Source organism: Ornithorhynchus anatinus, chromosome 3 (assembly GCF_004115215.2).
Source record: "Ornithorhynchus anatinus isolate Pmale09 chromosome 3, mOrnAna1.pri.v4, whole genome shotgun sequence".
Lineage (NCBI taxonomy): Eukaryota > Metazoa > Chordata > Mammalia > Monotremata > Ornithorhynchidae > Ornithorhynchus > Ornithorhynchus anatinus.
Genome location: NC_041730.1, coordinates 94,884,054 through 95,139,050, shown reverse-complemented (window position 1 = coordinate 95,139,050; position 254,997 = coordinate 94,884,054). Strand labels below are relative to the sequence as shown.

The window sequence follows — 254,997 nt, the reverse complement described above, 5'->3', positions numbered from 1 at the left end:
CAATAAATACCATCAATTGATTGATTGATCTCAAAGCCTCACAGCTTCCACACTGGGTGATTATGTGACTGAGCACCCGCCCTCCTCCTGTGGAGGGGCACCGGGACGCACCCTGGCCGTTGTCTGGTGAGTGGTCCCTGTGGAGAGGGGGGGAAGCCAGTGGGACCTGCCCCACCCTGATCTAGGGGGATCCCCACTGGGGGACAAGGAGAATCTGAGGGGGGCTCCCCTGGTGACCTGGCAGCCTCCAAAAGGCAGATTTCGTACCTTCTCAGACCCCTGTGGTGAAGAGCTTATTCCAAACACTTAGTACCGTGCTCAAGCGCTCAGTGCAGTGCTTTGCGCACAGTAAGCGCTCAAAAGTATGATTGAATGAATGAATGAAGAGCTCAGAGTGCGCTGCCGTCCGGGGCCGGCCTCACCGGTGAAGGGGTGAACGCCCCAGCCTGCCCGGGGAAAGCAGGGACCGGGGCTGGTGGGCAGAACCGGCCCCAGGTCACACGAGGTAGCGGAGGAGGTGAGGTGGTGGTGGCCCCGAGCGGCCCCCGGCCCTGCTCCACACCCTTCCCCTCCCATCCCCGCCGGGACACACACATACACTGAGACCGCACCTTGATGGACGCTCTGGGGTTGTCCAGCCAGGCGAAGTACATCTCCTCCACATAGTTGGAGCTGGTGCCGCTCAGGAAGGATTCGGTGGCTCCCGAGGAGGCCCGGCGGGAGCCGCACCCTCCTCCCCCCTGCCTGGGCACATCCCGCTTCGCCAAGAGCCCGGCGCACTGCGTGTACAGCCGCGCCGCCAGCAACCGCAGGAGCATGAGGGAGGCTGGGGTGTCCCTGAGAGGGCGGGCAGGTGGGCGGGGGGGGAAGGAGAGAGAAGTCGGTCAGGAACCAAAGTGGCCAACTGAGAGGTCATCTAGTTTGTCGCCTTGCCTCCGGGCAGAAGGACCAATTCCATTTTTAAAGACTCCTGAGGTCCTTTAATCCCCTCCCGAATTTATGTCCATTCAGAAATGTGCACTTAGTCCAACCGGATTCCTTCCTGCTGCAGTTTCACCCTGCCCTCAGTGAAGTGGCTATCGGAATGCTGGTGTCTTCGATAATAAATCAACATTCCAGCACAGACCCACAACACTGCCTGCTTTCACTGAGGCTGTCTCAGTTTTGCTCCCGAGTGTGGCGATTTGCTTGTTGTCTGAATCAATCACTGGTATTTACTGAGCGATTATCATGCCCCTGAGAGAGTGCAAAAGCAGCAGCATGGCCTAATGGATACAACATGGGCCTGGGAGCGAGAAGGATCTGGATTCTAAAACTGGCTCCGCCGCCTGTCTGCTGTGTGATTTTGGGCAAGTCACTTCATTTCTCCGTGCCTCAGTTACTTCATCTGTAAAATGGGGATAAGACTGTGAGCCCCGTGACGGACTTGGACTGCGTCAAACCTGATTCGCTTGTACTTACGCCAGTGCTTAGTACACTGTCTGGCACAAAGTAAGGGCTCAATACCATTTAAAAAAAAAAAAAAAACAGCTGGATTGTAATCCCTCACTGTGGACAGGGAACGTGTCTACCAACTTTATTGTACTCTCCCACTTACTACAGTGCTCTGCACACAGTAAGCACTCAATACCATTGATTAATTGATGACTGACTGATCCCAACTCTACCATGTGCCCATTGTATGGCCTTGGGCAAATCACTTAAATTCTCCTCAGTTTCCTCATCTATTCAATGGGGATTCAACACCTGCCCTCCCTCCTGGGACAGGTACTGTGTCCGATGCAATTATCCAGTGTCTAACCCAATGCTTGGCTTGAGGTAAGCACTTAAAAATCACTATTATTATTGGTAGTGGACATTATCCCTGTCCTCAAATAGCTTGCACCTTAGCGGAGAAGCTTACAATCTAGCGGAGGAGGAGAAAAAGCTTCCGGAAAAATGGCAACTCTGGACTTCTCTTCCCTTATTTGCAATTAGTATTCCAGGGTCAGGTCCACCCCGTGAGCTCTGCTACAAGGCCCGAGGGCAGGGGTTCCAGGGTGAACGTCCACCTGGATGCCAGCCAGGGACATGGGGCGGGGGGGCGGTCAGGGGGCCAAGCTCTCTGGACCCAGGCTGCCAGGTTAATCATTCCAGGATTTTTTTTTTTATCACACTTGTTAAGCACCTACTACAGCACCAGACACTGTTCTAAGCACTGGGGTCATAACAATGATAATAATAGTTGTGGTATTCGTTAAGTGCTTACTGTGTGTCACGCACTGTACACTGGGGTGGAGACAAACTTTTATCTTAAATACAGTCCACGTCCAGAAAGGATTAGAACGCAGGTCCTTCTGACTCCCAAGCTCGTGCTCTATTCGCTAGGCTAAGCTGCTTCTCGTGGATTGAGTTTGGATGAGTGGTTTGGAGCTTTGAATGCACTGTTCTCCGGCAGTGAGATAAGGAGACGACAGTCCACCGCCCCGAAGAGCTAGAAAAGACCAAAATCTTCTGACACCAAGCTGGGTCCAGAACAACTGTCCCAGGGATAGAACAGGCCTCCCCTCAGGGCTGGGGATGGCAGGGGAGGAACAGGGGATTGGGGTGCCTTGAGTTCCACCCAGTCAAATCTTCAGGAGGCCAGGGGAGGAGAGCTATATAGGGGAACCAGTTGGGTTTTTTCTGAAAATGCCAGAAGAGAATAAGTATTCAGCGCATAGGGCATGGCTGAAAAGAATCCATAGTACCTTGTGACGCTTCCCCCCAAACTCCCCCCAAAAGGAATTACTGTCCTTTTTTGTAAGCTCGTTAGGAGTAGGGACCCTGTCTGCTGATTCTATTGTATTGTAGTCCCAAGTACTTAGTACAGTGCTCCGCACAGAGTAAGCATTCAATAAGTACCACTGAATGACTGAATTTCCTGACACTGTGGCCATCTCAGAAACATCTCAGGCAGGTGGGAAGGGCCCTGCAGCAGAGACTGGGCTCAGGAGCACAGTGGGACGGAGGGAGCAACACGGTGAAGTCCGAGCCACCTGGGGGTTCCCAGCCAGCGGAGGAGTTGGAGGGAGGGGTTCAACGCTTTAGAAAAATGGTCAGGGCCAGCTACGGTCCTGAGAGAAGGGTCCGAATGGAGAAGAGGAGCATGGACCGGAGTTTAACTGGTTAAAAACTGATGCTGATGAAAGAGTGGGGGGAGGGGGATTAGGGAGAGGAAAGCAGGAAGGAAATGGTGGGCAGGGGAGGGAGGGTGGAGGAGTCCCTAGCAAAGGTAGAGTGTCTGGCCACAGAGTAGTGATTCAGGTCCAGGACCCACACCAAGAGTGGGGCTCCGGAAGAAAGCCCGGAAGCCGATTGGTATCCGAGCAGATGGGGACGATCCCTGGGGAGCAGGGGTTCGGAAGAGGGAGACGGGAAGAGCAGGAGCATCTTCCTCTCAGGATGGACTATGGCAAGGGAAGCAGCGTGGCTCCGTGGAAAGAGCCTGGGCTTCGGAGTCAGAGGTCACGGGTTCGACTCCCGGCTCTGCCACTTGTCTGCTGTGTGACTGTGGGCAAGTCACTTCACTTGTCTGTGCCTCAGTTACCTCATCTGTAAAATGGGGATTAAATGTGAGCCTCACGTAGGACAACCTGATTACCCCAGCGCTTAGAACAGTGCTCTGCACATAGGAAGCGCTTAGCAAATACCAACATTATTATTATTATTATTATTATTATCTGCGCCGCCCACCTGTGCGCTTGTGGTCGTCAGGAGGGGTGGGGGAGGTGAAAGGTCCTTGGCCTGCTCTCTGAGCCCTCCCCTTGGGACAGGGAGCTACAAAAAGACCCAGTTTGACTACGAAGCCCAGGGAAGGGGAAGATAAACAGGGGAGGAGAGGAGCGGAGGCGGAGTCCTCCGGAGGGGTGGGGAGGGAGAGGCTGGGGGGGGTGATAAAGGGGGAACTCTCTCTAGGAGCCAAGAACCACTTTAATCCACCAGGACAGTCTCTGCTTCTCTGCTTCTCAGAGCCTTCCGCCCTCTGCTTCTCCTCAAACCCTTCCTACTTTTCCCCCGTCTGCCCCTCCCCACTCGCCGAACATGCAGTTGTTGAGGAAAAGGCAGAATTCCCCCAATTCCTAATAATAATTATGGTATTTGTTAAGCGCTTACTATGTGACAGGCACTGTTCTAAGCGCTGGGGGAGACACAAGCTAATCCTGTTGGACACAGTCCCTGTCCCATATGGGGCTCACAGTCTTCAGCCCCATTTTACAAATGAGGGAACTGAGGCACAGAGAAGCAGCGCGGCTTAGTGGAAATAATAATGTTGGTATTTGTTAAGCGCTTACTATGTGCCAAGCACTGTTCTAAGCGCTGAGGGTATGCGAGGTGATCAGGTTGTCCCTCATGGAGCTCAGTCTTCATCCCCATTTTACAGATGAGATAACTGAGGCCCAGAAGTTAAGTGACTTGCCCAAAGTCACACAGCTGACAAGTGGCAGAGCCGGGATTAGAACCCATGATCTCTGACTCCCAAGCCCAGGCTCTTCCCACTGAGCCACGCTGCTTCTTACTGGAAAGAGCCCGGGCTTCGGAGTCAGAGGTCAAGGGTTCGAAGCCCGACTCTGCCGCTTGTCAGCTGTGTGACTGTAGGCAAGTCACTTCACTTCTCAGTGCCTCAGTTACCTCATCTGTAAAATGGGGATTAAGACTGAGCCTCACGTGGAACAACCTGATGACCCTGTATCTACCCCAGCGCTTAGAACAGTGCTCTGCACATAGTAAGCGCTTCACAAATACCAACATTATTATTATTCAGTAACTTGCCTGAGGTCACACAGCAGACAAGTGGCAGAGTCAGAATTATAATTTAGGTCCTTCTTACTCACACATCCACACTCTGACTTCCAGATCCGTGCTCTAATTCCTGACTTCCTCACCCTGGCCAAGCCCAGGACCTCAGCCCCAAGGTTCCTCAGGATCTCCCACTTTTGCAGTCCTGGCCTGACCCTTGATAATCGTAGAGTATCTGTTACTCTGTACTGGGCACTGGGGTAGATACAAGTTAATTGGGTTGGACACGGTCCCCGTTCCGTGTGGGGACTCGGCCATCATCTGCTGGGATCTAAGTGCCCGCCAGGCCAACCAAGACCGAAAGAAGCAGCACAGCACAGTGAAAAGAGCCCAGGCCTGGGAGTCAGAGAACCCGAGTTCCAATCCCGGCTCTGTCACTTGCCTGCTGTTGGACCTTGGGCAAGTCACTTCACTCTTCTGAGCCTCAGTTCTCTCATCTGCAAAATGGGAATTCAATACCTGTTCTCCTTCCTACTTAGACCGTGAGCCCCATGTGGGATCCATTTATCTTCTATCTAACCCAATGTTTAGTACAGTGCTTGGCACATAAAGGCACGAGAAGCAGCGTGGCTCAGTGGAAAGAGCCCGGGCTTGGGAGTCAGAGGTCATGGGTTCTAATCCCCGCTCTGCCGCTTGTCAGCTGTGTGTCCTTGGGTAAGTCACTTCACTTCTCTGGGCCTCAGTTACCTCATCTGTAAAATAGGGATGAAGACGGTGAGCCCTACGTGGGACAACCTGATTACCTTGTATCTACCCCAGTGTTTAGAACAGTGCTTGGCACATAGTAAGCGCTTTAACAAATACCAACATTATTATTACATAGCACTTGATAAATACCACAACGATTATTATTACTGACCCTCCTCCTTCTCCACAGTCCTCCTCCACCACAAACTGAACCTCTTACTTCCCCTCAGACCAACCCTCCTCCCATAACAGACCGGCACCACCCCCCGCCGGCCCCCGCCAGCCTCCACGGATGAACAATTGGAGCAGGAACTCTGCTGACCCCAGGTCAAAGGTCCCCTGAAAATCCAGGCCAGGGGCCTGCTGTGATGTGATGGGAAACCAGAAGTCTTGCAAATACCTAGTTTCCACCGCCTCCCCCAGCTCTAGGGAACAAATGAAAAGCGAGGCCCTACTGGATCAGAAATAGTCCCGCTAATAGTCCTCCTCTGCCCACAGGCTGGTACGGTAGCCCAATACAATCAGCACAAGCCACCCGGGACAGCCCAGTGCAGCCCAAGGGTCATGACACCACCCTGGTGAGCCAGGACCCAAAGCCACCTCAGACCGGGCTCCGGCAGTGCCCTGACAGAGAGACCCCGTGGCTCAAGGAAACAGTGCCCTGTCTGCCAGGTCAGAGTTGGCCCCTCAGGGTCCTTGGCACAACTCTGGAACGTGCCCTCATGCCGACCCCAACCAGCCACTCGGAGGTGAGTGCAGCCAATTAAGAAACTCCTCACCATCGGCTCTGAAGCACTCCATCACTTTGCCCCCTCCTACCTCACCTCTCTGACTTCTTACTACAACCGACCCGCACACTTTGCTCCTCTAACGCTCATCTTCTCACTGCATCTCGATCCCGTCTATCTCGCCACCGACCTCTCGCCCACGTCCCGCCTCTAGCCTGGAACACCATCCCTCTGCATATCTGACAGCCGATCGCTCTCCTCCCCTCCAGAGCCTTATTAAAAGCACAACTTCTTCCCCGACTAAGCCCCCATCTTCTCTTCTCCCACTCCCTTCTGCACGGCCCTTACACCTGAATTCGCACCCCCTAGTCACCCTCCCCTCAGCCCTACGGCACTTTTATACGCAACCATATTTCTGTATATCAACGCCTGCTTCCCCCTCTACACTCATAAACTCATTGTGGGCAGGGAATGTGTCTGCCAACTGTTAAACTGTACTCTCCCAAGTGCTTAGCACAGTGCTCAGCACACAGTAAGTGTTCAAAAAATACAATCGGTTGATTGATAAACCATTTCCCAGCAGCTCACACAGCCATGCAGGTGGGCAGGGCAGCAAATCTGGACACCAAGAAGGTGCTCCAAGCGGAAGTCGGGAGTAGGAGCGGAGGCCTCTGGACTGTAAGCTCATCCTTTAGACTTTATGCTCGTTGTAGGCAGGGAATGTATCTACTCATACCGAATAGAGAAGCAGCGTGGCTTAGTGGAAAGAGCCCGGGTTTGGGAGTCAGAGGTCATGGGTTCTAATCCCAGCTCTGCCAATTATTAGCTGTGTGACTTTGGGCAAATCCCTTAACTTCTCTGGGCCTCAGTTACCTCATCTGGAAAATGGGGATTAAGACGGTGAGCCCCATGTGGGACAACCTGATGACCTTGTGTCTATCCCAGTGCTTAGAACAGTGCTTGGCACACAGTAAACGTTTAACAAATACCATCATTCATCATTATACTGCTCTCTCCCAAGTGCTTAGTCCAGTTCTCTGCACCCACTATGCGCTCAATAAATACTAACTGAATTGAATTTGGGGTGGCTCCCCCCTTGTGCTGCTGCACCTCAGCCTGTGCCAGGAGCCGGCGACGCCATCTCTCAATCCGCCCCGGGAGGGCCCCTGCTCGCGAGGATCCCCATCCTTCTGGGGAGAGCAGCTCCCAACCCGCAGTCGGGTCCACTTCACTTCCCCGATCGTCCGATTCCCCAAAGCCGCTCACCAGTCAAGCGGTGCGGCACTCAGTTCAGCGCTCAGCAGAACCTCGCCGTCTCCTCCTCGACCTTGCGGCTTCTCCCTCCCATAAGGAGACACAGGACGGGTGGGAGGCGGGGGGATGGCGGGATACACTGGTGGTTCCAGCCACGTGCAGGGAGGGACAGAGACCATTGCAGTGGGACCAGGAGCCTAATATCTCCATCATTTGTATCTGTTGAACACTTACCGTGTGCAGACCACTGTACTAAGCGCTTGAAAGAGAACAATATAACACAGTCGTATTGGGAAGAGGCGTGGTCTATTGGATAAAGCACGGACCTGGGACTCAGAAGGACCTGGGTTCTAATTCTGGCTCCACCGCTGGTCTGCTGTGTGACCTGGGGCGAATCGCTTCACTTCTCAGGGCCTCAGTTGCCTCATCTGTAAAATGGGGATGAAGACTGTGAGCTTCATGTGGGACACGGACTGTGTCCAACCTGATTAGCTTGTTTCTACCCCAGGGCTTAATAAAGTGCCCGGCACGTAGTAAGCACCTAACAAATACCATAAACACAAAAGCAAACAGTTGGAAGACATAGTCCCTGCCCACCAGGAGCTTACGGTCTAGAGGTGTCTTGAGTCTACAGTCTAAGACTTCAAAAGTCCGAGTGGGGAGTGGGGGGCCCTGATGTGGGGAAGGACAGGGAGGGTGGGTCCGGACACCCGGGTTCTTGAGTCTGTCAGCAGTTCCCAGGCCCCTGGGCTGCAGTCAGCTGTCTCCAGGTCAGGAAAAGCAGTGTGGCCTAATGGATAGAGCACGGGCCTGGGAGTCAGAAGGACCTGGGTTCTAATCCCGACTCCGCCACTTGTCCGCTCTGTGACCTTGAATAAGTCACATCACTTCTCTGTGCCTCAGTTGCCTTATCTTTAAAATGGGGATTAAGACTGTGAGCCCCGAGTGGGGCAGGGACCGTGTCCAACTTGATTAGCGCATATCTATGCCAGCGCTTAATACAGTGCCTGGCACACAGTAAGTACTTATAAATACCATATATAAAAAATTTTTAAAAAGAAACTAATAAGAAAAAAAAGGAAAGGAAACTACATCCCGGGCACAGTGGAGCTTTGCAAAAGCAGAGCCTTCCCCAGCTCCTGGCTGTGGCTGAACGGTTCCAATCCAGAACATTATGTCTCACCAAGCCTGTTTGCATGAAAAGTGACTTCAAACGCTTCTGCAAATCCCTCGCTCCTCCCCTCCCCCCTGCCCGAGGGTGTTCACCTTCACCAAGGCCATGCTGGGCACCGAGACAATGTGGCAGGCAAGCAAGGAAATGCCAGCTCTGCAAACAACAGGCTCTTCTTCAGGCCTCTGGCTAGACACTCAAATCTTCTCTGCCAGCTTGGGAGGGAGACAGCATAAAGCAAGAAATCACCTTGTGGACTACCACTCTCTCCTGTCCATCGTGGACCAATTCACCCAGCTCCTGGCCCCCGGCTCCTCTGCAGTCACTGGCCTCAAGAGAAGCAGCATAGCGCAGTGGATAGAGCACTGGCCTGGGAGTCGGGAAGACCTGGGTTCTAATCCCGGCTCCGCCACTTTTCTGCTGCGTGCCCTCGAGCAAGTCACTTCACTTTTCTGGGTCTCAGTTCCCTCATCTGTAAAATGAGGATTAAGAGTGAGCCCCAAGTGGGACAGGGACTGTGCCCAACTTGATAACCTTGTTTCTACCCCAGAGCTTAGAACAGTGCTTGGCACACGGTAAGCACTTAACAAATGCCATCATCATCATCATCCCTCCTGCCCTTCCAAGGAAATTGGACCTGGGTTAGGCAGGTGGGAGAATGGCTTGTCCCTTACCCGAGGGCCTGGAGATCCTGAGCCTCAGCCCCACACACTTGACCACGGGACTTGTGCCTGCCGGATGGGACCGACCAGGAAAGGGGCTGGGCCAGGGCCAGGAGCAGATATCTGGCCGTCGTCCAGAGGCTGCCTGGACCTTTGTTTAGGGATGGGAGCCAGATCAGGCACGTAACAGCCTGAATAGCAGCTATACCTCAGAAGAGGCCCAGAAAGACCAAACCTCCCTAATGGTATTTAAGCAACTTAAGTGCTGGGTTAGATACACGGTAATCAGGTTGTCCCACGTGGGGCTCAAAGTCTTCATCCACATTTTACAGATGAGGTAACTGAGGCACAGAGAAGTAACTTGCCCAAAGTCACACAGCCGACTAGTGGCGGAGCCGGAATTAGAACCCAAGACCTCTGCCTCCCAAGTCCGTGCTCTTTCCACTAAACCATGCTGCGTCTCCACTGCTTCTCTCCCTAGGGATAGACTGGTTAGACTGGTGGGGGGGGGGGGGGGTCCTCTAGCCCCTTCCCTTCCACCCCACAGGGCTGCCACAAAGAAGGATTGTTTTGGGCTGGGCCTTTGTCACGGCTACCTGTTGCGTTACAGGTGGCCCTCCACCTGGAGAGGAGCTTGCATTGGTGACTGGGAGCATGCGTGGTTTGCTCCACTGCCAGGTGGTTGGCTTCCGGGCTGAGCTGTGGGAAAATCACTGTTTCCATCCACGTGAACACTTCCGTCGGGTTCCTGCTAAATCCTCCCAAGGCAGGGGATCCATAGAAGCTTTCCTGGCAGCACCCAAAAGAGCCAGGATCGGCCAACACTCGCAGGTGGACGGTGAACCAAACGTTCCCTTTCTTTCTTCCCTGAGGGCAGAGATCCTGTCCACTAACTCCACTGTGCTCTCCCAAGCACCTAGTACAGCGCCCCAGCCCACAGTAAACACAGTGATTGATCTGTGCCTCAGAGCAGGGTCAGAAAAAAGCAGGGTGTGTGCCTGGGGGGTGGGGGAGGGTGGTGTACTGGCAGCTTCCTCCGGCTGGCCTGGAGTGCCTGGCTCTACAGCTTGGGAGTTGCCCCCAGGAGAGGACCTTTTCCCCTTTCCACACCACAGCCCTGGCTCTGGGGGCCGTGCTGGGAACTAGACAAAGCAACCACCTTCCAGGGGCTTCCATTCCAGAGCATGTACTTCTGAAGGCTGCATGAGCTTGGAAATATTTCCCAGATGTGCAAGGTTCAGGGGAGCCATTGGAGGCTAGCGTCTGCTGGGAGCTGGGGAGAGAGTTAATGGGGGCTGCCCAGAGGCTCTGCCTGCCCTCCACCCTCACCCCGGGGGGAGGGGAGCAAGATCAAAACAAAAGGCCCCAACCGGGCTGGGCCAGGAATGTATTTAGATAGTAGGTGTCTCCCTCTCCCTAGGGTTGACAGACAGAAACCCTCCTCCAGGCCCTGTTGTGGGGAGAGGAAGTAGGGCGGGTAAAAAGGCGGCATAACCCTCTGGGACCAACAAATGGGAAGATGTGACCTTGAGCAAGTCATTTAATTTCTCTGTGCCTCAGTTCCCTCATCTGTAAAATGGAGATTACAACTGTGAGCCCCATGTGGGACAGGGACTGTGTCCAATCTGATTACCTCGCATCCATCCCTACTCTTAGACCGGTACCCGGGATATAGTAAGCGCTTAACAAATACCATAAAAAAGTCAGCCCGATCTGCCTTCGTGCACCCCTCTCTTCCAGAAGGCGCCTCTCTCTGTCAGAACGTGGGGCACCACGGTAGGAGCCTGGACTCCCCAGGGACCAGGGAGCTGGCTTCCCCACTTCCGGGGGCATCTGCCTCGCTGGCTTGGTGGTCCAGAGAGCTGGCGGGGCCTGTGGAGCCACAGGGCTCCTCATCCAACGCCAATCACTCACCCGCCTACCTCGCCCGGGCTGCCAGAGAGGCCGGCTGGTGGCCACCTCGCCCCCAGTGCTTTCCTGGTCAGCGTGGTACCCCGACATCGGGAGGCTGAGCAACCCGGGGGATCTGGGAGAAGCACTGCCCTAACAGTCCCAAGCAAGAGCCTTCCCAGTCTAAGCCCCACTTTTCCTCATCTCCCACTCCCTTCTGCGTCACCCTGACTTGCTCCCTTTAGTCTTCCCCCCTTCCCCTGCCCCACAGCACTTATGCATATATCTGTCATTTTAATTATTTATACTGATGCCTGTTTACTTGTATTGATACCAGTCTCTCTTCCCCCCTCCCCACCCGGCTCTAGACTGTGAACTCCTTGTGGGCAGGGATTGTCTCTCTTGCTGTATTGTACTTTCCCAAGCGCTTAATACAGTGCTCTGCACCCAGTAAGTGCTCAGTAAATACAACAGAATTAAAGAGCAGGCTGGGGAGCCGAGAGCCCAGAGGAGCCTAAGACCATCGTGGGGTTCGCCCCTGAAACCAAGGCCAGATTTCTGCGGGGCGCAGGCCTCTCTGCGGGTGGGGGTCGGTGGAACTTGGCTCCGGGAAGAGGGGCAGCCGGCTGACCGAGGGGCCGTCCTGGAGACTGGCCCGATCTGAGGGAAAAGAGTCATTTGTTCGATTCATTCAATCGTATTTATTGAGCGCTTACTGTGGGTAGGGCACTGTAGTAAGCGCTTGGAAAGTACAATACAGCAGTACAGAGACAATCCCTGCCCACAATGTGCTCAGTCTAGAGATGAGGGGGGACGGACATCAATACAAGTAAAACAGGTATCTATAGAAATGGAATTATAGATGTATACAGAAGCAGCGTGGCTCAGTGGAAAGAGCACGGGCTTGGGAGTCAGAGGTCTTGGGTTCGAATCCCGGCTCTGCCACTTGTCAGCTGTGTGACCGTGGACAAGTCACTTAACTTCTCTGTGCCTCAGGTACCTCATCTTTAAAATGGGGATTAAGACTGTGAGCCTCACGTGGGACAAGCTGATTATCCTGTATCTACCCCAGCGCTTAGAACAGTGCTCTGCACATAGTAAGCGCTTAACAAATACCAACATTATATGTACATAAGGGCTGTGGGGCGGGGAGAGGTGGGAAGAGAAAGGGGAGCGAGTGGAGGTGACGCAGAAGGGAGAGGGAGCTGAGGAAAAGGGGCGCTTCGTCTGGGAAGGCCTCTTGGAGGAAGTGAGCCTTCAGTAGGGCTTGGAATGGGGGAAGAGTGACGGTCCGGGGGCTTTGAGGAGGGAGGTAGTTCCAGGCCAGAGACAGGACCCTATTTCTTCTGTTAATGAGGTGCACATCCCCTTGATTCTATTTATCGTGATAATGTTACCTCGCTTTTGTTTCGTTCCGTTCTGCTCTGCCGTCTGCCTCCCCAGATTAGACTGTGAGCCCGTCACTGGGCAGGGACGGTCTCTATCTGTTGCCGAATTGGCCATTCCAAGCGCTCGGTACAGCGCTCTGCACCTAGGGAGCGCTCAATAAGTACTACCGAATGAATGAAAGGGGTGGGCGGCGAGATGGACAGAGACGGGGGCCCGGTGTGGGAAGGTCAGCGGCACCGGAGGAGGGGACTGGGCGGTGGGCGTCCTCGGGTATCAGGGAGGGGTGGGGGCGGCCTCCACCGGCCCCCCCAAAAAGGGGCTCTGGGCCACCGACCGGGGCGGCAAAGCCGGCTCTCATTCGTTCAACGGTATTTATTGAGCGCTTCCTCTGTGCGGAGCACCGTACTAGGCGCTCGGAATGCACGATTCGGCAACAGAGAGAGACGGTCCCTGCCCATGGACGGGCTCTCGGTCTAACGTACGGTCCCTCGGGCCGCGGGCCGGAGCCCACGCGGCTGGGCCTCCGGCCAAGGACCGGGCCCGGGGCACCCCGTCGGAGCCTCCCCGGCGAAGGGCGCGACAAAGTCACCGGGCCCATCTTCCTCCCTGGCGGCGGGCAGGCCGCTCGGGGACCTCTGACCCCATCTGTCCGGCCCCCGGCCCCGCCGCACGTCTGCTCCCGCCAAGCTCCCCCGGGCGGGTCCCTCTCCTCCGGCCCTGTCCCCCGCCCGCCTCCCGCGGGCAGCAACTGCCACGGGAAGGGAGGCCCGCTCCGCGGCCCCCCAGGCCCGGTCGGGTCCCGTCCAGCCCGGGAGCGGAGGGGACGGGGCAGCCGGTCCTGCGCAGGACCCACCTTGGACGGGGCAGCCGGCCCTGGGCAGGACCCACCTTGGACGGGGCAGCCGGCCCTGGGCAGGACCGGCCGTGGGCCAGACCGGCCACGGGCAGGGCAATCGGCCCTGGGCAGGACCGGCCCTGGGCAGGACCGAGCGTGGGCAGGACCGGCCTGGGCCGGGGCAGCTGTCCCCGTGCAGGAGCGGCCGCGGGGAGGCCCGGCTGGGTTTTGGGGGTGCGGGGTGGGGGGGGGTTGGGGGGGGGGTTACCTGGCTGGGTCACGTGGCCAGGAGCCACGGGCTGGAAGGATGGATGGATGGATGGATGGATGGGCAGGGCAGGACAGGACAGGACAGGACAGGACGGGGCAAGGCGCGCGCGGCGGCCGAGCAGCGTACTGCTGCCTCCCCGGGCTGCTCTCGGCGCGGTGACGTCACGGCGGCGGCGGGTCCGGGCCCCGCCCCCCTCGGCCCGGGCCCCGCCCCCCCCCCCGGGCCGGGCCGCCCACCGGACAGCAGCCTCCCTGCCCTCCTCGCCCTCCTCGCTCGCTCACTCACTCACTCGGCATTTACTGAGCGTTTACTAGGTGTAAAGCACCGTACTAAGCGGTTGGGAGAGGACAATATAACAATAAACAGACACATTCCCTGCCCACAACGAACTCTCCTCCTTCTCCTCCTCCTCTTCCTCCATCTCCATCTCCATCTCCTCCTTTTCCTCCTCCTCCTTTTCCTCCTTTTTCTCCTCCTCCTCTTCCTCCTCCATTTCTTCCTCACACAAGCAGGGGTTACAGGCTTGTGTGACAGGGAGGAGGTTGATGTCTAGAGTGATGGGAAAGTCTGGGGGAGGACACAGGGTTTGGGTGGGAAAATGAGGAGTACTGTTTAGACATGTTAAGTTTGAGGTGTTGGCAGTGCATCCAAGAAGAGATGTCCTTTCTCCTCTTTCCCTTCCCCTCTCCTCCTCCTTCTTCATCCTCCTCCCTTTTCCCCCTTCTCATCTTCTTCCCTCCTTCTCATCCTTCCTACTCATCCTCCTCCTTCTCCTCTACTCACTTTCCCCCACACTTTCACCCACATTGATAGGTGGCTTGCTCTCTCCTGTCCTCCGTTGCCCCTAATGGTTCTCTCTCCCCTGCCCTTTCCTTGCTAGGCGAAAGAGCAAGAAGCAGCCTGGCAGAGAGCAGCGTTCTAGTCCCGAGTCCATCACTTGCCTTCTGTGTCACCTTGGACAAGTCATTTAACTCCTCTATGCTTCAGCTTCCTCCTCCATAAAACCTCTTCTCTTTCCCCAAGCTCACTGTGGGCAGGGGATGTGTTTATCAACTCTGTTATATCGTACTCTCCCAGATGCTTAGTTCAATGCTCTGCACACAGTAGTACAGTGCTCTGCACACAGTAAGCGGCTCAATAAATACAACTGAATGGATGGATGGATGAATGAATGTAGTGCTCAGTGAATTCAGTTGATTGACTGTTTGGTTGATTGGTTCATTAGACTGGGAACCCCATGTGGGATAGGGATTTGGTCTGATCCGACTGTAATGTGTTTACTCCAGCACTTAGCATATTGTTTGGCACAGAGTAAGAACTTAACAAATACCGCAATTATTAAGGGAAGCCGCCCCCCTCCCCTTCCCCCCCAGGGAACAAGGACATCAGAACAGCAGCATCTGACCCTCCCCAAGTCAAAGGTGGCAATTCATATTCCGGATCTTGGGCTGTACCTGTGGGCTGGGCTCAGTGACAATTTTCCCTTGACCTGGTAGACCAGTCAATGGACAGGTGACAGGCAGTGCCCTGATCCACTCAGCTGCAGTGTGGGAGGTGGGGGAAGAAGAAGGAGATGGAGGATGAGTCTTCTCCCCGGCTCTGCTCCACTGTCTGCGTTCCAGGAATGCTTTCCTCTTGTTTTCCTGATAAAACAGCAGGGAGCAGTCATTACTCTGCAGGGTACCCAGGAAGCTAAGGGGAGAATGCCCTGCCCTTAAGAATCTCAGCAGCTTGGTCTAGTGGATAGAGCATTCATTCATTCAATAGTATTTATTGAGCGCTTACTTTGTGCAGAGCACTGTATTAAGCGCTTGGAATGTACAAATCGGTAACAGATAGAGACAGTCCCTGCCCTCGGACGGGCTCACGGTCTAATCGGGGGAGACGGACAGACAAGAACAATAGCGATAAATAGAATCGAGGGGATGAACATCTCATTAAAACAATAGCAAATAAATAGAATCGAGGTGATGTACATCTCATTAACAAAATAAGTAGGGTAATGAAAAAATATACAGTTGAGCGGACGAGTACAGTGCTGAGGGGAGGGGAAGGGAGAGGGGGAGGAGCAGAGGGAAAGGGGGGAAGAGAGGGTTTAGCTGAGGAGAGGTGAAGGGGGGGTAGAGGGGGAGCAGAGGGAGCAGAGGGAAAAGGGGGAGCTCAGTGTGGGAAGGCCTCTTGGAGGAGGTGAGCTTTAAGTAGGGTTTTGAAGAGGGGAAGAGAATCAGTTTGGCGGAGGTGAGGAGGGAGGGCGTTCCGGGACCGCGGGAGGACGTGACCCGGGGGTCGATGGCGGGACAGGCGAGACCGAGGGACGGCGAGGAGGTGGGCGGCAGAGGAGCGGAGCGTGCCGGGTGGGCGGTAGAAAGAGAGAAGGGAGGAGAGGTAGGAGGGGGCCAGGTGATGGAGAGCCTTGCAGCCTAGAGTGAGAAGTTTTTGTTTTGTGTGGAGGTCGATAGGCAACCACTGGAGGTTTTTGAGAAGGGGAGCAATATGCCCAAAGCGTTTCTAGAGCGTGGGCTTGGGAGTCAGAAGGTCCTGGATTCTAATCCCCGATCCACCACGAGTTTGCTTTGTGATCTTGGGCAAGTCACTTTACTTCTCTGGGCCTCAGTTACCTCATCTGGAAAATGGGGATTGAGATTCTGAGCCCCACTTGGGACAGGGACTGTGTCCAACCCGATTTGCTTGTGTCTACCCCAGCGCTTAGTACAGTGCCCGGCACATACTAAGTGCTTAACAAATACTATAATAATAATAATAATAATAATTTGGGGGATTGCAGAAATCCCCGCTCTTCCTCCATCACTTTCACGCCCTCTCTCAGAAACCAGAAGGTCACTCAGGGGTATTTGTGCCTCATCCATGACAAAACGACCATTAATCTGTACCTTTCTTATGGAGGACTATCGTTTAGGGCAGGACAAAGAGTGCCTGACCCCCAATGGTCTCTGTACTTGAATTGGGCTGCACAGAGCCATCCACACTCCCTTTCCATGGGCGGGCCCTGGGACCAACACTATATGGTACACTCATTCATTCATTCAGTAGTATTTCTGAACACCTATTATGTAGGTGCCTTCCTCTGCCTGTTTTCTCCCTCTTTTCACTCCATGTCCCAAGAGGACCCTGCCTAGCAGGGATGGGGGAGGGCTGTCTGAAACTGTTTCTCAGTCCCCAAATCTCAAATCTGAAACTCCTCTGCTGTTCTCAATGAAACAGTCTGCTTGCAGAGCACTGTATGCAGCATAACTGTGTGCAAGACACTATTCTAGGCACTTGGGAGAAGTACAGTGAAAGTAGAAGGCAGAGTCTCTGTCCTTTAACCGTTGATAATCCGGAGCAGCAGATTTATTCATTCATTCAATCGTATTTACTGAGCACTTACTATGTGCAGAGCGCTGTACGAAGAGCTTGGATTATGCAATTCAGTAACAGAGACAATCCCTGCCCAACAATGGGCTCACACTCTAAACGGGGGAGACTGACAACAAAACAAAACAAGTAGTCAGGCATCAATACCATCAAGATAAATAGAATCATGGATATATACATATCATTAATAAAATAGAGTAATAAATAATATATACAAATATGCATAAGTGCTGTGGGGAGGGAAAGGGGGAAGAGCAGAGGGAGGGAGTAGGGGGAATGGAGGGGAGGAGTGGCAGAGGGAAAGGGAGAGCTCAGTCTGGGAAGGCCTCCTGGAGGAAGTGAGCTCTCAGTAGGACTTTGAAGAGGGGTAAAGAGTCAGTTTGGCGGAGGTGAGGAGGGAGGGTATTCCAGGACAGCGGTAGGACGCGGGGCAGGGGTCGACGGCAGGGCAGGCGAGAACGAGGGATGGCGGGGAGGTGAGCGGCAGAGGAGCGGAGTGTGCGGGCTGGGCTGTAGAAGGAGAAAGGGAGGTGAGGTAGGAGGGGATAAGGTGATGGAGAGCTTTGAAACCAAGAGTGAGGAGCTTTTGTTTCATGCAAAGGTTGATAGGCAACCACTGGAGGTTTTTGAGCAGATGCAGTCTCGGGCTCCAGAATCTAGTATGTCCACATGCCCCCTGCAAAAGAAGTGCTGGACCCTCATCCTCCTGAGCTGGAGTTGTGTGTTTGCACCTCTTCCATTGCCAAAGGAAACACCGTGTCTTTGCTAATAATGTTGGTATTTGTTAAGCGCTTACTATGTGCCGAGCACTGTTCTAAGCGCTGGGGTAGACATAGGGGAATCAGGTTGTCCCACGTGGGGCTCACAGTCTTAATCCCCATTTTACAGATGAGGGAACTGAGGCACAGAGAAGTTAAGTGACTTGCCCACAGTCACACAGCCAACAAGTGGCAGAGCTGGGATTCGAACTCATGAGTCCTGATTCCAGGGCCCGTGCTCTTTCCACTGAGCCACGCTGCTTCTCTACCCTCACCCTACCCTCACTGCAGTGGACAAAGGGACCACTGTCCAGACTATTGTTGAGGGGTTATAACTTCCTGGAAAAGATGGGGCCCAGGGCACTGTAAAGTTGTCAACTGAACTGTGTTTGAAGGTTTGGGGATGGCGAAAGAGGAAGAGAAAATGCCGGAGAAAGGAAAGGGGTCACAAACATCCTCTCCCCCAAACCAGTCACAATTCATTCATTTAATCATATTTATTGAGTGCTTACTGTGTGCAGAGCACTGTACTAAGTATGTGGGAAAGTATAGTGCAACAATAAACCGTGACATTCCCTGCCCATAACGAGCTCACAGTCTAGACAGCAACCCCATGATATACAACATGGAGATACAGCCATTTTTTTTTTGGTTTGTCATTTTTTAATGGTATCTGAGAAACGCTTACTATGTGAGAGGGACAGTACTAAGCACTGGGGTAAACACAAGTTAATTGTGTTGAACACAGATTATGTCCCATAAGGGGCTCACAGTCTTAATTCCCATTTTACAGATGAGGTAATTTGGGCACAGAGAAGTGAAGTGACGTGGGCAAGGTCGCAGAGCGGATAAATGCTGGAGCCGGGATTAAAGCCCAGGTCTCTGACTCCCAGGCCCGTGCTCTATCCACTAGGCCAGGCTGCTTCCCAGATTGCTACAGTAGCCAAGGTTACAGACACCCTATGATACATGCAACCCGAGGAACACCCATCATTGTTTGACACCTCAAAAATCCAGCACAAGATGCCAAGACGGAAGTTTCGGTCTCACTCCACCAGCAGCTGAGATTAGTTGATGTGGCGGTCGGAGCCCCTTAACCAGGCCCCCGGGGCTGGAAGGTGGCCATCCAGAAGGTCTGCAATTTTGTCCTTATCTCTCAGCACTTTCTCTCCCCACCCCAGCCCCACATCATTCTTAAGCACTTTGATACTCACCCCACCCCAAATCCGGGAGCGGGGATTCAAACCCATGACCTCTGACTCCAAAGCCCGGGCTCTTTTCCACTGAGCCACGTTAGGGAGAGAACAATATAACAGTAAAACTGACACGAACCCTGCCCACAACTAGCTTACAGTCTAGAGGGGGAAACAGACATTAATATAAATAAATCAATCAATCACAGATACATAAATGGGTGCTGTGGGGTTGGGAGGGGGGATGAATACAGGGAGCAAATCAGGGTGACGCAGAAGGGAGTGGGAGAAGAGGAGAGGAGAGGTTAGTAAGGGAAGGCCTCCTGGAGGTGTAACTTCAGTAAGGTTTTGAAGAGGGTGAGAGTGATCATCTGTTGACTATGAACACAGAGGGAAAATCAGCAGCCACACTGAGTGGTCAACTCAGAGGTGCCTGGAAAGGAGGGAGGAGATCAGAGAGATCTGCACTCTGTAGCCCAATTAAGGGCCCTGACCACTAACCTGATTAAAAGAGAATGGAATTTGAGGAGATTCAATTGTCTGAATGTCTTGTTTTTTGAGTTACAAGAAGAGGCATGTATATGAGAGTCAGTGGTGACTCTCCTCTAACAGTGAGTCATCTCAGCAGGCACTGGGTAAACAATGTGAATTCTCCTCCCTTCTCCCTCCCAACTCTGCTCCCTTTCCACCCTATTAGTTGTGACTTTGAGGCTGTTTCACTGTTAATAATAATAACAATAATAATGTTGGTGTTTGTTAAGTGCTTACTATGTGCAGGGCACTGTTCTAAGCGCTGGGGGAGATACAGGGTAATCAGGTTGTCTCACATGAGGCTTAATCCCCATTTGACAGATGAGGTAACTGAGGCACCGAGAAGTTAAGTGACTTGCCCGTAGTCACACAGCTGACAAGTGGCAGAGTCGGGATTCAAACCCATGACCTCTGACTCCCAAGCCCGGGCTCTTTCCACTGAGCCACGCTGTTAGTGCCTCCCTCAGAAGTAAGAACGGGCCAGAGGGAAACAGGAGTTTCAATCTGATTCTTCCTAGTCTTCAACAAAGCAGAACGTTTGGTCAGGGAAACAGGGAAAGGGTGAAACTCTGGACCAAGAAGATGGTGTTTGAATTTCCTGGGAGTTAAATCAGTTACTAGCCGGGACTTACAAAGACTGGTAGGTGTTGTCGGGTGGGTGGGCAGGATAGAGAGAGGCAGAGTAGGCTTGGGAGTCGGGGCGAGGGGAACCGTCTGTAATTGTATTTATTTATAATGATGCTACTGATGCCTGTTCACTTGTTTTGATGTCTGTCTCCCCCCTTCTAGACTGTGAGCCCGTTGTGGGAGGGGATTGTTTCTATTTGTTGCTGAATTGTATTTTCCAAGTGCTTACTTCAGTGCTCTGCATACAGTAAGCGCTCAATAAATTCGATTGAATGAATGATTTTGGAACTCAGGTGCCATCCCTGACCAGTCAGCTTCTCTATTCTCCCTGTCTGCATCAAGCTCTGCCTTTCCCTGGTCCTAATCCCCTCCCCCATCCACCTCCTCCTCCCCAACACCACACACACATACAAACACACACACATACACACCCCATGACTTGTGCATCCGGGTAAACTGGGGAGGCCACAGTGATTATTCCTGAGAACCTGATGGTAGTCCCACTCCTGCAGGGAAGCAGAGCGGTCCCCAGGAAGCGAGAGCCCATGCAGGGCGGGAATGAATGACTTCCTGTGGTTCTTCCTCTTCCCCTGCATTTCTGCCTGGGGTGGAAGGAGCGTGGGGCTGCTGGAGCCTATCGAGCAGTAGTGGGAGGAGGACTGTTCTTCTTCTTGATTTTAGAGCCTTGGCAAAGGCTTTCTCTCGCCCTCTTGCCCGCCCTCCTGCAACGTGTGCAGCTCTGAATTCCCTGCTGAGTTTACCCAAAACCGGCATTCCACATCCTGGGAAATGGAGAATGAGGCCATTCCAGGGAGGCCTTCTGGGCAGGTCTGCAAAACCAGAAGGACTATTTATTTCTGGGCACTATCTTGGGCACTGTCCCGGGGACTGTCCTAGGTACTGTCTTGAGGACTGTCCTGAGCACTCTCCTGGAAACTCTCCTGGGCATTATCCTGGGCACTGTCCTAGGCACTGTCCTAGAAACTTTCACGGGTACTGTCCTGGGCACTCTACTGGACACTATCCTGGGCACTGACCCAGAAACTGTCGTGGGTACTGTCCTGGACAGTGTCCTGGGCACTTTCCTGGGCACTGTTCTAGGCACTATTCTGGGCACTGTACAGCAAAGCCCTCAGAACCCCCACTCTAGCCTTCCAGAGGGGGTCTTTGAGCTCCTGCCTCCTCCCTGCCCTCAAGCAGCAGATGCAGCTCAGTGAGCCCAGCTTCTCCCAAACCTCCCACAGTTCCTGCCCGGGAACCTCCAGACCCTCTCTCCCACCCACGCCCCCAATCCTGGGCCGGCTCAGGCCCCTCCCCATTCCCAATTGTCAAGTCCGGAGTGGCTCTCCATCGTGGGCCACAGTAACCCTGACCCGGAAACCTGCTCTGCCTCATCTCAATGGAAAGAACCCGGGCTTGGGAGTCAGAGTTCATGGGTTCGAATCCTGGCTCTGCCACTTGTCAGCTGTGTGACTGTGGGCAAGTCTCTTAACTTCTCTGTGTCTCAGTTCCCTCATCTGTAAAATGGGGATCAACTGTGAGTCTCACGTGGGACAACTGATTACCCTGTATCTACCCCAGCGCTTAGAACAGTGCTCTGCACATAGGAAGCGCTTAACAAATACCAACATAATTATTATCTTTGTGCAAGAATGAGGTAAAGAATGGTCCTGCCTCGGGACCAGCCCATATCCTCTAGATGGCATCTCTCAGTTGGTCAGTAGAGGGCAAACACCTTGCCAGGGGCTCCTGGCAGCTATTTCCTTGTCACATCCCCAACGCACCTCTCAGAGTCTGTGCCATCCAATCCCCAAAGACACAATAGTAGTAGTAATAATAATAATAATGATAATAATAATAATAATGATGTTGGTATTTCTTAAGCGCTTACTATGTGCAGAGCACTGTTATAAGCGCTGGGGGAGATACAAGGTCATCAGGTTGTCCCACATGAGGCTCACAGTCTTAATCCCCATTTTTACAGATGAGGTAACTGAGGCACAGAGAAGTTGTGACTTGCCCACAGTCACACAGCTGACAAGTGGCAAAGCCAGAATTGGAAACAATGACTTCTGACTCCCAAGTCCAGGCTCTTTCCACTGAACCATGCTGCTTCTCTTTAGGAAGGGGTGACTGTCCCCATTAACCACAGCCCAGGTGAAGGAGTGCACAGGGACAGAGCTTCTCCGGCCCAGTGGGACTCCCAGAATCCTTATTAATAATAATAATGATGGTATTTATTAAGCGCTTACTCTGTGCCAAGCACTATACGGAGCGCTGGGGTAGATACAAGGTAATCAGGTTGTCCCACGTGGGGCTCACACTCTTAATCTTCATTTTCACAGATGAGGGAACTGAGGCGCAGAGAAGTTAAGTGGTTTGCCCAAGGTCACAAAACAGACAAGTGGCAGAGCTGGGATTAGAACCTATCACTTCTGACTCCTAAAACTGTGCTCTTGCCATTAGGCTATGCTGCTTCATTCATTCAGTCATGTTTATTGAGCGCTTATAGAAGCAGCATGGCTTAGTGGAAAGAGCCTGGGCTTGGGAGTCAGAGGTCATGAGTTTGAATTCCAGCTCTGCCACTTGTCAGCTATGTGACTGTGGGCAAGTCACTTAACTTCTCTGTGCCTCAGTTCCCTCATCTGTAAAATGGGGATTAACTGTGAGCCTCACGTGGGACAACCTGATGACCCTGTATCTTCCCCAGCGCTTAGAACAGTGCTCTGCACGTAGTAAGCGCTTAACAGATACCAACATTATTACTGTGTGTAGAGTGTTGTGTACTGAGTCCTTTGGAAAGTACAGTACAACTGTTTCCCTTGTGAATGAATGCTTTTCTTTCCAGTAATGGCTTACTCCACTACAAAGTACCAACAAGATAAGGCTCAGACAAGCATCATATTTTACCTATCAGGAAAAAAGATTTTCAAAATAAAGTGGAAGCACCGTGGCCTAGTGAATAGAGCACAGGCCTGGAAGTCAGAGGCAGTGTGTTCTAATCCCCAATCTTCCACATGTCGGCAGAGTGACCTTGGGCAAGTCCCATCTCTTCTCTGTGCCTCACTTCCCTCTTCTGAGAAATGGGGATTAGGACTGTGAGCCCTGTGTGGGTCAGGGGTTGTGTCCAACCTGACTGTCTTGTATCTACTCCAGTACAGTGCCTGGCACATGTAAGTGCTTAACAAGCGCTATATACATATAGTTCCACTTTATTTTGAAATCTGTTTTCCTGATAGGTAAAATATGATGCTTGTCTGAGCCTTATCTTGTTGGTTCTAGTAGTGGAGTAAGCTATTACTGGAAAGAAAAGCATTCATTCACAATGGAAGCGCTATATACATATATACATAGTATATAAACGTAATAGGGTGGTTTCCTGTGTCCCGAAGGTCGGGGAAGATTAAAGCAATAGTTCTTTCCAGTCTGACAGTTTGGGCCACCGCATGAGGAAGGAGCCTTGGCCGGACCTGGCCCTGTGGGAAGTCCAGCCCTTGGGAAGCTTCTGCCCTCAGAAATTCAGCCCGTTCCATCGTAGCACCGTCGTGCTCCCACCAGGCCTCAGTTGCCCCTAAAGCTGACTGTCCCAGCACCCCATCCCTGCCCAGGCGGCAGCTGGTGCTGGGAGTCGGGTGGGCCACTGGCAGGTAGACTTGGCCCCCACCCCAGGGCCTCATTCCTTTCCTGCACTTTTGTTGGAGCCTGCAGCCCGGCTAATATCCCTGGACTCTATGAAGATGATTTGGGAGGAGGGGGTGGGTGCAGCCGCTCCCTTCTGCAGGAAGCCCCCAGCCCCCTCCATCATTCAGCCCCCGCATTTCCCTGCCCTTCAGAGGAGGGGGCTCTGATGAAGCTCCGTTGCGGCCCCAGTGTCCGGATCTGATTGTAATCACGGGAAGAAGCTTCCCTTCCATGGTGCTTTGTATTAATCAACATCATGTTGTGCCTCAGAGCACAAGTTCCTCCCCACCCAACCGCCCCCCACCCCCTCACCCCTGCCGGGCGCAGCCCAGCACTGCTGAACTAAACAATGTTTCCCGCTTTCTTTGGTTCCTGGGCAAGGTGGGCAGGTGGGGGAGGGGCTCTGAGGACATTTTGAAATAGGTTATTAAAACCTCTTCTGCAAGATAGGGCCTGGGGGTAGGGGGTGGGGGGGATTTTAATCCTTTAAATCCAACCATCTATCAGTGCATCAGTAAGAAGAAGCCATCAGGCCTTTGGAGTCAGGCCCCAGCAGAACAGAATGGGGAGGGGGGGAGGGGGGCAGAAGGGAAACAGGGAGGAAGAGGAGGGAAGAAGAGGTTCAGAAGGGAAGCAACATGGCATAGTGGATAGAGCACAAGCCTGGGAGTCGGAAGGTCATGGGTTCTAATCCCAGTTCATTCATTCATTCAATCGTATTTATTGAGCGCTTACTGCGTGCAGAGTGCTGTACTAAGCACTTATAAAGCATAATTCGGCAACAGAGACAATCCCTACCCCACAACGGGCTCACAGTCTAGAAGGGGGGAGACAGACAACAAAACAAAACAAGTAGACAGGCATCAATAGCGTCAATATAAATAAATAGAATTATAGATACATACACATCATTAATAAAATAAATAGAATAATAAATATGCACACATTTACACAAGTGCCGTGGAGTGGGGAAGGGGGTGAGGCAGAGGGAGGGAATGGGGTGATAGGGAGGGGAGGAGGAGCAGAGGAAAAGGGGGGCTCAGTCTGGGAAGGCTTTCAGTAGGGCTTTGAGGAGGGGCAGTGTGCTAGTTTGGTGGATGTGAGGAGGGAGGGCGTTCCAGGCCAGAAGTAGGACGTGGGCCTGGAGTCGACGGCGGGACAGGTAAGAATGAGGCCCGGTGAGGAGGTTAGAGGCACCAGAGGAGCAGAGTATGAGGGCTGGGATGTAGAAGGAAAGAAGGGAGGTAAGGTAGGAGGGGCCAAGGTGATGGAGAGCTTTGAAGCCAATAGTGAGGAGGTTTTGCTTGATACGGAGATTGATAGGCAACCACTAGGAGATTTTTGAGGAGGGGGACGACATGACCAGAACGTTTGCAGTCTTTAACTCTGACCCTCTTTAACTCGACCCTCTCCTGGTCGATTTGCTTGTACCCATCTTAGCACTTAGTACAGTGTCTGGCATATAGTAAGCACTTAACAAATACCATTATTATTATCCCCCATACCTTGTCTGAACAGATCAGAGCATCCGACACACTTTCCCCTGAAGGAGGTAGCAGGGGAGAAGGAGTGAGTTCTTCCTGAGTACCTCACCAGTCCTCTTTGCCTTTGTCTCTGACTGGATTTAAGCTGAAAACCTATAGCCCACATCTAATGCTGAGCTGTGAAGGGAAGGCACGGGGGTCTCCCTCCTACATGACAGTGCTCCACAGTACTCTCCCTTCTAAGTCACTGTCCTTCTTCCCAGCCTGGGTGGGACCTGGAATCCCGACTCTAGGTGGGTCAGTGTGGCGATGAGCCATTTCACCAGGAAGACTGCAGAATCTCCATCCTCAGACAGCTCTCAGAGGGGACTGGCAAAGAGCAACCAGGATCAATCAGCCAATTAATCAATCATATTTATTTGAGCACTGTGTACAGAGTTCCGTACTAAGTGCTTGGGAGAGTACAATATAACAGAGTTTGCAGACATGTCCCCTGCCCACAGTGAGCTTACAGTCTAGAGAGATGACTGGGAATAATCCCACTGGAGGCAGAGATTGGACTAGGTGATCTTTTGAGGTCCTTGTCATCACAGAAGATCTATGGTTCCTGCATGAAACCTGGAGGGAAGAAAGGTACGAGTGTCAAGATGGGATGGCTCATCTCTGGAGCCAAAGCTCAGAGCTCCATGCTGGATTCAAAAGAGTCAACAGAAAGCTTCCAGGTATGGGGTGCTACTTCCAGAGCAGAGACCTCAACTCTGGAGCTGGGGTGATGGGAGACCCTGATCAAGAGGTCTGGGTAGTTTTAGTGTTAGGGATAGGGTTAGGGTTAGGGTTGGGATGAGGCATGGGGTTAGGTTAGGGTCAGGGTGAGGGTTAGGGTTAGGGTTAGGGCTAGGGCTAGGGCTAGGGCTAGGGCTATGGCTAGGGTTAGGGTGAGGGTTAGTGTCAGAGTTACAGTTAGGATTAGGGATAGAGTTTGGGCTAGAGCCAGGCAGAAGAGCAGGAGGAAGATCCTGGAGGAGGAACTGAAGGAGGACGAGAAGAAGAAAGAAGAGGAGGAGGAAAAGGAGGAAGAAGAGAGGGAGGAGGAGGAGGAGGAGGAGGAGCAACAGGAGGGTATCTGAAAACTGGGGGCACTTCCCTGACCTCCCCCACCCCACCGTTGGGGTGGAGGACACTGGGGCCTTTCCCCTCCCACTGCTGCCTCCCTTCCTGTGTACTGACACAGGACCAAGTCTTCTCAATCATTCAGCCAATTGTATTTATGGAACACTTACTGTGTGCAGAGCACTGAACTAAGTGGCTGGGAGAGTACAATATAACAGTTCGTAGACACTTTCCCTGCCCACAAGGAGCAGGGAATTTAGACTGTGAAACCCATATGGGACAGGGACTATGATAAACGTGTATCTACACTAGCTCTTAGAACAGTGTTCGACACATACTAAGTGCCTAACACGTGTAAAAATAATAATACTGAAAATAATAATAATAACAGTGAGCTTACAGTCTAGAGGACTCAGAACTCCTCACCCATCGCCTACCCAGACGCGTACCCTGAGACAGAGCCAGTCGGTATGAATGAAAATTCCACGGTCTGCCCACCTGCCTCCCACCTCTGACAGTGATATAGCTAGGAAACCCGGACTTCTGGTGTCTTATTAGTCCTCATTCTCTCTTCACTGCACCTCAGGCAACTGCGACCTCAGAAGCTTGGATGGTTCAGTAGCATAATTACTTTCCAGCGGAGGCACTAAGATAGCTCGTTGTGCTTTACTAATGGGATTAGGAAGGGCTCTCATCCTGGATAGAAGCCGCGTGGGGGCTAGAGGTGATTACCTTAATGCGTTTCAATGTTATTCTGGTGTACATCTGATCAACTTTGGAAAGGAAATTTGTGCTTTTGCTGCACTGTGAAATTTAAAGCAATTTTGTAATTGTTCAATTTTTAGAAGAGGAAGCCTCCAATGTACTCCCTGAAATAGAATGTGCAAAACATCTGCCATCATTAAAAAATGCCCTTTGGGATAGGCTTCTGGTTCATAGCAGGGCATGTGGGGCTTTGCTTAATTCTGCAGGTAAAAAATCCAGCCTTATGAGGCCTTGGGAAAAGTGCCCTGGACTGGAAGTTAGAGGAATTAGATTCTAATCCCGGCTTCCTAGTTACATATGCCTACTGTTTGACCAAGGGCGAGTCACTTAAACATCTCTGTGCCTCATTTTCCTCATTTGTAAAATGGGGATTCAATGGCTGTTCTCCCTCCTACTCAGATTGGGAACCTTATATGGGGCAGGGACTATGTCCAACCTGGTTATCGTGTATCTACCCCAGTGCTTAGTACAGTGCTTGGCCCATAGTAAGCGCCCAATAAATATTGTTTTTACGATGATGATGATGATACCCTAGCTAGTGATTCAAGTTTTATAAGATCAGAGTCACAGGAACATGAACCCTCCAAGGAGACTGATAAACATCATCTCTCAACCTGGTAAGAGCATTCTTTAGTCCCATCAGGAATCCTAGGATGCCTTGGAGTTACTGGCCCTACCCTCCAGCACTTATGAATTTAGCCTTGTATTCTACTGCCTGTCTTATCTGTAATTTATTTTAATGCCCTGTCTTCCCAGGCACCCACCACACACACACACACACACACCCCTTAGACTGTAAACTCCTTGAAGGCAGGGAACTGGTCCACAGGCTATATTGTATTGTACTTCCCCAAGCACTTGGTTTTGAGCTTTGCACACAGTAAGAGTTCAATAAATCTCATTGATTGATTGATGGATTGATTGATCAACTGGGTCTATGGTTTACCCCCAGGGCTAACAGTACCAGAAAGACAGCTGCAGAATCAGGTTCCTTGGTGCCCAGCAATTCATTCACTCACTCATTCAATCGTATGTACTGAGGGCTTACTGTGTGCAGAGCACTGCTCTAAGCGCTTGGGAGAGTGGGAGAGTACAATATGACAAAGAACAGACCCTCCCCACAACAACACGGCCCAACCATTTCATTCCACAAAACGTCAGTGCTCCAACTCCAAATGCTTCCTTGGATTCTCAGGGCACCTTTCCCTGGGAGAACTACAAAGTCATTTTCTCCCTTTATTCTCCCGCTGTCCCCGGGGAGGGGAGTGACTCTGCCTGAGGATGTGGAAGGATACAGTAGCCATCTCTCCCGAAGGGCCATGGTCAATGAGGCAGAATAGGAAGACCACACGGGTAATTACCTACACATTTGCATGGAATTTAAGAGGTTGGGCAGTTTTCCAATTAAAATGTTATTATCGCTGTCACTTTAGGTGGCTATTAAAAGAATTCTCTTCTGCTCCTTCTCAACTCTTCTTTCACTAAAGATCATTGATCAGAGTCCTGTGGCCAGGGGGAGGGCAACCAAAGTTGGGGTAACCACAGAGAGGCAGAGAGTGGGTGCAGATGGATGAGGGCTCAGGGCCTCCAGAAATCTGAATGATTGAAAGCACAGTGGGTAACTGTCCAACTGTTTCAGATCGTTAGCATTATTGTTTTAGGAAATTAGAGGTACTCGGACATCCCATTCAGGGGAAGACCCTGAAGCACCACTGGGCGCTGATTTTCCAGAAAGCCAAGATTTTTTTTAATGGTGTTTGTTAAGCACTTACTGTAGGCCAGGCACTCTACTAAACTCTGGGGTAGATACAGGCTAATCAGGTTAGACACAGCATTTGACCCACGTGGGACTCACATCTTAATCCCCATATTATAGATGAGGTAACTGAGGTCCAGAGAAGTGAAGTGGCTTGCCCAAGTGCTGGAGCCGGGAACAGAACCCAAATCCTTCTGACTCCCGGGGATGTATCCATTCACTAGGCCACGCTTCTTCTTTCGTCTTCTCCCACCCATTTCTGCGTCTCTCCGACTTCTTCCCTTTATTCATCTCCGTCCCAGCCCCACAGCACTTACGTACGTATCTGTCATTTATTTCTTTATATTAATGTCTTTTTCCCCCCTCTAGACTGTAAGCTTGCTGTGGGCAGGGAAGGTGTCAGTTTATTGTGATACTGTACTCTCCCAAGCGCTCAGTAGAGCGGTCTGCACACAGTAAGCGCTCAGTAAACACAGCTGACTGACTGACCGGTTTAAAAGGTTTGGCAGGGAGAGTTCATTACAGTGAGCACAAGACTATTCTTCAGGACAGGGGATAGCTCCTCGCCCAGCCTCGGGCCATTTCATCCCCGGCCTGCACGGGCAAAGTGGAATCCTGAAAAATCCAGCAATAATCCTGAAAAAAACCAGCTGGTTAAGGTGATGGTGAAGGCTGCGGCTTAGTCTGCCGTGGTCACTTCAGCTAATGGGTCACGCGTATTAAAAGAAAAACAATCCTTTGCGTGGTCACGGGTTCTAATCCTGTTCCTGCCACTTGTCTGCTGTGTAGCCTTAGGCAAGTCTCTTCACTTCTCTGTGCCTCAGTTCCCTCATTCATTCAATCGTATTTACTGAGCGCTTTCTGTGTGCAGAGCACTGTACTAAGCGCTTGTCTGTAAAATGGGGATTAAGACTGTCGGCCTCAGGCGGGACAGGAACTGTGTCCAACCCAATTTACTTGTATCCGACCCAGCACTTAGTACAGTGCTTGGCACATAGTAAGCGCTTAACAAATACCACAATTAGTATTTTTTTGTGTGTGTGCTTCACAATAGGCTGCATCCCTGCCTGTATACTCGCTCGTTGCACTCTGTGCCTCAGCGGGAATGCAGTCGGCGCCGGCCAAAACACTGTCACCAAGGCCAATTCCTCTCCATAAGTTCTCGGTCCTTAAGTGTTGGGGTCGAAGTTTGCCCTCTGTCCTCTTTGGGACATACATGAAAGAAAGAGAGAGAGGAGAGAGAGAGAGAAAGGGGAGAGTTAAAGAAGGAGAAAGAGAGAGAGAGGAGAGAGAAAGAGAATGAGAAAGAGAGGAGAGAGAAAGAGAAGGAGAGGAGAGAGAGAGGTCTTCTGAGTCCCCAGCCCATGCTTTTTCCACTCGTTCATGCTGCTTCTATAAAAATATAATTCCTATCCCTAAGAAGCTTATGTTTTTTTAGAGGTGGCATTGGGTTGCACTGAGCGGTAGAATTGTCTTCATATTTGAAGACGCCACGAAATTCACCCATGAGTGTCTGTGTGTGTTTAGCTGAAAAGACAGCACAATTTGTAAAACAGTGGGCTGCATCCCCATGGGTGCAGAAACTCCTTAACATCAGCTTTAAAGCATTCATTTCCCTTGCCCCTTCCTACCTTACCTCCTTGATTTCCTTCTACAACTCAGTGCTCACACTTCACTCCTCTAATGCCAACCTACTCACCATACCTCAGTCTCATCTGTCTGGCCACTGACCCCTCACCCATGTCCTGCCTCTGGCCTGAAATGCCCTCCCCGCAGCATGGCTTAGTGGATAGAGCATAGGCCTGGGAGTCAGTTGGGCCTGTTCTAATCCCAGCTCTGCCATATGTCTGCTGTGTGACCTTGGGCAAGTCACTTATCTTCTCTGTGCCTCAGTTACCTCCTCTATAAAATGGGGTTGAGTGTATGAGCCCCATGTGGAATAGGGACTGTGTTCAACCTGATTAACTTGTATCTACCCCAGCGCTTAGAACACTTCTTGGCACCTAGTGAGCACTTAACAGCTATCACAATTATTATTATATTCGACATATGTCCCCTCTGACCAACTTCAAAGCCTTATTAAAAGCACATCACCTTCAAGAGGCCAAGCCCCAACCAAGCCCTCATTTCCTCTTCTCCTGCTCCCTTCTGAATCACTCTTGCACTTAGATTGGCACCCTTCATTCACCTCTCCCTCAACCCCACAACACTTATGTACATATCTGTAATTGATTTATTTATATTAATGCCTGTTTTTTTCCTTTAGACTTTAAGCTTGTTGTGACCGGGGAACATACCTACCAACTCTGTTTCATTGTACCCTCCCAAGTACTTAGTACAGTGCTCAATAAATACAATTGATTGTTAGATTAATAGGTTCCCTGATCAGAAACTCCAGGGAAACTCAACAGAATACATCATGTGCCCCTACCTAGTTCAGAAACAATAAAGCCACCCCAATGGATGTATTCAAAAGTTTGAAGCGTGTGTCAGATCTGATTATCTTGGGTCTACCCCAGCACTTAGTACAGTGTTTGGGACACAGTCAGTGCTTAACATATTCCACAATTACCTTGATTTGGGAGAATCAGGGTTGGAAACAGATCTCCCGAGTCCTAGGGTGATGTCTTACCTGCCCCCAGCCACACCCCGTCTAAGGGTGGGGAATCAAGCAGCAACAGAGCTGACCACTGGGGGCTGGGGGGCGAAGGAGGGGAGAATGGGTACAATCTACACTGATCCACTGGATGATCTAGGACACTTTACCTCTTAACCCTCATTTTCTTGTGAGGAAAATGGAGAAAATAAACATATAAATTTGTAATTTATATTTCAGACACTCATATGTAAAAAAAAAGCACTATAACAATAAGGATGTGTGGTATTCGTTAAGCATTTACTGTGTGTCAAGCACTGTACTAAGGCCTGGGGTAGCTACAACGTAATTAAGTTCCACGTGGGACTCACAGTCTAAGTAGGAGGGTGAAGGGGCATTGACTGCCCATTTTGCCGATGTGGGAAATGAGCGCAAAGTAAAGTGAAGTGACTTGCCTGAGGTCACACAGCAGATATGCAGCGGAACCAGAATTAGAACCCTGGTGCTCTGACTTCCAGGCCTGGGCTCTTTCCACTATTCATTCATTCATTCATTCAATAGTATTTATTGAGCGCTTACTATGTGCAGAGCACTGTACTAAGTGCTTGGAATGAACAAGTCGGCAACAGATAGAGACAGTCCCTGCCGTTTGGCGGGCTTACAGTGTAATCGGGGGAGACGGACAGACGAGAACAATGGCAATAAATAGAGTCGAGGGGAAGAACATCTCGTAAAAACAATGGCAACTAAATAGAATAGAATCAATAGAATAGAATAGAATCAATAGAATAGAATAATGAAAATATATACAGTTGAGCGGACGAGTACAGTGCTGAGGAGAGGGGAAGGTAGAGGGGGAGGAGCAGAGGGAGATGGGGGGAAAAGAGGGTTAAGCTGCGGAGAGGTGAAGGGGGGCGGTAGAGGGAGCAGAGGGAGAAGGGGAGCCACTAGGCCATGCCGCTTTAGGTGCTCTATTAATTTCTACTTTTAGAGGGTCTCCATCTGTGGAATGGAAGCAGGCAGGCTTGGTTACTTCCTTGAATGGTTACTTCCTTTGCTCCATTCCAAGTGTCCCCTAGTTTAACTGGGACTGAATGTTAATTCACAAGCTGAGTCATAGTCAGTATGCCAAGGGTGAACAGTAGCACCGAATCAGTAATTAGCCACAGGGCGAGATCCCAGGGGGCCTTCCTTGTCCCCGAAAGAAAGAACTGAGCTGAGCAGGCCGTGCAGGCTGACAGTGATGGAAAGGTACACAGCAAGAGACCTTGGTGACAAGAGTGAGTGGCATGAGGTAGGTTCCTTTATCCACATAGCAAGTGTCACTTAGCAGAACCACTTTACATTATCAAACCCGCAGACGGCGGCTCAGTTAACCAGGAATTGATGGAGTTTCAGTAATAGAGCTATCAACGAGACACCTCCCCAGCCTTTCCAGGTCACGCTCACTTAAGCAATGACAAACGAGCAGGAATTTCACGGACTACTAAATGGGAATCTCAATATATAGATCCGAGATTAGAGTCTCAAGCCAGCTGCAACGGCTGACACTTCCCAAGGTTTGAGAGATTTTTATGGTTTTATTTTTTTTAAATACACCCAATAGCTCTAAATGGAATTTTTATGGGAGTTGTGGCAACATTTATGACATTTATTGGAGATCTTACTTTGGGGAGAGTTAAGAGACCACCTAGACATTTTAATCTCATCTTGTTGGAAGTCCAGGTCCCTTCACAGGCCACCATGAGAAAGATGAGATCGGAGCACAGTGAGGAAGCTGGTGCTAGAGGAGTGGAGTGTGCGGGTTGAGGTGTAGTAGGTGATCAGTGAGGTGACATAGGATGGTATGAGTTGACTGAGTGCTTTAAAGTCTATGTTAAGGACTTCCTGTTGGATGCAGAGAGGTGGATGGGCAACAGTGGAGGTTCTTGAGAAATGGGATGACATGGACCAAACAGTTTTTTAGAAAAATGATCTGAGCTGCAGAGTGAAGTATGGACTGGAGTGGTTCAGGAGGCAGGGACATCAGTGAGGAGGCCGATGCAGTAATCAAGGTGGGATAGGATAAGCACTTGGCTCAATGCAGCAGCAGTTTGGATGGAGAGGAAAGGGTGAATGTTAGTGATGTTGTGAAGGTAGAGATTTGGTGAGGGTTGTATGAGAGAGATGAGTCGAGGACAGTGCCAAGGTTACAGCCTTGTGAGGTAGGGAGGATTGTGGCATTGTCTACAGTAATGGGAAAAACAAGGGGAGGAAGGGTTGGGATGGGAAAATAAAGAGTTCTGTAATCGAAGTAGCTGTAATCACACACACGAATACCTACAAAAGTGCTCAGGATAAGTATGCATAAATGTGAAAGTCCTAGAGATGGCTGATGGGTTTGTATGCCCAGGGGTCTTGTCTTATGCCGTCGAGTTGTTTCCGGCCTATAGCGACATCACGGACTAGGGTGCTGGGAAGGAATTAAGCAGGGAAGAATTGAGGAGGCATAGAGAAGCAGTGTGGCCTCATGGAAAGATCATGGGCCTAGGAGTTAGAGGATCTGGGTTCTATTGCTGATTTGTACATTCCAAGCACTTAGTACAGTGCTCTGCACATAGTAAGCGCTCAATAAATACAATTGAGTGAATGAATGAATGAATAATCCCCCTCTGCCTTTGCCTGCTGTGCGACAATTACCGCTCTGGCCCTCCATTTCCTCATCTGTAAAATGGGAATTCAATGCCTGTTCTTCTTCCTACTTAGACTGTGAGTCCCAAGGGAGAAGAGATTGTGTCTGACCTGATTATTTAGTTCCTACCACAGGGGTGGGCACACTGCCAGCGCTTAACAAATACCTCCAATGTTATTATCATTATTGCTGTTGTTGGAGGAGGCGGGAGGTGGGATTTTATGAGGGCTTTGAATATGGAGAGAGCTGTGATCTACTGGTTTTGCAGAGCAAGAGAGTTCTAGGTTGGGGGGAAAGGGTGGGTGAGGGGAAGAAGGTGGGAGGAGGCTAGATTTTGTAGTCTAGAAAAGGAGCGTTTAGTAGATTGCTTTGAACACAGTAAGCACTCAGTAAATATGACTGGATGAATGAATGAGACAGACACAAAATAATTTTCAGCTATACGAGAAAGTGTGCTTAGCTAGTAGGGTAAATTGACATTTACATAAGTGTTGCAGGTGGATATGAATGCCGAAGTACTGATGTGAAAGTTCGAGGATATGACATAGGGAGAAGAAAAATTGAATCGAGGAAGGTTTCTGGGAGGACATAATATTGAAGAGCTTGCAGGCAGGAGTAAGACTGTAATCAAGGGGTTGGAGGTGGGAGAGAAGAGAATGAGATGCAGTGACTAGGTTAACTTGAGAAGAATCAAGACTGTGCGCTGGGGCCTAGTGGGGGAAGAGAGTGAATAAGAGAGTGAGCTGATGGGGTATCTTAAAGCCAAAGGTCAGGAGTTTCTGCTTAACACAGAGAGGACTGTGTAACCATTTGAGGTTTTTGAGGAGAAAGGGGGATGTGGAGAATTCCATTTTAGAAAAAATGATCCAATGGAGCAGAGTGAAGTATGAACTGGAGAGGGGTGAGATTAGAGGCAGGGAGATGAATGAGGAGGCTGATACAGTAGTCAAACCGGGATATGACAGTTGTCGGGGCTAGAGCTGTGGCTGTTTGGATGGAAAGGCAGGGATTGATCTGGAAAACGTTGTAAAGAAATAACAGATGTTTTTGGCAAGCGTGGTAAAGAACAGTGCCCTTCAGAAAGATAGAATCATAAATAGATTGAAGAGTAAATAGACTTGTAAATAAGCCTTTGTGTTTGCTGAGATATGTGACAACTTCTGTATAGGTATCAGAATATACTTCCCTTTCAGAAGAAAAATAAAACTAGTGAAGTATCACGCCATCACTTGATCTAGGCTTGTGCTCCAGAAAACCACTCTCTCAATAAAAATTAATTAACTCGCTGTGGGCAGGGAACATGTCTACCAACTCTGTTGTAATAATAATAATGGTATTTGTTAAGCGCTTACTAGTGCCAAGCACTGTTCTAAGCACTGGGGGAGATACAAGATAATCAGGTTGTTCCATGTGGGGCTCCCAGTTTTAATTCCCATTTTACAGATGAGGTAACTGAGGCCCAGAGAAGTGAAGTGATTTGCCCAAGGTCACACAGCAGACAAGTGTCAGAGCTGGGATTAGAACCCATGACCTTCTGACTCCCAGGTCCATGCTCTATCCACTACGCCATGCTGCTCCTCTGTACTCTCCCAAACAGTACAGTGCTCTGCACCCAAAAAGTGCTCAATAGATACCATTGTTTTATTGATTGACTTCAGCTACCATCTTTATGCCTGTTAGTACCAAATCCAACTCTAATATTCCCCAAACAAACCCTCCTTTCCTCTTCTCCCTCTCCCTTCTGCGTCACCCCAATTTGCTCTCTTTGTTTACCCCTCCTTCAGCCTCACAGCACTTATGTATATATCTGTAATTTATTTATTTAGGTTAATGTCTCTGTCCCCCTCTAGACTGTAAGCTCCCTGTGCTCAGGGAATGTGTCTATCAACTCTATCTTGTTATATTGTCCTCTTCCAAGTACTTAGTACAGTGCCCTGCACACAGTAAGCACTCAGTGAATGTGATTGTTCGATTGACTCTAGCCTTGAACTTTCATCTAACCTGCAGGTACCATCCATATTTCCTCTTGCTTAGCGGACCTCACCAACTGAATTTCCAACCAAACTACTCATTTTCCCTCCTAAACCTTCTCTTCCCCGAAACCTTCGTATCTCAGTCGATAAATTCCATTATCCCTGTTTCAGAAGCTTGAAACTTCAATGGCATCTTTGATCCCTCTCTCTCCTTGAACTCTCACAGTCTATTGCTAAATTCTCCCAGTTGTTCTTACACATCAATAAAATCAGTGCTATTTATTGAGTGCTTACCGTGTGCAGAGCAACTGTTCTATACTAAGCAGTTGGGAGAATACAACTCAGCACGGTCCCTGTCCACCATGAGCTTACAGTCTGGAGGGAGAGCAGACACTGAAATAAATTATGGATCTGTGCATACGTCCTTTGGGGCTGAGGAATCCTTCCCCTACTCTCCACCTAAATAATAACAATATTATTATTATTATGGTATTTGTTAAGCACTTACTATGTGCCAGGCACCATTCTAAGTGCTGGGGTGGATACAAGATAACTGTGTTGGACACACTCCTTGTCCCACACGGGGTTCACTGCCTTAATCCCCGTTGTACAGGTGAGGGAACTGAGGCACAGAGAAGTTAAGTGACTTGCCCGAGATCACACAGTAGGCAAGTGGCAGAGGCGGAATTAGAACCTGTGACGTTTTGCCTCTCAGGCCTGTGCTCTATCCACTAGGCCACTGGTTCAAAGACTGATTGTAGCCTATCTCCACCACTATATCAGTCTCCTTGCTGACCTTGCTGTCTCCAGTCTCTACTACCTGTTGCTGCACTGGCCATCTTCTTGAAGCACTGCTCTGCATACAAATCTCTGTTCCTTAAACTCTCCACAAATAATTATAATAATTGTGATATCTTTAACTAAGTCCCAAGCACTCATTCCAAAGCCCTGGACGTGTTCTCCATGTCCCTCTTGATCAAACAAAAACTCCTTATAATTGACTGAGGCCCGACATGGGAAGGGATTGTCTCTCTTTATTGCTGAATTGTACTTTCAAAACGTTTAATATTGTGCTCGGCACACACTAAGCGCTCAATAAATACGATTGAATCAAGGTTATTCACCAACTCATTCCACCACTTCCCAACCCGCTTTCTCTTTGATCTTCCCAAGTCAGCTTTCTAACTGTACCTCATTCTCAACTCTCTCATGATCCCTGGCTTGGAACTCTCTCACTTCTGAAATCTGACAGACCCTTAATCATTCCCATATTTGAAGACCCCCTGAAAGCTCGCCTTTACCAACATGTCTTCCCTGATGAATTCCTAGCATCCCAACTCAAATAAGTCCATCAGCCAACTCTAGCACTTATGTCCTTATTTCAATCAATCACTTGTATTTATTGAGCATCTGCAATGTGCAGAACACTGTACCAAGTGTTAGGTAAAAGTATTTAGTACTTATTCCTATTGTCAACATTTAGGCAGATTTGCTTTTTCTATTGCACATTTAATTCTTTATTTTGAATACCCTGTCTGTAGCATGGTCAAGCAGAAAAACCCAGGAGTCAGAGGGCTTGGGCTTTAAATCAACCTCAGACATTGGCTTGCTGTAGTACCTTGGGAAAATAATTTAACTTCTCTGTGCCTCAGTTTTCTCACCTGAAATATGGGGATTTGCTGCTCCTTGTTGACCTTCCTGCCTCCAACCTCTCCCCTCTCCAGTCCACACTTGGCCCTGCTGCCAGACACTGTACTAAGCATTGGGATAGATACTAGATAATTAAGTTGGATAGAGTCCCTGTCCCAAAAAGAGCTCATAGTCTTAATCCCCATTTTATAGATGAGATAACTGAGGCAAAGAGAAGTTAAGTGATTTGCCCAAGGTCACCCAGCAGACAAGTGACGGACCAGGATTAGAAATCAAATATCAAATATCACATCAAACAGAAACTCCTTACCACTTGCCTTAAGGCACTCTCTCAGCTCTCCCCCACCTATCTAACCTTAGTCTTCTCCCATTACAACTCAACCCGCACACTTTGTTCCTCTAACACCAACCTAATTACTGTATATCAGTCTCATCTCCCTCTTACCATCAAGCCCTTGCCTCCTGCCTGGAATTCCCCGTGTCTTCATATCTAACATTAATCTCCCTATCTTTAAAATCCTACTAAATCTTGTTTCCTCCAAGAAGCCCTCCCTGACTAATCTCTCATCTCTCTTTGCTCTCCCATCAGTCACCTAGGCATTTAAGCACTTTGATACTCACCCCACCTTTATCACCATAGCATTTACCAGTGGTATTTATTGAGTGCTTACTACTTCTAATAATAATAATTATGGTATTTGATAAGTGCTTACTATGTGCCAAGCACTGTTCTAAGCAGTGGGGTAGATACAGGTTAATCAGGTTGTTCCATGTGGGGCTCATAGTCTTAATCCCCATTTTACAGATGAGGTAACTGAGGGACCGAGAAGTTAAGTGACTTGCCCAAGGTCACACAGCAGACAAGAGGTGGAGGCGGCATTAGAACCCACATACTCTGACTCTAAAGCCCATGCTCTTTCCACTAAGCCATGCTGCTTCATGTGCACAGCTCTGTAGTTTTTGGGAAAGTACAACAGTTTTAGCTGACTTCCCCTGCTCATAACGAACTCACCTTATACTCTGCTGTTTCCCCATTATCTGTAATTTATTTTAATGTCTATCTCTCCCACTAGTTTGTAAACTTCTTGAGGGCAGGGATCTTGTCTACCAACTCTGATACTTAACTTTTCCAAGGGATTACTAAAGTGCTCTGCACAGTAAGCATTCAATAAAGGCCATTGATTGATTGATGGACTGCATTCCACCGCCTCTTTGGTAATCTCATTCCGCCATTTGATGCTGCATACGGTTTGAAAGTGGAGGTTGTGAAAATTCTGTTTCTTCTTCCCTTTCCTGAACACTTGGAAGCTGTCCTTGTCAGCTCCTTTTTCCTTTCACTCTCTGGAGACAGGTAGGGCAGGCCTGGCATGTGTCTGGTCCCCAGATTTAGTCTCCCATGAAGAATCCGAGGCAGAACCCTTCATGAAAAATGAATGAAAGGGGGAACTCTTTGAAGTTATATTTGTTACAATGGTCTCTGAGTCATAACATTTCATCCTTCCACAAAGGTCACCCGCAAGCGAGGAAGCGGCCGGCCTGGCCTCACTGATCTCTTTCGGCTGCCTTTGGAGCTGTCCTTAGGCCCAGCTGTTAGACCCTTTGATGTGGGAGGCCACAGAAGACAAGTCAAGTGTTTAGTGAGTGCCACGGGAGCATTTGCATATGCAAAACAGGAAGCTAAACTCATGTATTATGCACCAACTTGGTTTTGCAATATCTGATTATTATGTGAAAACTGCAAATGATCCTGTGTCTTGAACAACTCGCAGGTCTCGGTCCCTCCCTCCTCCTGCCCCTTCTTCCAGTCTCCTATCTCCCCCAGTGGTATCTCAAGATCTCTTGGCGCCTTTCAAAAGCTACCCCCTCTACTTAAATCTCCGACTCCATCCTTTCACATCTTATCCAAACATTTGTCCTCTCCCTTCTTCCCTCTGTGACCACCATCCTTAACTGCTCACCCCAGTGGCTTCCTCCTAGAGCTTTCGAACACACTCACAGTTCCCCTAGCCAAAGAACATCCTCCCTTGACCCCATGGCCCCCTCCACTTATCACCCCAACTCCCTCCTGCCATTCCTCTCCAAACTCCTTGAGTGAGTTGTCTCCTCTTCTCTCCTTGATCTTCTCCAATCTGGTTTCTGCCCCAGTCACTCCATCAAAGGTAACCTGCCCGTTTACTTATTTTGTCTTTTTTCTCTGCCTCCCCCTTCTAGACTGTGAGCCCATTTGGGGGAAGGGATTGTCTCTATCTGTTGCTGAATTATACTTTCCAAATAATAATAATAATAATAATAATAATGAAGACATTTGTTAAGCACTTACTATGTGCAAAGCACTCTTCTAAGCGCTGGGGAGGATACAAAGGTGATCAGGTTGTCCCAGGTGGGCTCACAATCTTAATCCCCATTTTACAGTTGAGGTAACTGAGGTTCAGAGAAGTTAAGCGACTTGTCCAAAGTCACACAGCTGACAAGCAGCGGAGCTGGGATTTGAACTCATGACCTCGGACTCCCCAGCCCGTGTTCTTTCCACTGAGCCACGTACTTAGTACAGTGGTCTACACACAGTAAGCACTCAATAAATACGATTGAATGAATGAATGAATAATCTCCTAGGACTAGTGATCTCCTTGCTAAATCCTACAGCCTCTCCTATACCCTAGTCCTCCTCAACCTCTCAGCTTCCATCAACACCACGGACCACCCTCCTCTCCTGGAAACTACCTAACTTTGGCTTCACTGCCACTGTCCTCTCCTGGTTCTCCTCCCATCTCTACGGCTTCCATTCTTAGTCTTTTATGTGGGCTCCTTCTTTGCCTCTCACCCCCTAACTGTGGGAGCCCCTCAAGGCTCGGGCCCGAGTCCCCCATCTATTCTCCATCTACACTCACTCCCATGGAGAACTCATTCACTCCCATGGGTTCAACTACCATCTACATGTGGATGATTCCCAAATCCATATCTTCAGCCCTGATCTTTCTCCTTTGCAGCCTATTTCCTCTTGCCTTCAGAACATCTTCACTTGAATGTTCCGATGACACCTCAAATTTAACATGTCCAAAATATAAATCCTCATCTTCCCACCCAAACCCTTTCCTCCCCTTGACTTTCTCATCACTTTAGACAGCAACATCATCCTTCCTGTCTCACAAGCCCAAAACCTTGGCATTATCCCCAACCCATTTCTCATTCAACCCACATATTCAATCTGTTACCAAATCCAGTCGGTTAAAACTTTACCACATCACTAAAATCCACCCTTTCCCCTCCATTCAAAGTGCTACCTCTGATCCAAGCACTCGTCCTATTACACCCTGATTACCGCATCAGATTCCTTGCTGATGTCCCTTTCTCTTGTCTCTCCCCACTCCAGTCCGGTCCATTCTGCAGGAATCATTTTTCTAAAAAAACTGTTCAGGCCAGAACCTTCATTGGTTACCTATGGGGAAGCAGCATGGCTTAGTGGAAAGAGCACAGGCTTGGGAGTCAGAGGACATGGGTTCTAATCTCAGCTCCACCACTTGTCTTTAACTTCTCTGTGCCTCAGTTACCTCATCTGGAAAATGGGGATTAAGACTGTGTGCCCCACGTGGTACAACCCGATTACCTTCTATCTACCTTAGCACTTAGAACAGTGTTTGGCACATAGTAAGCACTTAAATACCATAATTATCATTATTATTACCTCTGCATCAAACAAAACTCCTTTACCATTGGCTTCAAAGCACTCAATTACCTTGCCCCCTCCTATCCTATCTTGCTGATTTCCTACTAAACTCAGCACACTTACTTGGCTTCTCTAATGCCAACCCACTGTACCTCAGTCTCATCTATCTTGCCACCGATCTTTTGCCTACCTCCTACCTCTGGCCTGGAACTCCATCCCCATTAATTTCCAACAGACCATCACTCATCACATTCAAAGCCTTACTAAAAATCACATGTCCTCTAAGAGGGCTTCCCCGACTAAGCCTTCATTTCCTCTACTCCCTCTCTTCTGTGTTGCCCTTGAACACTTATTCACTCCACTCTCAGGCCCATAGCTCCTTACGTACATATCCGGCATTCATATTAATGTTTGCCTCCCCTTCTAGAATGTAAACTCACTGTGGGAAGGGAACGGTTCTTCCATGTTTTACTGTACTCTTCCATGTTCTTAGTACAGAGCACATGGTAAGCACTCAATAAATACAACTGATTGATGGCTGAGACACTTTATTGCAGTGAGATATTTTGGTATGCTGGGCTGGTGGATTGTCCTTCCAGATTCAAAATTAGAAACTTCTTCTGATGAGCTTTAATAAGCCTAAATTAAACAATGACCAACATATTGCCAGCTCTTTGAGGACAGGGATTGTGTCTTTTTATCTTTATTGCACTCTCCCTACACACACTAGGTGCTCAATCAATATTTTTGTTTGATGAGGGTCCCCCCAGCTACTTTCAACTGGCTATCAGACTGGCCTATGACTGAGACTGTTACTCCAGTCCTCCTCCTCCTCTAGAAGCTTACACTAATTGCTCACTTGTGTTCCCTCAAGAACACTGGGACAATGAGAGGCACTCCTTCCTGGGGCTTGGAGATTCAGGAACCTGGTGGGGAACAAACCCCAGCACAGCAATCAATCAATCAATAGTATTTATTGAGCACTCACTGCGTGCAGAACAGTTAGGCAATTGTATTTATTGAGCGCTAAGTATGTGCACAGCACTGTACTAAGAGCTTGGGAGAGTAAAACAGCAGACACATTCCCCGCCCACAAGCTTACAGTCTAGATACCATTTTCCTTTTAAATTTCCTCCCGGTACAAAATCCCTTCCCAACCTCTCTGGGGTGTGTTGGTGAATCCAACCAAATGGTCATGCTGAGTTTGCCATTAATCCCCCTGTCGCCCCCTAAGTGGTGATGCAGAAATTAATGGCGTGACAAAGTATATGCTCCGAATTTCTTTATTCTCTTCCTACAAAAATCATGTAAACATTAGCATACCGAGATCTCCGCTCGTCTCCCACCCTCCCAACGTAAAGCGATGGTGATGCACAAACTCCAGTTTAAAACAAACCACCAGGAAAGGTCAAATCATGAGCCAGATAAACAGATCCTACTTGGGTTCTTCCTGGGGGACAACTGCTGGCAATCCCAGAGCTCCCACTGGGAACACTGGAACTGTGCTTGGGACCCATTGGCCCAGAATGGAGAACACACCTTCACCTCCCAATTCCATTCCTCTCTCTCTCTCTCTCTCTGTCACAGCTGGACTCCAGCGCCCTACTGGCACCTTACCGAGGACAGGGAAGTTCTGCAAACAGTTTTCAAATTCCAGTCTCTCAAACTGTAGCACCATTGGAGTTCAACAAGGCTTGAAAGGTGACCATGGATTAGTGTTAGGGGTGAACTGAGAAGGGTGGAGGCAGAGGAGATGGGGCAGGTGGAAGAGGAGTCAGAGATGGAAACAGGAGAGGACTGAATGCCATTTGATTTGGTGTGGTCTCTCACTGATGGCAGGAAAACCTCCCCTCCCCTCCACTAGACACCTTGCATAATATTATTTGCTCTTGTCGAGTAACCGTTTGAGCTGGCCTCTTCCCCTCCTGCTCTGGATGGATAGGTTATTTTCCTACTTGGGCCATGTGATTGCTCGAGGTTCCTTCCAGATCCCTCTAGACTGTCAGCTCGTTGTGGGCAGGGAACGTATCTACTGACTCCATTTACTCTCCCAAATACTTAGAAGGTTTACTCTCCCAAATGCTTAGAACAGTACTCTGCATACACTAAGTGCTCAATAGATATGGTCGATTGATAGGCTTACAACAATTTGTCATATGACCGATTGATAGGCTTACAACAATTTGTCATGGGACGATATATTTCTACATCCAATAGGCTCTCATTCTCTACCACCTTGCACTGTGAAAGGATGGGTAAGACACTCAGAATTTTCAGATGATCATAACTCTTTAAGCCTCACTAGATGGACATATCAAGAACTACTGGACTAAGTTCAAAAATTTGAAAGAGAATTGCGTTAAATAGTTCATGATGTAGAAACTGTATTTTTCCTCTTTGCATTGCTTTATCTATCGCTGCAAAGGGAACAGCTCTTAGCACCAATACTTTTTAACTAGAGAACTATGAAGTCACGACTCCCAGTCTTTAGTTAATGCACGTAAGCAAGGTTCTTTTCCAGCTCCTCTACTGACCCTCCCCCAGAATACAGGCCAATTGATTGGTCAGGCTGCCCGGCTCTGCCACGCCGTGCTTCTTGTGACCGAGTTCTGGGAGATTCTCATTTTTGGATGAGGTGACACTTCATTTCCCACTGGCTGCCAATGCTTTCACACCAAGATGGCTTGCGATCTCTAGTATGGGGTGGAAGAGCCTACTGAACAGAAGTCCAGGGGTCCTTGCCTGCATTTGTGGTGCATTTTTTTTGTTTTCGTTCTCCCTTGAGGCAAGCTTCTCGACCCCCATCGACGTTTTCAAGAATGGTCCCCTCCTACGTTGGAGGGAAGAAAGAAGACGAGACAGGCTGGGACGGGCTTCGTCAGGTCTAGAGATGGGGAACGGGAAGGCACCAATTATGAGGGAATCTGAAAAGCAATTTCAGCTGGTGAGCAAACCACCTGGTTGATGACAAATGAAATGGCAAGGAATAGGGCCGCCTTTAGTTAACAACTGTATAAAACATCTCCTGACAGTTTACTGATTGTCAGGTATATATACTGTATCCCCTATAAACCCCAACTGTGGCAAATCGCTAAAAAGTTCCTTTCCTTCCAGCCCTTCCGGAGCTCCCAGGGGCATTCTTGTGGGAACCCCGATTTCTTTAAAGGATGGAGACAGAGCCCCTGCTGATACCTAAGTCTAGCCACGGTCTCAGTACTCCAGTTTTATTTAATTTCAGTGTGCATACACTTGAACACACTTACAATACATATATGAATACATTGGAAAACACAGATATGGGAGATAGTGTGCGACAAACAATATGCCATTGAAAAGTTAAAGCATTCTCCCAATTCCAGGAACATCTCAATAATGATAAAGGAACTGGAATCCCAAGTTCCCACCTCTTCCTTGATGTGAATATTCACACCCTCATTCACCACTAGGAAAAAACACACCCACAGATGCCGGTTAAAAATAAAACCCCTCAAGTTCCTTCTCTAATTTTCTTCCGTACCGTATCAGCTCAATACCACATTTCCAAGGCATTTCCCGCAATCGCAATCTCCTTCCACTGGCAAAAAATAAGAAAAAATATTGGGAGGAAAACAAAGAACAGGCAAATGGTTGCAATGGCTGCCTTCCTAGCCTTTTTTCAGACTTTTTTTCATTTTCTAAAACTGTTTTAACATTGAGAAAAGATAGAAAAAAAAACCCCTTACATTTTTGAAAATCCCAACGGAAGGAATGTAGCCACCAAAGTCCTGGTGGTAGAGAGGGCCAAGGGCCTATTGCCAGGTCCTGGAAAATGGTTGCCCAGCTTTTCCCGTATCACCCCAGGAATCCCCGGCCACCATTTAGCGAGAGAGGCAGTTCAAGCAGTTTGAGAGAGCTCAAAATAGAACCTGGAGGAGATTATTAAGAAAACTCTAATGGGTAACAAAGTATGCAGCTTGAAGTCTGTGGATGGAAACATGCCAAACTCAAATGTACCTAATATAATCCCTCTTAATCAGGATGGAGTGGTGCACATGTACCAACTGAAAACCCATCTCCGAGCAGGTCAACAAGCTGAACTACAAATACAGGATTATATACACATTTATATTAAATGAAGCCAGTCCATATATTCCACCCTGTATTCCCACAGGATGTTTCAGAGAAGAGTAGGCAAAAGGCTCAAGTTCCAATCCTCAGAACGTCGTCCGTTTCCTGGCCAGGTCGGAGGAATCTGCATAGGAGTCGATGGCATTGTATATGAAAGGATAAAGCTTCACGTCGGGTCCTAGGTTTGAACAGTTTCTGCATTCCTCGTTGTAATAGCGGAGCAGAAGCTTGTAAATGTCCCCTGGAAAGTTAAAAACAATTTATATAATTAAGATGACACAGAATAGGTTAAAAAACAAACAAAACCCCCATAACACTGCGTGGTGTCTTACGAAAATTTAAGCTTATCGACCAATCATATTTATTGAGTGCTCACTACGGGCCGAGCTCTGTACTAAGCCCTTGGGAGAGTACCATACAACAGAATTAGCAGACACGTTCCTGGCCCACGAGCTTATCTTTTGGTAATTAACAGACATACCCTACAACCTTCCTAGAATAAGCCAGAATGCTTGTCACACACCCACTTTCCCACATTCTGAAGACAAAGATCCCCCTGATTTGGCTGTTAGGTTTATGGGGCAAGGAAAACACCCTGTGTACAGATGTTGCTTCCGTGGAAGGACTGCTTTCGAGTTTTCTGAATGCTTTCTGAAAGCCCAAGCCTGGCCGAGAGAAGCGAAAGAGCCTGCTCAGAGATTCTGATAAAAGAGAGTACCAAAAAATTTGATTTACTTTCACACTGTAAACTCATTGTGGGCAGGGAACGTGCCTACCACCTGTTTTACTGTATTGCCTCCAGGACTTCATACAGCTCTCTGCACACAGTAAGTGCACAATGAATACCATCGATCGACTCGTTTCTTCCCTTGTCCTCAAGAACAAAAAGAATGAACAGTGCTATGTTCATGCATTAATTCAATGTTCATTCAATTTATTATGGATCAAATTTTACCCTAATAGAGCACAAGGAATCTGAAGGCACACTCCTGAAAAGAAAGAAGGTAGACATGTTGTTGCTTTTTCTCCCTTAGATTTTTCCATAACCCTAGCAGCCTCCAAATCACTGGAGTCCTATCATTCGGAAACAACATTTGCCTATAGGCCGGAATTTATGGTTATCTTTCTGCATATATTGATAATAGCCTTCCTGAGTTCATATTCTATAATAGGAATCAATCTTCTGGACACCAGCTGCCTCCCTCTACCCCGTTCTGATGTCATTCCATGTAAATGGTGTTTGCTCTAGTCTACAGTGGATCTGGGAGCAAATGTATCAAAAATCTCCCTCCTCTCACCACCACTCCCTTCCCCGGTCCTGTCCCTTCCTAACCTGCCCAAATAGTTGATATGCTGGCCAGTTTTCCACTAATCCAGTTTCCCACTACGTGCCAGTTATGGCAATTTAACTGCAGTCAAGAAGTAGGGCTTCTCTCTGCTCCTCTTGATTTTCCAAGCAAATCCTTAAGCTTGTTCTTTCTCCTCTGTGCTCACTGATAGGACATTATTATTATTGATTCATTTGTATTTATTGGGTGCTTATTGTGCGTAGATCACTGAACTAAGCGCTTAGGAAAGTACGATTCAACAATAAACACTGACATTTCCTGCCCACAATGAGCTTATTACCTCCTTCTACACTGGATGTTGATCCTTTACCCAGACTACTTGACTTTGCTTATATATGAAGGAGGCTAACTTGTCTCCACTTCTAGACTGTGAGCTGGTTGTGGGCAGGGAATGAGACTGCCAATTCTGTTGTAGTGTACTCTCCCAAGTGCTTAGTGCAGTATTCTGCACACAGTTGCTCAATAAATATCACTGATTGATTGACTCTCTATATCTTTTCCAAAGGAGGCCTGCACAGCCCAAGGTTTAAGAGGTCTATCCTGGCTGGTTAGAAGAGTCTGGTTTGTACACCTCCCTATCTAATTTTTGGAGATAAAGAAGAGGTCAAGTGAATGAGACCAAATGCTTGGGCCTCTGCAACTGGTCATCTGAACAGAGGTACCTAGAATTCCACAGGCAGCACAGTCTAGTGGTAAAGCCTGGGCCCGGGAGTCAGAGGACCCGGATTCTAATCCGAGCTCCACCCCAAGTCCACTATGTGACTTAGGGCAAGTCACTTTACTTCTCCATGCCTCTGTTTCCTCATCTGTAAAATGGGGACTGAGACTGTGAATCCTAAAGTGGGACAGGGACTGTGTCCAACCTGATCAGCTTGTATCTGTTCCAGTGCTGGCTCATCGTAAGCGCTTAAAGAATACCAAAGAGAGGGAAAAAACCCCAATATACTTATGACTTGTGCGATGGCTTCCCTGATGTTGACCTGACTTGGAGGGGCCAGAGGAGGTCTCTTGGGAAGGGGATCTGGACAGAGTCTTGCTAGACTCTCTCAACCAGACCGGCATTCTCGCCCTCCTCCAGCTGCCTTCTGATGAGATTCCCAGCTTCCTATGAGATTAGCCGGCCTTTCTCTGTCAGGGCTGGCACTCCTTCTCCTGGTTCAGTTCCGACTCTCTACCTGTATACAGGGAGAGAGAATGTCTTGCACTTACCCACAGTCTGACCCCTTTCGGTGAGGAAAGTGTGCATGCTGAAAATGTCTCTCATCAGTTCCACATCCCCGAAGGTAAAATAAGCCACGTCTCGTTCGGCTGCGGCAGCGGCCAGCATCTGTATTAAGGCTGTGGAGAAAGAGGAGGAGGAAGGACCAATCTCAGATACATGTCCATACAATGAAATATAGGTGAAACGCATACACACAAAACCAATATCTTGGGTTTTTCCCCTCTGTTGGATTACGCTCCGAGGCCCACTGCACCATTCGCTCTGGCTTTGTGAGGTACTAACTTGAACCCGGTTACAAAAAAAGGGGACTAAAGGGGGTGACGATAACCCAGTTACATGAACCCCTGTACATGTTGACAAGCATATGGTTGGCTCCAAAGAATTTCAAGAGCCATAATGAGACAACATCAGAGGTAAGCTAAAGCCAACCTGGCCAAGCAGGAACTACATTGTCATGTTTTCCCACTTACTCTGCCTTGGAACAAAGACAGGCTTGTTATTTTATTTCACACAGGTCCTGGTCTTTCAGTGACAGGGAAATCTGTCTGGATTTGCCTATGTGGCTAAGAAAGCCAGGCTCACCAGGTTGTGATGCTCTCAACATCCTAGAGGAATTAGGACCAGGCAGCTTATTCAGGGTAGATTTTTCTGAAATCCCATTTTTCCAAGATTTACTTCCATTAACTGAACACATTCATTTTTATATTATATGTACTATGATCGCCCCCTAGCCAGAATAATCACTTTCGAATTCTAAGAGGAAAAAGAATCTAGCTGGGGGTTGGGCACCTTTCGCAATGGAAGTGGAAAGTGACTGCACACACCAGATTTGGAAAGGAGCCCTTCTCTTCTTCAGTTTCGGGATCCAACATACGGGAAGACTCCATCATCAATTATTACTTCTGAGCACCCATAACGTACTAGGTATTGTAACTAGGGTATTAATTACTTTCAACAACTGTGAGATTAATCTCAAGTGAGAGATGATGTTTTAATTAAAACTACTTAACTGACTTACATATCTATTGGAGCTTCAGCAAATCCATTTATTTCAATGGCTAATTAAGCTAGTCTGCAGACCAAAATTGAAGCTAATGAATCCTCATCTTCAACAAGCAAGGTATGTTATATTTATTACCTTTTACTGGGAATGAGAAAACTGGGCTCTGCGATCTTTCTCCTATTAGACTGTAAATCCCTTGAAGACTGGGTGCCAGTCTCTGCACCCAGTAGATGCTCAAAAAATACTATCAGTCGTTTGACTCGTTTAGAGAAGCGGCAAGGTCTAGTGGATAGACGGTCCTGGGAGTCAGAAGGACCTCGGTTCTAATCCCGGTTCCGCCACTTGTCTGAGTGACCTCGGGCAAGTCAATTCATTTCTCTTTGCCTCAGTTACCTTATCTGTAAAATATTAACACTACTACTAATTATTATTATGGCATTTGTTAAGCGCTTACCATGTGTCAAATGGGGGTTGAGATTGGGGATCCTAAGTGGGACAGGGACTGTGTCCAGTCCATTTATCTTGTATCTACACCCCCAGCACTTAGTACAGTACCTGGCACACAGAAAGAGCTTACCAAACACCACAGTCATTATTACTGACTCCTGTTTTTAATCAACCACACCTTCCACAATGCTGGTCAACTTTTCACTCAGTAAACCAAGACACAGACAAAAATTGGAGGTCCAGGCCAAGGACAACAGCAGGCACGTGAACTTCTCTTACCAGTCTGCCCACTCCAACGCATGGAAGCTTAGTTGCTAATGTGGATTTGCTTTATAGCCACCTTGAAAGTCAACAGACAGCGAGATGCTGGGGCAAATTTATCAAATAAAAGCTAAGTTTCCAAAGAAAACAGGAAGAACAAGAAAAAACCAACAACAAAAAACTTCCAACTCCCTGCAGTAGAGTCTTATTCACACATCACTTTTATTAGAATAAAAACTGTGGCATTTGCTAAGCACTTATTCTGCACCAGACATTGTACTAAGCGCTGGGGTGGATACAAGAAAATCAGGTTGGGAACAGTTCCTTGTCCCATGTGGGGCTCACAGTCTCAAACTTTACACATGAGGGAACTGAGGCCCTGAGAAGTGAAGTGAGTTGCCCGAGGTCATACAGCAGACAAATGGCAGAGCCGGGAATAGAACCCATGACCTTCTGACTCCTAGGCCTGTGCTCTATCCCCTGCGCTGTGCCGCTTTCCTTATAAAAAAGCACACTCTCAACTCCCCTTCTCTTAGTCCCCCTCAGGTTTCAAGATAGCAAGCTTCTTTTACTCGTTGGGTGTATGCCTATAAATGAGAGTTCTAGAAACTAACGTTTGACGCAAGTGTACAAAACAGCTTCCACTCATTCAGTTGTAGTTATCAAGTGTGTACCCTATGCAGAGCACTGTACTAAGCTTCTGGGAAGGTACAATACAACAGAGTCAGTAGATCCGTTCAATCAGTGCTAAAAGATCATTTCTAAGACAGCAATACCACCCAGGACTTTCATCATCAAAAAAAATAGCCAAGCCCCAGCAGAGTTGGAGAATTATGCCTTGTCATTTAAACAAACTGTTCTGCTTCAGACCCTGGAGGAGAATAAATCGTAAATCTAACAAGGTGCTGATAGAGCGTGGATTGAGTCCAAGTGAGATATGAAAGCATCAGGCCCTGACTTCAAACATGACTAAGTGCCAAAAGAATTAAATAATACTAGCTGCAGGGAGTTAGGTTTTAATTTTATTTTCTGGCAGGAGTTTTAGGCTGCAAAGATAAACAAAAATAAGCATGTCCAATGCCTAAAAACAGTTGTTCCTGCAAGGATTAACCCAAGGAAGGAAAAATAAGAAATAGGGGAAACAATTGTCTGCTTTACCCTGGAACCCATTGTGGAGTTGTGGTCCAATACTAAATGCCAACCGCTGGATTGTATGCTCCCATCAGGAGGCCATGATAATGAAGTTCCTTTTATCTATTCCATCAGCCTGAAAGCCTCTTCCAGAAAGTCAGAGAACTTCGATCCATTTAGCTGTCTTTTGCATTAAATATGCTGAGACTCAATTTACGTAATAAAATCAAGTGTTTTGCTAGGCTGGAGATCCGGCTGTGCCATATGGAGGTCGGCCTAGAGACCTCGCGCTCTTCAAAAAAACTGGAAAACTCTCCAGAGACAGAACTCACCAAGGTGATCCAAGAAATCCTCCCTGACTCTATCAGAGTATCCGCTGGTGTCACTGGTTTGGGGGTGGTTAGTGTGACACATCACAGTGAATGGAGTAACTGAAACTCTGAATTACTGTCTATTTCAGAGGCACATTTATATGCATTTGGCCAGAACCAGCTGAAAGCTGCTTTGAAATCCTAATAATTTTATTGACCACCCCCTATCACGGCTTGTACTGTGTCTGCTTACAATCTGGAATTATTTGACAATTTAATCGGTCATTTACTACACTGGGAGGCTTTTCAATGGAGCCTTGATTCGAATCACACTTTTTTAATGTGCTTTACACAATCAGGAGGAAATGGCAAGAGCCCTGCTTGAACGAGATTCTTCGTTTTGCAAAAAATAATCATACTACTCTCTCCCACATCTCCGCCCATCACCTGAAAACACTGGCTCAAGATGGGGCAATTTAGATGAGTTTTTAGTCCTGGAGATTTTTTTTAAACTCATAGCTACCGAAAAATAACCAAAATAAAAAAATGAAAGGGTTACTCAAAACCATATCTGAAAATGGAATTTCCCAAATTAATTTTTTATCAGGAAGCAGATATAAAATAATACCTGAAAACCATAAAGTGTTTCTGAAAATCTATTCCTTGTCTTTGAGGCATGTACACGTACCTGGTACCACTAACACCAAAATAACAAATCTGCCACCATGCGGTGCTAAACAAAAACCGGGGAGTCTGAAAAGCTCACTTCCCTTCCTCAGCTGCAATAGAAAGTCGGTACTGAGGTTCTAATCAGAGAGCACAGAAACCAAGTGATTTCTTCTGGCCAGAACAGTCACAGGTAGAGAGGGCAAGGCGTATCAGAGATTTCACTACTCGGATTTGACCAAACGCTCAAGTCTAGCCGACTTTAAGCTTCATCTATCAATCGTAAAGCAACATGCCCTTGAAATGGCATAACTCGCCCTCCTGAGCTTCTGGTTAATATAGGAATGAACCCACAATGAGGGAGCAGAAGATTGACTTGACATCTTTCATAAGCCCCAGTCAAACACCTCAAGGAAAATTTCTGGGGAGCGGAAGGCAATGCCCAGAAGGGAGGCCCTGAAAATGGGTAAGGTCACCATTTGAAGTTTCTGCACTGCTTCTCTTCTAACATTAAAATGCACCATTGGAATATCAACTGGGGTTGAAGAGAAATCTGTTTTTCAGCAACTACACAAGGCTTATTTGGTAAACCTAAGTGTAATGAGATATGAGCTTTTGGAGAGTCAGTGTGTGGTAGCGGTGGAGACTGGGGGATCTCATCACTGGAAGCCTCCTGGCTTTGAGTTTGCATATATAAAACAAATGTGCAGTTTCAGAGTGATGGGCTCTCACATAAATGACCATGCTCCTAAAACTTCATTGGATCTGTCCATCAAACATAACCAAAGCTAATGGCAGATTTGGATTCCAATATTGATGACCCCTAACTGATCATCCATTTTACTTAGGGGAAAACAGGAAAAGTTGCTGGCATCAAATCAATCGCCATGAAAGTGAAAAATAGATTCTCAAAACAAATTCTGTGAGACAAATAATGAACGTAGTAAACAAAGTCAGAAGTTACATTTTTCAAAAAATGAACTAAAGTTATCACTGGGTTGTTTTAAAGTCCTGAGTAACTTTCTATAATCAAACAAAACATAATGAAAGAGCTAAAATCATGTAGATCAGCTATCAAAATAGTTACAGCACATTCAGTATCCAACAGGTCTGAAACTTAAAACACATATGTAATGGTGTTCTCTAAAACTTCTTCTTGCTTAGGCAGTTTTCTTTCTCTGTCCCCTGGAATATTTTATCAGATAATTTCTTCAAACTTGGGCTCGGAAGGGTTCAGGGAACCTAAGAACGTAAGGACCACTGGTCTTTCATTCCTTCCAGTATTCTGTCTCTGATAGTGGCACTGCGGTGCTTGGGGAAACTGGGAGAGGACTACTCTCTGGACACCTCCCTTCTGGACTGATCATTTAACACCCCTAACTTTCCCTCGCTACTATCTTATTTCCTTCAGTAACATCTTTCAGATGAGTTTCCTCAAATCTTGAGCCAATTGCTATTTTCTTGGTCTACAACTCCTTGGGATACCAATTCCATACTGTCTCTCACCTGCTGTGAGATGATTTACTTTCTTTTGCATGTTCTGAACTATCACCTTCAAGGTTCAGTGGGTGACCCCTTGTGTGGAGTGGAAATTTGGAGAACAACAATTCTGTCAGCTTTTGTCCACACCCTTCACAATTTGGAGACTTCAATCATGACCACTCTCAGCCTCTGTCAGGCCCAGGTGTCCTAATTTTAAAATTTAGACTGTTATGGAAATGCCTCCAATTGTCTGACCATTCTGGCTGCCCTTCTTTGTACTTGTAAACAACCATTTTGCAACTCTCAGCCTGTGTCTTTGTGAAACGAAGAGTCCTCATATGGAAACTGTTCATCCTCTCTGTCCTCTGCACCTTTTCCAATTTTACTGCCCTGTCTAAGATATAGTGATCAAGCTGCCCAGAGAATTGCAGGCGTGTATAAACCAGATTGGCACAACTCAGGATTTTTCATTTTCTAGCCCCTCCTGTCGATGCTAAATTAAACCCTGAATTCTAGCTGCAACTCTTTCTACCCTGTATGTTTTATTGGAAAATCACTTGTTTTTGCTTTTGATTTCTTCATTCACAAACATAAACGAAAGCAGGGGACGTGAACCAGATTCTTTACTAATCAATTTGTGGGTACTTCAGCCTCTAAGTGTTCCATTTCCCCATTCCCTTCACTCACCTTTTAATCTAGAATCACCCCCGAAGGCACCACATCCCCAGTTTCCCGTGGCTACTGCTGAAAGATTCTCGGGAGAAACTCCAGACCGAAAAAAACCACAGTATGCCTACAAGAAAACAAGAGAGAGATAAGCGAGATCTGTGAACAAATGGACGCTCCTGGCGCTTTCCAGGGCTTTATGTTCAGCATTAAAATTTGTATGTAATACTGTCAACCTCTAGGGACTCAGTTTCTCTCCAGCCATAAACTGATTCAACCGATCAGGCCAATGGACCATCACCTGCACTTAGGTTTTGAAAGAAAAAATTGAGGGGGGCAGGGAGGGAGTTCTCTCAATTTTCCTTTTCAAAAGTAGGGTGATTGTTGTTGCATCGCTTTTGCAAACTCACCGAAATACTTGTTTCTGCCCGTCCATTAAACATAGAGAAAGAGGAGGGAGCAGAGGGAATTGGGATGGAAGGGGACTGGCGGTTACTACAGCTTCACTTCACGGCCCATCAGCCTTAGCAAGCCCGAAGTTAACAAGGCTGGAAGTTACAGAGAGATTTCCTCCCCCGGAAAGTGAGTTTTGGACTCTGGTAAAGATAGTCAAAATTGTGATGACGATATCTATCCTCTTCCTCTCAGACATTCTGAGAGGACAGATGTTTCACAGCTAAAATCTGCCTGCCAGTCCTTGGAAGAAAGCTTATTGTTAAAATATTACTGCCAACAAAGTTCTCGTTTTCCAACACTAATACACCCCTGTTAAAAAAAAAAAGAAACAAGATCAAAACAAGCCTTCTCTGGGTTCTGTCAAAGCTAAACACAGAGCAAAAACATGGTTTTGTTATAATCCTAAATGAAGGCAGGAAAATCTGTGACAAATGTTCCTAGAGAAAAACCTTGGATTAAGAAAGGTGCTGCTATGAAACCCCCACATAGAAAATGGGTAAATCACTCAGTTGGAGTTTTTGCACAGGTATCAACATTTATTTTACGCATTGTCTGGGAGGGATTAATAAACCCATTTCTCCTTCCCCTTCTGGGCTGTAAATTCTGGCAGGTGTTAGTTATAATTTGGTTTACACCATTATTCAATGTGTACAGCACAGAGCTTACACAAGAGGCCACAAATTACCTGTTCCATCAGAAGCAGAGAGCTTCTGAAAATCTCTTCTCTCAGGTCACAAATATTGGGGAGCTCAATGTCTTGAGCATGATGGTGAGAAATTACAGCTCCTGCTACTATGCCAAGGGGCTGTAAAACAAACTTCCCCAGGTGATAGATCTGGATCTCTGTCAGGAGACTGCTGTTTCCTGTCAAATCTGATTGGGTGATTGGCTTAGGAAAGAAAAGAGAGGCAGCGACTCCCAGCCCAGCTTGCTCCCCTTCTCAATTTCAATTCCAGTTTTATTATTACCTTTATTATTCTATTTGTTAAGCGCTTATTGTGTGTCAAACACTGTTCTAAGTACTGAGGTATATATGAGTTAATCGGGTTGCACACTGTCCCACTACTTCATGGGGCTCACAGTCTACGTAGGAGGAAGAACAGGTACTGAATCCCCATTTGACAGTTGAGGAAATTGAGGAACACAGAAGTCAAGTAACTTATCCAAGGTCACACAGCAAGCAAATGGCAGGGCTGGGATTAGAACCCAAGTTGTCCGATTCCTTGGCCTGTGATCTTTCCACTACGTCACGCTGCTGTTTAACCTCTTTATGTGCGCTCTGTCAACAGATGGCCGAATCTGGCCTTCTTGATTCAAAAACTGGCATGAAACCAAAACCTGAAAATGCATATGAAGGCATTTCTGTTTGCTTTGGGAAAATCGAGTTCTAACCAGCAGGTCCCTGGCTTTCGTTTTTCATGGGCCATTACAGCTATTTTTTTCAAAAGAAAATGCATCTCTCAATGTAAACAGTCCACACTTTCTAGGAACAATCATAACCGGTTTTTAATGACAATAAAGGAACCAATTTTGGTGGAATTCTTTGGAAAGGAGGGAATTACTTCAGACTCCTTCATTTCTGCTGAGATTTCGGGCTTATGTGTGTGTGTCTGTGTGTGTATGCGTGTATTTTTAATGGAGTTTGTTGAGTGCTAACTACATGCCAGGTGTTGTACTAAGCTCTGGGTTTAGACACAAGATAATCAGGTTGGACACAGTCCATGTCCCACACAGGGCTCACATATGAATCCCCATTTGACAAATGAGGTAACTGAGGCACAGAGAAGTTAGGCAACTTGCCCAAGGTCACACAGTAGACAGTGGCAGGTCCTTCTGACTCCCTGACTTGTGCTCTGTCGCTTCATCATTCTTGATGTGTATCTCCAATCCCTTCTTCTCACCTGAACTCTTGGGTTGTGAGCTCTCCAAAGGACAGGAACCATTTCTAAGTGCTGTGTAGTCTGCCCTAAAGTATACTACAGTGATGTGCACACAATAAGCACTTAATATTATTATTACTATTACAGTGAGTACCAATGGAAAATTCACAATATGCTTTATTTCTGAATTATATAAAGAGGATTTTTGGTGTTCAATTTTGATGGTAGTGTTTAAATATTTACCCTCTAAGAGTGTCTTATTTTGGAGGACTTATTTGGTCTATTTCCTCATATAAAGCTAATATGTGCTTTAGTTTTTGAGCTACAGATGCCTGATTTTGATTAGTATTGATTTCTTTAAGTTGAAGCATCTCAAGACTTTTGAGAACCATATCCCTCCCTTCCTTCAAAGCCCTCCTGAAGTGCCACCAACCCCAGAAAGCATTCTCTGACTAATCCATTTTCCCAGAAACATCAATCCTTCAACCTGCCATTCCATCATTCCTAAGGGAAGCAGCATGGCCCAGTGGATACAGCATGGTCAGAAGGACCTGGGTTCAAATCCTGACACCTCCACCTGTCTGCTGAGTGACCCTGGGCAAATCACTTCGTTTTTCTCTGTGTCTTAGTTGCCTCATCTGTAAAATGGGGATTAACACTGTGAGCCCCATATTGGACAGGGACTGTGTTCAACCTGATGAGCCTGTATCTACCCCAGGGCTTAGAACAGTGGTTGACACATAGTAAGCACTTTAGAAATATCACCATAATTATTATTATTCAACCACCTTTTCACTCTTAAGCATTATCTGTTTATTTGGTAATGGTTCCTTGATTTGTTTTTATGTCTTATCTCCATTTATTCTCCACTGCTTATATATATCATTGGTTATGATTTATTATATACACACATACTGAATATGTAATATGTAAAATATAATAATAATATGTACATGACTGATTATATACCACTGATTGATTTTCTGAGTAGTCACCAATTTATGTCTCCTTAACTTCTCCTTTAAATGGAAGTTCCTGGAGGACAGAGATTTCATCTTGCGTTCTAAATTACTCTCAGGCCTCTAGTACAGTGACTTGCACACAGTAGGAATTGCTCCATTGTAGGCACCCAAAACTGAGAAGCATTGTGGCCTAGTGGACAGAGCCTGGGCCTGGGAGTCAGAAGGGCCTGGCTTCTAGTCCTGTGTGTGACCTTGGGCAAGTCACATATCTTCTTAGTGCCTCAGTTACCTCATCTGTAAAGTGGGGATTAAGACTGTGAGCCCCAAGTAGGACATGGACTGTGTCCAACCGTTTTACCTTGTATCTACACCTCAGCACTCTGAGCAGTGTCTGGCTCATACTAAGCACTTAAATACCATAAAAATCCCTAAAAAATTTAGAAAAACAATCTTCAAAAGAGAATTAATCAGCTTTTTGCAATGCCTGGGAAAAGTTGCAATAATAATAATAATAATTGTGGTATTTATTAAAATGCTTACTCTGTGCCAAGCACTGTACTAAGCATTGGAGTGGGTACAAGCAAATCAGGTTATGAATGATGAGAGAGGCAAAAGTGTTTAAAAGAATCAGCAGTTGAATTGTTATTTTTTTCAGGACTTGGTTCAATACCCATTGCCTTTGACATTTCATAAATCAGAGGTATTTACTGATCGCTTACTGTGTGCAGAAAACAGTGTACTCTGCACTTGGGATACAAATACAAATAAAATACGAAGTTGGTAGACACGTTCCCTGCTCACAACGAGCTTACAGTCTAGAGGGCATATAGATCTACAAGTACTAGCAGATAATGGTAATGCTCTGCTAGGAATAATACTGCTATTTTGCCTGCCCCCTTGCCTCTCCACCCCTGCCAGTATAATTAAGTTGCCAGGCACCCCAATGGATGATGATAATCAATTTGTATTTCCCCAAGGGCACAATGTGGATAAATACACCATCCCACAAACTAGTGCTGCCTTCATTAGCAGAGTTGCCTTGCCGTTTACACATTTTGCATGGGGTATCCCATAAATCTTTCCAATCACGGTGTGAGATAACATTTTACAATTCCACACAGCTGATCTCTGACAGCATTCAACATTGTTTCAAGGTGTGGGTTAGACAAAAGGAGATGGATTTTCCTTCTTTTGGCAACAGACTCTGCTAGCAAATCAAAATCTAGTTCCATCAGGACAAGTGGAGCCCGGATGGAGAGGGGACTCATTAAGGAAATGATAAAGCACTTCACTGAATTTCCCTGCAATTATTTCCTGCTGAGTAATGCCTCAGAAGCCCTGTATATACTGGAGCTGTAAAGTCCATATTGAGACCTGAACTCGGAAAAATGCCTTTTTTTCCCTTTGTCTCTTTTAATCCCAAAAGTGATCCTTCCGATCATGCCATATCGCTTTCTTTCTGCTTTACAAAAGCTGGAGTTGAAAAAAGCAGCAGTCAGCTAATACTATTAAAAAAAAGAAAAAAAAAACATCCTCTGCAGTGATTTAGTAGCCTTCGCCTTTAAACTCAGGTTTACTTAACGTAATGAAATGTGAAATCCATTTAACGGAGCACTTGGCTCAGCATCCCCCTCAAACGTACTCAGCCAGTTCTGCGAAACGTCCTGCTGCTGGCGCTCACTCCGAGCCAGAGAAAAATGCATAAATCTATCTTAATATTTTCAAGATGCAAATCCTATTGATGATTGAATACTTTGGTCTGATCTAAAAGGCACCAAGGTACTTGATTTAGTTTTCCAATTAAGCTGTCACTGAAATTTGGGAAATTCTTTCACAGTGCCCTCTTTACCCTCCGTGATAGAACTGGGTAATGAATGTGACTTTACAAGAGGAACACAGGCTTTCTATGCTAAATTAGTTTTGATAGGGCGATATCATTTGGGTAAAAGATAGCCTCAAAATGCAGTATTTCCTTTCTTATGGACAATGAGGTGAAACCCATGATATGATGGTCTTGAATTTTCTTAGCCATATACAACATTCAGACCTACCACCCAGTTAGTTACCTTCATGCAGATCGTGAAAACAAACACCCATGGTGTGCATGCCTATTAAGGCCAGGATCAATTGTAATAAAAAAAAGAAAAAAAAGTCCAGCAGTGCAACGTATCTTTCTCATTAAAACCAGAGTGCAACTGATGGGGGTAAACTCGAGAGAGAGGTTAACATGAGGACACATTTTCTTTCCCGCGTCCCCCAATTTCATTCTTTTTTTCAAGATATTAAGTGCTTCCTATGTGCAGGCACCCTTCTAAGCACTGGGGTAGATAGGAAGTAATCAGGTTGGACCCAGTCCATGTCCCACATGGAGCTCACTGTCTTAATCCCCATTTTATAGGTGCAGTAACTGAGGCCTAGAGAAGTGAAGTGACCTGCCCATGGTCACACAGTAGACAAGTGTTTGAGCCGGGACTAGAATCCATGTCCTTCTGACTCACAGGCCTGTGCTCTATCCATTAGGCCATGCTTCTTGTTTTGGGTATTTCTCCATGGGCCCTGGAAGGCTCATAAAGTTGGAGTATAACAATAATAATAATAATAATGTTGGTATTTGTTAAGTGCTTACTATGTGCAGAGCACTGTTCTAAGCTCTGGGGTAGATACAGAGTAATCAGGTTGTCCCACGTGAGGCTCACAGTTAATCCCCATTTTACAGATGAGGTAACTGAGGCACAAAGAAGTTAAGTGACTTGCCCACAATCACACAGCTGCCAAGTGGCAGAGCGGGAATTTGAACCCATGACCTCAGATTCCCAAACCCAGGCTCTTTCTGGACAGTAGATCTAGATTATGAATTATTCTAGCTGTTAGCACCTTCCCCCGCCCCTCCCCTCTGTTTTAGGTTGACTGAAGCACCCCGACCAAAAATCAGGCTGGGTGCATGCATATCAACATCATCCCGCCCCTTCTTACTCTTTGGGGAGAAGTTCTGGGGAAAATGCTTTAGAGGGCCAAAACTCAATTTTTGGATTATCTGTTGAGTTTCAGGATCATTCCTAGCCCAGTTTCCATGAGCTGGGGATTGAGGATTGCCAGGCGCAAGGAGAACCGTGGAGCTATTTCAAGAAACTAGACAGAGAATTTTGGGGTCAGAGGCATTTTGGGTTAAAGGCAACTTTGTTTAGAGTTGGAGTCGGGGAGAGGAGGGAATGAAGTTGTTATCTGGAATTAAGTGCTTTTTTTCCTTCCAAGTCTGTACTCCAAATCTCTCTGGACCCAGAAGGCGTTGAAGGTTGGCTTTCTAGCCTGGGAATCAGAGTTTTCGGCGGCTGTGCTTGGGGAGATGGAGAAGGTCTGGGAGAACAGTAATAGCTTTTATTAATAAATAATATTCATTTATTTATATTAATGTCTGTCTCCCCCTCGAGGCTGTGAGCTCACTGTGAACAGGAATGTTTCTGTTTCTTGTTATATTTTACTGTCCCAAGCATTTAGTACAGTGCTTTACATACAGTAAGCGCTCAATAAATACGATCGGATGAATGGATGTATAGCTTTTCTTCATTCTCCCGCTTCATCTCACACCGCTGAGCCCTCTCCTCTCCCAGAATCTTCCAGGTGACTAAAGCCCAATCTCTTTGGGACTCCCCTGCAGGTAAAACCCGATTTGCTGATACCCACCCCAACGCTTAGTACAGTGCTTGGCCCATAGTAAGTGCTTAATAAATACCATGATTATTATTATAAAATGAGGGAATCCTGAGCAGGATCCTGTGATGACAAAACCCGCGAGGTCAGTCATAGATCGAGAGTGGCTGTGAGATCGAAGCACTGTGAGAAGGTGGGCATTTGAGAAGCAAAGTGTGAAGGCTGAGATGTTCTAGGAGAGTAGCAAGGTGAGATAGGAGGGGACAAGATACTTGAGTGCTTTAAAGTTTGGTTCTGTGCCTGTCCCAAGGTACCTTCCGTAATCCCCTTCATTCTGTTTATTGCTGTTGTTCTTGTCTGTCCTTCTCCCCCCGATTAGACTGTAAGCCCGTCAAAGAGCAGGGACTGTCTCTGTCTCTATCTGTTACCAATTTGTACATTCCAAGCACTTAGTACAGTGCTCTGCACATAGTAAGCGCTCAATAAATACTATTGAATGAATAGAAAGGTGATCTACTATAGGCATCAAATCTAGCAGCTGTACCATGTTTTAATCAAGCGATGGGACGGTCTTTTGACTGGGTTTACATGTGAAGTTAGCAATCAGCTGAGGTCAGTAAATCAAAGGCTTTATGATCGGTGCTAGCTGACCACAGGGCTTGTAAAATAAAAATTGCCTCAGAGCCTTAAATAAAAATTGCCTCGGAGCCCGAAGGCAAAATCTCCTTGGGTTCTTACTGACAAAGGAGGTGGCAATGACCTGCTTCTAACTAAACAATGTAGTCACAGAGCATCAGGATGGAGACCGGGTTGGGGAGGGTGGGTGGAAGCTAAATTGATCTACGGTAGTTACCGATCGGTAGTATTCATTGAGCACTTAACTGTGTGCACAGCGCTGTACTAAATGCTTGGGTGAGTACAATGCAACGGTGTTGCCTAGTGAACAGAGCACACGACTGGGAGTCAGAAGGAACTTGGTTCTAATCCTGGCTCTGTCACTTGTCTGTTTTGTGACCTTGGCTAGTGACTTCACTTCTCTGTGCCCCAGTTCACTCATCAAGTGCTTACTGCACACAGTAAGCGCTCAATAAATAAGACTGAATGAATCTGTAAAATGGGGATAAAGACTGTGAGCCCCTGTGGGACAAGGACTGCGTCGAACCTGATTAGCTTCTATCTACCCCAGCACTTAGAACAGTGCCTGGCACATAGCACTTAAATACCATTTAAACCCCCCCACAAAATCCAGAATTAGTAGACATCAGCAGAGAGAGTGCTGGGGAAAGTTAGGTTTTCCAGTTGGAGGAGCTGACAGCAGAAGCAGTATTTATTAAGTGTTTACTGTGTGCAGAGCAGTCAGAAGCAGGTGCTAAAAACAAGAGAATAATCAAGGGAATAATCATTTTGCAGAAGCAAAATGAAGCTGCAAGAGGTTAAAGCCACTAGGAGGAACAGGATCCACTGCAGATCAAGAAAATAGCTAGAGTACCAAATGGAGCACTCATTTTTGCAGGTGTTTATAGTACCGAAGCTCGTGGATCCAAGTAAAAGTGTTGAAACAGCTGATATTCCATAGCTTTCTCAACCTTTCCCATGAAAGAATAAAGAATCAGAGAATGCCCTGTATGCTCCTTGGACCAAGCAGAAATAGCAGAGAATATCTATTTTCTCTACATACTTGAAAATAAAGGAAGATGCCAACCCTATTTCTGGCTTTATGGAGGTGACTGCCCCAGAAGATCTATCAGCTGCACGAAAGAGAGGGCGAGTGCTTGTCCTGCCTTTAAACAAAGAAGTTTAATGATAGGACTGTCAACTAATTTCAGGTTTATCTTCCCTCACAAATAATTTTCCGAAAATCCACCAATGAATTTGAATCATAATGAACAAGTGTCGCTCTTGGGTGGTGAATAACTACCCCGGAGACGACTGAATGCAAACCTCTCCGACCCTTGTTGTGATCCTTTCATAACTTTTAATTGGTGATGCTCCCGTTTCTTAAGGCAAAGACTTTACATTCAGTAGACCTTTTCCTATCATATATCTCTGGTCTCAGTTTTAGCATCTTACCAGAATGAATTGCTTAAGTTGGATTTAATGGAGTCAGTTTTATCTGCAATAGCTCCCATACACGTATGATTTCTCCAGTGGAGTCACTTTTAAAAAAATTCAAGCAACTAGAGGAGATGCACTTTGTTCAAGACTTATTTGGGAGTCACAAAAAGCAAACTGCCTTGGAAACTTTCTGCTAATGAAATGAATCCAGAGATATTAAATGAGTAATTGTTTTACAGACCCCTAGGCACTGGCATACAGACAAAAATTGATGGCACAGGACCATGAAGGGGATTCAGAAGGCTGGGTGGTTTACTTGGTTGATCAGGGCAGGAACTAAAAAGACACTACTGACATGCACAGATTGTTCTCCTTTAAGAGAACTAAAGTTAGACAGTGCCACATGAAAAAACAAAACAAAACAAAAAACCCCTCAGTATCCCAGTATTCAACTTGAACTGTCCTCCTTTTCTAGGCCTTGTGGGGAGGGTAAATGTATTTTTTATGGTATTTGTTAAGTGCTTACTATGTGCCAGGTACCATACTAAGCACTCGGGTAGATAGAAGCTGATTAGGTTGGACACAGTCCATGTCATTCATTTAATCATTCATTCAATTGTATTTATTGAGGGCTTACTGTGTGCAGGGGATTGTAATAAGCACTTGGAAGAGTATAATACTACAACAAACAGTCACAATCCCTGCCCACAAAAAGCTTTCAGTGTAGAGTTGGGGAGACAGACATCAATACAAATAAATAAAATTACAGATATGTACATAAGTGCCATGGGGCTGGGAGAGGAGAAGAGGAAAGGGAGCAAGTCAGGGTGACAGAAGGGAAGGGGAGATGAAGAAAAGTAGGAGTAGTGTGGGAAGGCCTCTGGGAGGAGATGTGCCTTCAATAAGGCTTTGAAGTGGGGGTGAGTAACTGTAGGATTTGAAGAGGGAGACAGTACGAAGACTAGGGGCTGGCAGCGAGACAGGCGAGACTGAGGCACAGTGAAAAGGTTGACACCAGAGGAGCAAACTGTACAGGGTGGGTTGTAGAACAAGTGAACTGAGGAGAGGTAGGAGGGGGCAAGGTAGTGCTTGAAAGCCAACGGTGAGGAGTTTTTATTTGATGTGGAGGTGGATAGGCAACCACTAGAATTTTCTGAGGAGTGGGGTGACATGTTCTTAACGTTTTTATAGAAAGATGATTTGGGCAGCAGAGTGAAGTATGGACTGGAGTGCAGAGAGACAGGAGGCCGGGAGGTTGGCAAGGAGGCTGATGCGGTCATCCAGGTGGGATAGGATGCAGGATTGGATTAATGTGGTAGCAGTTTGGATGGAGAGGAAAGAGTGGATTTTAGCGATGTTGGGAAGGGGGGACCATCAGGATTTAGTGATGGTTTGAATAGGCGGGTTGAATGAGAAAGAGGAATCAAGGATAATGCCCAATTTACAGGTTTGTGAGACAGGAAGGATTATGGTGCTGTCTACAGTGATGGGAAAGTCAGCGGGAGGACAGGGTTTGGGTGGGAAACTCTGTTTTGGACACATTAAGTTAGAGGTGATGGGAGGACATCCAAGAAGAGATGTCTTGAAGGCAGGAGGAGATGCGAGACTAGAGAGAGGGAGAGAGATTAGGGCTGGAAATGTAGATCTGGGAATCATCCACACAGAGATGACAGTTGAAGCCATGGGAGCGAATGAGTTCTCCAAGGCAGTGGGTGTAGACAGAGAAGGGGAACAAGATCCCATGTCCCACATGATGCTCACATTATTAATACCTATTTTACAGATGCGGTAACTGGGGCTCAGAGAAATTAAGTGACTTGTCCAAGGTCATACAACAGACAAGAGGCGGAGCCCGGATCAGAACCCAGGTCCTGACTCCCAGGTCTGTGCTCTATCCACTAGGAGAAACTGCTTCAGAGTTTACCACCTCTGTTGTACTGTACTTTTCAAAATGTTTAGTAGAGTGTTTTGAAACATAGTAAGCGCTCAATAAATATCATTTCTGGATTGATAGATGTATGGATAAAGCGGAAGAAGTTTGTGAGGCAGCAATCAAATACACCTTCTAACTTTAGGAACCACCATACGCCCACATTTATTATTTATAGAGAAGAAAAGGGAACATTGTTTGGGAAGATTTGTTTTAGGAAGTTTGAACCCCCAAAAATCTTCTCTTAAATTTTTCTAATTTCTGGTTTAGAAGGCTTGTGATTGCAAAAGAAATTTTAATCCCAGCTCCACCACTTTACTGTTGTGTGACCCTGGGCAAGTCACTTAACTTCTCAGATACCTCATCTGTAAAATGGGGATTAATACTGAGAGCCCCATGTGGAACATAGAATGTGTCCAAACTGATAGCTTGCATCTACTCCAACGCTTAGTACAGTGCCTGGCACAATAGTAAAGGGCTTCACAAACAACATTAAAAAAAAGGAAATCCAAGGATTACTATCAAGGTTGGAGTGAGAAGATGAGAGCCCTCGGAGAGCTAATTAAAATCTGACCGTAGGTATCAGTGCCCAAGGGTAACTTCAAAATTTTCCCCCTCTAAACTGTAAGCTCCCTGTGGGCAGGGAACACACAACTCTGTTGTTCTGTACTCTCCCAAGTGCTTGGTACAGTGCTCTGCACACAGTAAATGCTCAATAAATACCACTGATTGTTTTGTAGAGAGAACACAAGGGAAATCGCCTAAACAAAAAAATAAGCTGATGCATTTAAAAATGACCAAAACTTGCAGGTATCCCATTGCAATACCTTGTTGCCTCGATAGATCCACTCTGGCAAGAAAATGTTAAAAAAAAAAAAAAGACAACTTAAAAAACTATTTTTTTTCCTTGTTTAAGGATTTAAATTTTTTTTTTAATGATGTGGGTGGTGTAGGAAATTGGATTAAAACCTAACTATTCCAGTCTGAATTAAAAAAATACACGAAGCAGCGTGGCCTTCATGGAAAGAGTGCAGGCCTGCAGGGCAGAGGACTTGAGGACCTGTCCCCATGCAGGACAGGGACTGTATCTGATCTGTTAATATTATATTTACCGCAGTGCTCAGTACAGTGATTGGCAAATAGTAAGTGCTTAACAAATAAAACGATAATTATTATTATAGGTCATTGTAACCTAGAGAAGAAAAATGCCAGGTAACTATGTCTGAAGCCTAATTTATTTAGGGTCTAGAATGTTAGTAACTTAATACAACAAAAATTTGGTCTGATCATTTTTGTGGCCACTCACCTCTGTAGGTGGAAAAAAAATCCTCAAATACAACAATTGAGTAAAAAATAAAAAAACAAACTGAAGAGTCAGTTTTACTAAATCTATCAATCTATAAAAGTATTAGGTAATCTCTACTTGATTAACACCTAGAAAGTACTAGTTTTATGGAGTTAATCTGTTTTAAGATGACAACATGCTGGCTTTCTTTGTTGACAGCATACATTTTAGAGAAATGTCATTGGAGGGAACTGGGAATATTCAGTTTCATTTAAAATAATTAAAAAGGATGGTAGTCCAAAGCCCCCTGCCAAAAAAAAAAATAATCTTATCAACCAATTTTCTATCTGGCAACCTCCCACTTTAATCACACAATTACAAAATGGAAGGTACATCTCGTACGGGCTGACACTACCATTAAATCAGGAGGCCTGTCGGCAGACTTGTTGACACCGCAAGAATTCCCGGAAAGCATTAACTCCGGCATTAATAAAATGGAACGGAGGGGACCGCGGCCCCTGGATGAATTCAGAAATAGGGTTACTGGCCTTGTTGAGCTCCCTTCTGATTTTTTCAGGCACGAACTGGTCGAGGTAGCGTCTGAAGTGGAGGGCGTCGATAGCAACGATCTCAGTGCAGCGCCTCTGCCAGGCATCCCTAAGACAGGAAAAAGGACCAGGACAGACGAGGTGACACGCACATATTAACTCACATGGATTCAGCTCTGTACACTGAGTGCTCAATAAATATGATTGATTGATTGCCGGTGGTATGAAGGCCAAAAACACAGGACACGGTTCTTAACCTTAAAATAACCCAAACAGGCATCAGCGAAGGTAACACTGTTACGGATACTCGGCCGAGAGAAGAGAGACGCAAAGAGAGGAAGTCTGCCTTCAGTTTCGGAGAGAAATTAGAGAGACTCAAACACGGAATGAGAAATAATAATGTAACGAAACTCCTTTTTCCTAAACAAGTACATTATTAGCAGATCATTTTCGGAGGCAAAAGGGCAAGATAAAGTTGGGAGAAAGCAATTTGGTGCTCTCTGTTCTCATATTTCTGAAACTGGATTTTTGTTTCAGCAAGAGCTCATTTTCCCTAAACTTCGTCAGCTCTGCAGGGAAGTCAATGGGTTTGAAATGGCACATCTATTGTCAAGGAAATAGTTCCAAGAACTCAAGTGTTACACAAATGTGTATCACTGAATCAGTCCACTAGTTTGCCTAATGTGCTCATTTGAACATACTTGCTGTGAAAAACAACTTAAAAAGTAAAAACTGATGATGACAATTCGGCAACATACTTCCAGTTCTAGACATGAGGCTGGGAGGGTTGGGAGGAAATGGGTTAGAAAGAAGAAGCAGACAGGCTTTTTTGGAAACTTCTATCAAAACATCACTTGGGCTAAGAGTTCTTGGCATGGTTTACAGTAAACTCCTTGAGGGCAGGGATTGTGTCTACCAACCCTACTGTACTGCACTCTCTACATCCTCAATAAATATAATCGATTGATTACTTAGTACAGTGCTCCTCAAAGAGAGCTTAAAAAAATACCACTGCTTGATTTAAAACTGAGGCCCTAACCTCAAGAAAAACCTTTTTTCATGGCTGGGGTGGAAAAAACTAGATTTTCAAAACGTAAGGGCAATAATAAGCATCACTCTAGGAGCTTGACCCCAGGGTCGGCGATAAAGTTGTGGCACGGAGTTTAAACCTTCTAGATTGTAAGCTCATTGTGGGCAGGGAATGTCACTGTTTATTGTTATACTGTACTCTCCCAACTGCTTAGTATAGTGGTCTGCACACAGTAAGCGCTCAATAAATATGACCGAAAGAACTGAATGAGTCCATTCCATGGAAAATGTATATGACTAAGTCAATCAATCATATTTATTGAGTTCTTACTGTGTGCAGAGCACTATACTAAGCACTCAGGAGAGCACAATACAACAAAAGCTGGTAGAAGTTCCCTACCCACAAGGGGCTTACAGTCTGGAGGACCATAGTGTAGCTCAGTGGAAAGAGCACGGGCTTGGGAGTCAGAGGTCATGCGTTCGAATCCCAGCTCTGCCACTTGGTGACTGAGTGACTGTGGGCAAATCACTTAATTTCTTGGTTCCTCAATTACCTCATCTGTAAAATGGGGATTAAGACTGTGAGCCCCACTTGGGACAACCTGATTACCCTGTATCTACCCCAGCACTTAGAACAGAGCTCTGCACATAGTAAGTGCTTTAACCAATACCAACATTATTATTATTATTAAATACTACCACAACAATCTGCTTGATGCAAATGAAAGCTATTCCTGCCAGGTCAGCACTCCTCCAAACCCTAGTCCTGGAGATTAGAGAACTGGAGATAACCTAATTCTACCCACTATGGTTATTGACAGGACACAGGAAATGCGGAGGCTGCTGGCTCCGCTGTCTATCTGATCGGGACCTTGAGCAAATACACATCTGCCTCAACTCGCCATTAAAACACTGAAATAATACCTGACAGTTTCCTGCCTCCCTCGAGTTCTGATGAGTAAGGAACAGTACTTGGCCAACACTTCGAGATGCTCTAAATGGGCAGTGGGAGGGTCAGAGGTAGCAGCAAAACCAGCTCCTCCTGAGGACAGCACTGCTGACCGGACAGCCGTGCTTGCTTACCTCACCACTGGGATGGGAAGGTCAGAAGCAGCCACTGCATGGGGCTTCCAATTGATCATATTTACTGAGCACTTACAATTTTTTTATGGTATTTTTAAGCGCTGGGGTAGATACAAGGTAATCAGGTTGGACACAGTCCATGTAATTTGAGAAGCAGCATGGTCTAGTGGAAAGAGCATGGGCTTGGGAGTCAGAGGACGTGTGTTCTAATCCTGGGTCCACCACTTAGCTGTGTGACTTTGGGCAAGTCACTTAACTTCTCTGTGCCTCAGTTACCTCCTCTGTAAAATGGGGATTAAGACTGTAAGCCCCACTCGGGATAACCTGCTTACCTTTTATCTGCCCCAGTGCTTAGAACAGTGCTTGGCACATAGTAAGTGCTTAAATACCATCATCATTGCTATTATTATTATGTCCCACATGGGGCTCACAATTTTAATCCCCATTTTATAGATGAGGTAACAGACATTGAGACGTGAAGTTCTTGCCCAAGGTGAAACAGCAGACAAGCAGAGATGAGTCAGGATTAGAACCCAGGTCCTCCTGGCTCCCAGGCCCATGCTTTATCCACTAGGCCATGCTGCTCCTTGTGTCTACCAACACTGTTGCACATTTCCCTCCCAAACACTTATGACAGTGCTCTGCACACAGTAAGTGCTCAATAAATGCCACTGATTGATTATGAGTACCCTAAGGGTCAAGAACAATGTCTAATATCCACCTGTGTATTCCTTCCCAGAGTTTACTCAAGTTAGTGCTCTGCACAGAAAAAAACACAATAATAACAATGGTATGTTTCTATTATGCACTTATTATGTGTCAAGCACTATTCTAAACACTTGGGCAGATACAAGTTAATTAGGTTGAACACAATCTCTGTCCCATATGGGGCTCACAGTTTACATAGAAGGGAGAACATGTATTGAATCCCCATTTTACAACTGAGAAACCTGGGGCACAGAGAAGTTAAGTAACTTACCCAAGGTCACATGGCAAGTGGGAGGTGGAGGCGGCATTAGAGCCCAGGTCCGCTGAACCCCAAGCCCGTGTCCTTCCCACTAGGCCACACTGCTTCCTTTCATAAATACTGTACCTACTGCTCCTACTTTTAGCCCTTCAGATCATTAACAATACTTGACGACATCCATCCTAAGATACTAAGAGCCTTCCCTTTCTGGGCAGCCACTCCCTTAATTGGATAAATTGAATTATTTCTCTTCATCTCTGGTGGAACGGAGGTCAAAACAGAGAGCGGGGGGTGGATCGGCCAGCCAGTTCCCGGAACAAGAGTTCACTAAGGGACGAGGTCCACATTCCCTTTCTTCCTTCTCTGTCAACCATCCAACACCTGATCCTTAAGCCTGAAATGTGCAGCGTGGCTTACCTTTCACTCCCATCTTCATGACTTCGGGCCCACCGGTATGTTTCTGCATATCCTACGTATTCGCTGTACTGCTCAGTACCTGAAATAAACCATTTGTTATACTCATTTTCAGATACAGCTAGTTCTGCCGTAACATGTGCTTCCATTACACATTTGGGCCAGGAGGTTGTTAAGGAGTTAGTCGGGGAATGTTAGTCCAGTAACTCAAACCTCTTTGGATACAGCATGCTATAGCCCTTAGTCCCCCTGTTCCTCCCCCTCCCCCATCTCTCACCCCCAATGATCTGGCCACCTATTTCCTCACGAAAATCAACACGATCAGGTCTGAGCTCCCCAAAGTCACCCCTCCGCCTCTCCCCTCCCTCCCACCAACCCCCTCCCCTACTTTTCCATCCTTCCCTGCAGTATCCTCAGAGGAGATCTCCTCCCTCCTCGCAAGTGCCACCCCCTCCACCTGCGCCTCGGACCCCATTCCCTCTCACCTTATTAAAACCATCGCCCCTGCCCTCCTACCTTCCTTAACTTCTATTTTTAACCACTCAATCTCCAAGGGCTCCTTCCCCTCTGCCTTCAAACATGCCCACGTCTCCCCCATCCTAAAAAAACCCGCTCTTGACCCCACTTCCCCCTCCAGTTATCGTCCTATCTCCCTACTACCCTTCCTTTCCAAAATCCTAGAACGAGTCGTCTACAATGGATGCTTAGAATTCCTTAACTCCCATTCTCTCCTAGACCCCCTCCAATCTGGCTTCCGTCCCCTCCACTCTACCGAGACTGCTCTCTCTAAGGTCACCCGTGACCTCCTTCTTGCCAAATCCAATGGCTCCTACTCCATTCTGATCCTCCTTGACCTCTCTGCTGCCTTTGACACTGTCGACCATCCCCTCCTCCTCCATACCTTATCTCACCTTGGCTTCACGGACTCTGTCCTCTCCTGGTTCTCCTCTTACCTCTCTGGCCGGTCATTCTCGGTCTCCTTCGCTGGAGCCTCCTCCCCCGCCCATCCTTTAACTGTTGGAGTTCCTCAAGGGTCAGTTCTTGGCCCTCTTCTGTTCTCCATTTACACTCACTCCCTCGGTGAACTCATTCGCTCTCACGGCTTTGACTACCATCTCTACGCAGATGACACGCAGATCTACATCTCCGCCCCTGTCCTCTCCCCCTCCCTTCGGGCTCGCATCTCCTCCCGCCTCCGGGACATCTCCACCTGGATGTCGGCCCGCCACCTAAAACTCAACATGAGCAAGACTGAGCTCCTCATCTTCCCTCCCAAACCCGGTCCTCTCCCAGACTTCTCTATCACCGTGGATGGCACGACCATCCTTCCCGTCTCTCGGGCCCGCAATCTCGGTGTCATCCTTGACTCGTCTCTCTCGTTCACCCCACACATCCTATCCGTTACCAAGACCTGCCGGTTTCACCTCTACAATATCGCCAAGATCCGCCCTTTCCTATCCACCCAAACGGCTACCTTACTGTTACGGGCTCTCGTTATATCCTGGCTAGACTACTGTGTCAGCCTTCTCTCTGACCTCCCTTCCTCCTCTCTCGCCCCGCTCCGGTCTATTCTTCACTCCGCTGCCCGGCTCATCTTCCTGCAGAAACGATCTGGGCATGTCACTCCCCTTCTTAAACAACTCCAGTGGTTGCCTATCGACCTCCGCTCCAAACAAAAACTCCTCACTCTAGGCTTCAAGGCTATCCATCACCTTGCCCCTTCCTACCCTCTCCTCCCTTCTCTCTTTCTACCGCCCACCCCGCACGCTCCGCTCCTCTGCCGCCCACCTCCTCGCCGTCCCTCGGTCTCGCCTATCCCGCCGTCGACCCCTGGGTCACGTCCTCCCGCGGTCCCGGAACACCCTCCCTCCTCACCTCCGCCAAACTGATTCTCTTTCCCTCTTCAAAACCTTACTTAAAACTCACCTCCTCCAAGAGGCGTTCCCAGACTGAGCTCCTCTTCTCCCTCTACTCCCTCTGCCAGCCCCCCTTCACCTCTCCGCAGCTAAACCCTCATTTTCCCCTTTTCCCTCTGCTCCTCCACCTCTCCCTTCCCATCCCCACAGCACTGTACCCGTCCGCTCAACTGTATATATTTTCGTTACCCTATTTATTTTGTTAATGAATTGCACATCGCCTCGATTCTATTTAGTTGCCATTGTTTTTACGAGATGTTCTTCCCCTTGACTCTGTTTATTGCCATTGTTCTTGTCTGTCCGTCTCCCCGATTAGACTGTAAGCCCGTCAAACGGCAGGGACTGTCTCTATCTGTTGCCGACTTGTTCATCCCAAGCGCTTAGTACAGTGCTCTGCACATAGTAAGCGCTCAATAAATACTATTGAATGAATATAGCATCGGAAGAAACAGTTTGAATACCCGTACAGCTGAGCAGGCCTATGTTCTCCTTAAAGCAGGGCTCTGCAAGAATACAACCTCTGTGTTACAGGAGAACTGGGTGACTTCCTTTATCTCGACACCTGATTGCTCTATGGGGCCTTTCCTGATAAAGCTAATCCTCTTTCCTAAGTACTTAGTGACTACTGCCAATGTCAAATGAAAATGATAAGCTTTTATAGCTGTGGATTATTTTCTCCCTTTTAAGGGATTTCTTAAAATCCCTTAAAAGAGATAGAGATCATTAAGGGGGTGGAATAAACAATACAAATTACTCCTATGTCCAAATGAGAATGCTAGAACTTGTTGTTGGTTTGGTGTCTTGTCATTCCTCCCTTGCTGAGCAACATACAATACTCTTCCACTGAAAGGGGTTTTCTTCTACTTAAATAATCTGATGCTGAAATTTAATTTGCAGGCTTGGAAGAGAAGAAATTTCAGACAAACTCCCTCCCTGCTAAGAAGAGTCAAATTATCCTAAATTCTAGGATACACCTACCAATAGGCACCTCAAGGAACTTTGAAAAGCCAGAAAATCAGGAGAGAGAGGAGAAGGAGGAAAGAAATTCTTAGTATAATGGCACAAATTACCCTTCCATTTTAATAGACCACGCATCCACACCTTGACACGACACAAATAAATCACTCAGATGGAGGGTGACATCATTGATGAGCATAACAGGTGCTTTGCCTTTAAATGAGGGGGTTGGTTTGCCTGTTCCAGCTCAGATGGTCAATAATCACTTAACTATTCAGAATGTAATTAGAAAGTAAGGCTCTCCAATCCTCATTCTGTGCAAAGCGTGAGCAAGACTCCTTGCTTGATGAAATATATTTTTCTACCATGCATAATTGAGAAAAAAGGAAGAGTAACTTTTACAGAATAAGATGAAAAGACAGCACAGAATCAAAAGCCTATCAGAGCATCGATCTGTGACATGCCTAACAACTCTGTTGTACTGTACTCACCCAAGCACTTAGTACAGTGCTCTGCATACAGTAAGTGCTCAATAAATACCATGGATTGATTTATTGATTGTGTGCAGGGACTAAATTACTCACCTTTTCTATTGGATTATCTTTCGCTTTACTAGTAGATCACTAGTAAATTACCGACTGTATGCCCAACCACTAGTAAACTACGATCCAGATACCCAACTGATGTGTGCCGAAGGAGGTTGAAAGAGTTATAAGTTCCGAAGGACATTCACCTGATTCCTGGCCTACCAGAAGAATCAGCCCCCAAAAGCCACTTTTTCACCTCAGATTTTTAGAAAGACCTTTAAAAAGCCAAATGGAATTGAAAACCATGATAGGACACATGAACAATAAAAAAGACAACGAGAAGAAACTAAATGAAATGGGAAGTGTGGTGAAATGTTAATCGAGTGACTCTTGCCTGTCACTCTACTTCCTTGATCACACAATTAATCAATCAATGACTTTTATGGAGCACTGTATTAAGTCCTTGGGAGAAAACGACGAATCAGAGCTGGTAAACATATTCCCTGTCCACAAGTTTACAGGTTCTTCTTTGCTGAGGATGAAGAACTTGCCAGAGGACACATTAGGATGCAGGACTAGAGAAACGAGAACTCATTTGCTGCATTTTAATCTAAGCTATACCACTTCTTGGAAGGCAATTGATATTTTGTTAGCTCAAGTAAATGGGCCCAGAGCTCTGGGCAATATGCAGATACACTCTACGATGGCACAAGCAGGAAATCACTATTCTTTCAGAGTTGGGAAGGACTTTCTCGCCTGACACACAAAAAACCACATTTTGCATTTGCCAGCCTTTTCAACTTCATTCTAAGGTAATAAAGACAAGCGGTACTGTCTTCTACCGTGAACCTCGGACGAGGTGCTTAATAACAGTAATAATAATGATAATAATTTTTTAAAAAAACTGACAGCATTTGTTAAGCACTATGTGCCAAGCACTATCCTACATGCTGGGGTAGATGCAAAATAATCAGATCCCACAGGGGGCTCATAATCTAGCACGAGGAAGAACAGGTAAATGAAGTAACTGAGGCACAGAGAAGTGAATTGACTTGTCCAAGGTCACATAGCAGGTAAGCGAGAGAGCTGGGATGTGAACCCAGATCCTCTGACTCCCAGGCCCATTGACTCTATTGGGCCATGCTGTGGCTTACGGCTATAAACACATATAATCCATTCGTACTGTGCCTCAGTTTCCTCACCTTTAAAAAGGAGGCACTTTTCTCTGAGAAAGCAGAGTCTGAGAATAATGAAAGGTCCCTTATAAATGAACTGTAATTACTTCCCAATCTCATGTCAAGAAACAGTGCACACCTCTCCACATTTCTGTAATTACTTTCCAATCTCATGTCAAGAAACTGTGCACATCTCACAGCTCTGGAGGAAACCTGAACAAATTACAGGCTGCACTTCCCAAATAAAACCCCTTTGAACCAAGTGGACTTGTACTTTCAATAGCAACCGCTCTAACCTTGGGATGAAAATGCCAGTGGCCATAACAAACAAGTGACCAGCTGCCTTCCTGACTTTTCTCTATGGAGAGCCTAAGAAAACTTCACTGATGAAAAGACAAACTTCCTCATTAAGGATATGCTGATGGAAAGAAGCCACTGAGTTCCTAAGAAAGAAGAGGCCATAAAATTACAACTTTATAGACTCTCTAGAAAAGATTAATGATCAAGAGGCACTCTTCTTCTAAGGCTCAGGAAGCAGGGTGCTGTTTGGTGAAAGCATGAATGAATAATGTACTGAGATTCAGAAAAATATCCCCACACCATTAATAGCAATTTGATTACTTACTGAGCACCCTTAGGATGGAGAGGCCTTAGGCTTGGTTTACCCACGAAAGGCACAGCTTAAAAGAGTGATCAATTTTTCTGAATGAACATGTGCGTCTCTTGTTCATTAGTAAACAGTGCACAGCTCAAACAAAGCTCTCTTGCATATGGCTCTCAAAGTTCCAGGATGAACCAGAAGATACCAGGTCACCTTTCACTCTAACCTTGCTAGTACCCTGTTGAAGTTGCTAAGGAATGAATGCTGGCAGTATCCGGGACAAGTGCAAAATGAAACCATTTTGGTGGAGTTCAGAAAAACAGTGATCTTTATACTGAGCTGATGCTCAGATTTCCTGGAACTTGAAAATGACGTCTGTCTTATTACCGCCTCGGATTGCCTGCGGAATCACAGACTGCCTGCAGGCCATGACAAGTACATCAGTTAGTACTCTCCTTATTCGAAGACTCTTGGAATACCTACAGGGTGGTCTAGTGGAAAGAGCACGGGTCTAGATGGCCTGGGTTCTAATCCCCTCGCTGCTACTTGCCTGCTGTGTGATCTTTGGCAACTCATTTAACTTCTCTGTGCCTCGGTTTCCTCAGCTGTAAAAGGGGGATTCAAAGCATGATAGTGTGTAGAAACGTGGCCTAGTGGATAGAGAATGGGCCTGGGGATCAGAAAGACTTGGGCTCTAATCCTGACCCCACCATTTGTCTGCTGAATGACCTTGGAAAAGTCACTTCACTTTTCTGGGCCTCAGTTATCTCATCTGTAAAACGAGGATTAAGACTATGAGCTCCATGTGGAACATGGACTGTGTCCAATCTGATTATCTTGTATCTACCCCAGCACTAGAACAGTGCCTGGCACATAGTCAGCACTTAACCTCCTCCCCCAGACCCCACACACAAAAAAGGCTTGTTCCCCTTCCTTCTTAGGCCGTGAACCCTATAAGGGACTGGGACCGACCGTATGAACCTATATCTAACCCAGCACTTAGGACAGTGCTTGTTACAGAGTAAAAGCTTAATACAGTAATCATGATAATGAGGATGATGATAATAACAATAATTCGCTAGCCAGGAAGGAACCACAGACTTCACAGCAGTGAGTTCTTGCTGAGCTGAGAGCCAGTGAGCTTCTGGAGACAGAATCCAATGCTGAGTATTCTGACCCTGTTAATGACATGTCTTATTTTACGCATTTAATTTCTTATGGGTTGTTGTCAGGGAATGGAAAATGAAAAGACCCTCAGGGACAGCCATAGGAAAGGATGCTCAAAAGACATATCTGATGCTCCTGAGGTGTTTTTTTTCCCTTGAAGGAAAAGTTGGGGGTTTCCTTTCCTTCTTCCAAATCCCCAAATTCTGAATTCAAGTGGCTCATGGTTACTCTCAGTAGAAACAATGAGCTAGTAAGACCATAGTGGCAGATAAGAAAAATCAAACCCTCTTGGCACAAATTGGTCAACAGCACCTCTGATTCTGCTTCCCATCTCAGTAGGAGGATAAGTGTGTCAGTCTGAAAGCACTTGCCTGTTTGGCTGACCAGTTTCATATTCATTACAAGGTCGATGCCGACCAGATGCTCTTCAATGACAACAAATTGAATTTATTTCCAGTTTTTCAGACTCTGTTCGAAATTCGGGCCAGCACGGTCCCAAGCCATTAGCCCACTGAGTCAAGATGCATCATTGAAGGAATGTAATTGATCAGGCAGCGAGATTGTGGCATACTGTGGAGGGGGCCTAAAATGGGTGATGGCAGAGGGCCAGATATCAAATGTGGATGATGAAATGGCCATTTCCATTAAGGGAACATCACATCACAGATATTCATTAGGCGGCACTATAATAGAGTAAAGTGGATTTGAAAAAAAAAATTTGCTGAATAAAAAGTCACCCTGGCACATCCTCAGCAACGAACGCTTGCATCTCTGAAGGTGACCGTGTTAGCCACGGCCCTACAGATCTGCTGTTTGTTTAGTATGCCACAGGTGGAGGAGAAAATTGACAGGTCTTTAAAGGTGACGCCCTCAATGATATACATAATACTCATTTAGAAAAATGAATCTCCTTCACAACGAAAACATTTTCTTCTCTAATCGTTCTTAGGGGAAACGGTCCCCTTCACTGAACTATTACCGTGGCTCTTCATACAAGTAAAATTAATCGGAAAGACCAAAGCTGCTTCTCTGGGGATAAAGAGTTGGCATTTCATCAACAAACCCTTTACTGCATAGGAAGGGTAATTTACCTTACAAATGGAAGAGGGGTACTGAAAATCAGATAGTACCGATCTTTTCCAAATGCTTAACTGATTGAGTGAGCTAACGCTGCACCCGGGGTTTAAGAGTTCAAATCCATTTTTTCTCTTTGTCTGATTCCCACTTGTCCTACCTCTATCCTCACAGGGCAACTCACTTATCCAGAAATCACAGGTCCCGGGTCCAACTGTACTAGGTTTTGGCTGCAGAAAAAGAGTAACGGGACTAGGAATAGTCTTTTCTTTCCCCACCCCACTGCTTCACCAAGTGTGAACTGCCATTCATTTCCACCCCTAAATTCATTCACTTTTTAAAATGATCAAAATGTTTATTACAGGGGCACCCAGATTTTTTTTCCAATTGTGGACCACGGGACCAAAAAGCCATATTTTTTTTTTTATTGCTAACAACGATAAAGTTTAGTCTGTTAGCTATTCAAAACTATGGGTTTTTTAAGCAGTAGTAAAAGAGTTTAAAAAAAAACCTTTCAACATTTTAGTACAAAGGTGGACAGTTGGAAACCTAGTGTTAGTCACTGATTGATTTTGATCGAGTCGATGAGAATACTTGGTAGTTAACCAACTGAGTTATTCCATAGAGATGTAGGGTGTGGTCAGTCAGGGAACAGCTAGATTCTCACTGGGTCCTACTGGCCCAAGCATTCATGTGGGTTCACTAATTTTGGTAAAAAAAATCTGGCTTTAAAATCTCACATGAACCACATTCCATTCATTCATTCATATTGATTGAGCGCTTACTGCATGCAGAGCACTTTACTAAGCGCTCGGGAAGTACAACTCAGCAACAAATAGAGACAATCCCTGCCCACAATGGCCTCACAGTCAAAGGGGCCACATCCAGTCTACATGTTGGACATGCCTCGTTTATTATATTACAAACGTATTTCAAAATTTACAACCAACTTCCTCGCCTTCCTTTCAGCAAAAGACCTTATGTCATAGGAGACAGATGACAATAATTCCATCACATCACACTCATACTGCTTTTCGTTTAGGTCATTTTTTATATTGAGCTTTGCCAATCTTTTTGTTCCATAAGTCATGATTGAAACAGAAAAATTTTTCAAGAGTTTGCCACTGTTGAGGAAAGTGCACTTAGGGGCTCTCGTGATCACACAAGGAATCCTGTTAAAATGATTACTATGTTGCAATGTGCTCATATATTTATAGGGCACAAAATGCATTTGAAAAATTATGAATCAAATGGTGCATATTATAAATGTACAAGTTTTTTAAGTTTTTGATATTTTGCTCCCCTCTAAATAACGACTATTCATTCCCTCACCCCCTAAATTTGCTATTTTAGGTCAGGGCCTATTGGAAATCTGTCACTGCTGACCACAAAACTGGCTAAGATTTTTCATGTTGACTCCTAGAAGAGCACAAGATATGAGGAAGAATCAATATGGCTTTTTGACGGATTAAACATGCCAAACCAACTTAAAGCTGTCCCTCTATAATCAACTGGCCGGACACGTAGACATGACGGAAGGAACAACTGTAATTATTCACCTAGATTCCAGGAAAGCTTTTGATTCCATCTCACATTCCAGTCTCATCAACAGGCTCAAAGGTAGAGTCTAATCTACCTCATTGTTCGGCGTACACTACACTGACAGAAGGATATCCAAAAATTAGCTGCTTGGTCAGCTAAGATGGGACACACAGAAAACAGTCCAAGGACACCGGGAAGTACAGCTTTACAAAAGGCAGCATGGCCACTGAGCGTTGGGAATTAACTGAAACAGACACACCAGTCAGCAGCATTGAGATGATCGAGTGAGGAAAAACAAAACATGATGCCAATAAATGGTAAACATGTCAGCCCACCAAAGAACCTATGAATGTGCCTGAAGGGATAGTGACTTGGAAATCTCCCACTGGCCTCTTCCAACACACCCTACACTCACATGGAAACGAGTATCATCTTTAAATATGGAGGATAACTACTGCTGGTACATAACTGTCCGGCTGCTTGGAGGGTTGTACAAAATGACTAAGTATTGTTCATTTCTTCATAAAACACACTTTTAAACTAACTTTTAAGTCACCTCAGCCTATTTTTCTCTTGGCTAAAACCCCTCAGTTTCTTTAAACTTTCCTCTTTAATCATTTCAATTGCTGTTCTCTGGATCCTTTCCAGTTTCTCCATATTAACTTTGAGATGCAATGACTAAAACTGAGCTAAATCACGGAATCTAAAGAGGGTCTGATTAATGCAGAGTATAATGGAAGGATTATTTCCTGACATTAAAAACATCAATTTAATACTACCATGTTTTCAATAACTACATCCTGTCGCGTATCCAACTTTGGGTCAACTCCGCTGAGATGGGCTCCTCGGGTCAGGCTAAGACCCTCATTTACAGACAGACGTTCCCGGAAACCTCTAGAACAGGTAAACTGCTCACTCCTCAGGACCCCTCCCAGAGGGAAAGTGGTTTTACTTAACATCTTGTGTTACTTGAGAACGTCAGCTGAAGCACGGCTAATCGCCGACTGTAGACTGTAAGCTCCTCGTTGACAGGGATCGTGTCTACCGACTCTTTTCACTGTGGTATTTGCTGAGTGCTTACTATATACCAAACATCATACTAAGTGCTGGGGGTAGATCCAAGATATTCATTCAATCGTTCATTCGATCATATTTATTGAGTGCTTACTGTGTGCAGAACACTGTACTAAGTGCTTGGGAGAGTACAATATAACAATAAACAGACACATTCCCTGCCCACAGTGAGCTGACAGTCTAGAGGACCCATATGGGGCTCACAGTCTAAGCAGGAGGGAGAACTGAATCCCCGTCTTGCAGATGAGGGAACTGAGGCCCAGAGAAGTTAAGTGACTTGCCCCAGGTCACACAGCAGGTAAATGGGGGAGCTGAGATTAGACCCAAGGGCCTTTGATTCCCAGGCCCGAATTCTTTACAGCAGGCCACATTGCTCCCCATGTATTATACTTGGCACAGTACTCTGCACACAGTAAGTGCTCGATAAAAGTTCCATGGATTAATTGATTGGTTGAACAACAGGAACAGGGCAAAGATGTTAACTGATTGGTTGAACAAAAGGAACAGGGCAAAGAGGTGGGAGCTAGAAAAATATATAATAATAATAATAATAATATAGAAAAATTAATAATATAGAATAATATAGAAAATCCCTAGCTAGAAAGTAAGGAGAGATATCCTGCCTGCTTCTGGAACGGAAGGAAATTAACACCAAGGGCAAACTGGGGATGTGTGACTTTTGAGGACCCGCTATGAAAAGTATAGCAGTGTGCGGTGTTTCAAATAGTTGGAAACCTTGGGCTTGGATTCAAAACACATTGCAAAACAGGGGAAATTGCATTCAATCTCAAATCTGGTTTAAGATTATGTTATTTAATTACTTTTATTGTTGAAACCTCCATATCGAGTAACTATCCATTCATAACCAAATAGAGTGTGTGAGTAGTCTGCATGTTGTGAATCATGCTAACGAGACGGTCACCAGACAAACACTCCAAAACCCAGAAGCCACTTGCAGGGTGTCAGACTTGTCACGACTTCCTGAAAGAGTCCCAGGCTTTTCAGTGGGCAGTACAACTAAAAAAACAAAGGATAGCAGCAAAAATGTATTGGGACATTATAATAATAATAATGGTATCGTTAAGTGCTTAGTATGTGCCAAGCACTGTTCTAAGCACTAGAGGTAGATACAAGTTAATCAGGTTGGATACAGTCTCTGTCCCACAAGGGGCGCATACTCATAATTCTCATTTAACAGATGAGAGAATTGAGGCCCAGAGAAGTTTAGTGACTGGCCCAAGGTCACACAGCAGTCATGTGGCAGAGCCAGGATTAGAATCCAGGCCCTTCTGATTCCCAGGCCCATGCTCTATCCACTAAGCCATGCTGCTTCTCTTGGGGTGATTAGTTGGGAGCCCCAAATCTTGCCAGCCAGCTTTAATCAACTGTGTGCACTAAGATTCTGGTGTTAAATAACTGTGGTATTTGTTAAGTGCTTACTATGTGCCAGGCCCAGTACTAAGTGCTGGAGTGGATACAAGCGAATTGGGTTGGAAACAGTCCCTGGCCCACCTGGGGCTCAGAGTCTCAATCCCCATTTTATAGATGAAGTAACAGGCACAGAGAAGTGAAATGATTTGCCCAAGGCCACACAGCAGACTAGGGGAGGAGCTGGGATTAGAACCCATGACCTTCTGGTTTCCAGGCCCATACTCTATCCACTGTGCCATGCACCTTCAGAGTGACCAGTACACCACTTACGCTCTCATGCCTTTTTTGTCATCAATGGTATTTACCGAGTGCTTACTATGTGCAGAGCAATGTACTAATCACTTGGGAGAGTTCAACAGAATTACAACTGTCCCAAGGTGACCATGGGGTACCGACCATCTCAAGGTCAAATGCTATCTCGTGACCTCCTGAGCCAGCAGGTGGAACTCGGAAGTGAGGGTGGGACACCGCCCCCACACTCGAAACTGCCAGATTGACAGCCTAAGCTGGGAATACAGAAGGTGCCCCTCGCCCCCATGCCAATCAAATTAGGAATGGAGGAGGGGGGAGGGCAGAGATTGGATAAACTGAGGCCGGAAGCTGGAATGGCCTAAGGGCACAGGTGATAAATACCTGCCGCCTCTAACCTTCTGTGCAGAGGAACGGGAGTCGCAGCAGCCGGCTGCAGGTCGCCTCTGTCCAGAGCGTGAGAAGGCCGCTCTGCCTGCACCGAGTGAGGACCGGGGGACGGGTGAGTGTCCCGTCCTGCTGAGCGCTAGTGGGGTTGGAAGCCAGATGCTTCACCATGGGTATGTAACGTTTCAATGGATTTGATACCTAAGTGGGTGTCTCCCGAGTGGGACGTGAATATGGTGGGAGCTAGCCACCTCACCAAGCGCGAGTAACCATAAGTGGGTAACACATAACTGGGTTTAACGCATAAGTGTATGTAACTCATAAGTGTTTGTAACTCATCAGTGTTTAACGCATAAGTGTATTTAACGCAAAGGTGGATTCCTTCTGGGTGGGGCGAGCACATGGTGGGAGCCAGCCGCCTCAGCACGTTGCGAGTAAATCATAAGTGGGCTGGGGAGTCCGGCCACACGCAAGTAACATACCAGTGTATTCCTCCCGTTAGGGAAGCTTAACACCATATTTCTCCCAAAAGGGAAGGCCAATTTGTCATGTCTAAATAATTCAATTCGCCCCGTGGAATACATCCTATACAAAACTCAGGTTTTTCATCCCCGGCCTCTCTCTCTCTCTCTTGCCGTGCCGATTCCGAAAGAACCTGTCCCCGGGGACGGGTGACAACACAACAATACAACAGAATTGACAGATATGTTCCCTGCCCATTAAGAGTTTACAGTCGTCCGTGTACTGAGTCAATCTTTGCTACGTCTTTAATGTGTTCTTTGGTCTGGCGCCCTATGTGAACTGTCTGGTCCTACAGAATTTCATCCTGTTTCCGAAGAACCAGGTCTCTAATTAATCAAAATTCATTAATTCATTCTGAAGTTGGAGGTATCATCAGCTCACCCCAATTTAATGTCATCAGTTCCCTCATGTGGGATATTGATAAGACTACTGAGTAGTACCTGTCCCAGGATCTGATTCCACTAGACAGTTTAACTTGGCCCCTTTAACTGACACCAAGCCATTAATAACCAGCCTTTCTCCACCTCCACAGATCAATGAATATGAAGAAAGAAGAAGTGCTTAACCTCAGCAAGAGAGGTTAGACATGAGAAAGCTTCTTGATGAATCTGGTGATTGAACTCTGTAATACTGGCTACTTCCATAACTGGAGATTAAACAAGCTGATATAACAGCCAACCAGCTGTCTAATAGTTTAGCCATTTTCAGATTTGGTTCTTTGGGATCCATTCAGCTCTAAGAACCTAAGAGAACCAAACACCCATTCCCCAATTTCCACGAAGAGGAAGGTGGGCATAACAGTTCAAGAACTCAACCAAACATAGTCACTGGCATTTTGCCTCATGGTGGCCAACTTTTTACCATGAGTTCAGAGGTAAACAGGGCAAGAATGTTAAGGGAGTAGGGACTAGAAAGGGACAGATTAGCTGACCAATGAACCATCAGCTGGGGTCTTTTTCACCATGCCTGGACACTCTGCGGTCCTGTCAGGGACTTGGGATAAAGGGGACTGGGAGTCCACCTGAGATGGCTTGTGAGCCACTGACCCCATGGACTTCTGTTATGCCCTGCGCCTGAATTTCTCAGCATCTTAGTAAGTCAGTTTCACCTCTCCAGACCTCACGTGAAAAAGGAAGATTACTGGGGGGGCTGCCTTTCCAAGGATGTTGAACCAAGCAAACAGCTAAATAATAACAGCCAGTAGGAGCCTAAGATTCCTTTGCCAAGGTGCCTTAGGAATGTTGGACTCCTTCAATTAACGATGCATTTTTCATGCAGAATTCAACCTAAATGGAAACCCTTCAAATGAATCCAGAAACAAGAGTGCTTGAATATCATATGCAAACAACACAGACCCCAAAACCAATAGTTTCAGTCCTTGGCTTTGTCACTTCTTTCCACACTTTTCCTTGATGAAAGTCCATGCCTCCAAGCAGTCCTTAAGGAGGGAGGCTTTTTTCTACTCTATGAAGTAAGCATCTTTTGCCAAGGCAAATTTTCAGTCTTCTAATCTAATTGAGTAAAATGGGATGAATTCCAGGAAGGAACTGGTAAACTACTTTTGGAGAAAATAGAAACATAAGCTAATGGTGACTGTGGCTTTTACATACTAAGTGTTCTTTACAGCACTCTTTGGTAGAGGTTTAAAAATAGCTATGGTTGCTGTTAGGAGTCTCTTGAGAGCTTTGAACAATAAATTAGTTTTATTTGTCTTGTCCGCCGGCTGTTAGTCACTTTTTAGTAGCTCATTCACAAAAACAAACCATGATATATTGACCATCTCCTTGGAAAAGAGGTTTCAAATGGACAATAAAATCATTTTTAAATCACTGCATTAGATCATTTTTAACCTTTGACTTGATATATAAATCTGTTTAATTTTTTTCTTAAATTAACCTCACCAGACAAGACCAACAGACAGTGCTTTTAAAAACAAAGTTTTCTAATGATAGAAGAAAGAGAGGTCTTGGGCTTGGGATGTGAAATGAAAAAAACCGAAAATACTGTCAGGCTCTCACTTGTGCAGATTATTTCCACTGAAGAACTCAGTTTGGGTTACTCTCTCCAAACATGATAAAAATGGAAAAAATTGCTTTTTAGAGTTGTCTTTTACATTATCACTCCATATTAGTCAAAAATTACCTAGATAAGACCATAATACATTCACAAAGTGCTACAAATTTACATATATATACACATACATATAAAACATCTCCAATACATTTACTGTATAGGATTACATAATATTTATATAATTGCTTTTTGCTTTCACAGAGGACATCACTGTTAGGGAAATTCACCTACGAGGTATGCGTGTGGCTGAAAATGTCAATGAGCGACTGCCTGGCACTTTGGCTTTTTGCCTCACTTCTTGTTCATTATGAAGATTCTGTTCAATGAGAGGCACTCCTTTCTTGATGACAGTATGCCATTTTGGTCTCTCCTCAGCACTGGCTCCCACTTTTCAGTTGTGATGCAGCACTGTCTGAGGCTTTGTACTACCATGTTCTTGAAACATTTCTCACGGCCATACAGAACTCCTGATCTCTCCACCCAAACTCTGTCCATCCTCTGACTTTACAATCACTGTTGACACCACCATCCTCCCTGTTGCACAAGCCTGTAACCTTGGCATCTTCCTCGACTCATTTCTCTCATTCGATCGACATATTCAATCTGTTAACAAATCCTGTCAGGTCTCCCTTTACAACATCTTTAGAATCCACTTCTTTCTCGCCATCCGAACTCTTACCAGGCTGATCCATTCCTCCTTGACTACTGCGGCATTAGCCTCCTTGCTAACCTCTCTGCCGTCTGTCTTTCCACCTTCCAAGGACATAGCACGCAAGTGGCAGAGCCAGGATTACAACGTAGGTTTCTCGACTCTCCCAGTCTTATATTCCTGCCACCAGGTCATGGTGCTTCCCTGTCTATCATCCTGTTTTGTGAAGTGATTTACAGACACAAATAGATTTACAAATCTAAGGATGTAAGTGGTAAATGTTATCTATATTTTAGGGATGGAGAGACAGATTCAGAGAGCAAAATGAACCCCCAATTCAGAACATCAGTTAGACTTTTTCCCAGGGCTCTTAGTATAAAGGGCCAAGCCCTCGCTGAAAAATTTTATGTAAAGGGTGGGGCAACCAGCACTAACCTGTAATGATAAGACACTCGTTGTGATCCAACACTTCTGTGATAAGTCGTGATACGATTAGTTCGGGATTGATTAAAAATCGGATTTCCTCCTGTACCAGCCCAGCACTGGTTACACCACCTCCAACAAAACGGTTGGCAAAATCCACCTGAGGGGAAAATGTACCTGGTCAAACATCTTCCAAACTCCTGAATTATTTGATCTGAGAATTATCACATTTGTTTTCTGTCCATTAGTTGCAGCATTTAACAGGGGGTGGGGTGCGACTCCGACGGGTTAAGGTGACCCCCATATCCTTCTTCTTGCCTCTTACTTTCACTGAGCTTAATTGGCCTGGGTGCTTGGGACGCTCAAACTATCTGGGAAACTGTTCTCCCAAGCACATAGTACAGTGCTTCACACACGGTAAGTGCTCAATAAATACGACTGAATGAATGAATGAAACTGTATAAATGGAGCGGAAAAACCCAGATAAAGCTCCAGTATGAAGCAAGGTCACATTGCATAAACTTTGGGCTCCAAGATATTGTAATTAGGAAAATATGACTGCAAATATTTATTTCTTCAGGAGTCAAGAAAAAGTGCTCACATTTTTATCTTCATTTACTTTCACAAACTTTCCTTTCTCTACCTTACTTAACCATTTGTAGGACATAAAGTAATTACTTAAAAAAAAACACCACCACCCGGTACTTGTTAAAACACTTACAGGCACCATACTAAGCACTGGGGTAGAAACACGCTAATCAGGTTGGACAAAGTTCTTGTCCTATTTAGGGCTCACAGTCTTAATCCCCATTTTACAGATGAAGTAACTGAGGCACAGAGAAGGTAAGTGACTTGCCCAAGGTCACACAGAGGACAAGTAGCGGAGCCAGTACTGGAACCCACTGCCTCTTCCTGCTTCTTTTCTAAATTCAATCACAAATCCCCAGAAAACATGGCATAACATCACAAGTCATAACGGAGGTAGCGGTGGGGTCAAGGGAGGTTTTTTTAGGGTGGGGAGACATGGACATGTTTGAAAGCAGTGGGAAAAAAGCCAGTGGAAAATGAACAGTTGAAGATGGCATTTAGGGAGGGGAGAAGAGAAGGGGACAAGTGTTTTGATATGGTGTGAAAGGATGGGGTCGGATGCTCACGTGGAGGGGAAGGATTCTGACAGAAGGCGGGACATCTCTTAGATACTGCTGGGAAAGATGGGAGAGTTGAAGGAATAGCTGGAGGAGGGAGGAACTGTGGAGGGGCAAGGGAGATTTTAGGGAGATCACGCTTGATTGTTTCGATTCTCTCCATAGACGAGGTGGCCAGGTCATTAAGGGTAAGGGATGGGGGAGGTGGGGGGATAGGGGGCTTGAGGAAGGAGTTAAACATCTAGAACAACTGGTGAGGGCAATGGATAATAAGTGTCAATAAGATGGAGAAACAATTTTGCCGGGCAAAAGAAAGAGCACATTTAAACCATGTGAGGATAAACTTGTAGTGGACGAGGTCGGCCTGATATCTAGATTTGCTCCAGCAGTGTTCTGAGGCTCATGCACGAAGGTGAAGGAAGCAGCCTGTGGAGGTGACCCAGGGCTGTGGATAGTGGTACGAGTTCAACAAAGGGACAGGGGAGCAAATTAGTTGAGTTGGGTAGAGAGAGCAGTGTTGAGAGTGTCAATTTGGTCATCAAGGGAAGGTAAATTGTAGATTCTACAGTCGATTAGACTGTAAGCCTGTCAATGGGCAGGGATGGTCTCTCTCTGTTGCCGATTTGTACATTCCAAGCACTTAGTACAGTGCTCTGCACATAGTAAGCGCTCAATAAATACTACTGAATGAATGAATTTGTATAAGGAGGCTAAATAGGGCATGATGAGCTGAGACAATTCTATGGGGTCAAAAGGTCGGAGGTCTCTGTGGGGGAATTGCACAGATTTGTGGGGTGGAGATGTGTGGGAGAGAAGGCAGGTGAGGAGGTTGTGGTCAGACAGAGGGGTCCCACAAATAGATTGTATAGATTGGATCCTCGAATTGCAGTTAATTGTCAATATTCACACATTTTCCGATTCATATAAAAAGGAAGCCTGACAGAGCAGCAACTGGGGGTAAAGGAACACTCCTTCTTGAGAAGAAATTTAGAAGAGTTTTGAGATACACTCTTCCAGGGAGTCTTTAAATCTGGACGAACATTTGAGAATCAGATATTTAAATCAAACATATTTGAGTGCTTACTGGGTGCAGAACACTGTACTAAGGACTTGGGAGAGTACAACACAATAACGGACACATCCCTTGCCCACACGAGCTTACAGTCTAGAGGGGGAGACAAGACATTAATATAAATAAATTATGGAAATATACGTAAGTGTTGCGGGGCATTTAATTTGGCATTCACTCCTTCCTCAAAGTCGTATGCTTACGGGGAAAATATTGAACATTAAAGAACTCTCTCTGAAATCTAAAATTTGATTAAATTTGTTTTATACAATAAAAAAACTGAGTGGGAATGGATAAAATCACTCAGATTTCCTTTTGTCAGAAGAGGATACATTCTCTGACATTCTTTACCTGACTGATTTTGCACAAAAACAACGGCCCTCTTACCACCTATCCTTTTTGATCCAATCTGAGGTGTTAATTAATTGAAACTCTGAATTAATTTCAAGTGCTGTTATCAAAGCACTTGACATTATGAATCAGAGACCTGCGCCAGTACATGAAAATAACGACGTGAATGCGTCCCCTTCCGTAACCAGCTATTTTTCTGAGTCACTCGACTTTTCAGGTATTTGTTTTATTTGTTCAGCCTTCAAAATGCAACCAAGATGAAAAGGAGGGAGTGAAAATGTTCCTCAGATGTTTTGCTGGGGTTCCTATTCAGCTTAAATTATTTATACAGTTCACGGAGAACTCTGAAGCACCATAATCCCAGGCCCGCTTGGGGGTTCAAGGCAGGGTAGGAGGGAGAACAATTAATAAGGTAGGAAACCATTATGCCATTCTTTCACCTTTACCTTTCTTTAAACACAAGTTCACACTTCTGCTCTAATTTATGATGGGGTGGGGGGGTGGGGGAATCCCGACTAAAGAGTGAAATCATTCCTCTTTCACTGTAGAGCAATGAAAGGTCAGCAGTCCTGGGGGAGCTAACTTGCTGCTATTTTGTTTATTTAGTACACAGAGAACTAAAACCCAATAACTCCTTTAGAAACGCCTAAGCACCCCCCACCCCAACTTCCCTTCACTTGTTTTGCTCCTAAAGCTCAGATAAAAACCTGGTTACAAGTCACAATTTGTAACTATGTCTATCTCAATGCAAAATGGAAATAGTGGAGGAGGTGGAAATGAAAAATCAAATTAAGGGAAAAGTGGAATGCAGAAAAAAGACTATTGCAAAAAGAGAGCATGACAATTAAGAAGACCATCAATCCCTCCCTGCACAGAATTAGCTTTCATTAAAAAAAATTAACTGGAGTGTTTCACAATCAGACCTAAAATACAAATGGGGTTTTCATGTACATTATATAAATATAGAAATTGAACTATCATCCTCCAACTGAAGACTGCCACAAATTAAGCAGGCAAATCAAATAAACAAAGTCAAAAGAAAAAGAGAAGAGTCACTCTCCTTTCTCTGAAGAAAAACCAACCCCAGGTACAGGACACTGTGCTAGCTTTTAGAGCAATGACTTTCATGCCCTATTGGATAATGAATCCAGAAGACAGAGCAAACTAAGAAAATTTCTGAGGAAGTGTTAAAAAATAATAAGATTAAAAAGAAAAACACTAAAATGGGGAGAAGAAATGGGTGTACTACTGACGTTATGAAATGCTTAAATCAGAAAAGGCTGATGTTTCTCCTTGTTCGCAAATAAAGGCAATTATGACGGTGGGCAGGAATAAGGCAATGATTGGGGGAAGAACAACATCAGCACCCTAGAAATGGGCAAAACCGCTGCAGTTTAATGTTGAAAAGCAAGGGTCAAACAGCCTACTGTTTCTAGGCAAAAGTACCGTGAGATATGAGAGATACATCCCTTGCATCAATCTGTTTTAGCTGACTGGCTCCAAGACCAGAACAAAGCAGTGGCAGCAGAAGGAACATCTTGAGCCAGTCATCAGACAGAGCAGGGCAATGATGTTTGAGTGAAAAATGGGAAAAAGAGAAGGACAAAAAAGCCTCTGCTGACAGCTTGTCAAGATTACACCCCGGAAATTCCTCCACCCCCAATCTACAATTGCTGCCTAGATTGAATGGCCAGGACTGCCTGGGTCTTTGGGTTTCTGTCAGAGGCTTTCCTGAATGAGGCACACAGCTGAAAAACAGACTGAGCTGGAAAGCTGCGACATTACTAAAACCGTCTAATTGACCTGGTTTACTGTGTTTTCTCCTGCATTGGGCCCCGCCCCCATCAGCAACGCAAGGAAAATTTAAATAGCTTCATTGAACCTCCACAGGGTTTGAATCCTCAAAGACACACAGGTTGCTCCTCTTTACTTACCTGGAGCATGCCTCGTCCATTTCCTTCAATGGTACCTTCATAGGTGACGTGCAATCGTGTCAGCTTTTTCCCAGACCTGAAAAATGGGAAAAAAACCCCAACTCTCTAAAAATTAGACAATTCTAGTATATTTTTCAGTGTGTAGTTGTGGTGCGATGTTTGGCCAGGGAGACCCCAAACAAAGGTAAAAAATAAAGGAATGCTGAAATAAATCCTCCACAAACTTCGGAGTGGTTCCGCTGCCACCAGTTTGATAACTGTAATATTCTATCCCTGAAGAAAATGAATCAAGCCCATGGCATTTCTGATCCACTGTACTCTTTTGTTAATACAGTTGTTAAATTGACTTATGCCTGTATAGTATCAAGGAAAGCACCATTACTTTCTATAAAAGATTGCTGCTCACAAACTTGTCTAGCCCGCGTAGAGCTCCAAAGGGAAACTGAAATTTCACTGCAATACGGATTAATATCATTCATTGTTTTGTTGTCAATTTTTAAACCAGCTCCACAAAATATATGGAAAAATCAAACCATTTCAGCATGAAAAACTTGAATAAAAGTTGTTTTTTTTTTAAAAGCAAGGACTAACTGCATTACTTCCATGACTATAACAAGAGATTGCCTTTAAGCAACCCTACTTTATCACCATAGTCCACAGGTTAAATGTGGGATTTATCCTAAGGAATGAAAACCATTTTATTAAACATAGCAGATTGTTGCTTTTCCCTTCAGTGTAAACTCCTTGTAGGTAGGGAACGCATCACTCGCCAATCCTGAGTATTTACTACAGAGTGGGCATGGCATTTGTCTGCCAACTCTGTTGGATTGTACTCTCCCAGCACTTAGTACAGCGCTCTGCAGAGAGTAAGCACTCAAATACTACAGAATGAATGAATGTACTGCATTCTGCAGGCATTCAATAACAACTACTATAATTTTATTACCACTAGTAGCACGGGCCTAGGTGTCAGAGGAACCTAGGTTCTAATCCTGGCTCTGCCACATGTCTACTGTGTGAACTTGGGCAAGTCACTTAACTTCTCAGGGCCCCAGCTACTTCATCTGTAAAATGGGTATTAAGAGTGAGAGCCCCGTGTCCAACCTGCCTTACCCTGTATCTACCCCAGGACTTAGAACAGTGTTTGGCACATAGCAAGCACTTAAGTATAATAATAATAATACTGTCATCACCACTATTACCATTATTATTACTGCTAGTTAATTGCATTTTTTGACCGCTTATTTTGGGCAGAGCACTGTACTAAGCACTTGGGAGAGCATGATATGACAATATAATCGATACATTCCCTGCCCACCACGAGTTTAGAGTCTACAATCTACTATAACATTTGTTTTGTTCATGCTCAAACATAATGATCTTGCAACCTGACATAAGTAACGGAATGAACTGAACCTGAAGAAAGAGCAGTGGATCGATCAATCAATTTTATTTATTGAGCACTTACTGCTTGCAAAGGACCATACTAAGCGCTTGAGAGAGTACAATATATCATTGTGAGCCCACAATGAGCTCCCAGGCTAGAGTTCACGGTAGAACTTTTCATTTTAGAGTTCATTCTACTCTTCCAGCTTTGGCCTATGAGCACCTTTAGATTTGGATCATCACTGGCAATTACACATAATGATAATGATAATAATTATGTTATTTGTAAAGCACTTATTATGTGCCAGGCACCATACTAAGCACTGGGGTAGATACAAGCAAATTGGGTTGGACACAGTTCCTGTCCCATGTGGGGCTCATAGTCTCAATCCCCATTTTACAGATTAGGTAACTGAGGTACAGGGAAGTGAAGTGACGTGACACCCAAGGTCACACAGCAGACAAGTGGCAGAGCTGGGATTAGAACCTATGCCCTTTTAACTCTCAGGTCTGCGCTCTATCCACTGTGCCATGCTGCTTCTGTCCCAGTCTTGTCACTAATTCTTCATATGACTTGGAAGAAACTGCTTAATAATCTCCCCAAAAACTTAAAATCACTTTAACCCTTGCTTCAGCGTTCGCTTTGACATGGGTAACACATTTCCGATCTCAAAGATCTTGAATTTCCTTAAAAAAATGCTCTGAACAAAATACTCTCTGTACACTTTTAGCATTGAAGGAAAGCAGAAAGTATAATTAATCACTTAACTGCATGCAGACCCCTGGTTTATAACTGCAGCTTCAGAGAAGCACATCCAGGAGATAGATTCTCAAGGGGATCGTGCTTGATAAATTTCCATTAGCAAGGTGGACAATTGATATTCTTAAATTTAAGGACTTCATTCTTGATAAGTTTCTGTATACAACAGGAGAAAACTGACATCTCAGGATGAGATTAAGGAATGCACACTTAATCTTATATACTTATATAAGTTTTGTATATACTTAAGAGCCATAGCATGACCTATTCTTAAAATAAGATTTTCAAAGAATCTCAGGCATGTTGAAGCTATATAGTAGTAGTAATAGTAAGTGGTTGTGGGCAGGGATTGTTTCTCTTTATTGCTGAATTGTACTTTCCAATTGCTCAGTACAGTGCTCTGCACACAGTAAGCGTTCAATAAATATGATTGAATTGAATGAATGAATAGCATGAATTAAGTGCCTACTGTGTGCAGAGCACTTTACTATATGCTGGGAAAGAATTCACAGGTGGAAATTAGATATGGTCTCTGTCCCTCAGAGGCAAGGCAGTCTACAGATACACTCTACAATCCATGAATCACGCAATACATGCCATCGAGAGCTTTGCTTCCGGTTTGTTATTTGTTCGAAGGGTCTCCGAGTACAGGGGAAGAAACCCAGTGAGGAAGGAAGCCCCGGGGTCCCTTTCAGATAGTGGAATTTGGATCTTGGCCTGAGAGACTTCTGCTTGGACGAGAGGAGTCCTCTTCAGTCAGTAGGGGGACATAGGGGTCGGGGGGAGAAAGTGAAAGGAGTTGTCTTTTTCCATAGTGGGCTTGGAGAGCCAATCTAAGGCAACATTTTTCCAGTAGCCCCATGCAGATGTCCAAGAATAGGCCGACTCTGCAGGACAGGGAGACATCTAGGTCCAGGAACTCGATTGAGGGGAGAGGCAAGTGAAAGGTGGGGTTCGCCCAACCCCAGAAGTAACCGAATCCAATTGGGACCAGTCCTGTATTCTCTAGAGCCGGACTCATGGGGAATTTAGGTAGGGACCAGTCCTGTATTCTTAGAGCCGGACTAAAGGGGAATTTGGGAGCGGTTCCTCCCATAAATGAGCGCAGAAAACATGTCTACTAATTCTGCTCTAATGTACTTGCCCAAGCACTGAGCACCCTGCTCTGCAAACAGTAAGCCCCCGATAAATATGACTGATTGACTCATTAGCTCTGGCTTCCCAACATGAAGGGTTTACGGATAGATAGCCCATCATAAATTCCCCAGGAAGGGGAAAAAGGGAGCTGCTAGGCACAGGAATCTTGGGTTGGTGTGGGTTAGATGACAAAAGAAACTAAGGAAATCAATCAGTCGCATTTATTGGTGCTTAACTCTACAGATTCACTACCAGAACGACTGCAGGTGGAGGTGGGGCATTCAGGGAGAGATGTGTCCGTGGCCCCGCTATGGGTCGGAGACAACTCGACAGCAGAAGACAAGACTGTGCGCAGAGCACTGTCCTAAGTGCTTAGGAGAGTACTCTATAACAGAGTTGAGAGATGCTTTCCCTGCCCACAGGAACTTACAGTTTAGAGGGAACTTTCAGTCTAGAGGTGAGGAGAGAGTTAAGGAAAGTTAAGACTTGTCCAGGGTATCTTTGGGGGAGGGTACGTAACCATAAGGTCCTGCTGGCTGGATGTGATTGTAAAGATGCTTGGGAGTAGTTATTCAGGACAGTCCTGGGTGCTGGGCTATGTGGAAGACTTGGATTTTTCTCCTGTCCTGCTTTGGCCACTAGCTTTGTGCATGGAAATCTCTCAATAACATCTACCTCCAATCATCTGATATAACACCGGAGCTGAAACCAAAGGGCTCAGCGCTGTAACAAAGACCCAGTAAGAAGTACAAGAGAGATGATTCTAGGAATTTTAGTAAATATAGCCATTTCTGTCACATTATGATAGTTGGATTCTTGAAGGCCCTTGTGTTTTCAAAAAGAATTGTGCCATAGGGACAAATGATTCAGTAGTGTTTTCTTTCTTGCAGTCTAGAAAACACTTTCCCAACACGCAGAGACTAAAATAAAAGCACAATCCAAGACAACAGAAACATTAAGACTCCAAGAAGTCTTCCCTGACTAAGCCCTCTTCTCCTCCTGCTCCCTTCTGCATCACCCTGACTTGTTCCCTTCAATCATCCCCCCTCCCAGCCCCACAGTACATATGTATGTATCAGTAATTTACTTATTCCTGAATATTAATGTCTGTCTCCCTCTCTAGACTGTGAGCTCGTTGTGGGCAGGGAATACATCTATTGTTGTATTGTACTCCTGCGCTTAGTACAAGTGCTTTGCACAAAGTGCACAATAAATACCAAGAGGTTTGGTTCTGTTACCCTGAGCATGTGCTAAAACTCTTTTCTCTCCAATGCCTCTACAATTTGAAAAAGGAATAACCTCTAATAGCTTACCTTTCCCAGTCTGGGAAGTCTTGCAGGCATTGCCTCGTGAAAGTCACCAACCCAGTAGGTTCTACAAAAACAAGAGAAGGAAAAGCAATCACAAAGTATGAGTTCCAAGTTTGATTCAATTCAAAAATAGTTCAGCGAGGGTTAAGGATGTCAAAACTACTGACGTTGAAATGTTGGATTTTTCAGAACCCTCTGCTGCAAAACCAACCTTGATTAAAACACGAAATCCGACTGACCCCAAATGATAAAGTTAAGAGCCTAAACTACGGCCTGTGAGGGTGATTACTCACTGGACCAGTGGACTCTATTTTCACATTACGTTCAATGTAGTTCTCATCATCCCAATCCTGTCCCTTTTCGGTGTGAACAGACATATCAAGAGTGAAGGTGGATAGGCTTTCTATAGCCAGGGCTAATGGAAAATCCACTGAACATCTAGGATTTTGAGAAAAGAAAGAAAGGGGCATCAAAGGATCGAGTAACGCTAGAGGAGGAAAAACCTTGAAATAGTGCTATCTAAATAAATGCCACTTTAAAGGAGATGACCCTTGACTTAGAAAATTGCTTTTGAAATCAACTGGCCAAAATGAATAAATCAGTTGGAGTAGAGGTAATTTGCTTTGAGTCAGGCAGATTATTTCTCATTTCTTTTGGGTTTTTTCTTTTTCTTTTTTTTAAAAAAGCTTTTATGCGAGGAGACACGTCAGGAGCTATTAGCTAAAAGCTGAGAAGCTAGTTTATTTTTATGGAAGCTTTCTATACACTGCTGTGGGGCATGAGTAGCAACTTAAAGAAGGCATGTTTAACAGCAACATCCAAGACTTAAATTCCCTGCGTTGTCCTTTAGTTCGAAGATGATGCTCTGGAGGTGAGTGCATCCATGAATGGGTCATGGAGACAGTCTTTTGCACATTTGAACACTGTGTTCATGGAAGCAGCATGGGAGTCGGAAGGAACTGAGTTAATAAAAATAATAATAATGTTGGTATTTGTTAAGCGCTTACTATGTGCAGAGCACTGTTCTAAGCGCTGGGGTAGATACAGGGTAATCAGGTTGTCCCACGTGAGGCTCACAGTCTTCATCCCTATTTTGCAGATGAGGTAACTGAGGCCCAGAGAAGTGAAGTGACTTTCCCACAGTCATGCAGCTGGCAAGTGACAGAGCTGGAATTCGAACCCATGACCTCTGACTCCCAGGCCTGGGCTCTTTTCCACTGAGCCACGCGCCGGGATCTACCCCTTGTCTGCTGTGTAGCTTTGGGCAAATCACTTAACTTCTTTGTGCCAGTTACTTCATCTGTAAAATGGGGATTAAGACTGTGAACCCCTTGGGGGGCATGGACTGGGTCTAATCTGAGTAGCTTGTATCTATCCCAGTATTTAGTACATAGTAAGTGCTTAATGAATACTATTAATAAAAATAAGACATCTAAGTGGAAAGAGCATGGGCTTGGGAGTCAGAGGACATGGGTTCTAATACCAGCTCTGCCACTTTGCTGTGTGACCTTGGGCAAGTCACTTCTCTTCTCTGTGCCTCAGTGACCTCAACTGCAAAATGGGGATTAAGACTGAGTCCCACATGAGAAGCAGTGTGGCTCCGTGGAAAGAGCCCAGGCTTGGGTGTCAGAGGTCATGGGTTCAAATCCCGATTCAGCCACTTGTCAGTTGTGTGACTTTGGGCAAGTCACTTCACTTCTCTGGGCCTGAGTTACTCCATCTGTAAAATGGGGATGAAGACTGTGAGCCTCACTTGGGACAACCTGATCACCTTGTATCCTTCCCAGCTCTTATAACAGTGCTTTGCACATAGTAAGCACTTAAATACCATCATGATTATTACCTTTTTTGGCCCCTTAACAACTGACTGAGGTCATATGTTTAAACACATGAAAATGTGTTAGGAAATTTCATTACTGCCAGCTCTCTTTTACGTAAGACTGAAAACTTTAAAGAATCTACACTGAATCCTTGGATATATTGCAGAGGAAAGGATGCTTTGATTCATTCCTCCTGAACAGCTACAAGTAGCAAACATACAACAGGTACGTTTTGGGTTTTTTTTTGCGATTCTACATTAGCAGAGTCAAACACAGCTCTGGCAGTAAATCCAGAGGACTCTGACCAGAAGTGGGCAATTATTTAGGTCTAAGGGCCCCTTAATGATAACTCACACAGGGTTGCTCACATAAAAGATTTGGTGTGGAAGGTGAAATGGGTGAGATGCCAGGGTGCCGGAAATAGGTATTTTTCCCACTGCGGCCAAGCTTACTCTGGGTGCCACACTCAAAAACAGGGGAAAAGAGGCAGAAATATACTGGCATTTACCCTGCAATCCTACATACCACAGTAGAAGCGTCATGGGGGTGGGGTTTGTGTGCACATACGCATGGGGGGGGGGGGGGGAGTTTGAAGAAGAGGGAGAAGGAAAACGATGTGAAGTAGAGTGGAAGGGAAAGCACAGTAGGAGAGTCAGGGATGCAAAGAAAGAATTCAATTCTCTTTAATTTTCTCATTTAATGAGATAGAAATGCAGCTCTATGGGATTACAAAGGCAGAGATAACATACAGCAACCATCTCTCTCCATTTCAGGTTCCCACATCTTTGTCTCTGTGAACCTACTGTGAACCGCTGCAGAAAAGCAGCGTGGCTCAGTGAAAAGAGCAATGGCTTGGGAGTCAGAGGTCATGGGTTCAAATTCCGGCTCCACCCCGTCAGCTGTGTGACTTTGGGCAAGTCACTTAACTTCTCTGTGCCTCAGTCACCCCATCTGTTAAATGGATATTAAGACTGTGAGCCCCACGTAGGACAACCTGATCACCCTGTATCCTCCTCAGCGCTTAGAACAGTGCTTTGCACAGAGTAAGCGCTTAACAAATGCCATCATTATTATTATTGTTACTGTTCTAAAATGTACTTATCTTTCAATGTAGGGAGAAACAAGATCAAAAGTTTTCATTTTCCTGTGTAGAAACTATATTGCTAGTTGGTAAAGAGGGAGCAAGGAATAGGATTAAGAATTTTAATCCAGTTGTTCTCATCAGTACACAAAACTGCTTCTCTTACTCCTCCACCTTAATTCTTCCTTTAAGATTTCTAAATTTTCCTTCCAAATCATGATTTTTTTTAATTCTCAAAATTTCATCTATACTTTCATAGAAATCTTTAGTTTACATTTTAAATGCAGTTAAATGTTCATGATACGAGGCCATATCTAATTTCCACCAGTTTCTGAGGATGAAATCTTTTGTCTAATAACACCTAGTCAAGAAAAACCAAAAAACCATAAGCGGGTGGGAGTCACTCTGAAACTTCCCTCAAGCTTCAGCTTGGGAAAAGAGGCTTTGTTCCCAGAGTATTTTAAACTTACAACTTTTACCCATAAAAAATTCCACTTTGTCTCAAACCAAGAAGGATCTGAAAAGCTCAATTCCTTGATTATCTAAATTTAATTAATTCTGCTCTCATTGTGATGATGATGGTATTTGTTAAGCGCTTACTATGTGCCAAGCACTGTTCTAAGCTCTGAGATAGATACAAGGTAATCAGGTTGTCCCACATGGGGCTCATGGTCTTAATCCCCATTTTAAAGATAAGGTAAGTGAGGCCCAGAGAAGTTAAGTGACTTGCCCAAAATCACACAGCTGACAAGTGGCCGAGCTGGAATTAGAACCCAAGACCTCTGACTCCCAAGACCGGGCTCTTGCCACTAAGCCAGCTGTTAAGACACACACTTTACTATTGCATGTACTTAAATCCTAACTTGGATTTGCCTTGTTTTTAATGTGCAATTTCCCTGAGAAACAGACTGAGAAAAGTAGTCTTACTTGAGATTTCAAGAAAAACAAAACACACAAAATAAAAGACATGAAAACTCACAGTGACATAGCATATATATTACAGTGCTTGGCTATATAAATCCTGTGAATATCTTACTTTTCCAAAGCCTATGACCTCTGTGCTTGCTTATACACAAGGCCTTACCTCAGGCAGAGCATAAACAGTAAAATACTAACAATGATTGTGGAATCTTTTAAGCACTTACTATTGTGCCAACCACTCAATTAAGCGCTGGGGTAGATACAAGATAATCAGGTCCTATGTGGGACTCAAAGTCTAACTGGAGGGAGAACAGGTATTGAACTCCACTTTGCTGAGGAGGGAACTGAGGTTAAATGACTTGTCCGGTCACCCAACAGGTACATGGTGAGACCGGGATGAGAACTCAGGTCCTTTGACTCCAAGGGCTATGGTCTTTCCACTATGCTTCACACCTCAGAAGATAACAGAAAAGAATTTCACTTTACTTCTGACAGAGTGTATATATGATCTGAATTCCTTTGGTGCCATATTATAACTAGTGGGGGCATTTTAAAAAATATTAATAAAGTCCCCTCACAATTCTCTCTATACCTAGTTCCATATCCCCACAATTCTGAAAGGTACAATATGAATAAAAGGGTTTTACTTTTTTCAGTGACTCTTCGAAAGTAGCAGAAGAGAGTTTTAAGTTTCTCAGGTTTCCTTGTTGAACGGCCCTCAAAAAGTCTGCAAGAATAAAAAAAAATCGCCTGAGTTAAACATGTCAGGGAAAGATAATGTCACACTTATTCAGTGTCATGAAGTAAACCCTTCTAGAGTACATTTCATATAAACACATTCACACAGGTAGATATAGATTTTCTGCGGTAGTTCGTATTCAAACATGTCATGACTATTGTTGAAATGCTGACATTTCTAATAGCTTTATGTGTATATGCCTTTAATTTTGAAGCTTACGCTAACCACAGTTGAGATTTTTATCCGAGTGTACAACTGTGCTTGCTAAAACCTGGATGTGACGGCCATCTCTTGCTGAGCTGTTGAATTTCCTCTCCTCGGTGGCTAATGCTGCATTCGTTTCTCCCTCTCTGTCACAATCTTCTCAAAGCTTCTGATCAATCACTACATTTCTGATTGCTAAAACCTAGACTGGTTTGCTTTCTGCTACTGCCTCCCCAAATTCCATATATGTCATTCCTTTTGAGGTTCTGATTCATTAGGTGAATCAATGCTCTGCACACAGCAAGTGCTCACTACAATAAGGGTTCAATAACTATTACTGCTTACGATGTTAAAATGTTTCTTCCCTACACTGTCTTGTTTCGCCCATTTCAGCTCACCTTAAAGCAGCCGCTTGGGTAAACTACCGTTGACAGTTCTCTTCACGTGTCTCAACCAAGAAAGCCAATCCATCAATCAACAAATCAAACATATTTATTAATGATAATGATGGTATTTGTTAAGCGCTTACTATGTACCGAGCACTGTTCTAAGCTCTGGGAGAGATACAAGATAATCAGGTTGTCCCATGTGGGGCTCAGTGTTTTAATCCCCATTTTACAGATGAGGTGACTGAGGCACAGGAGTTAAGTGACTTGCCCAAGGTCACACAGCAGACGAGTGGTGGAGCCAGGATTAGAACCCATGCCCTCTGACACCCAAGCCAGTGCTCTTTCCACTAAGCCATGCTGCTTCCTACTGCTTCCTATTTCCTTCCTGCTTTCCTGCTTCCTTCCATACTGCTTCCTATTTTTAACCACTCAATCTCCAAGGGCTCCTTCCCCTCTGCCTTCAAACATGCCCACGTCTCCCCCATCCTAAAAAAACCCGCTCTTGACCCCACTTCCCCCTCCAGTTATCGTCCTATCTCCCTACTACCCTTCCTTTCCAAAATCTTAGAACGAGTCGTCTACAATCGATGCCTAGAATTCCTTAACTCCCATTCTCTCCTAGACCCCCTCCAATCTGGCTTCCGTCCCCTCCACTCTACCGAGACTGCTCTCTCTAAGGTCACCCAAGACCTCCTTCTTGCCAAATCCAATGGCTCCTACTCCATTCTGATCCTCCTTGACCTCTCTGCTGCCTTTGACACTGTCGACCATCCCCTCCTCCTCCATACCTTATCTCACCTTGGCTTCACGGACTCTGTCCTCTCCCGGTTCTCCTCTTACCTCTCTGGCCGATCATTCTCGGTCTCCTACGCTGGAGCCTCCTCCCCCTCCCATCCTTTAACCGTTGGAGTTCCTCAAGGGTCAGTTCTTGGCCCTCTTCTGTTCTCCATTTACACTCACTCCCTCGGTGAACTCATCTGCTCTCACGGCTTTGACTACCATCTCTACGCAGATGACACGCAGATCTACATCTCCGCCCCTGTCCTCTCCCCCTCCCTTCAGGCTCGCATCTCCTCCTGCCTCCGGGACGTCTCCACCTGGATGTCGGCCCGCCACCTAAAACTCAACATGAGCGAGACTGAGCTCCTCATCTTCCCTCCCAAGCCCGGTCCGCTCCCAGACTTCTCCATCACCGTGGATGGCACGACCATCCTTCCCGTCCCGCAGGCCCGCAATCTCGGTGTCATCCTTGACTCGTCCCTCTCGTTCACCCCACACATCCTATCCGTTACCGAGACCTGCCGGTTTCACCTCTACAATATCGCCAAGATCCGCCCTTTCCTCTCCACCCAAACGGCTACTTTACTATTACGGGCTCTCGTTATATCCTGGCTAGACTACTGTGTCAGCCTTCTCTCTGACCTCCCTTCCTCCTCTCTCGCCCCGCTCCGGTCTATTCTTCACTCCGCTGCCCGGCTCATCTTCCTGCAGAAACGATCTGGGCATGTCACTCCCCTTCTTAAACAACTCCAGTGGTTGCCTATCGACCTCCGCTCCAAACAAAAACTCCTCACTCTAGGCTTCGAGGCTCTCCATCACCTTGCCCCTTCCTACCTCTCCTCCCTTCTCTCTTTCTACTGCCCACCCCGCACGCTCCGCTCCTCTGCCACCCACCTCCTCGCCGTCCCTCGGTCTCGCCTATCCCGCCGTCGACCTCTGGGTCACGTCCTCCCGCGGTCCTGGAACGCCCTCCCTCCTCACCTCCGCCAAACTGATTCTCTTTCCCTCTTCAAAACCTTACTTAAAAATCACCTCCTCCAAGAGGCCTTCCCAGACTGAGCTCCTCTTCCCCCTCTACTCCCTCTGCCATCCCCCCTTTACCTCTCCGCAGCTAAAGCCTCATTTTCCCCTTTTCCCTCTGCTCCTCCACCTCTCCCTTCCCATCCCCACAGCACTGTACTCGTCCGCTCAACTGTATATATTTTCGTTACCCTATTTATTTTGTTAATGAATTGTACATCGCCTTGATTCTATTTAGTTGCCATTGTTTTTACGAGATGTTCTTCCCCTTGACGCTGTTTAGTGCCATTGTTCTTGTCTGTCCGTCTCCCCCGATTAGACCGTAAGCCCGTCAAACGGCAGGGACTGTCTCTATCTGTTGCCGACTTGTTCATCCCAAGCGCTTAGTACAGTGCTCTGCACATAGTAAGCGCTCAATAAATACTATTGAATGAATGAATGAATACTGAGCACTGAATGTGTGCAGAGCTATATACTCTGCCAGACATTCACTCTCCCCTGCTTCAGAGTCCTACTGAAGGTGCACATCCTACAAGAGGCCTTTCCTGACTAAGCCCCACTTTTTCTCAGCTCCCACTCCCTTCTGCATCACCCTCACACCTTTTTCTCTTCCCCCATCTCCCCACTCCACAGAACTTATGTGTATATATATATATATATATATCTATAATTTTCTTTATACTGATGTTTGTTTACCTGTATTGATATCTGTGAGCCCATTGTGGGCAGGCATTGTCTCTTTTTATTGCTGTATTGTGCTTTCCAAATGCTCAGTACAGTGTTCTGCACACACTAAGCGCTCAGTAAATATAATTGATTGAATGAACGAATACACTAAGGGCTTGGGGAGAATGCAATATAACGGAGTTGGTAGACATCTTCCTTGCCCACAATAAGCTTACAGTCTAGAGGGGGAGACACAGTTGATCCTGGTGGGTTGAAAGTGGCCAGATCCTCACTGCTTGTGATTCCTTCACCCTAAGACTCAGATGTGGGGTCTGAGGTTGATCGGGGTCCTGCTGTCATTTAGAAGGTTGCACACCATTACTGCTTGAGAAATCTTCCGTTTGGTCTGATCTTGATTCCAACTTGATGCCAGTTGTGCTGACACATTGTCCTATTAGTCTCCCAAAAGACATATTAGCCTATTTAATTCGGCTTTCTTCCCATCTACCTTTTTTTAATATTTAAATCAGTCGACTGTATTTACTGAGCGCTTACTATGTACAGAGCACTGGACTAAGTGCTTGGCAGAGTACAACACAACAGAATTAGCATTTGTTCAGCACTTACTCCATTCCAAGCATTGAACTAAGTGCTGTACTAAGTTAATGAGGTTGGACATAGTCCCTGACCCACATGGGGCTCAGAGTTTTAATCCCCATTTTCAGATGACTTCCTGAAGCAGACAAGTCTCATTCAATTGTATTTACTGAGCGCTTACTATGTACAGAGCATTGCACTAAGCGCTTGGGAAAGACCAATAAAGCAATAAAGGGAGACAATCCCTGTCCACAGTGAACTCAAAGTCTAGAGGGAATAACTGTGGTATTTGTTAAGCGCTTACTATGTGCCAAGCGCTGTACAAAGCACTGGGGTGGATACAAGCAAATCGGGTCGACACAGACCCTGTCCCTCTTGAGGCTCACTGTCTTGATCCTCATTTAACAGATGGGGTAACTGAGACCCAGAGACGTGAAGTGACTTGTCCAAGGCCACCCGGCAGACAAGTGGTGGAGCCGGGATTAGAACTCATGACCTTCTGCTCTATCCACTACGTCACGCCGGGATTAGAAACCGGGTCCTCTGACTACCAGGCCCAGGTTTTAATCACTAGGATACGCTGCTTCTCATGCTTATTCACTACTGGATAGTGTGACGGGGGTGCGGTAACATTACTGAGCTTCCATTTGGTGTGGTGTGCTGGACTAGGTGCCTGGATCAGACTGTAAGCCTGATGTGGGCTGGCATTGTCTCTATATTGCTGTATTTATTGTACTTTCCAAGCACTTAGTACAGTACTCTGCACACAGTAAGCGCTCAATAAATATGCCTGAATGAAGTCTGCCCAAGAGAAAGCCTTCACTGTCTGTAGGATTTGCCAAGTGCAGGAGGATACCAAACCATGGCCTTCTTCAAATAACTCTCAGCTCAGAGTGCTTCCTGATTCCAAAATGTTTTCACAATCATATGCTTATCTTACTGTCATCTGGTGGACAACTGAGACATTTTCTTTACCGCATTTATCACTGGAAACCTGGTTTGGGTCCTAAATGACCAAATCACTCTCAATAAGGTCAACGACAACAGAGTCAAATATTTGCCACCATCACATATCTGAATCCTCATTCCACCCAATTGACCCCACGCCTCTACCAAGGATCTGTTATCCCGTACCCTCCCGAGCACTCAGTAAAACGCTCTGCACACAGTAGGAGCTCAATAAATATGACTGATTGATTGATCCACCAATATCAAACAACACCGAGCAGAATTTTCTCAACTGATAGTATGAAATTAAAATATTTAATTCCCGTTAAAATGGGCCTCTTGAAATTTACTGTTTGGAAGCAAATGATCTTTTTTCTTTACTTCTCTATATTATTTAGGTAAAAAAATACTGGATTCTTCAAGGCAAGTGAGAGAGCCTGGGATCCAACTAGCCCAATCCTGGAGATTTTAAAATACAACAAAAATTTCTTTTAAAATAATTCTGAGGGTCATCCCTAAAATAGAGCTCATAAAAAGCTACTTAGCAACGGAACTGATGTGCATTATTTGTGATCATTTAGCGAACGTGGTCTTTGTATGGTAACCAAAGCAATCCTTATACTGTGTCATCTAACTTCCAGAAACCTGGATTTGTACCACTTAATTTGGTTTCCTTCGAAATGACATGGCATTGTTATTGGTAACAGATAATGCAATTTGTCTGGAGGAAAGAGCTTTAGAAACAATGTGCCCGAGAAACCGTTTCACTGGAAGATGTCTGATAAAGAAAAAGCCCTTAGGGTTTAAGATCACCCTTTGAAAATCATTTCTGAAGTATAGAGGGGTTGGTAGGGAATAGAATATGACATGGCGTTATTCATCTGTTTTGTGACCTGGCTATAAAACCGGAAAGCCTTTAGGTGAAGTCTGCTTTCTAATGTTGAAATGGGTTACATTTTTCATGGTTAGAAAAGCAGGTTGACGCAACTCCACAAAGAGAAAGAATTCATCCTTAACAAGCTAATTCCACTTGGAAATCCTATTCAGCCATCAAAATGAATGTGGCTCTCTTGCTCTGGTCTCAGTGATCCGGGATTTAGTGTACAATGCCAGCAGTTTCTTAAGAGACACGGCTCTAAAGAGGATGTCATATACCAGGTATTTTCAGATTGTTGTCTTTTTAAAATTCTTCACGATTTAAGTTTTATTTTTACAGCACGTCAAAGTGGTAATCTAACAGCCTAAAAGAATGAATATGCCTCACCAAATGTTTAACGCTGCCTGGCTAAAAGCAAATATATTGGGCCAACAGCTGAAAGGAGAGGATAGTTGAGACCTGGGGTTAAGACTAGCTTTTCTCTCAATCTGTCACACAAAATTGAGCACAAATACCAGTTTTTGTTTAAATCAAACTGATACGCAAAATAAAGTAGCAGCAGCTTGCCAGTTTAATTGAACACTCGGTACAAAGCAGACAGGGATTTGCTGAATGAATGTCTTGAGACCTATTCCAGAGTCCTTTTTGAGGTCTGCCACTCAGAAGTAAGATAATCAGTCCAGATTGAAAAGGCAGCCTCCTCACTTCCCATGATGATAAACTTGTCTGAGTGACAACCCACCTGAGAAAAATCTCCCCTTCTTCCATGTGATTGTGATGTAGTAAAATAGGAGAAAACAGCTGTTGATGGTACCAGCGTATCAAAAAAAAAAAAAGAAGAAAAAAAATAGAGTTCCCCTATTTACCATACTCTAATCTCAGTTACCTATTTGTGAAAATGAATTTCAAAGTAATTTCAGGAGGAAGCTCGGCTTACGTCTTTTCTGTATCCAGGCTGACAAATTAATTACCTCAGGAGCTTCCCAGACTGTAGGCTTAATACCATAGGTCTTCGGGAAGATTATTGGGCAGTTATATTCGCCCTTTACAAATTATGCCCATTGTTTACTATGCAGGCCCAGTGCTTATGGGCACAAATTAGATAGTCTCTCAATTTATTTTGTTTATTAGTTTCCGTAAGCCTAATTGCAAACATAGCCTAATCTGTTTTCCTTTCCCTGGTGGGTCAGTGAAATGCCCCATTCCATGAGGAGTGAAAAGGAGATTGCTTTAAAAACCTCTGCTACCAGAGAAACCCAATCTACTCCTCAAACCAGTTCTTGTCTTTCTGGAGGGGGGGAAAAAAAACGAACCAAAAAAAAAAACCAACAAAACACAAAACTGCACCCTTTGTTTATCTAAATAAACCAAACACGACCAAAGCAATGACTAATAAGCAATAGCTTTTCCCCTCTCCTAATGGAGCAGGGGAAGAATCTAGGCCAAGAACCTAGACTACTAAAGTATGCTTTCGTAGCACTGAAATTGCATTTACTGAGCACACACTGGCAGCCATAGGCTGTACTAAGTGCTTGGGAAGTACAAAACAAGCAACATATTTCCTGGCCACAAGAAGCTTACACTCTAGTGGGGAAGACAGAAACATAATTTACAAAGAGTAAATAAAATAACTGAGGATACAATTGAATAAACTGAGATTTTAGGAGGGCTTTGAATAGGGGGAGCATTGTGGTTTATGAAATTTGGAGAGGGAAGGAGTCCCATGACAGGGGAAATCTTGTGTGCAAGAGGATGAAGGCCAGAGAATTGAGAACGAGGTATCGTTAAAAGGCTGGAAAGCAAAATGGGGAGTGGCAAGTGAAAAGAGCAGATAGGGAGAGTGGGAAGAAGTGCTGAAGAACCTCAAAGCCAGCTGTAAATTTTTACTTGATGTAGAGGAACATGGGAAACCAGCAGAAGGTTCTGAGAGTGCAGAGTTACGCCAAGTGATGTTTCAAGAAGATGATTCTTGCAGCAGTGGGTCTAAGTGAGTGGAGTTAGGAGAGGCAGGAGACAGAGACAAGCGAGGAGATAGTTACAATGGTCTATCCTAGATGACTATGACTAGGTCTTGTGCCAGGGTGACAGTTGTTTGGGGGGAGCAGGAAGGATGGATCTGGGAGATGTGAAGAAAAAGGCGGCAGGTCTGGGCAGCAGATTGAATGTTGGAGCCAAAATACAGCAAGGAGTTAAGGATGATATCGAGGTTGCAGACTTCTGGAACAGGGAGGATGTTATCCGCTTTGACGGAAGAGTTAGATGAAGAAACGGGTTTAGGGTGAAAGACGAGTAGTTCTGTCCTAGACATACTGAATAACTCTCCCTAATTCAATCAATTGTATTTATTGAGCACTCACTATGTGCAGAGCACTGTACTAATTGCTTGGGAGAGAGCAAGGTATCAGAGTTGGTATACGTTTCCTGGTCAAAAGGAACTCAAGGTCTAAAGGGGAACTCAGTGTACAGCTAAAGATAGTGTACTTTTTAGTGGTGCAGATGATTTCTGGGACTATTTTATGAAGCATATGGTGGGCACACATTTTGGGGCATCAGAGGAAAAAATGTTACCACTGATTTGAAGAATTTCTAAGATTAGTGTTGTGAACAAGAAGAAAAAGGCTAGTTTCACTCTGCTAAACAAAAGCTTGAGCTAATCAACAGCTATTTTTAAAAGAACAGGTTGAGTAAGGGCAGGATGCTTATTAACTGGCTGTTTTCCTCATATGGAGAGAAATTTTGGATAACAGAGTTATTGAGAGAAGGACATAGGCCAAAAATTCACATTCAAAATTTAAGGATTCATTCCATTACAGTATTCTGTAAATCAAATCCACAGCATGACTATGTCCCTTTTAAATGGAAGCAGTTGGCAAAATGACTTGTAATTCAAGTTTTCAGCCGGCAAGTCACTCTCTGTTTTGGGCGACATGATCCTGTCAAGCTGTCTCCCCTTCTTCCTCCTCCTCCTTTCCTGCAGCCACCCCCTCCCCCGCTGAACCCCAGTACTTCAATCGAGGCAGAAGCAGATGTATGAGCCGCAGGGCTGACCACTCAGGCAATCCGCAATTTATCTATGACCTTCTAGTTTCCAAGCAATCGCAGTAACATCGATGCTAATCAAATCAGAGGTCTTTATATGGACGTTTAAACATTCTGAGACATTGAAAGGCAGGCAGAGGAGAAGGTCAGGGTTATTTAACATAACTAAGCAGGACTGTAAGAGCACTATAATAAATAAAAAGACATTCACCATATTGACGTCATTCTCCAACCACATTCTCTTTGCCGTTCTGATCTGACTCAATTAGTTCCTCCTTCCCCAATAAATTCTAAAGGAAAAATCCATACTGGCCCCCTAAAATCACACCCACAAAAAGCATTAGCAAGCTCCACTGCCACTTTCTGCTTAATTCTAAAACTATGCCAAAAAATGAGTGGAAAATATCAACCTGTGAGAGGGGCATACTGAACAGTAGACCTTGGGGATGTTGAGATGAAGTCTGAGTTCAAAGGAAGAAAAGGATCCACTTTCGTAGACTTTTTTCTTAAAAAATAAACACTCAAGATCACTCAGCTGCTCTAACACCCACAGAGTAGGCTAGTGTAAAGAGCACGGGCCTGAGGGCCGGAGGACCTGGATTCGAATCCCAGTTCTGCCACGTGCTGCTTGATGACCTTGGGCAAGTCACTTAACTTCTCTATGCCTCAGTTCCCTCACCTGTAAAATGGGGATTCAAAACCTGTTCTCCTTCCTACTTAGAATGTGAGCCCCAGGACGGAACTGAATATCTTGTATCTAACTCAGAACTTAGTACAGTCCTTGGCACATAAGTAAGCACGTAACAAATACCACAATTATTATTCAGGCTTTCCCATGTGAGCTCATTGTGGGGAGGTATTGTCATTGTTTACTGTTGTATTGTACTCTCCCAAGTGCTTAGTACAGTGCTTTGCACACAGTAAGCACTCAAATATGATTGAATGAAGCAATAATGAACACTTCGTTCACACCAAAGTCTCACTAGGCAAATGACACTTCACTGGGCACTGGGGTATCGAGACCACGTATTTCTCATAACGTTGGTATTTGTTAAGCGCTTACTATGTGCAGAGCACTGTTCTAAGCACTGGGGTAGACACAGGGGAATCAGGTTGTCCCACGTGGGACTCACAGTCTTAATCCCCATTTTACAGATGAGGTAACTGAGACCCAGAGAAGTGAAGTGACTTGCCCACAGTCACACAGCTGACAAGTGGCAGAGCCGGGATTCGAACCCATGACCTCTGACTTCAAAGCCTGTGCTCTTTCCACCGAGCCACGCTGCTTCTCCCTTCTCATGAATGGGAACTTTCACTCTTTTATTTTCACAAGACATTTCAGAGCTTTTATTCCTTTCAGAAACTTCTCATCCTATGGGAAGAAAACTTACTCTGGACCATGGAAAAATATTAATTTCCATATAATTATGTAAAAAGAACGATTGTGATTAAGGAAGTATTTCCGTAACCCCAGAATTACTTATCTCTTGGAAAAATGCAGTTTAGTAGTTTTTATGTGGCATCACTCAGAAAGGACAGATTTAAGAATCATCAATAGAGTCTTTAAAAATCCATCTCTTAATTCAGGAAGGATGGTTGGGTTTACATCTGCTGGTTCAGCACAATTGCCTGAATTTGCTCAATAAATTTTTCTTAGCTAATGTGTTTATTTGACCTTTTCAGGTAATTATGCTCAGAGCAATCTTAATGGCAGGCTACCTTTCCAAAATCAGCCTACATTTCGCCCATCTTGTTTGCTACTGAAGATTTACAAAAATTTGAGCAGGACAATCTACATTTACACATGGTTATAAATTTTTAAGAACCTTTCCAGATTCACAACAGCAACCCAGATGGTGACAGTGACCCATGGACAGTATTAATCTAGTTTCTCCTAAATACTTAAAGTCGCTCTTTTCCAAAGAGGCATAACTGGGATACAGATGCAAAGGAAACAGTTAAGGTTCATTAGCAGATATATTTCTGCTGGAACCAGACCATGGACTAAACTAGCCAAAACCACCATCCATTTACTGAAAGTACTTGCAGTTTTTTCTTTCACATTCCCACTAATAAGGAAAATGGTACATGCTCAGTTGCCATCAAGACAGTCATTTAACTTAACAGTCTTGGACAAATTGCAATGGTATAATTGGAATGTCCAATTAAAAATATGAAATCTACACCATAAACAGTAGCCTCCATTTCCTTTAATAATCTGGAGTCGAAATGTAAATACGGTAATAAAACATACTGCAGATAAGAGTAGGAAGGGAAGTGACCCACACTGGGGTGGCCTCCTACCCATCATATTTATTGAGTGCTGTGTGAAGAGCACTGTACTAAGCGCTTGGGAGAGTACAATATAAGAACATAGTTGTGGTATTTGTTAAGCGCTTACTAAGTGCCAAGCACTGTTCTAAGCAATGGGGTAGATAGTTGGTAGACACATTCCCTGGTCACAAAGAGCTTACAGTCTAGATGGGGAGAGCGACATTAATATAAAAAAAAAATTACAGGTATGTACATAAGTGCTGTGGGATTGAGGGAGAAGTGAGTAAAGGGAGCAAATCAGGGACATGCAGAAGGGAGAAGGGGAAGAGGAAATGAGGACTTAGGGAAGGCCTCTTGGAGATGTGTCCTTCAATAAGGCTTTGAAGGTGGGGAAGGTAATTGTCAGATATGAAGAGGGAGGGCATTTCAGGCTAGAGACAAGACGTGGGTGAGAGGTCAGTGGCAAGATAGATGAGACTGAGGTACGAGAGTAAGTTGGCAAGAGACCAGTAACTAGTTACTGTAGGAGGGTTGAGGGAGTCCTTTCCCAGGACTCCCTAAGCCATAAATGTCTCGAATGGTCAGCTACAAATACTGGTTCCCAGCACCTGAATATCCTTGCATCCTTCCAGTCCCGGTACTCTGAATGTCTTCTAAAGAGGAAGGATTTAAAATGGAGTTGGAGATACGCAAATGAGGGTGGGGCAGAGAGAGGTGAACAGATAAAAAGGGAGTGCATACTTACTTGTTAACTCTCACTGGGAGATTTACCCACTGGAAGAAACTGGGGCCTAAGTGAAAGCTCCTCCTATTCCAGGCAGGCAGTGAGGCCACCTAAAGAACCCCCGCCAGGGAAAAAGCAGGGTGTTGGTTCCACTTCTTACTGGAGTGTGGGGGGGAGGGGGGGAGGCACACTGCCAGTCAACTCTGCCACTACTAAATACCACTTCTGACTGTTTTGAAGCAGGAGCAGGGCCAAAAAGCTATCCATAGGGTTACTTCACCTCTTGTCTGGCCAACCCTACTGGCTCAGCTATTTGGCGGGAACTCTGACTAAAAAACTGAAGACCCACACACTTGCCAAAACAATCGAGGACATCCCGGGAGGTTGCAATATCCTTTAGGGTCTTGGACATACACCTCTTGTGCTAAGGACTGAATTTGGCTGGTACCTGCCATCTCCTCTTCTGACTTTGGGGAGAAGACAAAGGGAAGAGGGAGGGGAGGTCAAGAGCTCCCCACCCTTTTCCATTTCAGAGTAAGCCCCAACATGCTTGGGGTTCTATGTTTGAGGTGCAGTACTTCGAGCCCTTTGAAAGCAAGAGGCTATCAAGAAATCTAACAGGGAAATACATCAAATAAATAGCTGGCAAAGACTTCCTAGGAGAAGCCTGTGCCATAGACCCAATCTCCTCATATTATCTATAATGGATCATGACATCATCAGATTTATCATTTGGATCACCAGGCTTCATGGAACACACCGAAGTGCATCAGTACTCTAGAGAAACCACTGGAGGCAGCAACTCTGAGTCAGCCAGCTCTAATGGGTTATCAGCAAATCAGTTAAAGCAAATGGAAATGCAATTATTTAAGGAGAATGGGGAAGCTCAAAGCACCGTCATGAAGCACCATTTCTTAAAATGGTATATACATGAACCCCTTAACCTTCTACTTAACCTTATGGGCAATTCTTTCATTTTACAAAGGAGATATAATTAAACCATTCTAGGGATAAAATAGAATAAACCTTTAATCAAAGAGTGTGCTTCGAAGACAAAGTCCCACGTTGATCTCATCTATCTCGCCGCCAACCTCTCGCCCACGCCCTGCAGCTGACCTGGAATGCCCTCCCTCTTCATATCTGACACAATTACTCTCTCCACTTTTAAAACCTTATTAAAAACACACCCCCTCTAAAAGGCCTTTCCTGATTAAGTCCTCATTTCTTCTTCTCCAACTCCCTTCTTTAATGTCCTTGGATTTGCATCCTTTATTCCCACCTGCTCAGTCCCACAGCACTTATGTACACAGCTATAATTTATGGAATTATATTAACATCTGTATCCCCATCTGGACTGTAAGCTCACTGTGGTTAGAGAATGTGTCCACCGACTCTGTTGTACTCTCCCAAGTGCTTAGTGCAGCACTCTGTGTACAGTAAGAGCTCAGTAAATACGATTTATTGATCATACTATCGCCTGACCCCTAAAAAGAAACACTGTGACTCAGGGGTGTCCATTCCAGCAAAAGTGAGCATAGAAAGGAACCAGAGTGAGAAGAAATTCCATCTGTTAATGAGGAACAAACATCTGAGCCATGACTAAAATGCTGTCCCTATATTGTCTGTGCTTGTTTACATAAGTCTAGAAGTTCTCTGCTGTCAAACTGCATCTCCATTACCTGCGTACGAGGAATCCTTGACCGACTTCTTGTTGGTCTGCCTCACCCGTTAGCCGAGGCAGAGATTTTTTTGCTTGAATTTGACCATTTGTGGGGGTAAATGGCAGCACCTTGAACAGAACCGAACATTCATCCCTAATGTCCTAAATGGATTACTTTAAACACACAGAGCAATCATGCATGGAGAACAGTCATTATCACTATAACTGATGTTGTTTATGGCAAGAGGCAATTGCATTACTGCAAAATCAGATTTCCACTTCTCCACCTAGATGTGGAATATGCCCATTTCCTCTCCTATTAAAAAAAAAATCCTCCGAGAGAAGCATATGTCTTAGACTGGTTTCCAATTCCTATGGTAAGGAAAAATTGTTCAATATTACTGTTCAAATAAATCTTCCTAACAACAGTGCTGGCATTTTACACAACTGCTTCTGCTAGGAAATAGAACTCTTTTGTTCTGAAACTTCTATCTTAGTTTGACAGCCCGAACTAAAATAAGCAGGGACTATGGTTAAGGAGTTTTCTGTGATTAAATAAATTCAGTGGGAATCTTCCTTATTTGACTCGATTATTTCTACGAACAAAGGTAGATATGTTTGTCCCCTCTGTCAAGAAACCCCATCTCTCAGGGCAATTAATATCAAAATGAACACTCAACCCCTGCAGCTGAATTCTTCATCTCTCTTTCCTACCTAATCAACCTTGAATATAGTACTGTCCTTTACAAAAAGTCCTCCGAAAACTTTCCTATTAAAAAAAATAGTCATCCCACCAGCAGTGCTCTGTCTTGATACTCCTAATACTCATGGGCTTAACATATATGATTCCAGGCAGTGGCTTACCAGTTGTAAGATCATTTAGTGAGTGGACATTTGGCCACTAGGCACTTGGGAAGTGGAGAATAATGAAGTGACATGCTCCTGCCTATGTGGAACCTACACTCTAAAAGGAGAGACAAATATACAGATAGTTACAACTAGGGTGGGCAATGAATTGAGTGAACATATACATAAACACGTACATACACACACACATGAATGCTAAGGAAGAGGTAAAGTTAGCTGTGGGGGTGATATGACTCAGGTGCTTGGAAATTAATTGGGGGAAACTTGTGAGAGGAGGGGAGCTTTTAGGAGGGGTTTAAATGTAAGAAGAGATGTGGTCTGTCTGTTGCACTGTGCACAGAAAGATTAAACTTAAAAAAGAGGATTCTTTCCACTGCAGCTGATCTTATCCTGACTTGTACTTCTATATGTTACAAGAATGCATTATTAATGACTTCAACAAGACGCTCCTCAAAGAACTGACCTCAGGGAATTGGGAAATGATAGGCATTAAGCAAACAGCTGCTAGAGTTTAATTTATTAAGCACTAAGCTATAATAGGTGTTTGCCATTGAGATTAACTAAAATTGGGAAGATTTGCAGAGTTCTAGAAAATGAAAATATTACCCAAATGAAGAAGCCGCTCCCTGGTAGTGGTAAGCAAGGGAAGAGAGCAGAAGATGACATTTTACCCATTTTACACTATCAATGACCATGAACTGCTAGAGCACTCAAGATGCTTGCTGTCATAAGCACAGTTCCAAGCAGCAGTACACTTGGGAGGTTAGAAGGGAAATAAAATAAATGATATGTTCTCAACCTTTTGAACAAAGTCTTTGCTTTGATAAAACAGATTGATAGCCTTGTCAAATCACAGTAGAAAAACACAGACTATTTTCTATTAAATATGTACATACTGAATGTGCCATTTAATTTTATTTCCAACTGCCTTCTTTTTTCTCCTCTTGGGTAGTTTCTGACAGTAGATTTAAAATGTTTTTAAATGAGGGGAAGAAGGAGGAGTTAAGTCTAACCTAATAGTTCAGGCAGAATGAAAGCACTTAGAGTGAATGGTGATCTGCAGAACAAAATTCATTCTTGTGATACATGCTAATTATCCTTCTCAAAAACTGATGGAGTTATCAACTTCTAGACATATTTGCCCAGTAACTTCTGTCCCCTCTGCATCTGTAGGGGATTCAGGAAGCTTAATTACACACGTGCACCTCAAATTTCTCCAAGTGAATGTGGGGGTATTTACTACTTTCCTCACAAGTCACCCTCAGGACTGCCAGGCAAACGTATGTACATCTTCTGGGATTCTAGGAACGAGAATGAAATGGGAAACAAGTAAGCTGTGTGTTTTGAATTCCAGGAGTTTTGGCCACAGGGAAGTAAGCAGTGTGACCTGTTAGACAGCGCTCGATCCTGGGAGTCAAAAGAACCTGGGTTCTCATCCCGACTCTGCCTCTTGTCTGCTGTGTGACACTGTGCAAGTCACTGTACTTCTTTGTGACTCAGTTACCTCATCTGTAAAATGGAGAGTAAGACTGTAAGCCCCATACAGGACAAGGACTGTCCAACTTGATACATAATCAATCATCTTGTATCTACCCCAGCACTTAGTACAGTGCCTGGCACAGAGTAAGGCCTTAACAAATACCATAAGAAAACCCCCAAACTGAACAATCTGAAGCAGAAGGATTTCTACCAGAACAACTGTTTGTCTTTTCATTTTCTAGTCAGAAGAGAAAGCTGAGCTAATTCGGGCACTATGAGGAAACTGATACATAAATGAGACCTTAAACGTCTACTCCTATTTTTAAGCCAAAGAATTATAGTTCTCCTATGGAAAAGACGGTTTCTTAAGAAGTGTTTGTGGTGACAACCTGGAAAATCTCTCTGCCTCTCGGTGAGGTACCTGAACAGTAAAAGCAGCAAAGCAGAGAAGCAATGCGGCTTAGTGGAAAGAGCATGGGCTTGGGAGTCAGAGGTCGTGGGTTCTAATGCCTACTCAGCCACTGGTCAGCTGCGTGACTTTGGGCAAGTCACTTAACTTCTCTTGGCCTCAGATACCTCATCTGTAAAATGGGGATTAAGATTTGTGAGCCCCACAAGGGACAACCTGATAACCTTGTATCCCCCCCCCAGTGCTTAGAACAGTGCTTGGCACATAGTAAATGTTTAACAAATACCATCAGTATTATTATTATTAAGAAAGATACCGGGATAAAGCAGAAAAATTAAAATATATACTGGGAAACTGGTGGCTGCCTAAAGTTTTAGAAGAGCCTATTGCAGTTTGCCAAAGATCTTGTGTCTTTAATCGTTTCAAATATTCTCGTTGGTCATCTTGAAATTCTCATGGCTGAACTTCCAGTAGACAGTACATCCAAAACAAAACTCCTTATCTTCTCACCCAAACCCCGACCCCTCCCGACTTTCTCAACACTGCTGATGACACCTCCGTCCTCCCACAACCCCACAATCTTGGCATTATCCTCAAATTAGCTCCCCCAATCAACCCATATATTCAGTTTATCAAATCCTGTCAGTTCTACCTTCAAAACATCTCTAGAATCTGCCCCTTCCCCTTTCCTCTCCATCCAAACAGCCACCACACTGGTTCAAACACTTGCCATATCCAACCTGGACCACTGCATCAGCCTCCTTGCTGACCTCTTGGCTTCCAGCCTTTCCACTCTACTTTCCATCCTTCACTCTGTTGCCTGGATTATTCTTCAAAATAGAACAAGAACATTCGGTCCATGTCCCCTCAATCCTAAAAAAACCTACTTTCCCCCCTTCTCCCATTACAACCCAGCCCACACCCGGCTTCACTCCTCCACCTACCTACTTACTGCGCCTTGATCTCATCTCTCTTCCCAAACCCCCTCCTGACTGGAACTCCTTTCCCCTTCATATTTGACAAATCAGCACTCTCCCCATCTTCAAAGCCCGACTAAAATCCTTTCTCCTCCAGGAAGCCTTCCCTGACAAACATCTCATCCCTCCACCCTATCGCTCCCTTTTGTGTTCCCTATGGTCTTGCGTCCACATCCCCTAACACTTTGACATTCACCTTACTTACCCACCCCCAGCATGCTTACGTACGTATCCTTAAACATATCCTATTGCTTCTAAGTATAATTTATTTGTCTGTCTAAATGGTAGATTATTAGATGGTTAACCCTTTAGGGGCAAGGATAGCATCTACCAACTCTTTTGTACTGTACTCCCCCGAGTGCTTAGTTCAGTGCTGATTTTCAGTAGGTACTCAATCAATACCATTCATTGACCGGAAAGAAGCCATAGCAATTGCACCATCTCAATTTACCTAGAGGGCCTACATTTTCATCTAAACTTCTACAATGCTACCAAGCGATGGCCAGTTCAGCCCTGCCTTTCATAATCTTTTGGAATTACATTAACCCAATCATCCTGGTTTTGCTCTCCAAACATAGTACAATGTTCTCACCCACTTCCCCCTTTTATCCACTAAGTCGCTGAATTCCCTAAAGCCCAAACCTGGACCCCCTGACTCAGGTAACATACCTGTTGAAATTGATATCTGGGTAACTAGAATACTCGGACTTCATCTTAGCATTGCGTCGTGGGAATGTGCAGAAGAAAGCATTGGCCAGAAGACTGGCGATCTGCTCTTGTGACATTGTGATGGAGTGATTCATCTTCTGTTTCAGTAGAGGTATTGGCTGGCAGAAGAAACAAAAAACACACAGAAAAGGAAAGCACTAATTAGTTTAGCAATTTCAGAAACAGGAGCACCAAATTACATTTGCTAAATTAGGGCAACAGTAATTTAAGGCTGCTAGTGGGTTCTTAAATCAGCAGCATCATTAGAGTCAAAAGCTGCTCATCCAGGTTGATTGGGAAAATGTCCTTGATAAATTGCAGATTTCTAATCAATAATAATAACAGAAAGGAGAACACCAGGTATTGCCTAATGGTGAAAAACAAATCTTCTAAAACACTGAGGTTCTTCAGGTACTACTGTGTTGTAACCTTAAAAAAATTAAAGCCATAAACAACACAGAAAAAAAGCAAGCTTGAGGTTAGCAGCTGTATACTTTCATGCCTCACTCATGCTAAAGAAAATGGATGACTACAGCAATTTTCCTATTAAGAACTGTAAAATGAAATGATGATGGATAGTCATGATTCCTGAGAAGGTCTCTCAACCATAAAGTCATTTTAGCTCTTCCTCTGATCCTCACCTCTCGTCAGTATCTCGGACCATTGAAAGATTTCCCGGTACTATTTTAGTGAAGACATGCAAAGAGCAGACACGATAGCCACCATTACAGTAACTCTACAAGACTCTCAGCTTTACGACAACTATGATTAGTGGCGGCTCTCCCGGTAATAGTCCCAATTTTTCATTTCTGGGAACCAAAGATTATAAAATTCTCTTTTTCTGCAGTTTGGGCATCCAATGGAATCCACCATTTTAGCAGAATTTAAGCATGTCTAAGCAGGCAAAGTGTCTCAGGATTTGAAAGCGATTTTAATTTACTGTAAGTGTTTATTAATTTAAAAGACGTTTCAGGCTCAGTTTTTAAGGTTACACTGGTCCATCTGGGAGATTAATCGGCATGGGATGTTGTTGCAATAAAATGTAATCAATGTAAATAAATATTTGTTTGCATATATACCACTCTACCTTTCATACAGATCCAGGATATAAGCTATGAGAACAAACTGCAGAGTTTATCCATGAAAGAGATTTAGCAACCACTATGTGAAGTTTCCTCTAGGGATCTTAGTCCAAAGTATGAGATCAATGAACCAAAACTAATGCTGGGGGGAAAAGGGCAAGAGAAGGAAAATTGGAAGGATGAAATGATGTAGCAAATAAAATGTTTACACCATTTTTCAAAATAAGAGCTATTTACCACATTTTTAGAAAGCATGCTAGGACAAGAAAGGGTCATTTAAGGGGCTTTACATTTCCACTGGCAAAGCAAAGGGAAGCAAAGCAATGGTTTAAAGACAACATTTTAATCAGGCATTTATAACTTCTCCATTAGGCTCCTGACAATCACCAATCGTTTTTAATCAGAAGGAAATGTTCCTATTGATCTTCATTTCGCTACTCAATTTTCCCTCGTTAATCTATTAGCAAACTAATTCTAAGTTTAGTTAGAAGTAACAGGGCCACCAGTTTGGGGTTGAGAGCTTCCTACAAGGCTTTGGAGAGAGGTGAATTCGTTCAGTGTTTACAACTCTCTGATCTGAGTATACGCAACTGATATTTGCATTTAGGCTCCCAGGTGGCCTTCACTCTCCATTATTTCATCCTCTTGATAATTCACAAATATATTAGGTTTTAGAAAGAAAGACTTACTTGGCATCCAGTAGCTAATTATGTTTTTAAAAGTAAATATTCAAGTGAGTTTTTGTATTGGGCCAAAAACCTTTATTATCTCAATGTGGAAGTTCCCGAACTCCCTATGCTTGTTTGGAAATTTTCTAACAGTCATTACTCCAATTGTGAGTCACTTTGACAGACATAAATTAAACATTTTCAGGGAACGGCTAGCATTAATTAAAATTCCAGCAAGAGGGCTGTCAACCCGAACCTCAAGCCTTTAGAAAGGACTAGCTCTACTACTTTCTCATTATTTGGAATTTATTTGTAAATCTTCTGAAATCTGAATTCAGCCCACAGCATTTCTGGTGGTGATTCCCCCCTACAATTCTTTTTAAAAATCATTAAACATTTACAAGAGCTTTCAATCTGGTATCATTTCTAGATATGAGGTTTGAATCTATGACACCAGATTCTATAAATTAAGATGAAAATAAATGTACAGTAGGACTTTACTTGAGTATTTTCCAAGTTAATAATTCCTTTGGCAAAAGAATGAAGTAGCAAAGTCTAATTGCCTGAATCCAGGAGCAGGAGGCAGAACTGGGTTCCAGCCTATTTACTAGGACTTGCTTGGTGACCAACACTTGCCCCGGAGTCAAGCTTGCTAATATGTAAAACACAGTTGTTAATTTCCTCTCTCCCAGGGCAGCTGGGGTCTACCTGATAAATGCTTTAAGTACAGCAAAGATATCCAGAAATGTCAAAATGCTGATTCCAAATGGGGCACCTCCACGGCTTTCTACTGGGCTTCAGCTTAATTGACACCGATGCACTCCATTAAACCGCTCGGGAGGCTATGCACATTCTAACAACTTGGAAATACATTATAACTGTCCAAAAGGTTTTCAAAACACAATTTCTCCTAAGAGATGTAAACAGTTGGGAAAATATTCCCATTATTTGGGAGTTTTCTTATGTAAGTCTTAGCATAGGAAATCAGATGGATGCATTTTTAAATGATAATTTCTAGGTCAATTCAAACTAACGGCCAATCATGGAGCTCAAAATGACAAGAGCATAGGAATCTCCAAAATCTCCTTTGCTTAAGTAAGCTCCTTGTGGGCAGGGAACATGTCCATGAACTCTTTTATCACACTCTCCCAAGTGCATAGTACAGTGTTTTGCACCCAGTAAGCACTCAAATATGTCTGATTGAGTCTTTTAAACAAAGGTGAGTTGTAACATAGCTTGATGGAGGAGTAGGGAAGAGGAATTTATGAAACAAGAACTCTTTCCCCTGAAATCAAGCAGAGCAAATTACAAAATATTTCTCCTGATCCAATCTAAAAGCTTATTTTATAAAAGTGTACTGAAGAAGTAGAATGAAGATGATGATGATGGCATTTAAGCGCTATGTGCAAAGCACTGTTTTAAGTGTTGGGGAGGATACAAGGTGATCAGGTTGTCCCACGTGGGGCTCACAGTCTTAATGCCCATTTTACAGAGGAGGTAACTGAGGCCCAGAGAAGTTAAGTGACTTGCCCAAAGTCACACAGCTGACAAGCGGTAGAGCTGGGATTTGAACCCATGACCTCTGACTCCCCAGCCTTGGCTCTTTCCAATGAGCCACGCTGAGAGGCATACAATTTAAAACATTAAGATAAATCAGTAGCACAATGTAAGGATTCAAACTAAGTATTTACTTATTCTTTTAGTAGTAGAGTCAGCATATTAGGCAATCCACTGTGATTTGTAAAATAGTTTTAAACTCTTTTGAAGGCAAAATGGCTTAGATCCTTAAAAATATTCAACCCAACCCAAATCAAGGCTATTTCAAAAATAAAATAGTTAATGCATTGTTCCTAAGAACAAGCAGTCTTCATAGCTGAAACTTAGAGTCAGAAATTGAACTGGACATTTTATATGCCATTTCATGCTGATGCTGAAGCATGTGCTGCCGACTTGTTCATCCCAAGCGCTTAGTACAGTGCTCTGCACATAGTAAGCGCTCAATAAATACTATTGAATGTGTTAGTTTCCCTATTTTCTAAGTCGTCAATGAGTATGACAGAAGCACCACACTTTCTAGGAAGAAGCACTTCCTGTAGCCGCTACTTTGACCTCAGCCTTTAGATATACTTTTTGAGAAATGATCCTGTCTGGGAGTGATGCTGGATTTGATCAGTCAATCAATCATTGGTATTTATGGAGCGCTTACAGTGTGAAGAGCACTGTTCTACTCGCTTGGGCGATTACAATGCAACAGAGTCAGGAGACACAATCCCTTATGCTAGTTACTCACCTGGGTACAAATATTTGGCAGACAAAGTGCCAGCTTCACCATATCGGGCAAGATGGATTGGTATAAATGCTGTGCTTCGGCTTCTTCAAGTACCTGCAGATCAAAGAGACTCTCTTAGAGGGGGTTTAACAATGAATAAACAAAATGGCCTTTGAGTAGACTGCTACAGCTCTGCCTGGACCGCTCTCCAAGCGTTAGCTCAGGACCCCCACCTTAGTCTGATGCTGCTTCAGCTCCTTATTCAGAACCCTTATGTTTCTGGGGTTTGTGTCCTCAACTTGCAATCCAGCCAAATCCATAGCATTAGGTCCCTAAGCATTTAAGTGGCCTTCCATTGCAGCAAGGGGCTTTAAAGCTACAAAGCCAACACGAACTGTAAGAGTATTTAGAAGGACACCTCTCTTGAGGAGAATGGGGAGAGATGGTATATTCTCGTTGTCACTCAACTTTCCTGTAACTTAAGAGGCATGCACTTTTTGGCCTTTAAGAGTATTCTTTAGGCACCTGAAACTAATGCATTTATTAAATATATTCAAATATATTTAACCCAAAGACATTTGACCTTAAGTGTCTAGCAGGCTGTCAGCTTCTTCAACATTTTTCTCCTTCGGGTACCTCTCCCTGTCTCTTAAAACTGACAGAACATTAGCGGCTGCCATGCTTTGCTGACTGCCACAAACTATAGTTTCACTTATCTAGTGACACGTTATGGCGCTGGACTTTTTCAGAACTGTCAACACTTCAGCTCTTTGTTTAATGCTGCTTGGAAAATATTAAACGACTGCATGATACACTTTGTTCCTAACGCAAAACCAAAGCCAGCATATGCTCCTCAAACGGGAGGCAGACTGCATAATATCTTTGAAGCATATCAACCAAAATCTTCAGCCTTCTGGTAGAACAGTAGCATTCCTCAACCCCTACCTAATCCTAAAACATTAGCTGCTAGTGCAAATAAATCACTCTGGGACTCTATCAAGGTACGCACTCCAGTAATAATAAAAAAAAAGGGGGGTCAGACATATGAAAAGGGTTGCGTGAATAGCAGGAAAGGGAAGAGGCTCCAGCCAGAAGATTTCACTTGAGCAAAATGATCGCTTCCACTGAAGTAAACAGCAAAGCTTTGCTAAACATTTCCAAAATGACTATCATTACAAACTGGGGGTCTCCGAGAAATGGATGAAGAGCCCTGAAAGACTGAATTAGAGGATGAGGTAACACAAGGTGCTAGCCTGAAGCAAGAAACTTCGAGCTATATTGTGAGAGTGAATCAGACCGAACATACGATGTGTGACTTTGGCTAGGTTTATCTATCACTCGAAGGTGTAGACTAATCCGACAAAAAGGCAGACTTAATTCATCATTTTCTTTTCAGTTTCCCCTTCCTTCCATCTTTGCTTCTCTAGACAGGTCAGGAATCAGCAAATATTTTCCAACAGAAAAATGAGGGCTACTTTCTGACTTGATGCAATTTGTGTTCCTAACTGTAATATATTAACAGTGTGTTGCCCATCCTGTCTCTTGCCACTACGGCTGCTTGGTTTACAAGACAATGTATGTGATTTCTCTCTTAAAAAAAAAATCCTGTCTGAGAGTAGCAATCTTTCCACTTTTCCAAGGTGTTGTCATGGTAAACCTTGTAGGAAGACAGTGTCATCAATTTCTTCTACCTGAAATATAATAAAGATGGAGGTGGTCCCTTCTCTCCAATTTTTCTGCCAAAACCAAGGCACCACAAGAGGCGAGGACCCAGAAGCTCTAGGGAAATGAGGGAGGACACAAACTGACTACTGACACCATAAAAACTGTAAGGTCCTTGTGGGCAGGAAACTTCTCTACCAACTCTGTTGTGCTGTACTCTCCCAAAGAGCTTAGTACAAGGTTCTCCATGCAGTAAGTGCTCAATAAATACCACTGGTTCAACTGATTGAGAGGGGAGGAGATGGGGTGGGGGTCGGGGGGCCCCAATAAAGAAGTTGATGCAGTACCAGGACACGAAGAGTGCCTGTGCCAGGATGGTGACTGTTTAGATGGAAAGGAAGAGCGAATCTGGATAATGCTGTGGAAGGATGACTGGCAATATTTAGCATCAGAATTAAACTAAGTAAAGAATGAAAGAAAATACCAAGATTCAGACCTTGGAAGAGGGAGAAGGATGGTGGTATTGAGGGTGCTGGAAAAGTTAAGTGGAAGAGTGGATTTGATGGGAGGATGTGTGGGGGAGGAGGGGACAGAGGGTGGGGGAGAATGAGAAACTCAGTTTTAGACTATTGGGTTGAAGGTGCCAGAAAAGCATCCATGTAGGCAAGAGGGAAAAGGTGAAATTGCAGAGGAAATGTGAAGTCTGGTTAGCAGAACTGATTCCGGTGGTCATGAGTTTACTGAGTGCCTACTATATGTGGCCCTGCCCCACTATCTCCCAAGCAAACTGACACGCCCTCTTACCTACCCATTCCTTCTCCTTTCTTTTCTCACTGCCTCCCTTTATTGCACAATTTAAATGCCCCCCTGTAATAGTCCCTCCCCTGTTTCTTGGGTGGTAAAAAGTATGCAGAAAGTGGAGCAATTATGTAAGTAAAGATAGTATCTCTCTAACTCATACTTTCTGCTTTAGAAACCAAAACAAGAATAAAATAATCTTGAAGGAAAAAAAATACAGTATCAGATTATTCAAGAAAAAAAAATTTGGAAAAGGTGAACACTCCTGACATCTATCAGAGGCAGGCTGACACACTAAAGTAAAAAAGACAAGTTACAAGACACAAAATAATTCATTTGTGTTTAATTTTTTTGAAAGCTCACTCTACTGTCTGTCCATCAAACCCAGGTCTATCACACACGACAACCACAGCTTCATTTACAAAACGTTATCAAAATATTAATCAAGTTTAGTGGCCTAAGAAACCCCAAAACCAAATCCGATTTATTTCCATTTCTTCTAAAAAGGAACAACACTCCTTCCTAAATCAGTAGCTAACATTATTCAGTATTCCAAATGGTAAAATAACACTCATCTGCAGAAACCTGATCTCAGAATAGATAAATGATGGTATGCCCTCCGATGACAAGAGTTTCCAGAGGGGTTTTTAATACCTAATCCGAATGTTAGCCAGCTTTTATGGTTGTAGCAGGAGTTGCAATAATATTTGAATGTTCACTAATAATATTATTAATAGTGGTATTTCTGGGGGAGGTGGGAGAGGGAAGGGGGTGTCAGGAGTAATGTGGTGGCAGGTGTTCCCCAGTAGGGCTCCTGGGTATGGGACGGCCCCTTGGAAATTCTGTCCTGATAGTGGAGAAGGGCAATCAATCAGTAAACCAGTGGGATTTGAGCACTTACTGAGCACTGTACTAAGCACTTGGAAGGTGCCATATAACAGAGCTGGTAGGCACATTCCCTCCTCACAAAGAGAAGTCAGCATGGCTTAATAATGTTGGTATTTGTTGGTATTTGTTAAGCCCTTACTATGTGCAGAGCACTGTTCTAAGTGCTGGGGTAGATACAGGGTAATCAGGTTGTCCCATGTGAGGCTCACAGTCTTAATCCCCATTTCACAGACGAGGGAACTGAGGCACAGAGAAGTTAAGGTCACACAGCTGACAAGTAGCAGAGCTGCCATTCGAACCCATGACCTCAGACTCCCAAACCCGGGCTCTTTCCACTGAGCCATGCCGCTTCCCAATGGCTAGAGCATGGGCCTGGGAGTCAAAAGGACCTGGGTTCTAATCCCAGCTCCGCCACCTGTCTCCTGTGTGACCTTGGACAGGTCCCTTAACTTCTCTGTGCCTAAGTTAACTCATCTATAAAATGGGGATCAAGGCTGTAAACCCCAAGTGGGACATGGCTTCTTTCAAAAGAGGCACACAAAAGAGGCATGTACCCCAGTGCCTCTTTTGCACCATCCTATCTCCACTATCCTTCTTCTCCCTGTCCTTTGAAGCCATCATCCACCTCTACCCCCCATTCCAGTTACTAGTCAAGGTCATTTATCGCTCCCCAGGTCTCTTCTGCAATATTCTGAACCATTTTGACCCTTTCTCACCTTGCTCATCTTTCTCCATCCTCATATTGATCCTTGGGGACTTCAATATCCATGTGGATGTTCCTGATGACCCTACTGCTATCTGCTTCCTCTCACTCTTCAGCTCCAATGTTCCATCTCATCTCATCCAATCACTAACTTGGATACACACTCAATCTCATCTCCTCTAGTCACTGAACAAATTCTACCTTCACCAAATCTGAAATTCCTCTATCTGACCTTAACTACCTCACCTATCTTTTCTCCCACACCAACTCCCTGCACATCTATCCTGTATCCTCAAGAAGATCTCCCATCTATTGACCTCTACCAATTCTCTGAAGTCATCACATCCCATTTGCTCTCCACCCCCACACTACCTTCTTTAGATGCACAAATCGATACCCTCTCCTCTGAACTCTACTCCTCCACAGTATACTTCGTCCATTCTTGAGTTTAAACTGTGGAGCGCTGCTGTCAGAAATTCAGAAACCAGCCAGACCTCATCCATCTAAATTTCATCCTCACCTGCTATAATTCTGCCTTCTCCACCCAGCAACATTACTTCTCCATCCTTGACTCCCATACCCATTGCCCATGCCAGCTGTTCCAGATGTTTAAACTCCGTTCTCTAGTTTCCTTCCTCCGATCTCTTTCTCCAGTGGCCTGGCCACACGCTTTACTGATAAAACTGAAGCCATCAGATGTGACCTCCCTAAAATCTCCCCTGCTCCCTCTTCCACTCTCCAATCTTTCCCACCAATATCTCAAGAAATCTCCCTCCTCTCAATATCTACCCGCTCTGCTAGCTCCTCTGACCCAATCCCTAATAATCCCCAATCCCTGATAAGGTGTGAACCTTCATCAAAATATTTGCCCCCTTCCTTCTTCCCTCTCTTACCATCACCTTCAAAGTTCATTTTCCAATGGCTTCTTCCCCACTGCTTTCTAACATGCCCATGAATACCCTTTATCCTAAAGGAAAACAACCCTCCCTTGACACCCCCCCCCCAGCCCAACTCCCTCCAGTTATTGCCCCATCTCCCTCTTCCCATTCCTTTCTAAGCTCTTCAAATGAGTTGCCTATGCCCACTGCCTCTATTTCCTATCCTTCAGTTCTCTCCTTAAGCCCCTCCAATCTGACTTCCACTCTCTTCACTCCATGGAAACTGCCCTTTCTAAGGTCTCCAAAGACGACTTCTTGCCAAATCCAATGGCCTTCACACTCCATCCTAATTCTCCTCTACCCGCAGCTCCCTTTGACACTGTGGACCACCCCCTTTCTCTTAGAAACATTATCCAACATTGGCTTCACTGACACTGTTCTCTGCTACTTCTCTGACCACACCTTCTCAGTCTCTTTCTTAGGCTCCTCATCTGCCTCCCCGCCCAACACCCTTTGTATAACAGTGGGAGTCCCTCAAGGCTCAGTTCTAAGTCCCCTTTTATTCTCCATTTACACCTACTCCCTTAGAGAACTCATTCACTCTCATGGCTTCAACTTCCATCTCTACACTGATTTTTTTCCCAAATTTACCTCTCCAGCCCTGATGACTTCTCTCCAGTCTTGCATTTCCTCCTGCCTTCAGGATATCTCTACCTGGATGTCCACCTGACACCTCAAACTAAACCTGTCCAAAAGAGAACTCATCTCCCCATCCAAACCCTGTCCTTACGCTGACTTTCCCATCACAACACCACTATCCTCCCTTTTTCATAAGCCCATAACCTTGGCATTATCCTCGACTCATCGTTTTCATTCAACACACAATCTGTCACCAAATCCTGACAATTCTACCTTCACAACAGCACTAAAATCCACCCTCTCCTCTCTAAACTGCTAAAACCCTGATCCAAGCACTAATTTCCTGCGCTGATTACTACATCAGCCTTCCCGCTCTCCCCATGCCAAACCATACTTCACTCTGCTGCCCAGATCATTTTTCTAAACAAACGTTCAGTCCACGTCTCCTTATTCCTCAGGAACCTCCATTGGTTGCCCTTCCACCTCTGTATCAAACAGAAACTCCTTAGCACTGGCAATAAGACACTCACCTCCTAGATTTCCTTGCTGCTTTTCTACTGCAACCCAGTCCATTCATAGGTTCCTTTCAGGCCAACATACCCTCTCTACTTGATCTCATCTATCTCACCACCTTTATCTACTACTCACTCAAGCCTGGAGCACCATCCCTCTTCATACATGACAGATCACCACTGTCCTCACTGTCAAAGTCTTATTAAAAATCACATCTCCATAAGCCTTTCCCAATTAAGCCCTCTTTTCCCCTACTCCCTCTCCCTTCTGCATTGATATTCACTCTACTCTCAACCCCAGAGAAACTATGCATACATCCATAATTTATTTTAATGTCTACCTCCCCCTCAACACCATGATCTCTTGGTGAGCAGGGAATGTGCATATATTCCACCTGAGTTTTATTGTACTCTTGAAAGGCCTAGTACAGTGCTCTGCACACAGTAAGGACTCAATAAATACCACTGATAGCTCTTTGTCTTAAGACTGTTTCTGAGAACTGCCATGCAGAGTTATAATAAAATAGGGGACAATCCCACACTAGGAGAGGCCCAACAAGATGATCTAAAAGGTCTTTTCCATCTCTAACTTGTGTGATTTTATGAACACGAAGTCATCAGTCACTATTGTGAACGCGATCAAACTACGGTTCCATTACACACTAGACATCAGATCTTATCAATTCCTTTCAGACACTATCATGCATCTTGACATCTACAGACAAGCAAACATTTTCAACACGATGAAATTGCAGACGAGCTAACTGTAATGTAACTTTGTTGAACCTGGCAATTACAAATTTTACCTTTCAGAAATCAGAGTACAATCTCCTTCATCTTTAACTACAGTTTAAACTTTAAAGCTCACTAATAAAAATGGATTTTACAACACAGGCCGCTCGTCAATATACTTGATTTCAAAATTAGTCAATGATAATTTTACACACAAAGCAATATATTATCGCCAGATTTTCAGAGATGAATAATGGTGCTTTATATTGAAATCAAGCTATTAAATATAAACTGATAAAGCAAGCATTACCTTTCGTTGCACAAATTTCAATTTTGAAATTTGAACTTCTGCTCTCCTGAATGAGCAAGTCTGACTAAGTCTGACCAAGTGCTTAGTACGGTGCTCACAGTAAGTGCTCAATAAATACGATCGAATGACAGTGCTCTAATGGTCAAGCCCAAGTGATGGCTTCTCACTCACCTGCAGCTCCCCCTTGCTGGAATTTCTGCCCCTGGCCACACCCCACTAACACGACTGCATTAAAATTTAGGGCCAACTCTTAAAAATTGTTTCCCCAGATAGCTTCTGTGCACCCTCTTGGGGTATGTTCTTAAACAGTAGAAGGTACTTTCACAAGCTATTACAATTTAAAGAAGTCATCATCATCGTCATCATCGGTGGTATTACTTGAGTGCATTTTGCATGCAGAGCACTGTACTAAGCGCTTGGGAGAGTACGATACAACAATTTTACAGACACATTCCCTGCCCATGATGAGCTTATGGAACGCAATTCCTTTTTAACTTTAAGTACACAACAATAAGAGGATATTTTAACCCTCAAAACCAAGGACGGCAGTTGAGGGGATTGCCAGCAGCAAGTCCAGGCTTAATTCCACAGCTCTCTCCTAGTTTATTCTCTTCTTATTCTCACATTACAGGAGCTTGAAAACACTCTTTTAAGTTCCTTCACTTTGGAAAATGCTTCTTGCTGAACTTCTTCAAAGGTGAAAAAGCCAAAGTACATTTTTATGGTATCTTGTACAAAAAGATAAAGCATGTCTTTTTTCAAGTAATGCAAATATAATGTAAAACACATTACTTTTTCCAATCATTTTACCAAAAATTAAAACAAACAAAAAAGCAACCCTGAAAAGAGAGAATCTGGGCATTTCTATACTTTTAGATTAACGTGATTAGTAACAGGCCAGACAACTCTGAAACTCTGCCTCAAATAGTTTATTATTCTCCGTCATTACCATATCAAGGAATGACTGAATTTCTCACTACTAGTCACCAACTCTTCAAAGTTTGGAGCCTATCAATGGTTTTGTCTTCAGGATTTACAGAGCCACAAATAGGAACTGTAACATAAATTTCCTTTCATCGAGATAATAGACCTATTAGTCATTGTGTCTCCGTTTCTTCTGGGCTTATTGAGACTACTCATTGACACAGTACAGAAATGATAAAAACATAGCTCCTATTGTTTCTCAAAATAAAAAAATCCAGGTGACTCATTTTAATCTAAAATGACATTCTGTCTGCAGGTAAATACCTACTGGAACACTTTTTTTCTATTAAAAAAATAAAGAATTCATTGTCGGGCAGAACTGTTTTACAAGAGTAAGGCAGGAAGAAATGCTTAATCAATAGCAACAGCATGACAAGAGCAAATGTAGGCTAATGAAACTGGAGTGCTTGAAATCATGGCACCATGGTAAAAACGGTAAATCACACACAAAAAATGGGAAAAGATGCCCAGAGCTAGGTGGAGCCCGCATCACTTGAGAGACTCAGAAGTGGACTTGACACTGCTCATCTATCACGTAAAGTTTCCCACTAATAAAATCAATCCTGAAACAATGTGGAGGATGACCTCTGTCTCCCTTCCGATCCATGGGCCTGGAGGAGAATGTTGAGTGCCAGACTCCTTTGAAACAGAATCCGTTTTAACCCGGGAAGGGACCAGATACCTAAGGGCCTGTTACAGGCACCTTACGGATACTTCCTGGTTCCTTGGGCCACTTTCTCAGCAAGACTTCCCAAATCCTGGACTATGAACCACGTAGTGCCTGGGAGCTACTATTCATCGAAGGCTGGGGATAGGCCTCTTGAGGTCGTCACTTTTTAAGTGCAGCAATTAATATGCATTGTTCCTGAACAAATGCATTAATCCTTACAGGCTACAGTTCATTTAAAAGATTTATGACTATTTCAAAAAGAGGGAGGAAACACCTCAAAATGCCTCAGCTCACCATCTACCCTGAAAACGCGGGCGGGGAGGAGGGGAAACCCCTAAAAACACACACTTGAGCAGGGTTGGATCATCTGTTCCAGCTGATATTTTATCGCAGTACTGATTAGCAACCCCTTGGCTAACACACTCCTCTTTAATTACATTAGGTTCAGCTGTAAAGTACTGTTGACTTTATTGATCCAAGAGAACTGTGAGTCACTCTGGGAAGCAATCCAGGATGGTTCAGAATTCCACTCGACCCTAAATCAGAGGCCTCAGAGCCAGGGAGATGAGGAACATTAGCTGCAATCCTATAGCAACATCTACTAGAGAAGCATCTATTAGAGAAGCAGCGTGGCTCAGTGGAAAGAGCCCAGGCTTCGGAGAGAGAGGTCATGGGTTTGAATCCCGGCTCTGCCACTTGTCAGCTGTGTGACTGTCGGCAAGTCACTTAACTTCTCTGTGCCTCGGTTACCTCATCTGTAAAATGGGGATTAACTGTGAGCCTCACGTGGGACAACCTGATTACCCTGTATTGACTCCAGCACTTAGAACAGTGCTCTGCACATAGTAAGCACTTAGCAAATACCAACATTATTATTATCTACTGTGCAGCCTGCTTTGAAAGAGGGAGTTTACCACCTGTTCCCAATGTAACAGGTAAGAACCATTTCCCATGTGGGTACAAAGAAAATTCCAAGAGAAGACAATTGCTCTTTCAAAGCCTATTGGAGGCACATTTACTCCAAGAGGCCTTCTCTAAGCCCCCCATTCCTCTTCTCTCACTCCTTTCTGTCACCCTGACTTGCTCCTTTTGTTCTTCCCCCATTCCAGCCCCACAGCACTTAGGTACATATCTGTAATTTATTTATTTATGTTGTCTGTCTCTCCCCACCCTCTAGATTGTACACTTGTTGTGGGCAGGGAATATCTCTGTTTATTGTTGTACTGAACTCTCCCAAGTATAGTACAGTGCTCTGCACAGAGTAAATGCTCCACAAATATGAATGAATGAATTGTATGGCATTCCAAATTAAAGACTGAAGAACACCACCACACATTTTGGAAATATATTTCTGCTTCACTCAGAGAGTGCAGAAGGCACTAGGTCTATGTCAACACAAAGGCTATAATCTGTGAAATAAAGTCAATGCTTTATGTAACTTGAGGGATAGAGTAAATTATACGCTTCTTAGTCTTAAGAGAATTAACTGTTCATAGCCTCGGCTATTATAAAAGAAAAAAGCCACTGAAGTCTCCTAGAGAATATGAACTTGAGAGAAATAAGGGAAATACAGCACTGTTTGACAATTACATTAAGATGTATTACTTTTAAAACCACACACTTAAATTCAAATCTTTTTGCAGAGAAAAATCAAAGCACGCACAAGTCTGACAAATAATACTTCCAAACTCTACTAGTCTTTAATTATAGATTTTGGCTAACTGAATTATTTTGCACCAAGACCAACCAAGGGTGGTAACAATAATTATTTACTAGAGAAACCCACACTGATTTGGCTGTTTAATGATCTGCAATGGTGGCTTTAACTGCATTTCCCATCATTTTCACCCGTCTGCCACACACAAGCCTCAGCACCTGCTAGTCCTCAATGGGTGGTCAATAAATATTAATTGAAATGGACAACGGCGTAATAGCAGTCGCAATAAATGTCATGATGGAGTCATATGGGAACAATATTAAGTTATAGATTGCAGAGTAACAGGAAAAGTCAGCTCATTGGGTTACTGACTCAGAAAGGAGAAAAGTGTCAATACAATCATCACAAGGCAGCAACTTTTTTTTGCATTTTTTCATCTTTCCTTCAGCAATTAGAACATTAAAATATATAGTCATTTCAATCCTGGGAGCCTCGTGCTTTGTTTTCAGTTTTTACTGCAAATTACAACTTGTAATTTTCATTTCATATCAGTCCCATCATAAGTACCTAGACTATTCCCTGTGCCTTTTAAAATCATCTGTAAGCTCCAAGCCCACTCTTACTACAAGCATAAACATGCAGGTGGTTTTACCGCTAATAAAATTAGACAACTATAAAAAAAAGAAAAGCTTAAACAGAAAGCTTTCCAGGTAGGAGATCTGACAACAGCTACCACTGATAGGTATTCAATGCTTCAGTTGCAAATGCACCATATGTAAATAGCATAACCAGAAATCAGTATCAGCATTATTTTTATGCTACAGAGAGGGTATTATGGACTTTGAACAGGCACAAGATGCAGCAAGCAATCCACAAGTTCTTTATGGATAAATCAACATAGACAAAGAAATTCCCTCCCATTTCCTCCCTTCTTATTTCAGGATCAATACAGCCCCTCAGCAAAGGAACAGAAAAGCAGAAGAAAAAAAATGTTATGTGAATTTAAGATATAGTATTTGTAGTCTCTCATTAATTTGTTGAAGGGAAAAATTAACCACAAAGGTCTATTTAAGGCTTAAAGATTTGACTAGAGCAAGTTCCATTTGTATCTGGGAAGCTAAAAGAGGATAAAGAATCAACCTTACGACACTGTACATAACTCATTAACTTGAATAAATAATTACCATGATTATTCAACTTAATGGCTTAATGGGCTAACATGCACATTTCACTAACAAACCCACCAAGCATCAGCCAGTATAAAAGTAACAAATGTCCAATTTTAAGCATAAGCATTCAAGATGCCCCAAACATTAGCAGAGATGAACCTTCCTTCTTTAGTATATTGGGGATTTGGTCACATTTTCCTGTGAAAAACTGCAGCATTAAGTGTATTGATTCATTTAGAATATATATTATAGGCAAGTGTTTTGGATTTAATTTAGTGGAACGCCACACGGGAGGGCCATAAAACACAGCATATTAGTTTCTGGCGTTTCCAACAGCTGGCAGGGAGGAAGACTAACATTAGCACTTAAGTTGCAAAAAGCACTAAATATCTGCCACTTCAACTCAGCAGCACTTCTACATTATACTCTCCAAACACAAAATTATAAATTGCAATTTAACTTGTTAAGCTTTGTTTGATTCTGGCAGAAATAACTGAATCTGGGATCATATTCCTAGTCACTAAGCCTTATATAAATGGCTTCATCTTCAATTACTGTGCCTTAGTCACCTCTAGCCCCTGGCTACTTATTTATTTCCATCCTCCGGCCGGCCGGCTGCTAATGTCTTAACACTCACCCAGTTGAAGAATGTGAGTTGATCTCTGCCTGATCCAAGTTGGCGGATGCAGCTCAAGCCTTTCTTGAATGCCCTACTCTCCTTGTGGCCCCTCAGTCCCCTCCCTCTGGTCTGCCGACCCAGGCCCCTCTTACCCAGCACCCCCATTATACCCCTTCTGCCATGGTGCACCCCAATCTCTCCACCCCCCACCCCCACCTTCACCACTCCACGAGGCATCCTCTCCTCCTCCCCAGGCCCATCCTTGTCCTCCTCCTCCAATGGGTCATTCAGTCGGGTCAGTCATATTTATTGAACACTTAACTGCGTGCAGAGCACTGTACTCAGCACTTGGGAGAGTACAATGTAACACACCCATTCCCTGCCCACAATGAGCTTACAATCTAAAATATAAATAAATAAAATAGAGACATGGACATCAGCTGTCCCCTCCCAGTCCCCCACAGCCTCAGGTCAGTGTGGCCTGTGGAAACCCTGCTCCATCATGGGAAAGCCTGCCTTCATCCTTGACCTGTTTCTGACCCAATCGTTGTTCTCCTCCTCACCATTATCGAAACCTGACTCTCCCCAGAAGATACTGTCTCCTCTGCAACTCAGAGGGAGTCTCATCTTTTCTCACTCCTCAAAACTCACTGGCAAAGGGGGAGGAGTTTCTCAACCATTTCAATCTCTCTCTCTCTCTGCTGAGCGCTTAATGACTGACTGACATTTGTTAAGTGCTTACTATGTGCCAGGCACAGTACTAAACACTGGGGTAGACATGAGATAGTTGGGTTGGACACAGTCCCTGTCCCACATAGGTCCCACAGTCTTAATCCCCATTTTAATAATAATGGTACTTGTTAAGCAATTACTATGCACCAAGCACTGTTCTAAGCGCTGGGGTAGTTACAAGGTAATCAGGTTGTCCCACATGGGGCTCACAGTCTTAATCTCCATTTTACAGATGAGGTAACAGGCACAGAGAAGTTAAGTGACTTGCCCAAGGTCACACAGCTGACAAGCGGCGGAGCCGGAATTAGAACCCACAACCTTTGATTCCCAAGCGCGTACCGTTTCCACTAAGCCACCCAGCTTCTCTAACTCAGCGCTGTCCTTCTGACTTCCAGGCCCATGCTCTATCCACTAGTCCACACTGTTTACTGTGCTCAGAGCACTGTACTACCTGCTTGGGAGAGTACAATATGACAAAGTTGGCAGACACGTTCCTTGCCCACAACAAATTTACAGTCTAGAACTACTATGGAGGTCCTGCATGGGGCTACTTTGTGAATGGTAAATGAAAGCACGCATCCGTGATTCCCTCGGGATCCCAAAGAACCTCAACTCCAGGATGTGTCCCCGGGAGGGGGGCCCAAGCCTGGTGCCCGGTTTGGTGGCTGCAGGTGAGGGAGGGGGCCACACGTATGTGGTCACGGGTTGTGGCCCAGCAGGCTGGGCACCTCGGGTCTGAGGAAAAACAGCAGTACGTGATGGGGGCGGCTTTTACCTTCAAAGTACTTTGCACAAGCTTCGATTTCACTCTTGCCTATCTTATTATGGGCAGTGAATGTGTTTGCTAATTCTGTGGTAATGTACTCTCTCGAAGGCTTAGTACAGTGCTCTGCACATGCTAAGCACTCAATAAATACCACTGATGGATTCCTCTGGGATTTCATCCCCCGATCACAGTCTGGCAGGGAATGCAAGAGATCACAGAGAAACATGGTGAACGCCATTGTGTCACTTAGAGATATGGAAAAGTATCCTGCAGAACCACAGTCCCCCCTCTGGAGGAGTCAGAAGTGTGCGCCTTCTCCCTGGAAACATGATCTCATCTTGGCTTCACTTAAAAAATGCCCTCTCCTGGTTCTCGTTCTATCTGCTCCTTCTCAATCTCTTTCACAAACCCCTTCTCTATCTTCCAACCAATAACTGTGGGGGGAAGGGGAGGCCCACTAGGGCTCAGTTCTGCATCCCCTTCTATTCCCCATCTACACCCATTTCCTTGGAGAACTCAGGCACTCCCATGGCTTCATCTACAATCTTTACGCAGATGATTCCCAAATTTACCTCCCGAGCCCTGATCTCGCTTCTCCTCTGCAGCCTTGCATTTTCTCCTGTGGAGGACATCTCTATTTGGATGTCATACCGATGCCTCAAACGTAATATGTCCAAAACAGAACTCCTCATCTTCTCACCCAAGCCCTGTCCTAAGCCTGACTTTTCTATCACCGTAGACAGCATCACCATCCTCCCTGTCCCACAAACCCATAACCTTGGCATTGTCCTCAACTCATCTCTCTCATTCAACCTGTAAATTCAATTTGTCCCATTGGTTCTAATGTCTTAACATTTCTAGAATACACCCTTTTCCTTCCATCCAGACTACTACCATGTTGATCCAAGTATTCATCATTTTCCGCCTTGATTACTACATCAGCCTCCCTGCTGACCTCCTTGCTTCCTACCACTCCTCTCTAGTCCTTACCTCACTTTGCTGCCCAGGTCATTTTTCTGAAAATCATTCGGTCCACGCCTTTCCACTCAAAAAGCTCCAATGGTTGCCCATCCACCACAAACAGAAACCCTCCACCATGGGCTTCAAGGCACTCACGTGGCTCTCTCCCTCCTACCTAACCACGCTGATTTCCTAGTACAACCCTATTAAGGTGTTAAGTGTTTTGTGCCAAGCACTGTACTAAGTCCTGGGTAGAGACACATTAATCGGTTAGGACAGAGTCCCTGTCCCACATAGGATTACCAACCTACTCTCTGTACATCCATCTCTCTACCGACCCCATGTCCACATTTCCTTTGAGCCTGGAATTCCCTTCCTCTTCCTATCTGACAGACTTTCAAAGCCCTCCTAAAATCACATCTCATTTAAGAGGCCGTCTCAAGACTATCAATCAATCCGTGGTATTCACTGAGTGCTAACTGTGTGTAGAGCATTCATTCATTCAATCGTATTTATTAAGCACTTACTGTGTGCAGACCACTATACTAAGCGCTTGGAATGTATAATTTGGCAGACAGAGAAATCCCTGCCCAACAATGGGCTCACTGTCTAAAAGGGGGAGACAGACAACAAAACAAGTAGTCAGGCATTAATACCATCAAAACAGATAAACAGAATCACAGGTATATACACATCATTAATAAAATAGAGTAATAAATAATATATACAAATATACACAAGTGCTGTGGGAAGGGGAAGAGGGTAGAGCAGAGGGAGGGAAAGGGAGGGCTCAGGCTGGGAAGGCCTCCTGGAGGAGGTGAGCTCTCAGCGGGGCTTTGAAGAGGGGAAGAGAGTTTGGCGGAGGTGAGGAGGGAGGGCATTCCAGGACAGAGGTAGGACGTGGGCCAGGGGTAGATGGCGGGATAGGCATGAGCGGGGGGCAGGGATGAGGTGAGCAGCAGAGGAGTGAAGTTTACGGGGTGGGCAGTAGAAAGAAAGAAGGGAGGTGAGGTAGGAGGGAGCAAGGTGATGGAGAGCTTTGAAGCCAAGAGTGAGGAGTTTTTGTTTCATGAGAAGGTTGATAGGCAACCACTGGAGGCTTTTGAGGAGGGGAGTGACATGCCCAGAGAGTTTCTATACGAAGATAATCTGGGCAGCATAGTGAAGTAGAGACTGAAGTGGGGAGAGATAGGAAGATGGGAGATTAGAGAATAGACTGATGCAATAATCCAGTCAGGATATTATGAGAGTTTATACCAGCAAGGTAGCCGTTTGGATGGAGAGGAAAGGGCAGATGTTGGCTATATTGTGAAGGTGAGACCAGCAGGTTTTGGATGTGTGAGGTGAAAGAGAGGGTGGAGTCAAGGATGACACCGATGTTGCGGGCCTGTGAGATGGGAAGGAAGGTAGTGCCATCCATAGTGACGGGAAAATCAGGGAGAAGACAGGGAGGGAAGATAAGGAGCTCAGTCTTGGACATGCTGAGTTTTAGGTGGCAGGGAGACATCCAAGTGGAGATGTCCTGAAGGCAGGAGGAGATACAAGGCTGGAAGGAGGGAGAGAGAACAGGGGAGATGTAGATTTGGGTGTCCTCTGCGTAGAGATTAAGCGCTTGGGAGAGTACAAGAGTTAGCAGACACAATCCCTGCCCACTTTGACCTTTATTTCCCATCAACTCTGCATTTGGCTATGAAGCCCTTAAGCACTTAGATATTCCACTTAGCCCCACAATATTCATGTAACTATTCTTATACTTTACGATTTCCCTTATCCCTAATCTATTTTAATATCTGTCTCCCCGTCAACTGTAAGATCCTCGAAAGCAGTATCGTATCTGTCAAACCTGTTGTACTGCACTTTCCCAAGCACTTAGTACAGTGCTCTGCACACGGTAAGCACTCAACTCCGCAGACTAATTGGTACACATACATACAACTGCCAGTCAATTATTTATTCTGATTAATGTATCTTTTTATCTGTGTCCCTCATAAGAATGTGTGCTCTTTAGGGGTAAGAAATGTGTGTCTTCTTTCTGTTGTAACTTCCCAAGTGCTTACTACAGTGAACTGCACCCAGTGGGGAAACACAGACACACACACGCAACTTGATGTCAGAGATGGCTTTTTTTAGGCTTTTTATGTAGCTTGCTCTCACAGAAAAGCAACGGGATGAAAATGAGAAATTCCTAAATACTGCTAGAAGTAAAAACTTGATGTAATAAGAATGTTCTCTAACGAGAACCTTTTATAGAGAATGAAAACAAAGGTTTTGTCAAACTATGTCAAAGACAGGAAATGAGGTGTAACAGGAAAAAGGCTCGTAACGGTAAAGTGCTTCGTTATGTTCCTAAGAAATAGTGCGATTCTGGGCTGCCTGGAGGAGATTGGGGAAAGGGGTCTTGCTGGGATTTTCACTGAGGGAGGCACCTTGGCTCAAGCATCTCTGCCTTCCTGGCATTGGGAGCCCAAGGGAATCAGTGAGGTCAAATGGAAAGAACAAGGGCCTAGGTGTCAAAGGACCTGGGTTCTAATTCTGGGTCCGCCACTGGTCTGCTTTGTGACCCTGAGCAAATAATAAAAATAATAATAACAATGGCATTTGTTAAGTGCTTACCAGGTGCCAAACACGTTCTAAGGGCTGGGGGGGGATACAAGGTAATCAGGTTGTCCCACATGGAGCTCACAGACACATTCCCATTTCCCAGATGAGGTAACTGAAGCACAGAGAAGTTAAGTGACTTGCCCAAAGTCACATAGCTGACAAGTGTGAGCCTCAGTTTCCTCATCTGAAAAATGGGGATTAAATCCTACTCCCTCCTACTTAGACTTGTGAGTCCCACGTAGGACATGGACTGTGACCAAAATGATTATTTTGTATCCACCTGGGAACTTAGAAGTGTTTGACACATAGTAAACACTTAACCAGTACCAAAATTGTAATTATTAAGTTTACACATTCTACACACAGTTAATATCACTGATTAAGTGATTGATAGACTGGTCTCAGGGTCCCAGAGTCCTCAGGCTTGACTGTCTAGTCAAGTCTGATTCAAAAAGCTTTTGGTTACTACAGGGATTTAGCTAGGGCTATTACTTTATCCCTTTTCTCTGAAAGTAAAGCTCAGTAAGAATTATTTTCCTGGGGAAAAAAATGGCAAAGCTTCCGAACAATCCATAGCATCTATTGATAGTATTTATCTACTAAGAGCTTAGGAGCTGATAAATCTAGTGAGGGCCACAGATGCTAAAAGAAATTACAAAAGGAGGTGATGGAGTAATAAGATATGCACGTAAGCATTTTGGGGAGGGGGTGAGTATCTGAAGGTTTACAGAGCGCAGAAGGGCTGAAGTCGCAGTTGAGGGGTGAAGGGTGGAGATGGAAGAAATTAATCGGGGAGGCCACCCACAGGAGATGTGGTTTTCAGAAGGGCTTCTAGAGGGGATGCTGAGGGAGAGGGCATTCCAAGTAGGAGCGAGATCATATAGAAGAGGACAGTGGCAGGAGGAAGCACAAGGGAGTGGGTGGCCTGGAGAGGAATGACGAATGTGGGCTGGGGTGCAGGAGGAGAAGAGGGTGGTTAAGTAAGAGGGGAGTGAGCTGATTGAGTGCCTTAAAGCCAAAGGCCAGCAGATGTGAAGAGGAATGGAAAACTACTAGAGATTCTGAGAAATCGAGAGACTCGTACAGAATGCTCTTTTAGAAAAATGATTTGAGCAGCAGAGTCAAGTACGGCCTGGAGAGGGGAAAGAATGGAGGTAGGGAGGTCAGCAAGGGAGCTGTTGCAGTAGCCATGGAAGTATGACAAGTGCCTGGAGCAGCACGGTGTACTTTTGGATGGAAAGAAAGGGGTGGAATCTTGAGATGGTTGAGGAAGAAGCACTGAAGGGATTTGGTGAAAGCCCGAATACAGGGGGTGAAAGACGGGGAGGAATCAAGCTAAGGCTATAGACTTGAGAGACGGAAAGGATGGTGGTGAGAAGCAACACCGCCCTAGTGGATAGAGGCACAGGATTGGGAATCAGAAGGACCTAAATTCTAATCCCAGCTCCATCACTTCTCTTCTGTGTGACCTCTGGCAAGTCACTTCACTTCTATGTGCCTCAATTACCCCCTCTGTAAAGTGGGGATTAGGACAATAAGCCTCCTGAAGGACATGGACTGTGTCCTACCTGATTATCTTGTATCTCCCCAGCACTTAGTATAGTGCCTGACACATAGTAAGTAAATACTACAATTATTATTAGTAGTAGTAGTATTTATTGTTTTTGTTAAGCACTTACTATGTACCAGGCACTAAACTAAGCGCTGGGGTAGATACAAGGCTGGACACAATCCATGTCCCACATGGGGCTCACACTTTTAATCCCCATTTTCAGATGAGGTAACTGAGGCCCAGAGAAGTTAAGGGACTTGACCACGGTCACACAGCAGACAAGTGGCAGAGCCGGGATTAGAAGCCAGGTCCTTCTCACTCCCAGGCCCGTGCTCTGTTCACTAGGCGACAACGCTGGTGGTGTAAACTATAATGGGAAGTTAAGTGGAGGTGAAGATTTCAAAGGGAAGATGAGGAGGTTCAGTTTGGAAAATACTGAGCTTGAGGTGCCAGTAGGGCATCCATGCAGAGATGTCCTGAAGGCAGGAAGAAATGCAAGACTGCAGAGGAGACACCATTGTCTTCGGTATCTCATAGGCCGTAATGTGGGAAACCTCAGCTCTTAGAGTTCTGGAACAGTAAAACTTTGCAACACTCAAATATCCCTCTAGATGGTCAGCTCGTTGTGGGCAGGGAACATGTCTACTATCTCTGCTATAGTGTACTCTCTCAAGTGCTCAGAACAGTGCTCTGCACACAGTATGAACCCAACAAATGCCAGTGATTGACTGACGTGCTGCTGTGCTTCCCTCCACGAGCGGCTTGTCGAAGTTTTCCAGACCTTGGCCTTAGTGGGATGAATTGGCATTTTCTGGCTAACGTCACTGGACTCACACAAGAGGTTCTCAAATACTGCTACGGAGGAAGAGGCCCACATCTGGCCATTACCCATCCGTAGTGGGAGGCTGAGAAATCTTAATCACTGGCAGATTTCACTGTCACTTCAAAGCATCAAATTTAATACGACATTCTCTGCAAAGTAAATCACCGTATCCAAGTCAGGCCGAGAAAATTTCAAAATATAAAGGGCCCATCTGCACTGTGTCACGTTCTATTTCAGCGACCATCAACAGGAGAACATCCCAGACACTAATCCCACAGACCCACCGCCGGCAGGGGACTATAACTCACACGGCGTTCTGAGTTTGACTCCCAGGCTCGTTCATCCAGGTCTCCGACCAAACCTGAACGAGCGCCTCCAGAGAGGGCTGAACACACTTTCGATGGTGGTCTACTGACCCGTTTGCTCTTGGGAGCTTACCTACAGGCACAGTTCGGCCATCTTGAAGTCCTTGACCTCTTTTCGCCCCCACGCTCCAAATGAAAAGTTTGTGCCTCTGACTGGAGTGATCATATTAAAACTACAGAATATCAAAAATTAGATCTGGGAAACACGGGGTAGTCAGGAACGTGCTGAGGTTCTTTTTCCTTACCCAGTTCCGAAAACTGAGAAGCGGTGTGGCCTAGTGGAAAAGAAACGGGCCTGGGAGTCAGAAGGACCTAGGTGCTAATCCCAACTCTGCCACTTGTCTGTGTGACCTAGGGCAAGTCACTTCACTTTTCTGTGGCTGTACCTCATCTGTAAAATGGGGATTAGGACGGTGAGGCCCTTGTGGGACATGGACTGTGTCCAACGTGATTACCTTGTATCTACCCAGTGCTTAGTACAGTGCCTGACACAAAGTAAGCGCTTAAATGCCCCCCTCCACAAAAGAAACAGAAAGCGAATTGAGAGTCCCTAATTCATTCGCACCTTCTACACATTCATTCGTATTTATTAAGTGCTTACTGTGTGCAAATCACCATAGTAAGTGCTTGGGAGAGTACAATATAACAATAAACGGTCACATTCCCTGCCCATAATGAGTTTACACGTAAGCCAAAGCCTAAAAATCTCAGAAATCTCTAGAAAGATGGTGGATTAGTTTGGGCTTAAAGGAGAGAATAAAAAATGGCCTCGGTCTCGTCTCAATTAAAGGTCAATGAAGATAATCAGAGCAAGTAGCAGGGATATTAAAATGCATCAGTCTGCCAACATCCCGGTGAAAGAGAAGCAGTGGGTAGCCCAAGTTATTGGACCCTTGACAGTCTGCCACCTGCCAGGTTCCAGCTGAAGCAGCAGGTAGTTATGGAACCAGAGCACTTAGAAAAGCAATCCATTAGCTTCAAAAATTTTAAATTATAAGACGTCATCAAAATGTTTTACTCAGCTCTACAATAAACCCAAAGATGACGCATGTAATGTGCAAAACTGGCCAAGAGAATTGATTTTTAAAAGTCAATTTTGTCTTTTAAAAGCCTTATATTTATAGAAAAATATGGTGTAGTCAGAATAGGAAACCAGATAAGTCTCTAAATCAATGTCCTATCGCCTTATGTAGACCTTTCTTAAGTAGATCTTAAGAATAATCTTGAAACTGAATCGAACTTTATCACAGATGAAAACTTGCTTCTTCCCTTATAGATCTCTTCCCAAGAAGTTTTACAAAGGCTGTCAAAACTTTTTGTATTCCAAAGCAGCACTTTCAAAAAAAAAAAGAAACAATCTGATTTGAGGTATAAAAATTCTTGTAATATTCTTCCTAAGAGATCTAATATTTCCAGCTCTAGAAAGCAACCGTCAAATAAAGGTGAAGGAAAAACTCCTTTAATTCCCTTTCATTAGCAAGAGTATTTATAAAACCTAAGCCAAATGATATATACTTTAAAATATATACTGATTCCAGAGTTGGCTGAGCAACTAACTCACATTCCTTAATTGTTGCAGGACACTTTCCTTCCTATACGTTACCTAATCTGTTTCTTAAAATACTTTTTCATTTTGCCCTTCATCGAACCTCAGCACGTCTGAAAACAAACCTGGAACAGAGTGACCCAGCAGTACAAACTCACCAAATCAGCTGTGAATCCCTCCCACCAGAGAATCCAAAAGAAAGAACTCAAATCACTGAGTGCAGAACATTCATAGAAACACCTAGTATCAACTGACAAATGCTCTGCTATACCAGACCATGTTCCCAAATAAATCAGAATTCCCAGTACTGCTACTTGGTCTCATAACCAGCAAATATACTTTTAATGTGGGGCAAGAGTCACATACACACTTAGAAATACCAATGGCTCATATCAAGCGGAGAAGGAAATCAGCTATTGTTACATCGCGGTAGCTGGGTTAGAAACAGAAGCTGCGTGGTTTAGTGGCAAGAGCATGGACTTGGGAGTCAGAGGTCGTGGGTTCTAATCCCGGCTCCGCCACCTGTCCATGTGACCTTGGCAAGTCACTTAACTTCTCTGTGCCCCAGTTACTTCATCTGTAAAATGGGGATTAGTAATAATAATAATAATAATAATGTTGGTATTTGTTAAGCGCTTACTATGTGCCAAGCACTGTTCTAAGTGTTGGGGTAGTTACAGGGTAATCAGGTTGTCCCACGTGAAGCTCACAGTCTTCATCCAGATTTTCCAGATGAGGAAACTGAGGCACTGAGAAGTTAAGTGAATTGCCCAAAGTCACACAGCTGACAAGTAGCGGAGGTGGGATTAGAACCCATGACCTCTGACTCCTAAGCCACGCTGCTTCTCTAAAGCTGGTGAGCCCCATGTGGGACAAGGACTGTGTCCAACGTGATTACCTTTTATCCACCTAAGTGCTTAGAACACTGCTTTGCCACATTGTAAGAGCTTAACAAATATGATCGTTATTATTATTGTTATTAATAAATAGCATATCCTGAATATTGCTTATACAGCGTGGCTTAGTGGAAAGACCACGGGCTTGGGAGTCAGAGGTCGTGGGTTCTAATCCCAGCTCCGCCACTTGTCTGCTGTGTGACCTTGGGCAAGTCACTTAACTTCTCTATGCCACAGTTACCTCATCTGTAAAAATGGGGATTAAAAAAATGTGAGCCCCACGTGGGACAGTCCGATTACCCTGTATCTACCCCAGAGCTTAGAACAGTGCTCGGTACATAGTAAGCGCTTAACAAAAACCATAATTATTATTAGTGGTTACAATGTTTATATTCCACATAAAATTTACCTTATCCCAGAAGTCAATCAAAGCCGTGAAGTCCCATTTCTTGGCATAAGCCACGTTATATTTCAGTATAGCATCCTAGGTAAAGGAAAAAAGAATCGAGTCAGTGAATTAAATACAAAATTCTAACAGTTCCTGTTACTGTGCAAACAACTCCACCTACTGGCCTCAACTATCTTGCCATTTTTGCCGGAAAGTCCGTGTACACATGGCTTCTTTTGAAAGGTAACTCTTTCATTTCCCCAGTTTCCTACGTCTTTCTCTTAAAGGTGACACACTTCACCGCAGAGTGTGAGCAGCTACTCCATAAGCACTTGGGTGAGTACAATAAAGGCAGAAGACAAATCCCCGACCATATATACCTTTACAATCTAAAGGGAGGACAAATTAGACTTTTACCAATTGGAAAAAGAGTGCTAGTATAATATAGGGGCCTTGCAGCATCACGCTAAATTTAACCATGCAGTCAATTCTTCTAGTACATGGGGTTCATGTTCTTGATTAAACCCCTGACTATTAAAAAATAAAAAAACAAACTCTCAAGCCATACACACACGCACACACAGAATATCACTGTTTCTTCCAATGCTGCATCGTGTTGCATCCAGACTGACGCATGTTGTCAGAGGAACATTCCCTTAATTTTGCCATTACACTCTCCCTAAAGGGAGAAGTGAAAATATACATTCTAGGAGAAGTGACCACGGCCAGGTTGTGGTTTTTGAGATGATTTATTGATTCATTAGAGGGAGGAAAACTAGCAACTTTAGAGCTAAATAAAAACTAGCTACAGGTACCAATTACCTGGCTAATTCCAGGCTTCTAACTGAGGGGAACGTAAGGATATCCCCAAAAAGAATATTTAGGGTTGCCCTTCAAAAATGACCCTAACTCCCAGGTGCAATATTCCACAATACATTCTGATTCTCTTGATGATGGGGCAGATACTGACAAGTCCCACATGTTCTAAATTGACTTTTGTCAACTGTAGCTGAACTAGAATGGATCTGAACCTTGATTTACCCATTTTGGTAGTGAAAATGTAAACTGAACAAAATACAAATAAATTTTAAATTTGGGGGGCTTTTGAGGGGATTAATGCTTTTAAAAAAAACAATTCGGGGATAAAATTTGGGTTGATGATGATGGCATTTTGTTAAACACTATGCGCCAAGCAATGTTCTAAGAGCTGGGGTAGATAACAGGGTAATCAGGTTGCCCCACGTGGGGCTCCCAATCTTAATCTCCATTTTACAGATGAGGTAACTGAGGCCCAGAGAAGTGAAGTGACTTGCCCAAAGTCACACAGCTGACATGTGGAGGAGCGGGATTAGAACCTCTAACCTCTGACTCCCACGCCTGCGACCTTTCCACTAAGCCACGCTGCTCCTCATATCCTGCTCATGAAATATACAAATCTGAAACATGGCACGCACTGGGTCCCTCAGCAAATTCCCTTTTGGAGATGATGATCGAAGTCCTCATCTAACCATGGCTTTTATGGTATTTTATCAGATATAAAACCGGAAGAGGCAATAACTTGGGTATCATTCCCTCCTCCTCCTGTGCAATATATTGCTCCCAGAAACATGAGAAGAGACTTCAGTTATATAATAAGAAGGCCAACTTCCTTTTTTTCGGGGCAGAGGTGTACCTGAGCAGGATGACGGGATGGGGCATCGGGGCGGTAGATTATTGAGGGGAAGAAGGAGGAGAAAAAGGGGGTGAAGGGAGAGTGAGGGGGAAGCAGGAGCAAGGAGGAAAGCAGAGAAAGAGAAGATGACAGAGTCATTCACTTGTCATGCTACCTACTATCAATCAATTAGTGATATTTATTGAGCACTTCCCCCTCTCATGGTCATACCTGGAGAGTTTCTAGTACTCTATCAGTCTCGGCTACAGGAGAGACAGTCAAGCAGAGGCCTACCCATTCCATTCCTAGCTTGGGCAGTGGCTAGCAAGTGGAAGGCAATCTGCTCCAAGTCAAAACTCACCCGTGCTGGGCAGCAGCGGCATGGGGAGAGTCAAGGGCGGAGATTTGAGTTTACTGAGCGGAAGGTGGCGATGGTAACCTCCTTTGTACTTTTACCATGAAAACTCTAAGGATTCACTACCAGAACGACTGCAGACGGAGAGCGGGGAGTTCTGGGAGAGACAGGTCCGGGGTGTCGCTATGGGTCGGAAACTACTCGACGGCATAAAACAATTGAGCACTTACTGTGGGCAGAGGACCGAGTCAGGCGCGTGGGAGTGTACAATGAAATAGACACGATCTCTACCCTCAAACATCTTACAATATAGTTAGCGAGAGAGGCATTACAATAAATCGCAGGCAGGAGAAGGAACCAACTTTAAAGATATGTCGGGAAGTGCTGTGGGAGCGAGGGTGGGAATGTCCTCCTGCCAGCAGGGAGGGAGAGGAGATGCCAAGATTTTCACTCCACCTCAGGCCCTTTCCGGCTCTGAGAGGCAGGATGGGTTCGGCTACGGCTGCTCAGCTTGCTACTAAACCTCATGGCAGCAATGGCCGTCATAACCCTTACGAACTTGGAGTTGACCCCTCTGCTATATACTACTTGAAGCAATCGCAGTTAAAAACTCGGTTAGCTAGAATGCTTGTCAGAAGCCAGTCAGAATGCATAAGGCATTCAAAATCTTGAAACTGTCCCTGGAATTACATTTGTTGTCAACGCGGTTTACCGTACCTCCCGCTTTCCAAAGTCTGCAATCATGGCATTACCCTGATTCCTCATTCTCTTTCAACTCTCACATTCAGTTTGTTGCTAAATCCTGTCAGTATTTCCTCCACACCATTTCTCTGATCTGTCCCTTCCTATCCAATCAAACAGCCACTATGTTAATCCAGGCCCTCTTCATGACCCGGCTTAACTACTGATTAAGCTTCCTTATTGGTATCCCTGCTTCTGGCCTCTCCCCTCTCTGGCTTTCGCTATACTTAATAATATCAGTGTGGTGCTTGTTAAGGGCTTACTCTATGCCAAGCACTGAACTGAAGGCTGGGATAGGCACCGATGATCCGGTTGGAGAGAGTCCCTTCCTGGAAAGGGGCTCCCAGTCTAAGAGGGAGGGAGAACAGATATTGAATCCTCATTTTGTAGATGAGGAAACTGAAGCCCAGAGAAGTGAAGCGACTTGCCCAAGGTCACAAATCAGGCAAGTGGCAGAGCTGGGATTAGAACCTATGCCTTCTGACACCCAGGCCCGTGCTCTTTCCGCTAGACCACACTGCCACTTGACAGTGGCTTTAAGTGTCCCTTGCTGATTCCAGAGCTCTAGGAGCTTGAGTGTTGACTGCTTCAAGTTGGCTTCTTTTGGGTTTGGGGCTCTCCCCAGATGAGGAAGGACAAGAAGGGAGAGAAAGGAGAGCAGCTTTAGGCTCCCCCAACACTTCCTTAAACTCTGGTGACATAAGACTTCTTGCTGAAATTCTGTGTACATAAGATTTCTTTGTTGAAATTACTAGTTTTAATATGTTAGGGCTTTAAAAATGTTACACGGCATACTTCTTTCTCAAAGAGTTGTACTCATTCTTAGAGAGACAGGCTTTAATAGGATCATTTTATGATACATTTCCATTTTTATTGTGGAAGCATGCCAGGCAATAGCATGGAAGAGTAAATAACTTTGGAGTTGGCTGCAGGGTTGCTTATTGAAAAACTTGGAGGATGCTAGAGAGAGTCGCAACTGCTCTTAAAAACTAAAGGGATTATAAAAACCACTCCAAGTTTCAGCTCAAAATTAGGCCTCTGCCCAGTGAACGTGAAAATAACTTGGGGAAACAACATGTATGGCCTAGTGGATAGAGCACAGGCATGGCAGTCAGAAAGATCTGGGTTCTAATCTCAGCTCTGCCACTTGTCTGCTGTATGATCTTGGGCAAGTCACTTTACTGCTCTGTGCCTCAGTTACTTCATCTGTAAAATGGGAATTAAGATTGTGAGCCCTAAGTGAGATAGGGAATGTGTCCAACCTTAGTTTCTATAATAATAATAATAATAATATTTGTTAAGCTCTTAACTATGTGCCAGGCACTGTACTAAGCGCTGGGGTGGATACAAACAGATTGGGTTCGACACAGTTCCTGTCTCACTTGGAACTCACAGTTTCAATCCCCATTTTACAGATGAGGTAACTGAGGCCCAGAAAAGTTAAGTGACTTGCCCAAAGTCACACAACTGACAAATGGCGGAGTCGGGGCTAGAACCCATGACCTCTACTCCAGTGCTTAGAACAGTGCTTGACCCTTATTAAGCAATAATAAAAATATCATTATTATTACTATTATTCATAATAAATAAGAGATGTAGCAGTTTAGGGCCAACTTGTAGCTAAGGTAAATTCAATACTCAAAACATTTCATCTTTGAGTAAAAATCGTTTAGGGAGTAGAACTAACAACGGAGTCCAAATTAGGTTGTGCTTTAGCTTCCAGGACAGGAAAATGATAAGGTGATGGGGGAGGGGAGAGATGTGACATCTTTTATTTTCCCCTATATTGCTTTGAAAATACTGTCCAACACCAATTCCAATTTAAGATGGAGAAACTAAGATAAAAGATATTAGTAATAATCCTCAAAATAATAAAGCATTCCATCCCCAGTCCAAATTACCCTCTCAAAACAAATCCAACTAGAGTGTCTGATGAAATGAAATTCCCTTCTTGATTTGCAAACAAAAAAAATTAAACCCTCCTTAGTTCTTCTAGTGGACAAAAACTTGATTTCAAGTTCCAGACCCAAGACCATTCTTCTAGCTCCATCGCGGAGGAGCAGCGAGCCCAGGAAGTCTGGAGTCCTACTGCCTTTTTCTCAATCGATCAATCAATTCCTTGAGCACTTACTATGTGCAGAGCACTGAACTAAATGCCGGGGCTAGAACCCAGGTCCTTCTGACACCCAGGCCCATGCTTTATCCACTAGGCCACGCTGCTTCTTTATTCAATTATTCAATGTTTCTTGTGTGAGGAGCACTGTAAAGTGAGGAGAGTATGATCCAACAAGAGTTGGGACCCCATCCCTGCCCTCAAGGAGCTTACAAATTAGTGGGGAAGATAGACATTAAAATAAATTACAGACAAAGCAGCAGAGTATAAGAATATGTTCATAACCTGTTGATGCTCTTCAATTTACTAATTTATCCCTGGACTATAACTGCCAGCACTGGGAGATGACTCAACGTAGTTTTCTTCTTTAAAGTACGGAATAAACCTTCCGTGGGAGGAAGGAGACATAAAACAATCAAAGCAATTGAAGGGTTACGAACAGAGAAAAGGATTGTAAGCGAGCTGTACCTTCAAGTTCTGTGGGCGAGTGAATTTGTTTAGTAGGGCTGTCTGTATGAGCTCCCAGCGGCTTCCTGCTGTCCGCTCACCATTCTTGAAAGGAAAAGGAAAAGAGATGTAAAAAAGGATGTATAACAAAGATACTCAAAGTTGCTGTTGGAATATTTATCATCATCATTATTATTAGCGCAGCATAGCCAAGTGCTTGGCACATAAGTGCTTAACATAGAATATTAAAAATAATAATGATGATAATAATATTGTAAATTAAGCTCTTATGTGCCAAGCACTGTGCCTCATGCTGAGATAGATACAATCTATGAAGATCCCTATCTCACATGGGGCTCACGGTCGGAGGCAGAGGAAGAACGAGAATTTAATCCCCATTTAACGGATGAGGAGACGGAGTCACAGAGATGTTAACTGACTTTCTCAAAGTCACACAGCAGGGAAGTGGCAGAGCTGGGATTAGAACTCAGGTCCCCTGATTTCCAGTCTTCTGCTACTTCCACTAGGCCCGAGCTTCTGGTCCTTTGAGAAACGCTTCCAGCTCAATAGGTGATGGGCGCCACTGGAATCAATCGATCAATGGTATATGAGTGCTTACTGAGTCCTAGAAGCAGCGTGGCTTGGCGGAAAAAGTGCGAGCTCGGGAGTCAGAGAACGTGGGTTCTAATCCCGCATCCGGTACTTGTCTGCTGCGTGACCTTGGCAAGTCACTTCGCTTCTCTGTGCCTCAGTTACCTCATCTGTAAAATGGGGATTAAAAGTGTGAACCCCATGTGGGACAACCTGGTTACCCTGTATCAACCTCAGCGCTTAGAACAGCGCTTAGCAAATACCATCATCATCACTATTATGAGAAGCAGCGTGGTTTAGTGGAAAGAGCATGGGCTTAAAAATCAGAGGTCGTGGGTTCTAATCCCGGTTCCGCCACTTATCAGCAGTGTGACTTTGGGCAAGTCACTTCACTTCTCTGTGACTCAGTTACCTCATCTGTAAAATGGTGATTAAGACTGTGAGCCCCAAGTGGGATGATCTGATTACCCTGTATCAACCCCAGCGCTTAGAACAGTGCTTTGCACATAGTAAGTGCTTAACGAATACCATAATTATTATTATTATTAAGCACGTGGGAAAGTAAAATACAACAGAGTGGGTAGATACATTCCCTGCCCGCAAGGAGTTAAGCTCAGAGGGGGAGACAGACACTAAAATAAATTACAGATGTGCACGTAAGTGTTGTGAGGATGGAGGTAAGGTGAACATCAAGTGCTTAAAAGTGCTTAAAAGTCCAGATCCAAGTGCATAGGCGACTCAGAAGGAAGAGGGAGTAGGAGAAACGATGCCTTAATCAGGAAGGCCTCTTGAAGGAGATGTGTTTTTAGTAAGGCTTTTGTGGGAGGGAAAGGTTTCCAGGCCAGAGGGAGGCCATGGGCAAAGGGGTCATTGGCGAGATAGATGCGATCGCGGTACAGGTAAATAGGTGGAGTCCTGGAATCCATTATACAGGAGCTCACCGAATGCTTACAACTGAAGACACACACGGCTAAGTAGAAACCGATTTGCGGGTCCAGAAGAGAGTATGTAGTGACATTAGGTGTGTGGAAACCTAACCTTTCAGCCTGAACTGAAAATCTTTGAATGCATCAAAGAATTGGATGAGGTTGACTGGTAATAAAGAGCTGAAAGGTGTCATTAAACATGACTGCCTAGGAAGCACGATGACTACTACACCAAGTAAAAAATTCAATTAAAAAAAAATGAGCTTTTGTGCTTTGGGCAAGTGACAGTAGTACCACTAGAGCAGTTTCATCACCATCGCCTACGAGTCGGACTTCTTATCAAAAGGCAGGGCGGAATCACCAACTCTGAGACTCTAAAGCCCAACCTGTTCACCAGCACTGAAGCCAACCAACTTTTCAGGGTGGGATATGGCAGAAGGATGAATGAAACTGAGGCAGGGCTGCATTAGCCAACTGGTGCTGGCACACGTGGTCCTGGGGTTTAGGAGACCTTTGCCAGAGGCTGGAGGCCCCATCCCCTGCCCCCGCTGCTCCAGTGCAATTCGCCTCCAAAGACTCTGACTCTCTGGCATCCTCCATAATCACCTAGACTTTGGTGTTCTGGGTCTATATTACATGCAGTGACCTCACAAAACTTCTAATCTAAAGAAGTTTTCCATTCCATTCCACTCCATTCTAGGGCTTCATCTTTTCATTTTGGGTGCTGGGGACAAATCTGTTTGTTGGGGGAGGACCATCAGAGGGGATCTGGATGGACCTTCGAGGAGGCGGAGGGATTTAAAAGGGCAGAGGATGAAAAGAGGAGATGGAAGAAAAGGGGAGAAAAGAAAGGGGAGAGGAAAGGAAAGGATCTTTCCCTCACAGAAACGCTGTCATCACTGCCATAATTTCTCTCCTTCAGTGAGAGGTTCCTCTCATTCCCTGGTTCCGGGGCCCTGTGAAGAATATCTGCCCACCTTCCTCCCAACTGGGTAATCAATCACTCTGTGCTCAAGTATGGTGAACTGAAGGGAGAACATAAGACCAAAAGGAGAGAAGAAAAATTATGAAGATTCAGTCAAGCCCAATAGCAAATGCCGAACCACAGCAACAGACTGTGGGAGAAAGGGGCGATCAGCTGGCGTGCTGTGCGACGGTCAGGAGTGGAATGGTTCTGTTCAAGCAGAAACCGTGGAAAAAGTGAGAGCCATACTAAGAGCAAGAGACAAATATAGCACCACGTACTGAAAACTGTGAATGCAACACTTCTGCAAAGACACTGGTTGTACATGTCCACTGTGAAAGGGGAAGCAGCATGGCTCAGTGGAAAGAGCCCGGGCTTGGGAGTCAGAGGTCATGGGTTCGAATCCCAGCTCTGCCACTTGTCAGCTGTGTGACTGTGGGCAAGTCACTTAACTTCTCTGTGCCTCAGTTACCTCATCTGTAAAATGGGGATTAAGACTGTGAGCCCCACGTGGGACAACCTGATTCCCCTGTGTCTACCCCAGCGCTTAGAACAGTGCTCTGCACATAGTAAGCGCTTAAGAAATACCAACATTATTACTTAACTTCTCTGGGCCTCAGTTACCTCATCTGTAAAATGGGGATGAAGACCGTGAGCCCCATGTGGGACAACCGATCACCTTGTATCCCCCAGTGCTTAGAACAGTGCTCTGCACGTAGTAAGCCCTTAACAAATACCAACATTATTATTACCATGGGACATTGGCCTAGAAGATGTTCTCAGACAAGAGCATCATCCACATGCCGGAAAATACATCTAAAGATATACACGCAAAAATACACTTTGGCATCCTAGAACATAAAATGGACCAATTAACAACGCAGAAATTCCATACACATATACAAAAATATTCATTATTCATCTTACCTCATCCTCTACAGGGTACAGGTTTTGTTCTGAACAAGGCATTTTAACGTGTTTATTGTCCCACGAATCTTTGTAATACGATGGAAAGGGTTTAGGGACTTCAGCTTCTCTCAGAAGATCTACCTGCAGCAGAGGATAAATTTAAAAAAAAAGAATATTCACACTGCAACGTGTATGACGTACAGATCTCTGATCACCAAACTTGAGCAAAATGAAAACTTCTAAAGAGCTCAGGTGATCTAATGATGATGAACTAATTCATGCGTAATAAATATACACACACACCACTTGTGGTGAAGCACTGTTTACATCATAATTTTGCGTGTAAAGTTAATTAGTCAAGTATCTACTGAGCTCCCATTGGGTGCCTAGCAGTGGGGATATAAATTATGGATTTGGGGGCATATTTTTAGATATTCATAAAAGATTTTGGGAAAATGTTTTCATCCATATTTGCACCCCAGAGTTAAAGAGTGGAATGTTTTATTCTAGTCAGGCTGATAGAGCAAGAAACTGTCTGGTGCTTTATAGTTTGCATAGAAAGAAGATGTGAAAAAGTACCACTTCAAATTCTTCATCTATGCAGCACTTACTAAGAAATACCACTCGTCAAGACCTGTTGGAAATAAAACTAAATTTAGGAAGAGAGTGTGAGAAAGATAATATTTTTCTCAGCAATAAATGTGGATCATTTTCAGAAGCTGCATATAATCCAAACGCCACACTGTGGCCAATAAGCTTCAGCAGCTGGGGAAGGGTTGGGTGTCATTTTGCTTCCAAACTGAAAAAATAGGGGAATTAAGGGCCAAAGCAACATACGTGCTTTCAATACATTCTCAAAAGATAGTGCAATCACCTGCACGCAGGTGACACTTCCACTTCTCCTCCAATTCTCCCCTTGAGCCCCTCCAATCTGGTTTCTGCCCCCTTCACTCCATCAAAACAGTCCTCTCAAAGGGATGATCTCCTTCTTGCTAAATATAATCGCCTCTAGTCCATCCTAATCCTTCTCGATTCTCAGCTGCCTTCAACACTGTGGACCACCCCCTTCTTCTGGAAACATTATTTAACCTTGGCTTCATTGATGTGGTCCTCTCCCGGTTCTCTGGATGCTCATTTTCGATCTCTTTCATGGGCTCCTCCTCTGCCTCCCCCTACTCCTGCCAACTGTGGATCTTTTTTCTACAGAACTATTCAGTCCGTGTTTTCCCACTCCCGAGAACCTCATCCACCACACATCCAACAGGAAGTCCTTACCGCTGGTTTTAAAGCACTTAATCACCTTGCTCCTCCTCCCTCACCTCCCTGATTGTCTACTACAATCCAGTCTGCATGATTCACTCCTCTAATGCCAACCCACTCACTGTACTTGTTCACATCCCACTGCCAGCTCCTTACCCACGTCCTGCCTCTGGCCTGGAACTCCCTCCCCCTTCATATCTGATAGACCACCACCCTCCCCACCTTCACTGCCTTATTAAAATCTCATGTTTGCCAAAAAGCCTTCAATGATTAAGCCCTCATTTCCTCTACTCCCTCGCCCTGTGTCACCCTCACACTTAGATTTGTATACTTTATTCACCGCACCCTCAGCCCTACATCACTTAGGAACACCTCTATAATTTATTTTAATGTCTGTCTCCCCTTCTAGACTGTAAGCTCCTTGTGAGCTGGGATTGCGTCTACCAATTCTGTGATATTGTGCTCTCCCACGCACTTAACACAGTCTTCTGCATGGAATAAGTACTCTATAAATGATCGATTGATTACGGGCTTTGGAGTCAGAGGTCATGGGTTCGAACCCCGGCTCTACCACTTGTCAGCTGTGTGACTTTGGGCAAGTCACTTAACTTCTCGGTGCCTCAGTTACCTCATCTGTAAAATGGGGATTAAGACTGTGAGCCCCACGTGGGACAATCTGATTCCCCTGTGTCTACCCCAGCGCTTAGAACAGTGCTCGGCACATAGTAAGCGCTTAACAAATACCAACATTATTATTATTATTATCCCGGGAGTGCCTATAAACAGTTATCCTTCATCTTTGAAGTAGGCGATATATATGCATATATTTATGTAATTGTACATGTTTGCTATAATAATGATGGTATTTGTTAAGCGCGTACCAGTTGCCAGGCACTGTACTAAGTGCTGGGGCAGATGCAAGAAAATCGGGTTAGACAAAGACCCTGTCTCACATGGGGCTCACAGTCTCAATCCCCATTTTACAGATGACGTAACTGTGGCACAGAAAGTGAAGTGACTTGCCAAAGGTCAAATGGCAGACCAATGGCAGACCAATGGCAGAACCGGGATTAGAACCCTTGACCTTCTGACTCCCGGGCCTGTGCTCTATCCACTACGTCACGCTGCTTCCCTCTACCAGTCTACAAGGTCTCAATATCCTGTAAATCCATTTGCACACCCTACTGATTTATATTTTACAACTGCCATTCTCTAGCTAGTTATCCCATAGAAAAAGCAACACAGTTCCATTTTAACAACTATTATTATTAATAATAATAACTATAGTATTTGTTAGGTGTTTACTATATGCCAAGCACTGTACTAAATACTAGGGTAGATACAGGACAATCAGGTCATACTAAGCCCTCATTTCCTCTTCTCCCACTCCCTTCTGTATCCTTGCACTTTTACTCTTTATTCACTCCTCCCCTCAGCCCCACAGCATTCTTGTACATATCCATGAATTAATTTATTTACATAAATGTCTGTCTCCTCCTCTAGGCTGCAAACTCCTTCCGGGCAGGGAACATGTCTACCGACTCTGCTATATTATACTCTCTCAAGTCTTCAGTAGAGTGCTCTGCACATAATAAGTGCTCAATAAATTTGATTTATTGCTTATTATTGTTTATTATTGATTGATTGTGCTCTCCCAAGAACTTAGTACAGTGCTCTGTACACAATAAGCGCTCAATAAATACGACTGAGTGTGCTCTCCCAAGAACTCAGTCGAGTGTTCTGCACACAATACGCGCTCGATAAATACCACTGATTGATTACAATGTACTTCATACCGTTGTCCTTCACTCTTGAAGTAGATGGCATATATGTATATATTTGATTCACACGGGACTCACGAAATAAGTAGGAGGGAGAACAGGTACTGAATCCTCATTCTGCAGATGAGGGAACAAGGCAGAGAAAAGTTAAGGGACTTGCCCAAGATCACACAGCGGGGAAGGGGCGGAGCCGGGATTAGAATGCAGGACCTCCAACTCCCCGGCCCGTGCTCTTTCCACTAAGCCATGCTACTTCCCATTGGACTATATTACAGACGGACTTCTTAGTTGACAAATTCATTAAGCATTTACTATGAGCCAGGCACTGTACTAAGCATTTAGGTGAATACAAGCAAATCGGATTGGACACAAACGATAGATGTAATCATACCCGGACGGTGACGGTGTGATTGGCCAGGGGTCTGAGGTGAGGAAGGCGGGTCCCGCACACAGGCATTCTTCTCATTTCCTCGATAGGCGTTCCAAACCATCTCTTATCTGGAGAAAGCTGAGGTGGGATGTATTTGGAGGTCTTCTTCTCTGGCCTCTGTTGTTTGAATTCGCACTGCTCTTTTCTAAGATCAAGAAAATGAAATCCTATCATGAGCCACTAACCTAAAAGAACTCTGCCGACAAAATACCTAGAATATCATAGCCTGGTTGAACTATTTGGTACTTTTAGCCATCTTTTCTCTGGATTCCTCGGCCCAAACATCATCTTCACATCGACAGTATTCAATGAGTTGAGGCTCTCTTCTAAGCACATCCAAAGACAACATTCAGAGGTTTAATCAACAGGTGATCGTCAACAAAATATAACTGATTTCTGTCCAGTGCCTGGTTTAGATTCTGGAAACACCTTCCCATACAATACACCTTACAATAGTCCAGACCACTCGATGGTCACTTCTCTGCAAGAAGCCGCAAATACCCCTGACCCTGACTTTCAAACCTATAATAGTATCTCCAGAAAAGATGAAACTACTACCTTATCAGATTTGAAAATAAACACATTCCAGAATATACAAGGGCTGGATTAATTTATCAATACGCAACCAGACTTCTTTCATGGGTGCTATCACTCCTAGCATTCTTGTCACCCACAAAAACATAAGTTCTTTGAGGGTAGAGACCATGTGTGTAGAGAAGCAGTGTGGCTTAGCGGACAGAGCACGGCCTTGGGAGTCAGAGGACGTGGGTTCTAATCCCGGCTCCTCCACTTGTCTGCTGTGTGACCTTGAGCAAGCCGCCTAACTTCTCTCTGCCTCAGTTACCTCATCTCTAAATTGTAAACTGTGAGCCCCACGTGGGACAACCTGATGACCTTGTATCTACCCCAGCGCTTAGAACAGTGCTTGGCACATAGTAAGCACCTAACAAATACCATAACAATTATTATTATGTACTTTCCCTAGAGTCTAGGACCAATGCTGACTCAATAGTGCCCTTCACAGATAATTTAGGACGGAGATATTTTACTCTGGAAAGTCCCTTAGAATCTGCAAAAGTTTTAAAAATCTAGTGGGTAAGATTCTGTGACTTTATTTTTTGAAAGAACTGCCTCCGTAGTTGAGATTTATATCTTTCATTCTTCCGTAAAAGCCAAATGCTCCTCTAGTGCAATAACCTGACCAAGTTGGCTAAACTCACTAAAAAAGGGATTCCCAAAAGGCAGTCCAGATTCATCAGAGAAGTTCTTTAACTGGGTAAGATTACCTTTTCTCCTCAGGTCTCGGCATTCTCATAAAATGGTCTGTGATTTTAGAGTCCTTCCTTCCGTGGTGTTTTGCACCCTTGCAGTCTGCGCTGAAACCAGAAGCCGGTCCGGAGCACCTGGCATTCGGCTCGTCTGCACTTCTGGGGCTATTTGCTTCCTCAAACTGGTCGCCCGATCCAAGATCTTCACAACCTCTGCTGGGCTGCCGCCCTCTCAATTCGGTTTCGGCCTCTCCCACCCGAAGTCCGGAAGCCTTGTTTCCTGCTCTGACTGAACTGATATTTTCCTGCTCGTCAAGGCAGGGGCTAGTTTCTTCATCCCCCTCCGAGTTCTGACAGCTGTTCTTGGAGTTGTCCACGTCCATTGGCGACTCGGGTTCACTTTCCTTCTCGAAGAGGGGAGAGTCGGCGGGGCTGCCTTCCCTTCCGCCGTGACCGGCCGCCCCTCTCCCAGCTCCAACGTCCCCACAACCGGCATCTGACATCGGGCTCTCTGGTACCAAATCCGCCTCTTCTTCCTCCTCCTCCTCCTCCTCTTCTTCTTGTCGCCTGGTTGGGCCGCTTTCACCGTCACGCTGACAGTCCTTCCTGGGTTGCAAGTTGCCCGAGGCCGCTTGAGAGCGGGCATCTTTTGTCGACTGCTTTGCGTTTGACATCTTCACCGGTGTCAACGAGAATCTCCTATTGTCGCTGTTCTCGTCCCAGTCTAGGTGAGCCCGATCCTCCGTTCGGGGCACCCGATCCACGTTGGCGTTTCTGAACTGATCCGCCATCGTGGTTCCTTTCTCGGGGTCGGCCTCCGGAACTCGTTCTCTGGATTTGCCATCGTTCTGCCACTTGCACGAACTGGCTGGCTGATGCAGTTTGGAGTCTTTGGCACTCGTTTCCAGAGATGATCTTGGATGGTTCTTCTGGGAAGTATTTTCTAACTTTTCCTTGCTATGTTGATAAAAGTTATCCTCTGGAGCGGAACTCATTTTGGACCCTGATTCCATGTTATTGTTATCTTTACCCTGAAAACTGTAGGAGAGAGAATCTGTGTAATTATTATTATAATAAATAGCCAAAACCTTTCAGAGAGAGGACACAAAGGAAACTGGGCCACCTGCAAGTCTAACTTTCTGCCTTCTAAACTTTCCTTTTTATTTGAAGCAAACACACATCTCTGAAATAGCTAACTAAATACCCCTGGTAATTCAATATCCAGAAAACTGCCGAGACATTCCACATTTTAAATCATGTTTTGGATCGTGATGTACGTATGTTTTTTTTGAAATATTCACTTCTCTGTCCACGAGGTAACCGTTAGCTCAAAGTCAGAAAATGGGTCAAGGTTCATACCTTTTTGATGCTAACTTGACTCCTTTAGTCTCCATCCAGGTGGTAATTGCCTTTTGCTTATAAACTTAAAAAAAAAGGAAAGAAAAACATTAATTTTCATGCAGATCCAAGATTCATATTTTGCAGCGCTTTAAACCGAGTTGCTTTAATTATTCATGGATCGTTTAGTGGAAAGGTTTTACTATCCCTGGACAGTAAAATCTCCCATGCTATTCCAGTTCGTATCCTTTAACTTGGTCACACTTCAAATGGGGAAAAAGTCACGACAGCCACCCACCTCGATTGATAAGACTATGGCCTTCTAATGTGGATAAGCGAACATCCCATTAGGTCATTATCAATGTAGCAATACTGTAACTATTTCCTGAGCAGAAGAGTACCAGATTACCGAGTCAGTCATTATCCTACTCGATAAAAACATAAAGAGATGAACCTAAGAACTGGCTTCCAGGTACACGACTCCCAGAGGTTACCTATACATCTCTACAACCCCCAGCCCCTAATTAGCTCGCTTCATCCTATCTTGCCTCGCTGATCTATCACAGTCCAACCCACACGCTTCACTCCTCTAACTTCAACCTACTTAAGGCACCTCCATCTCATCTTACTCGTTGCTGATCCCTTGTCCATGTGCTAGAACTCCCTTCCCTTTCACATTCGACAGACCACCACTCTCCCCACCTCCAAAGCTCCACTAAAATCATATCTCCTCCAAGAGACCTTCCCTAACTAAGCTCTCGCTTCCTCTCTTTGTCCCCCCCTTCTGTGTTTGTTGCCTATGTCCCTGGATAGCTCCTCCTTAAGCATTTTGATTTTCATCCCATTCATTCATTCATTCAATACTATTCATTGAGCGCTTACTATGTGCAGAGCACTGTACTAAGCGCTTGAAGAGTGAACAAGTCGGCAACAGATACAGACGGTCCCTGCCGTTTGACGGGCTTACGGTCTAATCGGGGTAGACGGACAGACGAGAACGATGGCAATAAACAGAGTCGAGGGGAAGAACATCTCGTAAAAACAATGGCAACTAAATAGAATCGAGGCGATGTACATTTCATTAACAAAATAAATAGGGTAATGAAAATATATACAGTTGAGCGGACGAGTACAGTGCCGAGGGGATGGGAAGGGAGAGGTGGAGGAGCAGAGGGAGATGGGCGGAAAAGAGGGTTAAGCTGCGGAGAGGTGAAGGGGGGGCGGTAGAGGGAGTAGAGGGAGAAGGGGAGCTCAGTCTGGGAAGGCCTCTTGGAGGAGGTGAGTTTTAAGTAGGGTTTTGAAGAGGGGAAGAGAATCAGTTTGGCGGAGGTGAGGAGGGAGGGCGTTCCGGGACCGCGGGAGGACGCGGCCCGGGGGTCGACGGCGGGATGGGCGAGACCGAGGGACGGTGAGGAGGTGGGCGGCGGAGGAGCGGAGCGTGCGGGGTGGGCGGTAGAAAGAGAGAAGGGAGGAGAGGTAGGAAGGGGCAAGGTGACGGAGAGCCTCGAAGCCTAGAGTGAGGAGTTATTGTTTGGAGCGGAGGTCGATAGGCAACCACTGGAGGTGTTTAAGAAGGGGAGTGACATGCCCAGATCATTTCTGCAGGAAGATGAGCCAGGCAGCGGAGTGAAGAATAGACTTCACCCCAGGCCCACGGCACTTAGGTACATAACCATTTGTAATTTATTTTAGTATCTATCTCTCCTTCTAGTCTGTAAGCTCACTGTTAGCCGGGATCACATTTACCTATTCTACTGTACTTTCCCAAACACTTAGTACGGTGCTTTGCATACTTGGCACTCAATAAATACCACTGATTAATGGATTATATATTGCAAAGAAGAATTTAACTTCATAATCTCTACCTCGAAATCCTCCCTTGACCTCACTGCACTCTCCAGTTAACCCCCCACCTCCTTCCTACCATTCCTTTCCAAACTTCCTTGACCGAGCTGTCTACTCTGCTGCCTCCAATTCAATGGCCTCCTGCCATCTGGTTTCTCCTCCCTTCAGTTCATGGAAACAGCCCTCCCTGAGGTCATCAATGACCACCTTTTTGCTAAATCCAATGGCCTCTACCACATCTGAACTCATGTCACTACAAACTACATCAGCTGCCTTCAACACTATGGTCCACTTCCCCCCACCTCCTGATCATTATATCCTTTTTCCCATTATCTGAAGTTGGCTTCGCTGTCACTCTTCTCTCCTGGGTCTCCTCCCATCTCTCTGGCTGCTCATTCTCAGTCTCTTTCGCAGGCTCCTTCTCTGCCTCTCACCTTCTAACTGTGGGAGTCCTTCGAGGTTCAGTTCTGGGTCCCCTTCTATTCTCCATCTTCTTCCACTCCCTTGGAAAATTCATTCACTCACAACTTCAACTACCATCTCTTTGCAGTCTCTCCTCTGCAGTCTAGCTTTTCCTCCTGCCTTCCGGACATCCCTACTTGGATATCCTGCAGACGCCTCAAACTTAATGTGTCCAAAACTGAACTTCTCATCTTCCCTCCCGAACTGTAGGTCATCCTCCCTGTCTCACCAGCCTGTAACCTTGGGCATCATCTTCATCTCAGCTTTTTCATGCAACCCACAGATTCAATCAATCACCAAATCCTGTTGGTTCTAGCATCTCGAGAATCCACGCTTGCCTCTCCATCCAAACTTCTATCATATTGATCTAAGCACTTATTGTATCAGCCTCCCTGCCGACCTCCCTGCTGCTCCCCATTCCAGCCCATATTTCATTTTGCTGTCCAGGGCATTTTTCTAAAAAAAAAGTTCAGTTTATATCACCCCACTCCTCAAAAACCTCCAATGGTTGTCCATCCACTTCCATAAACAGAAACTCCTTACCTCAGGTTTTATGGCAGTCAATCAGCTCTCTCCCCGTCTTACATATCCTTGCTGACCTCCTACTACAACTCAGCCCGCACGATTCATTCCGCTAACCAATCTACTCACTGTATCTTGATCTTGTCTATCTGGTCAGCGAGCCCTCATCCACATTCATTCATTCAATTGTATTTATTGAGCGTCTTCTGTGTTCAGGGCACTCTACTAAGCGCTTTGGAGAGTACAGTATAACAATAAACGGACACGGTCCCTGTCCGCAACGAGCTTCCTCCTTCTGGCTTGAATTTTCCTCCCCCTTCATGTCCAAAAGACCATCACTCTCCCTAATTTCAAAACCCACCTAAACTCAAATCTCCTCCAGCTTCCCTTACTGTCCCTATGTACTTCAATCTGTACCCCTCTGCACTTGATATTCACCCCATCCCTAGGGAACTTATGTATCTATCTTTATAGCCTGTCATTTCCCCTTTCCGTGATTTATTTTAATGTCTGCCTCCCCTCTAATCAAAAGATTTACTGGGAGCTTACTGGGCTAAGTGCTTGGGAGAGTACTGTGGTACCTGTTAAATTCTTACTATGCGCCAGCCCTTGTACTAAGCACTATGATGGATGCAAGCAAAACGGGTTGAACGCAGGCCCCGTCCCAGGTGGGGCTCACAGTCTCAATCCCCATTTTACAGATGAGGTAAGTGAGGCACAGAGAAGTGAAGTGACTTGCCCAGGGTCACAGAGGAGACAAGTGGCGGAGCCGGAATTAGAACCCATGACCTTCTGCCTCCCGGGCCCGTGCTCTATCCACTATGCCTTGAGGTAAGTACACTAAGAGTACCATACATCAGCCTCGGTAGACATGTTTCCTGCCCACATGGCGCTTGCAATCTAGAGAGGGAGACAAACATTTATATAAATTTACAATATGCAATTTATAGATATGTACACATTATTTCTAGACATCAGACTGTAAGCTTCCGGGGGCAGGGATCGTGCCTACCAACTCTTTTGTAGGGTACTCTTTAAAACGTTTAGTTCATTACTCTGTACACACTAAGTGCTCAATACTATTGACTGACTGATGGATCTTAAAAGGAAAAGGGGAAACATCTGAGCTAATTTCCTCCACTCCACCTACTGAACAAAGATAATGCAACTCTCCATCGGTTTCATTCCATTCAAATAAAATAGAAACAAGCCTTTCAGTCAGATATTGTTATTGATACATTTGGCTATTTGTGGGGAGGGAGGGAAGGGAAGGGCAATAATCTTCTTTTTGTTTTATTTTTTTTAAATGGTCAAAAAGTCTTTGGTGGCAATTCTCCAACTTGGACTACTGCAGTCTAGTTTCTCTCCTGAAGCAGCATGGCTCAGTGGAAAGAGCCCGTGTTTACGAGTCAGAGGTCCTGGGTTCTAATCCCGACTCCCGTCACCTGTCAGCTATGTGACTTTGGGCAAGTCACTTCACTTCTCGGTGCCTCAGCTACCTCATCTGAAAATAGGGATTAAGACTGTGAGCCTCATTACCTGACTACCCTGTATCTACCCCGGCGCTTAGAACAGTGCTCGGCACATAGCAAGTGCATAACAAATACCAACATTATTATTAAGTACAGCCTCCCAGGGTTTGCTCACTGGTTCCGAATGCGGCAGAGTCACTGATCACCACAGAAGCTTCTGCGACATCAACGGTACTTCAACGTTATCCGCCACTAAAATGACCGCTCCCTAAAACTCCATATGCTAGCTACTCTGCATATGTATATGTGTTTATAAGTCTATAATTCTATTTATTTTGATGTCTGATTACTTGTACTGATGTCTGTCTCCCCTCCTCTAGACTGTGAGCCCACTCTGGGCAGCGATTACCTCTCTTTATATGCCGTATTGTACTTTCCAAGGACTTAGTATAGTGTTCTGCACCCAGTAAGCACTCAATAAATACGACTGAATGAATGGATGAAGTATCAAGGTGGCGTCACCCATCCCTCCACCCACCGACAGGTGGGCAGGAAGCATCTCGACAAGGCTCAGTTTCCCCACACGTCTTCCAAGTCCCAGAGCCGGGCATAAGTTCTCCCTGAGAAAATACCACTGAATGAATGAGTGAAGTACCATAATCATCATCATCATCAGGGCAGCATCACCCATCCCTCCACCAGCCCGCCGACGGGTAGGCAGAAAGCATCGACAAGCCTCAGTTTCCCCACGCGGCTTCCAAGCCACGAAGCAGCGCAGCTTCGTGGAAAGAGCACGGACTCGGGACCTACCTCCGCCACCCGTCTGCTGTGGGACCTGGGGCAAGCCACTTCCCTTCTCTGTGCCTCAGTTCCCTCACCTGTAAAATGGGGATCGATCCATTCATTCAATCATATTTACTGAGCGCTTACTGTGTGCAGAGCACTGTACTAAGCGCTCGGAAAGTACAATTCAGCAATAGAGACAATTCCTGCGAGCCCCATGTGGGACAACCTTCTTCCCTTGTAATGATGATGCTGGTACTTGTCAAGTGCTTACTATGTGCCAAACACTGTTCTAAGCGCTGGGGTAGATACAAGCTAATCAGGTTGTCCCATGTGAGACTCACAGTCTTCATCCCCATTTTACAGATGAGGTAACTGAGGCCCAGGGAAGTGAAGTGACTTGCCCAAAGCCACACAGCTGACAAGCGGCCGAGGCAGAATTAGAACTCGTGACCTCTGACTCCCAAGTCCCTGCTCTTTCCACTAAGCCACCCTGCTTCTCTTTCCCAGTGCTGAGAACACTGCTTGGCACATAGCAAGTGCTTACCATATACCATCATTCTAAGTCCCAGAAGGGACACAAGTGCTCCCCGAGGAAGGATGGAGGAAGGATGGAGGAGGAGGAGGAGGAGGAGGGGTAGAAGAGGAAGAGAAAGAGAGGGGGAGTGGAGGAGGATGAGAGGGAGTAGTGGAGAAGGATGAGGATAAGAGGGGGTGGAGGAAAACAGAGGGGGCTGAGGAGGAGGGGGGAAATGGAGGAGGAGGAGGAGGAGGAGGACGAGGGAGGTAGTGGAGGAGAGGAGTCAGTGGAGGAGAAGGGCGGCAGTGGAGGAGGAGAGAGGGGAGTGGAGGAGGAAGAGGAGAAGAAGGTATTGGAGGAGAAGGAGGAGGAGGCGGTAGTGGAGGAGGAAGAGGAGAAGGAAGCAGTGGAGGAGGATGAGGAGAAGAGGCAGCGGAGGAGGAGAGGAGGCAGTGGAGGAGGAAGAGGAGAGGTGGCAGTGGAGGAGGAGGAGGAGGAGGAGGAGGAGGCAGTGGAAGAGCAAGAGGAGGAGGAGGCAGTGGAGGAGGAAGACAGGGGGAAGTGGAGAAGGAGAGGGGGCAGAGGAGGAGGAGAGGGGGAAGGGGAGGAGGAAAGGGGCTAGTGGAGGAAGAGAGGGAGAAGGAGATGGGGTAGTGGAGGAGGAGGAGGAGGAGGAGTGGAGGAAGAGGAGGAGGAGAGGGAGCAGTGGAGGAGAGGAGTCGGAGGAGGAGGAGGAGGAGGAGGAGGAGGAGGAGGGGAGAGAGGGCAGAGGAAGAGATGGGGCAGTGGAGGAGGAGAGGGAGCGGAGGAGGAGGAGGAGGAGGAGGAGGAGAGGAGGCAGTGGAGGAGGAAGAGGGGGGCAGGGGAGGAGGAGGAGAGGGGGCAGAGGAGGAGGGGGAGAAGGGGCAGAGGAGGAGGAGGGGGGGCAGAGGAGGAGGAGAGGGGGCAAAGGAGGAGGGGGAGAAGGGGCAGAGGAGAAGGAAGACGGGGGCAGTGGTGGAGGAGGAGGAGGAGGGGGGCAGAGGAGGAGGATGAGAAGGAGAAGAGGGGGCAGAGGAGGAGGAGGAGGAAAGGGGGCAGAGGAGGAGGAGGAGGAGGAAAGGGGGCAGTGGAGGAGGAAGAGGAGAAGAGGCAGTGGAGGAGGAAGACAAGGGGCAGTGGAGGAGGGGAGCAGGGGAAGAGGAGAAGGAGAGGGGGCAGGGGAGGAGAAGGAGGAAAGGGGCTAGTGGAGGAGGAGAGGGAGGAGGAGGAGGAGGAGGAGAGGAAGAGCAGGAGCAGGAGGGGGTGTGGGGGGCCCCCGGTGACGCACCTTTGTTCCCCAGGGCGCTGTGGGGGCGGTGCAGACGGGCGGGGCGGGGGCGGGGGCGGTGTTTGGGGTCGGGGTCGGGGTCGGGGCCGGGGCGGTCCCCCCAGCGGGCGCGCTTGCTGCAGGGGTCGGAGCGGGGCCCGGCGCTCATGCTGGGGCCCGGGGCCGCCTCAGCGCGCGGGGCCCGGGCGGGCCGGGGGAAGGGCCCCTCCCCGCCGCCGCCGCCGCCGCCCCCCTCGCCCCCCTCGCCTCATGGCTCCGCGCAGCAGCCGCCCGCGCCCGGACGCCAACGCCGCCCTCCCTCTCCGCCCGCCGTCGAGCGCCGCCGCGCCCCCTCCCTCCCCTGCCCCTGCCCCTCCCCCGCCGTCGCGCGGTGTCGTAAAGCGGAAGTGACGCTGGGCGGCGGGCGGCGCGCGGGAACGGGCCGCCTCCTCCTACTTCTCCTCAGCGGTGGCGGAGGGGAGGGGAGGGGAGGCCGCGGCCGCGCCATGGAGGGCGGCGGAGGCGGAGGCGGCGGCCACAAGAGCCCCGGAGGCCTGGCCGCCTTCTTCGGCGCCGGCGGGGCCGGGCCCGGATACTCCCACGCCGATCTCTCCGGGGTCCCGCGTGAGTCCCTCCCCCCTTTCCCCCCCCCGGTCACGGGTTCCCATCCCGGCGCCCTTGGGTCACCCCCGGCCCCGCTCTGCGCCTCGCTCGTCTCCTCTGGAAAATGGGGGGGGGGGGAGAGAGAGAGAGAGAGAGACCTCCGAGCCCCACCCGCCACCGCCTTCCGATGAGAATAACAGTGCTGGTGTTTGGGAAGCGCGTACTGGGCGCTGAGGACTGGCCTGCTAAACGCTGGGGAGGAGGCAGGGTCTCCAGGGGGTCCCACGTGGGGCTCACTGGCCTGATATTATTATTATTACTATCTACAATAATATAGGGAACATAATGTTAATAGTGTTATTTGAATAATAATAATAGTGTTGGTATTTGGGAAGCGCTTATTAGGCGCTGAGGACTGGCCTACTAAGCGCTGGGGAGGAGGCAGGGTCTCCAGAGGGTCCCACGTGGGGCTCACTGGCCTGATATTATTATCTACAATAATATAGGGAACATAATGTTAATAATATTATTTTAATAATAATAATAGTGTTGGTATTTGGGAAGCGCTTACTAGGCGCTGAGGACTGGCCTACTAAGCGCTGGGGAGGAGGCAGGGTCACCAGGGGGTCCCACGTGGGGCTCACTGGCCTGATATTATTATCTACAATAATATAGGGAACATAATGTTAATAATATTATTTTAATAATAATAATAATAGTGTTGGTATTTGGGAAGCGCTTATTAGGCGCTGAGGACTGGCCTACTAAGCGCTGGGGAGGAGGCAGGGTCACCAGGTGGTCCCACGTGGGGCTCAATGGCCTAATATTAGTATTATTATCTACAATAATATAGGGAACATGATGTTAATAGTATTATTTTAATAATAATGATAATTATAGTGTTGGTATTTGTGAAGCGCTTACTAGGTGCTAAGCACTGGGCTAAGCGCTGGGGAGGAGGCAAGGTCACCAGGTGCTCCCACGAGGGGCTCACTGGCCTAACATTATTATCTACAATAATATAGTGCACATAATGTTAATAGTATTAGTTTAATAACAATACTGTTGGCCTTTGTGAAACGCTTACTAGGCACTAAGGACTGGGCTAAGCGCTGGGGAGGAGGCAAGGTCACCAGGAGGTCCCACGTGGGGCTCACTGGCCTAATATTATTATTATTATCTACAATAATATAGTGCACATAATGTTAATAGTATTATTTTAATACTAATAATACTGTTGGCCTTTGTGAAACGCTTACTAGGCGCTAAGGACTGGGCTAAGCGCTGGGGAGGAGGCAAGGTCACCAGGTGGTCCCACGTGAGGCTCACTGGCCTAATATTATTATTATCTACAATAATATAGTGCACATAATGTTAATAGTATTTTTTTAATACTAATAATAGTGTTGATATTTGTGAAACGCTTACTAGGCGCTAAGGACTGGGCTAAGGGCTGGGGACGATGCAAGGTCACCAGGTGGTCCCACGTGGGGCTCACAGTCTTAATATTATTATTGTTTATAATACAATACACATAATATTAATAATCGTTTTTTAAAAATGATAATAATGATGTTATTTGTGGAGCACTTACTCTATGCCAAGCACTGTGCTAAGCGCTGGGGAGGATGCAAGGTCATCAGGTGGTCCCACGTGGGGCTCACTGGCTTAATATTATTATTATCATTATTATAATATAGTGTACATGATATTATTAATAATGTTATTTTAATAATAATAGTGTTGGTATTTGTGAATCCTTACTAGGTGCTAAGGATTGGGCTAAGCACTCGGGAGGATGCAAGGTCACCAGGTGGTCCCACGTGGGGCTCACTGGCTTAATATTATTATTATCTACAATAATATAGTGTACATAATGTTAATAATATTATTTTAATAATAATAATGCTGTTGGTATTTGTGAAGGGCTTACTCTGTGCCAAGCACTGTTTTAAGCACTGGGGAGGAGGTAAGGTCACCAGGTGGTCCCACGTGGGGCTCACTGGCTTCATATTATTTATAATATAATATATTAATAACATTATTTTAATAACGATGATGTTGGTATTTGTGAAGCGCTTACTTTGCCAAGCACTGTTCTAAGCACTGGGGAAGAAGCATGGTCCCACATGGGGCTCACTGGCTTCATATTATTATTATAAAATAGTGTACATGGTATTATTGATATTATTTTAATAATAATAGTGTTGGTATTTGTGAAGCGCTTACTAGGTGTTAAGGATTGGGCTAAGCCCTGGGGAGGATGCAAGGTCACCAGGTGATCCCACGTGGGGCTCCCTGGCCTAATATTATTAATCATAATAATATATACTATTAATATTGTTATTCCTAATATTTTAATAATTATAATGTTGGTATTTGTTAAGCACTTACTCTGTGCCAAGCACTCTTCTAAGCGCTGGGGAAGATGCAAGGTCATCAGGTGGTCCCACGTGGGGCTCACTGGCTTAATGTTATTATTATTACTTATGATAATACAGTGTATATACTATTATTAATAATATTGTTTTAATAATAATACTGTTGGTATTTGTGAAGCGCTTACTAGGTGCTAAGGACTGGGCTAAGCTCTGAGGAGGATGCACGGTCACCAGGTGGTCCCACGTGGGGCTCACAGTCTTAATTTCCTTTTAATAATAATAATAATAATAATAATAATGTTGGTGTTTGTGAAGTGCTTATCATGTGCTAAGGACTGTTCTAAGCGCTGGGCAGGTACATGGTCATCAGGTGGTCCCACGTGGGGCGTCCATTCTTAATCCCCTTTTAATAATAATGGTAAAGTTGGTATTTGTTAAGCGCTTACTATGTGCCAAGCACTGTTCTAAGCACTGGGGAGGATACCAGGTCATCAGGTTGTCCCACGTGAGGCTCCCATTCTTAATCTCCTTTTAATAATAATAATAATAATAATATTGGTATTTGTTAAGCACTTACTATGTGTCAAGCACTGTTCTAAGCGCTGGGGAGGATACCAGGTTATCAGGTGGTCCCACGTGGGGCTCGCAGTCTTAATCTCCTTTTAATTATAATAATAACAATGATGGTATTTGTTAAGCACTTACTATGTGCCAAGCACTGTTCTAAGCGCTGGGGAGGGTACAAGGTTATCAGGTGGTCCCAAGTGGGGCTCACAGTCTTCATCCCCTTTTAATAGTAATAATAATGTTGGTGTTTCTTAAGCGCTTACTATGTGCCAAGCACTGTTCTAAGCGCTGGGAGGGTACAAGGTCATCAGGTGGTCCCCGTGGGGCGTCCATTCTTAATCTCCTTTTAATAATAATAACGTTGATGGTATTTGTTAAGCACTTACTATGTACCAAGGACTGTTCTAAGCGCTGGGGGGTTACAAGGTGATGGCGTTGTCCCACGTGGGGAGCCCATTCTTAATCCCCTTTTAATAATAATAATAATAATAATCTAATCCTTCTCCCTCTACCGCCCCCCCTCACCTCTCCGCAGCTTTACCCTCTTTTCCCCCCATCTCCCTATGCTCCTCCCCCTCTCCCTTCCCATCCCCTCAGCATTGTACTCGTCCGCTCAACTGTATATATTTTCATTGCCCTATTTATTTTGTTAATGAAATGTACATCGCCTCGATTCTATTTAGTCGCCATTGTTTTTACGAGATGTTCTTCCCCTTGACTCTATTTATTGCCATCGTTCTCGTCCGTCCGTCTCCCCCGATTAGACCGTAAGCCCGACAGACGGCAGGGACCGTCTCTATCTGTTGCCGACTTATTCATTCCAAGCGCTTAGTACAGTGCTCTGCACATAGTAAGCGCTCAGTAAATACTATTGAATGAATGAATGAATAGTATTTGTTAAGTGCTTACTATGTGCCAAGGGCTGTTCTGAGCGCTGGGGTGCATACAAGGGCTTCAGGTGGTCCCACGTGGGGCTCACAGTCTTCATCCCCTTTTAATAATAATAATGGTATTTGTTAAGCACTTACTGTGTGCCAAGGACTGTTCTAATCGCTGGGGGGGACATAAAGTCATCAAGTGGACCCCTGTAAGGCTCACAGTCTTCATCCCCATTTTACAGAGGAGGGAACTAAGGCCCAGAGAAGTTGTTAATAATAATGCTGGCATTTGTTAAGCGCTTCCTATGTGCGAAGCACTCTTCTAAGTTCTGGGGGAGATACAAGGTCATCAGGTCGTCCCACGTGGGGCTCACAGGCTTAATCCCCATTTTACAGATAAGGGACCTGAGGCACAGAGAAGTGAAGGGACTTGCCCAAGGTCACACAGCAGACAAGTGGGAGAGCCAGGATTAGAACCAACATCCTCTGACTCCCAAGCCCGGGCTCTTGCCACTAGGCCATGCTGCCTCTTCCCTCTATGAGGGGAACGGTGCGGGGGGGCACCGATAATAAAGTTAATAATTGCAACATTTGTTAAACACTTATTATGAACCAAGTGCTGTTATAATAATAATAATGGTAATTAAGTGCTTACTATATGCCAAGCACTGTTCTGAGCCCTGGGGTAGATACCAGCTCATCAGGTTGTCCCACGTGGGGCTCACCGTCTTAAGCCCCATTTTACAGATGAGGTGACTGAGGCACAGAGAGGTCAAGTGGCTTGCCCAGGGTCTCACAGCAGACAAGTGGTGGAGCCGGGATTTGAACCCATGTCCTCTGGTCCCCAAGCCCGTGCTCATTCCACTAAGCGCTGGGGTAAATACAAGTTATTCAGGTTGTCCCACAGGGAGCTCATAGTCTTAATCCCCATTTGCAGATGAGGGAACTGAGGCACAGTGAAGTGACTTGCTCAGGGTCACACAGCAGACAAGTGGTGGAGCCAGAATTAGAACCCAGGTCCTCGGACTCCCAAGCCCGGGCTCTTGCCACTAGGCCTCATTGCTTGCTTCACCTCCCCGGGCGGGTCTTATCTGTTGCTTTTGGTTTGAGCTGAAACTTGACCCAAAAGAACCGAGGGTCATCATGAGCTCCTTGTGTCAGGGATTGTCCCTCTTTATTGCTGTACTGTACTGTCCCAAGCGTTTAGTACAGTGCTCTGCACACAGTAAGCACTCAGTAAATACGATTAAATGAATGAATAAGAAGTAATAATAATAACTGTGGCATTTGTTCAGCATTACTGTGTGCCAGGCACTGTACTAAGCAGTAGATACAAGCAAATCGGGTCGGAAACAATCCCTGTCCCACGTGGGGCTCACAGCCTCGATCCCCATTTTACGGATGAGGGAATTGAGGCCCAGAGAAGTGAAGGGACTTGCCCAGAGTCACACAGCAGGCAAGTAGCCGAAGCAGGATTAGAACCCCTGACCTGAGTCTCGGATCCATGCTCTATCCACTGTACCATGCGGCTGATAGACATTTTACATTTAAAATGTGGCATTTTCCCACCCCCTTCCTGTCTGCGTTTGGATTTGTACCCTTGATTCACCCACCCTCACCCCCACAGTACTTAAGTCCGTATCCTTAATTCTTTGTAATGTCCGTTTTCCCCCTAGACCGAAAGCTCCTGGTGAACAGAGAACATGTCCGCCAACTCCGATATAGTGTACTCTTCCCAAGCGCTTAGTAAAGTGCTCTGCACACAGTCAGCGCTCAATAAATAAGATTAAGTACTGCGAAGAAGGGAAGATACTGAGCAGAGAGCACACTCCGGCCCCCAAGTTGCTTACTGTGGTGTTTGCTTGATCAAATTATATTTAGAAAAAGGCTCCTTCTCAAGGGTTGAAGAAGTCAGTGATGTTTATTAAAGACTAATAGTAGGGTAGAGCACTGAACTAAACACTTTGACGAGTACGAAGCAGCAGCGTTGGTAAAAATGTTCCCTGCCCACCAGGAGTTTACAGCCTAAGTGTGGGAGGCAGAAAATAAATTGCAGGAAGGTACGTAAGTGCTGCCAGGCCGAAGGTGGGGTGAATAAAGGGTATGTACCAAGTGCAGGGAGTAGGAGAAATGGGGACATAGGGAAGGCCTCCCGGAGGAGATGGGATTTTAGATGGGCATTGAAGGTGGAAAGAGGCTGTCAGATTTGTATATATTTTCATTACCGTATTTATTTTGTTAATGAAGTGTACATCCCCTTGATTCTATTTATCGTGATGATGTTGTCTTGTTTCTGTCCGTCTGCCTCCCCTGATTAGACTGTAAGCCCGTCAACGGGCAGGGATTGTCTCTATCTGTTGCCGGATTGTCTATTCCAAGCGCTCAGTACAGTGCTCTGCACATAGTAAGCGCTCAATTAAATACTATTGAATGAATGAATATGTGCAGGGGGAGGGAGCTCCGGGCCAGAAGGAGGATGTGGGCAAGGGAGTGGCGGCGAGATAGGCTAGAGCGGGGTACAGGGAGTCGCCGATGGTAAGGAGTTTCAGTTTGATGCAGAGGTGGATGGGCAGCCCTTGAAGGTTCTTGAGGAATGAGAAGACGTGGACTGAATTTTTCCTTTTTTAAATAAAGGTGATCCGGGTAGCAGAGTTGAGTATGGATTGAAGTAGGGATAGACAAGAGAAAGGAAGGTCACCCAGGAGGCAGTGGTCAAGGCAGATTATGATAAGTGCTGGGATCCTCTTGAAGAAACCTAAGAACTAAACATCACTGCTCACCTTTCAACTTCTCCATAAAGAACCTCCTTTTCATTCATTTTTCAAAAGTTTAACAACTCTCTTGAAAATTGTTGTAAAGTTTCTTAATCCCCAAATTTTACCTGGGTGGCGGAGCTAAAATTCTAGGATTCAGTGGCAGTTACGACAACTTTCTCTTCCTCCAGCAGGGAATGGGGGGAGGTTCCATATATATACTTCACATGAAAGCGGTATAAAATTCGGGTGCCATGGGGCAGAGATTATTAGAGTGATTCATACAGTCCGTTCAACTTCTTCATGATTCTGCCCTCCTTTCAGATGACATGGAGAAGTTGGCTTTCAGATTGTGTTCCTAGAAGAGTAGAGAAGGGGTTGAAATAATAATAATAATGTTGGTATTTGTTAAGTGCTTACTATGTGCAGAGCACTGTTCTAAGCGCCGGGGGAGATACAGGGTAATCAGGTTGTCCCACGTGAGGCTCACAGTTAATCCCCATTTTACAGATGAGGGAACTGAGGCCCAGAGAAGTGAAGTGACTTGCCCACGGTCACACAGCTGACAAGTGGTGGAGCCGGGATTCGAACCCCTGACCTCTGACGCCCCAGCCCGGGCTCTTTCCACTGAGCCACACTGCTTCTCTGTTTCTTCACTTATCTCAAAATAGTACAGAACTGGAGCAAGGAAGAAAGGGGCAAAATTCAATCGGCCTTGTGTACCTTGCCTTGATTCTGGGCAGCTTTTGGCTGAAGTGGAAAAGGTGGGGTCCATATTGAGTTTAGGGATATTTACATAAGTATCGTGGGGCTGGGGTGAGTGTCAAAGTGTTTAGCACCATAATTATTATTAAGGGGTACCCAACCAAATTCACGGTCAGCACGGAGGGGTGGGGAGATAGGGCTGAGTCTGGGATGGCTCCTTGGAGATGTGATTTTTAGGGGGGTTTTGAAGGTGGGGAGACTGGCAGACTGTTGGATATGAAGAGTGGGGAATTCCGAACCCAGGGGAGAACGCAGGCAAGACGGTGGTGGTGGTGGGATAGATAAAACCCCGGCCAGAGTGGAGAAGCTGGACTTCAAGTTCGTGTTGGGGTGGGATGGCGTTTACTTCCCTGCAGTGATTGAACATAACGTCCAAAGATGCAGGGGAGATTTGGGATCCTGGGTCACGTATCTCTGGACTTTTCGTCTCGTCGTCTTTTGGGAACTGGGGGATTGCCTGTCCTCGTCTTCCAAGAAGAACCTCTAGTTCCCACCTCTCCCTCTTCTGGATCTCCTTTCTGCCACCCACCATGTTGGGGTCCTGGGAACTCTTTTACTGAAAACCTTCTAGGCCACGGTAGCTTTCTCTCCTGCTAAGCCTTATCGAGTGGCTTCTTCGAGGAAGGAAAAAGAACAATTTGGAAATTATGCCAGTCACTGTTGTCTCACGTCATAAGTGAAATGAACATTTCCAGCAGCGGAAATGGTAGCATCAATTTGGTGGGCTGCTAGTCGATCAAGGAAGAAAAGAGTGTGGCCAACAGTCTTTTTCCTCTCTAGTTACAGGTATGAGCCCTCTTTCTCCGTATTTAAATGTGGACCCCAGGTATCTTGTACAGGTAAGATTTTTGCAGAATAATTTCGTAGTTTTCTTAGACCCAGACCTTTTAAAATAAAACCTTCCAGCCCCTAAATAGTCTAGCAATCACAAGTGCTTTAATGTCACTATTCTTAATGCAAAGCCATGAGGTGCCTTGCTGCTTTCAAACATCATCTGAAAGATTTAAATGTGTTTATATTTTAAGCAAGACCATTTTGGTAAACAAAGCTTGGAACAGCACGTTGGTAGTCTTTATGGTATGGTACCATGAAAATATGGTCACTCCCATATTTTCGGGAGCTAGTTTGTATTTTACTCTCCCAAGTGCTTAGTAGAGTACTCTGCACATCGTTCAATAGTACATTCAGTAGAATTTATGGTATACTAAATATTATAATATATTATAACACGGATATAAGTTATAACATATTATAACTTCTCCCAACACGGAGAAGCAGCATGGCTCAGTGGAAAGAGCATGGGCTTTGGAGTCAGGGCTCATGAGTTTGAATCCCAGCTCTGCCACTTGTTGGCTGTGTGACTGTGGGCAAGTCACTTAACTTCTCTGTGCCTCAGTTCCCTCATCTGTAAAATGGGGACTAAGACTGTGAGCCCCACATGGGACAACCTGATTCCCCTGTGTCTACCCCAGCGCTTAGAACAGTGCTCGGCACATAGTAAGTGCTTAACAAATACCAACATCATTATTATTATATTATATTATTATGCATAATAATATATATTAGTTTATATAATATATTCTAGATATAGTAGTATAATATACTTTATAGTATACTAATGCAGTATTGAGCACTTACTAGGTGCAGAGCACTGTACTAAGCGCTTGGAACATACAATTCGGCAACAGAATTGTTAGTAAGCACCAAATAAATACCATTGATATGTAGTTTCCACTTCTGTCTTAGTATGCAATCTTAAAAATGTTACCGAGTATCCACCCCTGAGCCTTGTTGATTAATTTGCTTATGTTCTCTGTCCTTTTGAAATATCCTTCTAGGCAGTGTATGGAGGTCAGCTATGGCTAATGAGCTGTCCCAAGGGTTCTGTGCTCTGAAAATAATTAGAGACATTCACTCATTCCTTAAAACCTCTATCAGTGCAGGGCAGTTGAGCTAAAAGAGGTCTGTTAAGTAGAAATAAAAGAACCTAGTAATCTTATTCTAGTAATAAGAATTGTGGTATGTAAGTGCCTACTGTGTGCCAAGCACTGAGCTAAACGCTGGGGTAGATATAGGGTGATGAAGTTGGATGCAGTTCCTGTCCCACATGGGGCTCGCAAGTAGGAGAGAGCATGTATTTCAGGCCCATTTTACAGATTAGGAAAGTGAGGCATAGAGAAATGCCTCAAATGCAGAGCTCTTTCACATTATATGTATGTCACCCTAGGAGCGAATATAATACTCCTCACAAATTAGGCACTCAATTATCAATCAGTTGTTTTTATTGAGCGCTTTCTGTGTGCAGAGCACTACCGAGCACTTGGGAGAATTCAGTATAACAGAGTTGGCAGACGTGTTTCCTGCCCACAACGAGTTTACGGTCTAGCGGGGGAGACAGGCATTAATATAAATGAATAAAGTACATATATGTACGTAAGTGCTGCGGGACTGAGGGAGGGTGAATAAAGAGCGCAAATCCAAGTGCAATAAATACTGTTACTGATACTAATTATAATTAGGAATGTATAAGCTTCAATGTAGAGAATTCAGAGGAGCTTCTCAAATGGTGTGTTCTGTTGGAACTAAATTTGTATGCTTGCACTTGCACTATTTTAGGACACAGATGAGTTTATTTTACCCACTGGCGCTAACAAAACTCGGGGGAGATTCGAATTAGCCTTCTTTACCATCGGAGGATGCTGCATGACAGGTGAGTGAGAATAACTGAGTTTAATTATCAGGATTGTTTCTCAGGTATGTGTTGGTTCCAGTATTTTATTGATTATCTGGCCAAAGCTCCAGCTCAGGAGAACTGGAGAATCAAAAGCCTACAAGAGACAGACTCTCTGAAATTCAAATACCTCTCACAACGACATTGATGGATTTGAGGATCGGGCAGCAGGCCCTGAGCCTACAGGTTTAAGGCCTTCATGGTGAAGATGGGTAATTTTTCATTTTAATAATGTTGGTATTCGTTTAGTATTTTGACATGCACTGCCCAACTACCAGCCCAACAAATTGGGAGTGTGTAAAGAATGTGGGAGGAGAGAAAGAGGTGTGTTTCGGCACCTCTGAATCAGAATATCTCCAACCTTCAATGTGAGAGTCATGGAGTTGGAGAGAAACGGTTTGATGGACCACTTTTTCCTCTGACCCCCTCACAGCGGGTCACAGCAGTGTGGCCCAGTGGATAGAGCATGGGCCTGGGAGTTAGAAGGACCCGGGTTCGAATCCCAGATCCGCCGCTTGTCTGCTGTGCGACCTTGGCGATGTTATTTAACTTCTGTACCTGTTACCTCATCCTTAAAGGAGTAAGACTCTGAGCTCCATGTGGGACAGGGACTCTGTCCAACCTGAGGAACTCGTATCTACTCCAGTGCTTAGTACAAGGCCTGCCACATATAAGCACTTAAGAAATACCATTTTAAAAACAAGAATGAAATGCAGCTCATCAATCAAGGTTATGCTGTATGTACAAAGGAAATTTTGTACAGAGGAAGAGAAGGGAGTGGAGGGTATGGTTCAGAGGTTGTGCCCTCATGGTGAGGCTAGATTTTGGAGAGTCTGTCTCTTGCAGACTTTTAAAGGCCGTTTTTCTGACTTCCTTCCTGCCACTGGGGTGAACATTTCTCTGACGCTCCTGGTAAAGAGATAAGTGATAGGGCTTACCACTAGCTGGACGTACCCTTGAGTTATATTTGCAGTGGTGTTCATGGTTTGCCCTGAGCCATTCACATTCTCATGCTGGTGCCCCATGTGCCCAGTGGCACGTGTTGTGAGATGGCTGGCAGGGGGAACAGGCGCAATATCTCTGATACCTCAACGGGAGCAGGCACCTCTGGATTCTCAGCTACTTGGCTTAGTAATGGGGGAGGGTCTAGAAAATGGTATAACTATGAAATAATCTTGGATTTTTGACTCTGAGGCGTCTATAATCAACCACTGGATTATAAAATGTACTTTTTCCGAAGAAGATGTCCCTCCCCGCCCCCAGAATCTGGGTCCTGCGGTACCAATCCACTCTCTCACTGCCTGGGAGAGCATGAAGAGGAATTAGAAAAAAGAGGAAAGAGCATTAACGGGGCAGGAGGTGGAACATGGAAACAGGCAGGCAAAATTATCTCTGGGTGTTCGGACTGCAAAATAAAGGATGCACCAAGACACTCCCCAGCCCCGAAAGGAAAATTTAGAGAAGCATATTTTTCTGACATTTGCCCTTTCAGAACATGGACAGAATTTTCAGTCCATGTTTCTACAAATTAGAATAGGGAAATAAGTGGATTCTTAGCAATGACTCTTAAATTTAGTAGGGCTCAGGTTTTCATCTTTGTTTCCCCCTGGGTATAGAATCAGGAAAGAGAATATTGGAAGTGTAGAGACCGGCATTACAGTGAAAGTCTGGGTTCTTTGTTCAGTAAAGATGGGAATTCTGGTTTTCCAGGGGCTGGATTTGGGGCAGTGAATGGCCTACGGTTGGGATTGAAGGAGACGCAGAGCATGACCTGGTCCAAACCAAGAAATGTACAGTAAGTAAAAAGTCCCAATACTCACATCATGTAGTGGTGCAATGTAAGGATTCCTCCGTTGCTCGTTTCCTGAATGAAGACCATAAGGGTTTCGTGTACATGATTTAAACGGCAAGATTTTTAGGTGGTTTACAGAGAGTTATTTATTAGGCCCCGAAGGGAGCTCTGGGGAAAAATACCCAGGTGAAAGGCTTGGTTCCTGGCCTCCGGGGGCTCACAACCTAGAGAGCACTGTGTGCTGTTTTTTGTCTTTGCTGTAGAAGGCCACGCCAACTCATAAGGACAGAATTTATCTAAAACTCTAGTGACAATTTAGAAAGAAAACTAATTTTAGTGGGTGTTGGGGGGTGGGGGGCTTTGTTGTTTCTGTTTTTAGCAAACCATCTTGTTGCTCAGAGTCAGTTCATCCAGTAGGTGGCGATAACTGTGCCTCTTATGCAAGTCACCGGGTTAAAGGCGTGGAAAGGGCTACTGAAGGTCACTCCCTTGAAATTCCCCTCCACTTCTTAATAATAATAATAATAATGATGGCATTTGTTAAGCGCTTACTATGTGCCAGGCACTCTTCTAAGCGCTGGGGGAAATACAAGGTAATCAGCTTGTCCCACGTGGGGCTCAGTCTTAATCCCCATTTTACAGATGAGGGAACTGAGGCCCAGAGAAGTGAAGTGACTTGCACAAAGTCATTGGGCAGTTATTGCCATTGTTCTTGTCTGTCTGTCTCCCCCGATTAGACTGTAAGCCCGTCAAAGGGCAGGGACTGTCTCTGTTACCGATTTGTACATTCCAAGCGCTTAGTACAATGCTCTGCACATAGTAAGCGCTCAATAAATACTATTGAATGAATGAAAAGGGGCGGAGCCGGGATTTGAACCCATGACCTCTGACTCCCAAGCCCGGGCTCTTGCCACTTTCTTTCTTTTCCTGTGGATAACAACCACAAAGTGACCTCGGTCCATTATCCTTGACAAGCCGAGCCCTTGCCTCTCGTTTTACCCTCCTCCCTGTTCGGTTCAAGATGTCCACCACAAAAAAAGTTTCACCGCAATTCAGATAGGTATTTTAAAATGAATTTGACCCTGATTAGGCTTATTTCATCTCGGCCATTTTTCCCCCCGTCTCGTTTTCAATCCTAAAATAGCAGAAATCCAGAATTGATCCCGGGGGCTACCTGTGTTTAGTATTGAAGTGCTTTCTTGGTGGAATCACCACTGAGGATGGTTTTTAAAACAGAACCCAAAGGGTCATTCATTTCATTTAATTCAATAGTATTTATTGAGCGCTTACTATGTGCAGAGCACTGTACTAAGTGCTTGGAACGTACAGTTCGGCAACAGATAGAGACAATCCCTGCTCAGTGACGGGCTCACAGTCTAAACGGGGGAGACACAGCAAAGCAAAACAGAACAAAACAAAACAAGACAACATCCTGAAGCAGCATGGCTCAGTGGAAAAGAGCCCAGGCTTGGGAGTCAGAAGTCATGGGTTTGAATGCTGGCTCTGCCACTTGTCAGCTGTGTGACTGTGGGCAAGTCACTTAACTTCTCTGTGCCTCAGTGACCTCATCTGTAAAATGGGGATAAAGGTTGTGAGCCTCACGGGAGACAACCTGATTACCCTGTATCTACCCCAGTGCTTAGAACAGTGCTCTGCACATAGTAAGCGCTTAACAAATACCAAAATTATTATTATAAATAGAATCAAGGAGATATACACCTCATTAACAAAATAGGGTAATAAATATGTACAAATGAGCACAGAGTTGAGGGGAAGGGGAAAGAGCAGAGGGTGGGAGGGAGGGGAGGGTCCAACCAGGAAATGTGACTAATAATGTAAATAAATAACACGACACATTTGCAGTGTGCTTTAATTTTTGAAAAGGGTGTCAGACCGTCAGGGTTAGTACAGAAAACATCCTCAACCATCAAGTTTCTCATCTCTGGCAAAAGTACATTGTACGGTTGGGAAGTAAATAAATGGAAATAAATTAACTTGGAGGAAGTGATCAAAAGCAAGTTCCAGAGAGAGCCCATAATGGTCGCATCGTGACGACAAACTCCAGCGGTAGTCAGCTGTCCAGGGTGTTTCCGTGCCTGAGACAGTGTTACGCTGCTGGGAGATTAATGTTCTGTCATTTCAATCTGGTCGCCACTGTCACCGTTCTGGTAACTGCTGGTACCAGTGCAGGGCAGAACTCTGCCTTTTGAGAGTGCGCTAAACATGTACTTCCCTGCTGTTTGGTGCTAGTCTGGGGGCAGACATAAAATGTACTCATAGTTCCTTCACTGTTTTCATTATTAACTGTACTTTTCATTATTCTATGCCTGGCAGCAGTTGGACCCAAATTAAGTGTCTTCTCTGTAAGGTAGCAGGGTCTAGTGGGAAGAGCACAGATCCATGAGTCAGGAGTTCTTGTCCCTGCTTTGCTACTGCCCTGCTCTGCGACCTTAACCTCTCTGACTCTCAATTTTCCTCAACCGTAAAAAGGGGATAATTAAACCCGTGTACCGTACTTCACAAGGGTTCAGAGGGGGTAATGTGAAATTCATTAGCCCTTTGGTAATTGTCAGAGAGGGATTAGAGAACACACCCCCACCCCACCCCCAGCAAATAAAGGTCAATACTGTCTGTACCCAAGGGCAGGGCTATACTTTATGCAGCATGGGAAGCACTGTGGCCTAGTGGATAGAGCATGGGCCTGGGAGTCAGAAGGTCCTGGGTTCTAATTCTGGCTCTGCCACTTGTCTTTAGAGAAGACTGTGGCTCTTTCAGAGTTTAGGATTTGGCATCTGCCAAACAAATGGCACTGAAAAAAGGAAATAAGATAATTCTTTGAATTTGTAACACTGGGTTTCATTTTTCCAGCATGTTTTTGCTTCAGTTATAGTAGTCCCATGGCATCGGTGGATGTTTTGTCTGTGGCTCCACCTATCTGTCATCAACTGGGCCCTACCCCTGGCCACCTGCTATCTATTTGGTTACCAGCAGCCAGAGTGCTGCCTCCTCAGGGCCTGGCTGGCTTTCTCTTACTCCCTCCCCCACCCCATCCCAATGGGAAGTCTGCATCGTTAAGAGTCATTAAATAATGATGGTATTTGTTAAGTGCCTGCTTTGTTCTAAGCCCTGGGTAGATAGAAGCAAATCGGGCTGGACACAGTCCTGACCCATGTGGGGCTCACAGTCTCAATCCCCATTTTACAAAAGAGGGAATGGAGGCCCAGAGAAGTGAAGCGACTTGCCCAAGGTCACACAGCAGGCAAGCGGCGGAGCCGGGATTAGAATTTAGTTCCTTATGATTCCCAGGCCCATCCTCTAACCAATAGGCCACACGGCTTCTCTAGTTCAGGGTGAACGTGTAGGTGATTTGCTGTTTTATAATGTTCAAAGTCAAGCCCAGGAGAGAGAAACCCTGGGGGACCCAGCCATTTGCAGTGTGGTGTGAAGCAGAGGGACTCTTACCGTCAGAGGGTTCAGGAACGGCACACCGCTTGTCCCCAAAGCTCCCAGTTCTTTCTCTGTGCTTCAAGCACCACTTTTAAAAAGGGCTGTGAAATACAGCACGGTGTCAGCCACAAATTCTTGTCCTGGTGTGTTCCGGACAAGGGGCCTGATCTTGCCCGTAAAGGAGCAGGGGAGGATCCGTTACAGGTGGCACATTTCAGTGTGGGTGTGGTTGGCAAGGGCACAAGGAAATCCTGCCGCTTTGCTAGTTTCCAGGTCCCTTTGTAGACGGCATACGGTTTCAGGGGAAGTCTGGGACGTGGTGGGGAGGGCTATACCTGCTTTTAAAGCACTCGATCAGCTCACACTATCCTACCTGACCTCACTTGTCACCTACTTCAGCCCAGCCCACACACTATGCAGCTTACTCACTGTGCCCCAATCTTGTCTATCTCGCCACCAACCCCATCCCCACATCCTCCCCCTAACCTGGAATCTCTCCCCTTCTGTATAAACCAGGCCACCTTTCTCTCCCCCTTCAAAGCACAGTTAAGATCACATTATCTCCACGAGGCCTTCCCTGATGAAGACGTACTTTTCCTCAGTTCACTCTCCCTTCTGCATTGTCTATGCACTTGGATCGGTGACTTTAGGACATTTGATTTTGCTCCAACCCCAGAGTACTTATGCACATATCTTTAAATTGTTTATTCACATTAATGCTTGTCTCCCCCTCTAGACTGAAAGCTCATTATGGGCAGGGAACGTATCTACCCACTCAGAGGAGATTGTACTCTCCCAAGCACTTAGAACGATGCTCTGCACATAGTAAACACTCAGTAAATTCCATTGATTCATTCAATCCTATTTATTGAACGCTTATTGTGTGCAGAGCACTGTACTAAGCACTTGGAAAGTACAGTTCGGGAACAGATAGAGACAATCTCTACATAACAACAGGCTCACAGTCTAGAAGGTTGATTGTATAAATCCCTGTTTCTTTCTTGCTTTTTCTACCTCCCATCTTTGGCTTGAAGCTGGGGCGTCAGACAGTGACAGGGAATGAAGCGGTTCTTGAATGTCGGAGGACAGGCAGACCAACTTTCGAGGGTTGTGAGCCGCCTGCACTCTTTGGGCCTCTAGTTCGGTCACACTGGTGTAAAAGAAAATACTAAGGACCTGTGCCCAGGAGGATGCCACTCTGGATGACACGTTTCTCTCTTTCTGTCACTAGGATTTTGAATATGGTCACCAGGCAAGGGGCGTTATGGGCTAACACTCTCGGGTCTCTAGGTAAGTGGAGCTGTGGTCTGTCAGCTATGAAGAGTAAGCGAATGTCATATCTCTTGAGGCTCCGTAACATCTGGGATTTCTGCCCAAAGATATAATTGTGGATTTTCAAAAGTTTGTTGTAGAGCTTGTTCTGTTCATTACAGCCCCTCTCCTTCCTGCCACTGAAGTGCAACAGCTGTGAATAAAAATGCATTAAGGACAATGAAAAAAATTGTTTTGAGTGCCAGTTTGAATTCCAGTTTATTGGCTAAATTCTATTCCTTGTAGTCCCTTTATTCACAGTTGGTGCATTTTGTCTTTTTGGAGCAAAAAAATAGTGCATTCAAAGCAAAAGGTTGTGTGGCTAAGAATTAGAGGATTCAGAGTTCTGGCATGGAACAGTGGAGTGGCATATTAATCAAGCCCCCCTGCCAGGTGTCTCCGGGGAGAACGATCTGTTGCTGTTTACCTGGCTCGATTCCACTAAATCCAAGGCTAAATTCCCTATAAAGTACATCCTGTGTAATCAGTCCAAGAACATGTAGCTCAGTGTTGGGTAGGGAGTGATGGTTCATTTGTCTTGTGGAAAAGTTAATAAACTTCTGCACCCTTGGGCACCCTTAATCTGGCTTGGAAAATTCCCAAGGGTCCACTTCCCTGGAAAACTGCACCACACACAAACCATCAAAGATTTTGCTGCCAATTTTTCTCCCTTCCCTTTCCAGCCTCCAAGAGAGATCTGGGATATTGAAGCCCAGTCCGTCCTGGAGCCAGGAACAGGCATAAACCAGCTGTTCTTTCTCCCTGCCCCTTTAAAAAATATATACATGTTTACCCATATATACATATATATATATATATATATATATATATATATATATATTTGTTATCACTTACTGTGTGCCAGGCACTGTACTAAGCACTAGGGTAGATACCAGTTAGGCTGGATACAGTCCATGACCCAAATGGGGCATGCAGCCTAAATTCCCATTTTACGGTTGAGGGAATTGAGTTCCGGAGAAGTTGAGTGAATTGCCCAAGGTCACGCAGCAGTCAAGTGGTGGAGCCGGGAATAGAACCCAGGTCCTTCCGACTCCCAGACCTGTGCTCTATTCACTCCACCACGTTGCTTTCTTGTAGATCTGGGCGGGTCTCGACAGTGGGGTCCAGCTCTGGCCAGGTACCTGCGGGACTCTGTTTCATTTTTTCCTCCCGGGGCCCTCTACGCTGGCAATCTTGCACTTAACTTTAGAACCCACGTTCTTCTGAGTTCCTGGTCTATGCTCTATCCACTGGGCCATGCTGCTTCTCATCCTTCCCAATTCATTTGTGGGATGCTAACTGCCCAATTGACACCCCCTTTCTGGTCCTGACCTTGCTTCTTCCCCTCCCACCAACTACCAGAGCAACCTTTCTGACCCAGAATTGCCCAGATAAGGCAGGGATCAGGGATGATTGGTGGAAATGGTTGAAATATTTTGTCCCTTTTGTGGGCATATTAGCAAAAGTGTTGGCAACCTGGGCGTGAAGGTCAGACTCATCTTGTCTGCAGGTGCAAACACTTTAACATTAGATCAGTTGCTTAACATTACATTTGTTATGCGAAAACTTAAACGCAGCATGGCCTAGTAGAGCATGGATCAGGGAGTCCTGGCTCTGCCACTTGCCTGCTGTGTGACCTTGGGAAAAGTCACTTAACTGCTCTGTGCCTCAGTTTCCTCATCTGTAAAATGGAAATGCCACCAGATCTCCCTCGCTCCTAAACCATGAGCGCTGGGTAGGACTGATCTGATTGTATTATATCTTCATCAATGCTTAGCAGAGCACTTGGCACACGTTATTAAAATTTAAAACGCAGGCTTCTTTTTTGCATTAGTGAGTATTAGTATTAGCCTGGATGGATGTGTAAAAGAGAGGTCTTCTGCTCGTTATCGGTGATGTAATGAGGTAAGAAATGCAAAGTTTCTGGGACTCCTTTAACAGAAGGATTTGGAAAAGATGGACAGCTTTCACTCCAGGTGAAGTAATTCGGTGGGGCGAGTGAAAGCATTCAATTTCATCTGAAGTGGTTGGGAAAATGAAATAGTGCTGCCCTTTTTGTCGATTTGAATCCTTTGGAAGTATTGGAAGGGCTCTGCTTTATGCAGTTGTGTAGTTTTGGGGTACAGTTGGGTCCTTTTGTATTTATTTTACTGGCCATTTCAGTTAAAAGTTTAAGTCCATAAGCATTGCTCTCCTAGATCAGACTTTCCCCCCACCCACACTATTCATCCAGTCCAGAGTTTTGTCTACAAGAGTGGTTAGAGGACACTTAGGGGATCCTTGTGATGTTGCTGGAAGCTCCTTGTGGGTAGGGATCACGTCTGCCAAGTGATCGTACTCTCCCAAGCACTTTTCGGGACGGTGCTCTGCACCAGGTCAGCTCTCAGTGACCACCACTGATCGATAGATTGATCGTACTGGATATCTATCCTCACAGCTCGGCGTGGACCGACTGGCGACTCTGACTTTCCCCTTTGCACCTTCCAGCTCTGCTGTACAGTGCATTTGGCGTGATTATAGAGAAAACACGAGGCGCAGAAGATGACATCAACACGATAGCAGCTGGGACCATGACTGGAATGCTGTACAAATGCACAGGTGGGTTTGTGTTAAAACTTGTTTTTCCTTTCTGTGATCTCTATCTCCGAAGGCAGATTTACCTGCTAGTGAAGCAAACTGTTAGACTTCCTTCATCGAGTCTGCGATTTTACAGGTAAAAAGATACGTGGTGGTCGTTCCTCCTGTACTTTGATCTGTTTGACTTGGAAAACAAACACGTCCTCTTTCTGATCTAGGTGGAAAGTTCAAAGTGACTAATTTTTAAACGGGGTCCTAAACTGTCGGGCCAGTAATTAAGAACTTAAAGGTATGAGGGTTGCCGGAAATATTGCCGTTCAAAGAACAGAAGTAGGGTCAAGTTCTTATGGTGTTTGGCAAAGCTGCTGTCAGGCTTGTCAGAATTTTACATTGCCCAAATCCCCTTTAACAATTAAAAAACTAGCACCGAGTGTCTTGACCCCGAGTTCCAGTGATAGTTGTTTGAGGTGTGTGATAGTATAGCACTCGTGGGAGGTGAACAGAATGTCTTTTGTTCTGCCTGGCACCGTCGCCGCTCTGGGGACGGCTAGTATAGGCACAGGTCCGCCTCGCCAAATAGGCATGATAAGCGTCCCCCGGCATCGACCCTCGACTGACTGCTCACCTGTTTTCTCCGAAAGAGTCAAGATCCGAACATTCGTGTGCTTATGCAGATGCTCAGTGAGTTGTGAGGTTGTGTTGCATTTAACTGCTGTCATAAGGAAATGTTGAAATGTGACATTCAAATAAAAAATAAGATAAGGTAGCTTTCTTGCTGGGTGTTCCTTTACAAAGATAGTGGAGCTTTATGTGTATCAAAGTCCAGAAACCAGAATTGCTGCAATGGCGATCATCCATGTACACATTGGCTGTGTATTATTATTGTTGTAGAAGAGGTGGGGCCCTGGGAAGAGGTTGGGAAAGAGAGCCTGGAACAACTGGACCTTGCTCAGGCGGCCCTATTCCCTGGCCTGACTCTTGCAAGGAATGTGCCAGTCGTGGATGGGTGGGTGAGAAGCAGTGTGGTCTAGTGGATAGAGCACGGCCCAAAAGTCAGAAGAACCTGGGTTCTGATCCTGGCTCTCCCGCTTGTCAGATGTCGGACCTTGGACAAGTCACTTGACTTGTCTGTGCCTCAGTTCCCTCATCTGTCAGATGAGGATTAAGACTGAGCCCCATGGGGGACATGGACCTGATGACCTTGTGCCTAGCACGTAGTAAGCACTTAAATAAATACCATAGTGAAAAAGAAAAGCCAAGTACCAGTCGTCAATGGGTGTCTGTGTGGACATTTCAGGGCTGGTTCATTCTCCATCTTATCCCAGTCCCAAGCCACCCTAAATGGTGTGTGAGGAAGGAGGGAGAGTAAAAGTCATCTGCCTAATAAAAACCACTACCTACTGCTCAGTGGTTGCCTTGGAGTTAAGATAGATCTAAGTTCCTTGATTCTTGTTTTTGCAGTGGGTTAGCTTTATAATTGCCGAGAGTACTTTTGTGCTTTTTTTTCCTCAAATAAAGGCTGAGCTCAGTAGTTCTTAGTTATACGCTTTTGAGGTTCTAGTTTGCAGAACTGCATTTTTCCCTGCGGTATATTTAGGAATAGGCTATAAGTGATCAGAGAAGTGGGTTTTGGCAGAGGGGTTTTTTCTCTTCTTCCAAAACAACTGCAAGGTTGTCATTTTCACCGACTTCATTTCTAATAATAAGGAATGAGCAGGACTTTTTAGTGTATTTTCCTCAGCTACGTAATCCGGTATTTGTGTGGCTTATAGAATCAAATCAGAAAAGGCACAGGAAATGTTGATTTTGAATCTTAAGGCTTAATAATTATTGATTATAATTAATGCTCTTGTAATGTTTATTTTCTGAAACCATGCATATAAATCATGGAGTGAAGCATTGGCACTAGCAGGCTTTTACGTAAAAGGGGATCTGGTGAGAAGAATTTCTAGAAAAGAATGCAGTTTTCGGTTTGTGTTTTAACCTAAAGAGCAGTTTGCTTTTCCGCAACACAGATGAGGGATGGGCTCTAATGGAGTCTGCACTTCATGAGGTTTTGAGCCTCCCACTCGCTGTCTGGTGTGGGGCTTTAGGGAGTGGCTAGACCCTCTTCATTTGGACTGTAACAGGGGGTTCTGGCCACAAGAGAAAGAGCACGGCTGATGTAAAGGGCTCCTGTTTTGCCCAGGAGCAGCCAAGCTTCTCTGACTTTCCCATGAAGCATTTGAGGGGAGTAAGAACTAGTGCCCTACTCAGATAGGACCTTGCCTCCAATCACCGGGGGACAGCGATGTTAAGCTAAACTCAGGGAATCTTATTATTATTATTATTATGGTATTTGTTAAGAGCTTACTATGTGCCGAGCACTGTTCTTCTAAGCAGTGGGGTAGATACAAGGTCATCACGTTGTCCCACGTGGGGCTCACAGTTTTAATCCCCATTTTACAGATGAGTTAACTGAGGCACAGAGAAGTTAGGCGGCTTGCCCAAGGTCACACAGCAGACAAGTGGAGGAGCCGGGTTTAGAACCCATGTCCTCTGACTCCCAAGCCTGGGCTCTTTCCACTAAGCCACGCTGTTCCAGCCCAACTGCCTGGAGAAAATTGCATTCCTTAGTCCTTTTCTCCAAAATAAGACAGTACAGAACCAAAAGGAGAATCACTTGGCAAGTCTTTTGACCTTCATGGGATTTGTCGGTGGGTCAGAGGGGTCTGGATAGTCAGAAATGAACTGTTTCTGAATACATTAAGAGAAGTAGTGAGATCGAGTGGAAAGGATATGAGCCTGGAAGCCAGAAGGACCTGGGTTTTAATCCTTTCTCTACCACCTATCTGCTTTGTGACCTTGGGCAACTCATTTAACTTCTCTGTGCCTCAGAATACCGTGAGCCCCATGTGGGACAACCTGATTATCTAGTACTTCCCCCAGTATTTCGTACAGTGCCTGGCACATAGAAAGCACTTAACAAATACCATAAATGTGTGTGTGTGTATATATATTTGTAAAATCCTTACTTCTGAATTAAGGGCTTGTGAAAGAAGGCCTCTCTGGAATTCAGTTATTCCTCACTAAAGCCAACTCAAGTTATTAGGCAGGTGCTTGGATCAAACTCAAACTCAAGCCTGTTTACACTCCAGCTAAATGAAACAGATTCCTACTGAATATTTGCCTAGTTGGGCTCTTAAAAACCCATTACACTCCAAACACGAACGTCTGTGAGGCCAAGCTTTTTGTAATCCATTTTGAGTTTAGTGATTAACCCAGAACCACAGGTGTGTGACTTGTGCCTGAGTCAGTGATTAAATCTGTACTCAGCATTCAGTATTATTTATATCACCACCCTCTGTCCAGTGGTAAGGTCAAATCCGAGCCTTCCACTGGAAAGCAGAAACGTTTTACCATCTCTTGACTTCATACTGAAAGAAACCTGTTTGCTTCATTTTCAACCCATATCCCTCAGGAGCAATACAAATTATATTCTCAAGCTTATGTTGAAAATTGTCCCCACCCAAAACAGATTTGTAAAACGATCCTTATTAAAGAAGATTGTTAGGGGCTTGTTGCTTTTGAGAAATTTATAAACTGTAAATGCAGTAGCATGGCTATCCCTAACTTGGATTTGTGTATATGTGGTGCTGCTTGCAAGATACGTTAATGAGCTAAATTCCCAAGCGCATATTCAACCTCTGTATCTCCAATAGAAGGACTAGTGAAATTGGGTGTTGGTCTGCCTGTACAGAGAAGAGAGGGAGAGGCGGAATGGCAAGAAACTTTTGCTTCTCTCAGGATCCGAAAAGAAGCTCAGTGTATGGATTGAAGCATTTTCAAAGCAAGGAGAGTTTTGTTTTGCTCCAGGGTGGGAGGGAGGGAGTGGTTAGGAAATTCTCGTTGGCACAAGCAGGGTGCTAAATTGTCCTGCACAAATATTTATGTTCATTCAACTATTTATTGAGCGTTTACTGTGTGCAGAGCACTGCACTAAGCGCTTGGAAAGTGCCGTTCAGCAATAGAGAGAGACATTCCCTGTCCACACTGGGCTTGCAGTCTAGAAATAACGTAAGAAATCTAGGGCTCTTGTCATAAAGGAGTGACATTCAGGTATTGTGCTGGGCGTCAGGCCTGTTACTCCGTGGATTTTTTTAGAGAATTCCATTTCCTTAACCTTTTGAGATTCTGTGCTTCCTGCTTGTACTGGAGAGAGTAGCTAAGGTGGCCTCTTGCCTAGGATTGTGAATGTGAGTGGCTGAATAACCAGGCTGCTGTTCATCCCTTCATTGTTGGCAGTCTTAAATCATTATGCATTGATGCCTCAAATTTAACATGTCCAAAACAGAACTCATCTCTCCACCCAAACCCAATCCTCCCCCAGTCTTTCCCATCACCGTAGATAACACCACTAATCCTCCCTGTTTCCCAAACCCATAACGTTTTTGTCTGTCTGTCTCCCCCGATTAGACTGTAAACCCGTCAGTGGGCAGGGATTGTCTCTATCTGTTGCCGATTTGTACATTCCAAGTGCTTTGTACAGTGCTCTGCACATAGTAAGCGCTCAATAAATACTATTGAATGAATGAGTGAACCTTGGCACTGTCTTCAACTCATCTCTCATTTGCTTCTACCTTCACTGTATCGCTAAAATCCATCCAAATGGTTACCACGTTAATCCAAGTATTTAAAATATCCTGCCTTGACTACTTCGTCTTCCTTCCTCCTCACTCACCTTCCTGCCTCCTGTCTCTCCCAACTCCAGTCCATACTTTATTCTGCTGCCTGGATCGTTTTTCTGAAAATAATTGTGGTATTTGTTAAATGCCTAATATGTGCCAGGCACTGTTCTAAGCGCTGGGGTAGATACAAGATAATCGGATTAGACACGGTCCCTATACCACACAGGGCTCACATTCTTAATCCCCATTCTGCAGCTGTGGAAACCAAGGCATAGAAAAGTTAGTGACTTGCCCAGGGTCACACAGAAGGCAGGTGGCGGAGCCGGGAGAAGCAGCATGGTGAACTGGATAGAGCAAGGGCCCGGGACTCAGAAAGTCACGGGTTCTAATACTGGCTCTGCTACTTACCAGCTGCGTAACCTTGGGCAAGTCACTTCCCTTCCTTGGGCCTCAGTTCCCTCATCTGTAAAATGGGGATTGAGAATGTGCACTCCACATGGGACAGGGACCGTGTCCAACCTGATTTGCTTGTATCCACCCCAGCGCTTAGTACAGTGCTCTGTTTGCAGTAAGTCCTCAATAAATATGATTGAATGAGTGAATGAACCAGGTCCTTTTGATTCCCAGGCCTGTGCTCTATCCATGAGGTCATGCTGCTTCTTAACTCCCTCCCCCTGTGATATACAACAGACCACCACTCCCCCCACCTTCAAAACCGTACTAAAATTATGTCTGTCCCAAGAGGCCCTTCATTCATTCAGTTGTATTTATCAAGCGCTTACTGTGTGCAGAACACTGTACTAAGCCCTTGGAATGTACAATTCAGCAACAGATAGAGACAGTTCTTGCCCCACAGCGGGCTCACAGTCTAGAAGGTGGAGACAGACAACAAAACAAGTTTCCCGACTTCCCGACTCTCCCCTCATTTTCCCCTACTCCCTCCTACATCATCCTTTCATTTGGCTAAGTACCTTTCATTCACCCCACCCTCAGCCCCCCAGCATTTATGTCTCCCCACTCTAGACCGAAAGCTCCTTACGGGTAGGGAATGTGCCTAAAAACCTTGTTACATTATACCAGTCAGTCGTCTTTATTGAATGCTTACTGTGTGCAGAGCACTGTTCTAAGCTAAGAGGGTGGAGAGTTGGTAAGCACTTGCCCTGCCTACAACAAGCTATACTCTTTCATTCATTCATTCATTCAATAGTATTTATTGAGCGCTTACTATGTGCAGAGCACTGTACTAAGGCGCTTGGGATGAACAAGTCGGCAACAGATAGAGACAGTCCCTGCCGTTTGACGGGCTTACAGTCTAATCGGGGGAGACGGACAGACGAGAACAATGGCACTAAACAGTGTCAAGGGGAAGAACATCTCGTAAAAACAATGGCAACTAAATAGAATCGAGGCGATGTACAATTCATTAACAAAATAAATAGGGTAACGAAAATATATACAGTTGAGCGGACGAGTACAGTGCTGTGGGGATGGGAAGGGAGAGGTGGAGGAGCAGAGGGAAAAGGGGAAAATGAGGCTTTAGCTGCGGAGAGGTAAAGGGGGGATGGCAGAGGGAGTAGAGGGGGAAGAGGAGCTCAGTCTGGGAAGGCCTCTTGGAGGAGGTGATTTTTAAGTAAGGTTTTGAAGAGGGAAAGAGAATCAGTTTGGCGGAGGTGAGGAGGGAGGGCGTTCCAGGACCGCGGGAGGACGTGACCCAGGGGTCGACGGCGGGATAGGCGAGACCGAGGGACGGCGAGGAGGTGGGCGGCAGAGGAGCGGAGCGTGCGGGGTGGGCGGTAGAAAGAGAGAAGGGAGGAGAGGTAGGAAGGGGCAAGGTGATGGAGAGCCTTGAAGCCTAGAGTGAGGAGTTTTTGTTTGGAGCGGAGGTCGATAGGCAACCACTGGAGTTGTTTAAGAAGGGGAGTGACACGCCCAGATCGTTTCTGCGGGAAGATGAGCCGGGCAGCGGAGTGAAGAATAGACCGGAGCGGGGCGAGAGAGGAGGAAGGGAGGTCAGAAAGAAGGCTGACACAGTAGTCTAGCCGGGATATAACGAGAGCCCGTAATAGTAAGGTAGCCGTTTGGGTGGAGAGGAAAGGGCGGATCTTGGCGATATTGTAGAGGTGAAACCGGCAGGTCTCGGTAACGGATAGGATGTGTGGGGTGAACGAGAGGGACGAGTCAAGGATGACACCGAGATTGCGGGCCTGCGGGACGGGAAGGATGGTCGTGCCATCCACGGTGATGGAGAAGTCTGGGAGCGGACCGGGCTTGGGAGGGAAGATGAGGAGCTCAGTCTTGCTCATGTTGAGTTTTAGGTGGCGGGCCGACATCCAGGTGGAGACGTCCCGGAGGCAGGAGGAGATGCGAGCCTGAAGGGAGGGGGAGAGGACAGGGGCGGAGATGTAGATCTGCGTGTCATCTGCGTAGAGATGGTAGTCAAAGCCGTGAGAGCGGATGAGTTCACCGAGGGAGTGAGTGTAAATGGAGAACAGAAGAGGGCCAAGAACTGACCCTTGAGGAACTCCAACAGTTAAAGGATGGGAGGGGGAGGAGGCTCCGGCGTAGGAGACCGAGAATGATCGGCCAGAGAGGTAAGAGGAGAACCAGGAGAGGACAGAGTCCGTGAAGCCAAGGTGAGATAAGGTGGAGGAGGAGGGGATGGTCGACAGTGTCAAAGGCAGCAGAGAGGTCAAGGAGGATCAGAATGGAGTAGGAGCCATTGGATTTGGCAAGAAGGAGGTCATGGGTGACCTTAGAGAGAGCAGTCTCGGTAGAGTGGAGGGGACGGAAGCCAGATTGGAGGGGGTCTGGGAGAGAATGGGAGTTAAGGAATTCTAGGCATCGATTGTAGACGACTCGTTCTAAGATTTTGGAAAGGAAGGGTAGTAGGGAGATAGGACGATAACTGGAGGGGGAAGTGGGGTCAAGAGCGGGTTTTTTTAGGATGGGGGAGACGTGGGCATGTTTGAAGGCAGAGGGGAAGGAGCCCTTGGAGATTGAGTGGTTAAAAATAGAAGTTAAGGAAGGGAGGAGGGCAGGGGCGATACTCTTCCAGGTGCTCAATACAGTGCTCTGCATTCAGTAAGTGCTCAGTAGGTACATTTATTGATTATACAAATCAAGGTACACGTTAAAACTTGAGTGAGTTTTTTGTGTGGTGTACGCACTCGCTCTCTCTCGCTCTCTCGCTGTAAAAGGCCATTTTGAAGGAGTTCCTTATCCTGAGAATATTTCTTTTCCCCTATCCATTTGGGTCTCAGACACTGAGTCCCAACTGCAAGCTTTGATTTGTTCTCTCCCATCTGTATGACGGCTTTCCCAGTGTTGAAACCTGTCTAACTTTTGCGCTTTAACCTTTAGGAATCATGCCGTAGTTCTCTGGTGGGTCTGAAGGGGAAGAGGCCAATCAGGACACAGTTCATCAATATGAGTGGGAGGACGAGTGCCTACGTGTTTCAGGGCCGTGTGTTCCAAGCCTTGGGTGTTGAAATCCTTCCTTGTTTGGTGAGCAGGAAAGGCACTTTGCCTCTTCCCTTGCAGAACTGCTGGGTCTCTGGGGCCCCCCAAACCTGTAACTGGCATATCACCTTGTGCCTTCGCGAAAGCTTGTGGGGTAGGAATGGCAAATTGTCAATGGGATGTGTTTTTTTTGTGTTTTTATGGTATTTAAGTGCCTACTGTGTGCTGGGCGCTGACCTAAGCTCTGGGGTAGATCCAAGATAATCAGGGTGTACAGAGTCCTTGTCCTACATGGAGCTCACAGCCTTAATCCTCATTTTGCAGATGAGGCAACTGAGGCACAGAGGAGTTAAGTGACCTGCTCAAGGTCACAGAGCAAACAGGTGGCAGAGTCAGGTTGAGAACGCAGGGCCTTCTGACTCCTAGGCCTGTGCTCTATCCACTAGGCCACGCTGCTTCTCAGTTCAAATCATCATCAAACACAATGGTGTGCCTGACTTTGAGCCATCCATGCTCAGTGCACAGATTGCTTGTATTCTTATTCAGCAGCCCGTTTCTTTAACTACCACCATTCAGGAGCCAGGAAAGACCTTGATATTCTTCTAATCCTTGGGGCCCAACCCTGAAAGTCAACAAATCCATAAACCATAGAGCCAAGTGTAAATGACTTTATTATTGCGCGGGACCTGACAAGACCAGTGGCCAGATGTACCATAATCCAGTGCAGCTGTAATTGAGAGAGGTTGGGGAGATTGTGTCCCTATAAACATTTATTCCCAGGGATTGGGACCTGCTGAGGCCTGTTCTGCACTTCATCACTGGCCTCCCTGTCTTACTGATGCTTGTTTGCAATGCCATGACTTTATCCCAGCTCTTTATGACAGTAATAATAATAATAATTATGGTGTTTGTTAAGTGCTATGTGCCAGGCTCTACCCTGAGCACTGGGGTAGATACAAGGTAATCAGGTTGGACACAGTCCCTATCCCACCTGGGACTCACAGTCTTAGTCCCCATTTTACAGAGGAGGGAACTGAGGCACATAGAAGTGACTTGCCCGAGTCACACAGCAGATTAGTGTCAGACCTGGGATTAGAACCCATGACCTCTGACGCCCAGACCCATGCTCTGTCCACTAGGTCATGCTGCTTCTGCATGGCCTGTGCTAAGCCATCCCAAAGAGGATTTATCACCTGGCAGCCAACTTTCTGTTTGGGAGAAAGAACTGCTCCCTGGGATAGCATGGGGAGGTGAAACCGACATCCCCCCACCGCCAGTGGGCTGCTCTCTTTGGTCTTGGAGGTTGGTTTAACTTTAAAAGGATCTGGAGGGTTCAGTAAGTCAGTTGTACTTATTGAATGCTTACCGTGTGCAGAGACTATACTAAGCGCTTGGAAACGTACAGCGTAACAGTTGGTAGGCACATTCCATGTTCACAGTGAGCTTACAGCCTATAGGGAGAGGCAGACATTGATATAAATAAATGACAGATACGTATGTACGTGAGTGTCATGGAAAAGCGGGGGCGAATAAGGGGTGCAGTCCAACTGCAAGAGCGACGCAGAGTAGAAGAAATGAGGACTCAGTCGGGTGAGGCTTCTTGGAGGAGCGGGGATTTTAATAAGGCTTTAAAGGTGGGGGGAGTGATCATCCGGCAAGTATGAAGAGAAAGGGAATTCCAGGCCAGAGGCAGGACGTGGGCGGGGGGCATCAGTGGCGAGCTGGGCAAGATGGAGGTACATGAGTAGATTGGCATTAGAGGAGCGAAGTGTGGGAGCTGGGTTAGAGTAGGGAATCAGAGGAAAAGTGTGGTTGGGGGAGCAAAGTACCTAAGCCCGCGTAGGGAGTTTCTCTTTGAAGCGGAGGCAGATGGAGGTTCTCGAGGAGTGGCAAAACATGGACTGAATGGATTTGTAGGGAAATGGTTTGGGGCAGCAGAGTGAAATATGGACTGAAGTTGGGAGAGACAGGAGGCAGGGAGGCCAGCAAGGAGGCTGCTACAGTAATCAAGGCGGGAGAGGATAAATGATTGGGTTAAGGCGGGAGCATTTGGGCTGGAGAGGAAAGGGCAGATTTTAGCGATGTTGCGAAGATTGAACCGACGGGGTTTGGTGACAGATTGAATATGTGGGTTGAATGACAGAGATGAGCCGAGGACAACTCCAGGGTTATGGGCTTGTGAGACGGGGGATGATGGTACGGTCTACAGTGATGGGAAAATCACAGGGAGGACAGGGTTTGGGTGGTAACATAAGGGAGTTCTGTTTTGGACATGTCAAATTTGGTGTGCCAGGACATCCAACTAGATTTGAGAGCTTCAGAACCTGAAGTTTATGACAGGATTTACATAAGCTTTTATTCTGAGATCAGCTTTTAGTTTATTGGAGTCCCTTTCCCTTTTGAATAGCATACTGGCCCACACTTTATGCATTTTAAATTGACTGGTTAAAGTAGAAAGAATTAAACACATCTCAGTGCTAAGCACCTTGTGGATAGGGATCGTCTATACTTACTCCATTGTGTTTTTACAGTACTGCGTACACTGTAAGTACTCAATACCATTCATTCATTCATTGATCAATCACCCCAATTTAAATAGAGAATTTCACGAGAGCAACAAAAATGACTCACCAGGGCATCAGGTATTTCTTCACCCAGTCATTGAGTTGTGATAGCATTTTTTGCTGAGGGTTGATTTAACCAGCTGTCATCATAGTCCTTTTGTGAAGGAAGGAGGGAATGATGGGCAGCAGCTCCCTGAAGCTCATCCTGGCGACTGCGAGGCAGGGAACGTGACTACCAACTCCGTTACACTGTACCCTTCCAAGCGTTTAGTACAGTGCTCTGTACACATTGACTAATTGATTGACTGGGCCCATGTTCCAGTGGTACATATGCTATATCGAGCAGCCTCGGGCCTCCACCTGTTTCCCCCCACCCCGGGGCTCATGATGGTGAGATCCGGGGCCTCCTTGCTCTCCCCCTGCCTGACACACACTTTATGGTTCTTCTGAAAGGCAGAGGCATGTTGGAAACTGGGAGAATTTGGGATAGAGCACAGTGGCACTCCTGAGCAAGGGTTGGAGTTAGCTCTAACTTGGCATTTGGGTACAAATGATTTTTGGAAAGATTTTTATGTTGTTTGTTGGGGTTTTTTTCCCTGTCTTTTCAAAATCTACCCATTAACCATCGTTAGGAATGAAAATTTTGATTGCCACGTATAGGCCCGGAGTGACCTGACTTCACGGTGATATTTTTTCTTTCTCCTTGCTCCCTGAGCACTCAAGATTTCAATTTGTGCCTTTTTTCCTCTAACGTCATGGAGTCCATTTTCTTCTACTTTGCAAGCGATTGTCCTTTCTCCCACTTAGCACCTCTCCAATGCTAAACAAGGTGTTTGAGGGAAGGAGTTGTGGAATTGCTTCGACCTGGCCCTGTTTTTTTCCCTCTCTCTTTGTCTCCCTGGGATGACCAAATGGGTGGGGATTCAAGTTGAGGCTTGGGCTAAAGGCATGGGGAAGTGAAAGGCAAGGGCATGGTTGATTTCCCTTTGCTGCTCAAGAGAAAGCTGCAGCAGTGTAACAGATGAGGAAACTGAGGGACCGAGATGTTGAGACTTGCAGAAAGTCACCCAATGGGCAAGTGGCTGAGTTGGAATTAGAACCCAGGTCCCTCTGACTCTCTGGCACAGGCTCTTTCCACTAGGCCCCGCTGCTGCCAGTAGTTGCCAAAGCAAGATACATGAAGCAGTGTGGCCTAGTGGAGGGCACGGGCCTGGGAATCAGGACCTGGGTTCTAATGCCTGCTCCACCCCCTTTTCTTCTGTGTGCCCTTGGGCACTTCACTTTTCTGTGCCTCAGTTACCTCATCTGTAAAATGTGGTTTAAGACTGTGAGCCCCACGTGGGACAGGGTCTGTGACCAACCTGATCAACATGTATCAACCCCAGCACTTAGACGCACGCCTGGCACACAGTAAGCGCTTAACAAAAAACATTTTACAATAAAAATAGCTGCAGGGGAGGAACTACAGCAGCAGGAAATGGCCCCAAAGAAGCTAATAATCTGCTGCGCAAGGAAAATTGAGAGGTTGCAACAGTAGTGGAGCCTTGAGGCAGTAACTTGCCCCTTGGCGAGATGTGACCATTGGAAGAAAATCATAATCTCCAGTATTAGCACGTTTTGAAAATGCTGGCTAATGAGTAGAGCAAGTTAGTCACAACAGTCTGACTTTAGGGTACTTATTTTTCCAGCTCTCTCATTTTATCTTCATAACTTGTCCGGGAGGTAGGGAGAGGCCAGTATTATCCCTGTTCTGCGGATCAGAAAAAGAGGCCCAGTTCAGTAAAGTGATTTGCCTGGGATCCACAGCAAGCTAATGAAAGGGCTGGAATCGAGACCCAGGTCTCCATCCTCTTGGACCCATCAACCTCCAGAGAAGTTGGAAAGGGAGGGTTTGGGAGAAGGTACTGTCCATCTTCTTGAGTAAACTGGATCCTGCCGGTGTTTCTGACCGTCGGTGCTCTAAGCTCCGATATTACAGTTGTTTTGAAATCTATCTGTAAGCCCTATCTGCCTTGTGCTAGGACTGCTACAGAGAGATAATACTGGGGCCTAGGTGCCAGAGGAGCGCAGGGGAGGCAGGTCGGCTATCGGAGACTGGCAGGAGGGGGTGATTGCCGAAGGGCGGGGTCATCCCGCATATCTACCGAACGCAGCTGCATTCCAGAATCCCGGCATTTTACATCAGTTTCACAGCCCAGCAGTATAGCTGTTTTGGGGCAGGGAGATTTTAAAGACCTTGTGCATGGCTTTAAATAATCATTTTTTAAAAGCCTTAGCCAAATGTGATTCAAATTACACATCTGCCTCGTTGAAGCACTCGTGCTTTTCCCCATAGTCCACCTGCAAAAACAAAAGCCAGCAGTGAAACACCGCTCTGACCTGGCTTCACGTATCCAACGTGAAGGATAGGACATAATCTAAGCCCGGTAGGTTTTGGGAGATGGAAAGGTAAATCGAGAATTAAAATTGAGCTTCTTTGAACTCCTGGGGCCCAGGCTTTCTCCTGGAGACTCCTTTTAGCCAGGATGACCACTGGGAGGTGAGGTTCCCCAAACAGTGAGTACTCAGTTACAATTCCTGGATTGGGAAAATCGAAGCCACCGCCGTGCTTATTCCGCAGCTAACTCGTTTGTACAGAGGTCACTACCGCAATGAACAGACAAGAGAAAAGTGAACCACACGGCTCTGTCCCAGTGCAGTAGGTCACTTCCCTGAGCTAAGACAGATCTACCTAGGTCCCCCCTCTTTGCCTTTGTTGAGTCTAACAATAATTGGGGTGTTTCATAAGCACTTACTAAGCATTGTTCTATAACACACATTTCACAATTTAAACCTTTCCGCAGTGAAACAGAAGCCTGGGGGAGAGATTGGGGACGATTATCCCTTGCTGTCTTGAACTGTATTCCGAGCTCTCCCTCGACAGGCTGCTGCCTGACACACAAATACATGGGTGCGTGATCTCGGTAAAGCTGCCGTTTGAGTATCTAATTCCCATTCTAGTGGTTCCAGTTATAAGCACCCATCTCACTTTATGCCACTAGTCCTGCGAGGTGAAGAAATTGGCTCCCCGAGGCGTGGGCGTCCAGTCTGGGGTAAAGGAGGGCCACCCACTCTCGTCCGGTTAGGTTTTTGTTGATTTACGTCCACGTCATCTCCTGAGCGTGTGGAAGCATCCCATGGGCTCATATTGTCAGTCCTGCCTGGGTTTGTGCCCGTTCAGGGTGGAGGCCTCACGCATAGGGATAGCAACTGGTACAAGGATGTCCGGGTTGGATACGTGAAGCCAGGTCAGAGCGGTGTTTCACAGCTGGCTTTTGTTTTTGCAGGTGGACTACGGGGAATAGCACGAGGCGGATTGGCTGGGCTAACGCTCACTGGCCTCTATGCTCTCTACAACAACTGGGAGCACATGAAGGACTCCGTGCCCCGCCAGTCGCTCTGAGGGCCGCCTCGCCGAGGACCGAGCGAGGGAAGAAGAGGCCCCGACGAGCCTCCGCCTGCGCTGGTAAAAATCGATCCGGGCTGCTACCTTTTTCCCATCCACGTCACCTCAGATCCCATCATCTGCGGCCCAGACTCCAGCCCAGCCCCACGGGAGACAAAAGGCGGTGGCAGATTGCGAAGCGGACAGCCCGGCCCTCAACCTCTCGTTTGGAGACAAAACCCCGTTATCTTGCGTTAGGAGTGTGCGTCCACCACCACCCGATGACCGTGAACTGTACCGGCACTGCTTTATCCCCAATAAAGTATGTGTTCCTAGAACGGCCTGCGGTAATTCCCAGTAAATTGTGTTTATCTAGGGTTCTCTCGTTCTCCCCCGTTCTGTCAGCGCTCCATTCGGGCGATGGGCTAGATGGTTCGGGGAGGGGAGGCCGAACACCCCGATGGCTATGGAAGTCTGAGTCTGGCTTTATCAAGGGATAGCCTGTCATACTCCAGCGCCCAGAACAGTGCTCCGTTCACGGTAAGTGCTCAACTTGCTCCCGTGTTGATTTAGGTCATCGGCAGTAGGCTGTGGGGCCGACCTCACCGTGGCCCTTTTGAAAACCAGCAGGCGGGCTCCGTCCCTGGCCCGTAAGCAGCGACGGCCCCCAAGGACAACTCATTGGGCTTCCAGGCTGGGACTTAATGGATTTGGATGGTTGATCTTTAGGAATGCCTGGAAAGCTTTGCCAATCGTCCCCCCCGGGGAGGACAGAGAGCGCCCTGGACTTCCCTGGGGCAGGAGTGATAGCAAAAGTTACACAAGCCACACACGTTAAGGCTTTTTTTAAAAAAAAAACCAACAAAAACCCTCTTCTAATGGTAACTGAAGTGAAAGAACATGAAAAATTGGCACTAGGCAGTTCGGCCAGGATGCGTTCTTCTGCTCCGAGCCCCGGCGAGTTAAGTACTAGCCCCCTTTCTTGTCCCGATAAAGCCAGTAACCGTCACAGATAACACACCAGAGGTCTGTGGCTGCTGTGTTTAATGGGGAAGTCAGCAGTCGTATAAAATGCATTACCGCAAACAATGCTTTACAGGCTAATTAGCGTATTAAAAGTCAACAAGAAGATAACACTGGGTTAAGTTACATAGAGTAGACAAATGCTAGACAATTTCTAATAGCCTAAAGGGATGCTGAAATGAAGAGATTCTACCACACATTAGATTTGACCCAAGTAGGAAGACTTGGGGGCAGGCTCTGACTTGGACGACAGTACGGACCCCGGGGGGGGGGGGGGGGGGGGGGTCGTCGAGAAGCATCCTATCCGATCGGTTTCGGGCTGTTCTTCCATTCAAATGTTAAGGGGAATAGAAAGTGGTCCGCTACTTTAAAAGCCCTTACGGAGTGTGCGCGCACCTCCCAGCACCACGGGTGAGAGCTCCCTGCCTCCTCAGCTCCCATCCCTTCAGCTTTCACCCAATCGAGTTTTCGGGCAAACTTGGCTACGTCCAAGATTCCCAGAATCCAACTCCACAGAAGGAGAAAAGGCTTTAGCTCTTGAGTAGCTTTAAGGTTTCAGAGTCTCACAGTTAATTGAAGAGAAATTAGGGAACAGCTTCGTTAAAATGGGGGAGATTCACTCAACTCATAAGATTAAAAGAACCTAAGGCACACTCGCTCAACAACCTATTTCATAAAATGTCACAAAAGGCTTAAATAATAATTATATTTAAGAGGTATGCATATGCTCATGACTGCAGTGGAAACAGTAAGTTGTCCCCAGCTGAAAAGGTCAGGACCGGTGCGGCAGTATACGGATTCCTGACCCACAGAATGCACCCATCATCTCTTTTAGTAGTTCAAGTACTAAATATAGATCTCTCTGTTATTGTAACGGATGTCAAAAGACAGCTTCTTTAGCTTCAGTGACTCCAACTGGATAAAAAGCGAACCTAGTTCACTTAATTAAGCAAGGACTGAAATCCTCAGCGAGCCCTTTCTAGTCTTAAAACGTTCAGTCGGCGCTCAGCCCGTGGACGACCGCGCTGGGCTCCTTGCCCGAACCAAAGCCAGGGATGAGGGGCTCATCTGATGGCTCCAAAATCCTGATAGCAAATGAGGGCAAAATGTGCATTCGGCTGAACTACCTTTGAGAAGAAGGGAAGTAGTCTGGAACGGGGCGCAGGATGAAGGAAGGGAGGTGAAAAGCCACGCGTTCCGAAGTTTCCCACACCCAGGGTGCACCTTCAGTACACTGGACCTAATAATCTGCCACGGTCGGCCGCGCACCCACGGGAACCAAACCAAACCCCGGCGTGATATATGGCCAACGGTCCGCCCAATTAAGAGAGCATTATGGCTGACCTCTCTGGAAGGAACTTGGGGCGAGATAAAGCAGGAGAGCCACGAGAGTTGCAAATACTTCGAAAGAGAAAGCAGGTTTCGACTTGAGATATTTCACCGTGAAACTGCATTGTGCTTTAAGATGCTTGCCAGGACCCCAATAACCCCACAAGCTAAAGGCCGTAAAAAGACTTTTTCCTGCAAAGGCTACCGGGACGCTTCTGTTCCTTCATCTTCATCTCAGCATCACTTGAACCACTGAGCTCTTCTCTCTGACACAGTTGGGCAGCAAGGAACTAATTCGGTAACACGGAACTGATGCGTCTCTTTTTGGTGGTTCCAGGTTTGGAAAGGCAAAGGAAAACAAAGACTAGTCAGAGCCAGAAACAATGACACGGCAGCAGGTGGGCCGCAGTCCCTCCGATCACGGATGTGCGGCGGGCAGCAGGAAGGTAGCTTGACTCTAGCTGTGTCCTCCGCTTCACATCTAGAAGCAAAAGATGGCCCGTTAGATAATAATAATAATGTTGGACTTAAGCGCTTACTATGTGCAGAGCACTGTTCTAAGCGCTGGGGTAGATACAGGGTCATCAGGTTGCCCCATGTGAGGCTCACAGTCTTAATCCCCATTTTACAGATGAGGGAACAGAGGCACCGAGAAGTGAAGTGACTTGCCCACAGTCACACAGCTGACAAGCGGTAGAGGCGGGATTCGAATCCATGAGCTCTGCCTCCCAAGCCCGGGCTCTTTCCACTGAGCCCCGCTGCTTCAATGTCCCAGCACCTGCTCTCGGGACCCGCTTTCGCTTCACCTTCCGCCCGATATCCTGTGCCCCCTAGCCAGCCTCGGTCCCAATGCTATTAGGCCGTCGATGGTTACTTACTGGGCGCTTACTGTGTGCAGAGGGTGTACTAGGTGCTCGGGGGAGTACGATACCACAGAGTTGGACACGTCCCCTACCCACAACGAGTTTACAGTCTGGCACTTGAAAGGGGCTGTTGGGCGAGTGAAATCCATCCTCCGCTCACGTAGCACCAGAGTAGGTGCTAGCGGAAGAACGTCCCCCAGTTCCCTGACGGCGTTTCTCTGGTCGCTCCGTGTAACCGGTCCCTTGGGTCAGACCCGAGCGGGCTGATCCGCGTCACCCCCCGGCATCGCGTAGGGGAGACCTACCTGGAGAGGGGTTCGGTACAACCACTTTTCCTTGTCAGCTTTGAGTTGCATACAGGCAAAGAGATCGCAAACTGCCGGAGGAAACGTTTGTTCCAACAGTTCCTGTGAAGGAGAAAAGACTTTAACGTGCATTCGTCTGGGCAGGGCCTGACGACTACTACGGGTTCTGAGTTTGCAGCATTCAGAGGAGCCATTCTCATCCTATGCTGGTGGAGACGACTGAAATTTACAGATAATCCAAGGATTTCTAAGTATTAGCCAGACTCCCACTCCACCAGAGCTGCCCACCGAGTTCCAAGGGGGGCAGGACGGGTTCATTCTGTCCTCACCTACTTTGGCCAAGTTGCCAGCGACCAAAAATGGCCAAAAGACAGCTAGAGGGAGAACACGGTGGTGGGCGAGTTTGCCACTGCTCTTTTCACTCTTAATTTTGTCCTCTCCGTTAATCTACTCTTCACGGGCCCCTAGCTCACGTTGGTTAGAAATCCAAAGGCACTGGGGGGGGGCCCAGATTCCCGGCACCAGTGAGGGATCGGACGGTCAAGCCTTCACCCACCTGGGTCTTCTTGCTGAGGATCCACTTGGCGTCCGCGGAGGACCGGTCGGTTCCGCCCGTGTCCTCGGCCGGCAGTCGCCAGGACGCCAGAGAGCCGGGGGCCGTTCCCTTGGCCGAGGAGGCCGTCTCCCAGCTCGCTTTCTCTTCCCCGACGGCGGCCTCCCGGGAGACTGCCCCGGGACCTCTGGGCTTGACGAGCCAGTAGGACAAGGGGGCGTCCCAGAAGGTCTCGGGAATCCAAGAGGGAGCGGGGGACTTGGAGGCCCCGGGCCTCTGCTCCTCCGCCTGCTGCCCGGAGGGGCGGAGCCACCGGTCGGCAGCGGGGTCCGGCTTCTCCGGGGCGCCCCGCGGGCTCCCGGCCGGGTCCCGGGCCACGCCGTTTTTATCCTTCCCCTTCTTCCTCAGGAGCCACTTATCCAGGGCCTCCTTCTCGCATTTCTCCTCACACACGCACTCGGAAAAGCTCCCGCAGGTCTCGTTAGCTCTGCATACCTCCTCCACCTTAAGGGGGGCCTGGGGTTGCTGGAGCAGCCAGGCCTCGGCGGACGGGCCGGGGGTCGGGCCGGGCTTCTTCCCCTCCAGGTGTTCGCTCAGGCACTTCAAAACCCCCAGGTTTTCGATCTCGACGGCTCTGGGCCGGCTGCCGCGGCAGTTGGTGCAGGAGTCGGGCTTGAGGAGCCAGTCGCCGACGCTGAAGACGTCGTGGAAAGGCGAGAAGAGGGGTCCGGGGTTCTCGGCGGCTTCACGGCCGCCGTCCTCCACCTCCCGGGGGGTCGCCAGCCAGTCGGAGAGGTCCGCTTCGTCCCGCTCCGGCTCCGGGGCTTCCACGTGCTCCGTCTCGACGGAGGAGGAGCCGGTGGTAGAAGCGCAGCTGTGGCGCCTCGGGGGACCGGCTTTCTCGGCGAGGTCTCGCTGCTGACTCTTGTGCAGCCAGTTTTCCAAGCCCTTCAGGTTGCCCCAGATATTGCCGATGTTGAAACTGCAAGTTTTGGAGGTACCGGGGCCCTGTTCAAAGACACACACACACACACACACACACACACACACACACACACAAACGGGAGCTCAACATTGACAGAGACACCTGATGCCGACGGCCATCACACATTCGATCCGTGGTATTTACTGAGCACTTTATGCGCAGAGCGCTGTATTAAGCGCTTGGGAGAGAATATACGGGAGAATTAAGTGATATGTTCCACCCCGGGAAGCCGTTTGGCCTGGTGGGAGGAGCACAGGCTTGGGAGCCAGAGGATCTGGGTTCTAATTCTGCCCCCGCCACCTGATGTGTGACCTTGGGCAATTTGCAACTTCTCTGGGCCTCGGATCCCTCACCTGTAAAAGTGCCGGTTAAATCTCCTCCCTCCACCTGGTATTGTACTCTCCCAAGCACTTAGTACAGTGCTCTGCGCACAGTAAGTACTCAATACAACTGACCGATCTATTGACTTGGGACCGTGAGCCCCGCATGGGATGGGAACTGGATCCCAGCAGATTATGTCCGGCACACATTCGGTGCTTAACGAGTACCGTTTTAAAAAAAATATTGGATTTTATATATCCAATGGTTGCCCCACTTCTGGAAACTCGAGCAACCTGGTGGCCAGAAACAATGATCCAAATGAACTTAATCATTCTCTAGGCTGTGAGGTCATTATTAATAATAATTATGGTATTTGTAAGCGCTTACTATGTGCAGAGCACTGTTCTAACTGCTGGGGTAGATACAGTGTAATCAGATTGTCCCATGTGGGGCTAACTTTTTTTTTTTAAATCCCCATTTTTACAGATGAGGTAACAGGCACAGAGAAGTGAAGTGACTTGCCCAAGGTCACACAGCAGAGAAGCGGAGGGGCCGGGATTAGAACCCACGACCTCTGACTCCCAAGCCCGTGCTCTTTCCACTGAGCCACGCTGCTTCATTATGGGCACAGACCACAGTCTACTCGTTGTTGTACTCTGCCAAGCGCTTAGTACAGTGCTTGGTGCAAAGTAAGTGCTCATTAAATACAGCTGAATAAATGAATGAATCTACCTTAAGGTTATTCAGCTCAAGGCTGCTAGCTCCTCCGGGGCCAACAGCCTCTTCACTCCCATTACCCCATCCACATCCACCAAGCTGCTCCGCCCCAGGGCCCCCACCTCAGCAGGCCGGAGGGGAGGAGAGTACCTGGTTGCTCACCACGCCTTGCTTCTTGCTGAGCCAGTCCCGGAGGTCAGAGCTGGGCAAGCCCGGAGCCTGGTGAGCGGGAGCGGGGCGGCCACCGAGGAGCCAATCGTTAAGCAGGGGGGCCAGGGGCGCGGAAGACAGAACCTGAAAATCGAACCAACCACTCCAGGCTCCACCCGGGCAGAGGACCCTTGCCGACCTCGCTTCAAAGCCGCTCAGATGCCACACTAACGGCCCGCCACGTCGCCACTTCCCTCTTGCAAGCAAGTCTCAGGCACCAAGCAGCCTCGGGAGAGGGTCATCCTGCTCTGCTCTCCAGATTTTTTTTATTTTATTTTTTGAAAACATCACTGAGCACACATCTTCCTGCTCCAAAAAACCTTCAGTGTCGATCCACTCCTCTTCAGTTCAGACTACTGGCTTTAGGGCACTCCATTACTTCTATCCTCCTTGGTCTCCTCTCCCACTACACCCCAGCTAACCGGTAGCCCGTTCTCATCTCTCCCGGCCTCCAACCCCTTGCTCACACCCTTCCCTCCTCCTGCCTGGAACTCCCTCCCCGACAGCCCTCATCTTCAAAGCTCTTCCAAAAATCACACGCCCTCAGATGCACCTTCCCCGATTAATATTTCTGCTCCCCGAGGCTTTATCACCCCAACTACCTACTCAGCACGTCGGCACCAACCACCCTCTTAAACCTGCCCAAAGCACGGTGTACCCTTCAATTTCCATACCCAACTGGTTAAACGCTTGTTCATCTACATTGCCATTTTTCCTATTCGCCTATCTGAATATTACTGCATCAGTCTTCCCTGCAAATCTGTAAGCTCCTTGAGGGAAGGAACTGTTTTGTTTTTTTTTAAACTCTACTGTCCTCTTCCAGGCCCTTAATGAAATTGGTCTGCACAAGGTAGATGCTCGATAAATACAAGCGAGACTTACAGGTATTGCTCGGAAAGACTATCTGCCCCTTCGCTCTTTGGGTCTATTCCACTATTTAGGTCCACTGTGAGCTCCTCGGCCGGTATTCCATCTTCTACCTTCTCACAATGTTTCCCTTTACAGTGCTCCGTACACAGCTAAGTGGGTTGGGGAGGGGCTCCGTCGATCCTGATACAGGCAGTCCACAGACTTAGATACAACCGGTTCCTGAATCAAGGTCGGATTCCCTATCCTTGCCCGATTACCCTGAATTGTGTCCTCAAAATGATTAAGTTTACACAAGCTCACGCATCACCTCATATACGGGAGAGTAGTTTTACAGCTTACCTGCTCCGGTCTGGCCGCGCACATCTGTGGAACAATGGGCCCAAGAGGTGCTGCTGCAGCATGGATCATTTTAGGTTCAGGAATTTGCTTTGGGGGGGGGGGGATAAAAAACATAAAACAAATGAATTTCACTCTCCCACCAAATTTTTGCCAACTTGGAAATTGTGACAAAGTCAAGCAGGAAGACGGCCACTACAGTTAACCTCCACTGGTCCCTGTCTGGACGGAGGGCTGAAACTACCACTGATTTCACTCTTCCAAGTCCACGTAACCAAATGGCGCCGGACGACGACGACGATGACAAAGGATCTGGGACTTCTGGGCAGTTGCTATTCACCCCACCCAATACCACAGCACGTAGGTACACATCTTTAAATTACATGCTATAAATTACTAATTGGTGTTGTCTGTCTCCCCCTCCGGCCTGAAAAAAAAATTGAGGCAGGGAACGTGACTATTGAATCTGCTGTATTGTACTCTCCCAAGTGCTTAGTACAGTGCTTTGCACACAGTAAGCACTCATCGATTGATCGGTGTGGTCTTCATCAGCGACAAACCCCAAATTGAACCATAACGGCTTTAAGGGCCAGGGCTTCAGAGAAATTGCAATCACTACCCAGTTTGCGAATGACATGAGGATGTCTGATAAATCATCCCCGAAGCCTTTATGCTCTAAGTGAGGCCACCAAAGGAGCTAAGTGTGTCGAGGAGAATCTGACCCAGCCACCCCAGCTGCACAGGCTCACCGTGGTCTTCAGAGCCCCAAAAGACGTGATGGCCTGACGCAGAGAGGTCGTGTCCGCCTCGAACAGGAGAATGGCTGAATCTTCTGGCTTGAGGGTCAAACTGCCCAGCCTGGAAGAACATTTTTGAGAGGTGTTCATTAGATTTGCCCCCGTCGTTTGACCTTAAGCCCCAAAAGACGGATGAGAAATTGATTTATCCTTCTCTTTAAAACCCATTTGACTAGTACAATCTACCCAGGACCTAGCATGGTGATGTTGAGCTGAATTACTCTCATTCATTCCCAGCTAGAATCTGGGCCAGTATAACAACTTAATAACATAATTTAACAATAATAAAACTTAAGTGTTTACAATGTGCCCAGCACCGTTCTAAGTGCTGGGGTAGATAGATGTAAGTTAATCAAGTTGGACAGAATCCCTGTCCCACACTGGGCTCACAATCTTCATCCCTTTTTTTTTAAAAAAAAAAAAAAAAGACCGAGGTAACAGGCACAGAGATGTTAAGTGACTTGTCCAAGGTCACTGAGCAGATGAGTGGTGGAGCTGGAATTAGAACCCATGACTTTCTGAGATTGTACTTCAGTGAAAGACACTGAACTAAATTTAGATTTACACAAGCCACAGGTAGAATAAGAAAAACCAGTTCCATTTCACCGGTGAAAGAGATAAAGACTGTATAGCTAAAAAGCAGTTAAATTAGCTTTTTGTTACTTGTTTTCTTTTAACAGTACTTGATAATCACTTACCATCTTACCATGTGCCAGGCACTGTTCTAAGCCCTGGGGTAGATAGGAGCCAATCAGTTTCAACATAGTCCATGTTCCACACGGGGTTCAAAGTACAGGGAACGTGTCCGCTAATTCTGTTGTACTGGACTCTCCCAAGCACTTAGTACAGTGATCTCATTGTGGGCAGGGAATGTGTCTATCTGTTTATTTGTGTCTGACACAAATACAGTGCTTTGCCCACAGAAAGCAACTCAGTAAATACAACAATGAATGGACAGCGCACAATAAAATACGACAGTGATTTTACAGACGAGGTATCGGGCACTGAGAAGTGAAGGGACTCGCCCAACGTCACACAGCAGACAAGTGGAGCCAGAATTAGAATCCAGGTGCTTCTGACTCCCAGGGCCGGGCTCTACCTACTGGACCATGCTGCTTCTCAAGATTCCACGTTCCCTGAGGGCAGGGACTTTTTCTTACTGTAGTGTACTCTCCCCAGCATTCAGCGCAGGGCTCTGCACGCACAATGCCACTGACCGAACAGGCGCTGGGTTTTTACCTCTCCAGGCAAACGGAGACCTGGTTGGCCAGATCCTTATTGCGGGTGTATTCCAGCTGGTGAATCAGGCAGTTGAACTGGCCCAACAGCTGAAAGGAGAGAGAAGAAATCACTTTTAACTCCCTTCACGACTTGGGAAAATGTCCCGGCCATCCTCCTCTCTCTCCCCACTCCAGTCTATTCTTCACTCTGCTGTCCAGATCATCTTCCTGCAGAAATGCTCTGGGCATGTCACTCCCCTTCTTAAACACCTCCAGTGGTTGCCTATCGACCTCCGCACAAAACAGAAACTCCTCACTCTAGGCTTCAAGGCTCTCCATCACCTTGCCCCTTCCTACCTCTCCTCCCTTCTCTCTTTCTACTGCCCACCCCGCACGCTCTGCTCCTCTGCCGCCCACCTCCTCACCGTCCCCCATTCTCGCCTATCCCGTCTACACCTGGGCCACGTCCTCCTGCTGTCCTAGAATGCCCTCCCACCTCACCTCTGCCAAATTAATTCTCTTCCTCTCTTCAAAACCCTACTTAAAGCTCACCTCCTCCAAGAGGCCTTCCCAGACTGAGCTCCCCCCTTTTCCCTCTGCTCCCTCTACCCCCCACTTCACCTCTCCACAGCTTAACCCTCTTCACCCCCCTTTCCTTCTGCTCCTCCCCATCTCCCGTCCCATCCCCTCAGCACTGTACTCGTCCACTCAACTGTATATATTTTCATTACCCTATTTATTTTGTTAATGAGATGTACATCACCTTGATTCTATTTATTTGCTATTGTTTTAATGAGATGCTCTTCCCCTTGATTCTATTAATTGCCATTGTTCTTGTCTGTCCATCCCCCCCGATTAGACTGTAAACCCATCAAAGGGCAGGGACTGTCTCTATCTGTTACCGATTTGTATATTCCAAGCGTTTAGTACAGTGCTCTGCACATAGTAAATGCTCAATAAATACTATTGAATGAATGAATGAGTGGAAGGCGACCACCCCCCGCCACAGGGGCACATGTCCGCGGAGGGCAAGGGTTGCGTTTTGGAACCACGCAGCAGAGGTCAACGTGGTTAGAGAGACGGGACCACCTTACCCAGGAGAGTTGCTGGACTTGTTGTTGAAGTGTTTCTTCTTTGAGCTGATAGATGAGGTCGACCTGTTCATTCAGCCAGACTTCGCGGCTGCGCAGGCACTCCAAGTGACGGCTTATGCAGCTGTGGATCTGAGCTTTAACCTGAGAGGCACCAAGGTTGTCAGACCTTGGGGACTCCAGGACACCGTGTAAATGGTGGCCGTTTAGCTGTAACCGCACTGTGCCCCAATACTACAGCGGTCGGCAAAAGGAGCTGAGTTTGCCACTAAGAAATCACACCACGAGTCTTCTTTCATCACTCCTCGCCCCAAACCCCAAAGTATTCGTGTTTCAAAGTAAATGGAGACACCCCGTGCTCCACCTCTCCCCATACCCCCTCACCACCCCCTCTCCCTTCCCCTCCCCTCACTGTGTTCATTTGTATATATTTTTATTACCCTATTTGTTAATGAAGTGTACAGCCCCTTGATTCTATTTATCGTGATTATGTTGTCTTGTTTTTGTCCATCTGTCTCCCCCGATTAGACCGTTAGCCCGTCACTGGGCAGGGATTGTCTCATTTGTTGCCCAATTGTCCATTCCAAGCACTTAGTAGAGTGTTCTGCACATGGTAAGCACTCAATCAATAAATACTATGAATGACAGAACCCCCAAAGAGGAACGCATTGGCCCACACCATTATCTCCTAAAGACGTTACACTCCGGTCCTGTGAATACACAGGGAGCAGTTTCAACCACTGTTTCATGAAAAATATCACATAATTCCACCTTCAAGTCCCTCTGGAATGGAAACTTGTTATGGAAAGGGAATGTGTCCACTAATTCTTTTGTCTTGTACCCTCCCAAGCTCTGCACATAGTACAGTCCCTCTGGAATGGAAACTTGTTATGGAAAGGGAATGTGTCCACTAATTCTTTTGTCTTGTACCCTCCCAAGCTCTGCAAGTACCGTGCTCTGCACATAGTAAGCTTCAATAAATCCCGGCTCTGCCACTTGTCAGCTATGTGACTGTGGGCAAGTCACTTCACTTCTCTGTGCCTCAGTTACCTCATCTGGAAAAGGGGGATTAAGACTGTGAGCCTCACGTGGGACAACCTGATTACCCTGTATCTCCCCCAGCGCTTAGAACAGTGCTCTGCACATAGTAAGCACTTAAATACCAACATTATTATTATCATTCATTGATAACGCTTTCATTATTTTTCCAAGAGTTTTCACATCAACGATCATTTTGTCCTCCCGGGACTCCCAAGAACTACTGAGAAACAGAGATCAACCCCACTTACAGTTGAGGAAACTGAAGCCACCAAGTTTAAGTGAGTGACCTGCCTCACATATAACAGACCAGAGCTGGGGCCAGAGCCCAAGTCATCTGACACTTTCCGCTAAACCACGCTGCCTCTTGTGAATAAGAAAATTTCACCCTGCCGGAAAGGCTGAAACAACCGAGTACTCTTCCATTCACACAGGCACTAAATCACTTAGCAATTTTGCTAATAATTAAGTTCCTCATTAGTTATTTGGGGTTTTAACTAAAATCCTTGGTACTGTTGCCTCTGTCAAGTTCCTGCTCTGCCTCTCCATTCCCACCCGCCCTTCACGCTCCCCCCAGGAAAACAGCAGTCACCTTCAGAGTCCCAGCTACTACACTAAGCCCCTAACAGAGGCAGCGTGGCCTTGTGGATAGAGCAAGGGCCTGTAAAGACCTGAGTTCTAATCCCAGCTCCGCCACATGTCTGCTATGTGACCCTGGGCAAGTCACTTCACTTCTCTGCGCTTCAGTTACATCATCTGTAAAATGAGGATGAAGACTAAGAGCCCTATGTGAGACAGGGACCGTGTCCAACCCGATCCGCCTTGTTTCCACCCCAGCGCTTAGTACAGCACCTGACACACAGTAAGCACTTAAATACCAGTTATTCTAACAGCAAGTCTCCGAGGGGTTTAAATGGAAGATCCCCCATCTGACAAGCCCTGGAATATCCTCGTACCACGCTATGTGCACTGTCCTGAGATTGCAATGTGACCCGCTTGAATGAGGCCAGGACTTGGATTTAATTTTCCCTGTTTTGCCAAAAATCGAAAGGCTTCTGCAACACCGATAAGAAGAGGCCGGGTTTCGGGGGGGAACGGGGAGGGGAGGGAGGGCGGCTTCTCCGTGCTCACCTCTCTCAGGTTGTCCTTGAGGTGATGCTCGGCCAGGAGGACTCCGCTGATGGCGTGCTCCAAGTCCCGCTGCGCTTCATAGCACCGCCCGAGGGGCTCTCTGGGGCTGGGGCCTCCGCTCTGGTCTTCAGACATGTTTACTCTGGATGACGCTCCTAAGGCGGATGAAACAACATCATTGCAAAAGCAACTCTGGCTTGAGGCCGGTGCTCTTTCCTTTATTCGGACAGGGACACTGAGGCAGATTTGGGGAGGGAGAGCCAGACCCAAGGCCCCACGACAAATGAGGTACGTCGCTGTTAATGGAACCCAGATTCCTCACTTCCTCTGTGCCCAGCTTTCACTGAACACTCCTGCCTGAGGATGGGAAGCAGAGAAGCAGCGTGGCTCAGTGGAAAGAGCGCGGTCTTGGGAGTCAGAGGTCACAGGTTCGAATCCCGGCTCTGCCACTTGTCAGCTGTGTGACTGTGGGCAAGTCACTTCACTTCTCTATGCCTCGGTTACCTCATCTGTAAAATGGGGATTAAGACTGTGAGCCTCACGTGGGATACCCTGTATCTACCCCAGCACTTAGAGCTCTGCACATAGTAAGCGCTTAACAAATACCAACAGCATTATTACGGGGCCAGGTACTGGGCCAATTATCATCAGCCCGTGAAGGAACTTGTTTGGCTTAACTGGGCTCCAACACAGAGTCCCAGGCACTATGAAGCATGTGCAAGAGGCCAGTGCCACCTTGGCACACTCAAGGAAATGATGCTCCGGATCCTCCAGTTCGGAGGCTAAGGAAAGCAAATTCCTTCCAGGAGAAGCAGTGCGGGCTAGTGAAATGAGCATGGGTCTGGGAGTCAGAGGACCTGGATTCTAATTCTAGCTCTGCCAAATGCCTGCGGGGTGACCATGGGCAAATCACTTAACTTTTCGGCGCCTAAATTTCCTCAACTGTAAAATGGGGATTAAATCCTACTTCTGCCTACTCAGACTGAGTGTCCCACATGGAACTGGTAATGTGTCCTACCTAATACAACTTGTCACTACCCCAGCGCTTAGAACAGTGCTTGACACACAGTAAATGTTTAACAAAAATGTTTTTTTTTTAAAAGAAAAAGATACCAAGGTCTTTCCCTACCATGGACTTGCCTTATTCAACCGAGTTGACCAATGGAATGCCGTGACGAACCTCAAGCCTCGCCAAGCACCACCTCCCCTCTCCTCCCGGACTAAAGATTCATTTCAGAATATCTGACAAAGCATCGCTGATCTCTCGGGTTGGAAATAACAAACAGGGCAGAAACAAGGTCTTTCCATAAATCAGTAACCACACCCCATCCCTTCCATCTCCGACCCCGGAGGAACAGGGGCGGAACTGAATCAGATATCTGAGAGCTGGGGGAAAGAGTGTTACTTTCTTCTCCCTTGATATACAAGAGCCTCTCCCTTGGTCTTTCCCAATCTGTTCTTGGTTGGCCCCCTGTAATTCCGCTAATACTAGCCAACCCCCCACTACTGTCTCCTGAGGATTTACTTTCTGATCGTGATCTGGTTTGGAGCAGTAAGAAAATGACTCTCGGGAGGGGTGTGGTGCGGGGTTTGGGGGGGGGGGGGACTCTCCCCTGGAGAGGACTAGTGACAAAGTGTCTCTTTCTACACTGTCACCTCATTTCGGGCAAGATACTGTCTGCTAATTTTGTGCCCTCCCGAGAGCTTACTACCATGTTCCACACATAGTAAGCGTGAGATTAATACTACTGATGGATTTCTTGAACCCTTCGGCCCTTCCTTATCATCCCAAACCTTAAATGCAAGACTGCCAGCCTGGAGGGCTCCAGGAAGGAAAAACGAAACACAAAGCAGGAAGTCCTGCTGGAGACAGCATGGGCCTGAGAGTGGGAAGGATCTCGAGTCTCACCCCAGCTCCGCCTGCTGTGTGACCTTGGACAAGTCACTCAACTTCCCTGTGCCTCGGTTCCCTCATCTGTAAAATGGGGGATTAAGACCGTAAAGACTGTGTGGGTCACGGACTGTGTCCAACTTGTTTAGCTTGTATCTAAGCCAGCATTTAGCACTGTGCCTGCCACATATTAACTGCTTAAATATCCTTTTTTTGTAAAAAGAAAAAGGCAACCAGAACTGAGGAAGGCTCTCACTTTCCTGGCAGGAGGATGGAGAGGGAACATATGGTGTAACCCGTGTAACCCCCTCCCTGGACTGCTGGAACAGAGAGGCACACGCAAACACACCATGCCCACCCAGAACACACTAGCCCCTGCCCTGAAGCCCCCTATCCACAGCCGCCGCACCCACTCCTGTCCTCACCTCGGGGAGGGGATGAGGGCAACAGGACAGACGGTGTGAAGCCTCAACAGAACTTGAGGCCTGTGAGCCGTTCCAAGTCCGGGCGGGGCTTCGAAGAACGGACCAGGGAAGGGACCACGGGGGGCGTTTTCTGCAATTTAGAGAAACAGCCCATTTTGAGTGGCACGAGCATCTCCGCTCGGATTCGTGTCAGTGGACACACCGAGGCACTTGATGCTACATTGTAGGAATGCTTCACCCCGACTGGAGTCAGCAGCGATCTCCCCTGGCGGGCTTTATCTGCTTTCTAGGTGGTCCATCCGGCACAAACACGCCTTTACCGAAGTGTGCTTTATATCTCCCCGACCAGAGCCTCTCCAATAATCCCTACTCTGGGCCAGGATCTTCCCCACGTGGGAAGGCAAAGACTAATATTAGCTTGGCTGCTGTGCCTTTCAATTTTCTCAAGGACGGCCCCACACCCTATTTGTTGCACAACATTTTGTGCATTTTTATGGTAGATGTAGACGGCCAAGAGAAGTCTCAAGCCAAACTACAAAAATCAATATTTCTTCATTATATTTCATCTGATACCTAAAGTTTCTGAGTTGCAACACTCTTGATCATGGAAGATTGGTCTTCCCATAAAGCTCTATGCATACGGACCAAGCAAAAACAGTTTATGCTGGAGAGCTAAAATTGGAAAGCAGAATTTACATTTAAAGGCTCAATTTGAGAGAAAACAAAAAAAAATCTCCCAAACTCATCCAGGTAGGGATGGCAAAGACGGTACTTCTGATTCATCCTAGTCTGGGTTGCATTTATACACATATATATCACTGTTTTCTGTTATTTTCTCCAACCTCCAATTTATTTTATCTGAAATTTTATTTTATCTGGAACTGGAGCAGTGTAGAAAGAGTATGGAAAGGAAGTCGGAGGACCCGGGTTCTAATCCCACTCCACCACGTATTTGCTATGTGACCTAGGGCAAACCAGTTAATTCTTCAGTGCCTCAGCTCCCCCATCTGCACAATGAGGACTAAATACCTGTACTCCCTCCTACTTAAGACTGTGAGCTCCATGTGGGACCTGATTAACTTGATTCTATTCTGGCGTTGGGTAGTACGGTGCTTGCCACGTAGTAAGCACTTAAAATACCACAATTATTATTTTAGAGTTTGTATCCCGACAGACCGTAGACTCCCTAATGGTAGGGATGTGTTTACTTAATCAACTGTACTCTCCCAAACGTTTATTATAGTGTTACGCACACAGTAAGAGAGCCAATAAATACTATTTACCAGTTGATTGATTTTTTTTGAGTGCACAGAACTGGAAGGGGACAAGGGTGGAGAGAAAGGACTACTTAAAATGTAATGCAGCTACCCGCAGATCGAGCAGGAGAGAGACTGAGTTAAGGTCTCCTTATAGCAATCTCATCAGCAGCTCCTTGAAGGGACATAATCTCTTATTTTGGGCCCCAAATTATTTTGTTTTCTTGCTTTCTTCAGCCTTTATATGAGATGTCATTCACGCCTGTTTTGGTAGGAAAACCTCAGAGGCAGAAATTAATGTTCACAGAAGCAATCGCTCTATTGCAGATTTTTCAGTACCACCTTTAACCTAATTCTACTTTGCTTTTCGACTGTGCTAATCCCACCTTTTTTAGATCCTTCAACTATTTTTCATATAGACATGGGCGAACCTGTTATCTTGTCCCTACTTTTTCCCTATTAAGGATGTTCAGGACCCCAACATTCACTTCCTAGGTTAACAATCTGCTAAATCTGCAAATGCCTCCATAGGTACTTTTTGACTTCTTAAGCCTCCAGTTCTTGACCTATGTCCTCAAATTTTCTAAAGCTTTCTTCCTCCCTGGATATGCTGACAAAGCTTGACCAGCAACTCACTGCAATTCTGGAGAAGCCACGTTAATCAGAATGTGCTGATAATCACAATTTGTGCATACGAGCAGAAAAATTGTAATAATCACCCTTTGTTTTTCCTATATCTCCTCAGCGCTTCACCTATCTTGGAAACCCTGACATTGGGTGCCCTCGATTAGAGCTGCTGACTGCATCTTTTCCTACTTTATAATAATCACTGTGGAATATTGCTACCCGCTAAGCGCTGGGGTAGATACCAGATGATCGGATCACACCCGATCCTTGCCCTTCATAGGCTTCACAGTCTAAATGGAAAAAATGAGACGGAGGTGCGGAAAAGTGAAGTGGCTTGCCCGAAACTACACAGCAGGCAAGTGGCAGAGCTGGGATGAGAACCAGGTCCTCTTCACGTTATTTTGCTGACCGATAAGGGTGCAGATTATTTAAACAGGGTGGTGTGAACTGAAGTCTCTCCGGGCCTGTCCTAAGCCTGGAGCGAAGCCACAGAAAAACAGCTTCACCAACGTGCATTCTGTAGGACAGAGCACTCTGTAGGACAGAGCATGGGAAGTCTAAAATCAGGTGATCCACCCCCTCCTAAACACACCCCAAGAAGTGTTTGACTCTCTCCCCCGTGCTAGCCAAGAGGGAGGTGAGAAAGAGAAGCAGCGTGGCTGAGTGGAAAGAGCCCGGGCTTGGGAGTCAGAGGTCGTGGGTTCTAATCCCCGCTCTGCCGCTTGCCCGCTCTGTGGCTTTGGGCAGGGCACTTAACTTCTCTGTGCCTCAGCTCCCTCATCTGTAAAATGGGGATGAAAAATGTGAGCCCCACGTGGGACAACCTGATCACCTTGCACCACCCCCAGCGCTTAGAACAGTGCTTGGCACATAGTAAAAGCTTAACAAATACCCCGATTATTATTATCCCGGCTCTGCCACTTTGTGTAACTTGGGGCAAGTCACTTAACTTCTCTGTGCCTCAGTTCCCTCCTCTGTAAACCAGGGATGAAGACCATCAGCCCCACGTGGGACAACCTGATGGCCTTCTATCTCCCTCAGCGCTTAGAACAGCACTTGGCACATAGTAAGCGCTTAACAAATGCCATCATCAGTATTATTATTATAGGGCAGGTGGCTGGAATTCCCCCACCTCTCCACCCACCATAAACAGGAATCTTCAGGTCTTTCCAATTAACTGATCGGTTCCTCTCCAACCCCAACTTCCCAACAGCCCCTTTGGGGGCCTCAGATAAAAATTCCGAGTGGAACACGAACTCGGCCTCCGGGGATGGGGGGGGGGGGGGACCCACAAAATTCTCGACGCCCAAGGCTGCTGTCCGACAGATGAACACTCCGCACTGCCTTTGGGCAGCAAGAAAGTGACCGATGGGGTCAGCTCCCCCTCCTCGCCCACCCCCTCCATTCGGGCCCTCCGACCACTGCGGGCCCCGCCAACGAGGCAAAGCGCTTAGCACACTGTAAGCGCTTAGTTCACAGTGATTAGACTGTAAACCCATCATTGGGCAGGTACTGTCTCTATCTGTTGCCGAACTGTCCATTCCAAGCGCTTAGTACAGTGCCCTGCACCTATTAAGTGCTCAATAAATACTACTGAATGAATGAATGGTCTCTCTGTTGCTGAATTGTCCATTTCAAGCGCTCAGTTCAGTGCTCTGCACATAGTAAGCGCTCAATAAATACTACTGAATGAGTGAATGGTATCTCTCTGTTGCCGAATTGTCCATTCCAAGCGCTTAGTCCAGTGCTCTGCACATAGTAAGTGTTCAATAATACTATATGGTCTCTGTTGCCGAATTGTACATTCCAAGCATTCAGTCCAGTGCTCTGCACATAGTAAGCGCTCAATACGACTGAATGAATGGTCTTTGTTGCCAAATTGTACATTCCAAGCACTTAGTCGAGTGCTCCGCACATAGTAAGCACTCAATTAATACTATTGAATGAATGGTCTCTCTGTTGCTGAATTGTCCATTCCAAGCGCTCAGTCCTGTGCTCTGCACATAGAAGGCACTCAGTAAATACTACTGAATGAACACCACTCGGCACGTAGCAAGCGCTCAATAAATACGACTGACTGACCAGTCCGGCTTTAGGCCCCCGGTTGGGACCGGGTAAAACCTAAAAGCTTTAGAGAGAATGTCCATTTTCAGGGCCGGTCTTCGATTCGGCAGGCAGAAATACAGCAAATGAATCGTTCCGCGCTAATTTAGATTCACACCAGAAAGCAAGGTTGCTCAGGGGAATGAGCCCGGGCTTGGGAGTCAGAGGTCCTGGGTTCTAAGCCCGGCTCCGCCCCCTGTCAGCTGTGTGACTCTGGGCAGGTCACTTGACTTCTCTGTGTCTCAGTTCCCTCATCTGTAAAATGAGGACGAAGACTGTGAGCCCCACGTAGGGCCACCTGATGTCCCTGCGTAATAATGTTGGTATTATAATAAGGTGCCGAGCACTGTCCTAAGCGCCGGGGTCGCTACGAGGTCATCAAGTGGTCCCACGTGGCGCTCACGGTCTTCAGCCCCCATTTGACAGATGAGGTCACTGAGGCCCAGAGAAGTGCCTTGCTCACAGTCACACGGCAGACAAGGGGCAGGCCCGGGATTCGAACCCATGACCTCCGAACTCCCAAGCCCGGGCTGTTCCCGCTGAGCCACGCTGCATCTCCCCCAGCGCATGGCGCAGTGCTCGGCCCATAGTAAGCGCTTAACAAATCCCCCCATTATTACTATTTCCTCCCCCCTCCATGACCTTTAAAGCAAGCAGGAAACTCTAGGCGCAGGCGCAGGGGGTCCCTCGTAGCCCTTGCAGTTGGAGCGGGCTGATGCAGGGAGTCGGATCGTTTTGTGCGCAGGAGCTGCCGTCCCTCCGCGGGGCCTCGGCCTGCCTTAGCCAGACACCTGGCAGCACGGCGGGGCTTCTGCGCAGGCGCCGGCGCCGTGCAGCCCCCTCGCCCACCCGAAGGCTGGCAGGCCTTCTGCGCAGGCGCCGTGCAGCCCCCTCGCCTACCTGCGGGACCTCTGCGCAGGCGCCGTGCAGCCCCCTCGCCCACCCGAAGGCTGGCAGGCCTTCTGCGCAGGCGCCGTGCAGCCCCCTCGCCTACCTGCGGGACCTCTGCGCAGGCGCCGTGCAGCCCCCTCGCCCACCCGAAGGCTGGCAGGCCTTCTGCGCAGGCGCCGTGCAGCCCCCTCGCCTACCTGCGGGACCTCTGCGCAGGCGCCGTGCAGCCCCCTCGCCCACTCCAAGGCTGGCAGGCCTTCTGCGCAGGCGCCGTGCAGCCCCCTGGCCCACCCGAAGGCTGGCAGGATTTTTGCGCAGGCGCCGTGCGGCCCCCTCGCCTACCTGCGGGACGGCGGGCCTTCTGCGCAGGCGCCGTGGAGCCCCCTCGCCTACCCGTGGGCTGGCAGGGTTTTTGCGCAGGCGCCGGCAGCCCCCTAGCCCACCCGAGAGCTGGCGGGACTTCTGCGCCGGCGCCGTGCAGACCCCTCGCCTACCCGAAGGCTGGCAGGACTTTTGCGCAGGCGCCGTAGAGCACCCTACCACACCCGGGAGAGGGCAGGACTTCTGCGCAGGCGCCTTGCAGCCCCCACGTCTACCCTCGTGTTGGTGGGACTTCGAGCCCCTTCGCATACCTGCCGGCCGGCTCAAGTGCCAGGCAGCTCCCTCGCATACCTGCCGGCCGCCGGGGCTGGGGCGCCCGCAGCCCCCTCGCACAGTAATAATGTGACTGAATAATAATGCCATTTGCTAAGCGCTTACTATGAGCCAGGCACCGTACGGGGGTGGGTACAAGCAAATGGGGTTGGACCCAGTCCCTGTCCCACGTGGGCCTCATCGTCTCAATCCCCGCTTTACAGATGAGGGAACTGAAGCCCGGGGAAGCGAAGGGACTGGCCCAAGGTCACCCAGCAGAGAGGTGGCGGAGCCGGGATTAGAACCGGCGACCTCCCGACCCCCAGAGCCGTGTCCTTCCTCGGGGAGGGGGGGGGGAACCCGGGGAAGGGTGGGGGGCGATCTGCCGCAGCATGGCTCAGTGGAAAGAGCACGGGCTTTGGAGTCGGAGGTCATGGGTTCGAATCCCGGCTCGGCCACTTGTCAGCTGTGCGACTGGGCAAGTCACTTCACTTCTCGGTGCCTCAGTTACCTCATCTGTAAAATGGGGATTAAGACTGTGAGCCCCACGTGGGACAACCTGATTCCCCTCTGTCTATCCCAGCGCTTAGAACAGTGCTCGGCACATAGTAAGCGCTTAACAAATACCAACATTATTATTATTAGAGCTGCAGGGCGGCGGGGCTGCGGCGCCTGCGCTATGCAGCCCCCCTCGCCTACTTCCATGGTGGTGGACCTGCGGCGCATGCGCCGTACAGCCCCCTCGCCCTCCTCGGTGGCGGACCGGCGGCGCATGCGCCGTGCAGCCCCCTCGCTTCCTCCATGGGCCGGCGGCGCATGCGCCGTGCCGCCCCCTCGCCTACCTCTTCGAAGACGGGCCTGCGGCGCATGCGCTCTCCGGAGCAACCCGGCGGTGGGTAGGCGGGGAGGTGGGGGTTCGGCCGCTCCTCTTTTATCAGGTTGGCGCATGCGGGGTGGAGCTGGATGACGTCAGCGCCAGGGCCCCGCCCCCGCACGTGACCCCCACGGCCGGGGCTCCGCCTCGCCCCCCTGCAGGCCGGGCAGGAATAAAAATAATAATGATAATAATGATAGTATTTGTTAAGCGCTTACTCTGTGCCAAGCACTGTTCTAAGCGCTGGGGGGGATACACGGACATCAGGTGGTCCCCCGTGGGGCTCCCATTATTAATCCTCTTTTACTACTACTACTACTAATAATAATGTTGGTATTTGTTAAGCGCTTACTCTGTGCCAAGCACTGTTCTAAGCGCTGGGGTGGATACACGGTCATCAGGTGGCCCCACGTGGGGCTCCCATTAATCCCCTTTTATTAATAATAATAATAATAATGTTGGTATTTGTTAAGCGCTTACTCTGTGCCAAGCACTGTTCTAAGCGCTGGGGGAGATACAGGAGAATGAGGTTGTCCCACGTGGGGCTCACAGTCTTCATCCCCATTTTACAGATGAGGGAACTGAGGCCCAGAAGAGTCAAGTGACTTGCCCAAGGTCACACAGCTGACAAGTGGCGGAGGGGGGGATTAGAACCCACGACCTCTGACTCCCAAGCGCAGGCTTTTTCTGCTAGGCCACGCGAGGGGGCCGGCCCGGCTGCCGCAGGGAAGGGGTCACCTTGTGTGACTCTGGGCAAGTCGCTTCATTGCTCGGTGCCTCAGTTCCCTCATCTGTAAAATGGGGATGAAGACTGTGAGCCTGACATGGGACAGCCTGGTCACTTTCTATCAACCCCAGTGCTTAGGACGGTGCGTGGCACATCGTAAGTGCTTAACAAATACCATGATGATGATTTATTGAGCATTTACAGTATACTAAGCACTTGGGAAAGTGCAATACACTCTCTTGGGCCCACTGACCCCTCCTTAATCTCATCAATATGACAATCGTGGCGGTGTCAAAAAATAAAGGCCCCACAGACCTGGATTCCTGGTTAGCGGGATCAGATCCACCCCAAGGCCCAGCTCTATGTTTCCTTTGGCGCTGGGAAACCAAAACAGCGCATTTGCGGATGTCCTCACTGCAAAAAATTCACCCTCAACTTGTTTAAAGAACAACCCGCCCGGTATTTATTGGGCAACGGGGCTTCTCAGGTAGGATCTCCTTATTTGGGGAGAGAAGCTCATGTGGAAGGCCGAGATAATCATTTACCACTCCATTGGGTGGGAAAAGACGCCCTGGCATTGGAACTTTTGGGATTTATTTCGCAACATAATACCCATAATTGGAGTTTCCGCTAATAAAAATAATAATAATAATAGCAATTGTTCAGCGCTTACTATGTGCCAAGCATTGTTCTAAGCGCTGGGGTAGGTACAAGGTCATCAGGTTGTCCCATGTGAGGCTCCTGGTCAATCTCCATTTTACAGATAACTGAGGTACAGAGAAGTGAAGTAATAATAATAATAATGCTGGCATTTGTTAAGCGCTTACTTTGGAGAAGCAGTGTGGCTCATTATATTCAATACTACAGTGCTCTGCACATAGTAAGCGCTCAATAAATACTATTGAATGAATGAATACTATTTATTGAGTGTTTACTGTGTGCAGAGCACTGTACTAAGCGCCTGGAATGTACAATTCGGCAACAGATGGAGGCAATCCCTGCCCAGTGACGGGCTCACAGTTTTATACAGAAATGCTTCTATTTAATCTCATTTGTCTCGTGAAACCGGTTGACGCTTTCCTCTGAAAAAACACTGCGACATAGGCTGGTATTCAAAGTTTCAAACCACAAACCTAGAACTGATCGCCTATTTATAAATCCCTCAGACGTGGTGACACCCGTTTCACGCTAATATAGACAGAACCTTATATGTGGCGAGACCTTTTGCATCACTTGATCAAAAAATAATTCCCTGACCTCAAATGCTAACAGAAACTGAAACGAATTTAAGAGTAAATGAGATCTTTTGAGAGCAGATTTCCTATCCTTCTGCATTCTACAGAACTATAAATCAGAGACAAAACTATCAATCAGATGTAGATACAGATGCTTTGAGAAGCAGCGTGGCTCAGTGGAAAGAGCGCGGGCTTGGGAGTCCGAGGTCATGAGTTCGAATCCCAGCTCTGCCACTTGTCAACTGGGTGACTGTGGGCAAGTCACTTAGCTTTGTGCCTCAGTTACCTCATCTGTAAAATGGGGATTAAGACTGTGAGCCTCACGTGGGACAACCTGATGACCCTGTATCTACCCCAGCGCTTAGAACAGTGCTCTGCACATACTAAGCACTTAAATATCATCATTATTATTATTATAGCCTTTACTGGCATTTCTCCACTGCCCCTTAACACGTTCTCCAAGAAAAATTCACGGCAACTCTGAATTATTCGAAAACCCAGAGAGCAAATGGGGCAGGAAGTGGTGGAAAATAAGAAAATCCCTTAGTGGTGCTATCCAAAGAATGGGAATCACTTTCTTTGCAGAATCTCTGAATTAAATGTATTTGACTGTAAATGATGACCTGCATCGGTGAGGTCCACTATGGTGAAATAGGTTCTTCACACTGACCTACAACCAAGGGGGTTGCTCTTTTGCTTACTGAGCTAACACTGTAATAAACACAGCTTTGTCCCACCCTGTTAATCAGTTTTTAAGAGCAATCAACACTTCCTCTCCTCGGGCTTAACTACTTAGCAGATATTCAATGATTCAGCACACGCTATCAGTTTTAAATGGCGAAAACATTCAGACGGTGGAACTGTCTGCTAAAAAAAAAAATAAAATTCACTCTTCAAAATGAAGCACAGTACCCTAAAATCGTGATCTGAACAACTCCGCCCTTAACTGGTTTCTGCTGACCCAAAGAAATGCCGACTGAAATCAAAAGGAAGTAGGATGGTGTCCTACTTCCAACTGCTTTTTAAATAAATAAAAATGGTGGTAGTTGTTAAGCGCTTACTGTGTGCAAAGCGCTGTTCTTAAACTGTTTTTTTTTTTTTAACAAACCCTAACTACAAATCCAATGTTCCCCAAACCCTGATTCTTTTCTTCATTGCTATTGATAAAAATCAACACCTAATGCCAAAGGAGAGGAAGGGCGGTGGCCTGGAAAGAGCCTGGCTCTAGAAAAAAAGAAAGTGTTGCTATTTGTTAAGCGCTTACTACGTGCCGAGCACTGTTCTAAGCGTTGGGGGGAGATACAAGGTCATCAGGTGGTCCCACGTGGGGCTCACAGTCTTCACCCCCATTTGACAGATGAGGGAACTGAGGCACAGAGAAGTGAAGTGACTTGCCCACAATCACCCAGCTGACAAGTGGCAGAGCCAGGATTCGAACCCATGACCTCTGACTCCCAAGCCCGGGCTCTTTCCACTGAGCCACGCTGCTTCTCTAGAAGTCATGAAACCCTCTCTCTGTTCTAGTCCTAGTTCTGCCAGACTAATAAATTCAGACAAGTCACTACCTGTCTGGGCCTCGGCTTCCTCACCTTTAAAATGGGGAGAACACCTCGTCTCTACCTTTCCCACAGGGATGTTGGGAGGATAAAATAGATAAAAAGTGCTCTGACAAAGTAAAGATCCTCTCCACCGCTTCGAAATAATAACAATAATAATAATAATGTTGGCATTTGTTAAGCGCTTACTATGTGCCGAGCACTGTTCTCAGCGCTGGGGTAGACACAGGGGAATCAGGTTGTCCCATGTGGGGCTCACAGTCTTAATCCCCATTTTACAGATGTGGTAACAGGCACAGAGAAGTGAAGTGACTTGCCCACAGTTACACAGGTGCCAAGCTGCAGATCCGGGATTCGAACCCATGACCTCTGACTCCAAAGCCCGTGCTCTTTCCACTGAGCCACGCTGCTTCTTTATAATATTATTAGAAAGCCTACTTTATGCCTGAATTTTATTTGGAAATGCTTTTCCTGGTTTTGTGCTTAAAACCCCATGTATTGTACATGTCCCGTGCTTCTGTTATACTTTTGTTATACTTTTCCAAGGGCTTCGTAGAGTACACTGCACCTAGTGGGTGCTCAATAAATACCGTGATTAATGATACTAATGATGGTACTTGAGCCCTGACTGTGTGACTGTGGGCAAGTCACTTAACTTCTCTGGGCCTCAGTTCCCTCACCTGTAAAATGGGGATTAAGACTGTGAGCCCCACGTGGGACAACCTGATTCCCCTATGTCTACCCCAGCGCTTAGAACAGTGCTCGGCACATAGTAAGCGCTTAACAAATACCAACATTATTATGAACCGAGCACTGAACTAAACACTGGGGGTAGATACAAGATAATCAGGTTGGACACAGTCCCTGTCCCACATGGGGCTCGCAGCCTCAGAGGATTCCACCTCCCTTTTCCGGGTGAGAAAACTCAGGCACAGAGGAGATAAGTGTATATTTGTATATATTTTTATTACCCTTTTTATTTTGTTAATGACGTGTCCATCCCCTTGATTCTGTTGATCGTGATGATGCTGTCTTGTTTTTGTCCGCCTGTCTCCCCCGATTAGACTGTGAGCCCCGCGTCGGGCAGGGATTGTCTCTATCTGTTGCCGGATTGTCCACTGCAAGCGCTTAGTCCAGTGCTCTGCACCTAGTAAGCGCTCAATAAATACTATTGAAAGTCGCTTCACTTCTCTGGGCCTCAGTGACCTCATCTGTAAAAATGAGACTGTGAGCCCCACGTGGGACAACGCCATCACCTTGTACCCTCCCACTCCGCGCTTAGAACAATGCTTGGCACACAGTAAGCCCTTTACAAATGCAGCGTGGCTCAGTGGAAGGAGTCCGGGCTTGGGAGTCAGAGGTCGTGGGTTCAAATCCCGGCTCCGCCGCCTGTCAGCTGAGTGACTTTGGGCAAGTCGCTTCACTGCTCTGGGCCTCAGTTCCCTCATCTATCAAATGGGGATGACGACCCTGAGCCCCACGTGGGATAACCTCATCACCTTGTATCCCCCCAGCAATTAGAACAGTGCGTGGCACATAGTAAGCGCTTAACAACGCCATTATTATTATTATTACCCCGGCTGTGCTCCTGGGGTGAAATTTCAGCCACGGGGGCCGGACGGTCCTCCCCTCCTGCCCCCTCAGCGGCCTCAGTTTCCACCCAAATCCCTGCGGGGAGACATCAATTTGGTTGGCGCCCCTGCCAGCCCTCTCCATTAACCCGACCCATTAAGTAATAATATTGGTATTTGTTAAGCGCTTACTATGTGCAGAGCACTGTTCTAAGCGCTGGGGTAGATACAGGATAATCAGGTTGTCCCAAGAGGGGCTCACAGTCTTCAACCCCATTTTACAGATGAGGTAACTGAGGCACAGAGAAGTGAAGTGACCCACGGTCACAGCTGACAAGTGGTGGAGCCGGGATTCGAATCCATGACCTTTGACTCCCAAGCCCGGGTTCTTTGCACCGAGCCATGCTGCTTCTCTAAGTGGCGCATCCCCTAATGGGCTGCCCTGGTCTGGACCTCCTACAGGAAGCCTTCCCTGACTTACCTCCCAGAATCCCGCCCTACTCTTTTTTTAGTACGTGTTAAGTGCTTACCATGTGCCAGGCACTGTACTAAACGCTGGGGTAGATCTAAGCTAATCAATTTGGACCCACATCATATCCCACAGGGGGTTCACAGTCTTAATCCCTGTTTCACAGACGAGGCCGCTGAGGCACAGAGAAGCGGCGGGGCTCAGTGGAAAGAGCACGGGCTTTGGAGTCAGAGGTCATGGGTTCGAATCCCGGTTCGGCCACTTGTCAGCTGTGTGACTGTGGGCAAGTCCCTTCACTTCTCTGGGCCTCAGTTACCTCATCTGTAAAATGGGGATGAAGACTGTGAGCCCCACCTGGGACAACCTGATTCCCCTGTGTCTACCCCAGCGCTTAGAACAGTGCTCGGCACCTAGTAAGCGCTTAACAAATACCAACATTATTATTATTATTATTATGGGGATTAAGACTGTCAGCCCCACGTGGGACATCCTGAAGACCTTGCACCGCGCCCCCCCCGTCCACCCGTCCCAGCGCTTAGAACAGCGCTTGGCACATAGTAAGGGTTTAACAAATACCATCATTATTATTCTTTGGGCCTCAGTTCCCTCCTCTGTCAAATGGGGATGAAGACCATGAGCCCCACGGCAGGGACTGTCTCTATCTGTTGCCGACTTGTTCATTCCAAGCGCTTAGTACAGTGCTCTGCACATAGTAAGCGCTCAATAAATACTATTGAATGAACAACCTGATAACCTTGTATCCTCCCCCAGCGCTTAGAACAGTGCTTTGCACATAGTAAGCGCTTAACAAATGCCATCATTATTATTACTACAGCGCCCTGCACATAGTAAGCACCTAACACTACCATCATCATCATCATTATTATTATTATTACAGCAACCGGCACATAGTAGCCGCCTAACAAACACCACCATCATTATTATGATTATTACAGTGTCCGACACAAAGTAGGCGCCTAACACCACCACCATCATCATCATCATCATGATTATTAGAGGGCCCAGCACATAGTAGGCGCCTAACAGACACCACCACCATCGTCATCATTATGATTACAGCACCCGGCACATAGTAAGCGCCTAACAAACACCGCCACCCCCATCATCATCATCACTATTATTAAAGCAGCGTAGCTCAGTGGAAAGGGTCCGAGCTTGGGAGTCAGAGGTCATGGGTTCAAAACCTGGCTCTGCCACTGGCCAGCTGTGTAACTTTGGGCAAGTCACTTTACTTCTCTGTGCCTCAGTTCCCTCAGCTGTAAAATGGGGATGAAGACTGTGAGCCCCACATGGGACAACCTGAACCCCTTGTATCTCCCCCAGCGCTTAGTATAGTGCTCGGCACACAGTAAGCGCTTAACAAATGCCATCATTATTATTATTACTACAACGCCTGGCACATAGGAAGCACCCAACACTACCAGCATCATCATCATCATCATCATCATCACTATTATTACAGCAGCCAGCACATAGTAGGCGCCTAAAACACCACCCTCATCATTATTATTATTACTATTACAGCAACCAGCACACGGTAGGCACTTAACCTCATGATTATTACAGCCCCCGGCACACAGTAAGCGCCTAACAGACACCACCACCATCGTTATCATCATCATGATTATTACAGCGACGGACACATAGTAAGCACCTAACAAACACCACCACCATCGTCATTATTATGGTGATTATTACAGTGCCTGACACATAGTAGGTGCCTAACATATTATTATTATTATTATAATTATTAAAACGACTGGCATAGAGTAGACGGTTAACCAAGACCACCATCATCAATATTATCATTATTATTATTAGAGCGCCCAGCACATAGTAGGCGCCTAACACCATCATCATTATGATTATTAGAGCGCTCAGCATACAGTAGGCGCCTAACAATCATCATGATCATTATCATGATTATTAGAGCGCCCAGCACATAGTAGGTACCTAAGAAACACCACCACCATCATCGTTATTATGATGATGATGATTACGGCGCACCATCATTATCATTACTATGATTATTAGAGCACCCAGCACACAGTAGGCACCTAACACCACCATCATCATTATTATCATTATCATGATTATTAGAGTGCCCAGCACATAGTAGGCACCTAACCCACTCCATCATATTATTATGATGATTATTAGAGCACCCAGCACATAGTAGGCGCCTAACAATCACCATCATCATCATCATGATTATTAGAGCGCCCAGCACATAGTAGGCACCTAACAAACGCCACCACCATCATTGTTATCATTATCATGATTACTACTGCGCCCGGCACATAGTAGGAGCCCAAACACCATCATTATCATTATGATCATTAGAGCGCTCAGCACATAGCAGTCGCCTAACAATCACCATCATCATCATCATGGTTATTAGAGCGCCCAGCACATGGTAGGCACCTAACAGACGCCACCACCATCATCGTTATCATTATGACGATTACTACAGCGCCCGGCACATAGTAGGCCCCCAAACACCATCATCATCATTATGATTACTAGAGCGCTCAGCACATAGCAGTCGCCTAACAATCACCATCATCATCATCATGATTATTAGAATGCCCTGCACATAGTAGGCACCTAACAATCACTATCATCATTATCATTACTATGATTATTAGGGCGCCCAGCACATAGTAGGCACCTAACAATCACCATCATCATTATCATTATCATGATTATTAGAGCTCCCAGCACATAGCAGGCGCCTAAGACACACCACCACCATCATCATTATTATGATGATGATGATGATTACAGCGCACCATCATTATCATTACTATGATTATTAGAGTGCCCAGCACAAAGTAGGCGCCTAACACCATCATCATCATCATTATTATGATTATTAGAGCGCCCAGCACGTAGTAGGCGCCTAACACCATTATCATCATTATTAGAGTGCCCAGCATGTAGTAGGCGCCTAACAATCACCCTCATCATTATCATGATTATTAGAGCGCCCAGCACATAGTAGGCACCTAACAATCACCATCATCATTATCATAATTATTAGAGCTCCCAGCACATAGCAAGTACCTAACAATCACCATCATCATTATCATTACTATGATTATTAGGGCGCCCAGCACATAGGAGTTACCTAACAATCACCACCATCATTATCATGATTATTAATGTTGGTATTTGTTAAGCGCTTACTATGTGCAGAGCACTGTTCTAAGCGCTGGGGTAGACACAGGGGAAACAGGTTGTCCCACATGGGGCTCATAGTCTTAATCCCCATTTTACAGATGAGGGAACTGAGGCCCAGAGAAGTGAAGTGACTTGCCCACAGTCACACAGCTGACGAGTGGCAGAGCCGGGATTTGAACCCATGACCTCAGACTCCAAAGCCCGGGCTCTTTCCACTGAACCACGCTGTTTCTCTAGCGCCCAGCACCTAGCAGGCACCTACCAAACGCCACCACCATCATTATCATGATTATTAGAGCGCCCAGCACATAGCAGGCACCTAACAGACACCACCACCATCATCATTGGGATGATTAGTACAGCGCCCGGAACATAGTAGACGCCTAACAGACCCCCCCCCACCATCGTGATGACGACGATGAGAGCGTCCGGCACGTAGTAAGCGCCCAAGAGCCCCCCGGCCCATCACGGTGACCCCCGTTATTAGGACGGTCCTTACGCCGTTACCGTAGCAACGAGGACCGGCCCTTACCGGCTCCGCAGGCCGCTCCGGCTTCGCTTCCGCTTCCGCTTCCGGTCCGGCCGCCGCCGCCGAGCGCCAAACCTCGCGAGAGGGCTCGATCTCGCGAGAGGTGACGGCGCCCGGCCCTCCCCCCGTGTGCCCGGGCGCCGCTGAACTCTCGCGAGATCTCCATCGGGAGCCCGCGGCATCGCGACTCTTGGCTCCCCCCTGGGGGCGACAGCGCGCAACTGCACGGCGTCCCCGGAGCCGGCGCCGCCGCTCTCCTGCGCTCATTCATTCATTCGGTCCTTCGGGCACGCATTCATGCATTCATGCATTCATTCATTCATTCATTCATTCAGAAAAACAGCCTGGCTCAGTGGAAAGAGCCCGGGCTTGGGGGTCAGAGGTCGTGGGTTCTAATCCCTCCTCCTCCACTGGTCAGCTGGGTGACCAGAGCATGCATGGGCTTTGGAGTCAGAGATCATGAGTTCGAATCCCAGCTCGGCCACTTGTCAGCTGTGGAACTGTGGGCAAGTCACTTTGCTTCTCTGGGCCTCAGTTACCTCATCTGTAAAATGGGGATGAAGACTTTGAGCCCCACGTGGGACAACCTGATTCCCCTGTGTCTACCCTAGTGCTTAGAACAGTGCTCTGCACATAGTAATCACTTAACAAATACCAACATTATTATTATGTCACTTCATTTCTCTGGGCCTCAGTGACCTTATCTGTAAAGATGGGGATTAAAACATGTGAGCCCCACGTGGGACAATCTGATGACCCTGTATTCATTCATTCATTCATTCAATAGTATTTATTGAGAGCTTACTATGTGCAGAGCACTGTACTAAGAGCTTGGAATGAACAAGTCGGCAACAGATAGAGACAGTCCCTGCCGTTTGACGGGCTCACGGTCTAATCGGGGGAGATGGACAGACGAGAACAATGGCAATAAATAGAGTCAAGGGGAAGAACATCCTGTATCTCCCCCAGCACTTAGAACAGTGCTCTGCACATAGTAAGCGCTTAACAAATACCATAATTATTATCATTATTATTATTCATTTATACAATCGTATTAATTCAATTCATTCATTCAATAGTATTTATTCAGCGCTTACTATGTGCAAGCACTGGAGTAAGCGCTTGGAATGTACAATTCATTCACTCAGTCATATTGAGATAAATAAAATGGTGGTATGTGTTAAGCACTTACTATGCACAAAGCAGTGTTCTAAATGCTGGGGGATACAACGTCATCAGGTTGTCCCACGAGGGGCTCACGGTTTTAATCCCCATTTTATAGATGAGGTAAATGAGGCACAGAGGAAGTGAAATGACTTGCCCAAGGTCACTCAGCTGACAAGTGGTGGAGTCAGGATTAGAACCCACGACCTTTGACTCCCAAGCCCGGACTCTTTCCACTGAGCCACATTTAATCAGCATGGCCTAGTAGCAGGAGCATGGGTCTGGCAGTCAGAAGGACCTGGGTTCTAGTTTTGACTCCGCCACTTGTCTGCTGTGTGACCTTGGGCAAGTCACTTAATGATAATAGTGATGATGATGGTATTTATTAAGCACTTACTATGTGCCAAGCACTGTTCTAAGCACTGGGGGAGATGCGGTGTAATCAAATTGTCCCACATGGGGCTCACATGTTTTAATCCTCGTTTTTACAGATGAGGTAACTGAGGCCCAGAGAAGTGAAGTGACTTGCCCAAGGTCACACAGCACACAAATGGCAGAGCCGGGATTAGAACCCACATCCTCTGACTCCCAAGCCCAAGCTCTTTCCACTAAGCTATGCTGCTTCTCTAACAACTTTTCTGTGCTTCAGTTACCGCATCTGTAAAATGGGGATGAAGACTGTGAGCCCCACAATGGGACAACTTGATTACATTGTATCTATCCCAGGGCTTAGAACAGTGCTTGGCATAATAAATTCTTAATAATGATGTTAATAATGTTGGTATTTGTTAAGCGCTTACTATGTGCAGAGCACTGTTCTAAGTGCTGGGGTAGACACAGGGGAATCAGCTTGTCCCACGTGGGGCTCACAGTCTTCATCCCCATTTTACAGATGAGGTAACTGAGGCCCAGAGAAGTGAAGTGACTTGCCCACAGTCCCACAGCTGACAAGTGGCCGAGCTGGGATTCGAACCCATGACCTCTGACTCCAAAGCCCGTGCTCTTCCCACTGAGCCACGCTTTATTATTCCCACTCCTTTCTACGTCACCGTGACTTGTTCCCTTTGCCCTTTGCCCGCCCGCCCCTCAACACTTATGTATATATCTGTGATTCTATTTATTTATATTGATGCCTCTTTGTATTGATGTCTGTCCCTGCCACCCACCCCTTCCAGACTGTGAGCTTGTTGTGGGCAGGGTTTGTCTTTTTTTCGTGCTGTATTGTACTTTCCCCAACGCTTAGTACAGCACCCAGTAAGCGCTCGAAAAATACGATTGAATGAATGAATGAATGTACCGTGGAAGCGCAGCGGTCAAGGTCCTGCATTTGTCCACCTTTCTCTCTGACCTTTCCCTCCGCCTAGGCCCGCTTGACCACTTTGCACGGGCCTGATGAGTTGATTGACTCCGGTCTTGGTTACTTGATTCAATCAAGTTGAGCCCATTGGTTTGATTAACCCCATCTATCTGGTTAAAAGCCAAGCCCAGTTATTCGATTGACTCAAATTGAGTAGCCCGGCTCCATCTCTTTCAAGCACAACACGGTAAAAGTGGAAAGAGCCTGGGCTTCGGAGTCAGAGGTCATGGGTTCGACTCCACTTGTCAGCTTGTCAGCTGTGTGACTGTGGGCAAGTCACTTAATTTCTCTGTGCCTCAGTTCCCTCATCTGTAAAATGGGGATTAACTGTGAGCCTCACATGGGACAACCTAATTACCCTGTAACTACCCCAGCGCTTAGAACAGTGCTGTGCACATAGTAAGCACTTAACAAATACCAACATTATTAAAAACTACGCCTTCCAATCAATCAAGCCCCTGGCCCTATTTATCACCTTATCAAAGGGGGTCCAGGTCTAAACAGAAAATGCCCCAGGGACTCACTGCTTTCTATCTGAAAATATTTCTCGTATTGTATTGTTCTGATGGTTGCAAATGCTGAACTAATGGCATATAAAGAAGCTCTGTACTGTTTAAAGTTGAGCTGGCCTTGACTAGCAGGGGAATCACTGCCGCTCAATGCCTCTCCCTACTCGTGCCGGATGAAGGGCTAGTGGTAATAAAATGTATCTCTGACATACCTTTTTCTGAACACAATGCAGAGTCTGTAAAGCTTTTCTTCAGAATAATAATTATGGCATTTGTTAAACGCTTACTATGTTCCGAGCACCGTTCTAAGAGCTGGGGTAGATACAAGGTCATCAGGTTGTCCCACGTGGGGCTCACAGTCTTAATCCCCATTTACAGATGGGGATTGGAGAAGCAGCGTGGCTCAGTGGAAAGAGCACGGGCTTTGGAGTCAGGGCTCATGAGTTCGAATCCCAGCTCTGCCACTTGTCAGCTGTGTGACTGTGGGCAAGTCACTTAACTTCTCTGTGCCTCAGTTCCCTCATCTGTAAAATGGGGATTAAGACTGTGAGCCCCACGTGGGACAACCTGATTCCCCTATGTCTACCCCAGCGCTTAGAACAGTGCTCGGCACATAGTAAGCGCTTAACAAATACCAACATTATTATTACAGATGAGATCACTGAGACCCAGAGAAGCTAAGTGGTTTGCCCAAGGTCTCACAGCAGACAAGTGGCAGAGCCGGGATTAGAACCCAAGTCCTCTGACTCCCAAGCCCGGACTCTTTCCACTATGCTTCTTCCACAGCGCTTAGGAAAGTACAATATAGCAATTAACTGTGGCATTTCCCCAGCAGTCATCAATACAAATAAATCAAATGGTAGATGTGGGGCTGGTAGGGTGGTGGGGCCTCGGGGAAGAACAAAGAGAGCAGCTGGGATTAACCAGCCACTGCCCAGGGTGGCACTTGAGAGAGCAGAACTCCTTCAAACCCATTTTACAGGTGGAAAGACTACATCTTGGAACGAATCAAGATCCAAGAAACTCTGAGAGTTCGGGGGGAATGGGATTGAATCTTTATTTCCTAATTTTAATTTCTAATTCTTAATTGGAAGGAAGGGCCTGGATATTATAGTCTTGTGGATGTAACTTTTCCCTAGGTCCTTATATCCTCTGAGCTTCCCCAAATCACCCCCTCAACTCCCCAGCACCCTCCCATCCCCACATCCACCCCCAGCCTCCTGTTTGACCTCCCTGCCTTCTGTCCTTCCCCACTCGTTCCATGCTTCACTCTTCTGTCCCGATCATTTTTCTACAAAGCCGTTCAGTCCAAGTTTCACTATCACGGGAACGTCCAACTCCGGTTTCCCATCCAACTCCGCATGAAGATGAAGCAATGTGGAGCAGAAACTCCTCACCATCGGCTTTAAAGCATTCAATCGCCTTGCCCCCTTCTACCTCGGTTCCCTGATTTCTTACTAGCATGCAGCCGTCACACTTGACCCCTCTAATGGCAACCTCGTCACTGTACCTCGATCTCATCTCTCCCACCTCTGCCCTCTCGCCTACATAATAATGTTGGTATTTGTTAAGCGCTTACTATGTGCCGAGCACTGTTCTAAGCGCTGGGGTAGACACAGGGGAATCAGGTTGTCCCACGTGGGGCTCACAGTCTTAATCCCCATTTTACAGATGAGGTAACTGAGGCACCGAGAAGTTAAGTGACTTGCCCCAAATCACACAGCTGACAAGTGGCCGAGCCGGAATTCGAACCCATGACCTCTGACTCCAAAGCCCGTGCTCTTTCCACTGAGCCACGCTGCTTCTATCCCACCTCTGGCCCTGAACATCCTCCCTCTTCACATCTGACAAATGATCACTCTCCCCACCTTCAAAGCCTTATTAACAATAATAATAATAATAATGTTGGTATTTGTAGCGCTTACTATGTGTCAAGCACTGTTCTAAGCGCTGGGGTAGATACAAAGTCATCAGGTTGTCCCACTTGAGGCTTACTGTCTTCATCCTCATTTTACAGATGAGGTCATTGAGGCACAGGGAAGTTCAGTGACTTCTCAAAGTCACACAGTTACCAAGTGGTGGGGCCGGGATTAGAACCCATGACCTCTGACTCCCAAGCCCAGGCACGTTCCACTAAGCCAAGCTGCTTCTCTATTAAAATCCCATCTCCTCCAAGAGGCCTTCCCCAACTAGGCCCTTATTTCCTCTTCTTCCACTCCCATCTGTATCATCCTCGCACTTGGATTTGCTCCCTTATTCTCCCCTCCCTTAGCCCGGCTCAGTGGAAAGAGCCCGGGCTTGGGAGTCGGGGGTCATGGGATCTAATCCCATTCCTCCACTTGTCAGCTGTGTGACTTTAGGCAAGTCACTTCACTTCTCGGTGCCTCAGTTCCCTCATCTGTAAAATGGGGATGAAGACAGTGAGCCCTACGTGGGATGACCTGATGACCTTGTATCTATCCCAGCGCTTAAAACAGTGCTTGACACATAGCACTAAACAAATACCAACATTATTATTATTATGTGCATATCTATAATTTGTAAAATTATCTATCTAAAAGATCTATCATCTGTAAAGTGGGGATTAAGACTGCGAGCCCCACGTGGGACAACTGATTCCCTTGTGTCTACCCCAGCGCTTAGAACAGTGCTCTGCACATAGTAAGCGCTTAACAAATGCCAACAATATTATAATTTATTTTTATTACTGTCTGTATTCATTCAATAGTATTTATTGAGCGCTTACTATGTGCAGGGCACTGTACTAAGCGCTTGGAATGAACAAGTCGGCAACAGATAGAGACAGTCCCTGCCGTTTGACGGGCTTACGGTCTAATCGGGGGAGACGGACAGACAGGGACAAAAACCCCCTTCTAGACTGTAAACTTATTCTGGACAGGAAACGTATCTACCAACTCTGTTATAGAGAAGCAGCATGGCCCAGTGGCAAGAGCCCGGGCTTGGGAGTCAGAGGTTGTGGGTTCTAATCGCTGCTCTGCCACACATCTGCTGTGTGACCTTGGACAAACCACTTCTCTGAGCCTCAGTTACCTCATCTGTAAAATGGGATTGAGACTGTGAGCCCCACGTGGGACAACATGATCACCTTGTACCTACCCCAGAACTTAGAACAGTGCTTGGCACATAGTGAGTGCTTAACAAATACCAACATTATTATTAGATAAGGAAACTGAGGCACAAAATTAAATGAGGTGTGCAAAATCACTTAGCAGGCAAGGAGAAGAGCCAGGATTAGAAGATCTTATTATTATTATACTCCAGGCAATTGCAATATCCCAGCCTAACTCCCATATCGGCCTTCTGGCTGATCTCCCTGCCTCCAATCCCTCCCCTCACCAGGCCGCTCTTCACCCTGCCGCCCGGACCTATTTTCTCAACGATCATTCTGCCCACTCTTCAAAAATCTCCAGTGGTTGCCATCCCTCACCACATAAAAGCAGAAGCTAAACTACTCACCGTGCTAAAACCCACCCTTTTCTCTTCCTCCAAACTCTACCACATTAATCCAATCACTTATCCTATCACTCCTCAATTACAGAGAAGCAGCGTGGCTCATCTGAAAGAGCCTGGGCTTGGGAGTCAGAGGTGATGGGTTCAAATCCCTGCTCTGCCACTTGTCAGCTGTGTGACTGTGGGCAAGTCACTTCACTTCTCTGTGCCTCAGTTCCCTCATCTGTAACTGGGGATTAACTGTGAGCCTCATGTGGGACAACCTGATTACCCTGTATTTCCCCCAGCACTTAGAACAGTGCTCTGCATATAGTAAGCGCTTAACAAATACTAACATTATTATTATTATTATTATTAATATCACTGTCAAGCCTCCAGCTTCCTGGCTGTCCCCACTCCAATCCATACTTTGCTGCCCAGCCCATTTTTCTTCAAAACCGCTCAGACCATGTTTCCCCACTCCTCAAGAACTCCCGGTGGTTGCCCATCCAACTCCATGTCCAACAGAAACTAAACATCTTGCCTCCTTCTACCTCACCTAGCCACTCTCCTCCTCCCCTACTAATGATGATGATGATGGTATTTGCTAAGCGCTTACTATGTACAAAGCACTGTTCCAAGCGCTGGGGGGATACAAGGTGATCAGGTTGTCCCAAGTGGGGCTCTCAGTTTTAATCCCCATTTTACAGATGAGGTCTGTGAGGCACAGAGAAGTGAAGTGACTTGCCCAAAGTCACATAGCTGGCAAGCGGTGGATCCGGGATTAGAACCCACAACCTCTAACTCCCAAGCTCGGGGTCTTTCCACTGAGCCACGCTGCTTCTCCCCACAATAATAATGTTGGTATTTGTTAAGTGCTTACTATGTGCCGAGCACTGTTCTAAGCGCTGGGGGTGGGGGATACAGAGTAATCAGGTTGTCCCATGTGGGATTCACACTTTTAATTCCCATTTTACAGAGGAGGTAACTGAAGCACTGAAAAGTTAAGTGACTTGCCCAAAGTCACACAGCTGACAGGCGATGGAACTGGGATTAGAACCCATAACCTCTGACTCCTAAGCCCGTGCTCTTTCCACTGAGCCATGATGCTACTATCCTCTTACCTTACCCTACTACTGCTAGAGAAGCAGTGTGGCTCAGTGGAAAGAACTGAGGCTTAGGAGTCAGGGGTCATGGGTTCGAATCCCAGCTCCTCCACCTGTCAGCTGTGTGACTTTGAACAAGTCATTTGACTTCTCGGTGCCTCAGTTACCTCATCTGGAAAATGGGGATTAAGACTGTGAGCCTCATGTGGGACAACCTGATAACCCTGTATCTACCCCAGGATTTAGAACAGTGCTCAGCACTTAGTAAGTGCTTAACAAATACCATTATTTTCCCAGCTCTGCCACTTGTCGGCTGTGTGACTGTGGGCAAGTCACTTAACTTCTCTGGGCCTCAGTTCCCTCATCTGTAAAATGGGGATTAAGACTGTGAGCCCCACGTGGGACAACCTGATTCCCCTATGTCTACCCCAGCGCTTAGAACAGTGCTCGGCACATAGTAAGCGCTTAACAAATACCAACATTATTATTATTATTATTAGAGAAGCAGCATGGTTTAGTGGAAAAGCACAGCCTTGAGTCAGGGGTTGTGGGTTCCAATCCCCACTCCACCACTTGTCTGCTGTGTGACCTTGGGCAACCCAATTCACTTCTCTGTGCCTCAGTTCCCTCATCTGTAAAGGGGATTAGGACTGTGAGCCCCACGTGGGACAACCTGATTACCTTGTATCTATCCCAGTGCTTAGAATGGTGCTCGGCACGTTCATTCATTCATTCAATCGTATTTATTGAGCACTTATTGGGTGCAGAGCACTGTATTAAGTGCTTGGAAAGTACAATTCAGCAACAGATAGAGAATTCCTACCCAACAACGGGCTCACAGCCTAGAAGGGGGAGACAGACAACAAAACAAAACTCTAGATCAGCATCAGTAGCATCAAAATAAATAGAATTATAGATATACATATATATATACACCATTAATAAAACAAATAGAATAATAAATATGTACAAATATGCACAAGTGCCGTGGAGCAGGGAAGGGGAAAGAGCAGAGGGAGGGAGTAGGGGCCATGGGGGCGGGGGGGAGAGGAGAAGAGGAAAGGGAGGGGTAAACACAAAAACTGCTTAACAAATACCATAATTGTTATTTTCATCCAGTCCATACACTTCATTCCTCTAATGCTAAACCTTCTCAGCTGTGTCCCTAAGGCAGAAAGAGGGCTAGAGGGAAAGCAGTGTGGTCTAGTGGCTAGAGCACAGGCCTTTCATTCATTCATTCATTCATTCATTCAGTCATATTTATTGAGAGTTTACTTTGTGCAGAGCACTGTACTAAGTGCTTGGGAGAGTACCTACAACAGTAAACAGACACACTGCCCACAGTCAGAAAGACCTGGGTTCTAATCCCCACTCTGCCACCTGACTGATATGTGACCTTATAATAATGATAACAATAATAATGATGGTATTTGTTAAGTGCTTACTATGTACCAAGCGCTGTACTAAGCGCTGGGATAGATACAAGATGATCAGGTGCTCTCGCGTGGGGCTCACCTTCTTTATCCCCATTTTACAGATGAAGTAACTGAGGCCCAGAGAATAGTAATGTTGGTATTTGTTAAGCGCTTACTATGTGCAGAGCACTGTTCTAAGCGCTGGGGTAGATACAGGGTAATCAGGTTGTCCCTCGTGAGGCTCGCAGGCTTAATTCCCATTTTACAGATGAGGTAACTGAGGCCCAGAGAAGTGAAGTGACTTGCCCCAAGTCACACAGCAGATAAGTGGCAGAGCCGGGATTAGAACCCCCAACCTCTGACTCCCAAGCCCGGGCTCTTCTCTCGCCCCACTCCAGTCTATTCTTCACTCCGCTGCCCGGCTCATCTTCCCGCAGAAACGCTCTGGGCCTGTCACTCCCCTTCTGAAACACCTCCAGTGGCTGCCTATCGACCTCCCCTCCAAACAGAAACTCCTCACTCTAGGCTTCGAGGCTCTACGTCACCTTGCCCCTTCCCGCCTCTCCTCCCTTCTCTCTTTCTACCGCCCACCCCGCACGCTCCGCTCCTCCGCCGCCCACCTCCTCGCCGTCCCTCGGTCTCGCCCATCCCGCCGTCGACCCCCGGGTCACGTCCTCCCGCGGTCCCGGAACGCCCTCCCTCCTCACCTCCGCCAAACTGATTCTCTTTCCCTCTTCAAAACCTTACTTAAAACTCACCTCCTCCAAGAGGCCTTCCCAGACTGAGTTCCTCTTCTCCCTCTACTCCCTCTGCCAGCCCCCCTTCACCTCTCCGCAGCTCAACCCTCTTTTCCCCCTTTCCCTCTGCTCCTCCCCCTCTCCCTTCCCATCCCCTCAGCACTGTACTCGTCCGCTCAACTGTATATACTTCCATTACCCTATTTATTTTGTTAATGAATTGTACATCGCCCTGATTCTATTTAGTTGCCATTGTTTTACGAGATGTTCTTCCCCTCGACTCTATTTATCGCCATCGTTCTCGTCTGTCCGTCTCCCCCGATTAGACCGTAAGCCCGTCAAACGGCAGGGACCGTCTCTATCTGTTGCCGACTTGTTCATTCCGAGCGCTTAGTACAGTGCTCTGCACATAGTAAGCGCTCAATAAATACTATTGAATGAATGAATCTTTCCACTAAGCCACGCTGCCTCCCCTTGTGCAGGTCACTTCATTTATCTGTGCCTCAATTACCTCATTTGTAAAATGGGGGTTAAGAGTGTGAGCCCCATGTGGGACGGGGACTGTGTCCAGTACAGTTTGCTTGTATCCACCCCAGGGCTTAATACAGGGTCTAGCATATAATAAGTATTTAGCAAATATCACAGTTATGACTATTACTAAGCTCAAGACCTCTTGGCCCCCTTTTGCCCTCCCAGCTGGTGCCGATGCAGACAGAGGGGCCCGGTCCTCCAGCCATCAGCCCAGCCCTCTTGAGCTACAACAAACTCCACAACAAACTCCAAACTCCACAACAATCCAGATTGGTTTAGCAGCCCTTGGGACCGTTGTGCAGGCGTCTGTTAAACGTTCACTTGGCGCCAGACACTCAGCGCTGAAGTAGCTACAAGGCAATTCATTCATTCAATAGTATTTATTGAGCACTTACTATGTGCAGAGCACTGTACTAAGCGCTTGGAATGGACAAATCGGTAACAGATAGAGACAGTCCCTGCCCTTTGACGGGTTTACAGTCTAATCAGGTTGGACGCAGTCCCTGTCCAACATGGGGCTCTCAGTCTTAATCCCCATTTTACAGATGAAGGTTACATAGCAGACAAGTGGCAGAACGGGGGTTAGAACCCAGGTCCTCTCACTCCCACGCCCAACTCACTTCAGTAGTGTAGACACACCCAAGATGGGTGGGCTGGCACTCCCTGGGGTGTCACTCCAGCAGACTATGCGGATTAAGGGAACAAGGGGAGAAAAGCGATGCTTTTTTCTGAGCATCAGGCAAATTTAGGGTATTGTGTGTCTGAGGGTGGGGCACCCAGGGTGAGGTTTTCAGGGCCTGGGGTTGATTTTCAGGAAATGTCCCCATTTATTGTTATACTATAGTATTGTATAGTATAACAATACTCCCCCAAATGCTTAATACAACGCTTTGCACATTGAGTGCTCAGTAAAGAAGCAGTGTGGCTCAGTGGAAAGTGCCCGGGCTAGGGAGTCCGAGGTCATGGGTTCTAATCCCGGCTCTGCCACTTGTCAGCTGTGTGACTTTGGGCAAGTTACTTAACTTCTCTGTGCCTCAGTGACCTCATCTGTAAAATGGGGATTAACTGTGAGCCTCATGTGGTGCTCTGCACATAGTAAGCGCTTAACAAATGCCAACATTATTATTATTAAAGATGACCTGACCGAATATATGAACTTCCAGGATGTGATACTGCTCATTGTGAACATGTGCCAAACACTGGGGTAGAAACAACACAATCAGATCACACACACACTCAGCTTTAAGGCACTCAGTCAGATCTCATCCCCCTTTCCTATTCGAATCCAATTCAATAACAATAATAATAATGATGGCATTTGTTAAGCGCTTACTATGTGAAAAACACTGTTCTAAGCGCTGGGGGATACAAGGTGATCAGGTGGTCCCACGTGGGGCTGACAGTCTTCATCCCCATTTTACAAATGAGGTAACTGAGGCACAGTGAAGGGACTTGCCCAAAGTCACACAGCTGACAAGTGGCAGAGCCAGGATTAGACTCCCAAGCCCCTGCTCTTTCCACTGAGCCACACTGCTTCCCTTCACAAATACCATTATTATTATTATTATTGTAAGTCCCTTGAGGGCAGCATTTGTATCTACCCACTTTAGCTTACTTTCCCAAGCACTTTTATAGTGCTCCACATGATAATAATAATAATAATGATTCTTGTTAAGTGTTTACTATGTGTCAAGCACTGTTCTAAGCACTGGGGCAGATATAAGGGAATCAGATCAGACACAGTCCCTGTCCCCCATGGGGCTCCCAGTCTCCATCCCCATTTTCCAGATGAGGTCACTGAGGCCCAGAGAAGTGGAAGTGACTTGCCCAAGGTCATACAGCAGTCATGTGACAGAGCCAGGATTAAAACCCATGTCCTCTGACTTCCAAGTCCACACTCTTTCCACTAGGCCACGCAAACAGGGCTCAATAAATACTACTGGCTGACCGACTGGGAGGTGGGTCGGGGTGGGGATGGGGGACGGGTTGGGGGGATCCTTTCAAGCCCCTCAGAGCCCAACTCCATGTGTGTGAAGATCCCGTCCCTGGAGAGCGGGCTCTCGTTCCCATTCCACTTGCCGCCCTTCCAACTCATGCTTCCAATTTAGGTCAGCGTGGCTCAGTGGAAAGAGTACAGGCTTGGGTGTCAGAGGTCATGGGTTCAAATCCCGGCTCTGCCACTTGTCAGCTGTGTGACTGTGGGCAAGTCACTTAACTTCTCTGTGCCCCAGTTCTCTCATCTGTAAAATGGGGATTAAGACTGTGAGCCTGATTACCCTGTAACTACCCCAGCGCTTAGAACAGTGCTCTGCACATAGTAAGCGCTTAACAAATACCAACATTATTATACTGTTGCGTTGTACTCTCTCAATTCATTCAGTAGTGCTTTCTATGTGCAGAGCACTGCACTAAGCGCTTGGAATGTGCAATTCGGCAACAGATAGAGACAATCCCTGCCCCATGACAGGCTCAGGGTCTAATCTCTCAATTCATTCAATAGTATTTACTGAGTGCTTACTGTGTGCAGAGCACTGTACTAAGTGCTTGGAAAGTACAATTCAACAACAAATAGACAATTCCTACCCAACAGTGGGCTTACAGTCTAGAAGGGGGAGATAGCCAACAAAACGAAATAAGTAGACAGGCATCAATAGCATCAAAATAGAAAAATAAAATTACAGATATAGACACATCATTAATAAAGAGAATAATGAATATGTACAAATATACACAAATGCTGTGGGGCGGGGAGAGGGGTAGAGCAGTGGGAGGAAGACGGGGCGACGGGGAGGGGAGGAGGAGCAGAGGAAAAGGGGGGCTTAGTTTGGGAAGGCCTCCTGGAGGAGGTGAGCTTTCAGTAGGGCTTTGAAGCGGGGAAACGAGTTGGTTGGCAGATGTGAGGAGGGAGGGCATTCCAGGTCAGAGGTAGGTCAACAGCGCACAGGCAGGATGGGGAGGATGAGGGGCCGAGGGAGAGCGGCCAGATGGGGCAGGGGAGGGAGGGCCAGCAGAGGGATAACTGGTTTAAACAAACCAAGCTGGGGTCTTCTCAATTCCATCCATAAACTCGGCACTTTCCAGCCCCGCTCGGAAGCTCTCGGGTGGGCCTGGTCAAGAACCCGGATGGAGGCAGGGGAGTGAGGGCTACGGAGGACTCAGTGGCTTCATCCCCAAAGCTGGGAATCAAGTGCGTCAGCTCACCCTCTACACTGTAATAATAATAATGATTATAGTACTTGTTAAATACTCACTACGTACCAAGCACTGTTCTCAGCTCTGGGGTACTCACAAGTTAATCAGGTTGGACATAGTCCCTGTCCCACACGGGGCTCAGTCTTAATCCCCATTTTGCAGACGAGGGAACTGAGGCACAGAGAAGTGAAGTGACTTGCCCAAGGCCACACAGTGGAGGGCCTGGGATTAGAATCCGGGTCCTTCTAACTCTCAGGCCCGTGTGTTCTATCCACTAAGCCATGCTGCTCGTAATCTCGTTGTGGGCAGGGACCGTGCCTACCAATTCTGTTGTACTGCACTCTCCCAAGCGCTTAGTACAGCGCTCTACACATAGTAAGAGCTCAGTGATCGACTGAGTAAGATTCAAACTTCTCTGATCTCCAAGGGAGCACTGTGGGCAGGTCCATCCTCTGAAGGAGTCCTGCCTCTACTTCCTCCTCTTCCTCCACCTCCAGCCCCCTCCTGTCTGCCCTCTGCCCACTCAGTCTCCTCCCTCCCTGCACACTTGGTGCTCGTCCCCCCCTCCGCCCAAAACCCCCGGCCCACTGGTTGTGCCTGCCTGGCCCGCCTGGCCCCCCACTCACGGCTGGAAGCATTCATTCATTCAATAGTATTTATTGAGCGCTTACTATGTGCAGAGCAGTGTACTAAGTGCTTGGAATTTACAAATCGGCAACAGATAGAGACAATCCCTGCCCATTGATGGGCTTACAGTCTAATCGGGGGAGACAGACAGACAAGAACAATAGCAATAAATAGGATCAAGGGGATGAACATCTCATTAAAACAATAGCAATAAATAGAATCAAGGTGATGTACATCTCATTAACAAAATAAATAGGGCAATGAAGATATATACAATTGAGCGGACGAGCACAGTGCTGAGGGGAGGGGAAGGGAGGGGGGAGGAGCAGGGGGAAAGGGGGGAAAAGGGGGCTTAGCTGAGGGGAGGTGAAGGGGGGGTAGAGGGGGAGCAGGGGGAACAGAGGGAAAAGGGGACGCTCAGTCTGGGAAGGCCTCTTGGAGGAGGTGAGCTCCAAGTAGGGCTTTGAAGAGGGGAAGAGAATCAGTTTGGCGGAGGTGAGGAGGGAGGGCGTTCCAGGACCGCGGGAGGACGTGGCTCGGGGGTCGACGGCGGGATAGGCGAGAACGGGGGACGGTGAGGAGGCGGGCGGCAGAGGAGCGGAGCTTGCGGGGTGGGCGGTAGAAAGAGAGAAAGGAGGAGAGGTAGGAGGGGGCAAGGTGATGGAGAGCCTTGAAGCCTAGAGTATGGGCATCAGTGAGGACCTGGCTGGGGTCGGTCTCCTGGGGTCGGGCCTATGGAAGGGAGAGAGGAGAGAGAGGAGCTAGTGCCCATGGAAATGATAGATAAGGCTGGGCCAGGGCCGGGAAGGAGGTGAGGCAGGTCAGGGTCACCTCTGCAGGTCACTCAGGAATCGACCAATTCCTTCAATAGTATTTATTAGGCGCTTACTATGTGCAGAGCACTGTACTAAGCGCTTGGAATGGACAATTCAGCAACACATAGAGACCAATGACGGGCTCACGGTCTAATCAGGGGAGATTGAGACCAATTGAGGAGTCCCCTCATAGCCCCCAGAAGTGAGGCCTCATCCGTTTAGGACAGATGGGGGTGGGAGGGGGGATGGATCCAGGCCCATGTTTGTTCGGGGGGATGAGACCTGGAGAAAGGGTGGGGTGGGATGGGGTGGCAGACGGGCCGTGCCTGCCTGCAAGGAAATTTGCCAGGGCCAGGAGTGGGGCTTCACCTCCCGGGCCAGGATCACTCGGTCAGCCAGGCACGGCTGCACATGGGCCTCCTCACGGTTCTCTGGCCAGTCTGCAAGAAAGGGGGAGAGCTGTGTGTGCTTGTGTGTGTATTCAGGGGCGTGGGGAGGCATGAATGCACCATCATCCTGTAGATTGAAAGCCCATTTTTAAAATAGGGTATTTGTTAACAATAATAATAATAATAATAATAATAATGATTATGGTATTTGTTAAGTGCTTACTATGTGCCAAGCACTGTTCTAAGTGCTGGGGAAGGTACAAGGTCATCAGGTGGTCCCACGTGGGGCTCACAGTCTTTATCCCCATTTTGCAAATGAGGTAACTGAGGCCCAGAGAAGTTAAGCGACTTGCCCAAAGTCACACAGCTGACAAGTGGGGGAGCCTGGATTCGAACCCATTACCTCTGACTCCCAAGCCCAGGGTCTTTCCGCTGAGCCAAGCTGCTTCCCATAAGCTAAGTTAAGCACTTACTATGTGCCAGGTACTATTCTAAGAGCTGGGGTAGTTACGGGCTAATCAATGAAGCAGCGTGGCTTAGTGGAAAGAACACGGGTTTGGGAGTCAGAGGACGTGGGTTCTAATCCCAACTCCACTACTTGTCTGTTGTGTGACCTTGGGCAAGTCACTTAACCTCTCTGTGCCTCAGTTATCTCATCTGTAAAAATGGGGATTAAAAACTGTGAGCCCCACGTGGGACAATCTGATTACCCTGCATCTACCCCAGCGCTTAGAACAGTGCTCTGCATATAGTAAGCGCTTAACAAATACCAACATTATTATTATTAATTTGGATACAGTCCATGTCCCACATGGAGCTAACAGCCTTCATCTCCATTTTACAGATGAGGTAACTGAGGCACAGAGAAGTCGAGCGACTCAACTAAGGACATAGTGCAAGCAAGTGGTGGAGCAGGGATTAGAACCCAGATCCTCCTGACTCCCAGGCTCGGGCTCTATCCATTAAGCCACGCTGTTTCTCACTGTACAACTTTGGTGTATCGTACTCTCCCAAGCGCTTAGTACAGTGTTCTGCACACAGTAAGGACTCAATAAATATGATTGATTGATGGCATGTATCAGGGGAATGGGACAGAAACAGCATTCTCAAATGCAGTGAGGAAGCATCTAGTACTAGCGCTGGCATTTATTAAGTGCTTAATCTCTGAAAAGTACTGTGCAAAGGTCAGGGGTAAACACCATCACCATCTACATCAGGGAAGGCAGTTACGAAGACTAGTTCAAGTGACGTTAGCAAAAATAAATTACTAATGAAATCAAACCAACCTAATAAGGTTACAGTAAACTGTTAATTGCTACAGTCAGTGAATACACAGTTCTAGGAGAGATCAGCCTTCTCACTGCTCCAGGAAGGAATGAAATTTGCTTAGCCCGCTCTTTTTGCACATTGCTGTTGTTGTCTTATACTGTAGTGCAGTGTCCGACCCATAGCGACACCGTGGACACATCTCTTCCAGAGCATCCTGCCTCCATCTACAATCGTTCCGATGGTGGATCCGTAGAGTTTTCTTGGTAAAAATACGGAAGTGGTTTACCATTGCCTCCTTCTGTGCGGTAAACGAGTCTCTGCCCTCGACTCTCTCCCGTGCCGCTGCTGCCCAGCATGGGTGAGTTTTGACTTGTAGCAGATGGCCTGCCACTCGCTAGCCACTGCCCAAGCTAGGAATGGAATGGACAGGCCTCTGCTTGACTCTCCCTCCCGTAGCCAAGACTGGTAGAGAAGCAGCGTGGCTCAGTGGAAAGAGCATGGGCTTTGGAGTCAGGGCTCATGAGTTCGAATCCCAGCTCTACCACTTGTCGGCTGTGTGACTGTGGGCAAGTCACTTAACTTCTCTGTGCCTCAGATCCCTCATCTGTAAAATGGGGATTAAGACTGTGAGCCCCACATGGGACAACCTGATTCCCCTATGTCTACCCCAGCGCTTAGAACAGTGCTCGGCACATAGTAAGTGCTTAACAAATACCAACATTATTATTATTATTATTAGAGACCTGGAAACTCTCCGGGTGCGACTCTGAGAAGGGGCTTTGCACATAGTAAGTGGCTAATAAACATCATTACTACTCAGTGGTCTTCCATTGCTGAGCTTCAGGATCACCCCGGATGATTGCGGGGTGAGGGGGTGGGGTGGGGATGTGTGTGTGCGTTTGTGTGTTGGGGCATGGTGGTGATGGAATCTCTTGTCATCTGAAACAATGGAAAAATCTCACGACCTTGAAACTTCAGGACTAAGAACCTGTGCAGAGGAATTGATTATACTATAGTATGATATAATAATAATAATGATAGTATTTAAGCACTTTACAATGTGCCAAGCACTGATCTAAGCACTGGGGAAGATACAAGGTAATCAGGTTGTCCCACATGGAGCTCACAGTCTTCATCCCCATTTTACAGATGAGGGAACTGAGGCACGGAGAAGTGAAGTGACTTGCCCAAAGTCACACAGCTGCCAAGTGGCGCTTAACAAATACTGCATTTATCACTATGTAAGCACTTGAACCCATGACCTCTGACTCCAAAGCCCGTGCTCTTTCCACTGAGCCACGCTGCTTCTCAATGTAAGCGCTTAACAAATACTGCATTTATCACTATGTAAGCCCTTAACAAATACCACATTTATCACTATGTAAGCCCTTAACAAATACCGCTGGGGTAGATACAGGATCATCAGGTTGTCCCACGTGAGGCTCACAGTCTTCACCCCCGTTTTACAGATGAGGTAGCTGAGGCACAGAGAAGTGAAGTGACTTGCCCAAAGTTACACAGCTGACAAGTGGCGGAGCCAGGAATAGAACCCATGACCTCTGACTCCCAAGCCCGGGCTCCTTCCACTGAGCCACGCTGCTTCGAAAACTGCACCTCTCTGTATCTCTGCCCGTCTCACGGGGTTTGGTTGTGCTTATCTGTCTGCATCTGCCTGCCTTTGTGCCCGCCTCTCTCCCTGCCAGTTTCTGACTGGGCTTCTTGCCTGCATTTGTCTGGGCCTACCTGGTACCTGTGCCTACCTACCCCTGGCCCTCTACCTGTCCATGCTTGTGTCTGCCTGGATCTCTGCTTGTGCCCGACTGTGCCTCTGCCCAACTGGGCCTCTCTCCGTCCGTGCCTGTGTCCGAGTCGCCTGTGCCCGACTGAGCCAATGCTTCGTTGCCTCTGTGCCTGTCTGATCGCCCCCATCTCCCAGTCAAGAAGCTGCGTGGCTCAGTGGAAAGAGCCCAGGCTTGGGAGTCAGAGGTCGTGGGTTCTCATCCCGGCTCTGCCACTCGTCAGCTGTGTGACTGTGGGCAAGTCACGTCACTTCTCTGGGCCTCAGTTACCTCATCTGTAAAATGGGGATTAAGACTGTGAGCCTCACGAGGGACAACCCGATTACCCCGTTATCGACTCCAGCGCTTAGAACAGTGCTCTGCACATAGTAAGGGCTTAACAAATACCAACATTATTATTATATTACTGTGTGCGAAGCACTGTGGTACGCGCTTGGGAGAGTGTGATATAACAATATAATAGAGACACATTCCCTGCTCATGATGAGTTTACAGTCTAGAGGCCTGCCTGTGCCCCTGTCCAAGGGAAGCAGTGTGGCCTAGTGCATAGGGCACGGGTCTGGGAGACATAAGGACCTCCTGTTATTGGGCATGGATTGTCTCTATCTATTGCCGAATTGTATACTCCAAGTGCTTAGTGCGGTGCTGTGCACATAGTAAGCACTCAATAAATACTACTGAATGAATAATCCCCGCTCCGGCACTTGTCTGCTATGTGACCTTGGGTAAGTCACTTCACTTCTCTGTGCCTCGGTTACCTCACCTGGAAAAGGGGTATTGAGACTGTGAGTCCCATGTGGGACAGGGACTGTGTCCAACCTCATTAGCTTGCATCTACCTCAGCGCTTAGAACAGCACTTGATGCATAGTAGCGTGGCTCAGGGGAAAGAGCTTGGGCTTCGGAGTCAGAGGTCATGGGTTTGATTCCCGGCTCTGCCACTTGTCAGCTGTGTGACTGTGGGCGAGTCACTTCACTTCTCTGTGCCTCAGTTACCTCATCTGTAAAATGGGGATTAACTGTGAGCCTCACGTGGGACAACCTGATTACCCTGTATCTCCCCCATTGCTTAGAACAGTGCTCAGCATGTAGTAAGCACTTAACAAATATCAACATTATTATTATAGTAAGCTCTCAACAAATACCCTCCTCCTCCTCATCATCCGACCGTGCCCTCTTATGCTTTAACTGTGCCATCCCCGCGTCAGACTGCATCTGACGGAATCCGTCTTCATTTGGCTCCGACCTTGACTGGACCTCTATCTCTCTGGTTCTGTCTGCGCGTGTGCTTGTGTGCGTGTGCGAGACTGTCTCCAACTGCACCTTGTCTCACCCGCACTAGGGTCTGACCGCTCCCGCCTGTGTCGGATTACATCCGCCTTTGCGGATTATAGCTTCTGACTCTTGTTTAAAAATATACCCCTTGGGGTCCTGAGAAGCCCCCCGTGTCAGGGGAGAAGCCTGGTAATGAGATGACATCTGTCGGGCTGCACACGCCATAGGATTAAAGCGTCTAAAGACTCACCAGCTGCAGCTTAATCTTCCACGGGGTCTCCGTTGCGGAGGATCTCAGCTAGAGGCGAGCCTCTCTAGGGCGGGACGCCCCCCTGCCCACCCACCAACTTTCCACCTTCTACATGCTGAGATTTCACTCCGTCCCTCAAGCCGTTTTAGCCACAGACCCGGGAGAGGGAGGGAGGAAGCCATCTGGGGGTGGGGAAGGAAGGAGTTAGAGGATGGGGTTTCCCAACCTGAATCCCAGGTGGGATCCCAGGTGGCCTTTGGCCACCATCCTCCAGGAGTCCTGTCCTTTGGTGCCCAGCTCTTTCTTTCCCACTGCCGGGTGCCAGAGAGTATAGGTGGGAGCCTGAGAGGGCAGGGCACTGCTCCCATTCATTCATTCATTCAATAGTATTTATTGAGCACTTACTATGTGCAGAGCACTGTACTAAGCGCTTGGAATGAACAAGTCGGCAACAGATAGAGACAGTCCCTGCCATTTGACGGGCTTACAGTCTAATCGGGGGAGACAGGCAGGCAGGAACAATGGCAATAAAACATTCCTCTGTGGGCACGTCCCGGGTGGGCACGGTCACTAGAGGAGACATCCGCCACCCAGTGCGGATGGAGTGCGCCCCTGGCTCACTCTGACCATGAGTGTGAGGGAATGGGAGGTGGGATGAGGAAACTGAGTCCTCAGCCCTGGCCCTGAGGGCCCCAGAAAGGAAGCTCTGGAGCTCAGCCAAAGCCGGGAGTGGGGGGCAGAGGCCCAGCCCCCGCTACCCACCCAGGGGACCCCAACTGTATGCCCGGTGGCACTGTAGCCGGTGCCTGGAGGACGGTTCATCTGCTGCATCAGAGTTCGAAGATTTATTTTGTTAATGAGATGTACATCCCCTTGATTCTATTTATTGCTATTGTTTTTGTCTGTCTCCCCCGATTAATAATAATAATAATAATGTTGGTATTTGTTAAGCCCTTACTATGTGCAGAGCACTGTTCTAAGCGCTGGGGTAGACATAGGGGAATCAGGTTGTCCCACATGGGGCTCACAGTCTTAATCCCCATTTTACAGAGGTGGTAACTGAGGCCCAGAGAAGTTAAGTGACTTGCCCACAGTCACACAGCTGACAAGTGGCAGATCCGGGATTCGAACTCATGACCTCTGACTCCAAAGCCCGTGCTCTTTCCACTGAGCCACGCTGCTTCTCTGGGCAGGGATTGTCTCTATCTGTTGCCAAATTGTACATTCCCAGCGCTTAGTAAAGTGCCCTCCACATAGTAAGCGCTCAATAAATACTATTGAATGAATGAATGAAGACCGGTCCGTGTGGTGCCACCAGTGGGAATCCGGGCAGGGCCGGGGTGGGGTGTTAATCGCATCCCAAGCCCGACGTTGGGGCCCATGGTCAGCAGCCTACCGGGCATGTGGGCATCTAACGGTCTTGGGAGCCATCACAGAGCTGGATCACAGTGTCTCTGCACAGTTCTGTGATTCCATACTGGCACCAGCAGTTGCCCAGGGTGGCAGAAGGGAAGTACCCTGGCAGCTTGGGGAGGAAACGGTTTCCCCTCTGGAGGTGGGAGCACACTAATGGAACCGCTGCCGGGGAAGGGCTGGATGGGTCAGCGAAGCTACCAGGCTAAGAGGCAGTCTTCCTCCCGGCTGTTTCTATAGTTCCCATCCTTGGAAAAATTCATGAGTGAACGTGCTGGTGTATATGCCTACCTGAGGGTCTGTGCAGGTGTACGTGAATGTGTGTACAGGATTGCATTAGGAGAAGCAGCGTGGCTTAGTGGAAAGAGCATGGGCTTGGGGAGTCAGTCACGTATCAGCTGTGTGACTTTGGGCAAGTCACTTAACTTCTCTGTGCCTCAGTTACCTCATCTGGAAAATGGAGATTAAGACTGTGAGCCCCACGTGGGACAACCTGATTACCTTGTATCTACCCCAGTGTTTAGAACAGTGCTTAAATGCTTAACAAATACCATCATCATCATTATTATTATTATTTTTATGTGTGAACAAGATCGCATGTGTGTCAAGAGTGCATGTGTTTATGTACGTGTGGGGGGCTTGTATCAGTTTATTTCCAGGTATTTCTGTTAGTTTCCAGATAGTCCAGGTATTGAGCTGACAATCTTTTCAGCTACCCCTCCAGGGTCCACAAAGGAGTGAAGTAAACTAATCTCCCTTCTTGCCTCGAGCAAGATCGGTAGGCACTAATCTCAGCTTGGACTCAGCCTAGATGAGCTCAGCGTTTGGCAGGGCAGCTGGACCGTGTCCTCCTGTCTGTCTGCCCATGCTCCCGTGGAGCTAATTTAGGTCCCATGGCCCTGGAGGCCCGAGGAAGGCCGGGACAGATCCTCCTGCCCTAGAAGAACTTACAGCTCGGCTCTGCCTTGGTTCTCGCCCATCTCCCAGGAAAGGACACGTCTTGGCACCACCCCGAGCACAGCTGTCTTTGTCTGCTTCCCCACCTTGCCCCAAGTTTGTCAGGAGGTCCAAGGTCAAACCTTCCTCCTGGTTGTTTGCCCCGCAGCCAGTGGGAGGCAGAATTTGGGGGTACAAAGGGAGAAGGGCTTTGGGTCAGTCAGTCAATTGTATTTATTGAGCACTTACTGTGTGCAGAACATGGTATTAAGCGCTTGGGAGAAGCAGCGTGGCTCAGTGGAGAGAGCCCGGGCTTGGGAGTCAGAGGTCATGGGTTCGAATCCCCACTCTGCCCCTTGCCAGCTTTCTGACTGTGGGCAAGTCACTTCACTTCTCTGTGCCTCAGTTCCCTCATCTATAAAATGGGGATGAAGACTGTGAGCCTCACGTGGGACAACCTCATTCCCCTGTATCTACCCCAGCGCTTAGAACAGTGCTCTGCACGTAGTAAGCGCTTAACAAATACCAATATTATTATTATTATTGTTACGCTACCACAATAACCAGACACATTCCCTGACCACAACGAAGGTAGAACCGGCAGGAACCGGCAGGAAGACATCAGCCTCCCGGGATTGCGGTTTGGGCCTGGAATTAGGCTCGGGGGTCCCCACCGTCAGCACGATTTTAGTGCCGGATGCAGGGTGGGGTCCTGGACTTGGGGTGGGGGGCAACAGGGTCGTGATCCTGCCTTCCAGCCCTTCGGGGAGACCTAAGCCTAGAACAAGCAGCCCAAGGCCTTGAAATCTTCAGTCCCGGTGCTAGGTCCCTCCCCCAGCCCGTGGGGCTACCGGACTGGCCCACCTGCTGTTCCTCCCCTGGGCCCAGTGGCACGCTCCGGGCCAGCTGGCCCAACGGTTTGCAAGCCTTAAGGGGCTGAGGGAAGGTAATGTGAGGATTAGACAGGACTGTGTCAGTCTCTCCATCTGTTATTTCTCTACTGTAATAATAATAATACTAATAGCGGTGGTATTTGTTAAGCACTTACAATATGCCAAGCACTGTATTAAGCACTGGGGAAGATACAAGATAATCGATCTGTGGAAAGTTCCTGACCCACATGGGGTTCACTGTCTAAGGGGAGAGGGAGAATGGGTTGTGAATCCCCATTTTGCAGGCGAGGAAACGGAAGCACAGAGATGTGAAGCGACTTGCCCAAGGTCACACACAGTAGGTGCATGTCAGACCCAGGATTCAAACCCAGATCCTCTGTTTCCACTAGGCCATGATGCCTCTCCTCTGAACTATCCCAATTGCTTTGTACAGTTCTCTTGCACAGAGTAAGCACTCATAAAATGCCACCGATGAATTGTTAGAACAGATTCATTCAGTCGTATTTATCGAGCATTTACAGTGTGCAGAGCATTGTACTAAGTGCTTGGAAAGTACAATTCGGCAACAGATAGAGACAATTCCTACCCAACAATGGACTCACAGTCTAGAGGATGTGAGGGTTAGACATGGATGGGTCTGTTTCTCCAGCTGTTTCTCCCTACCAGCTCTCTCTTGCACAGATTTGGTTGCTGCCTCTGGATTCTAATCCCGGCTCTACTACGAGTCTGCTGAGTGACCTTGGACAAGTCACTTAACTTCTCTGGGCCTCAGTTACCTCATCTGTAAAATGGGGATTGAGAGTGTGAGCCCCATGTGCGACAAGCACTGCGTCCAACCTGATTAACTTGTATCTACCCCAGGGCTTAGAACAGTGCTTGACTCTTGTTGATGTTGTCTTATGCTGTAGAGTCGTGTCCGACCCGTAGCGATGCCATGGACACATCTCTCCCAGAATGCCCCACCTCCATCTGCAATCGTTCCGGTAGTATAGCCATAGAGTTTTCTTCATAAAAATACGGAAGGGGTTTACCATCGCTTCCTTCCACGCAGTAAACATGAGTCTCCGCCCTCGACTCTCTCCCGTGCCGCTGCTGCCCAGCACGGGTGAGTTTTGACTTGTAGCAGATTGCCTGCCACTCACTAGCCACTGCTCAAGCT

The 254,997-nt window shown here is 46.5% G+C and overlaps 3 protein-coding genes and 2 non-coding genes across 6 annotated transcripts; 3 read left to right on the top strand and 2 right to left on the bottom strand.

The window, feature by feature from the left end:
- Positions 1 to 42,806: 42,806 nt before the first annotated feature.
- Positions 42,807 to 166,216, bottom strand: PARG (poly(ADP-ribose) glycohydrolase). Its single transcript, XM_029059808.2, has 19 exons — positions 166,123 to 166,216; positions 166,036 to 166,092; positions 159,144 to 159,207; positions 157,803 to 158,822; positions 156,478 to 156,661; positions 153,064 to 153,186; positions 149,677 to 149,760; positions 144,370 to 144,444; positions 121,520 to 121,612; positions 117,441 to 117,598; positions 99,770 to 99,849; positions 95,304 to 95,364; positions 90,708 to 90,783; positions 86,221 to 86,368; positions 70,445 to 70,523; positions 66,949 to 67,057; positions 54,206 to 54,311; positions 48,205 to 48,333; positions 42,807 to 45,887 (listed from the first exon to the last, which is right to left on the bottom strand). Exons 1-19 carry the CDS (start codon positions 166,181 to 166,183, stop codon positions 45,733 to 45,735), a joined length of 2,862 nt encoding a protein of 953 aa, XP_028915641.2. The 5' UTR covers positions 166,184 to 166,216; the 3' UTR covers positions 42,807 to 45,732.
- Positions 146,213 to 146,350, top strand: LOC114810931. The gene has a single exon (XR_003758620.1). It is a non-coding gene; the product is annotated as a small nucleolar RNA SNORA7 (small nucleolar RNA).
- Positions 166,217 to 166,506: 290 nt separating the features above from the next.
- On the top strand, positions 166,507 to 200,275 carry LOC100091978 (mitochondrial import inner membrane translocase subunit Tim23). Its single transcript, XM_029061171.1, has 7 exons — positions 166,507 to 166,638; positions 174,742 to 174,800; positions 176,578 to 176,671; positions 178,403 to 178,487; positions 183,163 to 183,221; positions 185,730 to 185,840; positions 199,836 to 200,275. Exons 1-7 carry the CDS (start codon positions 166,521 to 166,523, stop codon positions 199,949 to 199,951), a joined length of 642 nt encoding a protein of 213 aa, XP_028917004.1. The 5' UTR covers positions 166,507 to 166,520; the 3' UTR covers positions 199,952 to 200,275.
- LOC114810467 lies at positions 180,545 to 180,750 on the top strand. Its single transcript, XR_003758166.1, has one exon. It is a non-coding gene; the product is annotated as a small nucleolar RNA SNORA74 (small nucleolar RNA).
- A 685-nt stretch (positions 200,276 to 200,960) lies between the features above and the next one.
- NCOA4 (nuclear receptor coactivator 4) lies at positions 200,961 to 230,759 on the bottom strand. Of its 2 annotated transcripts, none has more exons than XM_029061169.1 (10): positions 230,717 to 230,759; positions 212,723 to 212,877; positions 210,557 to 210,697; positions 209,482 to 209,570; positions 208,195 to 208,303; positions 207,449 to 207,535; positions 206,180 to 206,323; positions 204,010 to 205,014; positions 203,454 to 203,555; positions 200,961 to 202,766 (listed from the first exon to the last, which is right to left on the bottom strand). In XM_029061169.1, the coding sequence occupies exons 2-10, from the start codon at positions 212,855 to 212,857 to the stop codon at positions 202,761 to 202,763; spliced, it is 1,818 nt and encodes a 605-aa protein (XP_028917002.1). In that variant the 5' UTR covers positions 212,858 to 212,877; positions 230,717 to 230,759; the 3' UTR covers positions 200,961 to 202,760. The 2 variants fall into 2 exon arrangements, with proteins under 2 accessions (XP_028917002.1, XP_028917001.1); XM_029061168.2 differs by lacking the exon at positions 230,717 to 230,759 and adding an exon at positions 215,039 to 215,152.
- Positions 230,760 to 254,997: the final 24,238 nt, after the last annotated feature.

Excerpts from the sequence above, each read along its gene's own strand:
- PARG (XM_029059808.2), bottom strand. The coding sequence starts at position 166,183 with ATGAGCGCCGGGCCCCGCTCCGACCCCTGCAGCAAGCGCGCCCGCTGG. Across the intron at positions 117,599-121,519 it reads TGCCAAATATTTGTACCCAG|CCAATACCTCTACTGAAACA; the intron begins GTGAGTAACTAG and ends TTCTTCTGCCAG. Across the intron at positions 70,524-86,220 it reads CGAGTGTCTTATCATTACAG|GTACTGAGCAGTACAGCGAA; the intron begins GTTAGTGCTGGT and ends GGTTTATTTCAG.
- LOC100091978 (XM_029061171.1), top strand. The coding sequence starts at position 166,521 with ATGGAGGGCGGCGGAGGCGGAGGCGGCGGCCACAAGAGCCCCGGAGGC. Across the intron at positions 174,801-176,577 it reads ACCCCAGGTATCTTGTACAG|GACACAGATGAGTTTATTTT; the intron begins GTAAGATTTTTG and ends GCACTATTTTAG. Across the intron at positions 185,841-199,835 it reads AATGCTGTACAAATGCACAG|GTGGACTACGGGGAATAGCA; the intron begins GTGGGTTTGTGT and ends TTGTTTTTGCAG.
- NCOA4 (XM_029061169.1), bottom strand. The coding sequence starts at position 212,857 with ATGTCTGAAGACCAGAGCGGAGGCCCCAGCCCCAGAGAGCCCCTCGGG. Across the intron at positions 209,571-210,556 it reads AAGTCCAGCAACTCTCCTGG|CTGTTGGGCCAGTTCAACTG; the intron begins GTAAGGTGGTCC and ends CTCTCCTTTCAG. Across the intron at positions 207,536-208,194 it reads TTGGGGCTCTGAAGACCACG|CAAATTCCTGAACCTAAAAT; the intron begins GTGAGCCTGTGC and ends CCCCCCCCAAAG.